Here is a 286,102-nt window from a genome sequence, read left to right on the forward strand (position 1 = left end):
GGAAAAGGCAAGAAAATGGGACTTCCTCTAGAGTCTCCAGAAAGGAATTCAGTCATTGCCTGGTGAGACACCTGTCTGACCATTGACCTCCAGAACTGTAAGATAATTAAGGGTGGTATGTGAAGACCACAGAGCAATAGCAAGCTGATGCAGGTTGGGACTCTGCTCTATGCAGCCTTAGCTGAAAGTTTAAAGAAGAAATTACACAACCAGGTTGACTTTAGAAGAGAAAGGATCCAGTTGTTCTGGGGTTTCCCCAGGAATGGTTCTGAAATCCAGTCCCAGCTCCTGGGCACGACAGTATCTGATGCTGTCTTAAGGTGACCTGCATCCTACTTCGTCTCCCCAGTCCCCGCTCTTCCCTACCCTGTTGTTTGCCATCTTTCATTGGCTCACCTTTCCTTGGTTCTGGCCACCCAAAAGAGAGTGGGCCAGGAACACATTACCAAGGTTGTGCAATTACAACCTTGTGGCCAAATCACTGTCCAACAGTCTGATTCTTCACATTCTACCAATTCTTTGTATCTTTAGGTGTTTTAGTTGCTGTCAACAGACATGAAATTTCTCACTGTTTTAATGGCATTTCCTTGATTACTAGTGAGTTTAAGGATTTTTATCCATTTTGGCTGCTTGGGTTTCCTCTCCTATAACTTATGATTTTATATTGTTTGTACATTGATATTCTGAGTTATTCTTTTAAATATCTCCTTAAAAGTTATTTACATTATTGGATTCTATTTGTGTCTCATTCTTTATTCCGTTAAAGATGCTGTTTTGTTGAAAAGATGTTTAATTTTAATGTCAAATTTATCAGTCTTTTCCTTATGGTTTGTGATATGGAGTCTTATTTAAGAAATCTTGTGTTACTTTAAGGTCATATAATATTGTCCTCTTTTTAAAGAGTCCATTTGCCTTTAGGAGTTCTACTTGGAACTTGTTTTTGTATGGGGTATGAAGTAGAGATCCAATTTTAGAATTTTCCACATGCCAGTCCAGTTGTGTCATTACCATTATCAGTCCTACCCCTTCCTAGTGATCTGCAGTGACTACTTCTGAAGATACCAAATGGCCCAAATGGTGTGGAGCAGTTCCATATTTCTCTGTGTCCATAATGATGAATTAATTTCCTTTTTTGTAGTCCTTAAATCATTTATTTAATTTTTGGTCTTATTTACTTTACCTGGACTACTAGACAAAGAAAATTTAATAGAAATTGCATAAGATTTTCCTTGCAGTATTTTTTTTTTCACTTAAAGTAGTTGTATTAAGACCTTCACTCTGCTTTGGAGTTTTTCCAGATTATTTGACTAGTTTAAGGGTGGTCTCATCTACTATCACTGTGACAGGGCCATTTTAAGAAAAGCCAGCTGGGTGTGATGACGTGCAGGCGTGCACCTGTGACCCCAGCACTCAGAAGGCTGAGGCGGGGGGTTGTGAATTGGGGCCAGCCCTGGCTATGAAAGACCTGTCTCAGAAAAGCAGAATGAAACAAGGCAAACTCCATAAATACATTTTGATTTTTGTCAAATGCGTTTCTATTTAGATAATTTATGTTCTTTTTTTTTCTTTTTTTTGGTTGGTTGTGGGGCTTGAACTCTGGGCTTGGGTGCTGTCCCTGAGCTCTTCAGCCCAAGGTGAGCAATCTACCACTTGAGCCACAGCCACTTCTGGTTTTCTGGTTTATTGGAGATTAGAATCGCACAGGCTTTCCTGCCCCGTCTGGCTTTGAACTGTGATCTTCAGATCACAGCCTCCTGAGCAGCTAGGATGACTGGTGTGACCCACTGGTGCCTGGCTCTGTTTCCTTTTTTTTTTTTTGTCTTTTCAAACTGTGACAAAGATTTAATATTTTATTCCTTTTTTTTTTCAGTTGTTGGCCTTGAACTCAGGGCCTGGACACTGTCCAGACTCAAGGCTAGCACTGTACCACATTGAGCCACAGCTCCATTTTTTGGTAGTTAATTGGAGATAAGAGTCTCATGGACTTTCCTGTTCAGGATGGCTTCAAACCATGATCCTCAGATCTCAGTCTCCTGAGCAGCTAGGATTATAGTGTGAGCCACTGGCACCTGGCTGGATACCCATATTTTTATTGGTTGAGATGGAAGTTTCCTGAACTTTTTTTACTGAGGCTAGCCTCACAGCCTTCTAGTAGCTAGTGAGCCACTACACCCAGCTGCAGAATTCCTTCTTAAATGATCCGTGTTGTTCCCTTTTAGAACATGGAGCATTTGGAGAAGCAGTTACCTACTTTGGAGAGGTTGATGGCCCATCTGCTCACATATCACTGGTTGTTTTCAGATGAGTTCAGAGGTAGAATCTTCCATGTGGGCAAACTGAACATTGGTAAATATTGGCATTACTCATCCACTGGGAAGGAATTGATCTCAGTGATTAGAGTGGGCTCAGACCTACCTGGGCTTAGACATAGGCTTTTCAGGTCTGTTTGTTGGCTGTCAAGGAACCAGTTAGCAAGTCAGTATAGATTCAATAATATGTTTTTGTTGTGAACAAAGTGTCTAGCTGAGTTAGTGTTGCATCACTACGATAAAATATTTTATAGAAGCTAATTATGAAGTAAATGAAGAGGCTCAAGCCGAATTAAACAGTTCCCTGTGTTGGGGCCTCTGGTTACAGGGGGCATGTGGCAAGAGTACATGTCCAAGTGCCCATGTTTTCAGCTAAGTCAGACCCAGCTTCTCCCAGGAGGTCCCGCCTCCCACAGCTCCTCCTAAGACCACTGCCCTGGTCACCAAGCCTTCACATTTGGACCTTTGCAGGACACCCATGCAAACCACAGCATCGTTCTTTCTCTCTCCAGAATCCACCTTGGGAATTCTGCCCTCTGCTCCTATTTCACAAAAAACTTTCCCGTTTTCTTTCCTCACCATTTATCTGCATCTTAACCTTCTTCCTTCAATGCTGATGTAGGTCCCACCCCAGCACTGCAATCTCTGTTAAGTTTGACCTTTAGCAAGATCTCCTTTCATTTCTTCCTACAGTACGGTCCTGCCTGCAAGGCAGAAAGCAGGCTTGTTTTGCTTATGAGTGGTTGATTGATCAGAAGTCTTCAGATGCAAGTACACACTTCCCTCCTCTGCCTAGGCTCTGTGCTATAAGCTAGATATTGTGGACAACTCTACTAAACCAGGCCCACCACGGTCCTCATCTCACAGTATTCGTGACTCTGCAGAATCTCCTGTGGGTAGAGCCTGTGTCAGGGTGGGGACTGTCCTGTCTTCAGGCTGTAAAAGGCCCAGAAAGTCATTTGAAATGGCTTTGCCAAGGATGCTGCAGGCAGCACTCGGAGTTCAACAAGTCTAGGAGTAAACACCAATACTAGCTAGCATCACATGCCAAATGGCCCTTGGCAGAAAAAGGTTCCCCAGTCTTGTTAGCAAAGTGACAGAATCACTTCCATGTTTGTAACAGAAATGGCAAATAGCATTTAAAAATTACTGAACTCGATTAGTAGTTATATAACACAAATTAAAACGAGATACTATTTTGTTTTCTGACTTACCAAAGTAATGCAGTGTTTTGTGTAGAAAATTTGGAGCAGACAGAGAAGTAGAAAGGAGACAAGTACAATTTAAAATCTTACCTCACAAAGATAATTAGCTTTTTCTGTACATGTGTGTATACACATACACAATATACATATCTGAAAGATGGCATTCAATGATACATTTTGTGAACAATTTTTTAACTTTGGGTTTGGGTTATAGCTCAGTGGTAGTTTGTTTAGTATTCATAAGGTTCTAAGTTCAGTTCCTAGCAATAATTAAATTAAAAGTAAAATTTTTATTAAATGATGAGCTTTTCTATCTGTCTTAATGCATTCTTCTCAAGTATGATTTTGAGTGGCTGTATAATATCCCAATTCACCAAACCACTTCCAGATAATTGGACTGCTCTAAAATGTTTACTATTATAACACTTTGGTCAGTATTCTAGAAGCATCACACATGTATATTGCTGATTACTTCTAAAGGTTACATTTCTGAAGGCAGGACTATTAAGTCCAATCCTGAAGAATGTTCTTAAGCCTTTTGATGCTTAGCTGTCCAGCTCCCAACATTTCTAACACTTAAAGTAAAACTTAGATGCCTGTTTCTGTTACTTGCCTGGTTGGGATAGGACAGGACTATTGATTTTTGAGCATTTAGGCTCCTGTTTTCTTAACCATTTGCAAAGTGCTTTTAAATTATTCATTGAAGGGCAATAGGGATTCTATTTATAGAATCTTTGTGTATGAGATCATTCCCTTAATGTTTAGGAAAAAGCTTACAAATTGTAGGCTGTGATCACTTCCTTATCTTCGTAAAATTTCTTCCTATTCTATCTACCCTTTCTTTGTTTTTGGCCAGTGAATTAGACACTAAGACACAGAAGGGTTGTGTACTTACTCAGACAAAATGGCTGTGTTATCAAGAGACCTCTTTTTATTAGCTTACATTAGATATAAAGTCTTTCTTTAAAATATTTCTCCTAGCCCTAAAGTAATGAGTGTTTATTTAGACAATTAGTAAAATATTGATTATCACCCAAATCAGAAATGTCTTGATAATAATACCACTCACCAATGACAACTGCAGAGACTTACGTTGGCCATGCCAACTCATTCTTACAATGCATGGCTGAATTCCCAGGACTGATATTTGAGATTTTTTTGCATTCACATTTATGAGTAAAATTAGCTTATAATTTTCCTTTCTTGTACTTGTTTTTTTCTAATCTGACATTGTTTACTAATTGTAGCTTTTTTCTTTTTTTACTCTGCACACTCAGGATGACCTATTTCATGGTAGATAATACTTTATCCTACATTTTGATTTATTTCCATTATTGTTTAATGTCTTGTCTAATTTCTGTTATCATTTTTCCTTTGATTTTCATATGTAATTTAGAAGAATACTTAAAAAACTCCAGACACATGCATATTTTCTTATGATCTTACTGGTTTCTAGCATAATTACTTGCTAAAAGATCTTACTTTCAGTGATTTTTACTTCTTTGAAACTTGCTGTCCATTTTCTAGATGGTTTCAAAGTACAATACAATCTATTTAGTTAATTTGATAAGCATATGACTCACATCTGTTTTCTTAAATTAGTTTAAGACTGGTTGTTATACCCATTAAAAGACAATTATACCATTTCCTTGTGACTATGAATTGTCTTGTTTCTCCCAGTGTTTCTCTCAATTTTTATTCTGTGGTTCAAGGTCATGTTTCTAGGGGCATGTGAATTTTGAATTGGGTCTTCTTGATGAGCTGAGTCTTCCATTAGTGAGTCTTACCTCCATTGTTGTGTCTCACTTCTGTGGTGGGTATATCTGCTGTTCATATGGCCAGCTCAGAGTGTTTGGGGTCAATATTTGCAAAATGTCTTTTGTCATTTACTTTCAGCTTTACAGTGGTCTTATACTTTAGATAGCTATCTTGCAAGGAAGGAGCATATTAGATTTTAAAAATGTAATGTGACATTTTTTTGTCCTTTTTTGAATCATTCGGCTCATTTACCTTAAATATAATTACTGATGTTTTGGGTCTAAATTCACAGTCCTATATGTATTTCTCTTGTTTCACATTTCTGTGTTTTTATCCTTTTTCTTTTCTTACATATTTTAAACTGATACTTTTTTTAAAAAAGCATTCAAATTTCCAACCTCTCCAGTAGAATGGAAGTTAAGCTCTATATTTCTCTTTTACTGGTTATCATGAAATTATATATATTAACTTATCTAGATAATGCAATCTAACTTTAATTTCATTCTGTAAAGTCAGAAACCAGTTTTTAGAGTGCTTTAACTTGGTTCATGTCCTATAGCTATATATGTACTTATTGTTGTATAATGTATTTCCTTACTTAAAAAACTCAGTGAAATAATATCAATAGTCTTATAACATTAGTAATATTGGTACTAACAGTATTGTATTAGCAATGATATTAATATTCGTAGTCATTTTATTTATATTTATTTCATTTTTATCCTTTCTTTGCTTTTCATTGTTTTCTGACATTTCTGACTTTTATTCTGGGGTCATTTCCCTTGTGCCCAAAGGACCTTTTTATATTTTTAGAAATTCTCTTATTTCAGTTCACTTGGTACAAGACACTATTTCTATTCCTAAAAATATTTTTATTTCACCTTTAAACTTTTCTCCAATTAATTAAATTTTTGGATGTAAACATATCACAAAATTAATCTTTATTGAAATAAGCCCTTTTGTTCAGAAGATGATATTTCAACAACTGATAGCCTTTTTGGAAATAAAATGTTTGATGTACAACCTTGAAAAAGGTAACTTACTGCAAAATTCACCCTCTTAAAGTTTTTAGTGATTTTAGTATACTTATAGGGTTGTTCATCCATCATCACTACCTAAATACAGAACACTTTCATCATCTTAAAAACAAAGCTCATATACATTAGCAGTGACTTCTTGTTCTTCATTCCTCAGTTCTTGGCAGTCATTAATCTACTTTCCGTCTCTAAGAATTTGCCCAATATGGGTATTTGGCCTGAACAGAATCATACCACATGGCTTTCTGTGTCTGGCTTCTTTCATATAACATAAAAATCTAAATTTCAGCCATGTTGTAATGTGTCAGTATTTCTTTTTATGCCTGAGTAAAAGTAGTCCATTGACTAGATAGATGACATTTTATATATTCATTTATCAGTAGGTGAACATTTGGGTTATTTTCACTTCCCTTGGCTATTATGAGAAATGTGCTATGAATATATGTTTCATTTCTTTTGGTTTGTACTTAGGCGTAGCACTGTTAGGACATGCAACTAGTCATTGTTTAACTTTTTAATTAACTGCCAAAGTATTTCTAAAGATTCCATACCATTTAAATTCCTACCAGCAACTTCTCTGTATCCTTTCTACAACTCCTTGTTTTCCACTTTTTTTTTCCAGTTTTTAAAATTATAGCTATCTTAGTGGGTAGAAAGCAATATCTCCTGTGTTGATTAGTATGTTGCTAGTGACTAGCAATATGGAACATCTTTTATGTATTTATTGGACATTTGTATATCCTCTTTGGAGAAATAACTATTCAAATTCATTGCCTGCTACAAAATTGGAGCATTTGACTTCACTGAGTTGTAAGAATTCTTTATATGTTCCACTAGTCATTTACCAGATATATGGTTTACAAATAATTTTCCCTCCAACTGTGAGTAGTCTTTTCTCCTTTCCTATCTCTTGTCCCTTCCCCTTCCCTTTCCCTTTCCTTTTCTCTTCCTTCCTGTTCTTTGTGGTACAGAAGACTGATCCCAGAGCCTAGTGTATGTTAGGTAAGAGCTCTACGCTTGAACCATTCTCTGGGCCCTTTTATTCTGTATATATTTTTAATTTTCAGTTGTTATTATAAAGGTGATGTGCAGAGGGATTACAGTTACATAAGTCAGGTAGTGAATGTATTTCTTTTTGGACAATGTCAGCCTTTCCATTGCTCTCTCTCAGCTTTTCCCTCTTGTTCCCACCCACAACTTGTATAATATATTTTCAACATCCTGTCTAGTAAATAAGACTGCTGGTTTTGTTCACCCTTGTCTCTGCATTTCTGTGCTATTACCTTCCTGCTATGACCGTCCCAAAGATAGATAAATGAACAAACAAGATACAAAGAAAATACAACTAAAACAGCAACAAAGAAAAAAACCTCTTGTTTCTATTTCTTGGAGTTCATTTTGGCAAATATCATTTTATATAATCAGACTGTATTTTGTTTTTGAGATAAGGTCTTGTTAACTTTGCCCAGGTTGGCCTGGAACTCTCAGTTGGCCTAACCCAGTCTTCTGAGTAGCTGGTATTGCAGGTTACTTTCTTGATAGTATCCTTTGACACACTAAAGGTTTTAATTTTGATGAAGCCCAGCTTACTTAAGTTTTCTTTTGCTGCCTGTCTTTAAGTATTTAATATACTATTGAGCTGGGCACCAGTGGCTTATGCCTATAATTCTAGCTACTCAGGAGACTTAGATCTGAGGATTGTGTTTCAAAGTCAGGAAAGTCAGTGAGACTCATATAGTTAACCACAAAAAGCTGAAAGTGGAGCTGTAGCTCAAGTGATAGAGCAGTAGCCTTGAGCACAAAAGCTCAGGGACAGTGTTTAGGCCCAGAATTCAAGCTCTGGGACAGGCAAAAAATGAAAATAAAAATAAGGTACTATTGGTGGGCTGAAGGCATAGTGGGAGGTGATTAAGCCTTGAAGGCATTACCGATTTTCTTCCCGGAATGCTCTCTCACACTTGCTGAAAGCACTTCAAGAACAGGTTGCTATCAGATCTCTGGACCTCTTCCTGAATCGCCCTTGCCTCACTACTCATGCATGTCTTCGGCATGTGTTCATATCCTCTTCTGCTTCTCTACTGTGCTGGGAGCCCTAGCCAGGATACCGCCTTTTGCTTTTTGGGCTCTCTAGCCACTAGAATCTTTTTTTTTTAATTAAATTTAATTTTTTTATTGTGAAAATACTGTACAGAGGGGTTACAATTACACGGGCAAGGTAATGAGTACATTTTTTTTTCTTTTTTTTTTTTAACTGTAATTTTTTTTTTTTTTGTCTTTTCTCTTTTGGTACTGGGGATCTAACCCAGGACATTGCACTTGCTAGGCACTGAGCTTTGCCACTGAGCTACATCCCAGCCCATGAGTACATTTCTTATCAAGCATTGTTGCCTCTCCTTTGTTTCCCCTTCCCATCACTTCCCATCTCCCGCCCTGGCCAAAGTTGTAAAGTTCGTTTCTACATAACAACTTGTACATCTCATTGTTGCAATGGGTCCACCATCCCCTCCACAAATTATACCTACATCAAATACGGTGAAAGCAGGGGTTATACCGTGGGGGAGGTACATACAAAACTAGCCACTAGAATCTTGAACCAAATGACTCTCTTTATATGTTATCTAGGCCTAGGTCTTTTTTTTATTTTTAAATTTTTATTTTTTCCTTTTTTACTAGCAACATAAGTTATGTTTTTCCAGGCCAGTACACGAGATTTATTAGTTATAAGTCATTTTTTTTGTAGATTCCTGATGATTTTCTACTCTTTAGATGTGGCTTACTTTTTTTTTAACATTTAAAGTAGATTATTTAAAATCATTATTTTATATACCAAACATTGTAACTTCCTTAGGAACAATTTGTTTTGATTCCCCTCCCCTCCCCCCCCCCCCCCCCCGTTGTTGAAAACTCTACATGTAAAATAATCTAAGTAGAAAGTATGGATTTCAGATTCTTCTCCTTTTCTTGTATTTCTTTTGTTGTTGTCACTGCTTGTTAGAGTAGTTTTTGTTTGTATAGTAACCTTCCTAAACAATTCTATAAAGTCCATTCTTTGCCATACATGTCTGTTGATATCTCTACTTGCTGGCATAGTGGTCAGCCAATCATTCGATGGGGGTTTCCTTGGATGCCCGGCATCAGTAAGTCCTTTGCTTTTTCACAGAGGGTCTGTGTGTGTTTGGATATGCTTTAACCCTTAACCTACCAGTTTACAACTCTGACTTAGCCCTCTCTTCCTGCTTGTGCAGTCTCCCAGTCAGCCCAGGGTGAGAGGGCTCTCAACTTTTTCTCTGAGCAGTCTCATAACTGAACTCGTATGTATGCAATGCACCTTTTAGATTTCCATGAATCTATCAGATTCCCAAATTTCATTCTTAGGAGATTTCTCTCCTAAGCTTTTGGGTTAGTCTGTCATTTGCTCTCACTGTTGTTCAGTGTCTCTGCTAGTCACAGAATTAAGCAGTTGCCTCTCATCATTTTGACAGAAATGTCTTAGGAAAGTACTTTTCACGTTGGGCGAGCTTTGAGTCAGGCCTAACAAAGTCAGCCATATAAGTGCAAACTTTGAGTTGTCCCACATGACAGTTCTCTGGGAGTAAGGCTGGAAGGAGTGTCAACTTGTTCTGTTCCTGGGATGGCTTTTAGGCTGTTGGTTTTTAAGACTACTGTGGAATAGAGAGGTTGGGTGGGGAGAGTAAGAATAATAAGGAAAATTAAAACACTATAGATAATCCCTGGATATGCAACTATCTTTAACGCATGCTTCTCAGACGGTACAAAGCTTTCAGTCTTGGAGGAGGCATTTTAGTTGAGGAGTCCTGAGGCTGCTAGCTGAGTAGAACAAAGCTGTGGCACCCAGAAGGACTGGCTTGGTGGCTTCCCAGGACTCCTCCAGCTTCCGGGTTTCAGTGCAAAGGGAAGGATGGCTTCTCCTCATCTGGTTCACAGTTGGCATCTGTGTCAGGGAGAGAGAGAAGCCCTGTAGTGTGTGACAGACCGAGCCATTCTTCAGCTGAGTCTTCACGGGCCTTTTCTGTGTGTACACTTTGAGCCTTATGTCTTACCGTTGGGGTGCAGAAGGTGACTTGTCCTACTTGGTGAAGTCCATATGTCTACTTTAGATTCTTTATCGCTCTCAAGTTGTTTTTTCCCCTGTAAGCTTACATATTTATTTGATGCTCTGCTGAGCAGTGTGAATAACAGTCCTCTGACAGCTGGCACTCCTTTGTCTCTTCTCCCTGAGCTAGAGGTTGGATGTGCACTTGGATGCCCTCCTGTGACTGGGGTAACAGTTTCAAGTGCTTTACAGTACAGGAAGTAGGTCTTCCTCATTGCCAGCTGCCTGACAATGATTTCTATCCTGGTATCACCCCTCTTCAAAGAATCGACTCCTGTATTAATTCATCTCTGTTGAAATATGTATTTAATCATAGAAAAGTTTTAAAAAAAGAAATTTTCTGACCTGAAGTCTTTCTTTGGGAATTAATCTGACCCATTTTTTTTTTTCAAGTTTCTCTCTGCTTCTCCACTGTCTGGAAATGAAGCTGTATTTTCATGACAGTTTTCTGGGAAGGTCTTACAAAAGCAAGCATGGAAATCCATCTTTACATTTTTTGTTGTTGTTGTTGGTTGTAGGGCCTGAACTCTAGGCCTGGGCGCTGTCCCTCAGCTCTTCAGCTCAAGGCTAGTTAGTGCTTTATCACTTGAGCCATAGCATCACTTCCAGCTTTTTCTTTATGTGGTACTGAGGAATCGAACCCAGGGCCTCAGGCATGCAAGGCAAGCACTCTACCACTGAGCCACTTTCCCAGCCCTATTTTTTTTAAACTAGGTTCATAGTTGAAAATTAAGCCTATCTTTTATAAGAAGAAGAAATGAAGAGGATGAGGCAGAGGAAGGGCCCCCGAGACTTCACATTTCTTGGAATAAGGTAGAAGTAAATAAGATAAATGAAGTAGATGAAGAATCAGTTTTGTATCCAAGGTGCAGTGCTGAGGACAGCTTGGGGAGCCCCATGTCTGCCTGCATGGCTGGTGCTGGGCCCCTTGCTTTGCATCTGTTTCTTCTCTGAAGAAAGGCAGCTGGGAGCGTCTGGCTTGGGCTTCTCCCGGGCTGCTGTGGGAGTGAAGTAAGATGAGTAATGTGCAAACATGTTTAGAGCAGAAGCTCTCTGGGTAGATAAAGCATTATTATTTCATCCTGCAGTACTTTTAGGTATAAATAATTTATTTAGCTCACTAAGTTCATCCTCTGAGGACAGATGCTCCTACAATCAGGTGCCCAAACTGGCCCTGGGATCTGACGGCATTAAAGAGGAAGGGTTTCTGTGAGCACACCCTTCTGAATTGTGTGGCATTGGTGCTGTGTTAGTCAGCCTCACATTACTGTGTCACATACCCATGGCAATGAAAACTTCCAGAGAGAAAAGGTTTACTTTAGTCGATAACTCTGGAGGTACAGATTGGGTGAGCCCTACAGACTGAGGCTCGGGAGGAGGGCTGCGCATCCTGTCAGAAGCATACAGTGGGGACAGACGTCAGAGAAGAACTGAGAGACGTGGGTCTCACAACCTTCTTCAAGAGGAACCACCAGGTGACCAAGGATAGCCCTCTAGGTCCGTTTCTTTAAGGTGCCACCAAATTCCAGTACTCCTACCTTGAGGATCCATTCTCAACACTTGAACCTTCTGGAGATGCAATCCACATTCAAACCATGGAAACCTTGTTTCTTACTAATGTCTTCCATAACCTCCTTTGATCACTCTGTCATTGAATTGCTTTGATGAAGTATAACTTTAATTAAATAGATAGTAATGAATCAGGCTCTTTGCTTACTGAGGAGTTGTTCGTCTGGAAGTGGCAATAGTCTCCAGGTTGCCTTATGAAGCTGGAGGTTTGGAGTTAATGGCTTTCCAAAGACAAGCCACGTATTGTTCCTACAACTAGTGTGTAGGCAGACATTGCCGTAGTGCACCAGGATGGGTTGTGGACCCTTGATGCCTGCAGTAGTCTGTGGCCCGTGTCTTGTTCCCCTTCATTCTGAAGCTGTGCTGTGGTCCCCACATAGAATTACCTCTTCTCCTTGTTCATTTCATGTTAGTAAGGGCTTTGGACATGGACCCATCATTTCTGTTTTCCATGCCCTGGATCTTACTGCATCTCCTGAGCACAGCTTTTCCTGGGCCAGTTGGGATGTGCTAGAGCCTTGGGATATCCTGGGTGCCCTGTAGCAAGGGCCTAGGTTTGTACGATTGAGAAAGTCAAATTCGTGGCCATTCCTTTCTGGGAATCAGAGGGTGCGTCAATTGAGACAGCATATAGCTTGGTGAGTCATTCTTTACTCCTGTGCCCAGCCAAGGCTGAGGTCTAGGCTGGTCTGTCTGCCTGGTGTCCTTGCTGCAAGGATGGTTTTGTCCAGGTATCTATGCCCCTATAGTCAGGCAGTGCATGCACCGCAGGTAGTCACGGGTAATGCTCCACTTCTGTGCAGTGTCCAGTGGGCAAGGTGAGGATTGGAATCCCAAGCTGGAAAGAGCTTATGAGTGACTACTGAATAAAGATTAAAGTGCAACTCAGAGAGGACGGTGACATCGTGAAGGCTGTGGTTTCTGAGTGTTTGCTAAGGCTGGGCTTGAAATTGAGCGTGTGCTAATATCAGCACGCTGGAGGACTACCTTACTACCCTGTTTATTCCCTCCGTTACACCCATGGCCAGCCAGGAAAAGACTTTGATGGGAGCTGGAAACCTTTTACGTTGGCAGTTCAAAGCTGTTTTCTTAATGGCATCATAGCATTCTGTTCTCTTTTGCTGCAGTAGTTTTTCATTGGTGACCTTTCACTGAAGATGCTAGTGAGGTGGCAGGGGCTTCAGACAAGACTGGAGTACCAGGGGGCTGGGAAGGTGGCTCAGTGGTAGAGCGCTTGCCTTGCATGCCTGAGGCCCTGGGTTCGATTCCTCAGCACCACATAAGCAAAAAGAAGAAAGCTGGAAGTGGCGCTGTGGCTCAAGTGGTAGAGCGTTAGCCTTGAGCTGAAGAGCTGAGGGACAGCGCCCAGGCCCAGAGTTCAGGCCCCACGACTGGACCCCCCCAAAAAAAGACTGGAGTACCAGGCCCTACTTGCAGTCATATGCTCCTCACTGAAGTCAGCACCACTGAAGAATGTTCAATGAAACAGAAAGAATTAATTTTGTTAAAGTTTGATGTTGAGTACTACTAAGCTTAGATGTGTTCCTGAGTCTAGAGGCTTGATGTCTTGTTTGGTTGTGTAGGTGTGACATGGAAGAGGCTCGTGGGTCATTGAGGACACGGTCTAGGAAGGACTTATCGGGCAGTTCTGGTGAGACCCCTGAGGCATTTCTTGTGTTGTTATGAAAGCTTGAGCCTGAGCCTGACCGTTGAACCATTGTGTGGCTTTCTGGTTTTTTTTTTTTTTTTGTGTCTGGTTGTGGGCCTGAACTCTGGGCCTGGGCGCTGTCCCTCAGCTCTTCAGCTTAAGGCTAGCGCTCTATCACTTGAGCCACAGCGCCACTTCTGGCTTTTTCTGCTTATGTGGTGCTGAGGAATCGAACCCAGGACCTCATGCATGTAAGGAAAGTGCTCTACCACTGAGCCACCTTCCCAGTCCCCCATGGTGTGGCTTTCTGTCCGGTGATGTGACTCTACATATGACTCTACATGTACTCCTGCCTTCATGGTGCCATTGCTGTTAGGTTGTCTGTCACTAGAACCTGAACTAATCTTGAACTTTCAACCTTCAAAACTATAAGTCAAACCTATTTTCTTTATGAGGTTACCTAGCTTTAGTTATTTTGTTCTAGTAATGAAAGTTGAATGTCTTGTATTTATTTACTTAGTTTTGGTACTAGGGATTGAACTCAGGGCCTCACACTTGCTAGGCAGGCACCCTACCATTTGAGCCACCTCTAGCCCATTTTTATGGGTAAAGCCCATTTTAAGAGTAAAGTCTTGCTTCTTGCCTAGACTAGTCTGTGCTCCATGTTGCAGGAGATGACAGGCACCCAGCACTGTGCTCAGCCATTGTGTCTCCTCTGTAGTTAGGATAACAAGCACGTGTTACTGTGCCCAGTCATTGGTTAAGATGGAATCTTGCAAGCTTCTTTTTTCCTGGGCTGTCCTCAATCTATGACCACTCCTTTTTCTACTTCCTAAGTAGCTAGAATTATAGGTTTGAGCCATCATACCCAGCTCTCTCTGTGTGTGTGTGTGTGTGTGTGTGTGTGTGTGTGTGTGTGTGTGTCTGTGTGTGTGCATGTGTGCATGTGTGCATGTGCGCACATGCATGAGTGCACATGCATATGTATGCACTGGTATTAGGCCTCTTGTATGGCTTTTTTGTTTACTTGAGCTGCATCCCTACTCCTGGCTTTTTGGTGGTTAACTGGAGTTAAGGGTCTGGGTCTTGGATTCATCATCTGGGCTGGCTGCAAACTTCAATCCTCAGATCTCAGCCTATTGAGTAGCTAGGGTTACAGGTCTGAGCCATCAGCTGTGAATACTTTTTGTTTATCATTTTTTATGATTATTATAATAAAGGTGATGTACAGAGCGGTCACAGTTACATGAGTCAGGTAGAGTACATTTCTTTTTGGACAGTCACCCCTTCCCTCCCAGTTTTTCCTCCCTTCCTCACCCACAGGTTGTATAGTTCGTTTTCAACAGTGTCTGGTGAGTATCACTGCTGCATTTGTTCACCCTTAGTCTCTCCATTTCTGTGCTTCCCCTTTCCTTCCCAAAGACATATAAATGAACAAATAAGACTAAAAGAAAAGAGAATGAAAACAGTAAAAAAGGAAAACAAACACATTTCCATTTCTTGGAGTTCATCTCAATAAATATTATTTTATATGCTCAGAGGCACAGATGCATTGCGTTCCTCTCCTAAGAGTGTTCTCATTTGGTCTGACTGTGTGTGAATGCCTGGAGTACTGTACTGTATAATGTATTATGACCCAGTGAATTTTAGATGTGGCGTCTACATATGAGAGAAAACATGCACCATTTTTCCCTCTGAGCTTGGCTTACCTCACTGAACATGATTTGTTCTAAGTCCATCATTTTCCTGCAAATGGCATAATATTCTTTCTAATGGCTGTGTTAAATTGCATTGTGTATAGGCACCACATTGTTTTGATCCACTCATCTATTGTAGGGCATCGGGTTGTTTCTATAGCTTGGCTGTTGTGAATAGTGCAGCAATGATCATGGATGTGTAAGTGTCTTTATGGTATCCTGACTCATGATGTTGAGGGCAGATGCCTAGGAGATGGTATGGCTGGGTTGTAGGGAAGATCTATATTTAATTTTTTTTAAAATTTTTTATTGTAAAGATACTATACAGAGGGTTACAGTTACATGAGCAAGGTAATGAGTACACTTCCTATTGAGCATTGTTACCCCCTCTGTTGTTTTCCCTCTACCATCCCTTCCCTCCCTACCTTCCCCGAGGTTCTTTTTTTTTTAATTGTGATTAAGTGATTACATAATTTTCCAAATTTCACAGTATTGTGGAATAATGCTGCTCATTTAAAGTCACAAGTTCATTCTAACTTTCCTGGAGCAAATTGTCTATCACAGTCTATAACATATAACGGTGTACACATACATATACACCATACATGTGATCAGCAGCATGGGGATATTTAGTAGTGGTTCGACCAGATGAGTGGAAGTTCTTTGTTTCTTAAGTCCTGTTAATTTTGTCGTATCACCTAACATTTTGGATTTAGCATCCACTTATCAGGGAGACCATGTACCGTTTGTCTCTTTGCTCTTGGCTTACCTCGCTCAATATGATTCCTTCTAACTCCATCCATTTCCCTGCAAATGCCATTATTTTGTCATTTCTAATGGCTGCATAATATTCCATTGTGTATAGACACCACATTTTTGGATCCATTCATCTGTGGTGGGGCATCTGGGTTGTTTCCATATCCTAGCTATTGTGAACAGTGTATATTTAGTTTTTTGAGGCACGTCCAGACCACTGTCCAGAGTGGTTGTAGTAGTTTACGTTCCCACCAACAGTGCAGTAGAATTCCTTTTCTCCTACATCCCCACATCCCCACAAACATTTGTTTAATTTCACAATGTTGGCCAGTCTAATTGGGGTGAGATGGAATCTCAGAGTTGTTTTGATTTGCATTTCCTTTATGGCCAGGGATGATGATAATTTCCTCATATGTTTGTCATTCTTACCTCTTCTTCTGAGGAGTCTCTCTGTTTTTCCTTTGCTAGCTTAGTGATTGGTTTATTAGCTTTGGTTGGCATTGATTTCTTGAGCTTCTTGTATATGGAGACACCAAATGGTTGGGTTTTGTTTTGTGATCCAATCTGCTTCTCTGTGTCTTTTGGTTGGGGATTTGAACCCATTGACATTTAATATTTCTATGGAGAAGTATAACATGTTTCCTGACATTTTATTGTTTTTCTTTTTGGCTTGCTTCTTTACATTTTTTGTATTTACTATTCTAATACTGTTTTTTGTTCAATGTTGTGTTTCCTTGACTTTGGTTATTTTCTTCAGATTGTATGCTTCCCTTAGTATTCTTTGGTTTAGTGTTCATGAATTCCTTTAGTTTTTGTTTGTCATGAAAGGTTTTAATCTCACCATCAGTTGTGAATATTAGCTTTGCTGGCTACACCAGTTGGTTTTGGCAATTGTCAGTCAAAGCTTAAATTATACCATTCCATGCTCTCCTTGCATCCAGAGTTTTTGTGTGGAGAAATCTGCAGTAATTCTAAACTTTCCATTATAATAAAGGTCCCTCTTTGATTTTGCTGCTTTTAAAAATAATTCCTTACTTATTAAGTCCAAGGTTTTCACTACAGTGTGTCTAGAGGTATTCTTGGATCCCGTCTGCTTGGAGTTCCATATGCCTCTGTCAGGTGGGTCAGATTCTCCCTTGAGATTGGGGAAGTTTTCTATTATTATTTTGTTAAATAGGTTTTCAATGCTTTGCTTTTGAATTCTTCTCCCTCATCTATCCCAATTATATGAGGATTTGAGCTTTTGGCTGAATCTGCCAGTTCTTGAATGTTCCTTTGTTAGGTTCTGAATGTTTTTTTTCTCATGTTCTAATTCCTATGCTTTGTCCTCAACTCCTGATACACTGTTTTCAACTTCACCTGTTCTATTGCTTACGCTTTCAACTGTGCTTTGCAATGGGGAGATGGAGTCCTAGCTCTTTATTGATGTCGGTTCTCAGGGTGTTAATTTCATCTCTCATTTCCTTCTCCATTCCTTGCATTTTCTTGATCATGTCCTCCTTGCATTCTATAATTCTGTTTGGTTTTGGATCTATCTTTTTATTTCATTATCCAATTCTCTCACCATTGTCTTAATGGTTCATTTGTTCCCCATCTCTTCTTCTTTGCTTTCATTAGAGTCTTTCTCTGAGTTGTTGGTTTTTGAGAGTGGCATGTTGTCTTGCTTGCTCATGAGTTTTGTGACCTTTTGCTGTGATTTATGCATTTGAGTTCAGGGCTTGTAGAGGTTAAGACTAGTTATAGGTTGAGTGGTAATAGGTTGTACTTTTCTGGTTTTCTTTTGATGTGTGCAGTTGGTATACCCTAGGGAGGTGTGGGCAGGATTTTGGGTCTAGCTGAGTGCTCGCTCTGGTCAAGTTGTGTCTCGGAGTATCATGAGGCAAGGGCACTAATTGTTGTGTTGTGGGATGTTATAAGCAGGCTTCTGGGGCTGGCTGGGTCTAGACCTTCCTTGCAGTGTATGAGGGTGTCCCATGAGGCGAAGCACTGATGGCTTTTGGAGGCTGGCTGGTCTCAGACCTTGGGTGCTATGGATGCCCTGGCTAGCTTTTGAGGCTCTCTGGTCTGGGTGCAACCTTTGACACTGTGGGTGAGCACTTCCCACGCAGGGGTGCACATGCAGGTTTGGGGTCTGGCTGAATGCAGACCCCGCGCCCTGACGCTGTTGGAGGCAGGTGCATTCTGCTCAGGGACGTAAGTTGGGGCTTGGTGGGTGCTGCCCCCGGGTGGTCAGCAGTGTCCCTCTCGTGAATGCCTGTGTGGGTTAGGCTGTCCACAGCCCACCCCCAAGGTTCTGGGCAGCATCACAGACCCACCGTGACATGTGACTATCGTTTGAATGCTGGGGAAATATTATGGAATCCAATCACCTCATGTACTTTGCAGATGGAAGCACAGTGAATGTTTGGATGAAAAGTGTTTGTGCCTTGTTGGGTTGGGAGCTAACCTTCCTTTGCTTTCCATAGAACATTGTTTTTGCTTTTAAGAATTGCTGACAAACTGTGATTACTCAGACCTGTATCTAGAACTGGAGCTAAGACAGTCCTATATTTTAAAAAGAAATAGTTGTCTACAGTTGTCTACCAATAATGAAATTTGAATTTTCAGGCAAAGCTAGAATTTTAGAAAACTTGTACATGTCAAGTGTCCTATTACTTCTAGATGTTTCTAACAAGCTGTGTGCATGTGTGTGCATGTGTGTGTGTGTGTGTGTGTGTGTGTGTGTGTGTGTGTGTGTGTGTGTGTGTGTGCTGAAATGTATTAACATTGGAAAACTTATGCCACTTTGCAAAACTGTGTCTTCCAAGTGACTGATATTGACATAAAAATTGTGTATGGGTAAAATACAGAGCTAGCAATAGTAGCTTCTAATAGACTCTTTAGTTTATTGGTAGGGCTTCAGATTACATAATCTTTAAGAAATGACTGCTTGAGGCTGGGTGCCAGTTGCTCATGCCTGTAATCCTAGTTACTTAGGCTGAGCTCTGAGGATCATGGTTCGAAGACTGCGCAGGTGGACAAATCGGAAAGAATTTTATCTCTAATGACCTGGCATAAAACCAGAAGTGGAGATGTGGCTCAGATAATAAAGTGTCAGCCGTGAGCAAAAAAGTAGAGTGTGAGGCTCTGAGTTTGTTTTTTTTTTTTTTGTCGGTCGTCGGGCTTGAACTCTGGGCCTGGGCGCTGTCCTTCAGCTCTTCAGCTCAAGGAGAGCACTCTACCACTTGAGCTACAGCGCCACTTCCGGTTTTCTGGTGGTTTATTGGAGATAGGAGTCTCACGGTCTCTCCTGCCCGGGCTGCCTTTGAACCGCGATCCTCAGATCTCAGCCTCCTGAGTAGCTAGGATTACAGGCGTGAGCCACCAGCGCCCGGCTCCGTGAGGCTCTGAGTTTAAATAAGCCTCAGAACTTGTACAAAGAAAATAAAGAAGAAATGACTGAGTTTGATAATCTGTCAGATAAGAATGTCCACTATGATCTGATATGCTATTTGAATCTCTGCCTGTGTCCCATCACATGTCTGTGCAAAGGTGAATTTTTTCCACATTCTTAAAACTAAACAACATATCACAACATATAGAATACAGAAGCAGGTGTCAGAATTAGTCTGTCTTTTATTAATCCTGACATTAAAAAGGTCCAGAAATTCTTCTCACTATTTTTGAGAAAATATATTTATAAGTACTTCAAAAAAGTTTTTTATTGCTATGCAATGGATTTACCATTTGTTACAGATGAATTACTAAGAAGTGTAAATATCTATAGAGAGGAGTTTTTTGTTGTGGTCGTGGGTCTTGAGCTCTGGGTTGGGCGCTGCCCCCCAGCTCTTCAGCAAAAGGCGAGTGCTCTACCACTTGAGCCACAGTGCCACTTCTGGCTTTCTGAGTGGTTCATTGGAGATAAGAGTCTCACGGACTTCCCTGCCTAGGCTGGCTTTGAACAGTGATCCTCAGCTCTCAGCCTCCTGAGTAGCTGGGATGACAGGTGTGAGCCCTGGCGCCCGGCGACAGGACTCATTTTAAGGAAGTTAGTTACAAGGAAAAGGATCCTGGTCCCTAAAAATTAACTCACTGGTCTAGGGTGTAGGGCACTGTGGTGTCTGGGGGAAGAGCAAGTGTGTGACACTGGGATCCATGGAGGTGGTGAGCTATCGCCAAAGGTTCGCCCTTCCCCTCCGAATCCAAGGGCGGGCAGTTCTAGCTTTCTGCTGGTGAAGTGGAGATATGAGTCTGTGGACTTACCTGCCTCAGCTGGTTATGAACAATGATCCTCAGATCTCAGCATTTTGAGTAGCTAGGATTACAGGTGGGATCTACCTGTGCCCAGCTGAGTTGTTTTTAGGTGAGGGTTTGTCATTGGAAAAGAAATGTCTGGGGGATTTATTTATTAATATCATAAGTAACTCTAGATATAGTTGTCCAAATATGTCCAAAATTTGGGGCAAAAGCCCTGCCATTAATTCTGCTCTGTGTTGGGAGGTCTAGTCTGCATCCTTCTGTTATCTGAACACATTTATCTGTGCTGTGGGACACAGATGTTCACCAAATGCTGAGGCAGCATCACAGATATGTAGGTGTTTATTCTGTTTCCTACTTCTTAGGATTTTGTTTTAAAATCATTATCTTCTGATAGTTGTATAAGAGGGTTTCAATTTAGCGTGTCCTCGTGTGCACAGAGTTGCCCTCCATCGCTCTCTCTTACCCCGCCTATCCCTACCCACGTCATCAAACCTCCTGGTTTCATTTCTACTGATGTACATTGTGTATTATGATTGTATTTACCTACAATTCCCCTTTCCAGTCATTCCTTAGGCATTTTTGTTGAGTACTCCAGAAGGAAAAGAATGTAGGGCAAATTTCTAACTAAAGAGCTTCCTAAGAATATACAAGATGGAGAGCAGGAGATAGCGAAGTTGATGCTGGCTGCAGCAGCTGCCGTACACCAGAGTTCTGAGCAAGAGCTGTGCCCAGCTGTTCTCCAGTCTTGAACAGTCTGGGAGGTTAGAGGCCCTGCCTGCTGCTGGGAAGCAGAGCTCACTGACTTGCTCACTCACATTACGGGGTGCCTGTGGTCCTGTGAGAGGGAGACACAAAGGTGAAAGAGTCTTGTCTTGACACCCCGGAGGCCATTGCGCTGCGTGAGCCACTCTGGAAGGTGCGCCTCTGTGTGAAGTGCTTGGATGTGGTGCCGGTGCCCTGACCCATCGGGGCTGCCCAGCATCCCTGTGGAAATGCCGTCAAGCTTCTCCTGTGGGAGTCTGGGGCGTAAGGAATTCTATCTTGACCAAGTGCATTTCCCTCCCATCTCCCAGACCATCATTAGAAAAATCACCTAAACTATAAGGTTAAATATGAGTGAATCTTTCTAAAAGACATGGTTTTACAGAGCAATGACCAGGAAAGTTTTTCCTGATATTACAGTGCCTTCTGCTAGAATACAACAAACATAGCTACTCACTGGCATGGGTAGCTCTTGGTTTTTGTTTGTTTGTTTGTTTGTTTTGGGGGGCATTTCAAGGGTAGAAATGAAGTCAGAAAGCCAGAGTCAGGACTAGAGCCCCAGATATGGCAGCTCCATGTGACTTTGGACTATCTTACCTACCATGAGACTTGTGCTTCACTTGTCGGAAGTATCATCTGTGGTTGAGATCTCTGTTGGATACAGAGGAGGACTGAACTTGGCCTGACTTCTAAATTCCATAACCTTTTTTAAGAGTGAGTCTCACATTGTGGCTCAAGTGGTAGAGCATGAGCCTTGAGCTGAATTGCTCAGGGACAGCTCCCAAGCCCCACAACTGACCAAAAAAAAAAAAAAAAGAGAGATCTTTCATGCGATTGTTTCTAACATATTTATAAGATTATGTCTTTGTTGCTTTGTATGTCCCTCCCCCATGGTATAACCCCTGCTTTCACTATATATGATGTTGGTATATGTGGAGGGGAAGGGAAAAAACAAATAGCTAAAACAAGGATACAGGAGGACACATTGCAACAATGAGATGTACAAGTTGTTATGTCGAAAAACAAATTTTACAACTTTGGTGGGGGGGATGGGGGGAGGATGGGAAGGGATGGGAAGGGGAAACAAAGGAGGAGGCTACAATGCTTGATAAGAAATGTACTCATTATCTTGCCCATGTAATTGTAACCCCTCTGTACAGTATTTTCACAATAAAAAAATACATTTATAAAAAAAAAAAAAAGAGTGAGCCTCAGGAGCCTAAGCCTTCTGCTCAGGATCTTCAGATGAAGAGTGACAGAAACGTTGACCCTGAGGCAGAATCTCTTGCCGTTGGGCCATTTGGGAGCCTTTGACCACTCCCAACTGATTCCCTCCCCACCCTCCTCCCCCCAGCCCCTGGCCTGGATTTGGTGGTCTGTGCCTGCCCATTTATTTCCCTTCAATGTCTTTCCCTTCCTTGGTCTGTGAAGATCTCTGTTTGCGGGCCACATTTGAGACTCTACATGAAGCGCAGGGCTGTGGCCAGTGACGTGAATGATCTGGCTGGTCTTTAAATAGCACAGCTCCTATAAACAGAATCACCTGCTTTTTAGCCTGATTCTGAGGAAGAGTGCTCACAGAGGATCCAAATGGCTGCCACAACATTCAGAAGGCAGCGAGATGCCCCCCTGCTCCCCACCGTGAGGCGGCCAGCTGGAAAGCCCACCTCACACCCAAGATCCTGGTCCTTTGGGAGTGGGACCAGAATCATCCATCATGATGCATTAAACTCAGGTTGCCTTGGAATGAAGAATGGCCATGCTAGACTTCTCTCTTTGATTATCAAAAGCTTAGTCATTTGTACTCTGAGTCAGCTTAATGGTGTATAATGCTCACATCACATTATTTCAGGGGTTGGGCCAAGAAGCTAGCACACTTGCCAGTGTTTCAGCAATGAGCTAATCAGTCCTTGGCTCCTACATTCCTGGCCAGAAGCTCTCCGGAATTAATGCTGTCACTGCATTTGACAAGAGACTTCATGGAGATTGCTTTTTCTTTTCCTTCATGTCATATACTGGTCTTCACTTTCATCAGATCAGATGATGCCCCAGAAAATCTTTCTAGGCTGAGTTCAGACGTGATGGTAGGGATTCAGCCCATCAAATTACTGAAAATTCTTGTCCTAGTGACTTACAGGTGAGCAGTGCCCTCCACTTGAAGGAGCATGTCATCTGATGAAGGTACAAGACAAGAACACATAAGTCCTCAGTGTTTGCAGTGTCAGATAAGGGAGCCGCAGAACAAACACAAAACAGATGTTTTGCAGGGATGGAAAGCAGCCTTGAGGTGGACACCTGTGGAATGGGGCTGGCCCATACTTGGTGTCCAGTGAGAGATAGCTTTGTAATTTGTAAAATAGAAAACTCTTGTTTCCTACATCTCCTAGGGGTTGAATGACAGGATAGGATAGCTGGCAAGTCTGTGCGGGGAGGGGGGCTGGCCGGGTGAGTACTCAGCATCTGCACATGGCCACTGGGGTGTTTCATCATGACTGCCAATTGATTAGATTGAAAAACCCCTAGATTAGTAAAAACACGATTGGATAGGTCTGTGGGGATGTTTCTGGAGAGAATTAACTAGGGGAAGAAGGCCCATCCTGGATATGGCCAGCACCATTTTGTAGGCTGGAGCCTGGGTTGAAATTAAAAGGGAAAAGGGAGAAAGTCAGGCACAGGCATCTCTGCTTCGTGGCAGTTGTGATGTAAGCTGCTCTTCCCGCTTTCCTGCTCTCCCTAAAATGATGAGCTGAAGCCTCTAAAACTAAACCAAAGAAATGATTTCTGTCATTTAACTGTTTTTCAGTTATTTGTCTACAGGGACAATAAGTCACTCATACAGTGCTCAGAGTACCCAGGTGTACATGGTAGAAGCCTTTGCCTGTTCTAGGTTCAGAATGGGGAAAACCTTTGAAATTTTGATGATAGTAAGATATATCTGGCTTAAAGGTCAAGTTCTGCTTCTTTCATTTTATTTTCTTTCTTTTTATTGTTATTATAATGAACAGAGGGTTTCCATTTCAAAAGATAGGTAATGAGTATATTCCCTCCATCCCTGCCCACAAGTTACATAGGGCTGGTTTTCTTTTGGGAAGTTTTACTTATGGTGTTTCCAAAAGGTTCTGATACAAGATGACTTAATTCACATTGTCATTGATGCTTTATTTTTATGTTCTTTTTTGTTCAAGGCTAGCACTCTACTATTTGAGCCACAGCAGCACTTTTGGCTTTTTGGTGGTTAATTGGAGATTTTAGTGGTTAATTGGAGTTTTACAGACTTCCTTTCCAGCCTGGTGGCTTCTAACCACAATCCCCAAATCTCAGCCCACTGAGTAGCTAGGATTATAGGTGTGAGCTGCCAGCACCCAGCTTCTCCCAGTTTTCCCCTCCCATCTCTATTGCCAATCTATATTGTATCTGGGTAGCTGGGTTGCTTCCATAATTTGGCTATTGTGAATAGTGCAGCAGTGAACATGGGTGTGCATGTGACTTTCTTTATAGTAACCTGACTCAAGATGTTCTGGGTAGATGCCCGGGAATGCTATGGCTGGGTCCTAGGGAATATCTATGTTTAGATTTTTGAGGAACCTCCAGACTGCTATGCAGAGTGGTTGTGGTAGTTTACATTCCCACCAACAGAGGGTTTCTTTTTCACACATCCCTATCAGCATTTGTTGTTTGAATTTATGATGTTGGCCACTCTAGCTAGCTTGAGATGGCCTCTCAGAGTTGTTTGTATTTGCATTTCTGTGCAGGTTCCCTCATGGTGGGGCACCACAGTCTAGTGTCTCGGCCCTCCCCAGCCCGGGAGGGTTCCCCCAAGGCAGGGAATGGTGGTCTAGCATAATCATATTTTCTTATCAAATTTATTGGTAATTGATTTATTTAAAGTATATAGTTTGGTGAGTCTGACAATTGTGTGTAGCCATGTGACAGCATTGCTGACTCTTGAAGATTGCTGGTACCCTTCATAGCCCATTCCTTGTTTGGCTCTGGGTCCCAGGAAAATATGGATAAGGTTTTAGATTTGTATGAATAGAGTCATACTCTGTGTACTCTTTTTATTCTTATGTCTCTCACTGAATGCAGTAATTTAGAGAGTCATTGTTGTGGTGTCTGTACAATGGAAAGTACAAGTGTTGAGCATGACACCCTGCCTTGTTGATGGTTTTGGGAAGAACATATTCACCATTTCATCTTTGAGTTTGAAGTCAGTTGTCGATGCCCTTTTTCAGGTTAAGAACATTTGTGTGCCTAGTTTGTCACTATATGTGTTGGATATTGTTACATGTTTTTCTGCATTTGACCATCTGGTTTTTCTCCTCTAATCTGCTGATATAATAAATTACATTGGATGATGATGGATATTAATTCAATTTTGTGTGATTGAGATAAGCTCTGTTTTGTTGTGATGTTTTTCTGGATTTGATTTGACAGTATTTTAAGTATTTTAGTGTCTAATTACATGAGGAATATTGAATGTAGGCTTGTTTTCTCATAATACCTTTATGTAGTTTTGGTATCTGGACAAAATAAGTTCAGAGGTGTTCCCATTCTTCTGTTTTCTGGGCCAGTTTGTGTAGAATCAATTTTCTTCCTATGTTAAATGTTTAGATTTCACTAGTATGTAACATACCTGGGTCTACAGGTTACTATTTCTTCCTGAATGAACGTTGGTAGTTTTACCTTTTAAGGAATTTGAGCAGTTCTTCCAAGTTATTGGAAATGCTGGCTAAAGTTCTTAATGATATTCTCTTATTACACTTTTAGTATCTGCAGGAACTGTAGAGATTATTCTTCTGTCCTACTCCTTTTCCTCCTTCTTTCTTCTTCATTTCTCTTGTAGCCCCGGCTGGTCTTGAACTTGTGATAGTCTTGTCTTTGTTTTCCTAGTGCTGAGATTGTAGGCAGGTGTGTACCACCCCTACCAGCTCGTTTGTTTTGAATGGCACTGGGGATTGAACTCAGGACCTCATGCTTCCAGCTATTTTTCCAGTCCCTTTTTGTCTTTATTATTTTTGAGGTAATGTCTTGGTCTATGCTTGGGCCAGCCTATACTGTGATCCTCCGACTTGTGCTTTCCTATGTCACTGAAGATAACAGGCGCCCACTGTTGTACCCCGCCATTGTAATTTCCCTGTATCTTGGGTAATTGGTGTGTGCCTCCGTATCCAGCCATTGGTTGAGATGGAGACTCCTAAACTTTTATGCTCAGGCTGACCTTGAACCACAATCCAGTCCCCTGATCCTTGCCTTCAAGCAGCTGGGATGACAGGCTGAAACCACTGTTGCCAGGCCCCAGTTCTTTTTCATGCTTTGTGCTTTCTTTTTATTTACTTACTTATTTTTAATCTTGGTCATTCTAGCTGTAATTTTATAGATATGTTGCTATTTTCAAAGACCCAGCTTTTTTGGTTCTTGGCTAATATTTCTGTTTTAAATATTGTTGATTTCAGGTTTTTTAAATTTAATTTTTATCCTTTTAATTCACCATGGGTTTGCTTTATTGTTCTTTTCTTAGCTTTCTGAGGTGAAATCCAGGACTATTACATAGGAGCCCCTAGTTTTACATTGATCTTGATAATAGGTTCTTTCCTGAGATCCTTACTGGTGCGTGTCTCCTCTATGCTGAATGTTAGTTAAAGGTTTTGAGCTGACCCTTTAGTATTTTGTGCCATAAACGGATAGGCTCAAGTTCCGGCAAGTGACTTAGGAGCGATGGATGGTGCAGGCCTCTCCTTTACTGTGACTTTCTCCACTGGACACTGGGCGATCTGGGCGAGCTGTCATCTGTCTTACCCCGTCCTAGCAGCTTCTCGTGTACTCCCACAGCTCAGCAGTGCTCATGGGACAGTAGGATGGTGCTGGTACTGTTAGTTTCCAGTCTGCTGCCATAGAGCAGTTCTGGGGTTGCAGGAAAGTCTGCTGGTTTTGCATTCTTCTTGTGGGATTTCTCAGCTTGGACCAAGTCTGGTTCTTAGGCAGTGTTCAGAATTCAGTGGCTTATTTTCAGGGTACCCAGAAGCCCAGAAGGACTCTTTTGAAAAGAATTGTAACTCTGTGTGTGTGTGTGTGTGTGTGTGTGTGTGTGTGTGTGTGTGTGTGTGTGTGTGTGTGTGTGTGTGTGTGTGTGTGTGTGTGTGTGTGTGTGTGTGTGTGTGTGTGTGTGTGTGTGTGTGTGTGTGTGTGTGTGGAGAGAGAGGGGGGGAAGGAAGAAGGGGGAGGAGGAGGGGGAGGGAGAGGGGGAGAGGGACAGAGTATGAATGTGTACTGGTCTTGAACTCCGCTTCATGCTCTCACTTGGCTTCTTCACTCAAGGCTAGCACTCTACCACTTGAGCCACACCTCCACTTCTGGCTGGTCAGTTGGAGACAAGAGTCTCTGCAGTTTATTTGCCTGCACTGGCTTTGAACCACAGTCCTCAGATCTCAACCTCCTGAGTAGCTAGAATTATAGAATTATAATAAGAATTAAAAGAATTGGCAAGTGTTATTCTTATATATTCATTGCTTTGATGATTTTATAAATAACAGTTTTTACAAGTTATCATTTAAAAAAGCATTCTTTTTCTATTGGTAGGTTGGACTTTTCTGACAACTACATTCTGATTGAATTTAGGATTCTTCCTCCCTCTGTCAAATAACGATCAAACACGTTTAATTTTAAGTATACACACTAATGAGTTTTGATTATTAGAAATGATTGTTATTATTAAGGTGATGTACACAGGAGTTACTGTTTCAAAAGTCAGATAGTAAGTACATTTCTTTTTGGGCAATGTTACCCCTTCTTTCATTCTCTCCCAATTTCTCCTGCCTGTCCCCACCCACAAACCATATAGTTCATTTTCAACAGTGTTTAGTGAGTACCACCGTTGCATTTGTTCACCCTTAGTCTCTCCATTTCCATATACCCCTTACCTCTCCAAAGACAGATAAATGAACAAACAAAAAAACCTTCAAGAGATAACCTTCTCCCCCACTCTCCCCCACCGTTTCCATTTCCTGAAACTCATTTTGGCAAATATTATTTTAAATGTTTAGAGGCACAGAGGTATTGTGCCTTTTTATTCCTCCCCTAAGAGTCCTGTATAATGTATCTTGTCCTGGTGTATTTTAGATCTAGCTTCTGTGTATGAGAGAAAATATGCGCATTTGTCTTTTTGAGATAGGCTTACCTCACTTACATGATTTATTCTAGATCTGTTCATATCTCTGCAAATGACATAATATTCTAATGGCTGTGTAATATTCCACTTGTGTATAGATACCACATTTTTTGATCCACTTACCTATTGTAGGACATCTGGACTGTTTCCATAACTTGGCTATTGTGAGTAATGCAACAGTTAATGTAGAGGTGGAAGTGTCTTTATGGTCGTTTTGATGAATTTATGCTACTATGGAACTGCCAACCCAAATTAGTTTAGACCCTCACTCATAGGTTATGGTGCCCCTTCCCATCCCATACCTAACTCTGACCATCTAGTTCTAGGAATTATAGATACTCTGCCTTCTAAGTAGAATCATGCAGTATGTACTGGCATCTTTCTTTTGTGATTTTTTTTTTGTCAGTCATGGGGCTTGAACTCAGGGCCTAGGTGCTGTCCCTGAGCTCTTCTGCTCAAGGCTAAGCACTGTATCACTTTGAGCTCCACTTGTGATTTTCTGGAGCGTCTCATGGACTTTACTGCCTGGGCTTGCTTTGAACTGTCATCCTCAAACCTCAGCCTCCTAAGTAGCAAGGATTACAGGCATGAGCCGTCAGCACCTGGCTCTTTTGTGATTTTTAAGATGCATGGATATAGATGCACTTTCTTTCTTTGTGTTACTGAGGAGCCTCCCACTGCTTGCTTGCTTGCCTGGCAGTAGACTCTGGGCTTCTCTGTGCACTGTTCATATAGCTTCACATGGGAATATGTTTTTATCTTTCTTGATCTATAGCTGGGAGTGCGCTAGGTCTGTGGTACGGTAAGGTCTGCGGTGAGTGGCTTCAGAGGAATAGGTCAGACTGTTCAATGGGTTTATGTCAGAGTTTGCTGCCATTTGTATCAGCACTTACTGTCATTTTTTAGCTATGTTACTGGGAGTGTGTAGTATTTTGCGATTTTAGTTTTTATTTTTCTCATGACCAGTGATGGTGAACATCCTTTTTATGTGCTTCCTAGCTTTTTGTATGTCTTTTGTGATGTGTCTGCTAAAATATTTTGCTATGTTTCTATGTTTCATTATTATTAAGTTACAAAAGGGCTTTGTATATTCTGAGTCTTTTATTCAGATGATTTTCCATTCTATTATTTGCTTTTTCATTTTGTAAATGGTGTCTTTCAGAGAACAGTTTTAAAATTCCATAAAATATAAATGTTTTCTTAAACATATATTGCATTATTTGTTAGTTGATGTTTGTAAGAAATTCTGAACTATCTTAATGTCAGGAAGATTTTTCTCCTTTTTTTTTTTTAAAGCTTCATGGGTTTACATTTCATATTTAGGTTAAAGTTTAAATATGGTAGTAGGTAAGGATTGAGATTTTTTTTCTCTTTCATATTGATACTCAGTTCTGAAAATTTGTTGGGAATATTTTCCTTTCCCATTGAAATAAATGCTTTGACACCTTTGTTGAAAGTCAGTTGATCATACAAGCTTGAGTTTAAGTTTAGACTCTCTGATATACATAAATACATGCTACATGCATACATACATACACACATGCATCCTTATGCTAATACTATACTGTATTGGATACTGGATATTAGAAATAGGTAAACTAAGCCCTCCAGCTTTGTTCTTTTTCTAAATAAATATTCCTGTTTTGTTCCTTTAAAAGAATAAGGATCAGTTTATAAATTCTGTCAAAATACCTGCCATGGTTTTGATTGAGATAGCTTTGAATGTATAGATGAATAAAAGGAGAATTTGCATCTGAGTCTTCCAATCAGTGCATGTCACAGTCTTTCCATTATTGTCTAATTTCTTTGAACATTGTTTTGAAGTTTTTTATATGTAAATCTTGAACATAGCTTGTTAACTGAATGTGGTAGCGTGCACTTGTAATCTCAGCTACTGGAGAGATGAAGATCTGGAAAGATCATGTTTGGAGCACAGCCCAGGCCAAAAGTTAGTGGGACAGCCTCATCTGCCAGCAGCTGGATGTGGTGTGCACCTGCCACCCTAGCTATAATGGGAGCAACAGACAGGAGGACTGGAGTACAGGCTGCCCGCAAAAACACTAAAACAACTAAAGCAGATGGGCTGGAGGGGTGGCTCCCGTGGCAGACAGAGCACAGCGTAGCAAGGGTGAGGCCCTGTGTTCAAACCCCAGTAACACAAACAAATTCCTGGAATCGTTTATAGTTTGGATTCTGTTATAAATTAAAAAGGATTTTAAATTTCTTATTGTTAGCTAGTGACAGAAAGTTCGTTTTGCACATTGAATGTATATAATCAGTTTAAAGTTACTTATTAGTCTTAATACTTTTATTTATTATCTTGCCATCTGTGAGCATAGTTTTACTCATTTTTTTCTATTATTAAGTAGTTGTACAAAGAGGTTACAATTCTACAAGTCAGATTATTAGTACAGTGTGTTCTGTCAACTATTTCCTCCTCCTCCCCCATTTCCTCCTTGTCCCCCATTTCCTCCTCCTCCCCCATTTCCTCCTTGTCCCCCATTTCCTCCTCCTCCCCCATTTCCTCCTTCTCCCCCCTTTCCTCCTCCCCTCCCTGCCCTGCCGTCAAGTTAATAGTTCAATTTTTTTTTATCAAGTAGTCATACAAGGAGGTTATAATTCCATAAGTCAGTTTATAAGTACAGGGCTTCTGATCAGTGTCACCCTTTCTATCCCCCTCTCCCATTTCCCCCTTCCATACCTGCCCTCAGTTTTTACATAATGTATATTGGAGTATAATGACTGCCTTTATTCACCTTACCTTTCTCCATTCATGTGCCCTCTTTTACTCTTCCCTCTCAAAACGTGTTCCCACTCCCTGGTATTCACTTCAATAATCAGTACATTCGTTGTTCAGAGGAGTTACATCTTTGGACTCCTCCCCTCAGTATACCATCCTTTAGTCAGGTTGTCATAGAGCCCTATATAGTTATCATGCATAATGTGTTTTGTTTTGTTTTGTTTTTGTGTGTGGGTTTTGTTTTTGCCGGTCCTGGCATTTGAACCCTGGGGCGTGGGTGCTGTCCTTGAGCCTCTTTGTGCTCAAGGCTGACACTCTACCACTTGAGTCATAGCACCACTGCTAGCTTTTTCTGAGTAGTCTATTGGAGATCAGAGTCTCACAGACTTTTCTGCCCAGGCTGGCCTATCTCAGCCTCTTGAATTAGCTAGGATGACAGGTGTGAGCTACTGGTGCCCAGCTTTAATTTTTCTTATTAAGTAGTTCTATAAGGGGGTTAAGACTCCATAAGTCAAGTTATGAGTACTTTTTGGTCAGCTTCACCCCTTCCTTTATTCTCCCTTTTTCCCTTCCCACCCTGCCATCAGGTGGCTTCCACAAATGAGAAGAAACATGAGGCGTCTGTCTCTCTTAGCCTGACTTACTCAGCTTAAACTAACTTTCTGGGTCCACTTATTTTCCTGCAGACGACACTCTTTATAATGGGTGAGCAACATGATTCATATTTTGTAGGCATCTGGGCTGTTTGAACAATTTGGTTATTGTGAACACTTGTGTCAGTAAACATGGATGTTTTGGTTTTGAGGAATCTCCACACCATCTTCCAGAGTGTTTGTACTCATTTATTTTGATAGGGCTCCTTTTCTCCACATCCCTGCTGCAATTTGTTATTATTTATGGTCTCAATGATGGGCCTTACTGTGGTGAGATCAATACTGCTTTGATTTGCGTCTCCTGAAGGGCCAGGGATGTTGAGCATTTTTAATTGGCCACTCTTACTTCTTCTGAGAAGTCTCTATACCGGTTCCTCCTTTCCTTTAGTTTCTTGAGCACCTTATATATTTTGGATATTAGGCCTTTGTCAAATGTATAGCTGGTAAAAGTCTCCCAATCTGCAGGCTTTCTTTTTAGCTTTTAATAACTATGTCCCTTACTGTGCAGAAACTTTTTAGGTGGAGCAGTTCTGATAGTCATTTCTCTCTCCAATTTGATGAGTCTGTTTTACCCAGAAAGTTCCTGCCATGCCAATAAGTTCTAACATTGCTCCCCCTTCCTGCCATAGTTTCAAAGTTTCAGGTCTGATATCAAAGTCTTGGATCCATTTTGATTGATATTAGTGCACCAAGACAAAGAGCCAACTGAGTCTTCTACTTATGGGTGTCCGGTTTTCCCAACACCATTTGTTGAAGAGGCTATCTTTTTTTTTTTTTTTTTTTTCCCAATAGGCAATTTTGGCTTCCTTGTCAAATATCAGATGACTGTAAGTAGATGAGGTTTGTTTTTTTTTTTTCTGGATCTATTCCTTTGATCTTCAGGCCTATTTTTATGCCAGTACCAAGCTCTCTCTCTCTCTCTCTCTCTCTCTCTCTCTCTCTCTCTCTCTCTCTCTCTCTCTCTCTCTCTCTCTCTCTCTCTCTCTCTCTCTCTCTCTCTCTCTCTCTCTCTCTGTGTGTGTGTGTAGTATGTGCCAATCCCTGGACACTGTCCCTAAGCTTCTTTTACTCAAGGTTAGCACTTTACCACTTGAGTTACAGTTCCACTTCAGGCTTCTTGGTAGTTAATTGGAGATAAGAGTCTCACAGACTTTCCTGCCCAGGCTGCCTTCAAACCACAATCCTCAGATCTCAGCTTCGTGAGTAGCTAGGATTACAGGTGTGAGCCACTGGAGCATGACTTGTTTTCATTATGATAGCTCTGCAGTAAAGATTGAGGTCTGAAATTGTGATACTTTCAGCATTGTTTCTTTGTTTTTATTGGATTCTTTTTTTTTGCCATATTTTCTTTGGCTATTGAGGGTCTTTTGTGGTTCCATAGGTTGTTTTGTTTGTTTGTTTGTTTCCTCTTATCTCCATGAAGAATGACATCAGAATTTTGATAGATATTTCATTGAATTTATAGATTGCCTTTGACAGTATGGCCATTTTCAAGATGTGAATTCTGCTGATCCATGAACATAGAGAGTCTTTCTACTTCCAGGTGTCTTCAGTTTCTTTCTTCAGAGTGTTATCATTTTCACTATAGAGGTTCTTCCTAGAAATTTTTTTGAAGTTTTTGCAAATAAAATTGTTTTCCTGATCTTCCTCTCTGCACATTGTTGGTACACAGAAAAGCTACTAATTTTTGTAGGTTAATTTTGTATTATGCTACTTTGCCAAAGTTATTGATCAACTCTAGGCACTTGGGGGGTGTCTTCTAGAGGTAGGACTGTCATTTGCATTTGATATTTTCACTTTCTCTATTTATGTTAATCTCTTGCCATTGCTTGGGCTAGGAATTCCAGTACTGTACTGAAAAGGAGTGGAGAAAGCAGACATCTTTGTCTTGTTCTTGATTTTAGAGGAAATGAGTTTTTTTTTTTTTTTTTTTTTTTACCATTTAGTATGATGTTTGCTGTAGGTTTTTTTTTTTTTTTTTTTACAGATAGCCTTTAGCTACTCCAGTGCTTTAATCATAAAAGGATATTAGATTTTGTCAAAGGCTTTTTCTGTATGTATTGAGATGATCATGTGATTCTTGTCATTGATTCTGTTAATGTGGTGTTTTTTTTTTTTTTGGTCCGGTTGTGGGGCCTGAACTCTGGGCCTGGGCGCTGTCCCTCAGCTCTTCAGCTCAAGGCTAGCGCTCTACCACTTGAGCCACAGAGCCACTTCCGGCTTTTTTCTTTTTGCTTATGTGGTGCTAAGGAATCGAACCCAGGGCCTCGAGCATGCAAGGCAAGCACTCTACCACTGAGCCACCTTCCCAGCCCTGTTTTTTTGTTTTTTTGCTGGTCATGGGGCTTGAAGTCTGGGCCTGGGTGCTGTGCCTCAGCTCTTCAGCTCAAGACAAGCACTCTATCACTTGAGCCACAGCACCACTTCTGGTTTTCTGAGTGATTTATTGGAGATAAGAGTCTCACAGAGTTTCCTACCTGGGCTGGCTTTGAACCATGATCCTCAGATCTCAGCCTCCTGAGTAACTAGTAGCTTAAGCTGAGTAGCCCAGCTTAATGTGGTGTATTATATTTATTGCTCTCTATATAATGAACCATCCTGATGCATCTTTGGAGTGATTAGCTGTTGAATTCTGTTAGCAAGTGTTTTATTAAAGAGATTGGTTATCGAAGAGATTGGTCTATAGTTCTGTCTCTGTCTCTGTCTCTGTCTCTGTCTCTGTCTCTGTCTCTGTCTCTGTCTCTGTCTCTGTCTCTGTCTCTGTCTCCCTTTCTCTCTCTCTCTCTCTTTGGGTGGGGAGTCCCTGCCTGGTTTGGGGATGAGTTGTAATACTGGCTTCATAGATTGATTTTGGTAGTGATCTTTCTATTTCTCCTTGGAAAATTTGAGAAGTACTGGTGTTAGTTTGTCTTTAAAGGTCTTTAGAATTCAGCTGTGAATGCGTTGGTTTACTTATTCTTATCTAATTTGAATTCCTGAATATATTTTCTTACCTTATTGCCTGGAATCTACAGTATAAGTGTTGAATAGAATTGATGAGAATAGATCTTACCTTATTCATTCACTTACCATAAATGTAATGCTAATTGTAGGTTTTTCATTAATCCCTTTACTAGCTGTAGAAGTTTCCCTTCTTGTTCCTGACTTTGAAGTTTATTCTCTATCAGAAATAGTATTGAAATTCTGTTCCATACTTCTTGAGATGAACTTCTGTTCCATACTTCTTCTGTTCTATACTTCTTGAGATTATCATAGAAGATGTTTTCTTTATTCTATCAGTTTGTTTTTCTTGCTTTCTTTTTCTTTTGGTGTTGGTCCTGGGTCTTGAACTCAGGAACCGGGCATTGTCCCTAGCAATTTTGCTCAAGGCAAGCATTCTACTACTTGAGCCACAGCTCACTACTGGCTTTGGATGATTAGTTGGAGATAAGAGTCTCACAAACTTTCCTACCTGGTTTAGATTCCATTTTCATGTATGTACATTGTATTTACCTACCATTCCTCTCTTTATCCATTCCTTAGGCATTTTTTGTTAAGTACTCTAGAAGGGAAAAAGATGTAGGACAAACTTCCAACTGGCTTCAGATCTCAGCCTCATGAGCAGCTAGGATTACAGGGTTGATCCACTGGCACCCAGCTCATTTTTCTTTTTGAGACTGTGCCTTACCATGTATCCCAGATTGGCTAGTAACTCTGATATTCTAGGTGGCCTGGCACTCAGACTCCTCTTGCCTCTGCCTCCTTAGATGTGTCCACCACACTTGCTTCTGTCAGTATTTTGAATTTCATGTTTGAAGATTAAACCAACCTTGCATTCCTAAAGTGAGTCCCATTTGGTCTTGATATTATCTATTAAATATTAAATATTTAAAAGAATGATTTGCTGTGTCACCCCTTTCAAATGATCAAGATGCATTGTTTTCATAAACTGTTTTGTTAAATGGCAGCTCCTTTGTACAACTATTTGAAGATAATAAAAGCCTTATCTGAAAATAAAAGAATGATTTGCTGGAGTAACTTTTCCTTTGACCAGCCCTGAAGCTTGGACTGAGGGTCTGGACTCTGTCCTTGAGCCTCCCTGCACTCAAGGCTAGCACTCTACTACTTGAATCACAGCACCGCTGCCAGCTTGTTCTGGGTAGTTTATTGGCGGTAAGAGTCTCACAGACTTTCTGCCTGGGCTGACTTTGAACTGTGATCCTCAGATCTCAGCTGCCTGAGTAGCTAGGATTATAGATGTGAGCCACTGATGGCTGGCTGGAGTAACTTTTTTTTTTTTTATGCTGAAGAGGCAACATTTATTGATGAGCTCAAAACCAATAGATAGAAAATGTAAGATCTCACTAAGTCAGTGGTCAGGATAGTTAGAAGAGAAAGGTAATTTTTTTTCCCTTCATGTAGTTATTAAGCTGTTTCCCTTTGGGAAGGGCACCTGTGAGGCGTCCAGTGGTGCTGTAACGGTGAACAGGACAAGTGTAGTCCAGCCTTTGGAAATCTGTCTTGTGTTATGGGTTAATATACCTGATTGGCTGAAGTAATACAGGACCAGGGCTGCCTTACCCACTCAGGGCTGGCTGCGTCTTCATCAAGCAGCTGAAGTGGAGTAACTTTCTAAAGGATTTTATAACTGTGATCATGGAGGTGATTGGTAATTTTATTTTCTTCTAATATCTTTGCTGGATTTTGTGACAGAATAAAGCTGGAATAATTAGATGAAGTGTTCCTTTTTCTGTTTTCTTAAATAATCTGATTTGTACTATACTTTCTTATATTTTTGATTGATTTGTCTAGAGATTTTCCTTCTGGGGAGCTTTTCTTTGTGGGAAGATTTATAAAGAAATAATTTAGCTTTGTAAAACTTTTCAGTTTTATGTCCTGGGGCAATTTAAATCGTTTATACTTATCAGTGAACTATGTAGTTTAATGATACAAAGTGTCCCTTTGGTTTAATTAATTATCCTTTTCATTACTATTAAGTTCTGTAATGATGTCTTTCACTACTAATAATGTAACCTGTAGGGTTTCTCTTTCTTTCATTAGTCTAATTAAGGTTTATTAATTTTATTGACCTTTTCAGATATGTGAATTTTGCCTCTTGATTTGTCTTTGTTTCTGATTGTGCTTGCATAAAGATTTCTGGCCTCGTCATTCTCTTCTACTTGCCCTAATGCACGTTGTTGCTTTTGTTTTCTAGCTTGTTATGGCAGACGTGAGAGATGATTGATTTCAAATCTTTCTTTCAGATTTTGATATCTGGATCCATAGATTTCTACCTCAGCACTGTTGTAGTTCAGTCTATATAACTTGTACAGTTTTTTTTTTTTTTTTTGAGATGGGGGGCTTGACTCAGGCCCTTATGCTCTTGCTTGGCTTCTGGCATCCTGCCACTTGAATCATGCCTCCATCTGGTGTTTTGTTAGTTAATTAGAGATGGAGTTTTGCAGACTTTTCTCCCTGGGATGTTTTCAGACCTTGGCCCCGCCAGGTCTCAGCCTCCTGGGTAGATAGAATTCAAGTGTGAACCACCAACACCTGAGTTTTTACAACTTTTATTTTGAAGCAATTACAGACTCATAGGAAGTTTCAGAATAATAGACTCTCAGCCCTGCTTTCTTCAGTGGTAAGTTCTTGTATAACTTGTATATCATGTCAACATCAGGGTTTTGATGTTGGTGTGCTGTTGTTGACTAGATCACAAATATGATTCAATTTTTACTGTTGTTCTAACCTGCACTGATATATTTGTATGTGTGTGTTTCTGTGCATTTCTTTTCTGTGTGTGGACTTTTTTATCACTACCACCACAGACAACATACACAGTTGCTTACCACCATAACAAACTTCCTTTTGTTCTGCTCTGTATTCATATCTACTTTTCCTTTCACTCCCTGTTTGTGACTCTTAGAAATCATTCACCTGTTCTTCTGTAGTTCTTAATATATAACTGGAATCATATGGTGTACAGCCTTCTGAGATTAGTTTCTTTCCTCTAAACATAATGCTTTTAAGGCTTCTGCAGGTTGTTTTATGCATCGATAGTTTATTACTTTTTTTGTTGCTGAGTAGTATTCTATTACATGAATGGCCCAGATTTTGCTTAGCAATTCACTTCTTAAAGGGTATTTGGATTATTGCCAGTATTGTCACTAAGAATAAAGTTGCTATGAATATACATGCACATTTATACATCCATCTTCTGTGAACATACATTTTCATTATTTGTAATAAATGCCCAGAAGTGAAAGTTCTGGTTAAGTGCTAGTTGCCAGTTTATATATTTTTCTTTTGGAGATTTTTATTAGCATTCATTAGTTTTATAAGGGGAATTTCTTTGTGATATTTCCATACATGTGAACATGTACTGTACTCCATCTACCTTACTCCATCTCTCACTTTCCTTTATTGCTCTTCTCCCTTCTTAAACAATTTCATTATCTTACATTATACATGCAGATAAGCTATTTTGACTATATTCTCCCCCATCCACCCTATCTATTTAACCTCCCTAGTCCCTCTGATAGTTGCCCTCTGTTTTAGTTCGTTTTTTTCTCCTTTCATTTATTTTATGAACTATAATAAGGGATCTCACCGTGGTATTTCACACATGTATTTTAGTCAGAATAAGTTCCTTTATTGATCCTGTCTCTTTCCTTGTCCCACCTATTGTTTAAAAGCTTTCTGAGATTTCTTATTTCATCTTCACACATATATCTATGTATTAGATATACTGAATATAATCAATATTATTTTCCTACCATTCTTTTTTCTTCTTCTTGATCCTCTCACATACCCTATAGTTATAATATATGTTCTATCTACATTAATGTTTCTGCAAAGTAGTGAAAACGTGGTATTTGGCTTCTTGAACTTGGCTTTTCTGTGTCAACGTGATGATCTCCAGTTCCAACCACTTTCTTGAGGATGGCATAATTTCTTTTTTTCTTTATGATTCAGTAGTATACCATGGTATATATGTATCACATTTTCTTTATCCATTTATTTATTGTTGGGTTCCTCTACTGATTCCACCATTTGGCAATTATGAACGGCCCTACAATAAAATTGGTAGGTAGGTATCTTTCTTGTATACTAATTTAGTTTTCTTCGGATACATGGATAAGAGTATAGATGGGATCATATGGTGGATCTAATTTTAGTTTTTTGGGAAACTTCTACCAGTGGTTGCATTAGTTTATTTTCCCAACAGTATATGAGGGTGCTCTCCCCCTGTATTCTCTTATATGTCTTTATAGCATATATAATTGATATATAATATTGCTATTTGTACAGCATATATTTTTGGTTCCATTATCAAAAATTCCATCACTGTAGCTGTTTAATTTCTAGTATTTTGTTTCATTGGTCATCAGTTCTGTTTCTGTGCCATGCTGTGCCTCTGCTGTGGTTCTGTGGAGTACCTTTATGTCTGAGATTCTGACACCTCCTCTCCCGCATATGTTGCTGTTTCTTTCTTGATGGTTGCCATCCTGCCAGCTGTGAGATGGAGTCTTAGTGTAGTTTTTATCTTAAGTTCCTTTATGGCTGAAGATGTTGAATATTTCTTCATGTAGCTATAGCCATATGTGTATTTCTTCTTCTTATAGTTATCTGTTCAATTCATTTGCCCATTTATTTTTATTTATTTATTTTTTTGGGTCCGGTCGTGGGGCCTGAACTCTGGGCCTGGGCGCTGTCCCTCAGCTCTTCAGCTCAAGGCTAGCGCTCTACCACTTGAGCCACAGCGCCACTTCCGGCTTTTTTCTTTTTACTTATGTGGTGCTGAGGAATTGAACCTAGGGCCTCATGCATGCAAGGCAAGCGCTCTACCACTGAGCCACCTTCTCAGCCCCATTTGCCCATTTATTAAATGTGTTATTTGTTTTTCTACTGTTTAATTTTTGAGCTCTTTATATACTCTGGATATGAATCCTCTGTCCATTGAATGGCTGGTGAATATTTTTCTCCCATTTTATGGATTGTCCCTTGGTTCTCCTAATTGCTTCTTTTATTTAGGTATACTTTTATTGTTATTAAGGTATTGTACAGAGCCATTGCAGTTACATAAGTCAAGTAAAGAGTACCTTTCTTTTTGGACAGTGTCACCCCTTCCCTTGCTTCCAGTTTTGTTACTGTGTTTTTGAGTTCAAAATGCAATGTGCTGCAATTCAACATTTTATTCATAACTCAATTTTACTGAGAATTTTTATATCTGTGTTCATAAACGAGATTGGTCTATAATTTTCATTGTGTGTATGTGTCCCTCCATTTGTCCATCCATCTGTCCGTCTGTCCATGTGTCCGTCCATTCGTCCATCCACTCATCCATCCGTCTGTCTATCTGTCTGTCTGGTTTTGGGATGAGTATAATGCTAGATTCATAGAATGAGTTTGGTAGCATTTTTTCCTTTCTATGTAGTGGAAAAAGTTAAGAATTATTGACATTAGTTCTTCTTTAAAGGTCTTATGTATACCTGGGGACTGTAGCTCACACCTGTAATCCTAGCTACTCAGGAGGCTGAGATCTGAGGAATCTGCCAGCCTGGTCAGAAGAGTCTGTGAGACTCCATCTCCAAAATAACTAAAGGCCAGTCTGAGTCATGATTCAAGTGATAGGAAACTAGCCAAGTAAGCAAGCTTAGCAAGTATGAGGCCCTGAGTTCAAATCCCAGAACTGGAAAGAAAAAAAGGCATTTAGCAGAGCCGGTTGAGTCTGATCTCACCCAAACCTCTAGTGACACCTTTGCTAGGCATTTTGAGCCACAGTCGTGCTCTTTTTGTAAGACCGGAGCAGCTGTGACACTGGTACTTCCGCGGTGTGCCTCCTCAGGGAGGAGCCAGACACCTTGAGCATCTGCCTTTGGCATATGAACTACCAGTGCAGTCTCCCACAGTTTAACCTTCTCTGTGGGGTCCTGTCTGACCCTCTTCATCTCTTCCACCATCCTCTTGTGATCAGTTTATGTCCAGTGGTGTGGCAAGGAGTACTGTGGCTCCTTGATCTGGGGTTGCCCCCTCTGTCCAGGCCCCCAAAGTGAGCACTGATAGGGGGAGCCAGAGACTAAGACTACCTTATTCACCAAGGCTGCCTTCCACACCAGCCCTATCACTTGAGTTAGTGTGCGGAACGCTATTGAACAAGGCCTTGAGCTACCACATCCCAGTGTACACATTTTCTCTCTTTCTCCTCATATGTGTGTATATGTACATGTGTATACACACGTGTGTGTATATATGTATACATATACATATCTAAGAAAAGACATTCTAATCTTCAACTCTAGGTTATTTACCCAAGTCTCAGTCCTTCATTTATCACCTCTAATTCCTTCTTTTTCTTTATTGAGTTGATTGCCACCTGTATTTTTTTTTAAGAGATGGATGTTTTGGTTTGGTTTCATTTCATTTCTTTTTTTAATATATATTTTTATTGTAAAGATACTGTACTGAGGGGTTACAATTACATGAGTAAGGTAATGAGTGCATTTCCTATTGAGCATTGTTACCCCCTCCTTTGTTTTCCTTTACTATTCCTTCCCTCCCCACCTTTCCAACTCCTCCCTCCCTCCCAAGTTGTAAAGGTCATTTTCAACATAGTGCCTTGTACATCTCATTGCTACTATGGGTCAACCTGTTTCCTTGTTTCAGCATTGTCACCTGTATTTTGTCCTATTATCTCACCAAAAACTTTTGTCAGGATTGCCAGAAGCACCTTTGGTAGTTAATCTAGTGTTCAAGTCTCAGAACCGATCCTGTATTACCTGTCAGCAGAATTTGAATCCACACCACGCCCGTTGAAACCCATTTTGTATGTGGCTTCTAGGATGCATCCATAGCCAGTTTTTCTTTTTGCCCTCTATTTCTTACTATCTAACATTTACAAAAGATTCTTCTTATCTTAGTCTTTGGAAAGCCTCAGACAGATCCTTGGCACTCTTAATCACTCCCCAATGATCTCATCTGGCTTCATGTCTTCAGATGCTACCTATGTCCTGATAAATTTCAGATATGTCCTTCCAGCCTGGACCCCAGCCTCTCAACTCCAGGTTCGTGTGAATGTGCCTTCCAATGCCTGCATTTGGTTATATGGTAGGCACCTATCACTTTACATTTGAAACCATAATTCAGCTTGACTCTGTCTCAGCCCGTTCTTCTGCAGCTTGCTCCTTCCTCAGTCCTTTCTGGGTCGGTTTATGCATTTAACCCACTTATCAGTCCAACCTGGAGATAATTCTTAGCTCCCTCACGCTTCACATCTAACGAGTGGCAGATTCTGCTTGTGATTTTCTCACAGGATGCTCAGGATGTGTTCTTTCTTCCTCCCTCCCTGCTATTACCCTAGCCCAAAGTCACCATATCCATTACCTAGATAGCTACTTGAGCCTTTTAACAGGTCTGTCACCATTTGTCAGTTATAAGCCGTTGACCCCACAGGAGACAAGATGACCTGTAGGTTGACTTCTGCTTCTGGAAAGATGGAATAGATACATTTTTCCATATATATATATATATATATATATAAAATGAATATGTCCACTATATATAAAATGAACATATAATGGATTATTCTTTATATATCCATTTTATATATAATGTTTATATATATTCATTATATATAATATGCAATGTCATATAACAGTATAATGGTAACTATATATAATAAACACATTCTGAAAGATGGCAATAACAAGGCGGTGGACATCAGGACCCAAGAAATGACACGATAATCAATCCTTTGGATTTTTCTCCCCTTATGTATCTCAGGCTTGGCCATGAGAAACTGGCAACTCATATATCAATGGATGCAGGAAAAAAAAATCCCCACAAAGCATGCTCTTTATGTAGGAGACCAGGAAAAAGTTTAGCCCAATAGGACAGAAAACTTCTAGGTATGGGCTGGGAAGATGGCTCAGTGGTAGAGCATTTGCCTTGCATGCCTGAGGCCCTGGGTTCGATTCCTTAGCACCACATAAGCAAAAAGAAAAAAGTTGGAAGTGGCGCTGTGGCTCAAGTGGTAGAGCGCTAGCCTTGAGCTGAAGAGCTGAGGGACAGCGCCCAGGCCCAGAGTTCAGCCCCACGACTGGACCAAAAAAAAAAAAACAAAAAACAAAAAGAAAACTTCTAGATAATATTTTGGTGTATGTGTATGGTTGTGGGGCTTGAACATAGGGCCTGGGTATTGCCCCTGTTTTTTTTTTTTTTTTCTCAAGGCTAGCACTCTACCATGTTGAGCCATAGCACTACCTCTGGCTTTCTGGTGATTTATTGGAGATGAGAGTTTCATGGACTTTTTGCCCAGGCTGGCTTCTAAGTATGATCCTCAGATCTCAGCCCCCTGAGTAGCTAGGATTACAAGTGTGAGCCATCAGTGCCCAGCTAAATAATAATTTTTAATTCATACAAACAACACAGAAATTTATCTGTAAAGCCTTCTAGTACTTTTTCAACCCCTCCCTATTTTCCCTCTTTCTCTGGAATTGTGATATGATTCTTAATGCCCTTTTCCCCAAAGCCTGCAGAGTTCCTAGCCATTGCTCATTTGTTTTCAGCCTGTTGCTTAGACTAGATCATTTTTATTGTTTTTTCATTTCATCTATTCTTTCCTCTGCATGATTATATAATATAGTACAGCCTCTCTGGACATTAGGTTGACAGGTGCTTATGAAACTAGCAATGACCACACAACTCAGTATCTAAACTCCTGGGCATTTATTCCAGAGAAGCAAAAACTGTGTTCAGATGAAATCTATTCATAAAGTTTACAGTGGATTCATTGGAATGACCAGAAATGGAACACACCCGGATGATGTTCTTCAAGGTAAAGAAGACTGTAGTATATTCATGACATGAAGTAAATCCAGCACAGAAAAAGAGTGAAATTAAAACAGAGCACTTTAGGCTTACTCATAGAAGTAAGCTGAGTGAACATACTTAAGTCCAGAGGTTACATATTGTGCAATCCGATGTTGACAACATTGTGGGAACAGGAAATTATAGACAGGGAGGCTAGATTAGAGACTGCTGGGTGTTATGGAATGGAGTTGGGAAAGATGTGATTATGAATATAAAGAGAAACACAAGGAATCCTGGTGGTGGGAATGTTACCTGTTTTAGGTGTGCCAGTGTTAATATTTTGGCTGTGATACTGCATGATAATTTTGCAAGGTGTCACATTGAGGGGTATTTGTGAAGGGTATTTGGAGTATCTGTGCTATTTCTACAGCTACCTGTGAATCTACAGGTACCATAAAATCAAAACATTTAATTACAAAATGAAAATCACAGGACACCGCTCTTTCCAAGGTGCTCCATGTATCCTTCCTACCCAAAGTCACGAATGTGTAGAGGAGTCAGCCAGTGTTCCAGTGGATGGGGCAGAGGAAGGAGCCTTCTTTATGGCCTTCCGTGAACCCGGAGAAGGTGGTGCGCTTCTTCCTGGCAGCCACGGGAGAGGTGGGGGGTTGGGTCAGGGTGTGGTTTGAGGCAGAGCTTACAAGGCCTGCCGGTGAATAGAGTGGCTTTGGGGCTGATGGCCGGGAAAGGCAGCCTCACTGCTCTCATAAGCAAGGGGGCCTAGGGCCAAAGTCCACGGCCCCAAGGTTGCTGTGGGGAACCTCGCTTTGGAAATACGAATGACTGCTTCATGTGAGTTGGGGGGTGGGAGAGAGGGCGAGGATATGAGGTGGAGATTTGAGACTGATTTACATTTTGATGAATGTGTGGAGATCCACAAATGAAGACCCTGGAGGGAGACTGAGGAAGCTTCCAACAGGAGAGACTGTGTGTAGCCATCAAGCTGGAGAAGTCAGGGCACTGCGTGTAGCCGAGTGGGTAGTAGTGACGGTGTGCTAGACACTAGAGGTGGCTTTAAGGGACACTGAAGCCTGGGGCGGGGGGGTGTGGAATTGGGAGTGGCTAGGTGAAGGACACATATGATTCACAGGGAGCAGATCCTGACTGGAACAAAGAATGTCAGCCCCAAAAGTTGAACAGTTCATTGTTGCTGCAGAAAAGAGTAAAGAGACAGACGGAGTTCATGGAAAAGTGGGACCAAGGAGAAATTTAGAAAGGGCGAGACATACTGGCTTATGTTTACCATGGGTGGAGAGGCCCTCCCACCCGTCCCTGTCTGTTGTGGCCAGTGCCATGAGGGGCCCCGAGGGAGTGCTGTGTGCTGCAGGGAGGTAACAGGATATGGGAAGCAGACAGACTTGGAAACGTGAAAGAACCACTGTGTAAGTGAAGGGCAGTCGTATCTGAAGTAATTTGAAGATTGACAGGAAATCCATAAAGGGAACATGGAGCTCCATTTGCAACAGCAGGAGAGCGCCTTGTCCATGGCTTCCTGACCTCAGGGACGGCCACCGTTGCTGCTGGCAGAGTTCCAAAACATGAAATGTAAAGTGGAATTGAATAATCTCTCCTAAATCAATTTTGTGAGGCAAATGACCTACAGAGTGATGTGATACAGTGCAGGGATATGGCACAGAGCGCCACTGTCTGCTGAATACATGATGACAATTGATTTTGAAGATAATCCGCTCTCCTCTAGTTTCTGGAGCCTGGTCTCTAGTTAACCTCCACTGAGCTGTCTTGGGGAGGATGCCTCTCTTTCTGGTTTGAAGTGACTAACTGGCACAGCAGCAAGGTCCTTCTGTGAGCACACAGCAGTGTGCGGGGCTCAGCATGGGTATGGCATGGCCACAGGTCCTGGGCTGCTTCCTCACAGTATGACTCCTTCCTAGGAGTATTTCCCATGCATGCCGTGAACATGGGATGCCATCCTGGAGCCTATTCTGGGAACACTTTGGCTAAGGGCTCCTTCTTCCTGAGTAGGGGCCTTCGTGAAGAATTGTTTCAGGACTCAGACTGAGCACTAGGGTGCAGTAGGTAAGTGAGCACCAAGGAAGGGCCTGACCAGCTGAGAGGCCTCAGAAAGACTGCTGTTTCCTGAGCTTCACTTGTCTGGCCGTTCTCTGTGCACATGCAAGTAAGTGCTTCTAGTTTTCCTTAGGGACTGAGCAGTTACCGGCGGATGTTTTGGTTCTTAGGATGAAGAGCTTGTGTTTACCTGGCTTCACCTTTTCAAACATGTTCGGCGTCTTTTGTCTGTGAGTTAGCAGGAAGAGTGCTCACTAGGGTGGACCACTGCTGGGGGCCTCAGGGCCCTGTGGCTGCCGGGAGCCAGGGCTCTGAAGTGGTTTTTGTATGTTTCACTTGTGGTTTTACGTTCTTTTTTTTTTATCCTCTTTTTTTTTTTTTTTTTGCTTGATTGTGGGGCTTGGACTCAGCCTGGGTGCTGTCCCAGAGCTCTTCTGCTCAAAGTTAGCGCTCTACCACGTTGAGCCACAGCTCCACTTCTGGTTAACTGGAGTCTTTCAGAGACTTTTTTGCCTGTGCTGGCTTTGAACCCCGATCCTCAGATCTCAACCTCCTGAATAGCTAGGATTACAGGTGTGAGCCACTGGCACCTGGCTTTCCTCCATGTAAAAAATTTATAAGTTGCACTCACAGGTCTGTGAGTCATGTTTTACTGACCCCTGTCTTAAGCCCAGGAGGCAGAACTAAAATGCTGACCTTGCCTTAGTGTTCACTTACCAGTCCTCCTGGAGGTGAGAACAGAGTGTGCGCACAATGGGATGGGTCCCTCTGGTGCACATGCATTGACCCCATTGTGAAATTCAGTTTCAGAAAGCATTCCGCCCAGTATTCAGGCCTCAAGTTGCTAACATAATGTTGGGCTTAGAACCCCCTCTTTCTTGCCTCAAAATTACCAGATCACCATTGAAACAAGACTTCTTATCTGGGCTGCATAGGAGAGCTACCTGGGGGCTTCTGTCCATGGTCCCTGACCTGCACAGGCAGAATCTCTGTTGGATAGTTCCAGTATGTCAGGGAGATCGCTCCTGGTTGGGACTGCAGTGTCTTGTTGCCACTGTCTCCTTGCCCGAGTGCACAGTGGGCTGGTCTGTGGTGGTCTCTAATGTGTTCACGCTGCTGCAGATGCAGGCTTTCCTCTCCCAGCCACTCTGCATACCTCCCTCTTCTTCCGGATCCCTTTCTTTCCCCTCTTTAATGAAACTCCCCTTCCCCTCCCCTCCTCTTCCTCCTTTCTTCCCTTTCATATCACCATCCTATAAATGCTGTGGAGTGAGGGGGGTTTTGTTTAATCAGGGAGTGCTGGTCTAGTGAGCACACACACTCTGAGTGGTATGAGGAGTCCTCTGGAAGCTCAGCTTCACTTCCTCCTCTGTGAGGAAAGGTGTCGCTTTCCCCGGGAATCCCTGTTCTTTCCTTCAGCTTGATGTGCGGTGGTTCCAGAAGGATGCGCATCCCTGCTGATTGCTTATCACAACCAAGTCAGTATTGACCTCTGCAGCTTTCATCAGTTCAAGGACCTGTCTAGAGAGAGGCTGGTAAGAGAGCATAGGAAGTCTTGTAGCCGTGAGGCGGTGGCAGATCTGCAGATCTTTGACCATTCTCTATAGCTCTTGTGCCGGGGCCCAAAGCCCATCTCTAGTCACCGTCCACACCGCAGAGTGTGTATGTTCTATGGTAATGCATGCATGGAAGGATCAAACACCCTGCCTGAGATCCTTCTGGATAGAACCCTTGTAACTGAATGCATTTTTGCTATCAACAGTCTAGGTCTGAGTTTTACGTCTACTCCACAGATAACCTGGTTTTAGATGCAGATCCCAACCCAGTATGTGTGCGGGGTTGGAGGCTGTACTTTGAGCAAGCTCCTCTGTCCACCCAGAGGACACCACCCCTCCCCACACGTGGAGAGGTGTGAGTAGATTGACTCGGTGACCGCCAAGAACAGGCTGTGTTGTTAGGAACACACATCCAAATGGAGAACGTCCTAGAGCTAGTGCTCCCTTACATAGCTCCTGCCCGTTGCCAGGCTCTCGGGAGTGGAGAAGGTATGGCTGTCACTGGCATGTGCAGAAGTGTTGTGTGTGGAGCTATCTGCTAGGCCCAGGGTGAGACCTTGTGTCATCCTGCTCCTGCAGCCCTGAGCATCTGGTCCCCACAGGTCAGATGAACAGTGAGGTTTAGAATGGCTGAAATGCTCACTTGTATCAGATTTCATCCCAGACTTTTCTGTGGCAAAACCCTCATCCTCTTCAGCAGTGAATGAAGCAGTAGATTCCCACTCAGAGAGGCTCTCCATAGCTTGCCCTCCATTCAGGCTTGTCCTGTGGGAAAGGAGCATACTTTGTGTGTGTGTGTGTGTGTGTATGTGTATTGCAGCAGGTCACCTTACCAAGAGCACAGATGGTACCCTGGCTGCTCGGAAGACATCCCAGAGTCGGGTCACCTGATGGGATGAGCCCTGCTGGAAGGGGCAGCAGAGGGAGTCTGCAGCAGATCAGATAGATGACTTGTGAAACTCCTGGGACAAACTCGGATCCTGTGCTGGTCCAAAACCACAGGGGATACCACCACTGCTTTTGCTGCCTGAGGTTTGAGCATCAAAGGATTTTTGGAAGCTGACAATTTGTTTAGGAAATAAAGTGAAAGGCTTACTTGTAAAATAAAGCTCTCTACATTAAACCTAAGTCAGCGTCTCAGTTAAATAGGATAAGAAAATCCTCAGCTTTAGCATGCAGGGGAGAGTTTGATAAAGAAGGGTTAATCTGGCAGAGTCTGAGGAACACTTCAGGGAAGTGCTGTCCAATACTAATGCATATTGATGACATGACTCATGAGCCTCCAGGAGGCTTTTAGGCCCTGGCTCTGATTCAGGGCCCAGACTCAGATACCTCCCAGTCTCCCTTTGTTCCCTACCAGAGCCTTTGCACTGGTCACAGAAATGGTCATTGTCAGACAGCTCTGTGCTCTGCTCTGCACGGGGCTGGATGGGCCATCCGGCTGCCCTGCGCACATATCCTCGGCCACACGTGGGTGGGCAGAGGGATCCAGAGAGGAGCTGGGAAGGTGAACTTCCCTGCGTGCTAGCTGTTGGAGTGTTTGGGCAGGCTGTGTTGCCTTTCTGGGTGTTTCCTAGCCTGTGCAGGGGAAGCTGCAGTGTCCCCATCCTGCTGAGCCGGTGTGAGGAGCAGAGTGTATGTGAGGCTTCCGTGCTGACAGGAGGGTCTGCCCGTAGGCCACGAGCCACGAGTGTGGAAGGGGTTTCTGGTGTTCAGAATGGATAGACTTCCTTCTAGAATATTCAGTGTTCTAGTTGAGAAAGTTGACACTTTTGTTGTGCTTCTTTAATGAACAAGCCCATTCTATTCTTGTATCAAGAGATAACAAAGTCTTAAATACAACTTGGTGCCTCAAATGACACAATATAATTTATTTCCTGCCAACCTGGACCATCCAGATTATTCTAAATATGCCTTTACCCCAGTGTCGGTGACATTTTTTTTCCTGAATTTGACAGTACCATGAGAAAGTTTCTGTTTTCACCAGGAATAGAGTAATGATGATCTAAGTATTTTTCTTTTCTTTAATGCTGTTTTTTTTTTTAGGACAGTTTTAGGTTTACAGAACTGTTATGAAGTTAGTGAGATGCCTTTGTCCTGGTTCATGGCCAATACTGAGACACGGTTACTAGTGGAAGTCTGGGCTTTGGATTTCCTGTTTGCTCCTGCCACCCTTTTCTATTCCACAGCCTCCGCCGGAGACCAGGATAAAGTCATTGACACAAGCTCTTCTTGGCTGTGACAGTGTTTCCCACCTGTCTTGTTTTTGATGACCTTGACAGTTTTGAGGAGGACTGGCTAGGTATGTTGCAGACTGCCCCTTCGGTGGGAACTGCTGGGGTCTGGTGAGTCCTTGTGCTGGACTGGGTTTATGGTGTTTGGGAGGAAGACCACGGAGAGGAGTCTTCCTCTTCATTTCATGTGCAGGAAGCACGCAGCCTGGCTGAGCGCTGGGATGCGGACCAGGACTGTGGGAGGAGGGGCGTCTCCCACCGTTCCCACGGCCTGGTGACTCTCTTTCCAAGGACATATTGAAAGAGCAGAGAGCTGTGCTTACTCATGGAGGAGAGCGGGTCTCTGAAATACCTTGGAATTCGTTTTGGAGGTTTGTCTTTCTCTACCATTTATTTATCTACTCCTATGGACTCCTAGGTAGCGGATTTATACTTTGGTTAACAGTTCTGTATTATGATACTTATTATTGTCATTGTTGTTCAGATTACTCTATTTTTGGCCTGGGGAGCTCTTTTAGTTGGCTCTTGTGTCCCTTTGAAATACCTCCATCATTGTGTGTGTGTGTGCACATGTGCGTGTGTGTGTTTTCAAGAAGCGTTTTTCCTTTCTTTTCATGGAGCACTACCCAGTACTCTAGGCTCACTGCATTTCCTGCCTGTCTGAGGACCTAGTCATGTCTCTAAGGAACCCTGATTTCTTTCTCGTCAGCAAATATATTGTCTGTTAAGAAACCAATATCTGGGTGCTGAGCATACTTCTTGCTGCTGGGGTCTTGTTCCTTTGGGTCCTCTTAGCTAACAGAGCAAAGGAAGTGTATGGATATACTAACCTGTGCATACATATAATTTTTTTTGACCTTCTGTGTCTACAGTAAGCTAAGCCTTAGTTTATACTGACATTTTTAGTGGCTACCTGGGTCATTGTGGCTACCTTTCCTTGTTATGTGTAATCTTTGAATTCAACAATTTACCCACCTGCATGGTGGTAACACTACCCACCATCCTTAAACGCTCAGTTCCAGTGGGCATGCACAGCACTGTCTCAGTTGTTAATTGATATGTCCTGGTAGACAGCTTGTCCAGCCAGAGTGCCGTGCTTGCAGGTGGTTGTACCACCCTATCTTCTACCCCTTCAGTGAGCTATTTCATGTACTCTTAGTGCATATAGATTGTGTTGTGACATTTCCACATCCTCTCAACCTCTTAGCTGTGAGTGTGTGAATGTGTGAACATACAGATGTATAGCTAAGATTTTATATAATTTTGTGACATAAAATTCTGTACTTTTTGCTTCATGTCTTATAGTTACCATTACAGTGTCAGAGTGGTCCTCTCTGAGTCACCTCTTCCACACTTGCTGAGTTCCTGATGAACAGTCATCTGTTTGCTAATGCTGTTGTTCTGTCTTTTCAAGAATGTTGAGTAGCTGGAACCATATGTAGCTTTTTCAGACTGGGTTTGACTTAGTGATATGCATTTGTGATTCATATGTGTCTTCATAGCTTGACAACTCATTTATTTTTGTTGCTATATAATATTTAATCTTATGAATATGCCAGTTTGCTTACCCATTTACCTTTTGAAGGATGTCTTGGTTGCTTCCAACTTTTGACAGTCTAAATAAAGCTGCTGTAAACATTTACGTGTAGGTCTGTGGATGTGTTTTCAACTTCTTTGGATAGATTGGGGTCTGTGATGGTAGCATGTTTAGTTTATGGGGGGCTATCTAGCACCTTCCAATGCTCCAACATTTTGCATCTTGCCCTACATCCTTGACAGCATAAATATTTTCAGGTCTTTGCATTTTAACAGTTCTATTACGTATGCTGTAGTATCTCTTTATCTCTTTATTAATGTGCACCTCCCTGACTTTGCTTGGTTCTGTGCACATGTGTGTGTGCATGTGCGTGCACATGTGTGCTGGTACTTGGCATGAATTTAGGGCCTGAGCACTGCCTTTTATGTCTTAGCTTCATCATTCAAGATAGGCACTTAACTAATTGAGCCACACCTCCATTTCCAGCTTTTTGGTGGTTAAATAGAGATAGGAGTAAGGACTTTCTTTCTTGTGTTGGCTTCAAATCTTGATCCTCAGCTCTCAGCCTCCTGAAAAGCTAGGATTACTGGCTTGGCTTCAGCCTGTAATCCTAGCTGGTGTTTTTAGCTGCTGAACCAGTTTTAAAAATGGACTCTCTTAGACCTTTTCTTCCCTATATGACTTTCTCTCAATCTCCCACTGACAGTGTAAACATTGGGTTGTGGTTAGCAGCTTATTAGTTTGCACCATTTTTGAAGTCTGAATTCTTTTTTTTTTTTTGGTCGGTCGTGGGGCCTGAACTCTGGGCCTGGGCGCTGTCCCTCAGCTCTTCAGCTGAAGGCTAGCACTCTACCACTTGAGCCATAGCACCACTTCTGGCTTTTTCTGCTTATGTGGTGCTGAGGAATCGAACCCAGGGCCTCATGCATGTAAGGCAAGCACTCCACCACTGAGCCACCTTCCCAGCCCCTACATTCTTATGATTATGTATTTCTACTGAGGTGGTTTCTTTTGCATAATTTATAGCAAGCTATTTCTACCCTCACAGTGAACTACACAGGTCATTACCTTCGGCAGCCACATGGGAATTTTGGAATAGATGTATCATCTGGACTTTAAGAAATTACTTGCAGTAGTAGTCTAGTTCTAGATTTCAGCATTTGATCATTGCTAAGAGGATGTCCTTGGCTTACTTTGGTCTTTTGGAGATAAACTCAGTCGAGACCAGATCTGAGATCTCACCTTCCAGGTCTCTGGAGTTATGTCCTAGCACAAGGCTGTGGGTGTGTGAGTATATGTGTGTTATGTCCTCGCACAAGGCCGTGGGTGTGTGAGTATGTATGTGTTATGTCCTCGCACAAGGCCGTGACCACTTCTCCCTGTGGTTTGGTGTGTGCTCCAGCCATGTGGAGCTGTGCCTATGACCTTGCTCCTGTTTTTCTCTTGTCAGGCTGCATTCCTAGTACAGTACCTGTGGCCCATGCCAATGTCTTCTTGGAATCCATGTGGCGTTCTGCTTTACCTGATGGAAGCCATATCTTTTAACCGATAAAACCTTGGGAAGGCAGAGCAAATCTCTCCTTTACCTTGAGCCAAGGTTATTCCTAACTGATTCCCTCTCTCCTCAGCTGGTGTGAGCTCTGTGTAAAAGCCCTCACTCTGCTCACTCGGTGATGTCCAGGTCTGCTGCCTGTCAGGAGGACCAGCCTGTGTGACGGGAGCTGGGAGCACACGCCAGGCGGGACTCTTCTGTGTAGTCCTCTGTTCCTTCATTGCATGCGGCCCTCTAGATTTGGCCTTACCTCCATGGTGCGGGTGTGTGTGTGTGGGGGGGAATACAGTGAGGAGACGCACCCGGGGGCTCTGGCAGTTATCGCTACTTGGGCTGCCCTTGGTCACAGGCAGATTCCTATCTTGGGGGGAATCTTGGTCTTCTCTGCAGCACCAGCTACTTCAAGACCTTCCTTGAAGAAGAGCCAACTGTATTTTCTCCCCTGTCAGCTTTCCGAGGGGCCTGATTCCTAGACAGCAGCGGGTGAGATGGACACACACAGAGCCGGTTGTGCTCCTTCTTCGTCTTAGGCTGGGGGATAGGATGATGACAGTACTGCTAGTCCTTGTTCTTGGTGTTCCTGTAGTATTTTGGTGTTCATACATGATTGCAGTGCACTGCCTTTGCTTCTTGAGTTGCTCTTGATGGTGCCTCTATTTCTCTTATCCTCTTGGGGTTTTCCCTGTTCTTAGTTTAAAAAAACAAAACAAAACACAAAAAACTTTTGCTAAAAACAAAGACATAACCATTTCATTAGCCTGGGCCTACAGGGTGCCTACAGGTCACAGTTACTCATGTCGCTACCATCTTGCCCTCAGGGCCAGTAACACCTGTGGAGTTGTCTCCCTCCCCAGGGGAAGGCCTTCATACATGTGCCTGCCAGGACTGCTTTACAGTGCACTTCATTCTCCAAGTAGAAAAAAGGCAGTCTAAATCATAAAAAGTACAGGGTAATGACTATAGGAACGGATGATATAGTCCTTTGTTGTCATTATGAAGAACTCTGCACTTTATGCTAGTGTATGTGGCTTTTCTTGTATGACTGGTAAGCAGTGGGTTTGTTACACAGCACCAAACACACATCTACTCACACACCCACGGCCTTGTGCTAGGACATAACACACATATACTCACACACCCAAGGCCTTGTGCTAGGACATAACACACATATACTCACACACCCAAGGCCTTGTGCTAGGACATAACACACATATACTCACACACCCACAGCCTTGTGCTAGGATATAACACACATATACTCACACACCCAAGGCCTTGTGCTAGGACATAACACACATATACTCACACACCCAAGGCCTTGTGCTAGGACATAACACACATATACTCACACATCCATTGCCTTGTGCTAGGACATAACACACACATACTCACACACCCAAGGCCTTGTGCTAGGACATAACACACATATACTCACATGCCCACAGCCTTGTGCTAGGACACAACACACATAACACCCATATACTCATACCCATGGCCTTGTGCTAGGACATAGCACACATAACACACATATACTCACATGGCCACGGCCTTGTGCTAAGACATAGCACACATATACTCACACGCCCACAGCCTTGTGCTAGGACATAACACACATAACACACATATACTCACACACCTACAGCCTTGTGCTAGGGGATAATGGCTGCCAACTTACGAACTTTTAGCTCGATTGTAATCTGTTTTTTTTTTTTTTTAAGGTAGTCCTACTATGTTTCCCAGAACTCCTACACTCAAGTAATCCTCTTTCCTCAGTCTCCCAGGTAGATGGGACTCTATGTGCAAGTCTCTGTTCCTTACTTAGATCCATTATAATCTAATGGAATCACTGTTGTAATATATTGTTGATCTTTGATGGAAAGCCTTGTTAGTTGGCTCATTATTGTCTAAAAACTAAACAGACTATGCAGAAAAAATATATACTTTAGACTATAAAGTATATATGTATGCCTACGTATATACTTTAGATTATAGAGTAAAATTGGCTGACTTTCAAGGAGAAATTGATAAATCAATAATCATATGAGCTAATTTTTAATGTGAGCTATCTTAATCTGCCTTTTTTAGTAGTTGATAGAACACATTTACACACATAAGTAACAGTAAGATTTTAGTGATACATATTCAAGCTCTGTCTCTTGGTCATTAAAAAAATGCAGCCATATATATTCTCTTGAAACATGTGAAACATTTTCTGAAACTCTCCTTGTGTAAAGTAAGTCTCAATTTTTTTCAGACCATGTTTTCTATTCAAAGTAATTAACTCAGAAATCAATAAGCCTAGTGTATTGTTGTACACCTGTAGTCCCAGCACTTAGGAGGGAAAAACACTAAAAAATCATGAAAATTAAAGCTGAAGTCACAATAGAAATATCTATAGTTGACAACTCTTAATGATATAAATGACTTGCGGAATATGCACTACTTGGAGGGAAATTTATATCCTTAGAGTTATGAATTTGAGAAAAAATAAAGGCTGTAAATCAATCATATGTTTCCAAGTCAAGAAACTATAGGGGGGCTGGGAAGGTGGCTCAGTGGTAGAGTGCTTGCCTTGCATGCATGAGGCCCTGGGTTCGATTCCTCAGCACCACATAAGCAAAAAGAAAAAAGCCGGAAGTGGCACTGTGGCTCAGGTGGTAGAGTGCTAGCCTTGAGCTGAAGAGCTGAGGGACAGCACCCAGGCCCGGAGTTCAGGCCCCATGACCGGACCCCCCCCCCCAAAAAAAAAAAAGAAACTATAGGAAGCAGTAAAAAGTAAGGTTCAGAATGAAAATTTGCAAAATGGAGGAAAAAAAAGTATGTCTTCTATGAATAGGATATATTGCATTGACTTTTTTGGGGGGATGGTAGGGATTGAACCCAGGACCTTGACCTTGATAGCAAAATGCTCTACCTCTGAGTTATATCCCCAAGTCCTTAGTTATCAGACAAGTTGTCCTTGCCAAGTACCCTCTTGCCTTTGCCCCTCAAGTGCTAGGACTAAACACTCGGAAGCCTGTAAGGCATGTCCAGTGCACTAATAGATACTTTCCCGTAAGGCGTCTCCAGGGCACTGATAGATATTTTTCCATAAGGCATGTCCAGCACACTGATAGATATTTTTTTTTGAATGTTCAACCAACTTTGTGTTTTAAGCCAAATTCCACTTCCAGTTTTCTAGTGGTTAATGGGAGATAAGAGTTTCAAAGACTTTCCTGCATGGGTTAGCTTTGAACCAGGAATTTTAGATCTCATTTTCCTGAGTAGTTAGGATTACAGGCATGAGCCATAGGTGCTTTGCTGGAAATTGTTTTGGTTATGAACTCGATCTCTTATTTTTGGTTAAATGAGATTTTTCTATTTTTTTTCCTTGAGTCATTTTCTATACACTATTCATGTTTATGAGAATTTGTTCATTTTTTTCTAGTTTATCTAATTTGCTGATATAAAATTGTTATGTTTCTGTATAGTCCTTTTCTATGTCTGTAATTTTGGTAATAATATTCTCTTACAAATTATTCTAACACTGAGTATTCTTTTTTTGATAGTTTAGGGAAAGGTTGTCAGCGAGTCCAACTTTTGGACTTGGTTTTCTGTTCTCCCATTTATTTTTGCTGTATGTTGGCGATTTTGTTCCTTCTGCTTGTTTTGGGTTTAGTTTTCTCTTGATTTTCTAGTTCTGGAGGTAGAAGCTTCATTGGCTCAGCTGAGATCCTTCTTCTTTTTCAAGTGCAGGTGTTTTCGCTGTGGAGGACCCAGCTCTGTGCTCCTGCAGCTGGCGGCTGATTCCTGCTCCTGAGGCGTACAGGAAGCGGATGGGGCTGGGGTGAGTCAGAACGCCACCAAACACTGCTCTTCCCGAGTCCAGTGACCCCTGCATTCCGGTAACTCGTGATTATTTCCACTTAATTAATATATTTGTTAATTTTGATGGTGGGAAGAGCTGTCCGCTGCCAGCACTCTGCCATTCCCAGTGTTGTCAGCTACTTGTGTTTTCTACTTAAAAGTTTTCAAAAACGGAATGTGACTGCTACAGAATATCTTATTAAATTTAACACATCTATATATCACAGGGACATAAGTTGTGTTAAGAGTAGCTAGCCATTTTAGTGCAGGGCTATGGTACTGATGCCAGAACATTCTAGAATGCTGAGAAATTAAAACATGTGACACTAGTGCAGAGACCAAAGTGGTGTCAGAGCCACTATTGGATCTGGAGCCCAGCTTCTGAATGAGTGATTGACAAGAGAAGGAAGACCATCCTGTGTTAGAGACAGCAAGGCTGACCAGGGGACCAGAGGTGTTCCTGAAGTGTTCCAGCTGTGTCCAGCTGAGTGTTGGCACACTTTTGCCCTGAGTAAGGTTGGCCCTGGTGTGTGACTGAGGGTGTGGAGAGGAGTGAAAGCCTGCAGGTGATAGCTCCTGGATGTTTGCAGTGGAGGTGGATGGAGGTCAGCAGGCCCATTGCTAGAGGACTGGCAAGCTGTACACTGGTAGTGGAAAATACAAACAAACATTCTCAGGGTGGTTCCTGAGTCATGAGTCCAAATCTAAAGATTGCTAGATTTTTAAGACAGAGTTATCCTCTTCCAAGTTCAAAAGTTGGTAAGACAAAGTGGCACCATGTAACAGCTAAGTGATGACCCCTTCATACTGATATCAAGACCATCCGTAGTGGCACATGCCTATAATAGGAAGAGAGGTAGGAACACTGACATTCAAGGGCAGCCTGGGCAAAGCCAGCTTGAGAACACTATCAAACTAAAAGCAAAACAACTGAGGGGTCAAGAGGCGAGCGTTTGCCTAGAATGCTCGAGGGCCCGAGTTCAGTCTTCAGTACTTCAAAAGATAAAAACATGTGGTAAGAGAAGGGCAGAGGTCTTTAATGCCTACAATACTTAAAACATATTTTTATTGTTATTGTAAAGGTGATATACAGAGGGGTTATGGTTACATAACTCAGGTAATGAGCACATTTCTTTTTGCACAATGTCACCCCTTCCCTGGTTCTCTCCCAGTTTTTCCTTCCTGTCCCCACCTACAAGTTTCATAGTTCATTTTCAGCATAGTTTCTAGTGAATACCATTGTGCGTTTGTTCATTCTTTGTTCTTCCCACAATACTTTTTATGCCAGAAGAATATTCACTGCTAGTTGTATTTTATTTTGGATATACGTTAAAAAAAAACAACAATGTAAATTATTACATTAGATGTAAAAGCAGGCAGATCTAGAGATCACAAAATATATGACTGCATTTAGGGTTTTTTTTTTTTTTTTAAATGGCAGTCTGGGGGAACTCTGGGCCTGGGCAGTGTCCATGAGCATTGGACTTAAGGCTAACACCCTGCCACTTAAGCCACAGCTTCATTTCCAGCATCTTGGTGTTTAATTGGAGGCAAAAGTCTCATGGACTTTCCTGGTGGGGTAGGCTTTGAACTTCTGTAGTCAGATCTCAGCCTTTTGAGTAGCTAGGATTACAGGTGGGAGCAGCTGGCACCCTCCTTCATTTAACTCTTTTAAGACATCAGCACCATAGTTTTAGTTCCCCGTCACTTTTGTGACTTTCCTAGGAGGCTCTTCAGCTGTGTGCAGCCAGTATGTCTTTGACCTTTGGTTTGTAGATAACCTCCATTTGCACCTCAGACCAGGGAGAGCAGACTGTACAAGTTGAGCCAGCTGGTTGGTGAGATGGGCCACTGGATGCACAATCTGAGATGATTTGGGTTTTGAGTTCAGCCTGACTCCTTCTGTTTAGACTTGAACTAGATCCTTATTCTTTTGAGTGACAAGATGGCTGTACCTTCCTCACAACTCTGCCCAAGATCCCTGGGGGTGCTGCCTTGAGCAGTTAAGGACTACCTCCATAGAGTTAAATCCTCTTCCCCTGTGTGGAGAGTAATCAGAGTCTGATCTCTTGGCTCAAGAGAAATATCTGTCCTTGGTGAGTATCTGTGGAGACGGTGAGACAAATGAAGACAAACCTGTATGGTGCTGAGTGCACAGTAATTTCCATCTCCTGCCCTAATTTAATTTTGTCATTATTAGGTTCATTTAAAATTTATTTCAGTATGAGAACACCAGAATTTACAGAAATCTTGGGCTAAATCATGACCTTTTCCTTCTGTACTCCTCATGGGCCTTGACTTCACCCGTCATTCCTCAGTCAGGTACTGAGCGGGCATTTCACAGCAGGAGCATTCATCATTGATGCCAGCGGGATGGGTGAAGGAAGCATTGCTCATTGACCATTGGCATTGGCATGTAGTTCAGAGAGTTTGTAACATGGAGTTTTGGCCAGGAATCCCAGAGCCTGAAAGTGAGAATTCCTGTGTCATCTCAGAGGGTGGCTGTAAGGAAACAGACTTCTGAAGGGCTCTTCATTCATACATGTGAGAAGCTCCAAAAATGCTGGGACATCTCACTTTTATGAATTTGTCTCCAGATGATTATCCGATAAGCACCAAATTTATGTACAGTAGATACTCATTACAGCATTTTTTTTAAAAAAAAGAACAGTTGGAAGCAGCCCAAATGCCCAATAATAGATTTAGTAAATCAGTTACTGTCCATGTAAAAACAGACACTACAACATAAGATGTAGGTTTACTTATGTGTGCATGTGTGCATTCTCATGTATGCACTGCACATGTGTGTACTTGTGCATGATGTGCATATGCATGTGTATTTTAACAGTCTCAGGAAGTATCATCAAAGCCTTCCAGTGTCTGTCTCTGATTCTGGGATCACTGCTGATCCTCAATGAATATATCTCTCATATTTTCAAGGTAAGGAATATGTATTTTCATCACTAGGAAAGACTTATTTGACAGTCTCATCTTTGAGTTTCAGGAAAAATTTTCTAAGTATAAAGGAATACAAATTATCTAAAATTACAGATAATTTGATTTTTAGAGACACATTTATTTGAATCTCAAACATTAAAAGGTAAAAAACAACTGGGTGTCAGTGGCTAATGCCTGTAATCCTATTTACTCAGGAGGTTGAGATCTGAGGTTTGCAGTTCAACGCTAGCCTTGATAGAAAAGTCCCTGTGAGACTCTTACCTCCAATAAACTACTCAAAAAAGCCAGAAGTGGTGCTGTGGCTCAAGTGGTACAGTGCTAGCCTTGAGCACAGAGAGGCTCAGGGACAGTGCCTAGGCCCTGAGTTCAAGCCCTGCAACCAACTAAAAATAAAAATAAGAAAATAAAAGGTAAAAAAGCTAGATGAACATTTTCTACAAATATTACAGGCATAAGCATTCTAAATTATTAGGAAAGAACATGTAATTGATGTTATTTTTTTTTTTTAAAAACCTGATAGGTAGATACTATAGTGAGAAAATAAGAGAAAATGTACACAGTTGCTATTTGCACTTCTGTGTGGGGATGGGAGATGCTGTTAGATATAGCACTTTTGCTTTTTTGTGCTTTATAAGCTTTCTGCACAGAGGGCAGGCATGACTTCTATGACAGTAAGGTCACTTCCTGCCATCTTTGCTGGGTCTGCCCCCTGGAGGCCTGCTGGCTGGGAGGTTAGGGGCAGTACTCTGCAGAGCCATTCCTCAGCCCTTAGTGGATCACCATCGCTGGAGGGGCTCTCTGGAATGTTCAGAAGATGTATTTTAGACACCTTCAATACACGGGTGAGAGCCAACACATACCCTGTATCTGATTCTGATGATGAGAGTAACTCACTCAGAAAAGTAGGAAAAGAAAGGGAATGCAAGCTTGAAAATGGTAACAAATACATGTACTGGTGTTGAAACAAAAAAAATATTTCATAAATTATTTGAAAGTTGATCATACATAAATTCTATTGGTATAATTTAAAAAGATTAAAACATGGCTATGTGTATGGGTGCTTTCATCTACTTGAAACAACTGAATCTTTGTTATTAAGTAGGAAAGTGAAACAAAAAAATGCACTGTCCCTGGAAGCAGACTGGTGTGTGTGTGTGTGTGTGTGTGTGGAAGGCACTGAACAGCTAGGCTTCTGCGTGCCCGACAGGATGGAGGCCCGTGGGGTGATGTGGCTCGGGCCAGGTTGACTGGGTGTGCGTCCTCCGGCCTCCTCAGGTCAGAGGACATCAGTGTTGCAGAATGCTATCTTTTGAGGTAGAGAAGTAAAGACGCTCACTGCTGACTACTTTCTTTGTTTCTCCTCTTTCTGCTGAGGCCGTCACAGAGCACGATAATTATTTAGAGCTGGTAATTGCAGTAGTGGATCTGTGGTAGGAATTGAGTTGAATCACCCTTGCCTGTCCTCCCCAGCACAGAAGCCCTTTTAAACCCAGTTACCCCACCTCCGCCTCTTGTCAGAACTGAACTGTGGGACTGTACTATTTGGAGAGAGTTAATGAGATGCTTGGTCCCAAGATCTGGAGAAAATCAGAGTCAAGGCCACCCTTCCCAGAAGTCAGATTCTTGCTGTGGCCTGCTTGAGTTTGGAATCTCTTCCTTCACAGAGACAGTCAAAGTCTGAGCTCCTGCAGACACTTATGAGCAAGAGTGTCCAGCCACCGAACCTCCAGTGTAACCTCAGATCCCAACATGAGCTTGCAAGTGCTGTCCCCGCTCCGCTGGCTTGCCTCGGGGCATTGCTTGCTCATCCTCTCCCAGCCTGGCAGTTCTGGAAGCTCCCAGTGCATGTCGCAAGGAGCCCCAGGCCTACCTCTTCCCCAGCACAGACTGAAACTGGTCCTGTGGTAGTGGTATCACTACAAGTGTGACTGACAGCGGAGCATTCTCCTTGGATGTGTGTAGGGTGCAGGGCAGGCAAGGTTGAGAAATTTGGTTCTGGGATTGGGCCTCTGGGTCTAGAACTCCCACTCTGCTTCCTCAGGTGCAGCAGCACTAGCTGCCATCTGTTGTAGGTTGGTGGAACAAAAGGATGGGTGGTGGGAAGGTAGAACCGTCCCTGTATACTGTTCTCTTGGTGTAGGCTCTGTATGGAACACTGCAGTATTCCACAAAACTCCCATGTAATTGGAAGTAGGAAATTACAGATAATGCAAGAAAGACAGTAGGCTTGATAGCATACCTGTCTGTACCATGCTGGAATCCCCTACCTAAAGTTACCTGCCACTTGTTTCTTTTGCTCTAGCACCAGTCATCTGTTTTTATTTCTATGTTTATTTTTTTGTCGGTTGTGGGGGTTGAACTCTGGTCCTGGGCAGTGTCCCTGCACTCTTCAGCTCAAGGCGAGTGCTCTACCACTTGAGCCACAGTGCCACTTCCAGTTTTCTGGTGGTGTATTGGAGATAAGAGTCTCATGGACTTTCCTGCCCCGGCTGGCTTTGAACCGTGATCCTCAGATCTCTGCCTCCTGAGTAGCTAGGATGACAGGCATGATCCAGCAGTGCCTAGCTGAGTTATCTATTTCTAAATACCATTCTAATGAAAATATTCTCTCATAGGTATGCGGTTTCACATCAGTGCTGGTGTGGGTTTGCAAACCATTCCAGTGTGCAAGCCTGATTCTGGGACTCACCTGGGTGGGTGCTATTGGCATCTCTCACATCTGGGTGCCTGTGCATGTTCAGTGCCTGGACCTAGACAGCTGGCATGTCTGTTGTGATTATGTATTTTCCTGTCTAATTACATTGTAAGCTCAGTGTCCCGCCCTGTCCCTCATCTAAACACTTTACTTCATTCTGTGATTGTGTATGGATGAGTGGCACTGAGGTTTGAACTCAGGGACTCAAGTTTTCAAGGCAGGCACTGAATTACCCCTCCAAGCTCTTTTCTGCAATGTTTGTTTGTTTTGATGGTCTTGGGGCCTAAACTCTGGGTCTGGGTGCTGTCCCTCAGCTCTTCAGCTCAAGGCTAGCACTCTACCACTTGAGCCACAGCGCTGCTGTGTGGTGCTGAGGAATCGAACCCAGGGCCTCATGCATGCAGGGCAAGCGCTCTACCACTGAGCTACCTTCCCGGCTGCAATTTTTTTTTGACATAGGGTCTTGCTTCAAGCCCAGGTATATTCCTAGGCACATGGTCATGATCTGTCCATTTTAGGTTTTTCCTTTTAGCTAGGATGACAGGCACGGCCATCCCGGTGTTCAGCTATCATTTGAGAGTGGGTTTGGTGAGCGGGGTGAGGATGGCCTGACCAAGATCTTCTCAATCTCAGCCCTCCAAGCAGCTAGGATTACAGGCAAGAGCTACCAGGGCTCCAGCACATTCTATGATTATTTATTTATTTATTTTATGATGAACGTACCTGCAGCTGTGAAGGTATGCAGGTCCTGAGCCTCCCTGCAAGCTTCTTCCTAAAGTTCACTCAATCCGCTAGTGTTCTGCCCCTCAGGGAGAGGACTCCAACCTGTGTGCTGGCCCTTACTTGGGCAGCTGCCGGCCTGTTCCTCATCTATTTGTGTGTACCCCTGTCCAACATGTACTGAGATCTTCCCTCTCACAAGCCCTCTTCCAGAACCTTGGAGCGTGGCCTAGAGCACACAGACAAGTTCCTTGTTCCTTGTCCACTTTAATGGTGGATGAAGAATAATAGCCAAAGAAAATGATGTAGAAGTACTGTAATTACTGTTCAGTGGATTAGAAGAGGACTACCTAAGAGTGAGCGAGGGCTGCTTGGTGGGTGATCGTGGGAGATCTTTGGGGAGCTGATGGTCTAGCTAGGTGACCAGGACCAGGTAGTATCCCCAGGAGGAAGAGTGACCCAAGCTAGGAGAGAATAGAGGGGCAGCTGGGGGCTCATGAGAAGGTCAGAACAAGACAACTAGACAGTGGCTGAGGAGGGCCAAACCTCTGTGCAGGAACATCTGTGTCTCAGCCCCATCCCAAGGGCTTACTGCCCAGCCTGGTGCCCAGGCTGTCGGACTGCAGGGAGCCAATCTGCTGTGGAAGGGAAGATGTGGAGAGGGGGGTGTCCCAGTTGCCCTGTGCGTGGAACTCAGTGGAGGAAGGGCGGGGAGGACAGTGGGGACTGAGCAAATGTACTGTGCATGGAACTCAGTGGAGGAAGGGCGGGGAGGACAGTGGGGACTGAGCAAATGTACTGTGCATGGAACTCAGTGGAGGAAGGGCGGGGAGGACAGTGGGGACTGAGCAAATGTACTGTGCATGGAACTCAGTGGAGGAAGGGCGGGGAGGACAGTGGGGACTGAGCGAATGTACTGTGTGTGGAACTCAGTGGAGGAAGGGCGGGGAGGACAGTGGGGACTGAGCAAATGTACTGTGCGTGGAATTCAGTGGAGGAAGGGCGGGGAGGACAGTGGGGACTGAGCAAATGTACTGTGCGTGGAACTCAGTGAAGGAAGGGCGGGGGAGGAGGACGGGGAGGACAGTGGGGACTGAGTGAATGTACTGTGTGTGGAATTCAGTGGAGGAAGGGCGGGGGAGGAGGACGGGGAGGACAGTGGGGACTGAGCAAATCAAATGGCATGATGAGTGAGGGTCAGGTTGGGGTGAGAGTGAGCTAAGGTTTTGGCCTTGGACTTAGGATAATACTTATCCAATCAGCTTGGTCAGCTAGGTAGTTGATATAGGAGCTTAGGGAAGGTTACAAGGATAGGGTACTAATTTAGGGATTATCAGTAGAGGAAGAATATTTACACCTGTGGACTTGCAGTGAATATAACCAGTAGAGCTGTTCAGAGGACCCAGGTCCATACCCAGGGAGCCTGTGGCTGGAGCTGAGCAGAGGCTCCATAGATGGAAGCCGCCTCCTGCCTAGTGTGGTTAGAAGCCCTGGGGCAAGCCTTACACCCTTCCTTCCTGGACTGTGCTCTGGACCCCAGCCACGTCTGTGTGCTCTGGAATGCTAAGCGTCTGCTCCTCCCGGCAGCCCCTAATAGTAGTTGTGTCTGTCTTGAGGTTTCTCCTGCCATGACATTCAGGATTTGGAGGACGTGTCTCCATGTGTGACCTGTATGCTTTTACTTCTGTAGTTGGCTCTGGTTGATCCACACAGTTGTCTCTCTAGCTCCTTGCCAGACAGTTTTTGGTATACTTTGCTGAAGTATCTGATAAAGTGCTAATTTTCAAAATCATGCTGTTTTGTGTCTATGGTAGTTTCTATTTATTACTGTTGATATTGGTAGCTTTCATTTTCCTTTTTGTTTCTGATCAGTGTAGCTGAATGGTGATTATTTTTTATTATTGATTTGATTAAAGAACTAATGCTTAGTTTCATTAATATTTTGTTTTTTTTCAACCTCACTGATTTCTATTCTATTTCCTTTTGTTTACTTTGCTCTTTTTGTTAAGCTTACACAATTCATTTCTCTTTTTTCCTTAAATAGCTCCCAGCTTCTTTATTTTTTTAAGCAAATTTTATGTAATGTATTTTAAAGATATTTAACATGTGATATATGATTTTATAGGATCATATGGTTAGGAGAAAGGTAGGTTTTGTTTATTTGTTTGTTTTTTGGTATCAGTCCTGGACCTGGGCATTGTCCTTGAGCTTTTTGCACAAGTTAGAGCTTTATCTCTTGAGCCACAGCTCCACTTCTGGCTTTTTGGTGGTTAATTGGACATAAGAGTCTCACATACTTTTTTGCCTAGACTGGCTTCAACATGTGATCTTGAGAGCTCAGCCTCCTGAGTAGTTTAGGATTACAGGCTCGGGCCACTAGTGCCCAGCAGAAAGGTTTTTATAGTGAAGCAAATGAACATATCTATCCTTTCATAGTCATCTTTTTATTTGTTTTTGTGGCAAGAACAGATAATGAATAGACTTCAATTTTTTTTTTTTTTGGTGTTGCTAGGGTTTGAACTCAGCCTTGTACTTGCAAGGCTGTCTTGTCTTTTACTGATTATTTTTGAAATAGGGCCTCAATGCCTTGCCGGCCATGTTCTTGAATATAGATCTGCCGATTTTAGGCTTCTTGTAGTTGCTGGGATGACAGATGCATTCAGTTTCCATCCACTGATATGGTCGTTTGGATTTTTCTGACTTAGAATCGTGGCCTTCCCAATTTCAGCCTCTTATGTAGCATAGGATGACAGGTATGTGCCATTACACCCAGGTATGGGTTGAAAAAGGGTCTTGAAAACTTTCCCATGTGGGCTAGCCTCTAGTGATCCTCCTGTTCTCACCCTCCCAAGTAGACAGAATTATATGCACAAGCCACCATGCCTGTCAGTATGTCTGTCTGTATGTTTATTTGTTTTTCTCTTTGTTTTTCTTTCTTTCTTTTTTGTTTCTGTAGCTAATTTTAATATTTCCTTTTTAAGTAGCCAGTTCTCAAACCTTGGTTTAATTTTCTGCCTATTTTCTTTTGGATCAGGATTATTAATTCTTAGATTTATGTATTAGTTTATAATTTTTACCAGTTTTGTGCCATGATTTCTTAAAGTGTGTTTTTGTCTTTTAGCCTTCCCTTTTGGGCATCCAATTACAATATATCACTTTTGGGGGGAGAGGGAAGTTTTATCTTTGTGCTTCATTTTAGATAAACAAATTATTCCATCTATATGTCACCTCATCTTTTCTGTGGTGTCTAATGTGATGCTAATCCCACGCCATCCTTTTTTTTTTTCCTGGTGCTTGAATTCAGGGCCTGGGCACTTTCCTAGGGCTTCTTTTGCTCAAGGTTAGCCCCTTGTCACTGAGCCACAGTGCCACTTCCAGATTTTTCTGAGTGGTTTATTGGAGAGAAGAGTCTCACGACTTTTCTGCTCAGGCTGGCTTTAAACCACGATCCTCAGATCTCAGTATCCTGAGTAGCTCCCTACCACTTCCTGCAGACTCAAGGGTATTTGAGCATCTACTCCAGCTTCAGTGAGGTGGATTGTGGGTAGGTAAGGTTTGGGGGAGTCTGACCCTCAGCTTTTATCAAGACTTTTATGTTTCATCACTTGTTATGGAAACGTTTTCTTTGGAAACCCACTTTGGACCTTCCAAATAATTGACTTATGAAAGCTTTCTTTCAATAAATTATTTTTTGTGAAAAATTTTATATCTACAGTGATAAATTATTATCACTTCTCTCTTTGGATTTTCTACCTGTGATTTCAAATTTTAATTATTTTTTCTTACACTATTTGCAGGATAGTCTACAGAGAGATTGTCATGTGGTCCTATAAGCAGTGATTTTTCACAGTTCTGTCTTAAAGATTGTATCTACATTAGGCAGTCTTCTTACTTACATCAATTGATTTTTTGGGGGGCAGGGGGTCGGTCATGAGGCTTGAACTCTGGGCCTGGGCGCTGTCCCTCAGCTCTTCAGCTCAAGGCGAGCATTCTACCACTTGAGCCACAGCGCCACTTCCGGTTTTCTAGTGGTTCATTGGAGATAACAGTTTTGCGGACTTTTCTGCCCGGGCTGGCTTTGAACCACAATCCTCAGATCTCAGCCTCCTGACTAGGATTACAGGTGTGAGCCACCAGCGCCCAGCTCAGTTGATTTTTTTTTTTGGGGGGTCCAGTCGTGGGTCCTGAACTCTGGGCCTGGGCGCCGTCCCTCAGCTCTTCAGCTCAAGGCTAGCGCTCTACCACTTGAGCCACAATGCTACTTCCGGCTTTTTTCTTTTTGCTTATGTGGTGCTGAGGAATCGAATCCAGGGCCTCATGCATGCAAGGCAAGCGCTCTGCCACTGAGCCCCCTTCCCAGCCCTCAGTTGATTTTTAAGTCTTGCTTACACATGAAGCTGGCATCTTGCTGGCCTGAGCTCAGCGCTGGTTGCTTAGATGTGAAGCTGCCATCTCAGGACGAGTTTCTCCTCATGGCATGTGAGGGTTCTGTGCTAGCCCAGTGGTGTGTGTTTTCCTTCCCGTTTCTGCAGAGCCAGGATTTAAATAGAGGCAGTTTCCTTCTTCTCTGTTTCCTTTCTTTTCAGAAGTCAACCTGACCACAGGGTCCAGCAGGGGCTCGAGTGCCAGTGTTAGCTGGTCCCAGAAACCTTGTGCCTTCATACTTTGACCCAACAGGTCTGCAGGTCTGATAGTGACGTGTGTGCCCAGTGACCGTGATGTATGCCCCTAGCCAGGCGGGCCAGTGGTAGCTGTGGGGAGCATTGGCACCCAGAAGCACACTTGGCATTGAGCTCCTAACTCCAATTTTTCAAAATTTTCTTGAGATAATTCCTTTCAAAATTACGTTAAGATAGTTTTGTTTTTCTAGGGCTAATAAATGTTATTTTCTAAGTTTTCAGCAGGACACTTCAAAAATACAACCTTGATTCTCTAGTGCATTAAAAAACTTTTATTATTATTAAGGTGTTGCGCAGAGGGGTTATCATTTCGTAAGTCAGATAATGAGTACATTTCTTTCTTCAGACAAGGTCGTTCTTTTCTTCACTTTTTCCTAGTTTCCTCCTCCCAAAGTTTCATGGGTCATTTCCCACATAATGTATACTGAATAACATGGTTTCATTTGTTCACCCTTCCTTCCTCCCTTTCTGTGTCTCCCTTCTATCCCTCCCCCCAAAGGAAAAACCCCAAAGGAAAAACAAACACTATCAACACCAATAACAACAAAAAAAAACCCCATGTTTCCATTTTCTGGAGTTCATTTTGATAAATAGTATTTTAAATGTTCAGAGAAGTTAAATCTTTGGATTCATCTCCTAAGGCTCTCTTCCTTTAGTCTGAGTGTGAATGCCTAAGTCCTGTATAATTTATCATAGTTATATTTTAGATCTAGTTTCTACATAAGAGAGAAAACATGAGCCATTTGTCTCTTACCTCACTTAACATGATTTGTTCTAGGTCCATCCATTTCCCTGCAAATGACAAAATCTTATTCTTTCTAATGGATGAGTAAAATTCCATTGTGTGTGTGTGCGTGTGCGTGTGCGTGCGTGTGTGTGTGTGTGTGTGTGTGTGTGTGTGTGTGTCTCGTGTATTATTGACCACTCATTTGTTGTAGACTTCTGGGTTGTTTCCATAACTTAACTATTGTGAATAGTGCAGCAATGAACATGGATGTGCAAGTGTATTTATCATATGCTGACTTGTAGTGACCTGGGTAGATGCCAGGAGTGGTATGGCTGGGTCAAAGGGAAGTTCTTCTATGTTTTGTTTTTTGAGGAACCTCCGAACTGCCTTCCAGAGTGGTTGTACTAGTTTACATTCCCACCAACAGTGCCATAGGAATTCTTTTTCCCCACATCCCCGCCAACATTTGTTGTTTTAATTCTTGATGGTGGCCAATCTAACTGGAGTGAGACAGAAACTCAGTTGTTTTGATTTGCATTTCCTTTATGGCCCAGGATGTTCAGAATTTCCTCATGTGTTTATTTGCCATTCTTACTTCTGAGAAGTCTCTTTTTAGCTCCTTTGTCCATTTATTTATTGGTTTATTCATTTTGAGAGGTGTTAGTTTTTTGAGCTTGTATATTTTGGAAATTAGGCCTTTGTTGAATATATTGCTAGTAAAGATTTTCTCCTGCTCTGTTGGCTGTCTTTCTAGTTTTGTAACTATATCCTTTGCTGTGCAAAAACTTTTTGTTTTGATGTAATCCCATTTGTCAAGTCTCATTCCTAACTGCTGTGCCACTGGGATTCTTAAAGTTCCTACCTATTCTTATAAGTTCTAATGTTTCTCCTACTACATCTTAAAGATTCAGTCTTTAATCCTTTGATTGATACTTGTGCATGGTGACAAACAGGGATTTTCTACATATTGATGTCCAGTTTTCCTTACACCAATTATTGAAGAGACTATCTTTTCTACTGTATATCTTGGGTTCCCTTGTCAAATATCATATAGCTGTAAGTATATGGCTTCATTTCTAGATTTATTCTGTTCCGTTGATGTCTGGGCCTGTTTTCATGCCAGTTATCAAGCTGTTTTTGTATAATAACCCTGTAGTAGAGCTTGAAGTCTGGGATTATAATGCCACAAGAATTGCTTTTTGGCCTAAAATTGCTTTGGCTATTTGAAGTCTTTTGTGGTTCCATATAAAGTTTTGGATGTTTCCTCTATTTTGGTGAAAAATGTTATTGGAATTTTGATGGAGATTGTGTTAAATTTACAGATCACCTTTGGCAGGATGGCCATTTTCACAATATTAATTCTACCTATCCAGAACATGGGAAGGCTTTCCATTTCCTGATGTTGTCTTTGATTTCTTTTCTTTTCTTTTCTTCTTCTTTTTTTTTTTTTTTGGGTCCGGTCATGGGGCCTGAACTCTGGGCCTCGGCGCTGTCCCTCAGCTCTTCAGCTCAAGGCTAGCACTCTACCACTTGAGCCACAGCACCACTTCCGGCTTTTTTCTTTTTTGCTTATGTGGTGCTGAGGAATCAAACCCAGGGTCTCAGGCATGCAAGGCAAATGCTCTACCACTGAGCCACCTTCCCAGTCCCAGTCTTTGATTTCTTTATTCTGTAATTTTTACTATAGAGGTCTTTTGCTTCCTTGGTTAGGCTTATTCCTATTTTTTTTAAAGCTATTACAAATGGAATTGTTTTTCCAATTTCCCTTTCTCCTGTACATTATTGGTATATAGAAAGGTTAGTGATTTTTGTGGGTTGATTTTGTATCTTATTACTTTGGCAAAGTTATTGATCAGCTTTAGATGCTTGAGGACAGAGTCTCTTGGGTTCTTTAGATATAGGATCATGTTTTCTACAAGTAGGAATAGTTTGACACTTCTTTCCTGATGTGAATCCTTTGTCTTTCTCTGGCTGTAATTGCTCTCAATAGGAGGTCCATATTATATTGAAAAGGGCTTGAAGAAAGTGAACATGGTGCCTTGTTCCTGATTTTAGAATGTTTAATATAATGATTTTAGAGTACATTTAATATAATGTTGGCTGTTGGATTTTGTCAAAGTCTTTCTGCATCTATTGAGGTGAGTATGTGATTCTTGTCTTTGGCCCTGTTAATGTGGTGTGTTATGTTTATTGGTTTATGTGTATTAAACCAGCCTTGCATCTCTGGTATAAAACCCACTTGAATATAGTGTATACTTTTTTTGATTAGTTGTTGAATTTTGATGGTTAATATTTTATTACAGAGCTTTGCATTTATGCTCAGCAGAGAGGTTGGTATATAGTTTTCTTTATTTGTTGGGTCACTACCTGGTTTTGAGATGAGTATAATGCTGGCTTCATAAAATGTGTTTCTATTTCATGAATAAGTTTGAGCTCTACTGGTGTTAGTTTGTCTTTAAAGGTCTTGTAGAATTCAGCTGTGAATCTGTTGGGACCTAGGCTTTTCCTTGCTGGAAGACTGTTGATTCTGTTAACTTTTTCAAAGCACCAGCTTTAAAAATATTTTTTTTTGTTGATTCTATATATAGGTGGCTTTTTAAAGTCTCCAATGCACTGATTTTTCACTAATCTTTACTATTTCTCGCCCTCTAGAAGTTTTGGTTTTGTTTTGTTCCTGTTTTTCTAGAAGCTTTAGTTATACCATGAGGTTATTTACTTGAGCTATTTCTGTTTTCTTTACATATATGCTTAGACCTATGACCTTTTTTTTTCTCAAAACTGCTCTTGCTGTATCCCAGGGGGTTTGGTTGGATATGTTTTCATTTTCACTGGATTGTAGTTACTTTCTGTTCCTTTATTCAGTGACCCACCTGTTACTCAGTCTTCATGTATTTCGGTGTTTTCTGTGGTATCTTTTGCTGTTGAGAGCTACTCTAATTCCATTGTATTTGCTCAGATTTGTTGAATGTCCTAGAATATGATATACTTCGGAAAAGGTTCCATGGGCTGCTGAGAAGAATGTGAATTGTGTGGTTGTGGGGTGAAATACTCTGTTGGATCACGGCGTGTGCCACCAACGCCCAGCTTTGATCTGCCCATTCTTGAATGTCCGTTTGGTATGTTCTGAGTGTTTTTTCCATGCTTTTGACATTTTGTTCTAATTCCTCTGCTTTATCTTCAACTCCTGACACTCTGTTTTCTACTTCACTTGTTCTATTGCCTGTGCTTTCTGCCTCCGAGCTCTTTGTTAACATTAATTCTCATGCCCTTTGTTGAAGTTTTCATGCTGTATATCTGCTTGTCAATTTCATTCATTAGGTGTGTAAAGTTCATGTCGTTTTGTTGATGTTGTCTTGGATATTGTTCATTTTCTTGATCATTTCTTCTCTCTCTTCTTCTAGTTGTTCATGACTCTACCCTTTTATTTCTTTGGCCAAATTCCTCATCATTTCTTTAATGATTCTTCTGCTTCTTCTTTGCTTCTTCTTCATTCTCACTAGAGTCCTCCCCTGGTTTATTGTTGGTTTTTGAGAGTGGCATGTTGTCTTGATCGTGAATTTTGTGATCTTTCACTGTGATGTAGACATATGGGTTCAGGATTTGTACAGGCAGCTAAGATTAGGTTGAGTGGCAATGAGCTGTGGTTTCTGGGTTTCCCTTGTGATGGTGGGCAGGCTTTTGGGTCCAGCTGGGTGCTGTCCCCAGCACTGTGTGAGATGGTGTCACCTGTGGGGGTGTCCCCGCTGGGCACAAGCCTCGGCACTGTAGGTAGCTGGCTGTGGCCCACCTAGAGATGCCTGGGCGGGCCCTTTGGACTCAACAAGGCACAGACCCTGCTGCTGTGGGCGGCTGGTGGTGTCCCTCGCATGGGCAGGCTGAGAGGGGACCCATGGTGGAGGTGGTGCATGCGTGGGGCCAGTGGTTTACTGGGGTCTGTTCGGTGGGGCACCCTTCCCGACAGCCTCGCACAGGTTGGAGGGCGCAGGAAGGCTGCTGAGGCGCGCTGGGACGCCCTCTCTGGCCGCTGTCGGCCGGGGAGGGCAGGTGCTCCCGGCTGGGCATGCACTGCTCCTGGTGTTGGAAGGCCTGCTGAGTCCGGTAGCAACCATGGCAGCCTGTGGGGCTGCAGGAGGGGCAGGGGCACTCACTGCTCCAGAGTCAGTGGTCCCTCCGAGTCCGCTGCTGCTTCTGTAGCAACCTCGCGGGGTCTTTGTCTCTGACGATGGCGTTCCCAGTGTGCACTGCTGTGGCTACTTTTTCTAATTTTAAGACTCAGCTTCTGGATCACAGGTATGTCGTTGCTGTGTGCTGGGGAGGCTGGGTCACCCGTGGGTGGTGAGGGAAAATGGAGGAGGGAAGGAGGAAAAATCAAAAAGTTCTCTGGCAGGAGCCTGTGGCTGCAGCACAACCACACCGTGGCGTCACTTGCTTTGGGTCCTCTGTGTTTTTCCCTTTTTGTAAATGCTTACATTTGAATCTTCTTGGTTAGTGTCAAGCTCTGATCAGTTACAGTTTGTTTGGTGTGCTCTGTGGAAGTGGAGTTCTGTGCTCAAGACTTTATTTTTCTGTTTGATCAAAGGGAGCTCCTGTTCATTTCGGTTACTACTTTGCCATCTTGACTCTTACTGCTGGAAACTTGTTTTTAGCAGTCTTGGATGAAAAGCTAATATAGCCATGATAGCTGCTAATTTTTTTTTTTTTTGGTTGGTCATGGGGCTTGAATGCTGTTACTGTGCTCTTCAGCTCAAGGCGCGCACTCTATCACTTGAGCCACAGCGCCACTTCCGGTTTTCTAGTGGTTTATTGGAGATAAAGAGTTTCACAGACTTTCCTGCCTGGGCTGGCTTTGAACCATGATCCTCAGATCTCAGCCTCCTCAGTAGCTAGGATGACAGGCGTGAGCCACCGGTGCCTGGCCACTGCTGCTAATGTTTACAGAGTGCCTGTTTCTTACAGACAACCCTGATTTGAACAACTCCTATGCAGTTACCAGCTTGGTCTCCATAGTGACCTTTGAGATGCGTATTGGGCGTGCCACTGCCTTCCTGAGTCGGGGGGAGCAGAGGAGCTTGCTCAGGTCACCTTGGTTCACACAGAGACCATGTTTGACTCTAGAGTGCAGGACAAGAGGGAGCTGCTTGTGTGCAACACTGTTAGAGTTGCTGCGGTGAGCCTCCAGCAGGTTTCCTGGCAGCCTTGTGCCGCTGTGGGGTCGTAGGTCAACAAACCATACCAGGAAGTTCCGCAGGCCCAGCCCACTGACTTCCCAGAGTGGTCACCTGCCTCAGGGGGGCCACTGGCAAGGATCCAGTGGGGCTAGAGGAGAAGATGTGGTAGCAGTGACTGTTAGGGACCCTAGGGTTGTGTGAGACCAGCTCCCGGGCTGTGCGGGGTAGGGGCTTTGCGGTCCGTGGTGGACGCAAGTGGAGCAGCGAGCTGGCATCTCTTTTTCTCTGTGCTCGGTCCTTTTATTCCTTACAATTTCAAGCATTAATTGTTACATTGCTTCTTAGAAGACATCTTAATCTCTGCTGATTTGGGACTAACTTTATAATTGTACAAATCTGTATCTAATTTTCACAGAATTCTCAAAGGAAAGGCCTCCGATGTATAAATAACACCTTCTATGTGTTGTACCGCTTTTCCCTGGGACTTGGGTGTTGTCTTCATCCTTGTAGACAGTTGGGGAACTTGAGTTCTGACCTTTATTTCCTCTGGAAATAAAGCAGTGTGCTGGGCGGGTGCTACCCAAGCTCCAGCTGCCTATGCTGCACAGCCTAGTGGGTTCCAAGCTCGTGCAGGCTCAAAGCAGCCAGGCTGGGAGGCAGAGATGAACCCTGGAATCTGAGCCTTGAGACTGCCGCACCCACATGTGTTCTGGAGCGTTGCAGAGGCAGACTCAGAAGCCCCCCCCCCCCGGCCCCCGTCGCGTGAAGGCAGGAGCTCTGTGTAGGGCACCTGTGGCCTCCTCTGCAGGTGTGTGAGGGCCTCTTAGATGCCTGGAACAGGGCCTGGATGATGTTGATTGGGCCTACGCTCATTTCCTGTGGGAGCCCTGGCTGGTGTGCCCGCCAGAACAGCACTCAGCTCATCTGAACTGGGTGTTTCCCAGGGGAGTCAAGGACTTTGGAAGCACTTGGTTTACACCTCCACATTGCTGACTGTTCTCCTCTGCCTTAGAGGGAGAGGAGCCCAGCTCCCCACAGAGATGTGCAGCTGGGCCCTTCTGCTTCCCGTGGCGTCTGATTTTACAGGCGAGGAAGGAGTGCTCCCGGCCCCCTCCCAGGGCTGCTCTTCTACATGAAGGAAGAACTAGTGACAGTGAATTCTTGGTTCAGAGATTTTACTTGAGGCCTTTAAATATTGGTAATAATGAATTGCTGATTTGCTTTTTACATTTTTACGTCCAGATAACATAAAAACGATAGAACTGGACATTTTAGGCAGTATGAAACTCACCTCATTAGTGCAGGTAAGAGTTTTGCTGACTGAATAGGTCCCTTCCTCCCCTGGTCCAGTGTGGCAACACGCGCACCTCATCAGCCTGCAGCCGTTGCACACACACTGTCACACTGCTGTGTCTGTCCCAGTGTCATTCGATAGCCATGCAGTGTTGCTGGCTGACCACATGGTCCTGCTCCCTGCCTTGTAACCTTCTGTTCCAGGCCCTACTTGCCTCTGTCCTTCCCACATTCCCTGGCACATTGGCTATTTTAGGGCCTTCTAGCAGGCCTGATATTTCCCTCTCCCCCCTCCCCATCTCCCCAGGTCATGAGGCTTGAAGTCAGGGCTTGGGCACTGTCCCTGAGCTTTTTTGTTCAAGTCTATAGTGTTTTGCCACTTTGAACTACAGCACCACTTACAGTTTTCTAGAGGTTCATTAGAGATAAGAGTCTCATGGGCTTTCCTGCCCGGACTGGCTTCGAGCTGCAATCCTGAGATCTCAGCCTCCTGAGTAGCTAGAATTACAAGTGTGAGCCCCTGGCACCTGGCTCTCTCTCCTTTTTCAGATCTCCATCCAGTCAGCTGACGGCCACGCCGCTATGGCTCTGCCAGCGCTCCCTGACGCTCTGCCCTACTTAACACAGACCACTTGTGCCAGCACACAGAATGGCTCGAGCTGCTCTTAAACAAAACAAAACTAAATTTCTTTCCTTAATGCTTTGTTTTCAGCCCAAAGGTAAATTGAATTCAGTGACCTCTGCTTTCTCTAAAAGCCACTAAAATGACATATTTTTTTAAAGGTACACACCGCTGAGAAATTGAGAGGAAATAAGAGAACTTTGAAAATTGAAAAGGAAATGGATCAACTGATCGATGTAGCTGGTCTGAAAAACAAAAGGCTGAGAGGTTTATATGCGTCTGCAGAGATATGTATGGTATATATGTGTGTGCCTAGTGCTAGCACGTATTGTATGTGTGACATGTCTGCACATATTGGATGTGTGTCATGAGTGTAGTGTGTGCATGTGTATGAGTGGTATATATTTGGTACATGAATGTGTGAGTTGTGTTTCTGTTTATAATTGTGCTGTGCATGCATAATGTGAGAAGTGTGAGTGTGTGCTTTGTGTATGCTATGCGTATGGTTGTTCATGTGTATATATGTACTTTGGGTATGTATATGGTAAACCTATGTGCACCTGTGTGATACCTTTGTAGGTGTGGATATATGTGGGCACAGTTGTGACTGTGACATGTGTGTACAGAGATGAAAAATTTCACTTGCATGCGTGTGTACAGTGGGGGTACATATGTACCCATGTGGCTTACATGTGTATTCATTATGTGTGTGTTGAAGGGACTGATTACCTCTACCCAAGTCTTGGTAATAGTATTACCAAATTCCTCAGAATATTACCATATTCTGAAATGAGACATTGCAAGAAGTTGCTCACCATTCCACCCCTCATGTCCTGGGGGAACAGTTAGAGCCCTGTCTTGACGTTGACTTGGAGTTTGTAGGAACAGCAGGTGGGTGACTGAAGTGACTGAAAGTGGAGCTGCACTCGCCCAGGTTTCTCACTGGCTGTAGGAGAGGGAACGGCTTCCAGCATGGGTAGGTGGAGCATGAGTGGGCCATGGGAGCTGTCCATGAGTTCTAAGCATATTTCTAGTGTGTGAGCAGATCAGAGGGCTGCTGGCTGACTGACTGGAAGTTTGAGAGGAATTAGTAAGTGTGTAGATGTTCTGTGGTACTGGAAAGGTACAGCACTGGGCAAGGCTGATAGTTACATATTCATTCTTGAGAAGACGGGCGGGGGGGCAGAGGGACTCAGGAGAGTTAACTCATTATAGCATTAAGTGAACAGGTGATACATACCACTGTAAAGTCAAGAATAATGACAGAGATCAGAACTGAGGGAAGGTTACGGTACAGAAGCAACATGCAGTAGGGAGGGCTATTTTCCATGATAAACTTTGTGGAATTATTTGATTTTAAAAACTGTACTTCTACCCTCTTTGAAGAATGAAAAGCTATTTAGCAAATATTGTTAGAAAATATAGCTATGATCTTAGTGCCCCTGAGCGCCCTCCCTTTGCTTTTGCCAGAGTAGAGCTCAGTCCGGTCACCATTGCTTCTCCCCAGAGGGGTCTTGCCTCTCCCTGCACCTGTGCACCTATGCTCTGCCTCCAGTGTACAGACAGAAGAGTATTGTTCTCCTTAGGCCAAAGCTCTTGCAGCTCGGGTTGGGCCTGGCTTCCATGTGCAGACGCTCTCTCTCAGGCACCTTGACTGTGCTCTCCTGGCTTCAGGTTGTCCCTGCTTTGCTCCCCAACCCCATGTGTGAGGCCCTGCCCTTGCCGGTGCGCAGGTCTGTGTGTGTTTTGACATGGGGCAGTGCACATCACTGAGCTAGCGTCCAGCGGTAGTACAGTCTGTTCTGATATGTCAGCATTTTTACATTGTTGCAGACATTTTGCCTTGTGTTATTTCTTTATTGTATTTTTCCTTTTGTAATTACCAAATATAGGAAAACTACCGATTTTTTTATATATTTAGATGTGGCCATGTGTTCACATGGGTTTCAGATTTAACTTTGACCTAAATGAAGTCATGCTGCAGATGTCTGTTAAATATTCTTCACTGAATTGAAGAATTTTCTTGTTTTGCTATCAATTGTTTTCAAAAATTGAAAATGAGCCAGGTGCAGTGGCTCACGCCTGTAATCCTAGCTCCTTAGAAGCCTGAGATCTGAGAATTATTGTTCAAAGCTAGCCCAGGAAGAACAGTCCATGAGACTCTTATCTGCAGTTAACTAGCAAAAGGCCAAGTAAGAGCGTGAGAGCCTGAGTTCAAGCCCCAATCCTGGCACACACTCAAAAATAAGTTGAAAGTCAAAGTTATATCTTACTAAAGGTGTAAATTGTAGCTATTTAAGATGGTCACATGATTTTCTCCTTTTACCTCTCAATGTAGTGAATTCTGATGAGATTACAAGTGTTGATTCTTAGAATGAATACTTTTAGTTTTTGGATATTCTCCCAATTATATGCCGCCTACTGGGGCTAGAATAAGGGGTAGGGATACAGTTAAATGTCAGCACTAGCGCTAGGGTTAAGGAGGTATTAGAGTGAATGAAAAGTTCAGGGTCTGGGTTATTGTCAGGGTTACCCTGAGGGTGGGGCTAGAGTAGGCCTACCACAGTTCTCTGCTTCCTTTAGCCTCTTTCATTCCTTCTGTTCCTCCTTTACCTTGCCTTTCCCCTCTCACAGGGAGTTGGTGGACTGCTGTTTTCCCAGAGATTTAGATCAGATGGCAGCCTGGCTCGGGGGACCGGTCATTTTTCATGGTGACTCGCCTGTTCCTCCACTGCACCCTGCCAGGCTGTCGGGTGGCAGCGATGAGTCTAGAGCATTACCCTGGCCCACGCGCGTCAGGGGCAGCACGTGGTGGGAGAGAGAGCAGCCACCTCGAAGAAGCATGAGACAAGCAGGAGCTGCCTCCCCGGTGCTTTTGTTCTGTGAGGGCCTGTCCACTGGGCGTGCACGTGCTGGGGCAGGTGGGCAGCACTGTTCTGTGAGGGTCTGTCCACTGGGCGTGCACGTGCTGGGGCAGGTGGGCAGCACTGTTCTGTGAGGGTCTGTCCACTGGGCGTGCACGTGCTGGGGCAGGTGGGCAGCACTGTTCCTGGTGGGCTGTATCCCACCTTCAGCCTCAGCCCAGCCCTCAGGAAGGTCACTCAGGTCATGGGCTCAGGATGCTCCAGTTTCCTGGTTAAGCATTGCTCGCATTATTCAAGTGTGCATTTCCTTCTCCCACAGTGCAGCAGAACGTATCCAGTTACTCTGTCCTGCTCAGGTCCTGGCCACCATAAAGTGTGACTGTGGAGTCTTGGAGGCTGTCGTACGCTGTGCAGGGAGGGCAGCTGGTGACGTGTTTCAGAGCAGGGGACTGGAAGGAGACTTTCAGCATGTGTGCCTTTCCACAGTGCTCTGGCTGTTTTATTCTCTGAAGGTGCAAGACTTTCACCTACTGCTCTGTTCATCCTGTTACTGAGCACACGTGATTTTCCTACCTCTGTCACAGCTGCCACCTCGCAGCTGGTGAAGAGCCTGGGTGTCGGTGGATCCAGAGGGCTGGTTGTAGCTGGAGGGCAGCTGTCAGTGGGAGTGCAGGTCTGCACCCTGCTCCCATCCTGTAAGTCTGTCCAGAGTATGAGCAGAAATGATGTAAAGAGAGCTCACTGCCAGGAGTCCAGGTGGGCTAGTGGTGCCAGGTCCTGGCCTGGGGCTCCAGACGTTGCCTCCCACATCCCGCCTTTGTGGACCTGCTTTGTGACCCTGGCTACCTCATTCCCCCTCACTGCTGCTTTTCCATCAGTAAGTGAGGACCTCTCTACCTGTGCCTGTTCAGACCCAAAGTGGGAGGAGATTTAAGCACCTTCAGCTTCTACAAAGGCTTAGGACCTCATTATCTTTCCAGAGATAAATTATGTGATTATATGAGCAGATGGTTTCTGTAAGCATTATGATGGTCCAGGCAGAAGCTCTTCACTGAATCCCCTTAATTCTCCAAAATATTGATTCTCCTATTTGACCACCAGAGAAGCAGAAACGACAGCAAGTCAGCACCGGGCAGCTGTCTGCAGAGCCACATCCGCCCTCCCTCCATCACTATGAAGCATAAAAAGTGCAGAGGCAGGCGCTGACCATTGGGCATTGTCACGGTGGTGTGTGGTTCCGTCCTGTGTCTCAGGGGCAGCATCACGAGCGTTTTCCCTGTTCCCCGGCGCCGAGGGACAGAGGTTGGCGCCATCATGGCCAGGTGGTCTTGAGTCGATGGAGTCCAGGGGGCATGAACTAGCTGAGGGCTGATGAGGAAGGGGATAGCTGTTGAAAATGCCTGACTCTGAAAGAATCTCAGAGAGAATGCTTCCTTGGCTTTAAAATAGAAGCTATTTGAGTGTGTTTAAAACCTGAAAAGGAGTTACTGGAAAGAGAAGTTGGAGCGCAGGCTGCGGGCAGTCAGGAGGGTGGGGGCTGTGTGGTGGACCGCGTAGGCTGCCCCTGCCCCTGCACCCAGGTTATCAGCTTTCTGTGATGCCTCCATTCCCCTTCCTTTGGAGGAAGACCCAGTCGGTGTGGGCTTTGCTGTATGGACGCGGTCCGTGTGGGCTCCGGCGCCGTGTGAACGCAGTCTTTCTTAATCTGCAGCTTTCCTGTTATTTTCATGACATTGCCCTTTTTCAAGAATTCATTTTTGTGGTACTGAGCTTAAAGTCAGGGCCTCATGCTTGTGGAGCCAGCACCGTGCCACTGCTAGACTTCCAGGTGGGTGCTGTGAACAGGGCTGTGCCCTTGTCAGGCCACCCTGGGCCAGCACTGGACCTCCAGACGGGCGCTGTGAACAGGGCTGTGCCCTTGTCAGGCCACCCTGGCCAGCGCTGGACCTCCAGACGGGCGCTGTGAACAGGGCTGTGCCCTTGTCAGGCCACCCTGGCCAGCGCTGGACCTCCAGACGGGCGCTGTGAACAGGGCTGTGCCCTTGTCAGGCCACCCTGGCCAGCGCTGGACCTCCAGACGGGCGCTGTGAACAGGGCTGTGCCCTTGTCAGGCCACCCTGGCCAGCACTGAACCTCCAGACAGGCACTGTGGACGGGGCTGTGCCCTTGTCAGGCCACCCTGGGCCAGTGCTGGACCTCCAGGAGGGTGCTGTGGACGGGGCTGTGCCCTTGTCAGGCCACCCTGGGCCAGCACTGGACCTCCAGACGGGCACTGTGGACGGGGCTGTGCCCTTGTCAGGCCACCCTGGCCAGCACTGGACCTCCAGACGGGCACTGTGGACGGGGCTGTGCCCTTGTCAGGCCACCCTGGGCCAGCGCTGGACCTCCAGACGGGCACTGTGAACAGGGCTGTGCCCTTGTCAGGTCACCCTGGCCAGCACTGGACCTCCAGACGGGCACTGTGGATGGGGGAGGGGGGGCTGTGCCCTTGTCAGGCTCCCACTGAGCCTCAGAATGTGCACTTGCCTCTCTTGGTAGGTCTGAGTTGCTTTCTGCATCAGGACTTGCCTGTTCCTTCCCCTGTGGAATGCCGTGGCCCTTGAGACCCACGAGCTCTGGTGGGCAGCTCTTTGGAAGCCGGTGGCCCTCCTCCTCCTCCTCCTGAGTTTGGTGTCTGCTGTTCTCTGCCTGGACTAGTCCCTGCCAGAGTGCAGGCCCCTACTGTTGTACAGCGCTAGCTCTTGCCACTTAAGCCTGCTGGACCAGGTGAACTTTTATGAGCAGGGGCCTACCCTTCCTCCCTGGTTGCTTACTTACTGTCAGTTTGTTGGATGGATTTCTGCTTTTGAATTCTCCACTATTCTAGTGTCTCACTCATCTTCATGCTTTGGGAGGTCAAGTGTTCAGACCTGGTGGAAAGCCTGTGTCTTCCCAAACTTTCCCCCACTTAAAAAGAGTTTATTTTTCTTTATTTCCCTACGTAATATTTCAGGCTTATCTTGTGCCTACAATCAGCCATTTCTTTGAAGTGCTCTGGTTCTTCGTAGTACTGCAATGTTCAAAGACCAAGACCTGGGTACTTAGTGTGCTTTTTGCTACAGAATGTCCTTTCAGAGTTGGGAAAGGCATGTATATTTACATGTGTGTCAACATGCATGTGTGAGAGTACACATACAAACAACACATATAATATATATATATATATATATAAACACGCATATGTAAAATAAATGATTCTGCAAGTTCTTTTCTCACTATCGCTACCCTTAGGTGTCAATGATATTTCAAGGCTTGTCTCTTTTCTGCTTCTGCAAGCTGTTCTGCACTTATTTTTTAATATTTTTAATTTTTTTGTTCTGTACTTTTTGAAGCATTTATCAATGGAATCATTTTCTTGATTAATTTCTGGTCAAAAATAACACATCTGCCGGGCGCCAGTGGCTCACGCCTGTAATCCTAGCTACTCAGGAGGCTGAGATCTGAGAATCGCGGTTCAAAGCCAGCCCGGGCAGGAAAGACCGTGAGACTCCTATCTCCAATAAACCACTAGAAAACCGGAAGTGGCGCTGTAGCTCAAGTGGTAGAGTGCTCGCCTTGAGCTAAAGAGCTGAGGGACAGCGTCCAAGCCCAGAGTTCAAGCCCCACGACCAACAAAAAAAAAAACATCTGATGCAGTAACTCAAGTGGTAGAACACTTACATAGCACAGGGTCCTTAGTTCAGTCCCTAGTAAAACACATGCAAAATACACATACAGACAGAGAGAGAGAGAAAGAGAGAGTGACAGAGAGACACAGAGAGAGAGAGAGACAGAGAGAGACAGGGAGAGACAGACAAAGAGACACAGAGAGAGAGAGGAGAGAGACAGAGACAGACAGAGAGCACAAGAAAAATAGTACAGGAATAAATCCTAATGGCCTCTTAAAAAGAGACTTAAAAAACTTAAAAAGTAGAAAATAGGACATACAATGGTAAATAAAATCAGGTATTTAGAAGCATCTATAAATATTAAGGAGCCGCTGCCTTAAAAAGCTGCCTATAAAAGTTCCAGGAGAGAATCTGTCCAAACTTCATCTCCTTTAGCAGTCAGCACTGCTGTGCTAACTTCTTGCTGTTAGCCTGGACTGCCATGGGACTTGTGATCCTCTTGCCTCAAGCAAGTGAGCACTAGATTACAGGGATCCCCACCACACCTGGCTCCTAAGCTTTGGTCTCCTCGATTCCATTAGTTCTTTCACCCTCAAGACGTCTTCCATCCACACAGTGAATCCTGCCCTTCCGTGTGGCCCATCACTGTTTTGTACCTGATCTTTGTGCTGTGCCATTGCTTTAGAACACAGGCTCTTCTCAGGGTCACTGCTGCCTGTCTCATGTGCTTGTGTTCTGCAACTCCATGGCTCCATCTTCTCCCCCTCCACTTTGCTCCAGAGATGCATCATTCTCATTGTAAGTTCCTGGTGGCCTTGATTTTGACAGAATTTTACATGTCCAAGTGCTGTGTGTAAGACTCTGGGGTCCAGACCTTGGACATATAATTTATTCTTACTTGCTTTCTATTTCTCCCAGTGGCCATTTGTTGGTTGGCTGGTGTCTCTCTCAGCATGCTGATTTTCCTCAGATAGTTTCTCTGTTAGCTGGTAAAGATTGTTTTCGGTAGGGTCCAGCTCTTGTTGTGACCTCTTGCTGAGTGTGGCACCGAGTACATATGGTAGTCTGTCGCTAGAAATGGTGAATGTCTGCTGTCTTGTGGGTACTGAGTGCTCAGTGTGCCCAGCTCCAGCCATGGTCAGATGCTCCGTACTGTGCTGCCCTGTGGGGTGTCCCCACTGCCCTTCTCTGGCCACCACACACTCAGGGCAGTGCTGGAGGCAGGGGCTGCCCTCTGCTGCCCAGAGCCTTTCCCCTCATCCACTCCCAGGATGCATCTCGTTTCTCTCTATTGACTTTTCCATGGAACGCAGTGTTCTTCCTGATACAGACTCCTTTCTTGCATTCTGCTTTCCTTTATAATTCTGTAGATTTCACTCATCTCTTTTCCTTCTAGAGAATCTTGTGTCACTTAATGACAGGGATAGATTGAGAGAAATGCATTGTTTGGTGATTTTGTCCTACTGCATACCGCAAGATCTACCCAGATATCCTCTTAACTCAACAAGAGAAATGTAAATGTGAGATGAATGAGATTTCTGTTGGGGTCCTCTGGCCGACTGTTTATAGCACACTGTCTTTATAAGTAATAGCATATTCTGGGCTGAGTTTTGGTAGTAAACGTCTTATTGATGGTCAGAGGTTGGCCTTGGGCAAAAGCAATATGATGCTTGACAAAAATAAATTAAAGCAAAAAGGGTTAGGGGGATGACTCAAGAGGTAGAGCATTGCTTAGAAAGTGCAGTGCCTAAAATTCAGACCCCAGTATTGCCAAGTGGGGGGTACACTCTAAAATAACAATAAAAAGACTAGTAGAAGGGAATACATAAACAGCAACCTCGCTGTTTATTATCATGGGCAGATACTAGGTGCTGAACACAACTGCATGCCCGTCTTGCTATATGACTGGGCAGTAGGGCATTGTCAGCTCCACTATAATCTTCTGGGATGCAAATGCAAATACAAATATGTATCATCTCACCATTTTCTTGGATTGGGAGCTGAGTTGGGGTCCCTTGTGAGGGTACACTTGCTAGCCAAGGCTGCATCTCCAGAGGCCTCCAGCGAAGTGGGAGAGGAGGCTCAGACCTGACCAAGGGCTCTGTAGGACTGAGCGAGTGTCCTCCTGTCATGGCCACTCCCTTTGCTGAAGGGAGGAATCAGAAGAGAGCGTGGAGGAATCATGGCCACCTGTTCTTGTCATGCAGTGTCTCTTCGATTATGCAAGTCTACCTGAGGGAGGGGGAATCACTCTGTACCTTTACAAGGTGAAGTATCAAAGAATATGTGCTCCTTCTTAGCCGGGTGCTAGTGGCTCACACCTATAATCCTTCCTACTCAGGAGGCTGAGATCTGAGGATCACGGTTCAGCTTGAGCAGGAAAGTCTGTGAGACTCTTATCTCCAATTAACCACTAGAAAACCTGAAGTGGACACACACACACACACACACACACACACACACACACACACACAGAGAGAGAGAGAGAGAGAGAGAGAGAGAGAAGAGAGAGAGAGAGAGAATATGTGCTCATTCTTTTTTTTTTTTTTTTGGTCAGTCTTGGGGCTTGAACTCTCGGCCTGGGCGCTGTCTCTGCACCCTTCAGCTCAAGGCAAGCCCTCTACTGCTTGAGCCACAGCGCCACTTCTGGTTTTCTAGTGGTTTATTGGAGATAAGAGTCTCACGGACTTTCCTGCCCGGGCTGGCTTTGAACCCATATCCTCAGGTCTCAGCCCTCTTAGCAGCTAGGATTACAGGCGTGAGCCACCGATGCCTGGCTGTGCTCATTCTTAAAGACTCTTCATGCTCAAAAAGGAATTCCTCAGGTCTTCTCATGGTACATCCCCTCATTTGCCATAGATTGGACTAACTGCAAACCTTCAAAGGGCCCATGTGGGCCCTTGCTTTTCCATTTCATAACTTTTGTGACTAATGACTTACCTTTCATGATAGTGTTTCTTAAGTCATATAAAAAGGCAGAGTATAGTTAACTTATTTAGTGTTCTGTGCTCATCATGATCTGACACATACATGCCTCTTACAAGTTCCTGCAGCAGGCTCTCAGATGCCTCTGCCCAGTGCATAGCTGCTCACAACAGGCAGCGGTAGCCTACATGTGTGGGGCAGCACCTCAGAGCTGAAACTTCGCAGCTCCCGCCACTGCGCGGTGGCATGTCCTTGTTTGTGACTTAGATGACCCATGTCATGGCACTTGTTTTGCATCAGTGGCTAGGCCCTGGGGTACACAGGCCCACCGGCATGCTTGCCTGCAGTGTCAGAGGAGCAAGCAGGCGCCTCCGCCATCACGCTGTGCACGCTGTGAGCAACGTGTGCATGTGCTGGGTGAGGGGCACCTTGGGGATGGCTTTGTTACCTTTTCCTTCCAGTTTTGTACTTCTCTGATCATTTCTTCCCCGAAACTCTGTATGGGAGAATATTTGGAAGACAAATGGGTAGAAGGAGACAAAGTCACTCGCGTAGAATTTGTTTTGTTGAATGCATATGTGACAGGAAGGGGAGGGAGGAGTATTTTCCGATAGGTGCTCTGATGGGAAAGGAGCTGCTCCAGGTCGGTGCTCTGCCAGGGGCCACTGGACCTTTGGTCTTCGGTGAAGATGGCTGCGGAGTGTGGGCTGCCGTGGTGGACAGGGCCACACAGATCCAACGACACAGCTGCCTCATCCCTGGCTTCTCCCTTGGTCTCCCTGCCACTGGACATGCCGCCCGACCACTGGTTTATCTTGATCTGACGCCGTCTCACTCTGGATTCCTGCTAGGCTTGATTCTGTCAGCATTGAACAGTTACTACCTCGTAATAATATTGTGGGCATGATACGTGGCCTTAGTTACTGAAATGATTGAAGAGAAAAGTAGCTGCATTATTTATTCTTTAGAGGTTCCTGCTAAGGTCACTGCTTTTGTGATACAGTTTCAGGAAAACCAGTTATGTCAACCCACACATGCAAGTGGCCCACTCTTGGCTTGTTTCTGTTGTTTTAGCTAACCTGATGCCCCGGTGGGCTGTGCTCACAAAACCAGATGAGGTGTCTGTATGTCTGTAGAGGGGAGGGATGGATAGGTGTTCCATGAAGGGACCAGCACAGCCAAGTCCAGGGTGTTTTCATGCTTTTTAACTTAATCAAAAATCATAGAAGGTAAAAAATAGCTTTAAAATGTTAATTTTCCATTTGTCACATTCTGGGAGGGAAAGAGTGGTGTCAGGTTTCTGTGTGCTTGCTAAGTGATAGTTACAGGTGTGGAGGCAGATGTGCACGCTGGGGCTGGCCAGGCCCAGACAGAGATGCTTCCTCTTGGAGGGAGGAGGGAGGGAAGCTGGTTCTCTTGACTGGGCAGGAAGAGTCTGTGTTCTGGGTCCTGGCCCATGAATGGATGGGCCCTAGGTCTGTGCACTGAGAGACAGGTGCGTAATGCTGGGCCCTTGAGCAGCGCGATGGGCTTCTGTGCTGACCTGGCACCAAGTGGGAGTGCAGAGTGCAGCTGTTAGCAGAAGGTGATGCCCTTCTGAGGAGGAGGGCATGGGCTGCACAGAGAGGGGCAGGCAGGTGCCTCCTGTGGTCTGGAGCCACCGGCTGCAGCACTGACGGCCAGGTGAGGAGAAGGGACAGCCGGGCCAGGACCTGAGAGGCCTTCCAGGAGCATCGGCTGCACGCTCTCGTGGGGCAGACTTCCGGTGGGTTGGAAAAGTGAGATGATGAAGATTTTTCTTTTTAAAGAAAAATTATAGCCCTGAAGTAACGTTAGAAATAGTTAGAAATAGTAGCTTAAAAATAGAAGGACAGCTCAAATAAGTAGAGAAAAAGTGCTAAGGCTAAGCCTCATCAGCAACCCCGGATGAGCAGCATGAGGGTCTTCACAGCTCATGGGGCCCGTGTGCCCGGGTGGTCCCTGTCAGCTGGGGGGGGGGTGTGCCCGGGTGGTCCCTGTCAGCTGGGGCCCGTGTGCCCGGGTGGTCCCTGTCAGCTGGGGGGGGGGTGTGCCCGGGTGGGCCCTGTCAGCTGGGGGGGCGTGTGCCCAGGTGGGCCCTGTCAGCTGGGGGGGGGCGTGTGCCCGGGTGGTCCCTGTCAGCTGGGGGGGGTGTGCCCGGGTGGTCCCTGTCAGCTGGGGGGGCGTGTGCCCAGGTGGGCCCTGTCAGCTGGGGGGGCGTGTGCCCAGGTGGGCCCTGTCAGCTGGGGGGCGTGTGCCCGGGTGGGCCCTGTCAGCTGGGGGGGCGTGTGCCCAGGTGGGCCCTGTCAGCTGGGGGGGGTGTGCCCAGGTGGGCCCTGTCAGCTGGGGGGGGGGCGTGTGCCCAGGTGGGCCCTGTCAGCTGGGGGGGGGGCGTGTGCCCAGGTGGGCCCTGTCAGCTGGGGGGGGGGTGCCCAGGTGGGCCTTGTCAGCTGGGGGGGGTGTGCCCAGGTGGGCCCTGTCAGCTGGGGGGGCGTGTGCCCGGGTGGGCCCTGTCAGCTGGGGGGGGCGTGTGCCCAGGTGGGCCCTGTCAGCTGGGGGGGGTGTGCCCAGGTGGGCCCTGTCAGCTGGGGGGGCGTGTGCCCGGGTGGGCCCTGTCAGCTGGGGGGGGGCGTGTGCCCGGGTGGGCCCTGTCAGCTGGGGGGGGTGTGCCCAGGTGGGCCCTGTCAGCTGGGGGGGTGTGCCCGGGTGGGCCCTGTCAGCTGGGGGGGCGTGTGCCCAGGTGGGCCCTGTCAGCTGGGGGGGCGTGTGCCCAGGTGGGCCCTGTCAGCTGGGGGGCGTGTGCCCAGGTGGGCCCTGTCAGCTGGGGGGCGTGTGCCCAGGTGGGCCCTGTCAGCTGGGGGGGGGGGCGTGTGCCCGGGTGGGCCCTGTCAGCTGGGGGGGCGTGTGCCCGGGTGGGCCCTGTCAGCTGGGGGGCGTGTGCCCGGGTGGTCCCTGTCAGCTGGGGGGCGTGTGCCCGGGTGGGCCCTGTCAGCTGGGGGGGGGCGTGTGCCCGGGTGGGCCCTGTCAGCTGGGCCTCTGTATGAAGTGGCCTCTGTAAGGGAATGTGAACCCACAGCATTTCTTGCCCCAGACATGGATGCAGTGTGACCAGGGTAGTGGCCACGAGCTGGGATCTGTGAGTGGCTGCCCAGGGCACACTGCTCAAGTTTTTGTGATGCATTCTATTTTGTCCTGGGATTCTTCTCTAAATGGGTGTTTTCATCTTACTTAGTACCAAATACTACAGCTTGAGTGTGTCCCCAAGTGTATACATTGAACCTCGAGTCACTGTCCTTAAAAGAGCCTCATTAAGGATCCGTAAGATCACACGGGGCACCAGACCTGTAGGCCCGTGGCTCTGTTGGTAAGAGCAGAGCTACCGAGCAGACTCTCCTGTGGTGAGGACCCAGCCAGGAGGCCCCCTGCACACCTGGCCTCAGCCTCACCAGTCGGATCGGTTGGCCCCGTTCTGATTCCCGGCCGCTAGCCTGTCAGAAGCAAATGTCTGCTGTTCAAGCTGCTCAGTCTGTGGTACTTTGTTGTGGCGGTTGGGCAGATTAGAATGGCCCTTGCACACGTCCTGACGACAGGCTCTGGGAGCAGAGCCTGCTGGGTAGGCACCTTAGCTGCAGGGTAGTGATGCTGCCCAGTCACCTGCAGGCCTTGGACAGGACCAACTTCTCTTCAACGTGAAGGCCAGGGCCCTTCCTTCTTTTGGGCCCATTGTTAATTATTTGTGAGTTATTTAAGGCTGGTTCTTTTTAAAAAAATTTAAGCCAAATAGGAAGGTTAACACATAATTAACAACAGCAAAAATATCATTACTGTCAGGCACTGGTTAGAAAAACGTATACTAATCACACACACACCTAAATTCTTTTGACTCTCATAGCAAGTGTTGGTCACATTTACCCCTCTATATTGAGATGTAGCTCACAGAGCATAACATCACCATCTTACTTATATGTCTGTTCATTTATCACTTAGTTGCCTACTTAGGTTCTCCTTCTGTAGCCCAGGCTGGCCTGGAACTTGTGCTCCTCCTGCAGAGGCCCCAAATGCACCATTTAGAGTGTTCAGTGGTGGCGAGTGCATTCACAGTGCTGTTCATCCCCTGCACCTGTCTCATTGTAGGACATAGCACCGACCCGGAGTGACACTGCCTCTGCTGGCCACTGCACCCACCCTCAGTCCTCGCCTGACACCTCAGGCCCCGGGCTGCCTCCCACCACCCTCAGTCCTCACCTGACACCTCAGGCCCCGGGCTGCCTCCGACCACCCTCAGTCCTCACCTGACACCTCAGGCCCCGGGCTGCCTCTGACCACCCTCAGTCCTCACCTGACACCTCAGGCCCCGGGCTGCCTCCCACCACCCTCAGTCCTCACCTGACACCTCAGGCCCCGGGCTGCCTCTGACCCTGGGCTTTGTCTCTTCTGTACATTTCATATCAATAAAATGATATGATCTTTGGCCTTTGCTGAGCCTGTACTTCCATCCCATTGTAGCATGTCTCAGATCTTTATCATTAATTATTTATTTACCTATTAATGGTGCTGGCAATCAGACCTTGTACATGTATGCTAAGCTATATCCAATCCTCCATTGCTCTTTACAGCAGAATCTCTTCTACTGTAGGGCTGTTCCTGGCTTTCCAAGTCTGGTTTTCTGTTGATAGACATTTGTGCTTTTTTTCTTCCTTTTGGCTGTTGGAAATAGTGCCACTATGAAAATTTTTGTAAGAGTTTTTATTTGAATGACTCAATTTCCTTGGTATGAAATTGTGGTAATTCCATGTTTAGCTTACTGGGAACCACTAACTGCTCTTCATAGCACTTACACGCTGCTATCTTCCTCAAGTGGAACCTGTTACTCTGCTTTAATATGTGAAGACACAGGGTTTGGAAAGATAGGTGGATTTAATGCCGGACCAGAACCTTCAGTGTATGTGCTCAGTCGAGTCCTCGCAAGGCACTGCAGGCTCTGAGGCTGGTGCTCATCAGCAAGGGTACAGAGAAGAGGCTTACACAGGGCTTCACCGGGCAAGGCAGGGGGCAAGCAGCCGAGGGAGTAGGCTGTGAGGAACTTGCCTTTGGATGAAACGAGCTCTAGGAGTTTGGATTTGTGCCTGCGTGTTGGGTGAATGTCTGTGGTTTTCTAGGCTACGAGTCAGGGCACCTTTGTTCTTCCTGCCAGGTGTGCCAGCTTGTCTTGTGCTACTCACACCTTCCCTGCAGATCCACACCTGTGGTAAAGTGTCCTTCTCACCCTCTGTCAGGGAGATCCCTGGCTCACAGGCTGCCCTGTGGGGGTGGACGTTGTGGTGACTGGCAGAGGCTGGCCATGCTGTCGCCAGCGGGCCACATGTGGCCAGCCATTGCTGATTATGACCATGATCACCCTTGCCTTCTGAGCACAGACACTGACAAGATGGAGATTTCGTCCTGAGAGATTTTCATCTCCAGAAGCTAGTATCGTACTTGACTTCACCTTTCCTTGCCGGGCTGGTGTGGGCACTTCAATGATAAGTTAAGGTAATTAGTAGAGCCCGTGCTGATTGGCACCAGCTGTAAGACGTGATCCTTGCTTCTTAAGGGTGGCAAACAGAGGGGGAGGGTGTATCATTATCACAGGCTAATGGGTGGGTGCCAGATTTAGTGCAGTGTGGCAGCACTGTGTTTATAAATTGTGGGACGTCACCTTACTTTGCAAAAGGCATACTGAAGCTTGCTCCAGCGGTCCTGAGCTGTTCTCCATGTGCTGACATGATCAGGTGGACTCCTGGGCATGTGCTGCATTGCCCCGGCATGATATCCTACTAGAGGAGAGACTGTGGGTAGAGTTGTTGGGAAAGGGTAGCTGCTCCTCCCTGTGGACAGGGAGTCAGGCATCCGTTATCGGCCTGCTCTTTGGACTTAGGAATACTGGAGCATCTTGGTGCTCTGCATGAGAACTCACCCGATTAGAACTTCACTGGAAGTGAGTGAGTTTACATAGGAATTCCAGAGAGCTCCCCCTGCTCTACCAGGGCAGTAGGTGAGTTTTTGCACAAACATGCCGAGCTCATGTGGTCAGCTTTTACTCTTTTCTGTCTGTTCTCTTATTCACTCCCTGCATTTGCTTATTCACTTATCCCCTGGAGAGACCTAGCTGACTTCCAGGACCCCACAAGGTTCTTCTGGGGCATGAAATACCACTGGCTAGTGTTATCACAGCACATTCCTGCATGGATCCTGTGAACAGAGTTGAGTGAAAGTGTTTTTATACTGCAGAGAGGATGTACTCAGATACATTCCCAGTGTGTAAGCCTTCCATCCCATACCTGTACCTGGAGTTCAGCTCGCTGTGTGCTTGCCATTAAATGCGAGTGTTCCAAGACTGGAGTAGCCGTGGACACAGACAGGAAGTGTCTCGGCATCAGCAGTGTGGAGACGGAATGACGGCGTGACTTGTCACGTGGCACCTCCCAGTAGTGCTTTGTTTAGTTTTGTTCCTAGAACCATCTGTCCAGTAAGGAAGGGGTCACCTGTGGCACAAGACCCCATGTCCTCAGGGCCTGTGTTCTGTGTCACTTCATCTTTGGTGGCCAGTCTCAATACAACAGACTTTATGGAAATTGCCACTCACTGGGCAAGGGTGGTTAGTGTGAGGTATCTCAGAAAAAGCTCACCACAGCGTGATGGCTCTGAAACTCTGCTTCCGTGAAATGCATATCTCTAGTTGGAAAGCACATCTTTTTATTAAGCACCAAAAGGAAAAAGTTCCACGTGTATGGTCTCCTAAGACAAACCTGAGCTCAGGGCACTCACTTAGCAGGGCTCAGCGGCACAGGGAAACTTCAGGGGCTCTGCAGGCTAGACACTGGAGGTAATCAAAGGAAGAGGACAGCACACCGCCTCCTGTACATCCACCCACTGACAAAGTGCCCGAAGCCCAAGCCAGGCTAGGGGCCCTGGGTGTCACAAGATGGAAAGTGATTCTTGTGGCTGTTTTGTCTTGTGACTGTACATTTTTGCTTGGCTTTGTTGGAGCTCTTTTATGTTGTTATGGTGCTTCCTTGAAATTACTGTCTCAGCTACTTAGATTGCCAGTTTTGAGCAGGCTGTTGACTAAAATCAACTCATCTCCTTTTGTAAGTATTTCTGATAGGTTCTTCTCTCTCCTGTTGAATTTTTGTACTTGTCTTTTTGTGACAGCATGTTTTACATGGTGTGTCTGTTTCTTTCTGCTTGTTTTGCCTTGAAGAAGTCAGTCCTGATCTTACCTTTGTCTCAATACATGTGGGTATTTTCAGAATATGTTTGTTTATTTATTTTTGTGCTAATCCCGGGGCTTGAACTCAGGGCCTGGTGCTGTCCCTGAGTTTTTTGTGTTTTTTTTTTTTGCTCAAGGCTAGCATTCTACCACTTGAGCCACAGCTCTACTTCCAACTTTTAAGTAGTTAATGGGAGATAAGAGTCATGGACTTTGCTGACCACGCTGGCTTCAAACCGCAATCCTTAAATCTCTTCTTCCCGAGTAGCTAGTGTTACTGGCGTGAGCCACCGGTGCCCAATGGTGTGTTTGTTTTTTTGCCTGGATCCTCTTTTATGGCTGTTCAGTTAGGCTCTGCCCACTCCATGCCAGAGGGCAGGGCTGCGGCGAGGAGGCTCCTGTGTGCATGCCCTGGTCTGGAAGCAGGGTTAGCTGGCATCCCGCCACCTCACAGCATGTGTCTCTGGAGTGGCCTTACACCCGTACCTCATGATCATGCTGCAGAGGGGTGTTTGCCTTCCGGACTGCTCTGTTCAGTTTGGTGGAAATTTGGAAAGGAGGGAGAATATAATAATGCATGTTTGGTCCAGCAGCTTCCCTGTGCTGGACTGTCACTAGATCTCTTGTCCTGGCTGGAGGAACTTTTTTTCCCTCTTGTGCTCAGCCACGACACAGAATGATCATCACTGCTCTTGTTGCCTTGAACAAGGATCAAATTTGTAACATTTCTTCCCTTGTTTAAGTGTAATAGATTTCCTTGAGGCCAGACCAGTGCTAACTAATATTTCATTCAGGATCGATCTCACACTCACTAACTAAAATGGTAACTGAAGTTAAATATAGTTTTATAGTTGAGGACAAAATAAGACCATTACTTGAGGTGGAAGAGAGACTCTTTAAGAATTAAATAGGTGTTCTTGCTAAAAATAAAAGGTTCTCAAATTAGAAATTACAAATTCTCAAAATAGAATTAATTGCCCGAGGATTTCTTTCCTTTCTGTTCCTTCATTTTTTTTTAAAGACTCTGTTGTAGACTTGAACTATTTAAGCTAAAGAAAAGGTTTTCCTTTTAAGTTTAGCATTGGTTTCCAAATATTAGCTAAGTCTAAACTGTAGTTATTAGAACAAGCAAGTTTCTTCCTGGGCCCAAAATGACCCGGTTTTCATGTTCTCTCTGAAAATATAACCTTTCTGGAAGGTATTATATGCCCAGCCATCTTCTCCTCACACTCTTTGGATACCATTTTTCCAGTATGTCTGTGCTTTGGCTTATGTGGTCCATCCATTCCAGATTTTTCCTCCCGTCTGTCTTCAGGAAATGTTAATATGAAGGATGAAGGAGAAGGAGCTTAGTGGAGTTAGTCCCTTTTGAGATGTCTCCCCATCCTTTGACGGCCTCTTCTCTGTCATAGGTATGCCAGACCTGCTTCCTCTTTGATTTTGTGAATTAGAGTGCTGAGGTACACATTGTTTAGGCTTCTGTTCTAGATACTCATGAAACATTTACTGTGATAGGACCTGTTTTGGACCATAAAATACCTGTAAAGACTTCCCCAGCACACCAAGCACATTCTTGAATAATGGTGGAATTAAATAAAAAATCAGTAGCATAAAGGTATTTGAAAAATCTTCAGATACTTCCAATATAAGTGACATATTTATGAATAAACTATAGGTCAAGAAGAAATAAAAAGGAATGAAAATTATTTTGAAATGAACAAAAATGAAATATTTGTGTTTCAGATGAGGAAGAACCTAAAAGAAAATTATAGCATCAAACACCTATATTAGTAAAGAAGAAATGTCTCAAAGTAAAGAGTTCAGTTTCTACCATAAGAAACCAGAGAAAGAAAATCAAGTTAAACAAGCAGAATTTGGGAAGGAATAACAGTCAAAGCAGAAGTATTTGAGTAGGAAAAGAAATTCATTTTTTTTCTCAAAATACAGAATACTTTTGTGACGTCATATGTGCAGAGATTTTCCCACAAACACCAAAAGAAAAGCAAATTTTCAACAGTAGGCATCAGCTGAGTCGGCTCTGGTTTAAATTCTGACCCTATGTGGAGACAGCCTCAGAGCCTCAAGTTGATACCTCAGTTCTATAAGCCAGCCTCCATCTAATATGCCACTTCCAAGTCTTGGGTTGTGACATGTACTCTTGACTGGCTGGCTGTAAGTCAGGGTTCCTCAAACTCCCTCCTTGCTCAGGTAAGTTTGAGTGACTCAGGGAAACACTTCACACTAATGGGCATTACAGAAGATACAGATAAAGGAGATGTATATGTGTGTGAAATAGAGCAATAAAGTTTGTTGAGATTGGTTTGAGAAGGAGGGATGGAGAATGGGGAGCTTGTCTGAGGAATTGAGTGTGGTCAGGGTGCCTTGGGCACACATATGTACATGCCACAATGAAATCCTCTGGGACAATTAATTGATTCCAAAGAACTCACCAGAAACCTCCTCCACACGTTCCACTATCTGGAAGCTCCTTGCATATAGTTTCTTTCTCCTTCTTCATTTTTAAATGGATACTTTATTTTTTGGTTAAATCATTGACCACTGGTGATTAGTTCAACTTTCAACCCTTCTCCCCTAGAGGTTGGAGGTGGTAGTGAGAGAAGCAGGAACCTAAGAGTTACAGCTCTAACCCTGTCTTGGTCTTCATGATCATCTCCATCAGGAAGACGCTAGGTGCTGCCAGTCATCATCCAATCCCTTAGCATTCAGAGAGATATCAAGGATAAAAAATAGGAAAGATACCACCCTCCCCCCTCCCCACCACTGAAAATCAGTGAAAGTAAAAAGTGGTTCTTGGAGATCAGGAAAATCCATGACATTCTAGTCAAACATAGGATAGCAACAGAGGAACAATTAAAAATTAGGATTTCCTGGGGCTGGGAAGGTGGCTCAGTGGTAGAGTGCTTGCCTTGCATGCATGGGGCCCTGGGTTCGATTCCTCAGCACCACAGAAGCAAATTAAAAGCCAGAAGTGGCCTGTGGCTCAAGTGGTAGAGAGCTAGCTTTGAGTTGAAGAGCTGAGGGACAGCTCCCAGGCCCAGAGTTCAGGCCCCACAACTGGACCCAAAGGGGAAAAAAAAAGAATTAGAATTTCCTAAATCACTGAGAGATATTATAGAGATATTAGAAGAAAAAGTGAAACTAATAATCATGAACTCATGAGACATACTCGTTATGAACATACCTGTACATGAAAACTCATACATGAAACTCACCATGAACATACATGAAAACATTCTAACATGATTTTAACAAATGGAATTCAAATATAGAAAAAAATAATTTGACTTTATCCCAGGGCAAGTGTCTTTAACATTGTGAAAGTACTCAGTATAATTATTAGTATATACTGGTAGTATGAAAACCAAAAACAATGTCATCTTAGCACATACACTAAGAGCATTTGATACAGTGCAGCATCATTCCAACCAGAGAGGTTCAGGGACCATTAACAGGAGACTTTTTATGAAAATTACACAGCTGACATCATATTTAAAAGCAAAAGATCAAAGATTTTCCACGAAGTTCAGAACTTAGGCCAGGAAGCCTACTTTTACATCTTTGATTCAGTATTTTTCTGGAGGCTCTAGTAGATTCAATAAGATGACAAAAAAGATGCATCAGAATCAGAAAACAAAAAGTAAAACTGTATACTTCATCAACATGTTTGTCTCTGTAAGACATTCTATAGAATCAAAAAACCCAGAACTGAGAATATTTATCAAGGTTAGAAGATACAAGATTAAGATCAAACTACAAAAATCAGTTGTATGTGTCTATTCTAGCAACAAATAATGATATTGGAAGGTAGTATTTTTAATAGCCTTGAAAATGACAGGACTTAGTGCTAAGTAGGATAAAAGATGTACAGCACTTGAACACTGAAAACCATAAAATATTGATGAGGGAAATATTTGAAGACATAAAAATTGAGAGATATACAGTGTTCATGGTTCAGAAGACAATATTATTAAGATGTTAATTTTCCTCCAGAACTAAGCAATAGAGCCTTGGAGCCTGATCAGAATTCCAGAAGACTCTTTGCAGAAATCTAGCAACTAGTACCACTTGAGTTTATGACTTACAATAAACTACAGTAGGCAGCACAGTGTATGGTCTTAGGAAGGAAGGTGGTCAGAATAGAGTCCAGAGTGACCTTCACAAATATCATCAGTTACTTTTCAGCCCAGGCAGAACATGGGTACGCACCCAGCAAGTGGGCAGCCCTGGAGCTACCCAGGCCACGGAAAGTTGTAACAGGTGGGTTTAGAACAAGCAGACCTGAGTTCCATAGGGTCATACTGAGACAAAGAGAGGGTCACTGTGACATATCTGGGGCTCCATCCATGTGGAGTCAGAGGGCTGGTGGGTTGTACCCAGGTACCCCACAGGAGATGAAGCAGACTCCAGATCAGCCACCCTGAAGACGTGGTGGGATTTGTGATTGGAGCTTATGTGCACATCTAAATGCTAAATCTCATTATGATTGGGGAAACGCAAATTAAAGGCACAAGGAGTCAGCTGCTTGGTTTAGCTGATCATGGAGGTGTTGGCAAAGGGACTCATCTCTCACATCCTGATGCTGGGAATGCAGCAGGGTACAACCCATTATTACATATATCCCATAAGCAGTCATGAAAGTGGGTATCATCCAAAACTTTGAACAGAGTGTGTAGCAGTTTGCTTTTTAATAGTTAAAATCCCAGGAACATCCTAACCCACCACTCACGCATGAGTGGGAGTATAAATTATGGTGTATGGAAACAAGGAAATGCCGAATGGGGCTATCAATGTGTAATGACATTGAGGAGTTGCAAGGGAGTTATGCTGTGTACGAGTATCAAGATCAAAAACTGTTTGTTATACCTATGAAAAGGCAAATGTTATAGTATCAAAAGAGAACATCTGTGGTGGCCGTGGAGCCGGGGTGTTAGCCCTGAAAGAGTAAAGGGGTTCTGATGGCCTGAGGGAGCCTGAGGGGTGGGCCTGTCCTGAGGCTGTGGGAGTCTCGTGGGGAACGTGCTAAGACATTCCATGTGTACGTTTAAAACATGTACAGCTCACTTTATGTTAGCTAGATTTCAAAGCTATTTTTGTTTTTGTTGTCATTTTATTTTCTTGTTTCAAAAAAGTAAGCAGAACTCTCTTTAGAGAAAGGTCTAATTGTTCAGAGCCGCCGTCATTTTTCAACCAGTGTTGTGTGTTCAGTGAAAAATTCTGATGCATGCTGAAAACAGGAACAACAAACAATAGCAAAACCCTGAGAAAACAAATCATAAATAAACCAAGAGATTGTATAGAATTGTGTTATTGTGTAAGAATTTAAGACAACCAAGATTCATATTAAAAAAGAGAAATTGATTTTTAAAATATGAAAAGAAGCCAGGCACTGGTAGCTTTCACTTGTAATCCTAGCTACTCAGGAAGCTGAAGTCTGAGGGTCATGGTTTGAAGCCAGCCTGGTCAAGAAAGTCTGTGAGAGGGGTTGGGAAGGTGGCTCAGTGGTAGAGCACTTGCCTTGCATGCATGAGGCCCTGGGTTCGATTCCTCAGCACCACATAAGCAAAAAGAAAAAAGCCGGAAGTGGCACTGTGGATCAAGTGGTAGAGCGCTAGCCTTGAGCTGAAAAGCTGAGGGACAGCTCCCAGGCCCAGAGTTCAGGCCCCACAACTGGACCCCACCGCCCCCCCCCCAAAAAAAAGTCTGTGAAATTCTTACCTCCAATTAACCAGAAAAAAAGCCAGAAGGAATGCTGTGGCTCAAGTGGTAAAGTGCTATCTTTGAGCACTTAGGCCCTGAGTTCAAGCCCCAGTACTGACATATGTGCGTGTGCATGCAAGTGCGCGCGCACACACACACACACACACACACACACACACACACACACACACACACAGATAAATAATTTCAATAGCTTCAAGTGTAACCAAAACCTATTAAAAGAATCAAATGGACGTTCTAGAAATGAAGGGTTTGGTTCTGGCATTAGTAACTTACTGGTGTGTTTAGAAGATGGCTAACCACAGCAGAGCACAGGGGAGTGGATTATTAGGCAATGCAGTGCAGCACAGCAAGATTGAAGCACAGGAAAAGAAAAGCAAGGGGAGAAAACGAAATAGAGTCTACAGATCTGTGAGGTGAGACCAGGGGTTTGCTGTAACGTACGAGGTGAGAGCAACTCAGACACATGTTTGAAGGAATACAAACAAGCCATATCATATACTCAGAGTCATCCAATGGTCTAGTCTAAAGTAAATGAAAAGGCAAGCGAACACGTGAAACAAATTTCTCAAATATGAGCACATCATTTGACACAAAATCTCCATGGCCAGCAGGTTTAAAAGGTCTTCCTGTTCTCTCAGAAGCGGGTCCGTCTGCACCGAGGGGGAGGTGGGCGCGCTCCTGCGTGCCTTGCGGTCTCACTGGCTACGCGTACCTTCAGCTTCCGCGGCTGATGCAGTCTGCTTTTTTCATATAGTTTGCCCTCCCACCAACAAAATAAAGACTTCTCTCCAGTGACTATTTCTGCAACCACTTTTTAAAATCTGCAATTGCATTTGAAAAGCTATATACCCCGTCCCTCAAGTACATTGACTTCATATTTTTTTAAAAAAGTGTCTTCTTATAACATTATAGTTTCAAAAACAAGACACTTGCAATGTTTTCTTTTCCTTTTTACAGTGCTGAGACAAATGCAGAGAATCAAGCTTGCTTGGCTTGCTTGCTCGGCTGGTGCTCTGCCACTTAAACCATGCCCCAGCCCTACTTTTTGCCTGATTCTTTGGGGGTGAACTTTCACAGACTTTTCTGGTTGGGCTTGTTTCAAGATCCTCTGGATCTTAGCTTTGCAAGTGTCTAGAATTGCAGGTGTGAGTGACTGATACGTGGCTACTTACATCTTCTGTACATAATCACTTCTGCCAGGAATGATGGAATGACGTTGTTCAGGGGAATGCCAGTCAGAACTGCTTTGTGAGAGGCAGGAAAGGGAGAGCCGCTCCCATAAATGATCAAAGTATTGTCATGCTTAGCTAATCATTCGTTCTAATGCTATCTGGCTGGGCTATAAATCTGTGCACGTAGCATCCAAAATATTCATGACCTTCAAAAAGGCTTATAAATTGATGTTGAAACTGGTGCACACATGGGCCTTGTCTTCCAAAGTGTGACTCCTCATACTTTTCCTCTGGTGGCACCTCTGCCAGCCCCTATCCCCCCACCCCAGTCACCACAGCCTGCTGTGGACCACCTGTGCACATGCCTGCTCCTCTGGTGGCACCTCTGATGACCCCGGCTCAAAGCACAGCCTTTCTTGTATCACATGTGTGCACACTCGTTTGCTTTTGAATTATTGGTTACTTTTATCAGCTTGTTTTCACTGCCCAGTTTTCACTGCTCACTATGAAAATAATTTCTCTCTGGTTGGGAATGAATGTATCTCTGTCTTTCCATTGAAATTAGCGGGCATATTTTTCTTTCATCGTAGAAGGGTTTTGGGGGCCAATCACAGTCTAAGCGATTTGAGGATATAAATAGTTCCTCTGCTCCCCCTCCCCGCGGGCACTTACAAGATACTGCCAGGCTCTCGTGTTTGAGGCAGTCTAGTGGGCATGCATCTATTTCTGGTCTTCAATTTGCATATTTCTGGTTACTAATGGGTTTGAGCACCTTTCCTGTGTGTATTGGCCATTTGGATCTCCTTGTTAGGGAAGCGCTTTTCTCAGCTTCTGTTTTCTATTTATGTCTATAGCATCTATAAGGGAAAGAGCTCAGGCTTTTCTTAGATTTTCCACCACAATTTTCATGCATAGAAAAAAGTAGCAAAGTATGTAGAATCTTCAGAGAAGACTTTTCTCAATAAGAGATGAATCTTGTTAAAAGATGGAACCTGGAGATGGGACCTGGCCCCAAAAATAGAAATGGAGGAGGGAAAGGTCATGGGAAGACAGGAGCGACCCCAGTGCAGGAGGGAAAGGTCATGGGAAGACAGGAGCGACCCCAGTGCAGGAGGGAAAGGTCATGGGAAGACAGGAGCGACCCCAGTGCAGGAGGGAAAGGTCGTGGGAAGACAGGAGCGACCCCAGTGCAGGGGGGAAAGGTCGTGGGAAGACAGGAGCGACCCCAGTGCAGGGGGGAAAGGTCGTGGGAAGACAGGAGCGACCCCAGTGCAGGGGGAAAAGGTCATGGGAAGACAGGAGCGACCCCAGTGCAGGGGGGAAAGGTCATGGGAAGACAGGAGCGACCCCAGTGCAGGGGGGAAAGGTCGTGGGAAGATAGACAGTGTCCCCAGTGCCGGAGGGAAAGGTCATGGGAAGACAGGAGCGACCCCAGTGCAGGGGGGAAAGGTCGTGGGAAGACAGGAGCGACCCCAGTGCAGGGGGCAAAGGTCATGGGAAGACAGGAGCAACCCCAGTGCAGGGGGCAAAGGTCATGGGAAGACAGGAGCAACCCCAGTGCAGGAGAGAAAGGTCATGGGAAGACAGGAGCGACCCCAGTGCAGGGGGGAAAGGTTATGGGAAGACAGGAGCGACCCCAGTGCAGGGGGCAAAGGTCATGGGAAGACAGGAGCAACCCCAGTGCAGGGGGCAAAGGTCATGGGAAGACAGGAGCAACCCCAGTGCAGGAGGGAAAGGTCATGGGAAGACAGGAGCGACCCCAGTGCAGGGGGGAAAGGTTATGGGAAGACAGGAGCGACCCCAGTGCAGGGGGCAAAGGTCATGGGAAGACAGGAGCGACCCCAGTGCAGGAGGGAAAGGTCATGGGAAGACAGGAGCGACCCCAGTGCAGGGGGGAAAGGTTATGGGAAGACAGGAGTGACCCGGCCCGGGGGATGGCAGTGGGCAGGGCTGGGAGTCAGGCGATGGAAAGCTCTGGAGGCCACCAGGCTGGGGAGGACTGAGCGGGCACGGGATGTGAGCAGCGGTGGCTGTGGCCTCATGCTCTCTCACCATGACGACGCCAGCTTGGGGCTTGGGTGTGAGCAGGCAGCTCTCCTGCTGACAGTGCCACGCCAGGCTTCCAGGAACGGTATGAAGGGCCGGCCAGTGTAAACGGACTTGAGATCACTCAAAATTTGTGCAGTTTTAAAAACTCAAGTAGTAGCCATCAGATTGGCTTTCGATTTGTTGAAGATGAGAACATCCGAGGGGGCTAGTGTATGCCCTAGTATCCACAGCTGCAGGCGGGACGCCTTGTCTGTGCCGCAGACTCTGAGTAAAACCAGTTGTGCACAACAGGTCTCTTCTTGTGCCGAGGTAGCTCTGAATATGCGCATTCAAAACATTCTAAGGTGGCTTGTTTCTTAGGGATAATGGGCCAGGTATGCTCAGCTCCACAGGAAACTTCCGGATGCATGATGCCAGGTGCCTACAGCAGGGGTGTCTCTTATCATTGTCTGCGTACACTTGTTCTCTAGACTTCAATAGCTTTCATCCTGAAGAGCTATGAAACTCACCTGAGGCCAAGAAGACTTTCAGTAGTTATTATTCTTAATACAGTAATTTACATACATGGGCACAGTCACTCTGCCTCATGGTGTTAATGTTACTTAATAACTTAGAAACCTGAAACATGAAGTGAAGTAACTCCCCCAACTTAGAAATATCCACAGACAGAGAACGTTCTGGTAAGAATACTGCTCCCACACAGCAGGAACACAGAATGGTAGTCATTAAAATGTTGTAAATAGCAACATGTCCTGAGTTTACCCCCCACTTCCCCCTCTCCTTCACTCAGAGTGTGCTGTCCTGACTGGCTGTTTTCTCTTGAGCCTCACCCTCTCCCATCAAAATTGTGCCAGCTGTGCCTGATTCTTACTTTGATATATATCAGCTATCGCATGATAAGCACAAAAGTCCTTAGAAATAATAAAGTACTTAAAATTGTTCTCCTTTTTAACACTTTTCACGTTTCCACCATCCCGTGTCTGTCTCTAGCACGTAACTGTCAAGTTTGATTTGGAGAACGACGAGATCTTATCTCTTCCTTAGTGTTTGGAAACATGTCCTACTGTCTAAGTTCTGTAGGGAAGTCTTCAGAGCACCAGGTGCTCCCTGTGGCTGGTAGGAATTGGTGCCCGGGTAGGGTCTAGTAGCTGTCTGTGGGGGGAGGCCTCCACCAACTGTGGACTGGCTAGAATACAGGACACCTGGGTACCTGATGTGTTATTGGGCTGGAACAGTGCATCCCTGCTGTACCTGGAGGTCCTGATTTTTCTGAAGATGGTGGTCAGAACAGCAGGCTTAAAATTTTTTTTTTCAACACCAAGGTTTAGAACTCAGTGTTTTATGCTTGCTAGACAGGTACTCCACTGCTTAAACCATGCCTCCAGCCCTTTTTGCTGTGGTTGTTTTTGAGATAACATCTTGCCTTTATGCCCAAGCAGCTTTCTCTTTTATGCTTCCCACGATAGTTGGGACAAAAGGCATGTACAGCCACACCCAGCTTTCTCTGTTGAGGTGGAAGTCCAGCAAACTGCTTTGCTCAGGCTGTGCTGGAACTCTCAGCCTGCCATGTAGCTGGGATGAGAGGCATGTGCCATTGTGCTCAGCTGTTGTGGAGGTGGGGGTCCTGTGAACCTTCTCCCTGGGTTGGCCTCCAGACTACGAGTCTCTAAATGTCTGACTAGATAGCTACAGATTACAGACGCAAGTCACCAGTACTTGGCCAGTTTTGAGCCAAGTAAAGAGCCAGGGCAAAGGCCAGGGAGGCCGGGCACAGAGGGAGGAGGTAGGGGCAGGGTGCAAGGACTCCGACTGGCTGGTCAGGAGGCCGCGTCGGGATACGTGCATCTGTTCCCCAGGGCGTGCTGCGCCCTGATACGAGCGCTGAGGTGCTGGTGGATGCGGTGCCACCCTCGAGCCACGGGTTCCCGTGAACCCAGAGTGAGGATGAGGAACCCAAGGGGTCAGGCCTCGCTGGGCCCGTGGGGTAACTGACAGTCTCCCTTGCTTTCTGTAGGTGGACAGTGTCACCGCGGGGAGCAGGTGGGCTGGCAGGACAGACGTCCCAGGGCGGAGGAGGCACCTTCAGGTACTCTCCACCCCACTCTCCACCTGCCTGGTCCCCACTGGGCCAGACTGTGGCTACCTGCTCTGCCCCTCTGCCAGCCCATGCCTGCCTGCATTTGACCTTGGCCCAGATCGCAATCCTCCTCTTCCCACCCTCAGGCCTGATCCTGACTCCTGGTTCCCCTTACCTGTACCTGAGTTCCGCGTCACCCCTCCCGCTGTGCTGGGTCCCACCAGAGAGACTGTGTTAAGAGCCTCTTAGACCATGTTGCCACTTCCCTCTCTTTACTCCTGTTGACAGGGTCATTGTTTATGAGATTAGAGAAATGCTGTTTTATTGCTTCAGCGATACAGACTGGAGTTTGTGGTGACCATTAATAGGTCTCTACTTGCCTGTGATGATTCTCCTTGGGTTAGCGCCATAGTGGAGGTAAGGAATGTTTCAGAGTCAGAACTGATCTGAGCTGTGATTCTGAGAGGGATGGGAAGTGCTGTGTCCCTACTGGGATTAGCAGATTCACTCCACCCACGGCCACAAAGCCCACCCAGCCCACACATGCGCAAGTGGCAGTGAGCACACTGTCCCCAGAGACAGCCGTGCGGGTTAGCTTCGCATCCGAGAAAGCTCGGCAGAACAAGGGTCAGGAGTGAGGGCTTGCCTCTGAACGCATCAGTGCATGTCCATGTGAACATGTGCAAATCTGTGTGCCTATTTTCACACATGAGAGTGCATACACATGGACACATGTGTGTGTGTGGATACATGTGTGTACATGTGCTTGTCATGCTTATGTGTGCATGCATGTGGAGTGTGTCTGTGAGCATATACATGGATGTGTGCATGCAAGGGAGTGTATCTGTCAGCATATGCATGGATGTGTGCATGCATGTGGGGTGTCTGAGCGAGTGTATACATGGATGTGTGTGTGTGATGTGTCTGTGTGTCCATATACATGGATGTGTGCATGTGTGTGATGTCTGTATGAGTGTATACATGAATGTGTACATGTGTGTGTCTATGTGAGTGTATACATGGATGTGTGCATGTGTGTGGGATGTCTGAGCGTATACATGGATATATGCATGTGTGTGAGATGTCTGAGCGTATACATGGATGTGTGCATGTGTGTGGGATGTCTGAGCGTATACATGGATATGTAAATGTGTGTGATGTCTGTGTGAGTATACACATGGATGTGTGCATGTGGGGGGTGTCTGAGCATATACGTGGATGTGTGCATGCATGTGGGGTGTCTGAGCGAGTGTATACATGAATGTGTGTGTGTGCGGGATGTGTCTGTGAGCATGTACACGAACGTGCATGTGTGTGGGATGTCTGTGGGTGTGTACATGGATGCGTGCATGTATGTGGGATGTGTCTGTGTGACCGTGTACATGAATGTTGCATGTGTGAGACGTCTGTGAGCATGTACATGAATGTGCATGCGTGTGGGATGTCTCTGTGTGTACATGGATGCGTGTATGCATGTGGGATGTGTCTGTGTGAATGTGTACACGAATCTTGCATGTGTGTGGGATGTCTGTGTGAATGTGTACATGGATGCGTGTATGCATGTGGGATGTGTCTGTGACCGTGTACATGAATGTGCATGTGTGTGGGATGTCTCTCTGTGTGTACATGGATGCGTGTATGTAAGTGGGATGTGTCTGTGTGAACGTGTGCACGAATCTTGCATGTGTATGGGATGTCTTGTGAACGTGTACATTGATGTGTGCATGCATGTGGGATGTGTCTGTGACCGTGTACATGAATGTTGCATGTGTGTGGAGTGTGTCTGTGGACCTGGGTGTGTGTCACTGTCTTTGTGTTCATGTCTGCTCTCATCTGTATGTGTATGTGTGTGCATGCATAGAGGTGCACATGTACATTTGGGGTTTTCAAGGTTAGTCCCTTTGAGGAAATAATATTTTAGTAAAGGACAGGGGATGAGCTGTAGATGAAGAACAGTCTGCAGAAGAAATGCCAGCCTGCAGAGCTGAGGCAGAAGCCCTCCAGGGGTCAGTGTGGCCAGAGCAGGGCGAGCAGGGGACAGCTTAGCTCGGAGTGGGGGCTCATTGCTTGGTATGGGCACAGGAGAGGCCTGAGCTGGTGGGGTGGGTTCTTGGGGATGAGACCACTTGGGAAGCTGCACCTGGCCCCAGATGAGAGGTGGTGGTGACTAGAATCGGGTCGTCCAGTCACCCCTTCCCTTGGGCTTGCTAGCATATATGTCACCATCTGCTCTTCTCAGGAGTGAATAGACCAGCATTATCACTGGCCTACAGTCCACACTCAACTACTGGCTGCAGGCTGAGCGAACCTGCTGACCCTGAACAGCAGTCAGTCCTTCTCATCACTTCGGGCAGGGCAGGGCCTCTCACAGTGGAGGAGCGGCCGGGGACGGAAGAGGTGAATGATGGTGGGGCTCTGGCCTGAAGAGGGAGAGAATCGTGTTGTCTCCAGCACTGGAAATAGGAAGCTGTCGTGAGATGCCGACCTTCAGGCTGAGCGGGAGCCTGGCCCCGCTCAGGAGATGTGACTGAGGAGATGTGGAGTTAGGTTGATTGGAAGCCCAGCCCCTGCTGGAGCGCGTACCCCTGCAGGCTGAGGTCAGGAACGACCAGGGCAAGGCCTAGCCATCCAGATGAGGGCCTGGCAGGAGAGCGCTGGATGTTAGCTGGGCGTCAGGCAATCTTGAGTTGTGTTAGATTCTGGGGGCCAAAGTGAGAAGGGCAGCAGGCCTGGGGCAGCTGCTCTCCAGTTTCCCTATAAAGGGAGAGAACGAGAAAGCAGGAAAAGCACCAGCTTGTCTCTGGTGGTGCTGTGTGCAGACAGGAAGGAGCAGGCGGCTTGGGGGTGGGGGGAGTAGACCAGTAGGGTGTGGCTAGAAGCCGCTCCCTCATGGCGTGGGGAGGTCTGAAGACTGGGGAATCAGTATGGAATCTGCACACTTCATCCGCCTTGGACACACACTGAACGACAGCTTTCCTTGGTCTAACTTAAGGTTTTTATGGGATAGTTTGGAGGAGTTTTGAGGGTGGCCAGACCAGACGGGCAGGCAGGGCCCGCTGTGATATGGGACTGTGTGCAGATGTGGTGTGCATAGAATTGACAGTGACATTTTGTCGGGATTGTGGCTTCTGGCCAGCAGGGAGGAGGAGGTAAGTGGGGTTTGCAGAGAGCCCAGCAGGGCTGTGTCGAGGAGCTGACAGTGTGGTCTGGCAGGGGAACAAGAGCCACTGTAGGAGGTAGAGAGACAGCAGAAGGCCGATTGCCACACCTGGCTTCCCTTCCACGTGGTGGTGGTCATAAGTTAATCACCACCAAAGTAAGAGTCAACCAAGAATTAAAAAAACACAACTGCCTTTTCAAGTTAAAGACAGTACTTGGTTTCCATAGTAACTACCAACCATTTAACTATACAGCAAGTGTTATATAGTGGCACAGGGTAATTACAGACAACATAGAAATTGCAGGGTAAGTCTAAAGTAACTACAGAGCAACTATGTGCTTCGGCTCCGCTACTGAAAGTGATGTGCAATCCGTTTCCAAGCCCGAGCCACGTGCAGCAGCTGGGCCCTAGGCCATCACCAGGCTGGGCTGTGCCTTCTGCTGGGCTTCAGGGAAGCTGCCCAAGCCCTTCCAGCCTCTTTCCAGGTCTGGGCTGGGAAGCAGGTGCTGATTCTTCTGCCGGGGACTCCAGTCCATAAATGTCAGTCTTGTCAGCCAGGACTTCAGAAGGGATCCGTCTAGCCTAAAAGACAGAGCATGTGAGTCTTCTGGTGATGGTGTCAGGAAAGTTACTGAGAAAAGCCATCTGCTGTCACCCTGAGCCAGAACCCCAGAGAAGACAGAATTAAAACGGCAGCCACGGCATAAATTCATGGCATGGCTAGATAGGGATAACTGCCATTAGAGGACAGCCGTTTTAATTTTTAAGAGACAGAAACATAGACTGCTGTGGGAATAAACGTGTGCAAAAGATGTGTATGTGAGCAAGAACTGGACACAGCCCTGGGTTGGTGGCCTCGAGGGGAGAGGCAGCCCTACCACCATGCAACTCGGTACAGGCTTCAGGGAAACTGGACTCAGACATGCATGGAGAAGGGAGCATATGAGATTTGGCTGTGGGCAAACGTGGCAGCTACCACTCCAGAGCCACATTCTGAAGACATAGGCCATCCAAAAGCTGCACACAGCCTGACCGCCACTCATCAGGCCAGAGGCTGCAGAGAGCTGAGACAGGCTCCGGATGAGCAGAGCTGGGTACCTCCAAGAGCCACCCAACAGTTAAGTTCAACAAGAAGAGCGAACAAGGAGTAGATTTAAAGGCACAATGAGAAGACGACTCAGGTAGAATAAGGCGTAACTCCCTCAAAATAAACAACCAGAGACATTTGGAAAGTAAAAGTAAAATAACACCAGCACATTGACTTAAATGAGAGAATGGACAGAAATGAGGAAGGAATCAAAGATTAGATGAGTAAGTCAATAACTTTTACAGTGGCAGACCTGTAAAAGTCAGAATTGACAGCTCTTGCAAAATGTACCTGGAGGACCCCTGGGACCAATAACTCCTTTGGAATGCAGATATCAAAGACCCATAACTATTCTGAAATGCAGACCTTGAGGGCTGATAGGTGGAGAGAGTAAAAGAAGAGGCTGAGGCTGAGATGGATTTTGAAAAGCTTTGTATTGTGCTAAGTAAGCATCAGGAAAGGAGAGAGCAGAGAAGACTGGGGGCTGTGGGAAGGGGAGGAGGAGAATGGAGTTGTACTAGAACATTTCCACAGCACTGAAAGCATCAGAAGATTGACTAGTGTTGAGCATGGAAAAGAGAAAACCCAATTGCAGGACTCACTAGGATAGAGTTTAAGGACACTCTTTTTTTTTTTTTTTTTTGGGCCCGGTCGTGGAGCCTGAACTCTGGGCTTGGGCGCTGTCCCTCAGCTCTTCAGCTCAAGGCTAGCACTCTACCACTTGAGCCACAGCACCACTTCCAGCTTTTTCTGCTTATGTGGTGCTGAGGAATCGAACCCAGGGCCTCAGGCATGCAAGGCAAGCGCTCTACCACTGAGCCACCTTCCCAGCCCCTTAAGGACACTCTTGACAAGGGGAAAACTTCATTGTTCAGAACTGAACAAGTTGTTTGGCTTTCCTGAAAAGGCTTGGCTATCAATTGGCACCAAACTCAGGACAGTTAATATTCTAGATTTAATGGGAACAGTATTTTCAGAGTGCCTACAGGAGAGTAATTCTAATTCTGGGTGTGGCCAGACTAGATTAAAATCAAAGGGCAAAAGAAAGGTGTCTTCACATAGCGAGAACACAGAGATTTCCAGCTTGCTTCATTCCCAACTGGCAAAGTGGGAAAAGAGATAATATCCACGCAGAGGACAGTTTTTATTGTGTTAATTGTGGAGAGGAAAGCAGTGTGACATGCACTGGTCTAAATAGTTGTTGGTCCATATGGGCATGCTTGTGTTTATGTAGCAATAAGGAGAGAAGATCACTGGCTCAAGTTTAGATCCTCCCCAGATCTGTGGGGAATGTATGGCTTGGAAATGTGTGTATGTTCTGTCGAGGGTTTGCAGGGGCCACAGAGGGACGGATACAGGCACATTACCACATGTCTCCTAGAGGAAAAAAGGGCTATGAAACAAAGAAAACCTGTCCAGTTTGTCAAAAGGGAAAAAAAGAAGGTAGAAATGTTGGAAGTCATAGAAAATATTTAAGGAATGGCATTATCTCGGCCCTAGTTCAAACCAGTTTTGTTTTAAAGGCAAAAGTCAGAAAGTCATAAAAATGACCCAGAAACAGAGTATGTGTTTGTGGGAAGGCTCCTCAGCATTGCTAATCACCAGAAAGTAGACCTAGCAATGCTATTTTCAACAAAAAGTTGAAAGACAGTGAGGGACAAAAATTTCTATGATAAATTAAAATTCTGTAGAAAAATATCATTACTATGAAATTTATCTAGCTATGAAGTTTATTTAGGAAGAAATGCTCAGAACTGGAGGTGGATAGACCCAGTACCAGGAAAGGAAACTTGACAAATCAAGATGACCAAAAATTTCATATAAATACAAGTCCAGTACACTCCTAACAGACGGTTGCCAACAGAAAATCCATCTCCCTCACTCCCTTCGTTTGCTCTTCAGACACACATGGAATCATTCACAAGCAAAATATTAATTTTTAAAAATAAATCTGATGTGCAGTAAAAACTGAAACTAACACAAAATGGTAGCTGAAAGCGACCCACACTCTCCTACATACTTAAAAATTTTGGAATGTTTTTAAATAAAGCATAAACTGTTTAAAACTAACGAAAACAAGAGAATGTAGCATGTCAAAACATTAGGAATGTTGCCAAAGCAATTCTCAGAAGAAAATGTCAGGAAATTGAAAACACTTAAATTAACCAGCCATATGACTGTAAGTGCTGGAGAAAGACTTACCAAAAAACTCAAGACAAAATCCTGATGAGTACAGAATCCATGGAAATGGAAATGCCTGTTGGTACAGTGGTTTGGAAAAGCGTTGGATTAGTCTACGTGGTGTCACTGTAGCGAAGCACCAGGCACAGGCTGCCTCCGGGGCCAGGGAGAGCTTTCTTTCATTGCATGGTTCTGAAGATGCGTGTCTAAGCTCAGGTGATCCAGGAGCTTCGGGTCTCGGCCCGGGCAGCATATCATGGTGGCAGCCTGCGTCAGAGTACTCACAGAGGCCCTTCGGGGGTGCACCCCAGTGACCTCTTACCTCCTGCCTGGCCTTGCCCAGATGCTGGTCCCCAGCACCTCCCAGTACCGTTATTCTGGGGGCCAGGCCTTCACATAGGGGCCTTTTGGAGGATACCATACAAACCATATCAAGGACCGATACAACACTGAGCCTGAAAACTTGGGATCCCAAAAGTAGACACAACTGTAGACAGAAAAGAAGTAGAAGGATGGACCTAGTGGCCTATGCCTATGAGCTAGGTGAGAGGATTAGGTAGAGGATCTCAGTCTAAGGTTAGCCTCAGGCCAAAAAGGAGGCCCCTATCTGAAAAATAAAAGCAAAAAAGGCTTGAGGTGTGGGTGAAGGGGTAGAGCACTTGCCTAGAGAGTGCCCGGCCCTGATTTCAAACCCCAGGACCACACAACCAGTAACTTTAAGAGACTGCTGTGTACAACTGCCGAATGATTGACGGGTCTCTTTGATTGACGCGTCTCATGACAATTGTTTACTTCAGAGAGCTGCCTCAGTGTCACAGAAAATCCTATCACTTAACACTCCTAACTGTGACCCAAGCGCTCATATGCCTCTTTGTTTCTCTTTCATTTATTATCTTCAAGTAGGGGTTGCCAGTTAACAAAGCAGTTTATGAGCACATGTATCTTGATCAGGGTCACCCAAAGGTCTTTATTCCTTTGTTCATTCATCAGCCTTCTGTGGATACAGGCCGCACAGGAAGCCTAAAAAAAAATTCCATTTCAGATGTGTAAAGAAGGAGTACAGAGAAAAGGAAAACATTCCCCCAGTCATCTCTGGAGCTCAGCAGTAATGTGAAGTAAAAGATATGCAAATGATCTTTAAAAAACGTCTATCGGTAACTGTACCCTCTGAGAACAGAGTTGCTGTTGGGGATGAGTGTGAGCAGAGAGAGCCCCGGGGGTTGAGCTCTGCTGTGGGCTCCGTTCAGAGGAGCTCCGCGGTGTCATGGTCCCACCGTGGCCTCCGTGCTCGCTGCCTGTGTGCTGTTTCTGGTTTGTCTCCCGTGTATATTACTTTGTTTACTTCTTGTTTGTTTTGGTTTTTTAATTTTTTTCTATACTTTGTCTGCTTTCATCTTTATTGTTGAAACAGTCTCTTATTCTCCAGTCTGGTTCTGTGACCTTGTTTACAAGGTTTTTCCCCCCTAATTTTAATTTGTCTTTCCTCACCTATTAGATCATTATCTTACTATCTTTCAACCCATTTAAAAGTACTAGGTGGTAGGTTATGTATTTTGTCACTACATCTCTGTGGTGTGTTTCTTGTTCCTAGGAGTATCGTTTTTCTTCTTACTTTCTTTTGTCTTATTTGGGATTTGATCTCACAGGAACTTCAATGTCCCACAGGTCTGAGTGCAGTGTTTCTTTTCAGCATTTCAGTTCCATGGCTCTGGGGCGCCCTCTTGTGTTACTCTCAGAAAGATTGCGTCATGAGTCCACGTGAGTGAATTCAGAATGGCTCGTGGTGGAGTTTTGGGAAGCGGGTGGGCAGTTGTGTCAAATCAGTGGTAATGGTCTTATTTGATCAGTGTGGTGTAACTATGTGAAGTTGTTTTTAGGAAACACACTGCAGTATTGTAGGAAAGAAGCATGACCCTTGCTAGTTACTCTCTACTGGTGGACCAGAGTGGGCACCGTTGCACCTGTATTTCCCCCAATAAGGGAGATAGCAATGTTCTTTGTGCACTTTTCTCAGGAATTAAGATTGTATCTAATGAGTTGTCAAATGAATGTGTAAATTAGGCTTCTTGGTGAAGGACATGATGACACCCCCTCCGGACAGAGCTCCTGTAAGAACCTGGAGGAGGTGTGCTGGCAGCCAATCCCAGGGGCTTGAGACCCTGAGGGGCCAGATACTTGATCTTGCTGGAACCCAAGGGTACTGGTAACTAGGTTGCTTTGTTTCACTTCCTCAAGAACTGTTCCTTTTTTCCCTCTTTCCTTCCTTCCTTCCCTCCCTCCCTCCCTCCATCCCTTCCTTCCTTCCTTCCTTCCTTCCTCCTTCCCTCCCTCCTTCCCTCCCTCCCTCCCTCCTTCCTTCCCTCCTTCCTTCCTTCTTTCCTTCCTTTCTTCCTTTCGATTCAAGACTGGGACTCATTGGCTAGTGCTGTATGAACTGAGCCATGCCTATAACCCCAAGGACTGTTCTCAAGGTGGAGATGGTTTTTGTTTGCATGTTTGTCTTTTTTTTCTTTTTGAAGTAGGGTATTGCTGTTATATCCCAGGCTTGCTGGACTCAATATCTTCATTTCCTAAGTGCTGGGATTATAGGCCTGAATCAACATCCCTAGCCTTCAAAATGGAGTTTTAATTACAGCATACGATAAAGAATACAATGAGCAGAGCACATGTCGCCCATGGAGGCAACCTAGGCAGGGCGGTCTGCACCTCTGCCAGGCTAGTGCGGCCCGTTCCTGGCACAGGCTAGTGCTGTAGGCTGCGTGCCGTTGGGGATGTGCAGCACCTCAGAGTGTCACCGTTGCTTCCCACCATCACGCGGAACTAGCAGTGGTTCTCACGGTCCTCTTACAAGATCATGGCTCATTCTCGGGGGTAATTTGTAAGATCGTGGCTTGTACTCAGGGGTAATTTTGCACGTGGCTGAAACACAGAGGCTGTGTGCGGTGTGGCTGAGGTAGAGGCAGAGTCCTTTCTGAAACTCAGACTGAGGTACGCAGCTGCTGCTCATTCAGAGCGTTCTGTCTGGAGCCTGGGCCAAGCCAGGTAAGTCAGGTAAGGCCATAGGCACAGTTACCGGTCAAGCTGGTGTAGGAGCAGAGCATGATGGACTGCTTCCTAGAGGTGGCCTCGGACGAGGTCTTCTTCAAGGTGGCATCACGTTTTATAGATGGATTGTAACAAAGAAAGAGGCCTGGCGTCGAGGATGAATGGAGCAGACCTGTGGGAGCCCTGAGCTCAGTGCCCCAGGGCTGGCCCTCATTATACCTGTGTCCGGGTGCATGCTTGGCAGTGACCTTGAGGCCTCTTGCCCAGCATTGCCTCATGCAGCCAGCCCCGGCTGCTTCCCACTCACTTCTGTTGCCTGCCATGATCCCCGCCAGCCCCAGTTCTGTGTCCTTGCACACAGCATCCTGTGCTGCTCCGTTGTACCTAGGCCGGGTGAACCTCCTGCCTGCCCCAGCGCAAGGAAAAGCCTGTCTTCTTCAGACTCTCACTGCCCTCAATATGCTTGGCCCATAGTGCTGATGGCTCCAGCCAGCACTGTCCAGGTGAAGAGACGGCTGTGTGGAGGTCCCCTCTGCCTGATCCAGCGCCCATTCTTCTCATTCTCACACGCTCTCTGCTGCGGCCATTCCCCAGCTCTGGCCATGGTGCAGATGATCATTTCAATACCCTTCCCCTCCACTTGCTTGCTCCCCTGTCCCCACCTGCAACCGTCCAGTCATTTGCCCATCCCTGGGGGTGCCAAGGAGGGGTCAGCAGTGTTCCCACACCGTCACAGCCTGACTGTCCATCCTGACATCCCCACGGCCAGCTCAACAGTTGCACTCAGCTCCGATGGCTTACTTGCCCTTCTTGTTTACTATCCATGAAGAATCAGGATCATTAAGGGCCTCTGCTCTTTCCTGGGATCGAGGCCATCTGGAGAGTAGGGGTGACAAGGCTGGGTGGCCCAGATGATTCTGCAGAGAAGTGAGTTTTTTTGTTGGTTATTATTATTATTATTTGTCAGTCGTGGGGCCTGAGTTCTGGGCCTGGGTGCTGTCCCTCAGCTCTTCAGCTCAAGGTGAGCACTCTACCACTTTGAGCCACAGCGCCACTTCAGTTTTTCTGTTGGTTAAATGGAGAAAAGTCTCACAGACTTTGCTGCCCAGGCTGGCTTTGAACCATGATCCTCAGATCTCAGCCTCCTGAGTAGCTAGGATTACAGGCGTGACACCAGTGCCTGGCTGCAGAGTTTTGTGAGAGGGTCCTGTGGGTGGGAATCAGAAGTGTTGGAAAAGGGGCAGCAGTCCTAGTAGGGAAGGAGAAGGTGAGGTGGCTTGGCTGGGCCGTTCTATTGTGAAGTGCGGTCCTTTGGTGTTGCTTCATAGGAGAGGCCCTAAGGGAGGTGGGAACACAGAACCCAGGCGGGTTTGGAGAGGTGGTAGTGGGAATACAGCAAAGGAAAGTCTACTAGGCAAGGTGGAAGGCCGCACCAGGGATCCCCCCGCAGGCCCCATGAGAACAGCTAGATCTCTTACTATTTTAATTAGTATTCAGACTTTCTCATATATCCTCTACATTCTTTGTAACTATGCTTCTTGTTTCAACAAAGAATATACTTTCCAACTGCATTGGACAGTTATAACTTGAAAACAAGTCTTTATTACTGATCTCTTTCGTGTGGATTCTTTACCCTGATGGACATAGGCATTGCAAGTCCTTGTCAGTGCCATGGTCGCCGGGAGCATCCTGGTTCTGAGCCTTCCTCCCTTGCTGGAGACCGCATGCCATCCCAGGGTAGGTGGGCAGACAGGCAGGCCTGTCTCTGCTCCCCTTGAGGGCTTGCAAATGAGCATATTAGCTTGGCAACGACCACAGTTGTGTTTTTATTCTGAGGGTAACACTGTCTCTTGGAGTCCTGTGGTCTGCTGGCTCTGTTCCCAGAGCCCAGGGAATGGGACTATAGGTACTCTCATCTTTTTTCAAGATGTCTCTGGCAAACATAGCTGTTTAGGGCAGGTGGTATGGGCCTGGGCTACCGTCTTAGGTCACCAGCTCCCAAAGTCGCCCCCGCTCTTGTGCACCTGTCATCTGATGGCATAGGAGCTGTCATCCTTTCAGGTCTGGCCAGGGCAGCAGGAGAGACCCAGAGCAACTTGGAGCAAGTTCAGGGCGGGGAGGGCCTGATTTTCTCCAGGACCAGGAAAGAGGTGTGCACACATCCTTTGCAGCTGTAGCTGTGACAGTGGTGACACCCACGATGGTGCTGTCTCACCCCCTCGGGGGCCTGTTTGCACTGTTGACCAACTTCATGCTGTCTCTAGCTTGGTGGCAGGCTGTGCCACAGAACGGCCTGGGTTGTTGGGTCTGTGCCGATAGATTGCCTTCTGTGACTGTGCCGTGCCTCTGTGATCGAAGCCCAGACACCTGGGATGATGTGTTCTGGCTGGATGGGCCAGCTCTGTGCGGGCTGCTGTCTCCACTGCTGAGCTGAACCGGCATGGATGTGACATTTCCCCTGCCTCTCTGAACACATGGCAGTGGTCAGAGCAAGCAGTCCAGGAGGCCAACCATAGAGATGGCAGGACAGTGACAGGTGGGACGGCCCACAGCCATCAGTCAAGACTCCAGTGACACCACCACTTGAGACCAGAGAAATCTTTGGTTTTCAAGTCACCTTGGGCACAAGTAGGAGGAAGAGTCTGAGGGGAAGGTGCTCCACAGGGATGCTCGGTGGAGAATTTCTTCTTCAACTCCCTCCTCTTCCTGAGGACCAGCCATGAGTGGAAGGCTTGGCAGAGGTGCCATCCCCGACAGAGCTGTGTGAGCCAGTGACCATCACTGATGCATGGGGTGGGCTCTCTCTCGCTCCTGTAGACAAGTACACTTCTACATGCAGGTGGGGGAAAGGCTAGCCCTCAACTCACAGACTGGGAAACGGAGGCAGGGTCCTGAGGCCGGTACCCAGAGGGCACCGTGTACATCCTCCTTGCCACCAGCAGATAGTGCAGTCCTGACGTCATTTGGAACTGATACCTTCAGAAATAAGATGATAAATGCTTTTGTCTACCCTTCTTCTGTCTTCTATTTTTACTTTAGAATTATACAGAGAAAATAAAGTTTAAACCGCTTCTCATTTATATAGCACGTTGCAAATTACAGAGTACTTTCTACAGCCCTGAAAGGTGGGTATTTCATGGTTCCTATGTAGAATGAGGAGTTGGAGCTGAGAGGAATTGAGTCACAGAATTAATTAGCTGGAGGGTGAGTGAGTGCAGAGCAGGCCTCCAGGGGCCTGGGTCTCTGGCTGTGGGCTCTCTATACCCCAGAAAGCAGCTCAAACCGGGTTCCACTCCTATGTCTGTTCACCCAGAGCTGCGGTGCAGGCTCTGCTCTCTGAGAACCTCCTCTGGGTGGCCCTTGTTCTTGCTCCTCTTGCCTATGACCAGCCCTTCTACGCTGGGCTCCATGGAGACTCATTTTTTGGGGTCACAACACATTTTTGCAGTTGGTTCTTTGTGAATGTTATATTCATGTGCACTGCCTGTTTCCCTTTTGGAAAAGTCATCTTCTGAAAAAGTTGGCTTCTAAGAATGCCTTTCGTTTATGACATTTTGCTTTTGTTCTCACTCGCAGATCTTCATCATTGCATGGTTTCTTACAGAAATTTCTTTTTAAAATTTAACTTTGCAGGTCAGGGGTCAGTCAGCGAAACAGTTCCCACTTCAGTACTTCCAACAGAGAGCTCCGCGGGCCGGGCCTTGGCAGGTAGGACAGCAGAGGGGTTAAAGGAGCGAGGACCAGGGAAGGACTCTCCTTGGTCAGAGTGGCTGTTGTCCTGGGCCAGCGCCTGCAAGCGCAGACCAGCCACTATCCCATCAGAAATGCTATCTCCTTGACTCCGGGTCCTGAGTGAGGGACTGTATCATCTGGGCTAGAGAGAAGAGGTCCCTATCCCAGCGTCTTCTACCACTGCCACTACCCAGCCACTCAGTGCAGCCCTGCCACTACCCAGCCACTCAGTGCAGCCCTGCCACTACCCAGCCACTCAGTGCAGCCCTGCCACTACCCAGCCACTCAGTGCAGCCCTGCCACTACCCAGCCACTCAGTGCAGCCCTGCCACTACCCAGCCACTCAGTGCAGCCTGCCACTACCCAGCCACTCAGTGCAGCCCTGCCACTACCCAGTCACTCGCTCAGCGCACCCCTTGCCGGTAGTTGTATTCCTTGCTCACCAGAGGCCCCCTCCAGTCTCCTGCTAGAGAGCCAGACAGAAAGTTCGCTGGTGAGGGGTGGTGGGCAAATTCTAGAGTGGCTTCCAACTTATCCACACTAGTGTGCTGGCCTCAAAGAATACAATGCTGGGAATTGGGAATGTCCGGAGTCTGTGGTTGTGTCCTGGGATGTGGCAAGGGCATTTTATATATTTTATTAAGGTTTCTAATCAGATGATCTTGAGTTCTTCAAAAAGGAGATTATGGACCTGTCATGATCACAGGAGCTTGAGAGAGAGTCTCCACTCTTGGCTTAGAGATGGAAAGCCATGTGACAAGAAGCTGGGGTGGGAGAGGCTATCCTGTAGTATAGGAGTCAAAGGTAGCACAGCAAGCTGGCGCCTGCAGCTGGGCTTCATGTCAGAGTGGTGCGGTGAGACCCTGCCTTACCAGAGTCTGGAGACCCCACGGCCTGCACAGATGTGAGCACTAGGGGTGCTGTGTGCAGCCCTTGGGTTGGTGATCGTTTGCTACCCAGAATCATAAGGGAGCATACAAATGAGCCCTGATAGTTCAGTGTGCAGACTGGTGGCCCCAGAGCACAGGAGAGCAGAGAGGTGAGCCCTCAAAGATGGGACTCTGAACAGTGAGGACTTTTGTCTCTGGGTGCCATCTTATGATTAGTCAACGTTTGTCTACTGATGAGAAGCACATTTATCGTAGAAACTTACATGTACTAACCTTTCTCGGAGTGTCTTCAGTTATTCTGTTTCATTGGCATTTGTTCATTTCTAGAAAGAAGCTATGTTAAGACCCATCTCACCTTTTTGTCTCTAAAATTCTAGTTTCTTTCATGCCATTGCATTTGCAGTTTAATCTGAGAAATGTTAGCTTTCTGTTACTGTAACAAATACTTGAGATAATCAGCTTGTACACATAAAAGGTTTGCTTTGGCCCTGGTCTCAGGTTTTTGTCTAGGGTCATTTGGCCCTATTGCTTTGGGTTTGTGGTGAGGCAGTGTGTCATGGTAGAATCACATAGTGTCGGAAACCACCCACAAACTGCTGCTCGCCTCAGGTACCCAGGAGTCAGAAAGCAAGGAAAGAGCCAGGTTCCCAGCATGTCCCCTATCCTCCTTCCACTGTGTCTCACATCCTAAAAGTTCTACCTCTTCCCAGTAACTCCATAGGCTGACGACCAAGCTTTCAATACATGGGCTTTGGGAGGCTCGCATCCAAAATACAGCATAAGATGTCTACCGCTTCTTGGTTTTCCAAAGCCTCTTCAGTCCTGAATCAACCACTTAGCATTTTCCTTTATGGGTTTCCCATCTTTTGTGGCTCAGTAGCCCGGATCTTTCTGTTGTGTAATATCATTCCATTGTCCATAGGCACCACAGGATTTGCTCCTCCCCTCCGCCTGCCCCCCCAACCCACCCCTCTTGGGGAATGCCCATGGAGACGCTCTAGGGCAATCACCAAGCTTCAGTGCCAACACTTCCACCATCCAGGTTGTAGTCTCTGAGCACTTTTCTATTTTACTAAAAGAGCAGGTTCTTGAAAAAAAATAGCTAGGGAATAAACAAAATGAGCCTTGGATATCTTGTTTTGACTAAAAATAAAGAAGCAAAAACTAAGATAAGTAAGATGTTTTCAAAATCATATGTGATCTACTTTGACAGGGCTCCAGTGGCCAAAGATGTAGTATTTTAAACATCAAAAATAGTGAGCCTGCAATAGATTGGTACATAGCATACCTGTAATGACCCATAAGTCACAATGAGCCTGAATGACCATCCTTTTCTCATAGCTGTTAAGACAAAGGAATAAACAACAGTGAGTGAATCCAGTATGTGCCCCTTCTTTTCTACATAGAATGTATTTCAGCATCATAGAAAGTAGAATATAAGAGCAAATGGACAACATGAGCAGAGATGAAACTTCTACAAAAATAATGAAGAAAGCCCCACTGAGTTTTATTTGTCTTAACAGACTGTGCAAGACTAAAGGAGGAAACCCTGAGCTTAAGAATATACTCAGAGCCAGGCACCAGTGGTTGTATCTGTAACATTAGCTGCTCAGGAAGCTGAGATCTGAGTATCATGGTTTAAAGCCAGCTAAGCAGGGAAGTTCATGAGACTCTTATCTCCAATTAACCAGCAAAATGGCAGAAGTAGAGCTGTGGCTCTAGTGGTAGAAGTTAATCTTGAGCAAATTCAAAACAATGCTTCAAACATTGAATCCCAGTCCCAGGACTGACACAAAAAGAGAAGAAAAGAAAAGATACTCAGTATCAGTGCAAACTTACAAAACTGAAGGGAAAGAAAAAAAGAATGGAAAAAATACCTGCAGAATATGCAAGTACTGTGGGTCAACTAAAAAAAGTCATGTGAGGCATGCGTTAAAAGGAATATTGGAAGAAGAAGAAAGAGAACAGAAATGTTTAAAACTGTAATGACTATTTTCTCAAGTGCATGTTAGACACTAAACCACAAATCCAACAAATGCAGTGACCACAGACAAGATAAATGATGGAACAAAACTAACAATGGAAAAACTACATCTATGTATAAAAATGATGGCCAAAAAACCACAAAAAAAAACCCCACACTACCTATAGAGGAAACATATTGGGTAAATGTTTGTTTGCAACCACTCCTGTGTGAGAAATTACACCTCAACCTTGCCATTATCCAGTCCTGGATATTGAAGATACTTTAACTGAAAGAATACAGGAGCCAGGTACCAGTGGCTCACACCTGTAATCCTAGCTACTCTGGAGGCTGAGATCTAAGGATCACAGTTCAGAGCCAGCGTGGGCAGAGAAGTCTGTGAGACGCTTATCTCCAATAAACCACTAGAAAACCGGAAGTGGCGCTGTGGCTCAAGTGGCAGAGCGTTCACCTTGAGCTGAAGAGCTGAGAGACAGCACCCAGCCCAGAGTTCAAGCCCCACGACCAGAAAAAAAAAAAAAAAAAAAAAAAGATACAGGAGAGTAACTACTTAGTCTCGTATGTAACAAATCTCAATACAGAAACACAACTTAAATGAAAAAGTACAGCAACATGACTACTCCAAAGTCAATAACTCCACAGTAATGGATATTATTGTCAGTAACACTTCAGAGAATTCAGAAGAATCCATACAAGAATGTAGTGATCAAAGAAATCAGAGCACACAAACACCTAAATACATTCAAACAGAATACAAATAACAGTGAAATTAGGAAGCCAGTGCAAGATGTGAAAGAATTCAATAAATAGAGATTCTTTGGGGAAAAAAAAGTAAAATAGAAAACTTAGAAATGAAGGTTCAGTAAGTCATTTGAAATGTAATTGAAAGGTGGGAAAGAGGCTCAGAGCTAACCACTCAGGAGCCTGAGATTGGTTCCAGAACAGCCTGAGGGAAAGAAGTTTGCAAAACTCCATCTCAACAATAAGTGGGTGTGGTGGTATGTTCCTGTCATCCCAACTATGACAGGAAGCTCAAATGGGAAGATTGTGGTCCATGTGTGCACCTGGACAAAAAGCAAGACCTATCTAAAACAACCAGTACAAAACATGCTGGAGATGGAGGTGGCTCATTTGTAGACCACCTGCCTAGCCAATGCAAGGACCTGATACCAATCCCCACTAACACAAACCAAATGAAACAAACCTCAGCTGGAAACCTCACAAGTAGACTGGATCAATACCAGCACCCGAAGAAAAGGTAGTTGAATCAGAACATTTAGGCAATTAAAAAAAAAAAAGAAATAAATAAGAACGCTGTTACCACTTAGAAAAACCAAACCTACAAATCATGGGTATAGAAGGAGATGAGATACAGACTAAAGGAATAAAGGACATATTCAACAATATAATAGCAGAAAATATCCCTACTCTGGAACGATACCTTTCATGCATAGGAGACTTTTAGTACACCTAACAGACAAGACCAAAAAAGAACCTTCCCTGTAACAGAGCAATTAAAACACTAAGCATACACAACAAGGAAAGAATATTGAAAGTTTCAGGAGAGAAGGGCTGAGTCATCACATATAAAGGCAAATCTATTAGAATAATAGTTTTTTCCAACAGAAACTCTAAATATACAGAATAATGTACTTCAAACCTTGAAAGAAAACACTCCCAACCTAGATTCCTCTTTAGATTGGATAACAAAGCTGTCCTTCATAGTTATTTGCATTCTGTTTGAATTTATTTAGGAGAAATGACAATTTTCCATGATGAACAAAAATTTCCATGATAAACAAAAAAAATACGACCACTAAACCAGGACTGCAGAAGATATTTAAAGGAATCATATATACAGAAGAGGAAGATAAAACACAACCAAAAGAATACCTGAAAGAATAAACCCTAGTAGAAAAGTAGATAAGCAACTGAGGGCCAGGAAATAATCAGACAACAAAATGACAAGAATAAATATAAAACAACAATATTACAATAAGTACATTCCTTTCAGGGAATGCTCAATGGTTTCAAAAGACACAGGCTGATGGATTGGATTAAAAAATTAAGGCCAGGGCTGGGTAGGTGGCTCAGTGGTAGAGCACTTGCCTTGCATGCATGAGGTCCTGGGTTCGATTCCTCAGTACCACATAAGCAAAAAGAAAAAAAAGCCGGAAGTGGCGCTGTGGCTCAAGTGGTAGAGCGCTAGCCTTGAGCTGAAGAGCTGAGGAACAGCGCCCAGGCCCAGAGTTCAGGCCCCACAACCGGACCCCCCCCCCCAAAAAAAAGTTAAGGCCAGAAATGTCTACTTTTTGTAACATCCATTTAATAACTGAAATATTATTTTTATTATAATTTTTATAAAAAGCAATGTAGGAAAGCTGGAGGTTCTGCTCAGTGGTAGAGTGGTCCTGGGTTTCATTTCTAGCACTGAAAAACAAAAACCTTAGGTAGAGCCACTAATACAGAGTATTTTTGGGGAAGAAGTCATTCCTCATTTTAAACACTGAACTCAATTTCATTTTTTCATGGTATACTTAGTATTCCAACACTTAAAACATATCCTTGCATAGTAACATTTATCTTTAACTTTGCAATCATGTCTTTACACAGAATTGTCTTCACAGTTCTGTGGAAGTTGTACTCAGGGCCTTGTTCTTGCTGGACAAGTGCTGCTCTGCTTGGAGCTTTTGCGTGGCGTGGCCTCCGTTTGTGTTCTTCCTGCTTAAGCCTCCGTTGTAGCTGGGATTGCGGGCACTTTCATCACCATGCTCAGCTTGCTGTTTGTTCTTAGAAATCTCACTTTTGCCCACGCTTTCCTTCAACTTTAGTTCACTTGATTTCTGCCTCCTGAGTAGCTAGGATCATAGATATGAACATTAAGTCTGGTTTATATTATTCTAGTTGTGAAAGTAATATAACCATATTAAACTATTGAAAAGTAGAGGAGAAAATCATCTATAACTTGTTCCAATAATGGGCATTGATGTTACCTCATAGTGATGTTACCTAACTTGAAGACTTAAACTACAATAATCAAGCCGATGTGGTATTAGCAAAATAACAAACTAATGTAGCTGAGAAGATAGCCAGATGTGTATCCATGTACATATGGGCAACTGATCTTTGGCAGAAGAGCAAAGGCAATACAATGGAGCTGGAACAACTGGACAGCCCTAATCAAAAATAAAGATAAATCTAACCTGGGTGCTAGTGGCTCACACTTGTAATACTAGCAACTCAGTAAATGGAGATCTGAGGATCATGGTTTATCTCCATTAAATTATCCCTCCTCCCCCACAAAAAAAGCCAGAAATGGAACATTTGGTAGAGTTCTAGCTTTGATCATAAAGGCTTAGGGATAGCAACCAAGTCCAGGATTAATGCCTCAGGAGCAGCAAAAACCAAAATCAAAACTCCCTAACACACTAAGGGTGGGTCAGGTGGCAGAGCACTTGTTGCTCTAGCACAAGTGAACTGGAATCCCTTTATTATTAACATGTTATACAGAGGGCTACACTCTTGTAAGTCAGGTAGTAAGTACATTTCTTTTTTGGACATGTCACCCTTTGCTTGGCTTTCCCTCAGTTTCCCTCCCGTCCCTGCACACAAGTTACATAGGTCATTTCCTACATAGTGTATCCTGAATAGCATGATTACATTTGTTTACCCTTCCTTTCTGCACCCCACTTTGTGCTCCCTAAAAGAAAGAAAACAAAGCAAAAGCAAACACCACTACCACCAATAACAACAACAAAAAGTCAAATCCCTTTTTCTGAATAAACAAAAGGTACATCTGATAACAGATTATTTTGTAAAAAATAGGAAGAACTCCTAGAATTCAATAAGAGAAAAATAACCTGATTAAAAAATGGGGCCAAAGACCTTAACAATGTCACTTCACCAGAAAAGATACTTGTATGGTAACTAAGCAGATAAAAAGATTTCCCATGTCATACCTTGTTTAGAAAATGCAAATTAAAATTAAAGCAATGATACCATTTCACTCTACATAACCAGCTATAATGGATGTTTGTAACAGCCTTATATATAGTTGCAAAGCTTGGAAGCAACCAAAATGTTCTTCAATAGATGAATTAATCAATAAATGAGGGTACCTCCAGATAACAGACTACTATTCAGTGCTAAAAAGAATTGAGATCTCAACCTTGGAAAGCAAGGGAGGGAAGAGTGCATAGCAGTGAGTGAAATAAACCAGTTAGAAAAGACTACCACATAATTCCAATGATATCGGTGTACTGGAAGGTTCAGTGGTTACAAGGGCCGGGGGTAGTAGAGGATGACTGGGCAGATTCTAGAACTTCTCAGGATGATTTTGTAATGGGGGATTTATAACTTTTGCTAAAAGATAACTCCTTACCAGGGCCCACAAATTAATAAACAGCAGAAAAAAAAGCTAGACAACCCTCCTTCAGTTTGTATCTGTCTTTGCCTAATCCATTTAACTTAAACTTACATTAAAGTTTAGAGACTCTGACTTATTGATCACATGTTCACAAAACGTCTTATGCCAAGACCTGGCACTAGAAGTGATTGTCTGGAAGCCGGCAAGCGTCTCCATCTCAGTGTGTTTTCAGTCGAGTCAATGGCTTACAAGTGCACTGGTCTCCTCTAAGGAGGGCTCAGGCCAGAGTTCATTTGTTTCATGATGGCTTTTGGGTCCCATGGACTGGGCAGCACTCAGGCCCAGAACCCAGGGCCCCACTGCCCTATCCTCCAGCCTTTGTTCCAAGTCCTTGGGGGACCTTTAGAACACGTGTTCCACACTGTAGGCCGTTGCAGGGCCTTCTTCATAGGACCTAGTGACCCTTCCAGTCAGGGTTCTGATCAGCGGACAGCTCATTCTTAGAGTCTAGCAAGGAGCCCCAGTTGACCTTGCAGGAGTTGATAGCAGCCTCTTCCTCTTGCCATAGTCGGAACCTTTCCACTCCTGGCAGGCGCCAGGCACTGCAGTGAGGATGTACAACACACACAGGCTGTGAGGTGCATTGGAGTAGCACCAGCACGCCAGGCGCTGCAGTGAGGATGTACAGCACACACAGTCTGTGAGATGCATTGGAGTAGCACCAGCACGCCAGGCACTGCAGTGAGGATGTACAGCACACACACACTGTGTGAGATGCATTGGAGTAGCACCAGCACGCCAGGCGCTGCAGTGAGGATGTACAGCACACACACAGTCTGTGAGCTGCATTGGAGTAGCACCAGCACGCCAGGCGCTGCAGTGAGGATGTACAGCACACACACAGTGTGAGATGCATTGGAGTAGCACCAGCACGCCAGGCGCTGCAGTGAGGATGTACAGCACACACACAGGCTGTGAGATGCATTGGAGTAGCACCAGCACGCCAGGCGCTGCAGTGAGGATCTACAGCACACACACTGTGTGAGATGCATTGGAGTAGCACCAGCACGCCAGGTGCTGCAGTGAGGATGTACAGCACAAACACAGTCTGTGAGATGCATTGGAGTAGCACCAGCACGCCAGGCGCTGCAGTGAGGATGTACAGCACACACACAGTGTGAGATGCATTGGAGTAGCACCAGCACGCCAGGCGCTGCAGTGAGGATGTACAGCACATACAGTCTGTGTGAGATGCATTGGAGTAGCACCAGCACGTCAGGTGCTGAAGTGAGGATGTACAGCACACACAGTCTGTGTGAGATGCATTGGAGTAGCACCAGCACGTCAGGTGCTGAAGTGAGGATGTACAGCACACACAGTCTGTGTGAGATGCATTGGAGTAGCACCAGCACGCCAGGTGCTGCAGTGAGGATGTACAGCACACACAGTCTGTGTGAGATGCATTGGAGTAGCACCAGCACGTCAGGTGCTGAAGTGAAGATGTACAGCACACACAGTCTGTGTGAGATGCATTGGAGTAGCACCAGCATGCCAGGCGCTGCAGTGAGGATGTACAGCACACACAGGCTGTGTGAGATGCATTGGAGTAGCACCAGCACGCCAGGCGCTGCAGTGAGGATGTACAGCACACACAGTCTGTGTGAGATGCATTGGAGTAGCACCAGCACGCCAGGCGCTGCAGTGAGGATGTACAGCACACACAGTCTGTGTGAGATGCATTGGAGTAGCACCAGCACGTCAGGTGCTGCAGTGAGGATGTACAGCACACACAGTCTGTGAGATGCATTGGAGTAGCACCAGCACGTCAGGTGCTGAAGTGAGGATGTACAGCACACACACAGTCTGTGTGAGATGCATTGGAGTAGCACCAGCACGCCAGGCGCTGCAGTGAGGATGTATAGCACACACAGTCTGTGTGAGATGCATTGGAGTAGCACCAGCACGCCAGGCGCTGCAGTGAGGATGTATAGCACACACTGTGTGAGATGCATTGGAGTAGCACCAGCACGCCAGGCGCTGCAGTGAGGAAGTACAGCACACACAGTGTGAGATGCATTGGAGTAGCACCAGCACGCCAGGCGCTGCAGTGAGGATGTACAGCACACACAGTCTGTGAGATGCATTGGAGTAGCACCAGCATGCCAGGCACTGCAGTGAGGATGTACAGCACACACACAGTGTGAGATGCATTGGAGTAGCACCAGCACGCCAGGCGCTGCAGTGAGGATGTACAGCACACACAGTCTGTGTGAGATGCATTGGAGTAGCACCAGCACGCCAGGCGCTGCAGTGAGGATCTACAGCACACACAGTGTGAGATGCATTGGAGTAGCACCAGCACGCCAGGTGCTGCAGTGAGGATGTACAGCACACACAGTCTGTGTGAGATGCATTGGAGTAGCACCAGCACGCCAGGCGCTGCAGTGAGGATGTACAGCACACACACAGTCTGTGAGATGCATTGGAGTAGCACCAGCAAGCCAGGCGCTGCAGTGAGGATGTACAGCACACACAGTCTGTGAGATGCATTGGAGTAGCACCAGCACGCCAGGCGCTGCAGTGAGGATGTACAGCACACACAGTCTGTGAGATGCATTGGAGTAGCACCAGCACGCCAGGTGCTGCAGTGAGGATCTACAGCACACACAGTGTGAGATGCATTGGAGTAGCACCAGCACGCCAGGCGCTGCAGTGAGGATGTACAGCACACACACAGTCTGTGAGATGCATTGGAGTAGCACCAGCAAGCCAGGCGCTGCAGTGAGGATGTACAGCACACACAGTCTGTGAGATGCATTGGAGTAGCACCAGCACGCCAGGTGCTGCAGTGAGGATCTACAGCACACACAGTGTGAGATGCATTGGAGTAGCACCAGCACGCCAGGCGCTGCAGTGAGGATGTACAGCACACACACAGTCTGTGAGATGCATTGGAGTAGCACCAGCAAGCCAGGCGCTGCAGTGAGGATGTACAGCACACACAGTCTGTGAGATGCATTGGAGTAGCACCAGCACGCCAGGCGCTGCAGTGAGGATGTACAGCACACACACAGTCTGTGTGATGCATTGGAGTAGCACCAGCACGCCAGGCGCTGCAGTGAGGATGTACAGCACACACAGTCTGTGAGATGCATTGGAGTAGCACCAGCACGCCAGGCGCTGCAGTGAGGATGTACAGCACACACACAGTCTGTGTGAGATGCATTGGAGTAGCACCAGCAAGCCAGGCGCTGCAGTGAGGATGTACAGCACACACACAGGCTGTGAGATGCATTGGAGTAGCACCAGCACGCCAGGCGCTGCAGTGAGGATGTACAGCACACACACAGTCTGTGAGATGCATTGGAGTAGCACCAGCATGCCAGGCGCTGCAGTGAGGAAGTACAGCACACACACAGTCTGTGAGATGCATTGGAGTAGCACCAGCACGTCAGGCGCTGCAGTGAGGATGTACAGCACACACACAGTCTGTGTGAGATGCATTGGAGTAGCACCAGCACGCCAGGCGCTGCAGTGAGGAAGTACAGCACACACAGTGTGAGATGCATTGGAGTAGCACCAGCACGCCAGGCGCTGCAGTGAGGATGTACAGCACACACAGTCTGTGTGAGATGCAGTGGAGTAGCACCAGCACGCCAGGCGCTGCAGTGAGGATGTACAGCACACACACAGTCTGTGTGAGATGCATTGGAGTAGCACCAGCACGCCAGGCGCTGCAGTGAGGATGTACAGCACACACACAGTCTGTGAGATGCATTGGAGTAGCACCAGCAAGCCAGGTGCTGCAGTGAGGATCTACAGCACACACAGTCTGTGTGAGATGCATTGGAGTAGCACCAGTACGCCAGGTGCTTCAGTGAGGATGTACAGCACACACACAGGCTGTGAGATGCATTGGAGTAGCACCAGCACGCCAGGCGCTGCAGTGAGGATGTACAGCACACACACAGTCTGTGTGATGCATTGGAGTAGCACCAGCACGCCAGGCGCTGCAGTGAGGATGTACAGCACACACACAGTCTGTGAGATGCATTGGAGTAGCACCAGCATGCCAGGCGCTGCAGTGAGGAAGTACAGCACACACACAGTCTGTGAGATGCATTGGAGTAGCACCAGCACGTCAGGCGCTGCAGTGAGGATGTACAGCACACACACAGTCTGTGTGAGATGCATTGGAGTAGCACCAGCACGCCAGGCGCTGCAGTGAGGAAGTACAGCACACACAGTGTGAGATGCATTGGAGTAGCACCAGCACGCCAGGCGCTGCAGTGAGGATGTACAGCACACACAGTCTGTGTGAGATGCAGTGGAGTAGCACCAGCACGCCAGGCGCTGCAGTGAGGATGTACAGCACACACAGTCTGTGTGAGATGCATTGGAGTAGCACCAGCATGCACTTTCCTGTGGATTGGCCCAGGAGGAAGCTGTTTGCGTTTGCTGGCTCTCCCGTTTTGCAGCGCCATTCACTTTGCCTTGGGAGCTGGAAAGCCCACGGGACAGTAAGGAAGTAAGTAGGTGGCAGGCCAGCTTTTTCTGCAGACCTCTGGGTTACAGGTAAAGTCCAGTGCACTTTGTCTTTGAGGACATGTAGACTAGGTCTGAGCTTCTGACAGGAGATCTCTCTTGCCACCTGGTGGTGGTAATTTAGCATAGTAAACTCATTCTTTTATCCTCGAGGTTTGGCTTCACAGTGAATCTTTGCTACTCCATTGTTGTTGGCCCTGTTTTCCACCCTACTTGCTCTTCATTGGTACAGCTTCCTCGTATAGTTGCTCTGGGGCGAGCAGGAGATTGCAGCCCCCAGTAAGTCCTGAGCACTGGAGTGTGAGAGGCTACTCTTCCCTGACCTTTTTGGGGAATGGGAATACATGCACTTCAAAGTGCCTCTTCCCTCAGGGCAGCGTCGCCTGCTCCACACCACTCATGGTGGTTGCATTGCTGTGTGTCCCCTGTGCTTTCTTGAGCATGCAGTTGACGGGGCCACCGCTAGCATGTCACTGTGCATAGACGTAATGCTCCCTCCCTCTGGACAGCCCATGTGTTCAGGGGCAGAGCTATGTGAAGACAGGAGCCACAGTGAGGACTGGAGAGGCTGTGCTGCCGTTCTCTCCACCCGTACACCCGCATACCCCTAACCAGCGAGGGGAGGGCTCTTGCAAGAGGCATCAGTATGCTAGGGTACGAGCAGCCTCCTGAGTGAGGGGAAGCCAGCTGGAAGTCAGAGAACACCCCAGGGCAGCCAGGAACTCAGACCATTCACCCTGCCCCACCTGTGACATCAGGGGAGAGAGAGAGAGAGAGAGAGAGAGAGAGAGAGAGAGAGAGAGAGAGAGAGAGAGAGAGAGAGAGTGTGTGTGTGTGTGTGTGTGTGTGTGTGTGTGTGTGTGTGTGTGTGTGTGTGTGTGTGTGTGTGTGTGTGTGTGTGTGTGTGTGTGTGTGTGTGTGTGTGTGTGTGTGTGTGTGTGTGTACCAGACCTGAGGCTTGAACTCAGGACTTGGGTGCTATCCCTGAGCTTTTTTTTACCCAAGGCTAGCACTTTACCATTTGAGCCCATCTCCATTTCTGGCATTTTTGGCAGTTAACTGGAGATAAAGAGCCCCACAGACTTTCCTGCCTTGATCTTCAGCTCTCCTCCTCCTGAAGTTGCTAGGATTACAGGTATGAGCCTCCAGCTCCTTCATCAGTCCTTAATGTAATGAGTAGTCATGAAGATCTGGGAGCTTGGCATAATAATGCTTATAAGCTAACATGATACTGAACAGATTTCACAGCTGGGCTTTCTCCATTGGGAGAGAACAAAAGAACACAGTCACCATCTGCTTTATCCCTGTTGTGTATAAATAAGCAGCTCTTGCCTTTTGCCCACCTGTGCTGGCCTGGGCAGCTCCCCAAGCTAACAGCGGTCCTTCACTGCCCCAAAGGGGGCACCCTCGCCCAGCACCCACAGCAGCCCCGGTCTGCTTCGTCAATGCCTCCAGAGTCCATTTTGCCCTCCTTGCTGTCTCATCTCCCTCCCTGGCCTCATGGAGGCCACTTTAAGGTTCCTCTGCAGCCAGGCTTCCCGAGATTCTAGCCGCTGACTCTCGGGACATCCAGCCATGTCTGCTGGTGGCAGATTCCACACACTGTCTTTACAGAGCCTGGGCCTCCGCATGCTCCGTGCCACTGCGCCACAGGAGTCATGGTACCAGAGGAAGCAGGACTCTCCTACACCCTCAACTTCCCTTAACTGTCCCTTGACCCGTGGGCTGCAAGGCTCCGGGGCTCCAGAGGCCCCAGCTCTTAGCCCTTCCACAGAAAACAGCCTTGCCATAATCTAAACAAGGGAAAAGTCGGAAGCACTGTGGCATCAGCTTCAATTGGAATGGGTGCTCAATTGGGGTTGAAGTTCATGTTCTACTTTATCAAGTTTGTCACAAATGATTAGTAAGTTTACTGTCTAATTACTCAAATTTAAGAAATTAATTTAAGACATGTAAGTGAGAGAAATACCTGTGTATATGTATATGTAGACAGAGAGAGAGAGAGAGGGAGAGAGAGGAAAGAGGAGAATGATCTGTTACTGAAAGCCTTCTCTGAGTCCTGTGGACATAATCACAGGTTTTGCTCTGAGTATGTGTTCTGTGGGTGTAACACACTGTGCTGATCAGGGCAGCTTTGGAGGATTCTCACTTTCTACCTTATTGCCAGGTCATGTTCTTAAGCGAGATATGGCTCTGGATTCTCTTTTCTGCTTTATGCCATTGAGTAGGTCTAGGAGTATGAGAAAGGCTAATTTGTCTTAACTGAGCTTAACAAAAATAGCCATGCAGGGCTTGTGGGAGACCTACAGAGCACCTAACATGCTGGCCTCCTCAGGATGCATAGTTTATAGACCACATTGCCCTCAGGGTGACCTTCCATATCCAGAAAGTAGACAAAGGACCAGACAAGCAGCGTGGAGTGAGGACACTAAATACCTTCACATCATGCCACAGTGGCACATACCTGTAAAAGGCAGAGATTAGGAGGATTGCAGTCTGAAGCCAGCTTGGGCAAAAAAGTTAGTGAAATCCAATCTCAAAGAACAAGTTGACGGCAAGCCTACAATGCCAGCTATGAGGGAGGAGGTATACATAGGAGGATCAAGGTCCAGGCTGTCCCCAGGCAAAAATAAAAGATATGAAGCCTACCTAAAAAAATCGTTAAAGTGAAAAAGACTTGGGGATATGGTTCAAGTGGTAGAATGCCTCCTCAGCAAGCACAGGCTATGAGTTCAAAATACTGGTAATGCCAAAAGTGGATTGGATGTTTTATTTATCAATACATGGTATATTTTTAAGAATCAAACAGTTTTGGACCCTTCTCATGAAAGACTGTCATTTAATTTAAAGCTGAATGAAATCCTCTGGTCTAAACCAGGGTGTTTTCATACAGAATCAAAGAGGTGACGAGCTAAGGTTTATTTTCTAGGCCTTAAAACACTTCAACCTTAAAAACTTAGGCAGCAAAGGCCTTTAGCACACCCAACAGACAAGACCAGAAAGAAACCTGCCATACTGTGATCCAGACTGGTTCTGAAGTGGTAAGGAGAAGGTACTCAAACCAGTCAGAGAGAATAGATTGATTACTTATAAAGGAAAAAGTATCAGAGCAGATTCTCAACCAAGACCCTAAAAGGCAAGAAGGGCTTGGTATGATGTATGCCAAACACTGCACGTAAACAGCTACCAGCCAAAAAGACTGTATCCAACCAAGCTTCCATTCATAACTGAAGGATAAATAAAAACAAAAAACTGAAACAATCTATTGCCTGTAAACCAACACTACAAAAGATACTCAGATGTTCCACAAACAAAAAAAATGGACACAAACATGAAATAGGCATAGAAAGCAGACCCTGGCAGAGGTGCAGGTAAAAGTACTCAGAGCAGAAGAGGTACAGTGAGTCCCAAAAGGGAGCCCTGGCAGGCTCCTCCTGCTAACACTCAGTATCTATGGGCTCAGTTCTCCAGTCAGTAGACACGGAGTGGCTAGTTGGGTCAAACGGCAAGACTCATCCATCTGCTGCCCACAAGAGACATATCTGACTGACAAAACCAAATTCCTTCTCAGGGTGTGACGGGGCTCTTCTGAGGAACAATAGGCTCTGTGATCACTGGACCTCATATGGTAGGTTGGGCACAACACAAAGGTGTCCATGTGAAACAGGCTTTTCCATGCTCATTGTCAGTCAAGACCCAAAGAAGAGCCATTCATTGCCTGTGGGAGAAGCCATTCTGAAGAAGTTCTTGGGCCTTGGATTTGGGGGCTGCTTCCTCAGGTGTCTGCCATTCAGAACAGCCCTCTGTCCTTGTACTTCCTGTAGCCCGCAGGTCTGTGGCTGTCCCGCAGTCAGGCGGAGGTTTTCATCGTAGGCAGGAGCACAGTGTCCTTTCAGTGTTTAGCCTTCTCTCGCCCGCACTGGCTGCTCACTGTCCCATTGTTCCCCTCCCAGAGGCCAGGCCGGAGGGTCTGCGTGCGTGTGTGGCCGTGGTGATCACGGTTGGCATGATTGATTAGGGGTTGCAGAACAGTGACTCCTAGACATGTATTTCCTGCATGCAATTCTTCTGTACAGAATGATTTTTGTCTCATTCTCTAGGGCAACTTAGTTTCCTGAAGTGATTCATAGCAGAACAGCAGGGTAAATGCTTAATTCTCTGCAGGTAATTATTTCCCAGGGGAGTGAGTTGGTGCTGGCGGCATCTGATGTTGTCAGATATGTTTTGTTTCTTTTTCTGATTTCCTTTATAAAGCACCATTGTTAATTTACCAATTATATATATGTAACCATTATCCTCTTGACTCAGATTGTTCTTTCTGGCTCCTGAATCTTTTTGACTTCATGTAGTTTCAGACATCAAAAAGACTGTCTGTTGCACATACATTCCTGCCGCGTCTCTGTGCTCCCTTCCTCGGCCCCGGGAGCGGGCAGCTCCTCTGGGTGCCCTGCCTGCCCCAGTTGGGGCACCGTTTAGAACCTACAGCCTGGGCAGCGGAGTGCTTGTTTCAATTGTGTTGTTACTGCTTTCTCTTAAATTTAGGTTAAGAGAACTAATACTAATGTTTTTAAAAGAAGGGAAAGTTAATGAGTCAAATATAGTTTCTACTTAATACTTAAGGTTGTATGATTTTTACTTAATCTTAAAAGTTCATGCTAGTTTCTCATTACGCCCTACACACTCCCTTCTCCTTGTGGGAGCGGGGGAGTGGTCAGTACTGGGTCTTGAACTCAGGGTCTCAAGCTCTTGCTTGGCTTTTTCTGCTCACAATAAGAGCCTTGAGCATTTGCCTAGGATGGGTTTGAACCTTGATCCTCAGATCTCAGCCTCCTGATTAGCTGGATTACAGCCATGAGCCACTGGTGCCCAGGTTTTCTTATTAGCATAGGTACTCATTTGCTTTTTCATATGCATTTATAAACAAGTTTTGGCAATACTGGTATCAACAAATGATTGAATTAAGATTAACATCTTTCCTTGCAGTTTTTCTATCCTTATAAAATATCCCAAAGATATGCAGTCAGATTCCTGCATTTAACAGTCAGTTCCTACAAGCCTTATTTCTAGAAGGTATACTATCAACCTGGTTTTTACTTAGTTTTTTCCTAGCTTATAGAGACTTTAAAAAAATACTTGTTTTTGATTAAATACATTTTACTACATAATTCTATAATCAAAATTTATTGTGAATTCTATTCAGAAAAATTCCTCTATCCCTTCTTTTGATAGATGCATTTAGCTTTTTAAAATATTTGTATTGCTTCTTGAAAAGATAAAAATATACATGTAAGTGAGTTCCTTAACTTATTTTCATATTTCCTTTGTGATTTTTCTTGGCTTTATGTTGTTACCTATACAAATAATTCACATGAACCTCTCTTCTGATAGATTCCTCTTCCCTGGTATCTATTTTCTTGTCATACCAATTTGCTCTTTGTAGCTGTGGAACTTTCAGGAAACTTTATTCAATTTCAATTTCCTCTCTTCTTCTTACATTTTCCTGGATGTATATTTTAGATCATTTAATATGTCCATATTATTCTGTTGCTGTAAGTCCATCGTTCAGCACAGTTTCTTAGTTGAATTTCTCACCGTTATCCCCAGACCTATGACAAAACATCTCTGATGCTTCCTGTTAGCCCAACCTATTATCTGCTAGATTTTTCAGGATGGGCTTGTGGGCAAAGCTTCCCGGTGTTCTTGCAGGCTCTTCCCTTTTTACCAGTGATGTTCATAGCAGAGGGTAGTTTGGCTTCTTAAATCCCTGGTTCATATCGTGCCCTCTGGGAGGGCATGAGGTCATGTGTATGCAGCTCTGGGGAAGAGGATTGGTGTCTTTGAACAGAGACCCTAAAATGATCTCTTTTCCTCTTCTGCCATGTGAAGATACAAGAACGTGGCCGCCGGCCGCCCCCAGGGGCAGGGGCCTCAGGAGAGCAACCCACGGACCTGGCGCTCCCAGCTCCAGCATTGGCTTTCGTAGTGGCCACTCTGTTCTTGTACCTTGTTATAGCAGTTGAACTGAAAAAGATGGTTGGTCTTTATTAAGTGGAGGTAATCTTTCTGTCCTTAAATTGCTGTGTTTTTTTTTAATCTTGAATCAGTATTGAATTTTGTCAGATCTTTGTTGTACACCAGTTAGAATGATCACGTTTGATAATGTGTGGATTGTATTGATTGGCTCTTGGATACGGCACAGGCCATGAAGGCCTGATTAAATCCTCCTTGATCGCAACTTACGCATTTTTGTGCATTTCCGGACTTCTTTTGCTGGTTGTTTCATTGTTTTACCTTGTTTGCACCTGTGTCCCTCAGGGATTAGCTGCAGCCCCTCTCTCTACACAGTCTTATCTCCGGTTTGGATGCAAGAGTAATAGAAGCTTAGAAAGGTAAGTTGGCAGATGTTTTGTGTTACATTTTTCTGTAAACGTTATATGGACTTCTCTAGTGAAAGCTTGTAGTACTGTGGATTTCTGTTTCTGGATCTGTTTATTATAAGTTTCGTTTCTTTAGTTGCTACAGGGATATCATGGTCATTTTGTCCTGTTTATTTATTTTTGGTAGCCTACTACTTGTGCATCATATCTCCTACTTATTGGAGGTTTTTTGAGAAATTTTGTATGTATTTATGGATGCTCATTGAACCATGTCTATGATAGCTGTTTTAACATCCTTGTGAAAGAATTCTGACATCTCTGCCCTCTTGGTGTCAGCCTTTGTCGGCTGACTTTTTCTTTCGTGCTGAGATATTCCTAGTTGTTTGTGACAAGTAACTTTGGTTTGTGTCCTGGAAGTTTTGGTTCTACACAAATGTTTCAGTGGTCTCTGCTGACAGTGAGGAAGGAGCCCCTGTAGGAAGCAAGCTGGAATGGATGTGTAGCCCTCCTTGCTCTGTAGCCAGCACGCCTGTTAGCAGACTGGTCCTTGTCTGTCCTGTAGCCTCTACAAGAACAGGCTGTGTGAGAAGGAGTCTGGAGAGCTTTAACGTGTCTGCTGTGTCCTTTGGCATTTGCAGGTTGTGGACTACCTTTGGGGGTTTCTTCCAATTGCTCAACACATAATTATATGACGCCAACAGAAAGGAAGGGGGACATGCATCAGACCCTTCGCTTGCTGGGTCATCTCTGTCCTTGTGCCAGCTCCACAGTCCCTCTCTGGGCCTATGTTCCTGAGGTTTAAAAAATGTATGTGTGTAACTTTAAAAATGTGCAAAAGGAAATCAAAGCAGAACTTAGAAAGTGGCAAAAACTCCCATGCTCCTGGATTGGAAAGATCAACATCGTGAAAATGGCAATACTTCCCAAGGCTATCTACAAATTCAGTGCGATACCTATCAATATTCCAACCTCATTCTTCAAGGAAATAGAAGAGGCAATCCAGAAATTCACATGGAACAATAAAAGACCCCGAATAGCAAAAACGATCCTCAACAGAAAGAACACTGCTGGAGGAATATCTATACCAAATTTCAAACTCTCCTATAAAGCCATAGTAATCAAAACAGCTTGCTTGGTACTGGCACAAGAACAGACCTCAGGACCAATGGAATAGAATTGAAAACCCAGAAATGAACCTACAGACCTATGCCATCTAATCTTCGATAAGGGAGCTAAAAAAATAGAATGGAAGAAAGACAGCCTCTTCAGTAAATGGTGCTGGCAAAGTTGGTTAACTACTTGTAGAAAACTAAAACTAGGTCCTTATATATCACCCTGCACCAGAATCAACTCCAAATGGATCAAAGACCTCAGAGTTAAAACAGACACTGAAAACATTACAGGATGGCATAGGAGAAACTCTAGGTCTCCTTGGCACAGGCCAAAATTTTTTAATGGAGACCCAGAAACACAACAAATCAAAGAAAGGTTGGACAAATGGGATTGCCTGAAATTACAGAGCTTCTGCATAGCAAAGGACATAGCTAACAAGATCTTCACTAGCCATACAACAGACAAGGGTCTCATATCTAAAATATACCTGGAACTCAAAAAATTAAATCCCCCAACAACAAATCCTCAAAGAAACAACTGCCCAATAAATAAGTGGGCTAAAGACTTAAAGAGAAACTTCTCTGAAGAGGAAAGAAGGATGGCCAAAAGACACATGCGGAAATGCTCAACCTCCCTAGCCATAAAAAAAAATGCAAATCAAAACAAAATTGAGATACCACCTCACCCCAGTTAGAATGGCTATAATCAAGAACTCTAATAACAGATGCTGGAGCGGATGCAGACAGAAGGGAACCTTACTGCATTGTTGGTGGGAGTGTAAACTTGTTCAACCACTTTGGAAAGCAGTATGGAGGTTCCTCAAAAGACTCCACATAGAGCTCCCCTATGATCCAGCAATCCCACTTTTGGGCATTTACCCAAATGTTTACAAACAAGACCACACTAAAGCTATCAGCACGACTATGTTTATTGCAGCACTATTTACCATAGCTAAGATATGGAACCAACCCAGATGCCCCTCAATAGATGAATGGATCAAGAAAATGTGGTATATATACACAATGGAATTCTATGCCTCCATCAGAAAGAATGACATTGCCCCATTTGTTAGGAAATGGAAAGACTTGGAAAAAATTATATTAAGTGAAGTAAGCCAGGCCCAAAGAAACATAGGTCCCATGGTTTCCCTTATTTGCAATAACTAGTATTTGTCTGAGACAAGCAGAAAAGGTCAGATAAGTTGATGTTAGGAAAATGAACCCCAAGATAAGGATTCAAATGTTTTTTTCTTTCATGCGATTGTTTCTTTTTTTGGGGGGAGGGGTCCGGTCATGGGGCCTGAACTCTGGGCCTAGGCGCTGTCCCTCAGCTCTTCAGCTCAAGGCTAGCGCTCTACCACTTGAGCCACAGGATGACGGATGACTTGCGGCTTTTTTTCTTATGTGGTGCTGAGGAATCAAACCCAGCGCCTCATGCATGCAAGGCAAGCGCTCTACCACTGAGCCACCTTCCCAGCCCCTCAAGCGATTGTTTCTAACGTATTTATAAGATGATTTCTTTGTACCTCCCCCACAGTATAACCCCTGCTTTCACTGTATTTGATGTTGGTGTAATTTGTGGAGAAAAAGGGAAAAAACAAATTGTTTAACTAGGGATACAGGAGGACCCATTGCAACAATGAGATGTACAAGATGTACAAGATGTTATGTCAAAAAACAAACTTTACAACTTTGGCGGAGTTGGGGGGGGATGATATGGGAGGTTGGGAGGGGAGATGGGAAGGGACAGGAAGGGGAAACAAAGGAGGAGGCAACAATGCTTGATAAGAAATTACTCATTACCTTGCTCATGTAATTGTAACCCCTCTGTAGGTATTTTCACAATAATAAAAAAAAAGAACTGACTTTTGTACTTAATAGTTCATTACACTGGCTCTCTCTTTTTTTCTTTGCTTAACTTCTGAGCATTTCCTTATTAGTACTTCTACTTTCTGTGATTTTTCTAGTTTCTTAAATTGGTTCTTTGACGCACTAATCCTCTACCTTTATTTATTCCTAATATAGGCTTTTTAAGCTATCAACTTTTCTGTAAGCTTGTAGCTGCTTGCTACCAATTTTATCATGCAGTAATTTTATTTTGGAAGTCTATTTTCTAACTTTGTTATGTTCTTCCTGTCTATTTTTTATTTGAGAGCATAAAAATATTCTGTACAGGGAGTCATGAGGTTGTCCTTTGCCGGTGGTGTTTTTATTATCTTAAGTAGTTGGATTCAGCCTGTCCGTTGATGTGTACAGCGTCCTGATCAGCGACCTCCCTTTCACCGTCCTCCTCGCCGCTCTCAGTTCTACCCATGCCCTCAACTTTCCTAGTTCTGTTTTTACATAGATACAGTCCTCCCACCCATCCTCTCTACCTCCCTCCCCTGACCTCCCCACTCCCCACTCCCTCACGCTCCAGCTTCCTGTAAATTAGTTGTTCAGAGGACTTACACCAGTACAGGATATTTAATTCAACTCTCTAGTGAGTAGAAGTTTAGTCTGTGGATCCATATCTTCAGAATTTATGGAAACCTGCATTATGAGCTAAAAATGGTCAACTTTTGCTTTATTCTCTGAGGGTTTTAGGTGAATGCATACCTTCTCATTGTCAGGTGCAGAGTTTGATAAAACCTATCATATTCTGTGTTATTCATGTTTTCTGCATCTTTGTTTCTGTGGACAGTAATTGGGAGGAGTTGAGCTCTCTAGCGTTTTCCTGGGACCTCTCCCCACACCGGCTCTCCCCACAGTCCACATGCGTGTGGTCCTTTGTCCGTGGGTGACCTCTCCCCACACCTGCTCTCCCTGTAGTCCACACATATGTGTGGTCCTGTGTCCGTGGGTGACCTCTTCCCACACTGGCTCTCCCCGCAGTCCACACATACGTGTGGTTCTATATCCTTGGGTGACCTCTCCCTACACCTGCTCTCCCTGCAGTCCACATATATGTGTGGTCCCGTGTTCCTGGGTGACCTCTCTCCACACCGGCTCTCCCTGCAGTCCACACATATGTGTGGTCCCGTGTTCCTGGGTGACCTCTCTCCACACCGGCTCTCCCTGCAGTCCACACATATGTGTGGTCCCGTGTTCCTGGGTGACCTCTCTCCACACCTGCTCTCCCTGTAGTCCACACGTGTGTGGTCCCGTGTTCCTGGGTGACCTCTCCCCACACCTGCTCTCCCTGCAGTCCACACATACGTGTGGTTCTATATCCTTGGGTGACCTCTCCCCACACCGGCTCTCCCCGCAGTCCACACGTGTGTGGTCCCGTGTTCCTGGGTGACCTCTCCCCACACCGGCTCTCCCCGCAGTCCACACGAGCGTGGTTTGCTGTCCTTTCCTGTGTGCTCCAGGGACAGCACAGTTTCTTTCTCTTACATGGGGGAAGAGGCACCTCAGATGTCAGGTCACAGAAATGACTGTTCCTCTCTCTTTAGCCAGATTTAAGGAAAAGACTGGTCGTGTTGGCTTTTGGCGTAAAGGTCAAAGAAAAGTTTGTGTGACGCAGAGGCTTCTTATTGTGAATTTTTACCTTTGGACTCTTGAGGAGAGCCACCTTTTAGTTTGCAGGGAGCGGGACTAAGTGGAGCCGCCAAGTTCAGATGCCTTCTGTTTTTTCTACCAAGTAGTACTTAACATAGGTTAACTGCCAGATTATCCCTAGTGAAGAGGGAACCTGCCCTGGTACCCGAAAGGCAGAGAGGTCAGCTGGCCGAGCTCTACATTCTGATGTCTTTCTCATGTCTTGTGGTGTAGCCCACATGCTTACTCAAAACCCAGGTGACAGAGAGCTGCTTTGCACACATGCATGTGTGTGAGAGAGCGGGTGTTTGCTTGTGTGTGTGTGTGTGTGTGTGTGTGTGTGAGATTCACAGCTGCGTATGCCTGGAGGAATGTGATATCCTATGGAGCTGATCCACAGTGGACCTGCTCAGCCAGAGCATAGCACCTCTGCTCCTGGTGACGCAGAGTGACAAGCCGAGAGCGGTGTGCCTTGTGTGTATTCTGCCTGTCTTGACTGAGCTTTCCCACTGAGAAAGGAATGCCAGCCCACAGGCCTCCTGTGCACTGGTGATGGTGGAGGGACGTCTAGGTCTTGGTCCCTGGGTATTCCTTGTCAGTATAGTGACCATTCCCCTGTAGATGTTCCTGGCGTGATATAAATTGCAAAGGCATATCTTTTGGCTGCTTCTCTCTCTCCTGCCTGAAGTACTTCTGTCTAGTCCTCAGTCTTTGGCCTTCATTGGACCATGTCCGTCTTTGTGTCTCTTACGCAGAGCAGAGTTCATATTGAGCCAGTCTGAATCTTTTATAGGTGGTAAGGCTCACTCATGTGTTGATGTAGCTGATTTTTTTTTACATAAACAATTTATTTTTCAACATTCTGCCAAGACATCAAAGCTTTGTCTCAACTGTCAAAATTTATTCCTGTACTTGCAGTGTGTGGTACCTTTTGTTTATGATCTTCTTTTTTACTGTAGTTTGTCACCTTTTTTTTTTTTCTCTTCCTAATCCTTTTAACATTTAGGAAGGTTTATGTTTTTGTTCATAGGTACCTTCATACATATGCCTCTTGACATTTGTAGGAAATTGTTATCAGAACCCACTGTGGATTCTGTGCAGATACTCGTGTCCCTTATTGAAACGAACTGTCATTTGCATAGAACCTGCAGACATCACTCCATATACTGGACAGCGTCTTTAGATGACCTAAGGCAATGTCAATGCCAAATAAATGTCTTAAGGAATATGGACAGTATAAAATGCCTGTATATGTTAAGTTTAGATGCAGTCCACCTTTTTTGTGTTTTAGTATTTTTAATCCATGGCTAGTTGAATCCACAGATTCAAAACAGGCAGACTCAGATGCTGACGTAATATCTTTCATAAAGCCATAGTCTCTATTATTCTTCCTTTGACCTCTTTTTGGTCTGTCAGCTTTGAATGGTGTTCTTGTCTTCCAGCTTGCCTGCTCCAGCTGGTGAACTTAACTCCACTTTTCCTGTTTCCCGGTTCACCTCTGTCTTACTCATTTATTGTATTTACTTCTTCACGACAAAAAATAATTTCCATACTTCACCTTCGACGTCACTCTTATTTTTGTTTTAGTCTTTGATCAGCAAACACTCCCTTATTTTTGTCTACACTAAATTTTCCAATTGATTTGAAATTGTCTTTTAGGAGACTTGTATGAAGCACTTGAAAACACCACTTTGATTGAATTCTTGGATATTTAAGATTCTAATCTTGAGTGATTGGCAGAAGACCATGCGTCGCAGTTCATTTCTGCTAGGGTTTGTAAGGTGCTGTGTGCACTGGGCCGTGCCGAGGTCCGATGCTGTCTGACTTCCCCATGCAGAGGGAGTTGGTACTCTCACCTGAAATCCAGGGCATCTTCTGTGCCTTACAGGCCACCATCCTGGCACAGATACATGAGAACTGCCTCAGTTCAGAGTCATTTTTTCCTAAAAACATTTCTAAGGGTTTAACTTTAAGTACAAGTTCTGCCTTACACTTTTGCTGTTCTTTTCAAGGAGTGCCAATGTCTTGGATCTATTTTAGCTTCTGTTCTGTATCTGTCAGATTTCCTCTGATCATTTTTATCTTTCTGTCTCTTTTTCTCCTGTGTTTTGTAGGCTTCCCTTATACATTCAATTTTTTTTATTCTCCTTTGGCCACTTATAATAGTATTTCCAGGTTGATTTTACCTTTCTCTTTGATTTCTTTTCTACTTCTTGGCCTATCTTAATGGTCTATTTGCATTCATCAGACTTAGTTCTGCATTTCTGGAGTCTTATATTTGCACTGTTAATAGTTTTAGCATGCTATGGAATGCTATAGAACCTCATGTTGTAGATGGGAAGTAATTTCATCAGCTGAAAAGATTTGTGTTTCCTCTTGCCTCTCACAAGTCCTGAAGGACTCTACTGGTGTTTGTGTGTGTGGTGCGCACAACCACCCACACCCACACCCACCCACCCACACCCACACCCACACCCACCCACACAGACACCCACACCCACACCCACACACACAGACACCCATACACAGACACCCACACACAGACACACACCCACACCCACACAGACACCCACACCCACACAGACACCCACACACACCCACACTCACACACACACACACCCATACAGACACCCACCCCCACACACTCCCACACACACACCCCACCCCCACCCCCACCCCCACCCCCACCCCCACCCCCTGTGGCTTGAATTAAGGGCCTTGCACTCAGCTTTTCCCTCTCAAGACTGGAGCTTCATCACTTGAGCCACATCTCCACTTCCGGCTTTTTGCTGATTAATTGGAAATAAGCATCTCTTGGATTTTTCTGCCATGGGCTGGCTTTGAACCATGGTCCCTAGCCTCCTGAGTAGCTAGGATTACAAGCATGAGCCAGCAGTACTTGGCTGGGCTTCAAGAGGCTAGCAATGTACTTAAGTTAATGTGCAGTTCAGAAAATGGCATTTTGAAATGAATATATAGACAGATACATAGACTAGCTACTACCAACAGAATGTTGATACGGGTTTGGCAGCCCATGGTGGCCTGCTCCACGTCTCATTGCCTTCACAAACGTCCCAAGGTCAGCTCTGCCAGTGCACACCTCTCCACATGGGCTTCGGACTTAAATGCTTCAGAAATGTTTACTTCCCTGTTGAATGCAGGAAACAATGCTGTGTGACCCCGTTCTGATGGCTAGGTCATGCGCTGGGAGCTCATGTGCCCTGTGTTCCTTTGTTTCAGGTAGGTGGGCTCCAGACAAGCCCAGACTGCTGCAGATCCTCGGTTCTGGTGATGACGCTCTGAGCCACTGTGCATCTTAGCACTCACATTTATGGACCTGGCCTGAACTGCAGAACCTGCCTATGGGGGAAGGTGAGTTCCGTGTGTGTGCGCCCTCGCTCAGATACAGCCACAGAGCCACGCTCATCCTTGGGGAGTGTGTGTGTTGGAGATGCCCTGATCCTGAGGCACACCCTCCTGAGGTTCTGCTGTAGATGACTTTGGGGAAGCGGGCACGCCTGGCCCCAACACCCATGGCCGGTTGTGGTTGCATGCCCTAGGCCCAGTCCACTGGCCGCCCTCACAGGCTTGTCCCTCTCCTGGAGCCAGCCCAGGGGCCAGGAGCAAAGCTGAGTTCTTGGAATGAGGAGGAGAGGCTGAGCTCGGGTGCTGGCGGCCATTGTGAGGTCTCTGCAAAGAGCAGGTCCTGCAGAGCAGCAGCAGAGACAGGGTGCGCTGGTGACGTTTGAAGCCAGCGGTACTTGCAGGGACAGAACTAGGGGGAGCTGTCTGAGGAGCTCTGTGCCCGGAGGCCGCAGTGCCAAACCGACAGCACTCCGTGTCTGCAGTATGTCTCACATGAGGGCGAGCCCTCTGCATGCTGAGCACGTGAAGGCTGCAGTGTGTTTGTGAGCGTGTCTGCACCCTGAGGCGTGTGGAGGTTGCAGTGTGTTTGTGAGCGTGTCTGCACCCTGAGGCGTGTGGAGGCTGCAGCGTGTTTGTGAGCGTGTCTGCACCCCGAGGCGTGTGACAGCTGCAGTGTGTTTGTGAGCGTGTCTGCACCCTGAGGCGTGTGGAGGCTGCAGTGTGTTTGTGAGTGTGTCTGCACCCTGAGGCGTGTGACAGCTGCAGTGTGTTTGTGAGCGTGTCTGCACCCTGAGGCGTGTGGAGGCTGCAGTGTGTTTGTGAGCGTGTCTGCACCCTGAGGCGTGTGGAGGCTGCAGTGTGTTTGTGAGCGTGTCTGCACCCTGAGGCGTGTGAAGGCCGCAGTGTGTTTGTGAGCGTGTCTGCACCCTGAGGCGTGTGGAGGCCGCAGTGTGTTTGTGAGCGTGTCTGCACCCTGAGGCGTGTGGAGGCTGCAGTGTGTTTGTGAGCGTGTCTGCACCCTGAGGCGTGTGGAGGCCGCAGTGTGTTTGTGAGCGTGTCTGCACCCTGAGGCGTGTGACAGCTGCAGTGTGTTTGTGAGCGTGTCTGCACCCTGAGGCGTGTGGAGGCTGCAGTGTGTTTGTGAGCGTGTCTGCACCCTGAGGCGTGTGGAGGTTGCAGTGTGTTTGTGAGCGTGTCTGCACCCTGAGGCGTGTGAAGGCTGCAGCGTGTTTGTGAGCGTGTCTGCACCCTGAGGCGTGTGGAGGCTGCAGTGTGTTTGTGAGCGTGTCTGCACCCTGAGGCGTGTGACAGCTGCAGTGTGTTTGTGAGCGTGTCTGCACCCTGAGGCGTGTGGAGGCTGTAGTGTGTTTGTGAGCGTGTCTGCACCCTGAGGCGTGTGAAGGCTGTAGCGTGTTTGTGAGCGTGTCTGCACCCTGAGGCGTGTGATGGCTGCAGTGTGTTTGTGAGCGTGTCTGCATCCTGAGGCGTGTGGAGGCTGCAGTGTGTTTGTGAGCGTGTCTGCACCCTGAGGCGTGTGAAGGCTGCAGCGTGTTTGTGAGCGTGTCTGCACCCTGAGGCGTGTGACAGCTGCAGTGTGTTTGTGAGCGTGTCTGCACCCTGAGGCGTGTGACAGCTGCAGTGTGTTTGTGAGCGTGTCTGCACCCTGAGGCGTGTGGAGGCTGTAGTGTGTTTGTGAGCGTGTCTGCACCCTGAGGCGTGTGGAGGCTGCAGTGTGTTTGTGAGCGTGTCTGCACCCTGAGGCGTGTGACAGCTGCAGTGTGTTTGTGAGCGTGTCTGCATCCTGAGGCGTGTGACAGCTGCAGTGTGTTTGTGAGCGTGTCTGTACCCTGAGGCGTGTGGAGGCCGCAGTGTGTTTGTGAGCGTGTCTGCACCCTGAGGCGTGTGAAGGCTGCAGTGTTTGTGAGCGTGTCTGCACCCTGAGGCGTGTGGAGGCCGCAGTGTGTTTGTGAGCGTGTCTGCACCCTGAGTCGTGTGACAGCTGCAGTGTTTGTGAGCGTGTCTGCACCCTGAGGCGTGTGGAGGCTGCAGTGTGTTTGTGAGCGTGTCTGCACCCCGAGGCGTGTGACGGCTTGATGCACTAATGAGCTGGTGAGAAAATAAAAAGTTCTAACAAGGAAAAAAGGAAAATGGTAAGAAAGGAGTACTTGTTACTGGAAGGTCTTCCAGAAAGGATGGAGGCGGAGGAGGTGTAAACCGAACATGAGTGGCACAGCATATGCACTCTGTGCATGAAGGCAAGAAGAAAAATTTTAAAACACTCAGTGAACAGACAAATCCTTTTGAAGTTGGAACGAGCTGTTTGTTTTACAGCCCAGTCAATGCAGGTCCAGAGAGGCTGTGTAGTTTATTAATACAAGTACTTGGAAAGCTCAAACAGGCTTCTTCTTTCCTGTCCTCTGCAGACTACCACAAACCTTTGTTAACTTTTACTTTCAACCCTTGACTGTGGTAAAATAGATGTAACTTAGATTTTCACATCTTAAGCATTTTGAATGCAGCTCAGTGGCATAAAAGACATTCACTCCATTGTGCAGCCTGTACCTCCGTCCATCTCCAAACCTGTTTCACCTTATAAAACTGAAACTGAGCCCCATTAGACAGCTCCGAGTGGGTCCACTCCAGGAACCTCAATGCACCTCATGAAGGCGATTATACATTAGCTTTCTTGACTGGCTTATTTCACTTACAAAAATGTTCTCAAGGCTCATCCATATTGCAGCATAAATAAGAATTTCCTTACTCTTTTACAGTTGAGGATATATTCCTGTTTCACCATAGACTACATTTTGTTTATCCATTCACCTGGTATTGCTTCTATCTCTTGACTATTGTGAACTATGTTATTATGAACACGAGTACAAATACGTCTTCAAGACCACCAAAGTAGAATTGCTGGATCATATGCACGTCTGTTTTTATTTTTTTGAAGAATTCCTACTCCATTTTATATTCCTACCAGTGGTGCACAAGGCTTCCAGTTTCTTTTCTCATCGTTAACAGTGTGTGTTGCTTTTGTTTTTAGGCTGTAGACATGATATCTTAACAGGCTTAAGGCAGTACCTCACTGGGACTTCGTTTTTTATTTACCTGATGATTAATGACTCTTGTTTTCTGTTAGTATAATATCTGTACCTAGATTCTTGATTTTAAAAAAGATACTTACTTAGCTCTGATTCTGGAAATTTAAAGGTGAGTCCTCAGGGTGCCTGGCCCGGCATTGGAGCCAGGGGGACCAGAGACAAGTGAGGTCTGTGCTAATCCCTAGTATTCTCTCCACCATCCCCGCCGCCGCCCCAGGCCCACCACCTCCCAACATTGCTACTCTAAGGACCAGCCTTCCACACTTGAACCTTTTGAGGGACAGACCACCAGACCACATCCAAACCAGCATGATGCTGCTCATCTTGGTTTGCTGGCGAAATGTCTTTATCTGGAGAAATGTGTATTCAGGTGCTACCCTCACCCCTTTTTTGCTTTGTTCCTGCCAGGCTGACACTCTACCACTTGAGTCATACCTTTTCGCTGATTGTTTTTAGAGATTAAGTCTAGGGAAGTATTCTTCCTTGCTGGCCTTGAACTGCAATCCTCTCATTCTCAGCCTCTGAGTAGCTAGGAAGACAGGTGTGAGCCACTGACACCAGATTTTTTGCCCCTTTTCCCTTTTTGCCATACTAGGGTTTGAACTCAGGGCCTGGTGCTTGCTCTGTACCACTTGAGTCATGCCTCTGACTCTACATTTTGCTTGTTATTTTGGGGGTCAAGTCTCACAGACTTTTCTGCCCTGGCAGGTTTCAAACTGTAGTCCTTTAAATCTCATCATCCTGAATCTGTTAAGATTACTGGCATGAGCTATCAGCATCTAGCCATTTTTTAATTGAGCTTGTTTGTTTTTCCCTTGTTTTATATCATATAATCTGTATCAGCCTCTTACTAGATTATTTACAAATAATTTGCCCTTTCACTTTGTGTCTCCTGAGCCACAGAAATTTTAAACTTTCATGTAGTGTAAATTAGCTGTTTTTACTTTATCATTTGTCCTTTTGGTGTCATAGTCAAGAAATTATTAACAAATCTATTGTCATGAAACTTTTTCTACATTTTTTGAGAGTTTCATAGCCTTAGTTCTTCTGTTTAGGTCTTTGGTTTTAGTTTAGTTTTGTCTTTGTACTGACTAAGAATCTAACTTTGTTTGTGTGCATGTGGTCCAGTGTTTGGGTGCAGAGATAGCCCCTGCTGGTGGGGCAGCCCCTAGCACAGCACCCAGGAGATCGTGCCAGGGGGTTGTGGGTTTAAAGCTGGGCTGGGCTGCATAGCAAGACCCCGAGTACAAAAAAATCAGGAGGCTAGGGAGAGGAGAAGAAACTTGCCCCATAGAATGTTTTCCAGTTTGAGGGCGGCATCAGAGAGAATCTGAGGGGCCTGTGACCAATGGGTGATCCTAGAGCCTTCCCTGCCTCGCTGCTCCCCACAGTGCTGGCTCCACCGGCGATCCCCACATGACCACCACTGCTCCTCAGCCCTTCTCTGCGCCTCCATGGGGCCTGGCCAGCCGGCCACCCGGGAAACCTCCGGGCATCCTCCACTCGCGTCAGTCTTGCTCCCACCAACCTCAGTGACCCAGAAAGTGAGACTCCTGAGACTGGATCTGCTTGGGACTGACGGAGCACTGCACTGGCAGCCATCTGTGGGAACGAATGCTCATGCTGAAGTGAGCAGCCGATCCATTAGCCAGAGATCCGTGGGAGCTGCTTGTATGCTGTTTGTTGGGTTTTGGAGGCAAGAGTTGGGATGTGTTCATTGGCGGTGGTGCTGCCACGTTCCGTCTGAGTTGTTCAGTCGTAGAGAGCGTTCGTGATAAGCTTTGTTATAGATGCATATGCGCATATTGGAAGTGGGTGCAGCATTGTAGAAGGGCCAAGCAGCAGCAGAGTTAGCCAGCAAAACATGGGTCAAGGAAGAGAGAATTCAGAGAGAATAGAATACCATGTGGGCCCCAGCATGGCTGTGCATCGAGTGGTGAAAACGCCCTACCCTCTGTGCAGGGTTGGCGTCGGTGCCCCGGTTGTTTGGCCTTCTGCCCTCCCTGCTCTCCGCACCGTCCCTGGGCAGGGTGGAGAGCTGGCTCTGCCTGGAGGAAGCCACGGCAGCAGTCATCCAATGCATGTACTCTCCCTGCTCCCCGGTTCCCTGTTCAAGGCCCCAAAGCCTTCCGTGGGTGTGGAGTGACACTCGGGGACACATCCTAGTGACAGCAGACAGGACCACAGGAATAGCTGTCCCTCCATCCGCTCCTGGGCCCGTGGTGTGTGGCGGGAGGCCAAGCGCCTGCTTCAGGAGGCCTTTCGATATCTACCTATGGTTCCACAGTGCCCTGCTCGCCTGTGGCAGTGGAAAAGCCAGCCCTTCCCTCCACACAGGGTGTTTGGGAAGAGACTCGCATTCCCAGGTGAAGACTGGAGCCAGCACCAGTGCTTCCGACTGCCCCTGTGGTGGCCAGGCCCAGGCTGACTGTCACCGTGTCTGACCCCCTGCGGGGCCCGGCACCTTGCTTGCCTTCTGCTGGCTTTAGAGAAAAGAACCAATGGAATGCTTCCTGTATTCACATATATATGTATGTATGTATATTAGAATCCATTTCGGATCTCTGGTTTTTCACAGCACCGCTGGGTTCTTATTTATATACACCAAAAGCCTAACGATTGACAAGGAGCAAACAGTCTAACACCAGTTAACATTGTACACATCAACTCAATGAACATCCTTATTCCAAACTATTGTTATTCACACGTGTCAGCAAGACTTCTGTGCTTGTGGCCTTTTACCTCTCTCCACTGACATGGCTCCAAAGTAGAAGGAGCAGGCTGCAGGGAAGGCCTGGTCTCAGGGCTGCTCAGGGGGTTCAGGGCTGTGGACCAGGGGAAGAGAGGGAAAACCACACACCTCCAAGCCAAAACCCAACTAAAGAAGCAGGAGCCAACTTGAAGAGCTTCGCGCGTCCATAGAGAACAGGAGAGGGCGCTGGCCTGTGCCTGCGGTGCCCAGCGCACGCTGGCTCACCGGTTGGGATGGCGGGTGGGAGAGAGGCAGCCTGCTTGAGAATACCACACTGAGGCAGCTCCTTCCCCAAGGCCGGTTCCCACGCATGGCCCGGGTGCCCTGGAGGAGGCGTAGCCTGAGAAGGGGCAGTGGAGCTGCAGCACAGCTCCTGGGAGGAGGTCGGCCACCAGCCTCTGAGCTGGGCTCTTCCTCTCTCTCTGTCTCTGTCCTTCCCGGCAGCTCTCAGTGGTAGCAAAGCTGTGTGTCCCCACACCCAGCGCCGCTGGAGGGCTTGCCGCCTGGCCTCTGCCTTCGGACCCCGCCCGGACCCGGCAGAGCTGGGCCAGCACCTTCTGCACCTGCCTCTCATGCTGAGTGTCTCTCAGCAGCCTGAGCTCCACATTGTGTGTGGCTCCTGGTGCTACAACCCTCTGAAGAGTAACTTCCCGTCCTTCCCACTGCAGGACCTGGCTCCTGCCATTGTCCCCTTCTGTTCCCACGTTGTCATCTTTTATTCCACATCACTCACTGTAGTGGGGAGGGGCAGAGAGACCACTCAGCCCACAGTGAAAATGTAAAAGATTGTATTGAGCAAAAAGTACTGACGCGCCAGGACTGCACCTGGAGTTGGGATCCCAGGAAACGCCCCGAGGGCCAGCTCACATGGGCTTTTAAAAAAGCATTTGGGCTAGGGTGGGAAAGGGGGGGCTGGGTGTTGGTTTTAGCCAATGATTGTTACAAGAAATGCGCACCTTAAATTTAAATTTCCCGAAAGGTTTTGCTGGTGGGAAGAAGGGGAATGGAACAAAGGGTGGTGATGGTTCTGCTCGGTTAGGGCTCCCATTGCTCAGAAAACAGCAGAAGCAGAGTTACAGAGTGACAGGGTTATGGAGTTACAGAGTTACAATTACAGTAATGAGTTACCAGGGAAGTCTTATCCACAGCACACTTACATTTATATCTTAAAATCATTCATTATCCATGTTACACAATCCCAGTCATATTCCACCTTTACGTCCTCCACCGTATCATCACGGTGGGTCGGGATGCCACTGAGCAGTCCTCCTGCCTGCTGCTGCCAGCACCTCTGCCTGCTCTCCACCAAGCTGCTCCATCAGTCGCCACAGACCCACCCGGGCCAGCCAGGGCCGTGCCCAGCACTCCTCGGACGCTCAGTAGCAACAGCCAGGTCCTGGATGGCCTGGGTCTGCCTGCTCCTCTGGCTTTGTGGCGCTGGGTCTGAGCAGCGCTGTGCTGCTGTCCTCTCCATCGGTGGCAGGAGCATCCGAGCCTCTGTCAGAGCCGCGGTAGACACAGCCAGCAGGCAGAGGTGGTGAGGGGCTGTGCACTGGAAGGCAGGGTCTGCCGCGGTAGACACAGCCAGCAGGGCAGAGGTGGTGAGGGGCTGTGGACTGGAAGGCAGGGTCGTCTTTGTGAATCCTGGGAGGGATTTCACCACTACATTTCCACACGTGTGTACCCCTATCTCCGCAGTCTCAGCCCTCTGACACTCTCCCTCTCCCCTTCAGAACAATTTCTATAGATTTCATTGTTCTATTTTCAATTGTAAACAATCTATTTTCACATGATTTCTCTTTCATCGTCCCAGAATATATAACATCAGGCACAGAATGAAGTGCCACTGGGGAACTTGATCACTATTATGGAAATTACTTATATTAATAAAGAAGAATGTTTAGTATGTAATACTGAGTGTGAAACACAGGACACATGTGGGCATTGTGGCCCTGTTTTAGAAAACGCTGTAATGGTACCAACAGCCTGCCTGAACAGGCAGAGACTTCCACTCATGCAGACAGGGGCCTGAACAGGCAGAGACTTCCACCCATGCAGACAGGGACCTGAACAGGCAGAGACTTCCACCCATGCAGACAGGGGCCTGAAAAGGCAGAGACTTCCACCCATGCAGACAGGGACCTGAACAGGCAGACTTCCACCCATGCAGACAGGGACCTGAACAGGCAGACTTCCACCCATGCAGACAGGGACCTGAAAAGGCAGACTGCCACTCATGCAGACAGGGATCTGAACAGACAGACTGCCACCCATGCAGACAGGGACCTGAACAGACAGAGACTTCCACCCATGCAGACAGGGGCCTGAACAGGCAGACTGCCACCCATGCAGACAGGGGCCTGAACAGACAGACTGCCACCCATGCAGACAGGGGCCTGAACAGGCAGACTGCCACCCATGCAGACAGGGGCCTGAACAGACAGACTGCCACCCATGCAGACAGGGACCTGAACAGGCAGACTTCCACTCATGCAGACAGGGGCCTGAACAGGCAGAGACTTCTACCCATGCAGACAGGGACCTGAACAGGCAGACTGCCACTCATGCAGACAGGGGCCTGAACAGACAGAGACTGCCACCCATGCAGACAGGGGCCTGAACAGGCAGACTGCCACCCATGCAGACAGGGGCCTGAACAGGCAGAGACTTCCACTCATGCAGACAGGGGCCTGAACAGGCAGAGACTTCCACTCATGCAGACAGGGACCTGAACAGGCAGACTGCCACCCATGCAGACAGGGACCTGAACAGGCAGAGACTTCCACCCATGCACACAGGGGCCTGAACAGGCAGAGACTTCCACTCATGCAGACAGGGGCCTGAACAGGCAGAGACTTCCACCCATGCAGACAGGGACCTGAACAGACAGACTGCCACCCATGCAGACAGGGACCTGAACAGGCAGAGACTGCCACCCATGCAGACAGGGACCTGAACAGGCAGACTTCCACCCATGCAGACAGGGACCTGAACAGACAGACTGCCACCCATGCAGACAGGGGCCTGAACAGACAGACTGCCACCCATACAGACAGGGACCTGAACAGGCAGAGACTTCCACCCATGCAGACAGGGGCCTGAACAGACAGACTTCCACCCATGCAGACAGGGACCTGAACAGGCAGAGACTTCCACTCATGCAGACAGGAGCCTGAACAGGCAGAGACTTCCACCCATGCAGACAGGGGCCTGAACAGGCAGACTGCCACCCATGCAACAGGAAGCCTGAACAGGCAGAGACTTCCACCCATGCAGACAGGGGCCTGAACAGGCAGAGACTGCCACCCATGCAACAGGAAGCCTGAACAGGCAGAGACTTCCACTCATGCAGACAGGGGCCTGAACAGGCAGAGACTGCCACCCATGCAGACAGGGGCCTGAACAGACAGACTGCCACCCATGCAGACAGGGACCTGAACAGACAGACTGCCACCCATGCAGACAGGGACCTGAACAGACAGACTGCCACCCATGCAGACAGGGGACTGAACAGACAGACTGCCACCCATGCAGACAGGGGCCTGAACAGGCAGAGACTTCCACCCATGCATACAGGGACCTGAACAGGCAGAGACTGCCACCCATGCAGACAGGGGCCTGAACAGACAGACTGCCACCCATGCAGACAGGGGGTCTGTGTGGCGGATGACTTCCTGTGAGTCATGAGTCGTTTTCTCTATAATAGGTGCTCTGTTACTTACTTGGTGAGGCAGCAGGACTCCTCCTCTTCCTCTCTGTGCACCTTGGTTAGCTTCAGAAAGCTGCAAGCATCTCTAATACCTTGGTGACCATTTCCTTCCACGCTAGCTATGTGCCGTCCCACAAGACCCACACCACTGAGCAGCGTGCCATCCCACACAGCCGCGGAACTCTCATGTGCATTTGCATGTGTTTTGATCTTGATCTCCTCTGACTTCTGTGTGAGGAGCTGGGATGCCCTATAACCCTGCTGTAGTCGGAGGGCAACGTCTCCTGCCCGGAGGTGGAAGTCCCCTGTTGGTGTGTGGCCAGAACACACACTGCCCCTCCTCTCAGGTCCCAAATGCCTGGACTCGGGGCTCTAGATTGTTTCCTGCATGCACCTAGGCAGACCATCACCCACAGGACTGCTGTCCAGAACATGGCACATTTTCCACTGCTGAGCTTATCTAAGGACTTATTCATAGGAGTCTCCACAGTAGTTAAACACAGGACAGGACTTTCTGCCTGAGCCATCCGGTACCTCATCCTGATGAGGGATAGCTCCACGTGCAGTTCCAGGGGGACCTGCAGTGCACCCGCAGCCACACTCAGGACAACCCCGCCACGGAGGGGCAGGGACCGCTCCAGCCGAAGCAGCGACCACAGCCTGAGACTGGAGAGTCGGGTGTGGATTAAGGCCGGCCCAGCCCCACCGCAGGCCGAGCGGCTGCACATATGTCCTGCAGGCATGCCGGTGCGCTCGGCTCTGTTGGGGGCAGGGGCCGTTGAAATGACAGCCATGAGTGTTGGGTGCTGCTCCAAGGGCACAGGGGGAGCTGGGCGAAAAGTAGGTCACATGTGCCTGGCACGTCACGCGGTTCCCACCCCAAGCCAATGGGATGGGTGGCTTCCTCTGGTGGAGAACAAAAACATCACTCTAATTTTTCTTCTTTAGCTTTTCATCTTCTCTAAACAGGGAGCGTGGCCATCTGGTACCTACATCTAACCCGGTCATCCCGACCCCACGGGGTGCTTTGTTCCGAGGTAAGGGGATTCTGTGGGCTGGGTGAGCGCTCGGTGCGGCCAAACAGGAGACCCAGGCCGAGGACAGCAAAAGCAGACCCAGGTGTATGAGTGGGGCCCCCGCGACGGGGCCAGGCGGGCAGAGGTCGGGGTGGGGGTCGGGAAAGTGCCGAGGACAGCTGTTGTAGCGGTCACAGAGCCCTGTCATCAGTAGCGGGCGGAATGGGCTTCTTGTGCGCAGTGTAGGACGTCATTCTTGGTCTTCTGCTTTCACAGTGTGGCCCCTTTGGAAGGACCCATGTCCTTGCGTTGTGCTTTACTTTTAAAGCGACATCATTTGTAGAAAAATACTATAACCTTATGTGTTTGCTGGTCAGCACCATCAGGTATGGACAGGAGTTTGTTCCGCAGGAGCCAGGACCCGGTGCCCGGCTTCACCTTTGGTGCCCCTTTCTGCAGATCTTGAACTCAGATTTGAGCGGGTGATCTGTTCACTTCTGTGGGCAAACACCAGAGCAAAGCTGACACACTTAGGTTTTTAATGAGTGGAAGCATGTATTTGGGAACTTAGTACCTAGATTGAGAAACCGCTAATTCTCTTTATGTCCAGAAGGCCAGTGAATATAATTCCCACATGCTAAAGCATATGTGGGATATATAGGCAATTTAAGTTGTGAAACTAAAGTGACTTTTACCACTTAGGCGTAAAGAAAATTCTCACATTTTTGTCTCTCCCATAAATGAGCTAACAGCTCATTAGCTGAGACCTTTGGTGGGTGTTTTGCCATGTATGTGAGGTGTGTGAGTCCGCAGTCTCTAACCTGGGGTCCAAACCAGGTGGCCTGCTACTCTATGGCTGTGAGGAAGCGCTCCCAAAAATAGTTTCCCAGAACCAGAGGCATTTGATCGGAGTGTATCTCATTAGGGAACTGTCTGTCGCCTCTCAGGGGTAAGACATTTTCATCTGCTTCTCCAGGGAATGGGAATGTGTGGCCAGAATTACAGAAATAAAGCACTGGCACTTCAGATTAGAAACGGTCCACATCTCAGGTGCATGGTCAGCAGCTGTGGAAAGCTTGAGGACAGAAGTGGCCGCCCTCTTGCTATGGCAAGACCTGGGGGGACCGTGCCTGGCCAGCAGCTGCCTCCCCCCTGGTCAGTCCCTGGCGTGCTCCGAAGGGCATCTCCTCCTCTGTCGTAGGGAAAGACGCAGGGCTTTCCAGACTTGGCCGTAAACGCCTCTGGGAAAAACCCCACTACTAATGCAGTTTTAGTGTCATCTGCATCTTCAGCCCCTCTCAACTGGTGTCCAAATAATAGGGCTCAGTGTGGACACTCAGCCAGGCGTGTGGTAGCAAGAGCAAGGCGTACAGTCATGGTGACCACACATAACCATGTTAAATTATGAAATTATCCTTCCCTCCCCAGATATGCCTCCTGGGAAACAAAGGATATTGTCTCCAGAAAACAAAACATGTCTGTGGGGCCTGCTTTGCCGTTCTGTTCTGTTAGTTGACAGTGAAAGATAGGACACCAGTGGAGCAGAGCTGCAGCCAGAGACTACAGGGGAATGGCAGCACAGGCCCCCACCCCGCCTTTCCCTGAGCTCCTCACAGTAGGAGGGCGCTTCCCACCCTGGGACCCCTCCTCTTACATGCCACCCTGGCCCTGGGACCATGACTCGCTTGGGAACAGAAGCATCTCTACGGAGGGGGTCTGGTGATGCAGGCAGTCCCACACTCTGTGTGGGGGTCTGTGCTGGGCCCTCTCAGAAAGCCCAGGAGCCTCTACAAAGCGTTCTGCTGTATGTGAGAAGCTGGGGGAGGAGAGGCCTTCCGCTAGCTTTACTCCAATAGAAGAGTCTTCGGAGGCCAGGAACACTGAGGCCAGGCGCTGAGACTGTTTGACTAAGTCCCAGCAGCGGACAGTGCCATCCATGATGGAGCTGGAGGACCAACCTATTTCTGTTACCTATCCTAGCTGCTCTGGGCCCCGTCTGCCCTGCCCTTGGGTGGACTGAGTCAGAAATGGGACAGACTGCCCAGGCTTGTGCGCGGAGTCAGCTCTGAGGTGGAGAACCGCAGTGAGGCTGTGCAGGGATCATTTAAATGCAGGCCACCCAGACCCCACTGCAGCGAGAGTCACACCTCAAGGGTCTGCACCTGAGTCCTGGTGTTGGGGGAGGGGTGCACACTGTCCAGTAGTCTTACAGGTCTGATGTGAGCAGAATGGCCAGGGAGGGTCACTCAGGTCACAGTCGTGTTGCTTTCGTTGTGTGCAGCTGGGACTTCACTAGCAAGGAAGAGGGACTCTTTCTTTCTGCTTGCTGGAGCTGGAGGCTACAGGAACTCAGGACCAGCGGCTAGGGAGGGAAGCTCAGCAGATGCCAAAGCCCCTTGTGATGCGGAGTACCCACAGGGCGGGCAGTAGAGAGGAAGGAACTACGGTAGCCATATTGCGTCTCTGACAAGGAACTGGGGTCAGATAATCTCAGGATGAAGAGAGCCTGTTGGGATGAGGTCCAGGCGATAGAAGACAAGCCTGGAGAGACCGAGGGGTGTACCCCAGGTGCGGCGTCTGCCTTCCTGTCTGCTGCGCGCAGGTGTGGAGAGGCATATTCAGAGCCTGTGCCCATTCACCCTCTCTGCGGCTCTGCGCCTGACCTTCCCCCCCTCCCTGTGCTTCCTGCCCTGCTGCTCCCTGGGTGTGCCCCCCACACCAAGCACGGTCAAGGAGAAGAGTACATTCAGGCGGGAACAGAGGGTTTGTTTTATTGTTTTGCTTTTGCTGTAACCAAAGAAACCTTTAAATCTTTAGGAATGGATAAACTAGCCAGCAAGAGGTATTGAGTCAGACATCTTTATAAAACAGACATCTCGTTATAGAACATAGACACACACCAAATACGAATGTGCGTACAATGGCATAATATGCTAATGGCACAGAAATCCAGGGGGAAATGGGGGTATGGCTCAAGTGTTAGAGCACCACTCCAGTACCTGCACACACACACACACACATGCACACAGTGCACACATACAGCACACATGTACATGTGTGTGCACATGCACACAGCACACACTTGTGTATACATGCATGTGCAACACATATGTGCACATATACACACATGCAACTGCATGCACACACATATACACTCAGACATGTCCACATATACATGCAAGCATGTGCACATATGCACACACATAGACAACATACATGTGCACATGTACACATACACTTCACGCATGCAATACACCTGCACATGTGTGTTGTGCACTGTGCACTTGTATGCATGTGATACATGCATGTGTATGCGCATATGCACTGCGTGCATACACATACACATGTGCATAATGGATTGCACCATCACATGTGTGCGCATATGCATATACAGCATGCATGTGTGTGGGCACATGTACGTGTGCATATAAACATGTACACATGCACATATGCCTATGCCTGCGACTCACACTTACACACACATGCAGTCTTTTTCCTAGGAGGGCAGCACAGGGTTCACTCACAAGAAGGCTGGAGTGGGTGAACAAGGCAGCCCATTGCCCAGAGGGAGGAGCAGCAGCACTTCCACGGGTTATGAATCAATGGTAGGAAATGCAGAACACGGATGAACGGACTGAAGTCCCCCACGGGAGTCAGGAGCCCAGGCCGCGCTCTCCCTGCGGGTACCACGCTCTGTGTGGAGGATGGAGGAGCCACGTGCAGATGCCAACCCCTCCAAACACACCTACACATGCAGGCCTCTGTGTCCGAGGGGTGTGACACTGTGGCTGATGGCCCTTGATGCCAGTGGTCAGGATGTGAGACTTCTTTGAAGGTAGGAAGTCACCCCAAAGTGACACGGCCCAGCCACATGGCTTGCGGGGCACCGCTTTGTTCCCCTGCCTACACAAGAAGCCGTGTGGAGGGGCCGACCGTGGTCACGTGGTGTTGGTGCCGTGGAGTCCTGTTCACAGTGGGTTCGTGATGGCTGGGCGCCAACCCTCACAGATGAGAGGTGGAGGAGCATGGGTCACAAGCAGCAAGAAGGGCTGGGTGAGCGCAGGCAGCGGCCACAGGTGGTACACTGGGTACCGAGTGATGTGGGCTGTGAGTTAGTGTCACGCCAGCTAAGGTCACCTGGTTCACACTGGTGCCACTTACAGCCTCTAGATTATGCTTCTGCTCTAAACCCAAGCCTCAGACACATGCACTTGGAGGGTCAGTAGCTGCTCCTCTGGTGTGGTGTTTGCCACTCCGTGCTCTCCAGTGGTTCCCCCGGTTGGACTCTGGCATGCTCAGACTCACCCAGAATAGTGCTGCTGGCATCATGATGCCTCTCTCCCCCTCCTTCTTCCCCTTACTTCCCCCCTCCCTCTCCCCCTCTCTCTCTCCCCCTATCTCTCCCCCCTCCTTCTCCCTCTCCCTCTTCCTATTTCTATCTCTCTTCCTCTCCCTCTCCCCCAGCCCTCAGTTAGGTGACCTTAGAGAAGATTCTGTTGCTATAATCATCAAATCTTGAAAATCCAGTAGTCTTGGTGACCTAGAAAGAGACGTTTGACTTCTAAGACTGCTGTGGCTGGGCCCAGGAACAGCACCGCATCATGAGGACGGATGCAAGCTGGGTTTAGCTATGGAACCTGCAATTGACTGAGCATTCTTCCTTCTTTTCTTTTGTTTTTTGTTGCCTCAGTGATATTTATTAAGAAAACCACCCCATAAATGGTACTCAAATATAATTTTCGTTGTGGTAAATATGTCGTTGTAAAAATTTTATTGTGGTTAAAAATATAGACATCAACGCCTTATGGCTCACCATATTCCAGAGCCCCTGCGCCCAAGGGCTGTTTTACGTTTGATACCGTTACCCTACTTGGGTTCTCCCAAGTTGTTTGGCCAAGAACAATGTTCCCTTTTTAAGCTTCAAAGCAGCAGAACAAACTGACTTAGGCCATTTGTGCTGCTGCGAGAAAATACCAGAAGCTGGGAATTTTATGAAGAATAGAAGTTCATTTCTCACAGTTCTGAAGGCTGGTTGTTCAAGAATAAGGTGCCAGCGGGTTTTAAGGGGCAAGCCTCTGCCTCCAAGACTGGGTGTTGTTGCTGCCTCCCTTGGTCGGGAGGAACTCTGTGTCCTCACACGGCAAAAAAGCAAGAGCAAGAGAGGCAGGCTCTGAAGTGTCGTTCACACAGGCATTAGTTCTTCCTAAGGAACAGCCCCCATAACCTCATCGCTTCCCCTGGGCTTGGCATTTCTTCTGGGCTGGTATCTGGGATTGCTTTGAATGAGTTTCCAGAAGCATTGTGCCCCTTTCGTGTGAACAGCTCCAGTCACCAGAGCTCCCAGCCTCTGGGTGTGAGAAGAAATGGGGGGGCCTGGGGCTGAACTAAGGAGAGGCCATGACTTCCTGCCTTAGTTGTACTAACCATGGAGCCCCCTCTGTGGGATCTGCTTCAGATCATGTCTAGGAGCAAGGTCTTCGGGGTTTGGGGTTTTGTTTTGTTGTCCTTGTTGTTTTATGAGCAAGTTTCTTTGAAAGTGAAAAGAAGGCAGCCAGATTCTCCCTTTGGAGAGGGGCTCCAGATTGGAGGACCCTTCCAGGGGACAAAGCTCATGCCACTCAGTTCTTCCTGGTATAACTTAGTAGCAACCACTTTGAGAATGTAGATATCAAACCTGAGGGCTTCCAAACCGGGTTTTACCTGGTGTTATTTATGAGTGTGTTCGTACGTATGTGTTTTGCGTGGTGATATTTGAGTGTGTTCTTACGTCTGTGTTTTGCGTGGTGATACTTGCGTGTGTTCGTACATCTGTATTGGTGCTTTTGCAAACACAAAAGGAAGGCTTGTTTTTTGTACACATCCCTGCCTCATCTTCCAACAGTCCACAGATCTAAAAACAAACCAAATGCATATAAATACAAGAGCAGGCAGAGATTATCAGGCCATCAGCAGATTACTGAAATCCCAGCACCTTGCCGGGGCGGCTGCTGTTTTAGGGATTAAGTCTAATCCCGTGGAGGAGGGAGGAAGTTCCGTGCAGTCACATGGCCTCCAAGGCAAAACACACACACACACACACACACACACACACACACACACACACACACACACACACACACACACACACACACACACACACACACACACACACACACACACACACACACACACACAGAGCACAGTCTCCGGCTGAGCCTGCCCAGCCTGGACACTGCCAAGGCCCTCAGGTACCCAGGTTCCTGGTGAGTGTGAGGCCTCGGCACAGTGTGCGGTGTGTGGACACGGCTGCTTCTGCCATGGTGGCCCGCTGTCGACACTCCCAGGGCAGAACTGCGGGACACCCCATGGTACGCACATGGGTGCGGCAGCATGGGGGACGCCCCGGCTGTCTTCCACACTGTCCCCTCACAACCTCCTGCTTGTGTCTCCACACCCCAGGCCGTTGGGCGCCTGGGGTTCTCGGTGGCAGCGGCCCTCCGTGGGGCCACAGAAATGGGGCCAGGTCAGCTCTCAGCGCACCCCAATCTTTGCTTTTCAATCTGATTCTTGGTAGCTTTTTCATGTTTCTAAGGCTGCTGGGTTTTTTTCTTTAACATATTGATGATGATGTAGGCAGTACTCCTGATCCTATACTCCATGAAGACACCGGGCAGTATAATCTCCGTGGAGACACGGGGCAGTATAGAATAAACTGTGGAGATGCCTGGCAGTATAGAATAAACTCGGTGGAGACACAGAGCAGTATAGAATAAACTCGGTGGAGACACGGGGCAGTATAGAATAAACTCCGTGGAGACACGGGGCAGTATAGAATAAACTCCGTGGAGACACACTGGGCAGTATAGAATAAACTCCGTGGAGACACGGGGTAGTATAGAATAAACTCCGTGGAGACACACTGGGCAGTATAGCATAAACTCCGTGGAGACACAGAGCAGTATAGAATAAACTCCATGGAGACACAAGGCAGTATAGAATAAACTCGGTGGAGACACGGGGCAGTATAGAATAAACTCCGTGGAGACACAAGGCAGTATAGAATAAACTCGGTGGAGACACGGGGCAGTATAGAATAAACTCCGTGGAGACACGGGGCAGTATAGAATAAACTCCGTGGAGACACACTGGGCAGTATAGAATAAACTCCGTGGAGACACGGGGTAGTATAGAATAAACTCGGTAAAGACACTGGGTTGTATATTGTTGCCCTGCTTGTTAACATTTGGTATAGAATTTTAGTGACAGTGTCTATACTCAGGCTGGGATGCTGGGTCTGAGCAGATACATATGGACTCCCTCATTGTTGCACAAAACGCCTTTCCCCAGCTGATACGCCAGCTGGCATGCAGGCAGTCCGCATGAGTGGCCCAGTTATGCTGCTGCTTTCCAGGGCTTTCTGTTCCATTTTTGTGGGATACTGTAGCCATTCTGGTTGGCACTGGGGTTACACACTGTGACTTTTGCACTCCTGCTTGACTAATGCCGACACCTTTTGATCTATAATCACCCCTCTGCACCCACTGGAGCATGCATTCCAGAACTCTACCTGTGTGCCAGCATTCCTTAGAGAGAATGATGCAGTATGGGCATGCAGTTTCTGCAGTCCTCCACTCTTTAAATCATCATTAGATGACTTAATCTACAACAGAAATGCTTCGTTAGTCGTTTATACTATATTGTTCTAGAATGATGACGAGAAAAAGTTCTGCACATGTTTAATACAGCTGCGATCTTTTAAAAAATTTTCACATAATTGCACAAAGCATACAGTTCTTTTTTTTTCCAAATATGTTCAATCCATTGTGGATTGAACCTGAAGCCCCCAGATACAGAGGGTGGACAGTAGCCTTGTGGAGAGCAGCTTGGGATCTGCTGCCAAGTCCTGACCTCTCTTTCATGAGCAGCATAGAAGTGGTCCCTGAATAGGAGGACTTGGCAATCTAGTGAACTACAGGTGATTTCCTCTCTGTGGGTTGCTGACAGTATCTGTTGGTACAGAAAATCTTAATTGTAAAGTGCTCCATCCTTGAAACCTTTCCTTAGCTCTTAGTGCCTTTTTGTGTTTAAGGAATCTCCCTTTCTTCTAGCTTGCATGGAGGATGCCTGTGCTGTCTGCACACGGTTCCCTTACTACATGGACTACCTGGAAGTGGGCTGGGGATCGAGTCCCTAAGGGACTGTTCGGGCCTCATTTTCTGCCTTGCTTGTTCAGTTGACTGAGCAACATTCCCTGAGAGACGCATCCTCTGCCTTGCCAGGCCTGCGCACACTGGCTTCCAATTGCTTTTCTCAGTCTTCTTGTTTTTCCCCATGCCTCTATCACACGGACTAATTCACCTAATTCATCATAGCTTTGTATGTACACATCTCTGGCAAAATGAGTCTTTTTGCTTTGTTCTCTTTCTTAGGCTGTTCTTGGTCTGATTAATTTTTCCACATACATTTAAGAATAAGCTTAAACTGCTTTGTTCAATGGCAACTCTGTTGCACAACTATTTAAAGATAATTGGAAATAAGTAGATAAAATTAAATTTTAAACAAAAGCGTGTCTAAGTGTGAATCTTGAAGTCAGTTTGGAAGAATTAGTGTCTGAAGTGTTCAGAGTTTGAGGTGGGGGGGATCCCCTCCTCCAGCCCTCAGGGCCCGTTCATTCTTCACAACAGTGTTTGCTCGGTTACCACATCCAGGCTTTAGACACCTTGTGTTAGGTTTATCCCAACTCTGATTTTTTTTTTAATGTTCTTATATGTGGGTTTTATTTCCTAACACTTGATGTGTAGACACGTGTCAGTCCAGCCACTGCTGGATCCCCTCTGTGACTGACTGTCGTCTGTGGCTCATGTGTACACATGTGTCAGTCCAGCCACTGCTGGATCCCTGCTGTGATTGACTGTGGTCTGTGGCTCATGTGTACACACGTGTCAGTCCAGCCACTGCTGGATCCCTGCTGTGACTGACTGACTGTCGTCTGTGGCTCATGTGTACACACGTGTCAGTCCAGCCACTGCTGGATCCCTGCTGTGACTGACTGACTGTCGTCTGTGGCTCATTGTATACACGTGTCAGTCCAGCCACTGCTGGATCCCTGCTGTGACTGTCGTCTGTGGCTCATGTGTACACACATGTCAGTCCAGCCACTGCTGGATCCCTGCTGTGACTGTCTGTCGTCTGTGGCTCATTTGGGCTTTGTGTGCCTGCCATGCTTTCTGGCTGTTGTTCCTTCCTTGCGGCTTCTAGCCATGTGCAGAATAGTGGCAGATTATGTGTACTCCAGAGGGGTCCCTTGGGCCCAGAAATAGGGAAAATGCAGACTCGGGATGGAGCGTCTCACTACCAGAAGTTGTGGGAACCCTACAGGTGTGCTTAGGGTGTAGCTAACCACCTGGTGCCTTCTGTTGGGGAAGGAAACCAATCACTTCCCTACCTGCCATCTGCTAGTCCCTAGACTAGGTCAGGGACAGCTCAGGAGACTGGACTGGTCCCATCCGGCCCTCGATGGCCCACGGTCCAGGAAGGTTTGCGCATCGGCTTGACTTGCCTCTCTTTACCTCATACCCTGGCTGGCTGCAGGGCCCTCTGCCACCATCCGCCATGCTCTCAGGTCCAGGGATCGAGGTGTCCGTGAACCATGGGATCAGGACACACAGGCTTTGGCTGTTGGTATCGGTAGGCTCTGTGTTTGTCACTGCTCTGTCATTGGTCCTGCTTGCCTACTCTCTCCCCGTCCACGGGTCCCTCCCCATCCAGAGTGAGGCCAGAGTGATGAGTATACCAAATGCTGCTTCTAGGCCAGGTTGGCACCTGAAGGGCTGGCTCTTCCCAGCCTCCTCTTTACGCTCAGACACCCCGAGCCACAAGAATTCCACCTGTCACTCCTGGATCTCCTGCCTGTGTAGAGCATATGTTTGAGGGGCTGGATAGGCGACCTCACCTTGATTTTCAACTGTGCATTGTCAGCTGTCCCGGAGCAGTCTGATTTCCCCACCAAATTGCTAGCACCTAGGAATGATCTCCATTCCTACCCACCCTGCAAGCCTGGTGTCTACTACGAGCTGCGGGAGGATGAGTGGTATGAAGACTGTCCCGATGACCTTCCTTGGGAGCCTGTGGAAGGCCCGGTGCTGACCGGAGGCCTGTGCAGAAGATGTGCATGCAGACACACATCCCAGGCACTGGCAGGGCTGCGTCAAGACTTGGGTGGCACACAGCTCCAGCTGGGTGGTGTCAGAGGCAGGACTCAACTCTCAGGGAAGCCTGCCCTGTCGCCACATGAAAAGTGGTTACTCTTTAACTTGTGACGTTTGTAATAGGCATGTGCTGACATAGGTTGCACTAGGCGCTTTCTTCCAAAGGTAGAACCAAGAAGCATCGGGGCCACGGCGGGGGTGGGGTGTGAAGCCTGGCCCGTCACCAGAGTGTGGCTCTGCAGGTTCCACATGAAGCCGGTGTGCTGACTCCAGAGAGGAGAGGAGCGATGAGGTCGCGGGCCTAGCCTGTCACTTTTTGTCTCGGCACTTGAGTGACAAGTGAGCGGGCTATTTAGAATGCTCACTGGAGTCTGGGCTGTGTGAGCCCTGGGTGTCTTTCTAAGGCTAACTCTAGCTGGCAAGAGCATTGAGTTGCAGAAATCTCCCCTAGCCCGGATGGCCTCAAGGATATAGATGCATTGTGTGTCTCTCAAGGAAGACGAAGCAGCTAATCAGCTCTGTCGGGTTTGCTGCCGTGGCCCCATGTAGCCTGATGTGGGCACTGAGCTGTTAAACACGATAAATCAAGTCTGTGCTTGCCCCGCTCCATCCCCTGTACCTTCCAGACAGCTGAGGCCCCCGGCGCAGCCCTGGGTGGAGCGCAGCTAACCGGGGCAGGCCAGCACCGCTGGGCCCTCCCCACAGCCACTGGAGGCAGATGGTGTCACGGCAGCGCTTTCCGGCCCTCTCCAGGCGAGAGTCCCTGCTGGGGACGCAGGAGGCGCTGCAGCAGCAGGCGGGATGGCGGCCACAAGGTTCTGCACACAGCCGGCAAGTCGTATGAGCCGACCTCAGTTGCTTTTGTTTTGGTTCTGACCAGCCTGGGAATAGTGAATAATTTGCCTGTCTGAGGCCAGGCCTGGAGGAGGGCTTCTCCACTCCATGTGTAATGGCAGTGAGCATGCCTGTCGATTAGGACAGCGAATGTGCACGCACAGGCGCGTGTGCCGTGTGTGCTGGACTTGAGCTGCCACATGGCACATTGCAGTTCTCAGGATTACAGCAATTGCTTTTCTAGCAGCTGTCAATTTGAATACTCTTTTTAAAAGACTGATTAGTTGCTTTATCAGAATGTTGTCATCGTGGCATTGGTTGTAAACAGACATTGTCAACTCAGTGATGAAAAAGTTGAGCAAGTGTTATTTCTGGTCAAAAGGAAGAGCACCTCTTGTTGTGGCGTACCACGTGTACACAGATTTGCGTAGGAACCGCCACGGGGCCTTCTAGACCAAAGGGCTGTAAAGTCAGTGGCAGCAGGCTGAAAAGAAGGGAACCAGCCCTCCACTATCCATCCAAGCTTGGAGGTATGTGCCGAGCGCAGGCCAGAAGCAGCTCCAAGAGCAGCACCCCATTTCCATCTGAGCCACGGCCAGGGCTCCCTGCAGGACGGGGCGGCGTTCTCTTCCTGTTTTTGTTTTTGTTTTTGTTGTTTTGCATTCTCCCCAGCCCAACCTGTAGGACTGGGTGAGGCTCTACAGGCTGTGGTATGTAACTGGTCTACCCGTGTGGAGAGGAGAGCAGGGCTTCGGACGCAGGGCCACCCTGTCCCTTCTTCCTGTCTTTGCCATCTCACCACTGGCCTGAAGGAGACAGGAGGGGAAGGTCCCAGCTTCCCGCCAGAAGGGCGAGAAGAAGATGCCGATGTCATGGGTGAGGGACGCGTGAGGGCCCTCACAAGGGCGGGAGCTGAGAGAGTGACCCTGTCATGTCATTGTGACTGCTGGGCACGGAGCGCCGGAGGTGTGGGTCTGACTGTGAGCAGCAGCACAGCAGAGCTTCTGACAAGAGGACTCTGGGCTGCACAAGGAGGAGGTGCACGGAGCTCTCAGAGCTGCACCAACATTGGGTCCACAGTCTGTGGGAGGCAGTGGGACCGACCAGCTAGAAGTCCTGCTTAAGAGTGAGTCAATCTTGAGGGCCTATGACAATGTCCAGGGTGCCCAGGGGTCACTCGTGTCATACTCGACATGAAGAACTGAGACGCTCAGCCTCCTGAAGGGAAAGATGACTGACTGGTGGAAGACAGAGTAACTGGGACCTCAGCAACTTAGAAGGCTCAATGCCAGGGTGACCCAGACCTCAGCAACTTAGAAGGCTCAATGCCAGGGTGACCCAGACCTCAGCAACTTAGAAGGCTCAATGCCAGGGTGACCCAGAACTCAGCAGCCCAGAAGGTTCTATGCCAGGGTGACCCAGAACTCAGCAACTTAGAAGGCTCAATGCCAGGGTGACCCAGAACCCAGTAGGCTGGAAGGCTCTATGCCAGGGTGACCCAGACCTCGGCAGCCCAGAAGGCTCTATGCCAGGGTGACCCAGACCTCGGCAGCCCAGAAGGCTCTATGCCAGGGTGACTGAGCAGCCACCCATGACCGTAGCTAGGAACCAGCACTCACAGTTTTGAAAAGAATGGAAAGACAGAAGGTCCACCAGGAAGGGCCAGATGTAAAAAGCAAAGTGGAGAGCTTAAAGTGGAACTCTAATAACCAAAGTTAAACAATGTATTGTGTAGACTTGGTGGCAGAATGAGTGTGATGGGCATGTCCTAAATATAGAGTGATGCCAGTGACCCAGACTGAGGAGAGAACAAATGGGGGAAATGCAGTACAACCCGGGACCCATGAAGTAACACACAGCACAGTGCACACCATGCTGCACCAGCTAGACCGCATTCTGTGGGATTGAGTAACCTTTTTAAGTGTAACATTTAAATAGCTGAAATCATACAAACTATTTTCTGGGCAGAGTAAATCAGTAAGCAAATATTATTAGATAATATCTGAATACTTAAAAATCAAAACATACTGCTAAATGATACACTGGTCAAAGAATATCAAAGGAAGTTAGAAGATACTTTGGACAAAGAAAAATGAGGAAATTTATTAAAATTTATGAGATAAAAGTAAATTAAAGCCCCTAGAAAAACTTGAAAGTTTCCATTTAAAAAGGAGGGAAAAGAGGAAAGCCAGGTCCCATGGGCTTCTGCCTGTAATCCTATTGACTTGAGAAGTTGAGATCAGAGTGTCTCAGCTTGAAGCCGGCCAGTCCCTAAGTTCACAAGACCCCATCTCAAAAGAACGAAGCTGCGGGGGGGTGGGGGTGACACCTGTCACCCAGCTACCTCAAAAAGCCTAAATAGGAGTATCAAAGTCGGGGCAAAAACAACCACAACAACCACTCTGGCCTTTGACCAAAGTCAAATGTAGTATCTGTTCTTACCAAGTTAGTATCTGATATGATGCCAGAAAATTAAAATAAAGGCTGTATATTACGCATTACTATTTTTGGGGGGGAGGGGTCTGGTTGTGGGGCCTGAACTCTGGGCCTGGGCGCTGTCCCTCAGCTCTTCAGCTCAAGGCTAGCGCTCTACCACTTGAGCCATAGCACCACTTCTGGCTTTTTCTGTTTATGTGGTGCTGAGGAATCGAACCCAGGGCCTCATGCATGCAAGGCAAGTGCTCTACCACTGAGCCACCTTCCCAGCCTCACACATTACTATTTTTATCCTTTCTTATTCTCTTATTCTTTTAACTTCCTATCTAAGACTCAAGAACAGCATGTCCTTTTTTTTTTTTTTTTCAAACTGCTGCATGTTATTGAGATTCCAGGCCAAAATAAAGTAACCAGGGCAAAAGGGTTGGACATGTGGCTTAGTGGTAGAACACCTGCCTTGCAAGGGTATTGCCTAGAGGGAGGGAGGGAAGAGTCAAAACCGTTGTCTTACCTTCCTTCTGAGGAAGTAAAGAAAAAGCAAAGCCAAGCAAGCAGAAGAAAGGAAACCATTGGAGCAGCTCAAACAAAAGAAAGAAGCAGTCATGAGTCCTGTATTTATAGAACGAGAAAGATCATGCCCAGCCTTTGTTGCTTGTTTTTATTTTAGGTTTGGGTCCAGTTCTGTTCTCGTAACTTTTCCTTATCCTTTTTACTGCTGTTATGACCATCCATTGCCTGAGAAAAGCGGGGAAGGGAAGGGTGAGGGAGAGAGGGTTGAGAAGGCCGGGAACATTGTAAATGTGTGAATGTAACAAACGTGTGCATCTGTGTAACCGATTATGCTCATAACTGCATTTTAAACCCACTGTCTTTCTGAGTGTGTCCCTCTGCCCTCCGGGGGGAGTCGGTGGTGGCGTGCGGCAGGTTGACCCTTGGGTGGAGAGGGTGGCCCTCTGGGGAGGTGGCACAGAGCGCAAGCGTGCTGTGGAGACATGCCCAGGCTTCAGAGGCTGGACCAGCCGGCCCTCCACAGCGTCCCACGGCCCAGATCTGTCCTGTCTCCTCCGTGGGATCCTCCAGCGGGCTAGGGGATGAGGTGTGGGACACAGGTCCACAGCTTCTAGGAAGATCAGGAACTTTTTCATTTGTGTAAAGGGTTCCTACCTGTTGTTGAAAGTGCTTTCACGGTGGCTGTTTTACGTAGCTGCCAGCTCATGCTCACAGCTCTTTCATCTTAGGGTTGTATGTGTTGCCTTGTTCACGTTCTGTTCACTTCCTATTGAAAGCTGGATATTAAGCGCATTATATAATGACTCTGGATCTTCCTGAGGCCTGAGTTTGGCAGGCTTCTGACAACTCCAGCTAGGAACAGAGGCTCCCGGGGTGGAAGTGCAGGTGCAGCCCTCTGTGCCTCTCCTCAGGAGAGGGGAAGCTCCAGACGCTGACCTGGACAAGAGTTCTGTCTTCCATGGCTACACTGACACCACAAGCACAGATTTGGGGGAGGGGAGGGTCCTGTGCGCCTGATGAGGACAGGAGTTGCACCCCTGCCCCTTCCTGCTCTTTGGTGGAGCTGCTGCTTCTCCAGGGGAGCTAGCCTGTCCTCGTCTGTCAGAATCTCCAGGTTGCCACCTTCTGTGCCTCCAGGTCTGAGAGTCACAGGCAACAAGGAAGCCAAGGGCACTCACCCACCCCTCATTTCTGGAGCCCCTGCTCCCTGCTGGTCTTCCTCCTCCAAACAGTCTGTGCTGCTGTTAGGAGAAATCTGGAAACCCGTCTCAGCTTCTTCCGCAGAGCACACGGCCTCCTACTCAAGTGTGAATTCAAACCCGGGGGGCCGGGAACCTGCCCCAGCTCTGTGCATTCAGCTGTCCTCCCTGAGTCACCTAGCCTCTCCGCATCTTAAAGTGAGGTCCAGGAGTCGGGCGGGGGGGGGGGGGGGGGGGGCGGGGGTTGACACCCTGCCCGGAGTTCAGGGGAGAGGAGCTGTGCACTGTGCACAAACTTGTCTGCGTCTCTGTGATTTTGTATTTTCCTTTTCGGGGAGAGATTAATATAAATGAAATTTCTCAATTGGAGGGTATCGCTGTTTCTAGGGTGATTGGCATGCCATTCCTGATCACTTTCATTGATGATGCACTGTCCCCTGGAAGGGTCCTGAGGCAGGAGGGTCCTGGGCCCGGCAGGGACTTGGATGAGTCCTTTGAGCCGGGGCTGTTCCTGCGGGGTTGGCACCCCAGACTGGCAGCCAACAAGGAAGGATTCCTGCGACTCCAGGCCTGTCCTGGCAGGTGTGACATCAGATGCCCCAGCACCTGGGGGCCGCCCCAGGCCGTGGGAGACCAGCTAGCCTGCTCTGAGGAGCACTCTTAGACCCTTCCCCATGCCCGCCCCACCCTGCCCAGCCACCCTTCACCACACCCCCTCCCTGCCTTCTCCCCTCAGCCTATAGTTCCTGGTATAACTGTTGCTCTGCTTGTTGGTGAATATCTCTAGCCTGGGGCTGTGCTCCAGGACTGCTGTGTATGCCAATGGTGGCAGATCTGGGTGATGAGAGACAGAGCCCCCAGCCTGTGCTGTGGGAAGAGGGATAGCAGCATAGAGACCTGCGGCAAGGCCCGGGAAGAAGGCCTGCGGCTTGGGGACGCGCCTCCTCGGGGCACCCAGGAGCTGAGCCTGCGGCGTGGCCTTAGGGCAGACTCTGCGAGAGCAGGGGGTCCTGATGGAAGGCAGGGTGGTATGCTGGCTGGGGAGCCTGCTGCCTCCCGCTGCCCGTGCGAGCAGGCTATGAAGAGGCCCAGATTTGCTTCCACATCACAAGCTAGTGTAAGGCTTGTTGGTAGACGGTGTGGCGTGAAGGACCTGAGCAGCTGGGTGGCAGACACTACCCAGACCGCGATGGACAGCCTCGGAAGGCAGGAGTGTCCTGCTGCCCACAGAGCCCCTTTTGACAAGCACTTTGGTCTGTCTGCTCCAGTAGCCGCACAGCTGCGGGAGACGTGTCCCTGTGGTCTGAGACAAGGCCTGGGGTTCTGGGGGTCACCATGCCTGCCAAGGACAGCAGAGGACAAACTGGGAGCTTGCTCACCCCACAGCTAAGGGGACTGTGGCTCTCGAGCTGCAGCTAGAGAAAGGTGGGTTCTTCAAGACCACATCCTTAGTCCCCAGCAACCAGGCCAGTGCCACAGGAGAGCCACACACACCCAGACGCCCAGAGCTGTGTGCTTCCCCCTTCTCCCTCTGATGCAGAAAGGCACTGGCCTGTGCGACTGATTGCTACTGACAGCACAGAGCCGGAAGCACCGGGGGCAGGCGCTGACCCACTTTCTCCTCCCTGGGCTGGAAACATTTATGTAACAAACAGCCACAGGGCCCTGCTGTCCTCCTGGCAGGGCGAGGCCTTTAATTAAAAAGGAGGCGCCGAGCGCCAGACTGGCCACGGCGTGGCCGTTCATGGGGCTGACAAACCAGTCTTAGCAGAGCAGTGAGAAGAGCTTTTCCAGAATTATCGGTGCAGACCCGTATTTGATGCCATATCAATCTCATGGGCCAGACCCCATTCTCCTTCCAAGACCCTTCTCCCTGACACCCTCTGGAGGCTCAGCCTAGTGCTGCCAGCAGAACTTTCTAGTCTCTGCCTATGCTTTTCCACAGGGCAGGCCACAGCCACCTGGAGCTGGTTAGCACGTAAAATAGAACCAGTGAAGAGTCGTGAACTGTTTCCTTCCAGGGCAGCAGGAAATGGCTCTTTTTTTTCTGTTGCTCCACTTGGACCTTACTATACTAAAGTTAACCTTGTTCAACTAAATACTAGAAGTTAAAAACAAAAAACCCGCAGCCAGTGAGTTTCTTATTTTAAATGTCAGTAGACAGATGTTGCTGGTATTGTACCAGAAAGACACAGAGCATTAATGGCAAGATTGGGTGTTAAAACTCTGTGCTGTGTAAAATCCTTATTAGGTGCTGTGTGAAAGTTTTGTTCACTGTGAGTGATGCTCGACACTAACGGTGTAGTCTGCCGAGGAAGCATCTGTGAGGCCGTTGAGTTTTGTCAATGTGGGGTGGTCCCGAGGCCTCCAGAGGCCTCCCACACACCCCTCACAGCAACCGGGATATGCTGCTCTGTGCTTGATTTTGCATTTTCCCTTTTTGTGTATTTTTAGCAGAGATATTTTGTTGAAGAAAAAGAAGTTGCCCCAACTTTTAACCCATTGTCCTTCCTGGTGTGTTGTAGCTTGAGTGATCCTCTGTCCAGGCTAGATCGAGGGTGTGTGTGGATGGGTGATGTGGCATCACAGGACCGTTCCTGAGGGACCCCTGCGGCAGCTGTGTGTGGGTAATGCTTGCCCACAGGCAAGTCTAACTGTGGGGCTGTGTAGGAGGGACTCGCAGGGGAATCCTCGGCTCGTCCCAGGACACTACACTTCTTCCCTCCATCTTCCCAGTGACCCTACTCATCTCGCAGGTATGCTCCTGGATGAGCATGCAAGGCATGTCAGCTTCTTCGCCCCATGGGTCTCTAGGCCCCATCCGGGGCCTAACATCTGCCCTACCCTACACCAGTGGCTCTCTCCCCACGCAGCCCGCTACCCCTGGAACCTGACCGGCTGGGCTCCAGGGCCCAGCGTCGCTTCCACGCTCATGCCCCATCCTCTGCCCCGTCCAGTTTCCCCTCTTTCCTGCTGTGGAAGCTTGCAGCCCCAAACCAGCACCACACACTGGCCGCTCAGGCCTCTCACCTTCCAGAGAGCTACCAAGCCCACACTGCTCCCAGACCCCTGGACCAGGGTCTGGGGTCTCGTGAGCCCCCCGCCTTCTCCCAAGTCTGGCAGCCCTAGGACATCTCCCAGGCACGAGCACCTCTTGCCCTCTGCGTCTAGATTCCTTGTAAGTGCCACTTCCTCCTCTGCCCACTCTCCCTGGTCTTCTCTGCCCATCCGCTCCACCCTTCCTGCAGCCTGAACTGGGGTATGGCCAGACAGTGGGTTGGCACCGTTCTGGTTGGGGTGAGCTATACTCACTCCTACAAGCTGTTCCCTGAGAGGGCACAGTTGGTGTACATGGGAATCTCAGCGCTGGGGTCCAGCAGTACAGTCACTCAGCGCTGGGGTCCAGCAGTACCGGTCACTCACTCGGCGCTGGGGTCCAGCAGTACAGTCACTCAGCGCTGGGGTCCAGCAGTACAGTCACTCAGCGCTGGGGTCCAGCAGTACAGTCACTCAGCGCTGGGGTCCAGCAGTACCGGTCACTCACTCAGCGCTGGGGTCCAGCAGTACCGGTCACTCACTCAGAGCTGGGGTCCAGCAGTACTGGTCACTCACTCAGCGCTGGGGTCCAGCAGTACCGGTCACTCAGCGCTGGGGTCCAGCAGTACCAGTCACTCAGCGCTGGGGTCCAGCAGTACAGTCACTCAGCGCTGGGGTCCAGCAGTACAGTCACTCACTCAGCGCTGGGGTCCAGCAGTACCAGTCACTCAGCGCTGGGGTCCAGCAGTACCGGTCACTCACTCGGCGCTGGGGTCCAGCAGTACCGGTCACTCACACAGCACTGGGGTCCAGCAGTACCGGTCACTCAGCGCTGGGGTCCAGCAGTACCAGTCACTCACACAGCACTGGGGTCCAGCAGTACCAGTCACACAGCACTGGGGTCCAGCAGTACTGGTCACTCAGCGCTGGGGTCCAGCAGTACAGTCACTCAGCGCTGGGGTCCAGCAGTACCGGTCACTCACTCAGCGCTGGGGTCCAGCAGTACCGGTCACTCAGCGCTGGGGTCCAGCAGTACCGGTCACTCACTCGGGGCTGGGGTCCAGCAGTACAGTCACTCAGCGCTGGGGTCCAGCAGTACCGGTCACTCACTCAGCACTGGGGTCCAGCAGTACCGGTCACTCACTCAGCGCTGGGGTCCAGCAGTACCGGTCACTCACTCAGCACTGGGGTCCAGCAGTACCGGTCACTCACTCAGCGCTGGGGTCCAGCAGTACTGGTCACTAACTCAGCACTGGGGTCCAGCAGTACCGGTCACTCACTCGGCGCTGGGGTCCAGCAGTACCGGTCACTCACCAGAGAGGGGAGCCATCATCCTGTCACTCTTCCGTGAGCACTTCCCTGTCACTGCCTGTAACCTGTCTTTGTCTTTAATGACAACACGCAAAGGACACAGATGGCACTGGGACTTTGATTGAGGTAGAGTTTTAACAGTCCAGTAGCGAGTCTAGACTAGGGAAAGAAAGCTTCCAAGGACTGTTGATGTTGGCACAAGAGACACAAGTGGGATCTTCCTGGCTGGTGAGGACAAAGCCAGTTCCACAGGAAACTGAAGCCCTATGACAGAAAAAGGGGAGCACTGGCACCACGAGAAAAGCCAGGCTTCCAGGCCGAGGGAGCGGGCGCTGGTGCCTCCTTGGCCCTCCGTATAGAGGAGGACACGTAGGTCAGAGGGCTTGCCTGCCCTGCCCCAAGTCATGTGGCTGATCAGCCTCAGAACCGTTGGAGGCTGGGACCCAGCCCTGGTGGGCTTATCCCTACTCTCTCCTCCCCCGCCCCTGCACACTAGGCATTCCCCAGGTGACACCTTCCATCTGTGGCAGTGACAGCAGTGTGTCCTCTCCACCGCAGGCCAGGAGGGACTTTCAGGCCCACAGACATTCTCCAGTGGCCATGGATGTTCCTCAGTGGCCACAGGCGTCCCCCCCCATTGCCACGAACATCTCCCAGTGGTCCTGGACATCCCCAGTGGTCACGGACATCCCTCAATGGTCCTGGACATCCCCAGTGGCCACAGACATCCCCAGTGGTCACGGACATCCCCAGTGGCCATGGACATCCCCAGTGGTCACGGACGTCCCCCGAAGCCACGGACGCCCCCAGTGGTCACGGACATCCCCAGTGGTCCTGGACATCCCCAGTGGTCACAGACATCCCCAGTGGCCATGGACATCCCCAGTGGCCATGGACATCCCCAGTAGTCACAGACATCCCCAGTGGCCATGGACATCCCCAGTAGTCACAGACATCCCCAGTGGTCACGGACATCCCCAGTGGCCATGGACGTCCCCCGAAGCCATGGACGTCCCCAGTGGTCACGGATGTCCCCCGAAGCCACGGATGTCCCCCGTGTCACGGACGTCCCCCCGAAGCCATGGATGTCCCCAGTGGTCACAGCTGTGCTTTCTGGTTCCAGGGGACGCCATCTGGGTTCCATCCGTCCTTCCTCACAGCACCCTCGGCACCTTAAACCACCACCCTCAGCTGCATTTTGGGAGAAAGATGGAGTCGAAGGTCTCAGAAGGTGGCCTGAATGTCACCCTTACCATCCGTCTGTTGATGCATGGAAAGGTAGATGCAACCCACGGCGGGGCCTGTACTGTCTGAGGGGCTGAGCTGTGGGGGGACTGGAAAGGTAGATGGCACACCTACGGCAGGGACTGGGTTATCTAGTGGGGACTGGACTGTCTGAGGGACTGGACTGTCTGAGGGACTGGACTGTCTGGGGGACTGGGCTATCTGAGGGGACTGGACTGTCTGAGGGGACTGGACTGTCTGAGGGACTGGACTGTCTGGGGGACTGGACTGTCTGAGGGACTGGACTGTCTGGGGGACTGGACTGTCTGAGGGACTGGACTGTCTGAGGGACTGGACTGTCTGGGGGGACTGGACTGTCTGAGGGACTGGACTGTCTGAGGGGACTGGACTGTCTGAGGGACTGGACTGTCTGGGGGGACTGGACTGTCTGAGGGACTGGACTGTCTGGGGGACTGGACTGTCTGGGGGGACTGGACTGTCTGAGGGACTGGACTGTCTGGGGGGACTGGACTGTCTGAGGGACTGGACTGTCTGAGGGGACTGGACTGTCTGAGGGACTGGACTGTCTGGGGGGACTGGACTGTCTGAGGGACTGGACTGTCTGAGGGACTGGACTGTCTGGGGGACTGGACTGTCTGAGGGACTGGACTGTCTGAGGGACTGGACTGTCTGGGGGACTGGACTGTCTGAGGGACTGGACTGTCTGAGGGACTGGACTGTCTGAGGGGACTGGACTGTCTGAGGGACTGGACTGTCTGGGGGGACTGGACTGTCTGAGGGACTGGGCTGTCTGGGGGGACTGGACTGTCTGAGGGACTGGACTGTCTGGGGGGACTGGACTGTCTGAGGGACTGGACTGTCTGAGGGACTGGACTGTCTGGGGGACTGGACTGTCTGGGGGGACTGGACTGTCTGAGGGACTGGACTGTCTGAGGGACTGGACTGTCTGAGGGGACTGGGCTGTCTGAGGGACTGGACTGTCTGAGGGACTGGACTGTCTGGGGGACTGGACTGTCTGAGGGACTGGACTGTCTGAGGGGACTGGACTGTCTGAGGGACTGGACTGTCTGAGGGACTGGACTGTCTGGGGGGACTGGACTGTCTGAGGGACTGGGCTGTCTGAGGGACTGGGCTGTCTGAGGGACTGGACTGTCTGAGGGACTGGACTGTCTGAGGGACTGGACTGAGGGACTGGACTGTCTGGGGGACTGGACTGAGGGACTGGACTGTCTGGGGGACTGGACTGTCTGGGGGACTGGACTGTCTGGGGGACTGGACTGTCTGGGGGACTGGACTGTCTGGGGGACTGGACTGTCTGGGGGGACTGGACTGTCTGAGGGGACTGGACTGTCTGAGGGACTGGACTGTCTGGGGGGACTGGACTGTCTGAGGGACTGGACTGTCTGAGGGATTGGACTGTCTGGGGGGACTGGACTGTCTGGGGGGACTGGGCTGTCTGAGGGGACTGGACTGCGGGAAATAGAGTTCTTGCCTAGCAACCATAAGGACTTGAATGCAAACTTCAGTACTGACAGAAACCTTTACTTCAAACTTACACAGCCATTGAAAGTACACACAAATGACACTTCCCTAGAACCACATGATTGAGCAGCCAATCCCCTGCCTGTCCCTGAGCACTAGTGTACATCTCCTACATAGATGGCACACTCCTGTCCCTGAGCACTAGTGTACATCTCCTACATAGATGGCACACTCCTGTCCCTGAGCACTAGTGTTCATCTCCTACGTAGATGGCACACTGCCTGTCCCTGAGCACTAGTGTTCGTGTCTTACAGACTGCCTAGTGGGGCCTCATCCTGATGCCTGCTCCCTCTGCGCCTGAGAAACACGGCCCCCACAGTTCCCACAAAGCCCCTGCTGGGGAATCCAGCCTAGAACAGCAGTGCTGACACCCACCCCAGAGCACAGGCCCTCCTGCCGAGGTGCACATCCAGACCCCTTGGAGGAGCGCCAGCCCCTGGTGTGCTGTGCTTCGTCCTGTGCACAGCCCTGCAGCAGTGCAGGCTTGCTTAGAGCATGGCTGTGTTGAGGGAAAACGGCAGATTTAAAAGACACGGAGCTGGACGGCTGGGGGCGAGGCTAGTCCTGTCTCAAGTGATACGTGGAGCTGGCCCTGATGTGGACTGTCCAGCAGGCAGGGCGGTGCTGTCTCCACTGACCCTGCCAGAGTGCCTACCCTGCAGACACCTGGGCACAGCTGTGGACACTAGGAATGTCCACGCGAAACAAGCCACAGCAAAGGCAGTGTGGCGTCCTGGTGGGTCTCAGCAGGGAGGGGGTGTTTATCTCAGGATTTCCTTGTGGTGTCTGTCTGAAAAGCAGCTGGCTTCCTGCGTCCTATCCTCCAGCACTTTGTCAGGCAGCCTTAGCCCGATGGCACGGAGGAAACGTACAAGCTAGCCTGAAATGAACCCCCTCTCCTCCCCTTCCCCTTCCCCGCCCTCTTCTTCCCCTCTCCCTCCCCTTCATCTTCTCCCTCTCCTTCTCTTGCAGTAATGGGGTTTGAACTCAGGGTCTAATGCTTGCTAGTTAGATCTTCTGCCATTTGTGCCACACTCCTATTCTATTTGTGCTTTATTTTTCAGATAGGGTCTCAGGTTTTGTGTCTAAGGCCAGCCTAAGACAATGAATTCCTGCCTGTTCTTCCTGCATAGCTGAGATTAGAAACATACCCTCATGCCTGGATTATTGGCTGAGATGGGGTTTTATAACTCAAACCACAATTCTCCCAATCTCTCCCTCCTGAGTCACTGAGATTAAAAGTATGCATCACCTGTTAGTGGTGCCCAGTTCCCCTTGGGCCTGGGTGGAGTGTGGTTTGGTGATTGAGGGACTGTCTAGCATGCCTGTAGTTCTGGTTCCATCCGGCACCACAAAAGATAAATATTCCTCTCATGTTAAGAAGGTAGATGGCAGCATCTGACCCCAAACTGTGTTTTCTTCTGCTGTATGACATTCTCTTTCTGTGGCTTTGTTTCCCCACAGGAAGTTGGAAGCATCATTGGGAAGGTAATTATTGCCTGTGCTCTGCTCCTCTTGGGATCTCTGAGGGGATGGCCCCTGCTTCTGGGTGTCCCTGGCCGGAGTGCTGCCCGGAAGCCCATTACCAACCCCTCCTGCTTCCAGATGCACTACCTTGAAGCAGACTCCTGGCTGTGTGTGAGCCTTGGGGGCAGACACTTCCCTTGAGCCACCTCAGCAGCCACCACTGCCCGCCACATTGGTGGTCTGTAGGGCTCGGAGGCTTGTGACCCTAGAAAGTTACTTTGCTTGTACTATGCAGCAGCCCTCATCAGAACAATCTCCCTAACAATAGTACAGCCATCTTATATCTCCATTCTAAGCGGGGCTGAAGGCCACGAGGAAGCCTCCCTCAGGCAATGGAGTTGGTGCAGAGGGCCAGGCACACAGACCCTGCGTGCTGCCTTCTCTGCATGGTACGCAGAGTACCGAGGAGCCTCACGGCTCATCCCTTTCTTGCCCTTTGTCTTTGGAGACCGTGCGCAGCCCTGCTGGGCCTTCCCGGGGCCCCCGGTGATGCTGTGGCGGGAGCCTGCCTGGCTGGCCAGCAGGCTCCCACCTTCCCAGAACTCGTGTTTCTCATCGTAAAGTCTTGGGGATGTGGGAGATGAGGCCTCACTCGTGGCGCAGGCAGGCTGACACTCACGGGGGCAGGCTGGGTGGACAGTGCCCATCACCCTGGCTGCACCGTCCACCAAGCCCGCAGAACAGCAGCAATCCCCAGCCCCGCGCCATGCCCGGCCGTGCGCCCTCTGTCGGGCCGTCAGTGACTCTTCTCATCTGCGTCTCCATTCCAGAAAGGGGAGACAGTGAAGAAGATGCGTGAGGAGGTGCGTGTGACTTGCTGTGGGCACCATCCCACCTACGCCAGGATGCCAAGGCCAGGAGGGTCTCGGGGCCCGGCGCGTGTCCATCTGGGCAGGGACGGCAGGGCCTTGCCCACATGGGCGGGAGTGGTGTTCCCCCTGACTGCAGCATGTGCGCGGGGTGCAGACTCCCCTGGGGAGCACTCAGACTGCTGGAAAAGAATTCTACTTGCCTATGTCTGCAGTGGGTCCTGTCTGGAGAGCCGGGCCTGTACTGTCTGGAGTCTGTTATTTGTTGCCAGACACATTTACTTCCTCTCACCCTAGAGTGGAGCCAGGATCAACATCTCAGAGGGAAACTGCCCAGAGAGAATTGTGACCATCACAGGGCCAACGGACGCCATCTTCAAGGCCTTCGCCATGATAGCGTACAAGTTTGAGGAGGTGAGTTCCCTCTGCCGGGACGGGGTGGCAGGTCTGGCCCTCACAGGACACTGCTGGCCAGGGAGGCACCTCCTGTGCTCCTGCCCACCTTCCTCCTCCTAAGGCCAGCCGCGCCTGATGTGTGCGTGTGGGAGAAGTCCACTTCCCACGTGCTTCCTCAGATGATGCGCCGGACCTAGCCTCAGGACATACCCCCACCAGGCCCTGGCTGCCCAGACTCGAGCCCTGCCCGTGCCACCAGCACCCAGCTAGCCCTCCCACATTACCACAGCTTGCATTCGTCCCCTCCACTGCTGCCTGCAGGTTATTGAGCTGCATGGGAATCCCTGGTCTATAGACTGTAAGAGGAAAGGCAGGTCGTCAGGTTGAGGTTGACGGCGGTCTGCTGCCCCCGTCAGATGTGAGTGGAAGCACTCTAATTCCCTACTGTCCCAGCTGACAAAATCAGACACACCAGGTACAGCCGCTCACACCTGTAACCCCAGCTACTGGGGAAGAAGGACAGAGCCCAGGAAGGATTGTGGTTTGAAGCAGGCCTAGACAAAAGCTCAAAAGAACCCATTTCACTAAACAAAGTAGCTGAGATCTCAACTGTGGGAGGCATAGGTAGGAGGATCCCAGTCACGTACTGGCCCTGGGCAGGTACCACAGGACCACCTAGAAATAATCATCTAAAGAAGAAAGGCTAGGAGGTGCTCCAATGGCAGAGCCCTTGCCAGCAAACACCATACCCCCAAAAAGGGCAGGGGGTGGGAATGATGTGTTGGCCAGCATCCTGTCACTGTAACAAATAGAGTAACAAATAGAAATAACTTATTTGTCAATCAATTGGCAAATAATTTATATAGGGAAAGGTTTGGTTTGGCTCAGTTTCCGCAGTTCAGTCTACAGCTGGGCAGAATCGTTGTTTTCACACCTCTGCTGGGGCTGGGCTGCACACATGGGGTGAGCTTGTTGGCGTGCAGAACCATTCTCCTCGTGCCTGTGATCCGCTTTGGCCTGGAATCTCCCCTGTGCTCCACATCCGGTTTTTACCCCTCCCAAGAGTTCCAAGCCAGGGGCCGAACCTGTAACACACGAGGCTCAGAGGTTACTCCAGAGGAAACTAAGCACTCCGCCAGAAGACTTACCTGTGCCAGTATGTGTCCAAAGTTCAAGTCCAGAGCTTCCCTGGAGACTCAAGACAAATTGCTAAAAAGCTGCAAAAATAAAAGTGCAAGCTCTATGCAGTGACCCATTCTGAAAAAAAGGGACAGGATTGGCATGGAGGGACTGGACCCACGCCAGAGCAGACACAGGGGACCAGCGGGACTTCCTGTGGCTCCGTGTCCTGCGTCAGGCTGCCTCGGGATGGCTTCACAGCTGCAGCCACATGGTCGCTCTCCCGGGCTGGCTTCCATGCTGCCTGAAGCTTCCGTGAACTCCCGAAGTCACCGTCGTGGCATTAGTGTGTCCTTGGCTTGAGCGGCGGGCGCCCCATCAGGCTGCTCACGCGGCACCTGGGCCTGTCTCACGCTGCCCAGCTTCCCAGGCTTTCCTTCAAAGTCTTGGCACACACTCCACAGTTCTTGCATCCTGCCTGCCTTCAGAACGCCAGATGGCAACAAGACTGGCTAGCAAGGCCCCCTCGGGCCCGCTGTCGTGGCCTCTGCGTGGCTCTGAGGCTTACGTAGTCCCAGTGGGCCCGCTGTCGTGGCCTCTGCGTGGCTCTGAGGCTTACGTAGTCCCAGTGGGCCCGCTGTCGTGGCCTCTGCGTGGCTCTGAGGCTTACGTAGTCCCAGTGGGTGGGGCATGCTGGTGCCCTCACCCTGAAAGACAACCCTGCGCAGTCTTCAAGACAGACTTTCATTTGTCGGTCTCTCAGTCGGCCACGGGTGAGACCTTCCTGGTTCTGAGAATCATGCATGTATTTTCCTATTCCAGTAAGACCCACCGGGCTTCTCACTGCTCCTAATCCCTTCAGCAACTGTACCATCCATGCCGTCCCTTCAGACTCTCTCCTTTGTGGAAGAATTCCAGGTGTTCAAATTTTTTTAACTAGATTAAACCCAGGGCCTCCCACCTGCTAGATAAGCACTGTACCTCGGAGTTGAATCCCTAGCCCATCTTTCTGTGCCTGATTTGCACTGTAAATCAACTACAGACAGCCAGTCATACCCAAGGCAACAGGCCCCCGGACCAGGGCAGTGCTGGCGCTGAAGCCTGTCGGGCTTCCCACATTAGCCAAAGACACTTGCAGTGAAGCAGCTTTTAAACAAGAATCTCATTTGGAGACTTCAGATCAATCAAAAATTGGCACCCAATGGACCTGAAGTCTTATTCCCTTTCTTTTTTATAAGGTACCTCTTGGAAAGGCCAGGGTGGCCGTTGGAGATCCTAGTCATGCTCGATGGGGAGGACACATTAGAAAGCGGCATGAGGATCAGGACTGAGGTAGGATAGTTCAGGCTGAGATTTCCAGGAAGGGGAGAGTTAGGTGGCCCCTAGGAGCTGGCCAGAGAAATGGGAACGCCATGCTGGCGTACCTCCAACACAGCCACCCCAGCAGGTGGGCCTGTTTGGGTCAAGTACCTGAGAGGAGAACATCTTCCTCAGCCTTCCCTGGAACCCCCAGCCACGCCTGTGCAGGAGGACAGCCAGTGCTCTGGGCTCTCAGCACAGACTGTCATCTATGGTTGACCCCATGACCCTTCTCATGACAGGCAACACTTCAAGTCGCGCAGCACAGCACACAGCAGCCACAAAAGCCACCAGCTGGGCAAAGGGCAGAGCATGTGTCCACCATGGATACAAGCAAGCAGGCAGCGCTGCCCCATGACTCCTGACCACGCAGCCTTGCGTGTCTGGTGTGTGGCCCGCACGGGATCCCCCTTCTGTCTGGTCTGCTGGCATGTCCTCGTGCCTCCGAGCCCAACCTAGCTGTGAGGCGCGGTGACGACCGGGCCCGTCCTCTGCAGGCTCTGCCATGGCCTCTGAGTGCCCAGCAGTGCAGGTGCAAGCAGGGGCGCCTGAAACAGGTGCCCACCGCCACAGGGCCAGCATGCTTGTCTTTCCTTCCCTAGGACATCATTAACTCCATGAGCAACAGCCCTGCCACTAGCAAGCCCCCGGTGACGCTGAGGCTGGTGGTCCCCGCCAGCCAGTGCGGGTCCCTGATCGGCAAAGGCGGCTCCAAGATCAAGGAGATCAGGGAGGTACCAAGACCTTCCCCACCCAGGGTGGGAGGAAGGCCGTCCTGGCAGCACGGCAGCCTAGTCACCGTGCTGCCTGCTCCCTGGGGAGTCCACAAGTCCTGGCACGGGGCACCACAGATTCCTGCCCTGAAGCCGGGGACAAACAGTCCAGTGGGCAAACAATAGGGAAGCCAACACGGTGGCCAGTGTGGGGTGCGGTCCTGCTGGGGCAGGAGCGGCCATGAAGAGGTGTTCTTGAGATGAGCAGGTTAGAGCTCCCTAGTTCTGCAGCTCAAGGCTGCACCCAGACTCATCCCTGCTCCACGGGGGCGCCCCTCGGCAGGCAGGCCCCCCGGGAGGGCACCTACTCCCGCCCTGCCGCAGGAGGAAGCTTGACCTCCACAAAGCCTGACTTCAGGGGCACCAAGCCCTCCCTTACCCAGAGGACAGCCTCCGCCTCATAATTTCCTCCCATCTTCCCCTGTGGCCCAGAACTCCGCAGAGGAAGCAGAATTCCTGTCTTGGAGGGTGGGGCTCCCTGGCCAGCGTACCCGTGGGTGGGCCCTGAGCAGTGCGCAGAAGCAGGCGTGGAGGAGAGGCGTCATTGGGCGGGGCGCGGGGTCTGACCAGCAACGCCCCGTTTCAGTGAAGGCTACTGTGTGCAGACTGCCCTGGACTCATCCTGGGTCTCCTGTCCTGTGTACACTGCTACCCGCTCTCTCCTGCCCTCTTCCAACGTCGTTTTCTTCAGTCCACAGGTGCCCAGGTCCAGGTAGCTGGGGACATGCTGCCCAACTCCACAGAGCGGGCAGTGACCATCTCAGGGACGCCGGACGCCATCATCCAGTGCGTCAAGCAGATCTGTGTGGTCATGCTGGAGGTACAGCCGCCCAGCAGGCGCCAGCTTGCCTCTCGCTTGGCACTGGGTTCGCTGCAAGCGTTGGCCAGGGCTCCAGTGCCTCACCGGTCCCCAGGGTTCACGGGGGTGGTCGTGGCCAGGTGGGGGCTGGGCGTCAGGGCCGCCGTCGGGTGAGCAGGCACTTGGGCAGAGCTGCTGCTGTCAGGGTCAGGCCGGCCTGGGACCACTGTCGGGAGGGAGAGTGAAGGAGGACGGGCTTCTCCTCCGCTAGAGCTCAGCGAGAAGCTCTGGTGCTGCCCTGGCACTGGGCCCCCAGCACCTGCCCTAGGCAGGAGCAGTGCAGGCCAAGGGTGCCACCCTTGTGCAGCAGAGCCTCCTGCTCTGCGGGTAGCATGCAAACTAGAACCAAGAACTGCCGCTGACGTACCAGATGGGACTCCGGACAGACCCGGGAAAATGCCCAGTGTGAAACCAGAGATGAACAGAGAGAGGAAACAGGCCAGGGAAGCATCATCACACAGGCACAGAGAGTCCAGACCTGCACACTTAATCTAGTCAACACCCAAAGGAAGCAAAATTCAAGCAACATCAGGAGCTGTGTGTGCCCTTCTCCAAAGCCCCTGATGCACCTGCCTCACACGAGCACCAGTACTGTGCCCTTCTCCAAAGCTCCTGATGCACCTGCCTCACACAAGCACCAGTACTGTGCCCTTCTCCAAAGCTCCTGATGCAATCTGCCTCACATGAGCACCGGTACTGTGCCCTTCTCCAAAGCTCCTGATGCACCTGCCTCACACGAGCACCAGTACTGTGCCCTTCTCCAAAGCTCCTGATGCGATCTGCCTCACACGAGCACCAGTACTGTGCCCTTCTCCAAAGCTCCTGATGCGATCTGCCTCACACGAGCACCAGTACTGTGCCCTTCTCCAGAGCTCCTGATGCACCTGCCTCACACGAGCACCAGTACTGTGCCCTTCTCCAAAGCTCCTGATGTACCTGCCTCACACGAGCACCAGTACTGTGCCCTTCTCCAAAGCTCCTGATGCACCTGCCTCACACGAGCACCAGTACTGTGCCCTTCTCCAGAGCTCCTGATGCACCTGCCTCACACGAGCACCAGTACTGTGCCCTTCTCCAAAGCTCCTGATGCAATCTGCCTCACACGAGCACCAGTACTGTGCCCTTCTCCAAAGCTCCTGATGTACCTGCCTCACACAAGCACCCATAGTGCCCTTCTCCAAAGCTTCTGATGTGATCTGCCTCACACGAGCACCAGTACTGTGCCCTTCTCCAAAGCTCCTGATGCACCTGCCTCACACGAGCACCAGTACTGTGCCCTTCTCCAAAGCTCCTGATGCACCTGCCTCACACGAGCACCAGTACTGTGTCCTTCTCCAAAGCTCCTGATGCACCTGCCTCACAGGAGCACCAGTACTGTGTCCTTCTCCAAAGCCCCTGATGCACCTGCCTCACACGAGCACCAGTACTGTGCCCTTCTCCAAAGCTCCTGATGTTATCTGCCTCACACGAGCACCGATAGTGCCCTTCTCCAAAGCTCCTGATGCAATCTGCCTCACACGAGCACCGATGGTGCCCTTCTCCAAAGCTCCTGATGCACCTGCCTCACACGAGTACCAGTACTGTGCCTTTCTCCAAGCCCCTGATGCACCTGCCTCAGATGAGCACCGATGGTGCCCTTCTCCAAAGCTCCTGATGCCACCCTGCAGGCAGGGCCCCTGGGCTATGGATCCATGCTAGGACTGCCCCTCTGAATGTACCACACACAGGCGCACACTCAGACACACACACACACTCACACACACACACACGACTGTCCCTCTGAATGTACCACACACAGGCGCACGCGCGCGCGCGCACACACACACACACACACACACACGGATGTCGACAGTGGTGCTGGCTGGCAGAGACCCCCTTGCCTGCTCCTGTGATTCAGATCAGATCACTGGCCAGAAGGAAGGGGTGAGCCTCAACAGAAGAAATGGCCAGAGGTACTGTCCATGAAGAGGAGCTGGAGATCAGTCTAGAGATGGTTTGAAGTCTCTCCCAGAGGGGAGGCCTCGTAGGACCAGAGGACCAGATGGCTGGCAATAGGTGAACTTGGTGGTGTGGCCCTGCAGGGCTGCGTACCGCACCCAGCACTTTCCGCACCTGGTGAGACACGTCCAATGTGTCTGCCCCCTCCCAGGGAACACTGCCTGTGTCCAGAGGATGTGCCCTCCCTGGGAAGAACGGGGTCGGGGCTACTCACAGCCAGCTGGGCCTCAGGGCAAGTACAGAGGAGCTTCTCCTGGGATGAAGGGCTGGCCTCCGAGAGCACCGTGGAACAGGGTGATGGCCAGGGGTCTGGAAGGGCCTGCAGGGCGCGGTCTTGGGAAGCCCCATTTTCACAAGGTAATTAGAAGCATTCCATAAGGACCTCAGAAATGTACGGGGTGGGCCTTCCCTGGGGACCTCTCCGAACCACCCCACCCCTTGGCCGTTCACGCAGCAGAGAGGGCTGTGCTGCCGCCTGCTCTGTGGGTTTCCAGTGCGAGGAGCTTGGACATCCTGCCCAGTGAGTCCAGAGGCCGCAGGCTCTGCAGGAGCCCTGGCGGGGACGGACTGTGCCCTGCCGCCCAGCTGAGGCCCCAAGACCCCAGCCGGCCCGGAAGGACGGCCCGCTCTAACGAGGCAGAGAGGGCCCGCAGGAAGTGCCGAGGACAGCCCCCGCCTGAGGTAACAGAACCATCGAGGAGAGTTGCAACAGACCTCTTCGTGACTGGGGAACCTCTCACTTCTCTGCAGTTTTCTTAATGACTCTGTTTCATGGTGAGGTTGGATTTCTCTTCACTTCGATGGCAGTCTCTGCTCATCATCACCACAGGCCAACCAGAGTCTTTGGAGTGCTGGACATCAGTTCCTGAGGCTGGTTATGCACACGGCTCAGATTCAGGAGCACTCCTGTGAGGATGCGGTCTGCACGCCTCTCTAGAAGCCACTGCTGTGCTCATTGTAGTGGTCATGGGCCATCTGGGGGCTGCTCTGGGAGGGAGGGAGGGAGGGGCAGCAACACGAGAGCCCACCTGCCCCTGGCCCAGCCCAGCTGGCGGAGAGCACGCGCCACACTGCCCAAGGACTGCTGCCGCTCGCAGCCCGGCTGCAGGGGGGCTTGTTGAAGCAGGAGGCACACAGTGCAGACGCGAGAGAAGCCTGTACAGAAGAAATGGGGGGCGCGATGCAGGATGCCGCCTGCTGGGCCCCGCTGCCCTTGCCGCGCTGCTGCAGCCTTGGAGCCCTCGCTGGCCACGTCTGGGGCTGGGAGGGTCTGCGCAGAAGGGCGGACGTGGGAAGGCGGCCCGAGGCCTAGCAGCAGGCTTCTCTAATGTCTCTCTCCCTCTCCTGTCCCTTCTCCTAGTCCCCACCGAAAGGTGCCACCATTCCCTACCGCCCAAAGCCCGCCTCCACCCCTGTCATTTTTGCAGGTGGTCAGGTAAGAGCCGACCCGCTCGCGGCCTCCACTGCCAACCTCAGCCTCTTACTGCAGCATCCGCCGCTGCCCGTTAGTGCACTCAGGTTTTCTCGCCTTCCCACTGCACGCTCCCTCCCTGAGCCAGACACAGGGCTCTCCTGGCCCACACCAGGCTGGAGCGGGGGCAGGGGCACAGCTTCACCTCAGAGCCATGCCCCTCAGACACCTCGACCCCTGACCCAGACAGGAAGGACCCGAACATCCACAGGCCCTGGGAGGCACCTGCCAGGCCTCAGAGGGTCGTCCCAGAGCCCTGAGGCAGCTGGGCAGGGAGCAGTCCAAGTGGCATGATGGCCCCTGTGGGCTGTCAGGGAAGAGGAAGGGGGCCCAGCCCACCGTCAGCCCACCCATACAATGGCTCGAACATGGTTAGCCAGGGGACGGCCCAGAAGGGCCCTGTGTCTGGCCAGCCGCGGTGTGTCTTTGTTCAAGGGAGCGTTAAGTCAGAGGCTACCCACAGGTGACCCAGCCACGGCAGGGCAGGCATGAGGTTTTAACCCTAAAAGGGAACAAAAGGCATGGGGACTTGACTCACAATGGAAAGAATCTTGTCAGGTCTGTGGGGCACCTGGCAGCCTGTGCGCAGCCCCCACACAGACCAGCACACGGCATATTCTATCTCACAGTCAGAAAACGAGGCCCAGCGCACGAGCGTCTTGCCAGGCTCGTGTGCTGGGGTACAGCTGCCCCTGCCTGCACCCCGCAGGGAGCCACCACCACTGTCTGCAAGCCCTCACTGCTGCCCAGCCGTGGCTCTGGCAGGCAGCGACCCTCACGGGGAAGGAACCCTGGTCCGGAACAGTGCAGCTCCAGTTCAGGGCAGAGCCAGTGTGGGTGCCGAGGCTGAGGCCGCTCAGCCCGTCGCCTGCACACAGTCACTGTGCTACGGTGTTTGTCCCTAAACACCGCCCACAATATGAGCCTCCTGGGCTTACTGCCATGCCCCAGGGCAGCCTGATCTGCTGTCCTTGGCCAGGCCTTGGATACTGGTCCCTTCCCCACCCAGCCAACCAGGAGAGGCACCAAGCAAATCTGTGGGGTAGGGGTGTGGATCAGTCCTGAGAGGGCAGGTCTCCAGGTCCCCTGAGGACCCCCGCATGGACAGACCCCTGAGGACCCCTGTGTGTCCAGTGCAGGGTGTGGACAGACCCCTGAGGACCCCTGTGTGTCCAGTGCAGGGTGTGGACAGACCCCTGAGGACCCCCACGTGTGTCCAGTGCAGGGTGTGGACAGACCCCTGAGGACCCCCGTGTGTCCAGTGCAGGGTGTGGACAGAACCCTGAGGACCCCCGCATGGACAGACCCCTGAGGACCCCTGTGTGTCCAGTGCAGGGTGTGGACAGACCCCTGAGTACTCCCACGTGTGTCCAGTGCAGGGTGTGGACAGACCCCTGAGGACTCCCACGTCTGTCCAGTGCAGGGTGTGGACAGACCCCTGAGGACCCCCACGTGTGTCCAGTGCAGGGTGTGGGCAAATCAGGCGTGGGTGCTGCAGGTGCTCAGCTCCCTCCTGGATCTGGTGGCCCCAGGGCCATGGAGATGTACAGTCTGAGGCAGAAATGAAGTGTCCAAACAGTGGCCCCAGAGCAGCATCCCCGACCCGAGCTCGTGAAATTCCACATAGAACACAGGGCAGGAGGGCAGCAGACGGCTAGCGTTCCTGCTGCAGGCCTGACGGGGAGCAGCGTCACAGCATGTGGCCTCCAGACCTGCTCCTGGCAGGTCTGCCAGACTGCCCGACTGGTGATCTGATGAGATTCTTTCAGCTCCTCCGTCGTATCACGGGGCCCTCCCTTGCCACAACTGCATCGGTTCAGGGCTGGGCTGCGGCTGGGTCCCCTGTTGGGCAGTCGGTAGGCCTTGAACTCTCGGTTGGGTTATTGCTGATGGACACGTGAGGCATCCGTCACAGAGCCCCACAGGCATTACGTGTCACGCCTGCGCTTCGCCCATCCTGAGAGGCCTTGCTCTCCCTTGACTCCATGTGGTTGGTTGGTTGTCTGAGTCACTGGAGGTGTGTTATAGAAGAGACCTGTGGGGGTCACCGCCACCTATGGGGGCTTCACAGAGAAGCCAGGGTCACCAGGGTCACTGCCACCCACAGGGCTTGGCAGAGAAGCCGGGTCGTGGGTCACCAGGGTCACTGCCACCCACGGGGCTTGGCAGAGAAGCCAGGGTCATGGGTCACCAGGGTCACTGCCACCCACGGGGCTTGGCAGAGAAGCCAGGGTCATGGGTCACCAGGGTCACTGCCACCCACGGGGCTTGGCAGAGAAGCCGGGGTCATGGGTCACCAGGGTCACTGCCACCCACGGGGCTTGGCAGAGAAGCCGGGGTCATGGGTCACCAGGGTCACTGCCACCCACGGGGCTTGGCAGAGAAGCCGGGGTCATGGGTCACCAGGGTCACAGCCACCCACGGGGCTTGGTAGAGAAGCCGGGGTCACCAGGGTCACCGCCCAACCTGCGGGGGCTTCGCAGAGAAGCCAGGCACAAGGAGTGTGCTGGCCACTGAGTCATTTGCAGATCTGACACAGGGAAATCATGAAACCAAAAGCGCCTCAGAGACCCCATTGGGACTGAAGATTCGATCAGGAAGATGACAGATTGGGTCTTCCTGTGATTCATTAGATCCATTTCTTAACCCATTTTTGGCAAAGCTGCTTTCGGTATCTTTTTGGATGTCTCCAGTATAGTATTTAATGACCAGGAGACCTCTTATGGATGGTTGAACAGGTCCTCCTTAAGTTGTTTCCTTCTAGAGAAGTTTTGGGGTGTCTGGAGATTTGCCTGGAGCTTTCTGTGGCTCCCTTGGCTGCCACCAGGGGGAGGGTTTTCCACAGAGAGGGTGGAGATGTGCCTGTAGGGAGAGCTGCCAGTCACCCAGGGAAGGGCCTCGGCGGCGGCGGCAAGCCCCACGCCCCCTGTGTTGTGAGCTGAAGGTCTCTCTCTCTCTTTCTCTCCAGGCCTACACGATCCAGGGACAGTACGCCATCCCTCACCCGGATGTGAGTTTTCACTCTGTCTCCCGTCCTTCTCTTACTATTGTGTATCTACTTGCATGCTGCTGTTAATTGCTACCAATATTAATATTACACAATAATATTAATCGGTTTTCTCAGTGTCCCTCACCTGTGTTGTACCCATATAACCTTGAATAACCTTTCAGCCTCTTAGCACTAACTCTGCTTGTGTTGAGGACTTGGCCTGATGTCAAAATTGTTTTTGTTGCTGCAGTCCAGGGCTTCCCTCCCGTGCTGCAGAGGGCTCTGCAGTCCCTCCCTCTGCAGTGCCACAGTGAGTGGGCAGTGGCACTGACCGGCTGCAGCCAGGGCGCAGGGCTCTGTGCACCCAAGGAATCAGGCAGCATTATCAAAACAGACCTTCCGAGCTGTCCTGGAAAGGTGACGTGTGTGGAGAAGCCAAACCCCACACTGACATGCCCAGTCCTCCAGTGTACAAAGCCTGCAGGTCCCACTCTTCCTTCCAGAGTTAGTAAGATGCCACATGGGGTGCATGAGACCTGGGACGGGTGCCTCGGCCTCTGAGCCGGACCTGTGGTGCTACTGTGTGTGCCGAGTCCTCTCAGACATTCCTGGCAGCATGACAGTAAGGATATGTGTACCACAGAAGAGGGAGGCTCCCCCCGGGCCTGCAGAAGGCAACAGAGGCGCTCAGGGATAGAAAGGGCATTTGTGCATATGTGTGTGTGCGTGCGTGTGCACATGCGCATGCCAGTCCTGGGGCTTGAACTCGGGGCCCTGAGCTCTTGCACTCCAGGCTGGCACTCTCCCATTTGAGCACACCTTCACTTCTGGCTTTTCAGTGGTTAATTGGAGATAAGAGTCTCACAGACTGCCTGAGCTGGCTTTGAACCGTGATCCTCCTATCTCCACCTTCTGAAGAGCTAGGGTTACAGGCGTGAGCCAGCTGCACCCAGCTAAGGGGCACTCTGGAGGGGACTTTAAGAGGATGGTCAGCAAGACTCTGTTGTAAGGTGTTACAAAAACTAAGGAGAGGGATAGGAGAGAGACGGCCGACCTGTGGGAGCTGCAGCACCTTGCAGATAACTGAATTATCTTTTCTCGACCCATTTTGAAAGCTGCCAGGCTTGTCAGCCCCTGGAGCGTGTCTGTGCATTCTGTGTGAGCCCTGCTGCTGGCCCTGACCGAGAGCAGAGCCGGCCAGGCCCTTCAGCCTCCTGCAGACGCTGCTTTGGACTCAGACACCTGTTTGGTTTAGACTTCCAGGCAGAGCAGGCAGGGGTTTCAGAATTCATTCACACTAAGTGTTTGAAGTATGGATTCAATTCCTTCTCATTGCAAGGCAGTTCCTTGAGCAGGAAATAAATTCTGTTGCTTTCTAACTTTAATAAAGCAACACACAAATCAACCGGTAGAGAAGCGCTGACGGGAAAGGCCTCTCTCTCTCTCTGCCGTGCTGACACACCTGGTCTTAGATCCCAGGACACCATGACTCTGAACCCCCAGCACCATGCTCCCAGGTCATCGGTGCAGACTTCGCCTGTGAGCACAGGAGGCCTGGAGCTCTACGTGATGTGTCTGCTGTCCAGCGCCTACTGCTAAGGCCTTACGTGGCCTGGCAGCACTGAGCAGTCAGAGCAGAGGGCAGGCCACTGGGGCAGGCTAATAGATAGACACCTGGGGAGCAGGGTCTGACCTTCAGGTGGCCCTGGCTTCCTGTGGTGCTGGGGTGGGCAGCCGCGCACATGCAGTGTATATAGAAGCAGCCTCAAAAGCTTAGCTTGTGTGAACTGGGTGAGTCTATGGAACTCCAAGGTGCAGCATCGTTGATGGACGTGGGTCATGCTTATGTCTTCATGCCGAATAATAAAGTCAGATGTTGGGGCCTGCAGGGTCTGATTGGCAAGTGCCTTGCAGTTTCTATGGCAGCAGGTCTGAACCCTCCCCGAGGAGGGTGGGTGGGCCCGCGCTGCCCCTCCTGGGTGTGCCACGGATGTCTAGGGAAGCCTGTGTCCAGTCTGAGATGCGGCAGCTGCCCTGGGGGCACAGATGTGACAGAGATGGTGGCTGGTGTGTTTTTCCTCTGTGGCTCCTCTCAGTTTCTCTTAACCGGAAGTTTGGAGTGTTTCAGGTTAGCTTAATGTCCACGGATGTTGTGTATGGCGAGGTGCTGAGCTTTGGATGTATGTCCCGCTCCCTTCTTGTGCGAGGTGATGCTGTTAGGAGGCAGGCCTCTGTTAGGTAACTCGGTATGGAAGGCTCCTCCTCATGAGTGAGATTAGTGCTCCTCCTCCCATCTTCTACCAAGTAAGAACAAAGCAGGGACAAGCAATCACCAAACAGAACCTTCTGGCATCTTGATCTTGGACCTCTGGCCTCCGTAACTGTGAGCAGTAAATTCATGCTGTCTATAAACTACCCGGGCTAAGGCATTTTGTTAGAGCAGCAGATGAAGACCTTGATTATTTTATCATGGAAAGCTTCCTGTGGATGTCATCCTGCTGTCTGTACCAAAATCACGTGATTTGTGAGCAGAGTGGGGACTTAAAGCTGTCTTTCTTACAGGCACATAAAATTCAAGGCTTAGGCAATCACTCAAAAAATTTACATCAAAGCACGAGTTTCATGACACGGAGGATAATGGTTATTTGCAGTCAGTACTCGGCAGGAGTGTTTGTTTGCTTGCTTGCTTGTTTTGTTTAGTGTCAGCACCAGGGTTTGCACTCAGGGCTTCTTCACTTAGCCATCAGAGCTGCATCTTTACTTCCTCTTAGTAGGAATGCTTAAAACTTCAGTTTTTAGAATGAAAATATAGTTTTAGGAAATGTTAACTGTTTTATTTTACAGTGTAATTGAATACAAGTTTATCTCAATTGAAATGGCTGGCTTGTGTGTGTATACATATATATACAGATATGGGTACATGTGTGTATGTGTGTGCGTATATACTGCAGCAACTTAATTCCTTATCTGAATACGTGGTCTCATAAGTCAGACACATAGACCATAGAGAGATTCATTCCTAAAATCTGAATATTCCTTACCTATAATGGGAACATGCACATTTCAATACCTCATTTTAAGCCATGCTTTTAATCTGGCCCTTACTTAAGTCATCCATGCTGAGGACTTTCAGTTTCCTCTGTTTATCCGCATGCTCCTTTACCCAGACCCTCGGGCACCTCTCCAGCTTTCCAGGCCTGGGTGTTGTGAAGAGGTATAAAGTGCTGCACTATGCAGCCACATCCTCTGTGGGCCCATCCTGTTCTCTGGGACAGTGACTCAGCAGCTGTGGGAAATATCCAGGAATTTTGGCATCCATTCCTCTGCTGAGTGTCAGCAAGTGTAGAGAGTGACCACGCACCTTTGATCCACTTCTCTGGATGACCACTTGGCAACCATGGAGAGAGACCATACATGTTTGTGTCCAGTTCTCGGGGTGACTGTTCAGCAGGTGTAGAGAGTGACCACACATCTTTGTGTCCAATTCTCTCTGGATGACCGCTCAGCGGGCATGGAGAGTGACCACACACCTTTGTGTCCAGTTCTCTGGATGACCACTCAGCGGGCGTGGACAGTGACCATGCACCTTTGTGTCCAGTTCTCTGGATGACCACTCAGCAGGTGTAGAGTGACCACACACCTTTGTGTCCAGTTCTCTGGATGACCACTCAGCAGGTGTAGAGTGACCACTCACCTTTGTGTCCAGTTCTCTGGATGACCACTCAGCGGGCATGGAGAGTGACCACACACCTTTGTGTCCAGTTCTCTGGATGACCACTCAGCGGGCGTGGAGAGTGACCACGCACCTTTGTGTCCAGTTCTCTGGATGACCACTCAGCAGGTGGAGAGTGACCATGCACCTTTGTGTGCAGTTCTCTGGATGACCACTCAGCAGGTATAGAGAGTGACCACGCACCTTTGTGTCCAGTTCTCTGGATGACCACTCAGCGGGCATGGAGAGTGACCACGCACCTTTGTGTCCAGTTCTCTGGATGACCACTCAGCGGGCGTGGAGAGTGACCACGTACCTTTGTGTGCAGTTCTCTGGATGACCACTCAGCAGGTATAGAGAGTGACCACGCACCTTTGTGTCCAGTTCTCTGGATGACCACTCAGTGGGCGTGGAGAGTGACCACGCACCTTTGTGTCCAGTTCTCTGGATGACCACTCAGCGGGCGTGGACAGTGACCACGCACCTTTGTGTCCAGTTCTCTGGATGACCACTCAGCAGGCATGGACAGTGACCAAACACCTTTGTGTCCAGTTCTTTTAGATTACCACTCAGCGGGCAAGGACAGTGACCACGCACCTTTCTGTGCAGTTCTCTGGATGACCACTCAGCAGGTGTAGAGAGTGACCACGCACCTTTGTGTGCAGTTCTCTGGATGACCACTCAGCATGCATGGAGAGTGACCACACACCTTTGTGTCCAGTTCTCTGGATGACCAATCAGCGGGCGTGGAGAGTGACCATGCACCTTTGTGTCCAGTTCTCTGGATGACCAATCAGCGGGCATGGAGAGTGACCATGCACCTTTGTGTCCAGTTCTCTGGATGACCAATCAGTGGGCATGGACAGTGACCAAACACCTTTGTGTCCAGTTCTCTGGATGACCACTCAGCATGCATGGAGAGTGACCACGTACCTTTGTGTCCAGTTCTCTGGATGACCACTCAGCGGGCATGGAGAGTGACCACACACCTTTGTGTCCAGTTCTTTAGATGACCACTCAGCAGGCATGGAGAGTGACCACGTACCTTTGTGTCCAGTTCTCTGGATGACCACTCAGCGGGCATGGACAGTGACCAAACACCTTTGTGTCCAGTTCTCTGGATGACCGCTAAGTGGGCATGGACAGTGACCACGCACCTTTGTGTCCAGTTCACTGGATGACCGCTAAGTGCGCATGGACAGTGACCACGCACCTTTGTGTCCAGTTCACTGGATGACCGCTAAGTGCGCATGGACAGTGACCACGCACCTTTGTGTCCAGTTCTCTGGATGACCGCTAAGTGGGCATGGACAGTGACCACACACCTTTGTGTCCAGTTCACTGGATGACCGCTAAGTGGGCATGGACAGTGACCACGCACCTTTGTGTCCAGTTCACTGGATGACCGCTCAACACCCTGGAAAGCATCTGTATATCTCCACATCCCACCAGCATCACTGAGGCACAGGTTTGGAGATGCAGAAAGGAAACTGCACCAAGTCCTGGGGCACTGGAATGACACAGAGCCCCGAGGCTCCAAGTCCCTGAGGGTTCAGCGGACTTGGCGGGGCAGCTGGTAGGCCTCTCACCTGCATTTCTCTCTGTTTCTTCACGTCAGTGCCATCACATCAGGAGTTGCTTTTCTCTGGAGAATAGCCACACACAGTGGTAACTAGTGTGGGGCCATGACCTGATAAACTCGGTGTACCCAATCTACTGAGCACCGCATCTGGCAGAACTGCACCTGAAGAATGTTGACTGCCCAGCCTTGCACCACGGGGCTGCCTGCCAGGCGCAAGAGCTCATTAATGCCATCTAGCAATGTAAGAGTAGCACCAGCTGGGTGCTGGCGGCTCACACTTGTAACCCTAGCTGAGATCTGAGGATTGTGGTATGAAGTCAGCCCAGGCAGCAAAGTCTGTGAGACTGTCTCCAGTGAACCACCATAAAACTGCAAGTGGAGCTGCGGCTCTAGCACTAGAGCACTAGCCATAAGCAAAAAAAGCTCAGGGACGGCAACTGGGCCCTGAGTTCAAGCCCCAGGACTGACACAAAAAGAGAGAGGGCAGCAGTGAAAACAGCATTAGCCCAGAAAAATATCCAAATCCAGAGTGCATGCCGCATCAGAGCCTCGTAACGTTGGCACATTCCGAATCAGGGGCCATGTGAAGTAAACTTCAAAACAGCCTCACAATGTCTGAGTCTTTATACTGGTCTTTGATTTCCAAATCATCCCTTATTTAGCATCCCTGTCATTTAGAGGGATGCTGAAGCCAGCAAAAATAAAAGCAGCGCAGTAGTGTTGATAGAGAATCCAGCATCGCCACTCTTATTTGACCCTTGTTCTCCCCTGAGCTTCGCTTGGGGGTCTTGGGAGCATCCGTTGCACACTTGAAGAAGCAGATGTTCTAAGAAGCTGCCTTGGCAGGGGTGAGCTAGCCCGCTCATACAGCACAAGGGGTGTTAAGAAGGTGCCATGACCTACTGAGATACTTGTGCTTTGGTTCTGCATCTTGGGAAGTCACAGAGGCCTGTGTGGTAATAGAAGTCCCACAGGAGTGAGCATCACCGGGGCCTCTGACAGGCCCCTCCAGGGCTCAGGGAGTGAGCGGAGCGGAGCTTGCTCACGCACGAAGACTGTCAGTGCTGTGTGCTGCACCGCGTTGGGCCTTGCACTGGCTCAGTGTCTCCTTCTAGAACCCTGTACCGAGATAAGTTGAGGGCATCTTCCCACTGAGAGTAAAGGAAGGAAATCATTGATAGCTCCTGTGGCCACCAGCTGGTGCCAGCACTCCCAGCTCTGAGCCCAACTCCTTCCCGGGTCCTGGAATGGGTGGGCTGAGAGGCAGGGCAGCTGCATTGTACCTCACAGAATAAGAGGCCCAGAGTAACCGCCTGCTGGCTGGAGAAGCCTTTCCCTCACTGTCCTGCTCCACGGCCGTCTCCCTCTGAGCTGTGGCCTGGCTCTGGACCCCTCCTTCACTGGCCCTTCTCAGCCGGCTGTGTGGGATCGCAGCCTGCTCTGTGACTTGTGCATGGGCCAGGATCTGAGAAGCCCTGGATATGAGGACCAACAGGAACCCCGTGCATTCCCATAGAGCCCTGAGAAGCTAGGATGGAGAGAATTTTCTACAATTATTAACAGAAGCAAATACACTCAAGTATCCCAACAAATTGCAAACCGGATAACAAAAAATCCATCTTAGACATAAATAAAACTACGTAATACCAAACCCAAAGGCAAGTACTAGAGGCAATCAGAGAGAATAAGAATATTACAAAAGAAGCTGGGCTCTGGTGGCTCACATCTTTAATCCTAGCTACTCAGGAGGCTGAGATCTGAGGATCACAGTTCAAAGCCAACCCAGGCAAGAAAGTCCATGAGACTCTTATCTCCAATTAACCACCAGAAAACTGGGAGTGGCGCTGTGGCTCAAGTGGTAGAGAGCTTGAATTGAGCTGAAGAGCTGAGGGACAGCGCCCAGGCCCAGAGTTCAGGCCCCACCACCGCCAAAAAAAAAAAAAAAGAATATTACAAAGGAGCCAGGTAGTGGTTCATGCCTATAATCTTAGCTCTCCAGAGGAGGCTGAAGCAGAAGAATCTTGAATTCAAGACCAGGGCTGGCCACATAGTAATATCCTATCTCAAAAAAAGAAGAGAAGGAGGAGGAAGAGGAAAAGGAAACAAAGAAGGAAGCAGCAGCAGTCGCTGGGTGGAGTGAAGAGGAGGAGGGGGAGGAGGAAGAGGGGGAGGAGGCATCTGCATGCTGGAGGGACATGCCTGTCTGACGGCCTGGGCTACAGGAGAGACTGGAACTGGGATGGCCGTGTGCAAGCCAGGCCAGCCCCAGCAGAAAAGTCCTCGAGACTATTTCCCTGGACGGAAGCTGGAGAGAGGTGTGAGCCTGTGATCCAGCAGTGATGTGAAGCTGAAGGAGTAGGCAGTCACAGCCCGGGCGCCTGTTTGGTGGAAAGCGAGACCCTGCCCTAAAAAGAGCCGGTCAAGGGCAGGGCTGAAGGTGTGCTCGGCAGGTATGGAGCCCTGGACAGCACCACCCACAATAAGAGAGAGGAACAACAAAGGAGAAATGCCATTGAGCCTTCACCAGCACAATGGCCATCCGGAGACAGTGACATAGTAGAGGAAGTGCTCTTCCGAGGACTTCAGTGTAGCTTCTGCAGACAAATAGCAAAGACCAACAGGCCCACAGAAATCACTTTCTAACGGACGGTCTTTTGAAAGGGAAAATTCTGTCAAAAGGAAGGCTAGACTTGAAAGAAGGAATGGTGGACAAAGAAAATTGTAGGCATTTCGGCAAATAAACAAAAACATAATGTGTTAAATCACTATTTCTGCTCTCTAATGGATGGACTTAATAGAAATAGATTTTAAAAAATAGTACCCGTAACCAGATGCTGGTGGCTCATGCCTGTAATCCTAGCTACTCAGGAGGCTGAGATCTGAGGATCAAAGTTCAAAGCCAGCTAGGGAAGAAAAGCCCAAGAAACTCTTATCTGAAATGAACACCAGAAAACAGGAAGTGGTGCTGTGGTTCAAGTGGGATCTTTGAGCAAAGGAGCTCAGAGACAGTGCCCAAGCCCTGAGTTCTATCCCTATGACCAACAACAACCAAAAAAATTACATGTGAACTATTTTTATGCCCCAGTGTACTCTATGTGTACTATGTGTATGTGTATGTATGCCTATGTGTACTCTGTGAGAGGTATAGACAGAAAGATTGCATCCTAAGGCCACAGAAAGAGAATTAACTAAAAGAAAAACAGCTGAGGATATAGCTCCATTAGTAGACCTATTGCCTAACACATTCAAGGCTCTGAGTTCAAACCTAGTACTACCCTCAAAAAAACAAAATATGCAATGAAGAGATATACCATATCCATTAATAGAAACACTAATATTACAAAGATATTAGTTATTTCCCAATTGATACATTAATGCAATATAATTCCAAGCCAAATTTTGTAAGACTTTTTGAGGAAATTAAAGTATTAAATTGATATGGGAAAGCACCATTCAAGAATCATCCATCTGTCCATAAAGAGTAATGGGAAGATTTTCCCTGGCAGATGCACAGATATTCTGTGAGGTAATAACCGAGTGGGTGCAGTTTGGGTGCCGGGGAGACCACTACCGCAGAGGACTAGCCGGGAGCCCTGGGGCACAGCTGGGTGAGCATGCTGCCCGGGCCTCCCACGCAAACCCCAGGAGAAGGGCCACCACAAATATTGCTGGGCAGCGAGTGGTCTCCGGGAAAGCGTGTCTCGAGACAGCCAAACACCATCTGCACATACCGAGAGAAGTGGGTGTCCTGTGTGAAAGGCATCAGCGAGGGAAGTTTGTGAAACCCTGCCTCTCTAAACACAGTGAAGAGAGTGGGGGAAAGGTGTGTGCCTCTCCATCCCTGGAGCAGGGTCATGTCCGAACCACACGGGCCCCGTGAGCTTAGGCGAGAGACATTGTCCAGAAATGCAGGCCTGGGCTGCTCCCGGGAGTGCTTTGTGTGGCTTCACTGACTGCACACAGACCTCAGCCCATGTGTGTCACCTTCTGACACAATGTCAGATGGAAAGAGCAAGGGGATTCCTGGGGTGGGACACCTTCCCTCCCCCCATCCCACCCCCGCTCCCTTCCACCTGCTGCTCTCCTTCTCCCTTACCCACCTCCATCCCTGGAGGAACTGGAGCTAACACTGGGAGTTGAGGACTTGTTTGCTTTCTCAGATGACAGAACTTTCACAAGAAGCAGAAAGCCGCTTGGTACTCAGCCCTACTCCCTCTTTTAAAAAATGTAGAGTTCCAAAGGTACAGCAACTTGATCAAGCAGGGCCCAGCAAACAAAATGTTCACCCACTCAGTGAGCAAATGCCTACGCAGCTCGGCCATGGCCGGCCAGCTTGTGTCTGTGCCGGCACGAGGCATTGGTGAGTGGGAACATCTCTTTGTTAAGAGCAGAATATATATTGTGCTAGGAGGAGCCAGAGTCTGGGCCTTGCCGAGCTACTGAGTGCCAGTCTGGACATGAGTAGAGCCAACGACAGCTTGCTTTCTGTCCCCCACGGGCCGGGGTCTGGATGAGCCTCCCCAGGTGGTCTGAAGGAGGGGCAGCAGCAGAGGTGTGGGCAGCCGGGAAGGTCGGCCGCTGCGGCCCACACTGGCATGCAGACAGCCCCCCATCCCTCAGACCCCGTGTTACAGACAAGGGAGCAGAGGCCTGGCAGGGCCGGGGCGCCTCTCTCCACACAGCTGTGATAGCCCCAAGCCCACTTTCATTCTCATCCCTGGCCATCCTGACCCAGGGCCGCCAAGGAGAAGGCCTGCCCTGGAGCATGGCGGAGTGGCTGATGGCCCCTGGGGTGTGGGGACAGCAGACATGGGCAGAGAGCCGCTGTCGGGACCTCTCAGAGGTCACCACACGGTGCTTCCCACGGGCCTGCTGTGCGCAGGCCCTGCAGGCTGACACGCCCGCGTGGAGGGCCCCGAAATCCCATTCCCTCCTCAGATGCACGGCACGGCAGCCACCCCGGCCTGCTGGCCTGGCATGGAGTAGGGGCACCGTGCAGTCCCTGCAGCTCTGGCTGGTGCCAGGGACGGCTCCCGTCAGGTGGCTTAAGTTCTCATTGACGCCAGATTCAGGGCAGATCAGATGTGAGCCAGGTGGACCCCTGCCGTGTCTGCCTGGGACCCGCCTGGGACCCGCCAGGCCACAGGCAACGGATAGCCTTCTGCCTGCCATGGCCCTGCAGCTGTCACCCCTTTGGGGGATTCCAGAGTTGAAGCTGACCCAGGTCACTGAGTCTCCTAGCCTGAGCCGCTCTGGTCTCCCCTGAACAGCCCCAGCCCGGTGCATAGGGGCCCAAGCAACTGGGACTAGAGGGGTAGGGCTGCTTTTAGGACAGGCTAGTGTTGTGCTCACCTTTCTGGGGGAGGAGGTGCCAGGTGTGGGAAGGGCAGGTGTCCCAGGGGCCTTAGGAGCTGGACACAGTGCTAAGAAGCATCAGACAGACACAGGATCCTGGTGCTGCTTCCTGAAGGGAGAGGACCTCGTTCTCTCTGAAGCAGATATCCGTTCAGCAGCTCATCCCGCTCACCTGGGGCAGTGCCCCCCTTCCCCCCCCCACCAGCACCACTGCTGGCATTGCTGACTGTCCCAGAACAGCACAAAGCCAGGCCCAACTCGACCTGCGTCAGTGGCACGCCCCACACAGACCTGTTTGTGAGAGGTTTAGAGAAAGCCCAGAACCTTCTATTCCAGATCCCAGGCTCTGCAGAGGGTGAGAGGGTTCTGAGCATCCCACCTGCCCTCTCTCTCTAAGCGAAGCCAGTTCTGGCCACGTTTCCCTTGCTCTCCTGCTGCCCTTAGTGAAGCTCAGATAAAATGCCTGGAGTAGCCATAAACCAAAGTTCCCCTTGAAAAGCCTTGTAGCTGACCAGCAGAGAAGCAGCCTCCGCGTGAGCACAGTGCCCTCCAGTCCCTCCCCGTACCAGCCTCTGCTGCGAGGTAAGGGCCTGAGCACAAGGCCAGGACCAGGAGGACCTGAGGGCTTGCCTTGCTGTGCCCCACAGGTGCTAGCGTGAGTCTGCCAGTCTGTCCCTGCTCTGTGTCCCTCAGATCCTCTCCTCAGAGGCCCCGTGGCCACACTGGCCTTCGCCAACCTCCCCTCCCCACCCCGCTGGTGAGCAGGGACGCGTGGCTGGCCCGGGGCCCTTGGCTACCAACATCCAGGCCCCTTGCTTCACCCAGGCCAAGTCCTTGAATCCTGCTGCGGTGTCTGCCATGTCCGCATGGCCCCTGAGCCTGTCTGTTCTGTTACTGCCGTTTTTAACTTGGTGTGACTGACTGTACTCGATAACAATAACCTTCTTAGCTCTCATGTCCCTCCTACCCCCAGCAGTTGACCAAGCTCCACCAGCTGGCCATGCAGCAAACCCCCTTTCCTCCCCTCGGACAGACCAACCCCGCTTTCCCCGGTACGTACCCAGCTGCCCTTTTCTGACCTTCTCTTCTCACCTGGGGCGTTTCTCTCTCTCTGTGAACTGTCTCTATCCAGCGCGGCACGCACGCATGCGCGGTCACAGCGCTTTGAAGCTGACTCCTGCAGCGGTAACAAAGCAGCTGCGGCGGCAGGGTCAGCCCGGCTCCACGCTGGGCTGTGTGACCTTTGGCTTCCTGTCCCTGCCCTCCCGCGGTCCGTGTGCGCACGGCCCCACGGGGCTACCTCGGGCAACTCCCCCCACGCCGGAGCAAGTGCTTCCCGCTGCAGTGTGGCTGCCCTGCCCCGGGGCAGCGGGGTGCCCGCGTCCCCCTTGCCTACCCTGAAATAGCAGTGGAAGGAGCCGGCCGCTGCCCAGACCTGCTGCGAGGCAGTCAGAGCAGTCGGCCATGGCCCAGCCAGGCGACTGAGCGAGCCTCCCCCACAGGGGCCAGCCAGAGCCACCCGCCGTGGGTGCCAGCTGTGCGCGCGCCGGTCATATTTTGAGCTTCCCTAATTGAAGGGAACTTGCTTATCTCCTTGAGGGCAAAACATTAAATCTGTCTCTCCTTTGCTCTCCAGGAGAAAAGCTGCCTTTACACTCCTCCGAAGAAGCTCAAAATCTGATGGGCCAGTCGCCAGGTAAAACAGGCCACAGTGCCATGGGACAGGCCAGGCCACACGCAGAGGGGGAGGGACTCCGAGCCTGAGATCACTGTGCCACACCCAAGTCAGCCAGCACTTGGCAGCCGCCTGTGCTTCAGGCTGTGGTTGAGGCTCAGGCTCTGTAGAAAGCCAGGAGGTGGCTCTGTGGTCCTGCTAGGGTCCGATGGCAGGTCTGGGTGTGTTAGGCTCCACTGCATCAAGTCACCCACGCAGCCCAGGTGGGGTGCGCTCACAAGAGGGGGCCCATCGCGCTGTCAGTCACGCTGATGGTAGGGTGTGCTCCTGAGAGGGGGCCGATCGCACTGTCAGTCACGCTGATGGTAGGGTGTGCTCCTGAGAGGGGGCCCATCACACTGTCAGTCACGCTGATGGTAGGGTGTGCTAACGAGAGGGGGCCCATCGCGCTGTCAGTCACGCTGATGGTAGGGTGTGCTCCTGAGAGGGGGCCCATCACACTGTCAGTCACGCTGATGGTAGGGTGTGCTCCTGAGAGGGGGCCCATCGCACTGTCAGTCACGCTGATGGTAGGGTGTGCTCCTGAGAGGGGGCCCATCACACTGTCAGTCACGCTGATGGTAGGGTGTGCTCCTGAGAGGGGGCCGATCGCACTGTCAGTCACGCTGATGGTAGGGTGTGCTCCTGAGAGGGGGCCGATCGCACTGTCAGTCACGCTGATGGTAGGGTGTGCTCCTGAGAGGGGGCCGATCGCACTGTCAGTCACGCTGATGGTAGGGTGTGCTCCTGAGAGGGGGCCCATTGCACTGTCAGTCACTCTGATGGTAGGGTATGCTTGTGAGAGGGGGCCCATCCCGCTGTCAGTCACGCTGATGGTAGGGTGTGCTCCTGAGAGGGGGCCCATCGCGCTGTCAGTCACTCTGATGGTAGGGTGTGCTCCTGAGAGGGGGCCCATCCCACTGTCAGTCACGCTGATGGTAGGGTGTGCTTGTGAGAGGGGGCCCATCCCGCTGTCAGTCACGCTGATGGTAGGGTGTGCTCCTGAGAGGGGCCCATTGCACTGTCAGTCATGCTGATGGTAGGGTGTGCTCCTGAGAGGGGGCCCATTGCACTGTCAGTCACTCTGATGGTAGGGTGTGCTCCTGAGAGGGGGCCCATCCCGCTGTCAGTCACGCTGATGGTAGGGTGTGCTGGGGAGAGGGGGCCCATCGCGCTGTCAGTCACTCTGATGGGAGGGTGTGCTTGTGAGAGGGGGCCCATTGCGCTGTCAGTCACTCTGATGGTAGGGTGTGCTTGTGAGAGGGGGCCCATCCCGCTGTCAGTCACGCTGATGGTAGAGTGTGCTCCTGAGAGGGGGCCCATTGCACTGTCAGTCACGCTGATGGTAGGGTGTGCTCCTGAGAGAGGGCCCATCAACACTGTCAGTCACGCTGATGGTAAGGTGTGCTCCTGAGAGGGGGCCGATCGCACTGTCAGTCACTCTGATGGTAGGGTGTGCTCCTGAGAGGGGGCCCATTGTGCTGTCAGTCACGCTGATGGTAGGGTGTGCTTGTGAGAGGGGGCCCATTGTGCTGTCAGTCACTCTGATGGTAGGGTGTGCTTGTGAGAGGGGGCCCATCAACACTGTCAGTCACGCTGATGGTAGGGTGTGCTCCTGAGAGGGGGCCCATCCCGCTGTCAGTCACGCTGATGGTAAGGTGTGCTCCTGAGAGGGGGCCGATCGCACTGTCAGTCACGCTGATGGTAGGGTGTGCTCCTGAGAGGGGGCCCATCGCGCTGTCAGTCACTCTGATGGTAGGGTGTGCTCCTGAGAAGGGGCCCATCCCGCTGTCAGTCACGCTGATGGTAGGGTGTGCTTGTGAGAGGGGGCCCATCCCGCTGTCAGTCACGCTGATGGTAGGGTGTGCTCCTGAGAGGGGCCCATTGCACTGTCAGTCATGCTGATGGTAGGGTGTGCTCCTGAGGGGGCCCATTGCACTGTCAGTCACGCTGATGGTAGGGTGTGCTTGTGAGAGGGGGCCCATCCCGCTGTCAGTCACTCTGATGGTAGGGTGTGCTCCTGAGAGGGGGCCCATCCCGCTGTCAGTCACGCTGATGGTAGGGTGTGCTTGTGAGAGGGGGCCCATTGCACTGTCAGTCACTCTGATGGTAGGGTGTGCTTGTGAGAGGGGGCCCATCCCGCTGTCAGTCACACTGATGGTAGGGTGTGCTTGTGAGAGGGGGCCCATCCTGCTGTCAGTCACGCTGATGGTAGGGTGTGCTCCTGAGAGGGGGCCGATCGCACTGTCAGTCACTCTGATGGTAGGGTGTGCTCCTGAGAGGGGGCCCATTGTGCTGTCAGTCACGCTGATGGTAGGGTGTGCTTGTGAGAGGGGGCCCATTGTGCTGTCAGTCACTCTGATGGTAGGGTGTGCTTGTGAGAGGGGGCCCATCACGCTGTCAGTCACGCTGATGGTAGGGTGTGCTTGTGAGAGGGGGCCCATCACACTGTCAGTCACGCTGATGGTAGGGTGTGCTCCTGAGAGGGGGCCCATCCCGCCGTCAGTCACTCTGATGGTAGGGTGTGCTCCTGAGAGGGGGCCCATTGCACTGTCAGTCACGCTGATGGTAGGGTGTGCTTGTGAGAGGGGGCCCATCCCGCTGTCAGTCACGCTGATGGTAGGGTGTGCTCCTGAGAGGGGCCCATTGCACTGTCAGTCATGCTGATGGTAGGGTGTGCTCCTGAGAGGGGGCCCATTGCACTGTCAGTCACGCTGATGGTAGGGTGTGCTTGTGAGAGGGGGCCCATCCCGCTGTCAGTCACTCTGATGGTAGGGTGTGCTCCTGAGAGGGGGCCCATCCCGCTGTCAGTCACGCTGATGGTAGGGTGTGCTTGTGAGAGGGGGCCCATTGCACTGTCAGTCACTCTGATGGTAGGGTGTGCTTGTGAGAGGGGGCCCATTGCACTGTCAGTCACTCTGATGGTAGGGTGTGCTTGTGAGAGGGGGCCCATCCCGCTGTCAGTCACACTGATGGTAGGGTGTGCTTGTGAGAGGGGGCCCATTGCACTGTCAGTCACACTGATGGTAGGGTGTGCTTGTGAGAGGGGGCCCATCCTGCTGTCAGTCATGCTGATGGTAGGGTGTGCTCCTGAGAGGGGGCCGATCGCACTGTCAGTCACTCTGATGGTAGGGTGTGCTCCTGAGAGGGGGCCCATTGTGCTGTCAGTCACGCTGATGGTAGGGTGTGCTTGTGAGAGGGGGCCCATTGTGCTGTCAGTCACTCTGATGGTAGGGTGTGCTTGTGAGAGGGGGCCCATCACGCTGTCAGTCACGCTGATGGTAGGGTGTGCTTGTGAGAGGGGGCCCATCATACTGTCAGTCACGCTGATGGTAGGGTGTGCTCCTGAGAGGGGGCCCATCCCGCTGTCAGTCACGCTGATGGTAGGGTGTGCTCCTGAGAGGGGGCCCATTGCACTGTCAGTCACGCTGATGGTAGGGTGTGCTCACAAGAGGGGGCCCATCGCACTGTCAGTCACGCTGATGGTAGGGTGTGCTCGGGAGAGGGGGCCCATCACACTGTCAGTCACGCTGATGGTAGGGTGTGCTCCTGAGAGGGGGCCCATTGCGCTGTCAGTCACGCTGATGGTAGGGTGTGCTCCTGAGAGGGGGCCCATCGTGCTGTCAGTCACGCTGATGGTAGGGTGTGCTCGGGAGAGGGGCCCATCACACTGTCAGTCACGCTGATGGTAGGGTGTGCTCCTGAGAGGGGGCCCATCGCGCTGTCAGTCACGCTGATGGTAGGGTGTGCTCGGGAGAGGGGCCCATCGCGCTGTCAGTCACGCTGATGGTAGGGTGTGCTCGGGAGAGGGGCCCATCGCACTGTCAGTCACTCTGATGGTAGGGTGTGCTTGTGAGAGGGGGCCCATCACGCTGTCAGTCACGCTGATGGTAGGGTGTGCTGGGGAGAGGGGGCCCATCACGCTGTCAGTCACGCTGATGGTAGGGTGTGCTGGGGAGAGGGGGCCCATCGCGCTGTCAGTCACGCTGATGGTAGGGTCTGCCTGCGTGAGGAGGGCTGTGGCGCTGTCGCTCATCCTCCTGGCAGCACAGCATGTAGAGCCTGTAGTGGAGATGGAGCTGGGTAGCTAGGACACAGCTTTTTGGGGTGTGTTTCCTAGAAGATGGGTCTGGGCTCTGCGTGTTCTTTGGGGCTGGTTTCCAGCTGCAGGATGGAGGGCACTGAGGACAGGCTGGTGTGCGCAGAGCCCGGGGGTTGCCGTGAGTGGGATGAGCGGACTCCTGGGCTGCCCCTGTGTCCGGGTGCAGCTGACCCTCTGTGCGGGGCCGACACCCCGCGCCCCCAGCCAGCAGCAGAGGAAGGTGGCAGGCCTGAGCACAGGTGTGGCCGGTGGCTGCTGGGGCTCCTGTCACCGCTGGCTTTGCCCCTATGCCAAGGTGTCGGCTGATGAAAGCACTTTCCAGGGCACATGCTTTACACAGACCTGTTCCCGCTCCAGCCATTTCCCTATAGCACCTCTCAGAAATAATGCTCACAGGTTCCTCCCTCAGCCAAAATATGCTGAAGTCCACCACTTTGTCGGCCATTCCTGACTTCCGCTTGGCGGCTCAGGGTCACCAGTCCAGGAGAGTGGGGCTTAGAAAGTGCTGGAATGATACTCCCAGTACAGAAGTAATCAAGTAACTTACTTAAAAGAAAATAAAGGATAGAAACTCCAAGAAAGATAGCAGTGTTTGGGGCAGGATGGTTCATTAAGCACCTAGCACGTGGCCCGACTGCCGGACGCCTGTGCTGGTGTCCCTTAGACCTGCAGGGAGCTTGCTGATGGACTGCTGAGAGGCCGGTGTGGGCTGTGCACCTGGGCCCCCGGGGAGAGTCATGGCTGGAACAGGAGCCGGGCGAGCGTGTCTCCCGGAGGAAGTGGGCGCTCACTGACAGTGAGGGGGGAGGCCTAGCTTCAGGGCCATTCCGAAGGCACAGCGGGGCCGGGCTGAGCAGAGCCAGCCTCAACTTGATGCTTGTGGGAATGAAGTACACAGAGCCGCAGAGATCTCCGAGGCCTGTAGCTTTATTGTCACTATTTTTGAGGTAGGAGAAAGCTTACCCTTGGGCTTTGGGAAGCTATCTGTTATCTGGTGGTGCAAGCTGAGGTTTGCACACATGAAAACCTGGTCTTAGCTGCACGTGACCAGGCTGTGATCCCAGCCCTCAGGGGGCTGAGGCTGAAAGATCTGGAAGGTGTCAGATTGACTTGAGCTAGACTCAGATTTGTCAAGGAAAAAAGGAAGGAAGGGAGGAAGGAACCTGAACCCTGGGCTCTTCAGTCTTCAATGTAAGGAGGAGGATGGCGCGCTCCCTCTAGTGTAGCAGTGAAGCTCCAGTCTCCTTGCTCCAGATGAAAATCTGGATGGTGAGCCTGAACTCCCCCGGCCACTGTGTGATGGCCTTTGGTTAGTTATGTTAGTAGCTGGCTGCCGCAGCAGGGAGACAAGGGGGTTCTAAGCCAGCAGAGAGGGAGCAGGCCCTCGTGTCAGCCCTGCCAGCGTGACCGGTGCGAGGCGCTCTGCCGAGACCTGAGGCCAGGTCGCGCTGGGCCGTCCGAGGGATTCCACGCGCACAGTGGGGGTGAAATCACAAAGGATTGTCTTGTGTTCCTTTGAGAGAACTGAGGGCTTGGGGGAGCTCCCCGCGGGGACCCGTGGGGGCCGTCACCAGGGGCAGCTGGGAGGGGTGAGGGTCAGGCCTGGGTGGCTTGGGGCAGCCTTCCTGCTAGCCTAACCCCACCCCTTTGGTGTGCCCAGGTCTGGATGCCAGCTCCCCGGCCAGCACTCATGAGCTCACCATTCCCAATGATGTGAGTATTCCCCGCTTCCCGGCTGTGAGGGGCAGGCGGTGCGGCCCCGCGCCCCACCCACACTCCCCACCCCTCCAGCTGAAGCTTGCCTAATGCCCATCCGTCCCTAGGATAGCCAGCGGGAAGGGAGCAAGGGTCCGCCGAGCTCCCCGAGGCCTGGGCGGAGTGGGGCTGGGCGCCACGTCTCCCCGGGGGCCCCAGCCTGGCTGGGTTGTGCGAGGAAGTCCCATGTCATCAGAGGTTTGGGGTTCTCAGTAAAGCGGCTCCAACAGACCCCGAATGTGTGAGGTGTCTGCATTTTAGCACCCCTGGATCTGCTCTGCCTCGGGGAGGCCATGTGCTGTGGAAGTTTTCCAAATCAGTGGATCATCCCGGGACCCCAAGAGCAGGGAGAGTAAGACACAGACCCCAAAGGTAGCTGCCGGCAGCAGCCCGGGCCCAGGGCCGCCTTCCACCAACCTGTGTCCAGAGGCCGCCTCTGCGGTGGAGCCGGGCGCTCCAAAGCCTCTACTCCTCTGCTGCTTGTGCCAGGCAGGCAGAAGGCTGGAGCCCTGCCTCTCCCTTTGTGTAAGTAAACACAGCAAGCACAGATTCAGGAGTTGAGCTCAGGTGTGAAGGAGGACAGGAGGCAGGAGAGGGCGAGCAGGCCATCTGGAGGTCTCTGACCTCCATAGAGACCATCCTTCCACGGCCCACGCGCTCAGGGAGCAGCGCCAGCCCATGACTGCTTCCCTGCCACAAGGATCTCTATCCACCTTGAGCCCCAACACAGAACCAGCCTCCAGTACTGTGGCTGTGCTGCCTGCCCCCGCCTTGCGTGCCAGCCCTCTGGGTCACACCGCCACCGCAGCCCTTCCGCCAGTGCCATAACCAGGCAGGCTCTCTCCTCGGAGGGCCGCTCCAAGCCACCACTTGCCAGCGTCAGGAGATACATTCTTGCCATGCACATTCATTTTGAAACTGAGATGGTCGGTAGGAGCAACGGTAGGGATGTGTCGGAGAGCCATGCACCCCTAGCTGTGGCTCCCCTGGCCACCACATCCTCCTGGGAGTCTTTCTGGGGAGGGGAGCCTGCTCCTCAGAAGGGAGGCAGAGCCCTCTCCATGCACTTGGAACTCCCTGTCCATCCTGCATGGAAGAGACCCTGGGCAGTCCTCAGGGTGATCCGGACAGGAGGAGAGGGCCCTGCCCCGCCACCTCTCCGCTCCTCAGACACAGAAAGAAAGCACGATGTATCCACCTAACACCCCTCACCACATCCTGGTTTACTCCTGGTCACAAACAGATTAGGCCAGGGTCCAACAGGCACACGCCATGCCAGTGACCACCACTCCAGCGCTCCCTTCTGAGCGTGATCTTGATCAGAGAGACATCCAGTGCTCACATCTGAGCGTGCTCTTAATCACAGAGACGTCCAGTGCTCACGTCTGAGCGTGATCTTGATCATATAGACGTCCAGTGCTCACGTCTGAGCGTGATCTTGAGCACAGAGACGTCCAGTGCTCACGTCTGAGCGTGATCTTGAGCATAGAGACGTCCAGTGCTCACGTCTGAGTGTGATCTCGATCACAGAGACGTCAGTGCTCACGTCTGAGCGTGATCTTAATCACAGAGACGTCCAGTGCTCACGTCTGAGCGTGATCTTGATCACAGAGACATCCAGTGCTCACGTCTGAGCGTGATCTCAAGCACAGAGACTTCCAGTGCTCACGTCTGAGCGTGATCTTGAGCACAGAGACGTCCAGTGCTCACGTCTGAGCATGATCTTGATTACAGAGACGTCCAGTGCTCACGTCTGAGTGTGATCTTGATTACAGAGACGTCCAGTGCTCACGTCTGAGCGTGCTCTTAATCACAGAGACGTCCAGTGCTCACATCTGAGCGCGCTCTCGATCACAGAGATGTCCAGTGCTCACGTCTGAGCGTGATCTTAATCACAGAGACGTCCAGTGCTCACGTCTGAGCGTGATCTTGATCACAAAGACGTCCAGTGCTCACGTCTGAGCGTGATCTCGAGCACAGAGACGTCCAGTGCTCACGTCTGAGCGTGATCTTGAGCACAGAGACGTCCAGTGCTCACGTCTGAGCGTGATCTTAATCACAGACACGTCCAGTGCTCACGTCTGAGTGTGATCTTGATTACAGACACGTCCAGTGCTCACGTCTGAGCGTGCTCTTAATCACAGACACGTCCAGTGCTCACGTCTGAGCGTGATCTCGAGCACAGAGACGTCCAGTGCTCACGTCTAAGCGTGATCTCGAGCACAGAGACGTCCAGTGCTCACGTCTGAGCGTGATCTTAATCACAGAGACGTCCAGTGCTCACGTCTGAGCGTGATCTTGATCACAAAGACGTCCAGTGCTCACGTCTGAGCGTGATCTCGAGCACAGAGACGTCCAGTGCTCACGTCTGAGCGTGATCTTGAGCACAGAGACGTCCAGTGCTCACGTCTGAGCGTGATCTTAATCACAGACACGTCCAGTGCTCACGTCTGAGTGTGATCTTGATTACAGACACGTCCAGTGCTCACGTCTGAGCGTGCTCTTAATCACAGACACGTCCAGTGCTCACGTCTGAGCGTGATCTCGAGCACAGAGACGTCCAGTGCTCACGTCTGAGCGTGATCTCGAGCACAGAGACGTCCAGTGCTCACGTCTGAGCGTGATCTCGAGCACAGAGACGTCCAGTGCTCACGTCTGAGCGTGATCTTAATCACAGAGACGTCCAGTGCTCACGTCTGAGCGTGATCTTGATCACAAAGACGTCCAGTGCTCACGTCTGAGCGTGATCTCGAGCACAGAGACGTCCAGTGCTCACGTCTGAGCGTGCTCTTGAGCACAGAGACGTCCAGTGCTCACGTCTGAGCGTGATCTTAATCACAGACACGTCCAGTGCTCACGTCTGAGTGTGATCTTGATTACAGACACGTCCAGTGCTCACGTCTGAGCGTGCTCTTAATCACAGACACGTCCAGTGCTCACGTCTGAGCGTGATCTCGAGCACAGAGACATCCAGTGCTCACGTCTGAGCGTGATCTCGAGCACAGAGACGTCCAGTGCTCACGTCTGAGCGTGATCTTGAGCGCAGAGACGTCCAGTGCTCACGTCTGAGCGTGATCTTGATCACAGACACATCCAGTGCTCATGTCTGAGCGTGATCTTAATCACAGAGACGTCCAGTGCTCACGTCTGAGCGTGATCTTGATCACAGACACGTCCAGTGCTCACGTCTGAGCGTGCTCTTGATTACAGAGACATCCAGTGCTCACATCTGAGCGTGATCTTAATCACAGAGACGTCCAGTGCTCACGTCTGAGCGTGCTCTTAATCACAGAGACATCCAGTGCTCACGTCTGAGCGTGATCTTAATCACAGACACGTCCAGTGCTCACGTCTGAGCGTGATCTTGATTACAGAGACATCCAGTGCTCACGTCTGAGCGTGATCTTGATCACAGACACGTCCAGTGCTCACGTCTGAGCGTGATCTTGATCACAGAGACGTCCAGTGCTCACGTCTGAGCGTGATCTTAATCACAGAGACGTCCAGTGCTCAGGTCTGAGCGTGATCTTGATCATATAGACGTCCAGTGCTCACGTCTGAGCGTGCTCTCGATCACAGAGACGTCCAGTGCTCACGTCTGAGCGTGATCTTGATTACAGAGACGTCCAGTGCTCATGTCTAAGCGTGCTCTTAATCACAGAGATGTCCAGTGCTCACGTCTGAGCGTGATCTTAATCACAGAGACGTCCAGTGCTCACATCTGAGCGTGATCTTGATTACAGACACGTCCAGTGCTCACGTCTCAGCATGCTCTTAATCACAGAGACGTCCAGTGCTCACGTCTGAGCGTGATCTTGAGCACAGAGACGTCCAGTGCTCTCGTCTGAGCGTGATCTTGATTACAGAGACATCCAGTGCTCACATCTGAGCGTGCTCTCGATCACAGACACGTCCAGTGCTCACGTCTGAGCGTGCTCTCGATCACAGACACGTCCAGTGTTCACGTCTGAGCGTGATCTTGATCACAGACACGTCCAGTGCTCACCTCTGAGCGTGCTCTTAATCACAGAGACGTCCAGTGCTCACGTCTGAGCGTGATCTTAATCACAGAGACGTCCAGTGCTCACATCTGAGCGTGCTCTCGATCACAGACACGTCCAGTGCTCACGTCTGAGCGTGATTTCGAACACAGAGACGTCCAGTGCTCACGTCTGAGCGTGATCTTAATCACAGACACGTCCAGTGCTCACGTCTGAGCGTGATCTTGATCATATAGACGTCCAGTGCTCACATCTGAGCGTGATCTTGATTACAGAGACGTCCAGTGCTCACGTCTGAGTGTGCTCTTAATCACAGAGACGTCCAGTGCTCATGTCTGAGCGTGATCTTAATCACAGAGACGTCCAGTGCTCACATCTGAGCGCGCTCTCGATCACAGAGAGGTCCAGTGCTCATGTCTGAGCGTGATCTCGATCACAGAGACGTCCAGTGCTCACGTCTGAGCGTGATCTTGATCATATAGACGTCCAGTGCTCAGGTCTGAGCGTGATCTTGATTACAGAGACGTCCAGTGCTCATGTCTGAGCGTGCTCTTAATCACAGAGACGTCCAGTGCTCATGTCTGAGCGTGATCTTAATCACAGAGACGTCCAGTGCTCACGTCTGAGCGTGATCTTGATTACAGAGACGTCCAGTGCTCACGTCTGAGCGTGCTCTTAATCACAGAGACGTCCAGTGCTCACGTCTGAGCGTGATCTTGATTACAGACACGTCCAGTGCTCACGTCTGAGCGTGATCTTGATTACAGACACGTCCAGTGCTCACGTCTGAGCGTGATCTCGATCACAGAGACGTCCAGTGCTCACGTCTGAGCGTGCTGTCGATCACAGACGTCCAGTGCTCACGTCTGAGCATGCTCTTGATTACAGAGACGTCCAGTGCTCACGTCTGAGCGTGATCTCGAGCACAGAGACGTCCAGTGCTCACGTCTGAGCGTGATCTTGATCAGAGAGACGTCCAGTGCTCACATCTGAGCGTGATCTTGATCAGAGAGACGTCCAGTGCTCACGTCTGAGCGTGCTCTTGAGCACAGACACGTCCAGTGCTCACGTCTGAGCGTGCTCTCAGTCACAGAGGCGTCCAGTGCTCACGTCTGAGCGTGATCTTAATCACAGAGACGTCCAGTGCTCACGTCTGAGCGTGCTCTCGATCACAGAGACGTCCAATGCTCACGTCTGAGCATGCTCTTGATTACAGAGACGTCCAGTGCTCACATCTGAGCGTGATCTCGATCACAGAGACGTCCAGTGCTCACGTCTGAGCGTGCTCTCGATCACAGAGACGTCCAGTGCTCACGTGTGAGCGTGATCTTGATTACAGAGACGTCCAGTGCTCACATCTGAGCGTGATCTTGATTACAGAGACGTCCAGTGCTCACATCTGAGCGTGATCTTGATCACAGAGACGTCCAGTGCTCATGTCTGAGCGTGATCTCGATCACAGAGACGTCCAGTGCTCACGTCTGAGCGTGATCTTGATCAGAGAGACGTCCAGTGCTCACGTCTGAGCACGATCTTGAGCACAGAGACGTCCAGTGCTCACGTCTGAGCGTGATCTTGAGCGCAGAGACGTCCAGTGCTCACATCTGAGCGTGCTCTTGATTACAGAGACGTCCAGTGCTCACGTCTGAGCGTGATCTTAATCACAGACACGTCCAGTGCTCACGTCTGAGCGTGCTCTCAGTCACAGAGGCGTCCAGTCCCGGGGCCACCTCTTCTCCATTCGCCCATGAGGCTCAGGACCTTTCTCTGGTCCTGAGTAATGCCGCTCCCAGGGCTTCATCTAGAAAAGGAGTGAGGACCCCTGCACAGCTCCCGGAGGGGGCAGGCGGGAGGATTGTCACATGGCCCAGAGATTCCCTAATGTCTAAGCAGAAGGGCCACATGATTTCCACAGGCCTCCATAGCGGTGGAGCATGAGGCAGAGCTCCGTGTCATTGAGACCAGCATCCTGAGTGGAGCAGGCATGGTGGGCACGGAAGGAGCCAGCCAGGGTGGGGCTGCATGGCGGGCCCCTCCTCACCCTCTCCCCAGGTTTGAGCATGGTGCCTCTCCAGTGCCTGTGGCGGGACCCAGGAGGCTCTGGCCAGCAGCAGTGGGCGCATAGGTGGGAGGGGAGGGGACGGGAGCAGAGTGTCCCACTGCCGGCCACAGGCCACTGACCCCTCTTTGAACAGAGGCCACCCAGTAGCGAGGAAAGGAAGCTCAGGTGCATCCCAGGTCATGATGAGTCAGGCCGTAGCAGCTCCACACGTCCCCAGACTTGGCCTTTGTGACCTTCCTCACCCTGCGGGTCAGCAGAGGTGCTGACGGGGGCCTGGCCTGTAATCAGCATGGAGGAGGCCTTACGCCCAGTGATCCTCAGGGGAGGGCGAGGAGGCAGACAGAGCCGGGAACTGGGCCTGCCCAGGACCTGGCCCGGACAGAGGACCGGGCTTGTGGGCACAGTCCCCTGCCTCGGCTGGAGAGCCGGGTTCGAGGGCATGGGCTGAGAGCAAGGTTGGTGCTGGTCACTGTGAGTGCCACAAGAGTTCTTACAGGCGTCCTGGGCTTGTCTATTGACACAATCCCCCCTGCTTTCCTCTAGCTAATAGGCTGCATAATCGGGCGTCAAGGAACCAAAATCAACGAAATTCGACAGATGTCTGGCGCTCAGATCAAGATTGCCAACGCCACTGAGGGGTCGTCGGAGCGCCAGATCACCATCACCGGCACCCCGGCTAACATCAGCCTCGCCCAGTATCTCATCAACGCCAGGTGAGCGTCTCCGCGCGGCCCCAGGGGCCCCGGGCCACACCGCGGGAAGGAGAGCCGGTCGGTGGCCCTCATCACTCATTCCTCCGTCTGGAGCCCAGCCAGACCCGCACTCACCCAGGGGAAGCGCTCCCCTCTTCCACGGTGGGAGTGTGGGCAGCACACCCGTGGCCGCCCCTGGGGCCAAGCCCAGCCCAGTCAGCCTCCTGTCTCTGCCGCCCAACAGCCCTCAGGGCTGAGCCCCTGAAGCTAGCCCCCTTCCTCCCTGTGCCTGCCCTGCCTTGGCTGGGCCAGGCAGGGTGCGTGTGGAGATGGAGGCCGCCCTGCCCCCCGGGCGCCATGCCCGCTCTGGCCCTGTCCCCGCTGCTCTGGTGACAGACCTCTGGGCTGACTTTGCGGCTGCTCGGCTGCGGGCCGGGGCTCCGCCCCGGGACCCGCGTGATAGAGTGATAGAGCCCGGTAGGCTGGGATTGGGAGGGACAGCAGGCTCTGGCGTCTGGCCTGATGCTCTCCTCCCTGGGCGCTCACTGTGAGGTGCGGCGTGGCGCCCTCATCCCTGCCTCTGTCTGTTGCAGGCTGACGTCCGAGGTCACGGGGATGGGCGGGCTCTAACCCTGCCGGGACCCCCGGAGCCCGCGGCCCGTCGGTTCATGCTGCTTGACCGCCGGCCCTCTGCGCAGAGCTGAGTGGAGCGTTCTCTACCGACAGAGGCGGCCCCTGCACAGCCACGCCGCGGCGTGGCTCCGCGCTCGGTGTTAGTTTAGCTGTCTCCGTGTGTGGGCATGCTCTTTACTTTAGTGCTCCTGTGTTCCCACCGTGACGTTTTAGAAGTCGTCCCTCAGCGTCCGCGTGACAGTTTTGAGTTGGTTTGATGCTTACCTGCCCCTTGTGCTCTGAGACCCTTCTCTCTCACCATCCTGACTCAGTTTCCCCTAGAACCTGTGGTCTTGGCTCCTGGTCACACGCTGAAATCAGGGTTGTTGGTTTTTTGTTGTTGTTTTCCCCCGAAGCCCGTGGAGAGGGCCCTGAGCGTCGGGGCAGCAGGGTCGGGTGGGTGTGCACGCGGGGCTAGCTGCAGATCCGGGGTTGCCAGGACGCCCATCAGTGCTCGTCAGATTCAATAAATGTCGTGCGCTCCCTCCGGCTCTGGCTCCTCACTGCGCCCCCTGCTGGTAGAGTCCGGCGGCTTCTCACACAGGCGCGGGCTTTGAATGACACAATGAGCAGCCCATGCTCGCGCAGCCACCAAAACCTGGGGCCCCGGCCGGCCGTGCCTGGCTTTCCTGCTACTGCCACTGCACCGGTGGCTGCGCCGTGCGGTGCGGCCCGGCCGGGCCCATCGCTGACTGTCCTCTTCCCGCCAGTGCGAGCCCAAGCTGTGCAGCCCCTGGCAGTGAGCCAGCCAGCCGGGGCCTGCGCCTTTGTCTGCGTGCCCTTTTCCATGCCAGTCCCTCCTGCCCTTCCTCCACTTCAGCTGCCCCATGCCCCGGGGCGTCCACTTCAGCTGCCCCGTCCCCCGGGGCGCCCACTTCAGCTGCCCCGTCCCCCGGGGTGTCCACTTCAGCTGCCCCGTCCCCCGGGGCGTCCACTTCAGCTGCCCCGTCCCCCGGGGTGTCCACTTCAGCTCCCCCGTCCCCCGGGGTGTCCACTTCAGCTGCCCTGTCCCCCGGGGTGTCCACTTCAGCTGCCCTGTCCCCCGGGGTGTCCACTTCAGCTGCCCTGTCCCCCGGGGCGTCCACTTCAGCTGCCCCATCCCCCGGGGTGTCCACTTCAGCTTCCCCGTCCCCCGGGGTGTCCACTTCAGCTGTCCCATCCCCCAGGGTGTCCACTTCAGCTGCCCCATCCCCCGGGGTGTCCACTTCAGCTGCCCCATCCCCCGGGGTGTCCACTTCAGCTGCCCTGTCCCCCGGGGTGTCCACTTCAGCTGCCCCGTCCCCCGGCTTGTCCACTTCAGCTGCCCTGTCCCCCGGGGTGTCCACTTCAGCTGCCCCGTCCCCCGGGGTACCCACTTCAGCTGCCCTGTCCCCCAGGGTGCCCACCCCCCGGGGTGCCCACTTCAGCTGCCCCGTCCCCCGGGGTGTCCACTTCAGAAGTTCGGGGTTTTCTTTTAACTGACCTTGAACTTGGAAATTTTTAAATGCAGCTAATAATCATAGCCTTGTGAGTTTCTAGGTCTTTCTGTGGTGGTTCATTTTGATTTAGCCTCTCTATTTGAATCTTCCTCTTTGTTTTTGCTCCGTATTTTCACGGTTTATGTGTCGTATTGATGTTTTCTGAGTACTGCCTTTGGCTTTTGCTATTAATATGTATTGTCCTCTATCTTATTGACTTTTGCGGTACTTTTTTCACCTTTTTTTTCATTAATCGCACTTGTGCAGGACAGTGTTCTTTCTTCAGTTACTAGACTTGTGTGACCACTTCTGCTCTCACCTGACTTACCACCTGAGAAGCGAGTTCATGTGCTACCTTAGCTGTTCCCATGAATCCTGACATGTGACATCATTCATTTTCTCTACTGTCTGCACAGGCAGAGGTTTCTAGTGGAGGTTCTGCGTGTGTGGCATGTCAGCGGCATCCCGGCACACACCAGTGCCTCGGGATGGCTGGTGTCTCAGCGGCCGGCCGGCGCCACGTCCCCAGCTTCAGCATTGTCACTGACCTGAGCTCTGAGGCAGGCTGGCGATGTCCAGAGATGTGCCATCCTGATCTCTGGCCGATCTCAGGATATGACACCGCCAGAGGTGTTGAGGCTGCAGGTTGTTGAAGGGTTTTACCCAACGGACTTTAAGGTGGTGATGCAGCTGGGCCCATTTCAACCACATGGGGCTGATAAGGAGTGGGGCCAGCGGAGGGGCTTGCGCTCAGTGGATGGGCTGAGTGCACAGCTCCCAGGCTGCCCTGTGACCTGAAACTGGCAGGACCATCCACGTTGGCGAAAGGCATGGACAGCGCCCACAGCCCCAGAGCACAGGCCCTCTGGCCGGCCTGCCCAGACAGGTGTGAGGACCTCAGAAACAGAGGAAGAGCTCTTGGTCACTGCGGGCAGCTGTTGGCTGTCGCTGTCCGTGGCCTGTCCAGCCTGGGATGCTCTGAGGCCCGCGGTGGTGAGCGGAGGACAGGGCCAGCGAGCACGGCACCGGACGCTCACCCATCCCTGCAGCCAGCTCTGCACCCACAGCATCTGCTGCCCCAAGTTCTGTCCCAGCAGACACTAGCGTTTGCCTCCCTGACATTTCCAGGACTTTTGTCTGGTACGTTATTTCTCCGTGTTTTTATTTTAAACATTTTTTGGTGTTGTTTTTATCCATAGCTTATTGGGTTTTGTTGCCCAGTGATGATCAGATCAGGTCACAATTCTCTGTTTTAAAAGGGAAACTCTTAATATTTGTTCAAATTATAATCTTAGAATTTATTCTATTTTATTGCATACTTCTCATTATACTCCCCGTTTCCATTTTCACTGAAAATTTAAACTTCTTTTAAACAGGACACATGAATGCATCCGTTTACACTGCTGTGCTTGTTTGTTCTCACTGATTGCTTCTGTTTGTATCTGTCTGGGAAAAGGCCATGCATCCAGCTCCCGAGGCCTCCAACGCCCACCACGCTGGGTCTCTGCTCCGTTCTCTCGTTTCCAAGGCCCCGGCAGTGCCTGTCCCCTGCAGTCCCCGGTCACTCGCCAGGCCCATTTCCCGGTCCTGCCCCAGGGCTCTCTGTGGGAGGGCACACCCAGAACCTCCCAAGGCCCGGCCTGGAGAGGGCTTTTGCTAATGGGCCAGATGTGTAGGAGTCAGCTTTCTGTCACTATTGCAAATGCCTGAGGTGACAGTCCATGGTTGCTCTCTGTGGCTTTGATGTGGCAGCGCCTTGTATCAGGAGCCTGGGTAGAACAGACCCAAGACCCCAGGGACACCTCGTGACCTGAAGACGTCTTGGGCCCCCCCCCCCCCCCCCCCCGCAGTGCCAGGCCGGGACCACGCCCCCCCAGCCTTATCAGACACATTTATCCCAACTGTAGGATAAATGATAAATGCCTAGAACATCCATTTTACCCCCGTATTTGTCTTGGAAGGAGTCAGGTACTCTGGCAATCCTTTCATTTCCTCTCTGCCCATGTTTATTTCCTCTTTTTCTTGAATTTGGTGTTTTCTTTTTCTCTAGATGGGATTATCTAGTATTTAAATCTTTATGATTTATTTTTAAAGATCCAGTGTTAGATTTACTCATTAGTTCTATCATTTTTCTATTTTAATAACAATGCTCATTTTTATTAATTTTTTTCAGCTTTTCTTCTTCTTCTTTTTTTTTTTTTTTTTTTTTTTTTGTCGGTTGTGGGGCTTGAACTCTGGGCCTGGGCGCTGTCCCTGGGCTCTTCAGCTCAAGGCTGGCGCTCTACCACTTGAGCCACAGCGCCACTTCCGGTTTTCTGGTGGTTTATTGGAGAAAAGAGTTTCATGGACTTTTCTTGCCTGGGCTGGCTTTGAACCGTGATCGTCATATATAAGCCTTGTGAGTAGCTAGGACTACAGGCGTGAGCCACCGGCGCCTGGCTTTCTTGTTTTTTAAATGTTTTCTTATTTGATTTGTTCATGTTCACCAGTTTTATCTTTTTCTTGAATCAGTTCTGGGTTTGAACTCAGGGTCTAGGCACCGTCCTGGGTTTGAACTCAAGAGTCTGGGTGCCATCCCTGGGTTTGAACTCAGGACCTGGGCACCATCCCTAGGTTTGAACTTAGGGCCTGGGCGCCATCCCTGGGTTTGAACTCAGGGCCTGGGCGCCATCCCTGGGTTTGAACTTAGGGCCTGGGCGCCATCCCTGGGTTTGAACTCAGGGCCTGGGTGCCATCCCTGAGCTTCTTTTGTTCATTGCTAGCTCTCTACCACTTGAGGCAGAGCACCACTTCTGGATTTTTCTGAGTAGTTCAGTGGGTATGAAAGTCTCACAGACTTTTCTACCCAACCTGGCTTTGAACCATGATCCTCGGATCTCAGTCTCCTGAGTAGCTAGGATTACAGGCATGAGGCCCTGTTTTATCTTTAGTGATGTATTTATGCCTTTTTTCCGCCATTGTGGCGTACCACAGGCCCTTGTGTATGTGACTGTGTGTAAGCATTTTCCAAAGGGTTTGTCTTTTACTGTCTCAGTTTCTTTTTAGCAGCAGAGACTTGTAGAGAGCACTCTTGGCAACTTTTTCTACTTTAATTGGTGCTTTTAAAACATATTTGCTCTTAAACTAGAGAAAGTGGTCTCTTTTTAAATTTTATTTGTCTCATTTACCACTTAGGAAAAAACTTTCTTAGGAAAAAATTTCAAGTTTTTCTTAATGAATATTTCTAAAGTTTAATCTTTTCTTTAGGAAGCCAATTTGAAAGGGGTGGGGATAGACAACGAAGCATATCATAACCTGCAGGACCCTGGGGAGCCCTACGTGAGGGGGGAGGAGGGGATACTCAGCCCCTCGCTCAGCGCTCCGGGAGGTGCTGTGGGTTCTGGCCCTCCTGGACCCTGCTCAGACCTCCGACCTGTGGGGTTTGGAACTCGGGTCTTAGCTGTGGTCTTGAGATTTCTTTGCTGCTGCCCATTGAACAAAGATCTCCTAGTGTCTGTCCTTTCCCTGGTGAACGAGCAGATTGTGTGCGGGTCCCTCCCCATCCCTGCCCCACGCAGTTCTGGCTCTCCTGAGAATGAAACTCCCAGACCGGCTCCAGCGACCCCTACCACACCCAGCCCCTGCCCAGCCCCTCCCAGCCGAGCACCCAGACTGGCTCCAGCGACCCCCCACCCCCCCACCCCGCCCCTCCCATCCGAGCACCCAGACTGGCTCCAGCGACCCCCCACCCCCCCGCCCCGCCCCTCCCAGCCGAGCACCCAGACTGGCTCCAGCGACCCCCCACCCCCCCTGCCCCGCCCCTCCCAGCCCCTACAGCCCAGCCCCTCCCAGCCGAGCACCCAGACTGGCTCCAGCGACCCCCCCCTGCCCCACCCCCCTACCCCTCCCAGCCCCTCCCAGCCGAGCATCCAGACTGGCTCCAGCAAACCCCCCCCGCCCCACCCAGCCCCTGCCCAGCCCCTCCCAGCCCCTACCCCCCCGCCCCTCCCAGCCGAGCACCCAGACTGGCTCCAGCGACCCCCCACCCCCCCGCCCCTCCCTGCCCCTCCCAGCCCCTACCCCCCCGCCCCTCCCAGCCGAGCACCCAGACTGGCTCCAGCGACCCCCCACCCCCCCCCGCCACTCCCCGCCCCTCCCAGCCCCTACCCCCCCGCCCCTCCCAGCCGAGCACCCAGACTGGCTCCAGCGACCCCCCACCCCCCCGCCCCGCCCCTCCCAGCCCCTACACCCCCACCCCTCCCAGCCGAGCACCCAGACTGGCTCCAGCGACCCCCCCCCCGCCCCTCCCAGCTGAGCACCCAGAGGAGTCTGATGAAGCCGTGAGGGGCCCCTGCCACCTTCCCGGTGCCCAGCATGGCCGCTGGGCACGCTCCTCTCGGCAGGCTGGAAGCAGAGCCAGGGCCCGAGCTGGCCAGGTGAGCAAAGGCTGTGGCCCTGCATCTCTTTCCTCATCTGCCCTTTCAACTCATAGGTCACAGCCGGGCTGCCATCCCAAGGACCTCCTTCAGCAGCAGCCAGAGGGCAGGCAAGAGAGTGCGTCGGGGACTTAAAAGGGTAGCGTTAGCCTGCCAGAGCCGCCATTAATCTAGCCTTGTCCACATTGCGATGCCCCTGACACCTTCTGCAGGCCGTCGATCCTCTGTGACTGGTTACAAGGCCTCCTGGCTCGGGCGTGGTGTCTCTCCTGGCCTCTGGCTATGTTGGTTCCACATCTGAGTGTCAGCAGCAGCTTTGCTCTGCTTGGTCTAGGGCTGTTGGGAACATGGTTGGCTGTACAGAGAGAAAGGGAGTAGGTGTCCAGCCACCCTGGGCCAGCCTGCTGCCAGGATCTGTGCTTGGCTCTGTCTGGCCTGCACGCTGGCCCACAGCTCCCTGCGCAACTGCCACCCCTGGAATCCAGTCGTTGCCGCCAGCCTGGACCAGTGCCGTCTGCAGATCTGCACTCTGGCTCTCCAGAACAGGCAAGAGCAGCTGAGTCAGGGTGGCCCCAGCCTCCTCCGAGCCTTACGCCTTTATCCCCAAGGAGAAGGGCATGAGTTGCTCCCTGAGGGGGCATCTCGCAGGAAGCCAGATGGGCGGCCACCTGCTGCCCCAGCAGGACCTGAGGGGCCTGTGAGCCACATGCCGGGTGCTGGGCCTGACGTGAGGGTTCCGGGGGTCTGCAGGCCACATGCTGGGCCTGGGCCTGACATGGGGGTTCCGGGGGTCTGCAGGCCACATGCCGGGCGCTGGGCCTGACGTGAGGGTTTCCGGGGACCTGCAGGCCACATGCCGGGCGCTGGGCCTGACGTGAGGGTTCCGGGGGTCTGCAGGCCACATGCCGGGCGCTGGGCCTGACCTGAGGGTTCCGGGGGTCTGCAGGCCACATGCCAGGCCTGGGCCTGACATGGGGGTTCCGGGGACCTGTAGGCCACGTGCTGGGCACTGGGCCTGACGTGGGGGTTCCGGGGGCCTGCAGGCCACATGCTGGGCGCTGGGCCTGACGTGGGGGTTCCGGGGGTCTGCAGGCCACATGCTGGGCGCTGGGCCTGACGTGGGGGTTCCGGGGGTCTGCAGGCCACATGCTGGGCGCTGGGCCTGACGTGGGGGTTCTGGGGGCCTGCAGGCCACATGCTGGGCGCTGGGCCTGACATGGGGGTTCCGGGGGTCTGCAGGCTACATGCTGGGCGCTGGGCCTGACATGGGGGTTCCGGGGCCTGCAGGCCACATGCTGGGTGCTGGGCCTGACGTGGGGGTTCCGGGGGCCTGCAGGCCACATGCTGGGCGCTGGGCCTGACGTGGGGGTTCTGGGGGCCTGTGAGCCACATGCCGGGCGCTGGGCCTGACGTGAGGGTTCCGGGGGTCTGCAGGCCACATGCCAGGCCTGGGCCTGACATGGGGGTTCCAGGGGTCTGCAGGCCACATGCTGGGCGCTGGGCCTGACCTGAGGGTTCCGGGGGTCTGCAGGCCACATGCCAGGCCTGGGCCTGACATGGGGGTTCCGGGGGCCTGTAGGCCACATACTGGGCGCTGGGCCTGACGTGGGGGTCCGGGGGCCTGCAGGCCACATGCCAGGCCTGGGCCTGACGTGGGGTTTCTGGGGACCTGCAGGCCACATGCCAGGCCTGGGCCTGACATGGGGGTTCCAGGGGCCTGCAGGCCACATGCCAGGCCTGGGCCTGACATGGGGGTTCCAGGGGCCTGCAGGCCACATGCCAGGCCTGGGCCTGACATGGGGGTTCCAGGGGCCTGCAGGCCACATGCCAGGCCTGGGCCTGACATGGGGGTTCCGGGGACCTGTAGGCCACGTGCTGGGCGCTGGGCCCGACGTGAGGGTTCTGGGGCCTGCAGGCCACATGCTGGGCGCTGGGCCTGACGTGGGGGTTCCGGGGACCTGTAGGCCACATGCTGGGTGCTGGCCCTGACGGGGCCTGTGGGGTCTGCAGGCCACATGCTGGGCGCTGGGCCTGACATGGGGGTCTGTGGGGTCTGCAGGCCACATGCCGGGCGCTGGGCCTGACATGGGGGTTCCGGGGCCTGCAGGCCACATGCCGGGCGCTGGGCCTGACATGGGGGTTCCGGGGGTCTGCAGGCCACATGCCGGGCCTGAGCCTGACATGGGGGCCTGTGGGGGTCTGTGTCCATGCGCCGGGCACTGGGCCTAACATGAGCACCTTGGTGAGAATCTCCAGAACCAGCTGGGGTCTGATTCCGGTCCTGGGTCCCACAGGTGGTAGTCTAATGTCCCGCACCCCGCCGGCGCCGAGGACAGCCCTAGGGCCACATGGCTGGGCGTGTTGTCTGGGAGATGGTGAGCCTGGATATGAGGGCTCAGGAAGGCTCAAGGGCTCGTTTCCTCTCTGTACACAGTGACCGCCTCGGACAACAGGTTGGAAGCTTCTGGAGAGCTGAGAAGAGGGTGGGTGGAGCAGCTGGGTCAAATCACCAGAGGGGAAGCTGCCTGTTCTCCATGTGTGTGTACCACTACTGGGGCTCCTTTGAACTCAGGGCCTCTTTTTTTTCCTCAAGGCTGGCACCTTACCACTTGAACCACACCTCCACTTCTGGATTTTGCCAGTTAAATGGAAGATAAGAGTCTTTCGGGTTTGTCTGCCTGGGCTGGCTTTGAGCCTTGATCCTCAGCTCTCGACTCCACCCTCTGCCCATCCATTCTGTATGCAGGGCTGGGCCTGCTGACCACTGATGACAGAGGCCAGCTTCCCGCAGGAGGTCCCCAACCGAGGGTGCCTCGGTGCCAGCCGCCTGGGCTGTGGCAGGGCCGGGGCAGAGGTGCCTCTCCAGTCTCCCATGGAGGCTGCACAGGCCTCTCTGTCCGTCTGGGAGGCAGGCATGAGCATTGGGTGCCTGCCCACACCCTGACCAGCAGCAGACGCCCTGGATGGGCAGCAGAGGGCGCCCGTGTCCACCACACTGGCCCCCAGAACGCAGCTCAGCCTCCTGTCTCTAGAGCTGGGCAGCCTGGTGGGGTAGGGGGACGCAGAGTCCCCCAACCCCGCCCCGAGGCAGACATCCAGCCTCCCTGCCGCTCCCCCTCCACTCCCTGACCACCCGTCTCAGGGGCCAGGGGCTGGTTTGGGGGTCTGGGGCCTCAGGCAGTTGATCCTGGGGACAGGCTCAAAGCCTGCCTTCGCGTGCCTCACTGATGGTCAAGGTTGCTGCTGCCTGGCTCTGCTCCTCAAGTTTGCCGGTCACTGCGGGCCGGCCCTGACAGCCTGGTGCTGCTTGAACTCCAGGCTGGGACCCCGACAGCCAGGGCTTCCGGGTCACCCAGGGAGACTGAGCCTCGAGCCTCCTTGAAGAGGCTGGGTTGCACACCTGAGCCCAGCAGCCCTCCTGGGTGCTGTAGGGGCTCCGGTGCCTGCCTGGTCCCCGTCTCCAGTGCACCACCAGAAGGTGTGGTCCTGAAGCTGTGGCTACCGGGGAGGAAGCTGGCATGGCCAGGACGAGCCCCGGGCCGGGGCTGCTGCTGAGGCAGACAAGGGGAGGGGACTCCCCCAGGGCGGGTGGGCCATGCGGACCCCAGAACAGGGTGCAGCTGTGAACAAGAGTTCTGCTGCGTCTTACGCGGGCCTCCTGCTCCCGGGGGCTGGGGCTGGGGCTGGGGAGCGAGGCCCCTTCCCACACAGTCGGCGTTGGAGGCAGTTAGGGGTTGGATGGGAAGGGTGGGGCCCTGCCCCCTGGGAAGCCGGTGAGGAACAGAACCAGCGGCAGGCGTGGGTCTGGGGAGCCTCAGGACTTCCTGGGCCACTTTCTAGTGCCTGCCTGTACTGCCCTGTGTCCGCCTGTCCTCCCCCGTGTCTGCCTGTACTGCCCCGTGTCCGCCTGTCCTCCCCCGTGTCTGCCTGTCCTCCCCCATGTCTGCCTGTACTACCCTGTGTCCGCCTGTCCTCCCCCGTGTCTGCCTGTCCTCCCCCATGTCTGCCTGTCCTCCCCCGTGTCTGCCTGTACTGCCCCGTGTCCGCCTGTCCTCCCCTGTATCCGCCTGTCCTCCCCCATGTCTGCCTGTACTACCCTGTGTCTGCCTGTCCTCCCCCATGTCTGCCTGTCCTCTCCCGTGTCTGCCTGTCCTCCCCTGTGTCTGCCTGCCCTCCCCGTGTCTGCCTGTACTGCCCCGTGTCTGCCTGTACTACCCTGTGTCTGCCTGCCCTCCCCGTGTCTGCCTGTACTGCCTTGTGTCTCTCACACATCTGTTTCCTGTACAGCTTCTGTGTCTGCCTGACCTCCCCCATGTCTGCCTGTCCTCCCCTGTGTCTCTCCACACTTCCCTGTTTGCCTGTACCACATCTGTGTCTGCCTATACTTCCTGTGTCTGCCTGTCCTCCCCTGTGTCTCGCCACACTTCCCTGTCTGCCTGTACAGCATCTGTGTCTGAACTTTGACCCTGGGAGCCCCTGGCGGCTGTCCTACCCAGATACTTCTGTTATAGCCTCCTCCTCCCGCCACCAGCGGCAGCAGCAGAGGGCTGTGCATCCCACGAGGGCCCGTGGGGGTTGACACAGCAGAGTGTGGAGCGTGAGCCCGGTGAGGATGAGGGCTGACTGCCCCGTCCTCCGTGCTGGCACCCTGGCTGATGATTGATAGGGCAGTCTGATGCACTGCAAAGGGGGTGCCTGCCCCAGGGCTGCCAAAGAGGGGGCGAGGTGGAGCCACAGTGGACCACGTGCCCTTGTGCAGAGGTCCCACTCGTGGCCCTGGGCCTCGTTTAGCTCAGGTCCCATCTCCAGCCCGGTGCGCCTCTCCCCCCCACCCCCACCACGAAGTTCAGCCTCCTCCTGCAGCCCCAGCTGCTCTCTGGCTGGGACAGGAAATGACTCTTGTGCACAGGCATGCTCACTGCCCTGCTGGGCCCTCGGGGCCCTTGGGGTGGGCTTTGGGCTCCAGGTGGCGAGATGCCGGCCCTGTCTGCCTCTCGCTGGCCCGGCCATTCCTGGCTGTGCCTGGGAAAGGAGCCAGCCCCCCTACCCGGCCTCCGCTGAAGAACTATCACTGCCAGATGTTCCCTTTCTCCAGAGCCAGAGCCGTGTGAGGTAATGGGAAAGACAGTCCGGCAGGCCCCTCAGCATCCGGCTGCGGCCAGCGCGGGGGGCTGGGGAGGCCAGAGGGGCAGAATCTCCCCAGGAGACGTGGGGAGCACCAATGTTCCAGCGTCCCCGCCTCTGAGAATGGCACTGAGTTCCCGAGTCCTGGGCCACTGCCCAGGCGGGTGGCCCTGTGGGTCCTGGTCCCCAGCTAGCACCCAAGTCTCCTTGGAGGACCTCTGGGCCAAGAGTTCCCAGTCCCTGAGCCCTTGTGCCCCCGAGGCAGGGCCCCTGCCTGCCCTAAGACCCTATCTCCACCCTGGACGTGACACAGGCCTGTCTTCCAAGGGGCCATCCCCCCACCCCCAAGGCGAAGGAGAACCTTCCTCGAGAACCCTGGGGTCTTTGATAAACCAAAGGGCCTCTGGGTGGGAGGTGGGGTGTGCCCGTTCTCTCTCCTCGCTTCTGACCCAGATGTGTGCTGCACACATGGAATAGGCTCTGACAGCAGGCCCATGCCTGGAGCCAGCGCTCCACAGACACCGAGGGGGACGTCCGGCCGCCATGTGTGCACAGGCAAGCACACTCTGGGGATGGGCCCCCCTCAGAGAAGAGTCTGCGTGGGTTTGCTCTGGTTTCAGAGCCGGCCACCGCTCCCGGAATGTCTACCCTCGGGTGCCTGGGCCCCGTGTGTCCGCAGGCCCCAGTGGCCTGGGCACGGCGGGAGCCTGGGCACTTCCTCCTGCCCTCTGCCGCCCGGCGGCACCCTGGCCACGCCGCTGGGCACCTCCTGCACGCTGACTTTGGCTTTGCAATGTCTGTGTGGAATGAGGGTGCACAAACCAGAGCCTCTGTGTCTGTTCTCACCAGGAAATAAAATTCTCAGCCTTCAGGAAATAGAGCAAAAATAAGTTAGGCCGATGTACGGCCCAGGAAGAGGCCAGATCCCCGCCTGTCCGGTGGGCGGGGTTGCTGTCCCTGCTCCCTGGAGAGGTACACGCTGGTGGGGACACGGGAGGGGCATGAGGTGGGGGTGAGCCTCCTGCCAGCCTCGTTAGCCGGTCCCTCGCCCGCTTTGGAAGGCCCCGGGCCGCCTCACCTCTGTGGATGGGCTGGTCCTGTGGCAGCCTGCTTCCTGGAACAGGCCGTCCCCAGCTCCGACCACCACGGCCTGTGGCCCCCGGCCGGGTGCGTGGCCTATAATGTATTGAACAGCTCCGTACTGCTGAGCCTTAAGGATGCTACTTGGTTATTTCTGGTTAAAAAAATGCTGCAAAAACGCACATTCTGGTGTAGATGCTGTGCTGAGGGATGCTTCTGGAATGAACTCTCTGGTTAGCCAGGCAGATGCTGTGAGCTCCCGACAGTCTGAGTCACTCGTCTGAAAGGGAGTGCCACCGTCAGCACCAGCTCCAGCCCGTGTGGCCGGGCTTCGCGTAGGTCTAGCACCCAGCACTGGCGGGCATGTGTCCTGGGAGCGCTACTCCTCGTGGTCAACTAGGACCAAATGGACACTGGGGGGCTGTCCCTGGGATGGGCAGCTCTGCGCAACAGTGCTGACCACTTCACAGCCCGGCTGTGGCTCCCGGTGCAAGGCCCAGGCCTCAACGCACCTCTCAGCCCAGGCCCTGCTGGCCCAGGCGGCCATTCCCGGCTCTGCCCCAGGTGGAGTCTGACCGCAGGCTGTCCCAGCCATGACTGCTGGGTCCCTGGTGGCCAGCAAGTACCTGGCTGGGCAAGCCTGGGTGAGGTGGGCCAGAGGGGCAGCCTGCACCACGGACAGGGGCGGGGCCTGGGAGCCGCCGCTGCGCGGGGTCCAGCCGAGTCTGTGTGCCACCCCGTCCACTGTAGAGGATCCATGGAAACCAAGTGAGCCGCGTGGAAAACATTCGCTGCCCGATGAATCATGTTCCAAGTCGGGAGGAAAGTTTACTGTGTTGTTGGGGCAATAGACAAATAAAACTGTCTTTGTCCAGTAGATGCCCAGTGGGTCTGAGTCTTTGGAGTTTGTAATGAAGGCAGCTTTTCAGAGACCACACCCCAGGAAGGGTGTGTACATTCTGGAAACAGCACAGCCTGCGGTGGACCCCTCAGACCAAACGCCCCCACCCCGGGCTTGGTGCCATGCCCCACAGGCTGGCAGCCCCACACCCTCCTCCTGGCCTTCAACAGGGTGGAAAATCCTCGGTCATCAATCCTCCTGGACTCCGGTGGGTGAAGCATGGCCTCCCCGCCCTCGGTAAGGTGGGCACTTGGGTGTCAGAGCAAGGAGAGCCCTCGGCCTGGGGTCATCAGGGCGTCTTCCGGGCCTGGCTCTGGTGCCGTGCACAGGCCCAGCGGCTCATGCAGTACACAGCTGTCCCTGTGGGTGTGAGCCAGACGCCCGGGGCTGGGCACCTGTCCCCCTGCGTCCGCCCTCTGAGTGCTGCCATGGCCAGGGCCTCCTGTCTGCCAGGCAGAGCCGTGAAGGGCAGCTCCTGCATGGAGGGGCAGGCCAGTGCCCAGACAGCCGCCCACAGGAGCGAGGCTCCAGCGGGCCAGGCCACGCATCTGCTGTGCCCCTTCAGGCCCGTTAGCCCACCGCAGCTGGAGTTGAGCGAGCTCCTGCTCAGACCCACCAGACTCACGGCCAGACAGCAGGTTCACGTGCAGGTTGACAGTCTCCACTTGGGACCCGCGCCCAACCCTCCGCCAGCGTGGAGTCTCCTGAGGAAGCAGGGTCTCTGTCCACACAGCATGGGGTCTGCACCGGGAGCTCACCTCCAAGACCCTGCAGGCGGGACGGAGCTAGCCCCGGGGTCCAGGCCCGCGCCGCCGCCTCCCGCCGGCCCTGCCTGCCCCGAATGAAGCTCCTGGGCCACAGCCAGAGAAGCCCCGGATCTGGGATGGCCTTTCCCTGCCTCAGCCTCTCCCTGAGCCCAGGGGCCAGCTCCAGGCAGGCAGGCCCAACCATCCACCACGCTTCTCATCCTCAGGCCGAAGTGAGCAGGGAAGACTCTCCCACACCAACCCCAGCCCCACACCAACCCAGCCCCACACTGCCCCCATCCAGAAGGAAAAGGACAGAAATGGAGAGGGGGAAGGAGGGGAGGAAGAGGAGGAGAAGAAAGAGCAATGTGAGTAGAGGGAGAGGAGGAGGAGGAGGAGAAGCTGGTCCTGGGCCGCAGGGGGCGCTGTCGCTCCACAGAAGGAGCTGATCAAAACCATCTCGGTCTCCCCGGGACACCGCCAGGCCCACCCCTCCTGGGGAGCTGGGGAGCGTGGGGGCTCTGGAGGTCTTCGTCGAAGGTCTCCTGACTACTCACATACTCGTGGTCAGTCACACTCTGCACATTTTCATCCTGAGAGACATTTGGCCTGGTAGGAAGCAAGCATCAGTTCCAATGTTCTTCTAGAACCTCGGGGTGGGGTTAGGCCTGCGTTCCATGGGGCCCCGACCCGGGGCACGGCCTGCACCCACACGCTCAGAAGCTCACATGGACACGTACTCACAATGTACACGTGTTCTCCTACACACAACACAGCCACTCACACGTGATTCCCACACACACAGCAGACACACGTACACTGCCTGACCCACTGACAGCCCACACAGGCGCTTTCATTTGCTCACACGGCCACACACCACACATTCACGCACATGCACACTCACACGCCCACTCCCCAACACACACACTGCTCCCAAGGCAGACATGAGCCCTGTCACACCTGGTCACACATGGTCCCAGATGCACACGTACACCCACACAGCTGTACAGACACACTCAGCATGACACACACACAGGCGATCTGCGCACAAGCCCTTACACACATCAGCACACACAAACGCTGTCACAACATGCATGCACTTGTGTCACATACATTGACACATCCGCTCAGACACGCTCTTACACACATCCTCGCTCACACATCTGTGCAGTTGCTGACATTGTTTCCTCATGGTAAAAACACAAATATCTTTTGCAAGGCGTTCTTAGCTACGCTAAGTGAGAGGTCCCCGAAAATGAGTGAGCGCCAGGGCCCGGCCGGCACTGTCTGCAGCTGTGCGCCCGGCCCTCGCTCCACAGGGCTGGCCCTGGGAGGCCCGACGTGGTTCGTGGAACCGGGGTCTGTGTGTCCTCCACACGCTGCTCCGCGGTCTGTGGAGCGAGCCTGTGGCTCAGGCCTGCAGGGCGCACAGCGCGGTGGGAAAGGGCCTTTGCTTTCAGAAGGTTCTGGAGGCCGGAGGTAGTGACTCACCCGGCCTGCTGGCCCCTCCCCTCCGGGCCCCGCCTCCCCCTCTCCCTCCCACCCACCCTCCCTGGTCCCGCACCCGCCCTGGGCTGTAACCACCACCGCGGAGAGGGCTTCTCACTCTGTGTCCCCGGCCGTCCCGACCCCGCTCTCGGTGTGCTGACCCCAGGCCCGAGGCACCATGAGGCCCGGCCTTGCGCTGCTGTCCCTGCTGCTGCAGGCCGGCTGGACAGCCGCCCAGGACGATGTGGGGACCGCAAAGCCCATCGCCTTCCAAGGTGAGTGGGGAGAGGCCGGGGCCCTGGAACCCCTGCGGGGGGCTGAGGAGCCCCAGCCTGGCCTCCACTCCCCCTCAGCTCCCCTGGGCTGGCCCTGGGCACCGCCAGCCTCCCCTTCCTCGGCGGGGTGGGGGTGAGGGGAGCCCCTCTCTGCTCTCTGCAGAGGGCTGCGCAGAGCGGCGGGGCTGGGAGGCCTGGCGCACCAGGTCCAAGGCAGGGCTCCGGGGGCTCCAAACCCAACGGGGCCACGTCCACAGCAGCCTTGTGCAGCTGCTCCCAGAGCCCCTGCCCTTCAGAGGCCAGCCAGGCCTCCGAGCTCCAGGCAGGGGACCCTCAGGGGGACACCTTACCTTCTGCGGGAGAGGGGGACTTCACAGTGGGGAGGGGGACACGGGAGCACTCCACGGTGGGGAGGAAGGACATGGGAGCACCCCACGGTGGGGAGCAGAACATGGGAGCACCCCATGGTGGGGAGCAGAACATGGGAGCACTCCACGGTGGGGAGGGGGACACGGGAGCACCCCGCGGTGGGGAGGGGGGACACGGGAGCACTCCACGGTGGGGAGGAAGGACATGGGAGCACCCCACGGTGGGGAGCAGAACATGGGAGCACCCCATGGTGGGGAGCAGAACATGGGAGCACCCCATGGTGGGGAGGGAGGACACGAGAGCACCCCACGGTGGGGAGGGGGGACACGGGAGCACCCCACGGTGGGGAGGGGGGACACGGGAGCACTCCACGGTGGGGAGGGAGGACACGGGAGCACTCCGCGGTGGGGAGGGAGGACATGGGAGCACTCCGCGGTGGGGAGGACATGGGAGCACTCCGCAGTGGGGAGGGAGGACATGGGAGCACTCCACGGTGGGGAGGGAGGACATGGGAGCACTCCGCGGTGGGGAGGACATGGGAGCACTCCATGGTGGGGAGGGGGACACAGGAGCACTCCATGGTGGGGAGGGGGGACACGGGAGCACCCCGCGGTGGGGAGGGGGGACACGGGAGCACTCCGTGGTGGGGAGGGAGGACACGGGAGCACTCCGCGGTGGGGAGGGAGGACACGGGAGCACCCCGCGGTGGGGAGGGGGGACACGGGAGCACTCCGCGGTGGGGAGGGGGGACACGGGAGCACTCCACAGGTGGGTGGCTGCAGTCGACCTGTGCCCAGGAGGGCAGTGTGTGGCTCATGGACGTCCCCCTCGGCTCAGACTGCCCTGTGGACCTGTTCTTTGTGCTGGACACCTCTGAGAGCGTGGCCCTGAGGCTGAAGCCCTACGGCGCCCTGGTGGACAAGGTCAAGGCCTTCACCAAGCGCTTCATCGACAACCTGAGAGACAGGTAGGGGTGCACAGGGCCTGTCCCACATCTCCTGAGCCCAGCTGGTCCGCAGGCAGGGTGGGGCAGCCGCCCCGTGACCCGCCACCCGTACACCCAGCATCTACCAGCTCGAGGGGCGAGGCTGGGCGTGAGGTCAGTGCCACAGTGCGCCTCACGACTCGGAGGACCAAGGGCACCATGCTGAGTGTGACGCCACCACAGACAGACAGTCACAGCCCCACAGAGAGACAGATGGGCAGTCACAGCCCCCAGACAGACAGTCAAAGCCCCACAGACAGACGGAGAGTCACAGCCCCCCAGACATACAAACGGAGAGTCACAGCCCCACAGACAGACAGTCAAAGCCCCCCCAGACAGGCAGATGGTCACAGCCCCCCAGACAGACAGAGAGTCACAGCCCCCCCCCAGACAGACAGACAGACAGTCACAGCCCCACAGACAGACAGACAGTCACAGCCCCCCCCCGACAGACAGACAGTCACAGCCCCCCCCCAGACAGACAGAGGGTCACAGCCTTCCCCAGACAGACGGACAGTCACAGCCCCACAGACAGACAGGCAGTCACAGCCCCCCCAGACAGACAGACAGACAGTCACAGCCCCACAGACAGACAGAGGGTCACAGCCTTCCCCAGACAGACAGACGGGCAGTCACAGCCCCACAGACAGACAGACAGTCACAGCCCCCCCAGACAGACAGACAGACAGTCACAGCCCCACAGACAGACAGTCAAAGCCCCCCCAGACAGGCAGATGGTCACAGCCCCCCAGACAGACAGAGAGTCACAGCCCCCCCAGACAGACAGACAGACAGTCACAGCCCCACAGACAGACAGACAGTCACAGCCCCACAGACAGACAGACAGTCACAGCCCCACAGACAGACAGGCAGTCACAGCCCCCCCAGACAGACAGACAGACAGTCACAGCCCCCCAGACAGACAGACAGTCACAGCCCCACAGACAGACGGACAGTCACAGCCCCACAGACAGATGGACAGTCAAAGCCCCCCAGACAGACAGTCACAGCCCCACAGACAGACAGACAGACAGACAGGCAGGCAGTCACAGCCCCACAGACAGATGGACAGTCACAGCCCCCAGACAGACAGACAGACAGGCAGTCACAGCCCCCAGACAGACAGGCAGTCACAGCCCCCCCCCCAGACAGACAGACAGACACACAGGCAATCACAGCCCCACAGACAGAAAGACAGACAGGCAGTCACAGCCCCACAGACAGATGGACAGTCACAGCCCCCCAGACAGACAGACAGTCACAGCCCCCCAGCCAGACAGATGGGCAGTCACAGCCCCCCAGACAGACGGGCAGTCACAGCCCCCAGACAGATGGACAGTCACAGCCCCCCAGACAGACGGGCAGTCACAGCCCCCCAGACAGACGGGCAGTCACAGCCCCCCAGACAGATGGGCAGTCACAGCCCCCCAGACAGACGGGCAGTCACAGCCCCCAGACAGATGGACAGTCACAGACCCCCAGACAGACAGGCAGTCACAGCCCCCAGACAGACAGATGGACAGTCACAGCCCCCCAGACAGACGGGCAGTCACAGCCCCCCAGACAGACAGACGGGCAGTCACAGCCCCCCAAGCAGGCAGGGTTTGGAGCGCTAGCGGGGCTTGCAGCTCTGCCGGGACCCAGGGCCTTCGGTGTCCGGCTGAGCCCCATGGGTGCACTCAGCCTGGAACCAGCCCTCCTTCCAGCAGCCCAGCCCCTCCTGTGGCCCACCCTGCTCCTGTTGACCACCCTACCAGGGCCCAGGGCCCACGGACATGCCAGACCGTGGGCTGTTCACTCCCACTACCAACCCAGGGGCTTTACAGACTGCAGACTTGAACACAGTAGAATGCCGGGTCCATGGGAGCGAGGAGGGAGCACGCTGGGAGGAGGAGGGGAGCACGCTGGGAGGGAGGAGGGGAGCACGCTGGGAGGAGGAGGGGAGCACGCTGGGAGGAGGAGGGGAGCACGCTGGGAGGAGGAGGGGAGCACGCTGGGAGGAGGAGGGGAGCACGCTGGGAGGAGGAGGGGAGCACGCTGGGAGGAGGAGGGGAGCACGCTGGGAGGGAGGAGGGGAGCATGCTGGGAGGAGGAGGGGAGCACGCTGGGAGGGAGGAGGGGAGCACGCTGGGAGGAGGAGGGGAGCACGCTGGGAGGAGGAGGGGAGCACGCTGGGAGGAGGAGGGGAGCACGCTGGGAGGAGGAGGGGAGCACGCTGGGAGGAGGAGGGGAGCACGCTGGGAGGAGGAGGGGAGCACGCTGGGAGGGAGGAGGGGAGCACGCTGGGAGGAGGAGGGGAGCACGCTGGGAGGAGGAGGGGAGCACGCTGGGAGGAGGAGGGGAGCATGCTGGGAGGAGGAGGGGAGCACGCTGGGAGGAGGAGGGGAGCATGCTGGGAGGAGGAGGGGAGCACGCTGGGAGGAGGAGGGGAGCATGCTGGGAGGGAGGAGGGGAGCATGCTGGGAGGAGGGGAGCATGCTGGGAGGAGGAGGGGAGCATGCTGGGAGGGAGGAGGGGAGCATGCTGGGAGGAGGAGGGGAGCACGCTGGGAGGGAGGAGGGGAGCATGCTGGGAGGGAGGAGGGGAGCACGCTGGGAGGAGGAGGGGAGCACGCTGGGAGGAGGAGGGGAGCACGCTGGGAGGAGGAGGGGAGCATGCTGGGAGGAGGAGGGGAGCACGCTGGGAGGAGGAGGGGAGCATGCTGGGAGGAGGAGGGGAGCACGCTGGGAGGAGGAGGGGAGCATGCTGGGAGGGAGGAGGGGAGCATGCTGGGAGGAGGGGAGCATGCTGGGAGGAGGAGGGGAGCATGCTGGGAGGGAGGAGGGGAGCATGCTGGGAGGAGGAGGGGAGCACGCTGGGAGGGAGGAGGGGAGCACGCTGGGAGGGAGGAGGGGAGCACGCTGGGAGGAGGAGGGGAGCACGCTGGGAGGAGGAGGGGAGCACGCTGGGAGGAGGAGGGGAGCACGCTGGGAGGAGGAGGGGAGCACGCTGGGAGGAGGAGGGGTCCCACTGCGGCCCTCACGCGAGGTCCTGCGTCTCCCTAAGAGGTCCCCAGGCCCTGCCGGGAGCCAGTGGCTCATACCTATAATCCTTGCTACTCAGGGGCTGAGATGTGAGGATTGTGGTTCAGAGCCATCCTGAGCAGGAAAGTTGGTGAGACTCTGATCTCCAATAAACCTAGGCAGGAAAAAAGAAGGCTGAAAATGGAGCTGTGGCTCAAGTGGTAGAGCGCTAGCCTTGAGCAAAAGAAGCTCAGGGACAGCTCCCAGGCCCAGAGTTCAAGCCCCAGTACTGGTTAAAAAGGGTAGGCCACCCAGAGTCCAGAGCACCCCAAAGTCCAGAGCACCCCAGTGTCCAGAATACCCCAGAGTCCAGAACACCCAGAATCCAGAGCACCCCAGAGTCCAGGACACCCCAGAATCCAGGACACCCCAGAGTCCAGAGCACCCAGAGTGCAGAGCACCCCAGAGTCCAGGACACCCCAGAGTCCAGAGCACCCCAGAGTCCAGAGCACCCCAGAGTCCAGAACACCCTAGAGTCCACAGCACCCAGAGTCCAGAGCACCCCAGAGTCCAGGACACCCCAGAGTCCAGAACACCCCAGAGTCCAGGCCATCCCAGAGTATAGGACACTCCAGAGTCCAGAGCACCCCAGAGTCCAGAGCATCCCAGAGTCCAGGACACCCCAGAGTCCAGGACACCCCAGAGTCCAGGACACCCCAGAGTCCAGGACACCCCAGAGACCAGAGCACCTCAGAGACCAGAGCACCCCAGAGTCCAGGACACCCCAGAGTCCAGAACACCCCAGAGTCCAGAGCACCCCAGAGTCCAGAGCACCCCAGAGTCCAGGACACCCCAGAGTCCAGAGCACCCCAGAGTCCAGAGCACCCCAGAGTCCAGAACACCCTAGAGTCCACAGCACCCAGAGTCCAGAGCACCCCAGAGTCCAGGACACCCCAGAGTCCAGAACACCCCAGAGTCCAGGCCATCCCAGAGTGTAGGACACTCCAGAGTCCAGAGCACCCCAGAGTCCAGAGCATCCCAGAGTCCAGGACACCCCAGAGTCCAGGACACCCCAGAGTCCAGGACACCCCAGAGTCCAGGACACCCCAGAGACCAGAGCACCTCAGAGACCAGAGCACCCCAGAGTCCAGGACACCCCAGAGTCCAGAACACCCCAGAGTCCAGAGCACCCCAGAGTCCAGAACACCCCAGAGTCCAGGACACCCAGAGTCCAGGACACCCCAGAGTCCAGGACACCCCAGAGTCCAGAGCACCCCAGAGTCCAGGACACCCCAGAGTCCAGAGCACCCCAGAGTCCAGGACACCCCAGAGTCCAGAGCACCCCAGAATCCAGAGCACCCCAGAGTCCAGGATACCCCAGAATCCAGAGCACCCCAGAGTCCAGAGCACCCCAGAGTCCAGGATACCCCAGAGTCCAGAGCACCCCAGGGTCCAGGATACCCCAGAGTCCAGAGCACCCCAGGGTCCAGGATACCCCAGAGTCCAGAGCACCCCAGGGTCCAGAGCACCCCAGAGTCCAGAGCACCCCAGGGTCCAGGATACCCCAGAGTCCAGAGCACCCCAGGGTCCAGAGCACCCCAGAGTCCAGAGCACTCCAGGGTCCAGGCCATCCCAGAGTGCAGGACACCCCAGAGACCAGAGCACCTCAGAGACCAGAGCACCCCAGAGTCCAGAGCACCCCAGGGTCCAGGCCATCCCAGAGTGCAGGACACCCCAGAGACCAGAGCACCTCAGAGACCAGAGCACCCCAGAGTGCAAAGTAACCTTGGAGAACCCTGGGGCTGGGGCAGAGCTACGCAGATCACACCAGAGACCCTGGGTGCCATCAACTGCTTCCACCTGCCTCTGCCCTCCGTGGCAGGGTCGGGGGCTCCAGCCGGGGTCATGACACACACGTGGCCGTGGCTCTACCCTCCATGGCAGGGTTGGGGGCTCCAGCCGGGGTCATGGCAGGCATGTGGCCGTGGCTCTACCCTCCATGGCAGGGTTGGGGGCTCCAGCCGGGGTCATGGCAGGCACGTGGCCGTGGCTCTACCCTCCATGGCAGGGTTGGGGGCTCCAGCCGGGGTCATGGCAGGCACGTGGCCGTGGCTCTGCCCTCCGTACCAGGGTCAGGGGCTCCAGCCGGGGTCATGGCAGGCACGTGGCCATGGCTCTGCCCTCCGTGGCAGGGTCAGGGGCTCCAGCCGGGGTCATGGCAGGCACGTGGCCATGGCTCTGACCTCCGTGGCAGGGTTGGGGGCTCCAGCCGGGGTCATGGCAGGCACGTGGCCATGGCTCTGCCCTCCGTAGCAGGGTCGGGGGCTCTAGCCAGGGTCATGACACACACGTGGCCGTGGCTCTGCCCTCCGTGGCAGGGTCAGGGGCTCCAGCCGGGGTCATGGCACGCACGTGGCTTTGGCGCTACACCTGTGCTCTCAAGAGATCCCAGGCACCCATGCCGATGTGCCAGGCTGCTCCTGACACCCACCTGCAGCTTCCGGGCAGAGACCACCTTTCTCAGCCTTGTCCAGGGCTGGGCCATCTGCCACCCGGGAGATGGGGACACACAGGACCTTAAGGAGGACAGTGCGCATCCCCTACACCCCACTCCTGCTGCCCACAGGGCCCCTGTGGCCTCACTCTCCGGCCCGCTGCCTTCGGGCCTCGGGTCTACTGCCCAGCTCCCCAGCACGCTGCTTTGGCTGCAGGTACTACCGGTGCGACCGCAGCCTGGTGTGGAACGCAGGGGCCCTGCACTACAGCGACGAGGTGGAGATCATCCGTGGGCTCACACGCATGCCCGGCGGCCAGGACGAGCTCAAGGCCAGCGTGGACGCCATCACGTACTTCGGCAAGGGCACCTACACGGACTGCGCCATCAAGAAGGGGCTGGAGGAGCTGCTCATCGGGTGAGTGGCCATGGCGGGCCAGCTGGGGGCCACTGGGGTCCCTCTGGGCCCTGGGCTTCCGGGCAGCAGGTGATGGCTGGAGAGTCAGAGTCCTGTCCCGGTGAGGGTGTCATGCTAGATCATGGGCCATGGCCGGAGCCCCGGGGCCTCCCCCTGCCCCTTCCACCCGTGCATCAGACACTGTCCCCAAGACCAGTGACCCCAGCATCGCTACACCACTGTGGCCAACCTCTGCAGAGACACAGATGAAAAGATAGAGAGGCAGAGACAGAGACAGAACCCCAAGAGAGAACACAGAGATGGAGAGAGATTATCAGGGTGCTCAGGGAAACGCTCTGGTTCCAAGCAGCTGACAGAAGGGCGTCCTCAGAGCCAGTCAGCGGCCCTCCCGGGCCTCCCTGCCTCCCGCTGGGCGGGGCTCCCAGACGTGGGGAGGGGTCTCACACCAGCCGCCCCCCAGGGGCTCCCACCTGAAGGAGAACAAGTACCTGATCGTGGTGACCGACGGACACCCCCTGGAGGGCTACAAGGAGCCCTGCGGGGGCCTGGAGGATGCAGTGAATGAAGCCAAGCACCTGGGCGTCAAGGTCTTCTCCGTGGCCATCACACCGACCACCTTGTAAGACTTCACACCCTCCTAGGCACCTAGAACGGGAGGAGGGGGACAGGGGGAGAGGGGAGGGGGGCCACCCCGTCCCCAGTCCTCATCCCCCATCCCCCACCCCCCACTATCCCCTACCCCCAGCCCCCTCCCATTCCCCACTCCCAGGCCCCCTCCCATCCCCCTGTCCCCTCCCCAGCCCCCCTCCCATCCCCTATCCCCCACTTTCCCCATTCCCAGCCCCCTCCCATCCCCCGCCCCCAGCCCCCTCCCATCCCCTGCCCCCGTCCCCCCAGCCCCCTCCCATCCCCAGCCCCAGCCCCCCTCCCATCTCCTACCCCCCCCACTGTCCCCGCCCCCAGCCCCCCTCCCATCCCACGCCCCCAGCCCCCCTCCCATCCCCTACCCCCCACTGTCCCCACCCCCAGCCCCCCTCCCATCACCCCCAGCCCCCTCCCATCCCCCGCCCCCAGCCCCCTCCCATCCCCCACCCCCGAGCCCCTCAGGGCTCCAGGGGTCCCTGTCCCCAGCCTGGGGGCTCACAATGTCCGTTTCCAGGCTTGCTGCCCACTAGGGCCCTGGTACTGGACGGTCCCAGGCCCCTCCCAGTAAGGCACCGGGTGTCTGCTGGCCCTGGGACCCCCGGCCCAGCCCTGCCTTGGCGTGGGCCCTGTTGGGGGCCACAGGGACCCAGCTCGCCCCCTCTTCCTGCCCACACCCCAGGAGCCACGCCTGAGCATCATCGCCACCGACCACACCTACCGGCGTAACTTCACGGCAGCAGACTGGGGGCAGAGTCGTGGGGCCGAGGAGGTCATCACCCAGACCATCGACACGATCGTGGACATGATCGTGAGTGCCCCAGGCCACGCCCGGGCAGGGAGGGAGGGGACGGGAGGGCAGGGGAGGCCGCCGGGTGGGCTACCAGCGGTAACCCATTTGTTCTGTTCTATTTCAGAAAAACAATGTGGAGCAAGTGGTAAGACCCCCCCCCCCCCGCTGCCCGGCCAGGGTGCCGGTCCACAGGGCCAGAACTCCTGGGTGGGGCGTGTGCCCGGACGCACGCGTGTGCTGAACGCTCGCGTGTGGCTGGACACCGGTCTCCACTGCTGACTTTCTGACCTGTCTCCTGCCCTCCTTCCTCTCCACAGTGCTGCTCCTTCGAGTGCCAGGTCAGTGTGGCCTCCCCAGCTCAGCGCGCCCCGTGTGGAGGCTGGGGGGGTCTGGGCTGACGCCCCGTGTGGAGGCTGGGGGGTCTGGGCTGACGCCCCGTGTGGAGGCTGGGGGGGTCTGGGCTGACGCCCCGTGTGGAGGCCGGGGGGGTCTGGGCTGACGCCCCGTGTGGTGGCTGGGGGGGTCTGGGCTGACGCCCCGTGTGGAGGCTGGGGGGGGGTCTGGGCTGACGCCCCGTGTGGAGGCTGGGGGGGGTCTGGGCTGACGCCCCGTGTGGAGGCCGGGGGGGTCTGGGCTGACGCCCCGTGTGGAGGCTGGGGGGTCTGGGCTGACGCCCCGTGTGGAGGCTGGGGGGGGGTCTGGGCTGACACCCCGTGTGGAGGCTGGGGGGGTCTGGGCTGACGCCCCGTGTGGAGGCTGGGGGGGTCTGGGCTGACGCCCCGTGTGGAGGCCGGGGGGTCTGGGCTGACGCCCCGTGTGGAGGCCGGGGGGGGGGGTCCAGGGCTCATGGCCCCGCGTGTCTGTCTTGCAGCCTGCCAGAGGACCTCCAGGGCCCCGAGGTGACCCTGGGTATGAGGTGAGTGGCCGGTCCCACCATGCTCCTGTGCCGTGGAAGCGCCTGGAACACAGCTTCCACCAAGCAGCTTGTGCTACCAGCAGAGGCTGGACAGGTCCCTGAGTCCAGGGAGAGAGTCCAGATAGTGCCACACTGGTGTGGGCACCCGCCTGGCCCCTGGAAAGGCCCTCTGGAAGGATCCGGAAGTGGATGAGGCCTGGCCTTCCGGAAGGATCCGGAAGTGGATGAAGTGGGGCTTGCGGGTCCTGAGCAGTAAAAGCAGTCTGTATCTCCACTCTGAAGGCTACTCAGGAGCGTGGGCTTGCTGGTTCCTCAGAGTGGTCAGATCCCAGAGGGACTTTCCGTGAGTGAGGCCGAGCCTGAGTACTGATAGAGCCTGGGACGTGGCAGAGCCGGCACCCCTCAACCCCCAAAACGGGGGAGGAGATTGGGCCTGGGTCCTGCCTGGGGGGCCAGCCCCGGAGGCCGAGGCCTGGGTCCAGCCCGGGAGGCCGAGGCTGAGGTCTACTGAAGGTCTCTGGGCTCCCAGAGCTGAGATCAGGCCGTGATGGGGCCCAGGGGGACTTGGGGACAGGATGAACTTTTCCCAAAGACCCTGTGTGCACAAGCTAGCCCCCTCCACCACTCCCCCCCCCCGCTTTCTGGAAAGAGTCTGCACCACCCCGACCAGCTATACTGTCCCCCAGGGTGAGCGAGGAAAGCCAGGTCTCCCTGGAGAGAAAGGAGAAGCTGGAGAACCGGTGAGTAGCGGAAGTGGAGAAGCCGCAGTGGGAGACTCGGGAGAGCTTAGAGGACAGGCAGCGGTCTGGGGCCGCCCGTGGACAGCACGGAGGGCAGGCCCCAGGGGCAGGCCAGCGGACTCCCAGGACCTCCGCTTGACCCCTGGCCCCCCTCCCCCCCGACCTCCCCCCTCCCAGGGTACCTAGCTCATCCCCCCCGCCTCCCCCAGGCTCTCCGGGCCTTCCCCAGCTCACTGTGACCCTGGGGACCCTCAGAGCCCTGGGGCCCCGCTGGGCAGGCCCTGGCCGCAGAGTGGGCCGGGCCAGCTGTCCGGTGTCTGGGTGTCTGACTGTCTCCTCCTCTCTTCCAGGGACGGCCTGGGGACCTAGGACCCGTCGGGTACCAGGGGATGAAGGTGCGTGTGGGGCCCCCGCCGCGCCTCCCTGGGGCCCAGCAGACCCGGCCCGGTTTGTGCCCGTGGGACCCTGCACAGCCACGACCCTTCTTCCCCTTCTGTCTGCTTTTCAGGGAGAAAAGGGAAGCCGCGGGGAGAAGGTGAGCAGGACCTGGCTTCCGGACATTTCCCTCTGGGCACTGAGCCGAGAGCGAGCACAAGAGCCGTGCAGGGAGATGCTCCATGCCAGCTCCCCATGGGTCCTGGCAGCAGGCCCCGCCCCCTCCCCCACCCCACCCCACCCCCCGCCCCCTCCCCCACCCCACCCCACCCCCCCGCCCCCTCCCCCCACCCCACCCCACCCCCCCCCGCCCCCTCCCCCCACCCCACCCCACCCCCCCGCCCCCTCCCCCCACCCCACCCCACCCCCCCACCCCCTCCCCCCACCCCCTGCCCCCTCCCCCTCACCCACCCCACCCCCTGCCCCCTCCCCCTCACCCCACCCCACCCCCTGCCCCCTCCCCCCACCCCACCCTACCCCCCCGCCCCCTCCCCCCACCCCACCCCACCCCCCGCCCCCTCCCCCACCCCACCCCACCCCCCCCGCCCCCTCCCCCCACCCCACCCCACCCCCCCACCCCACCCCACCCCCCCCATCCCCTCCCCCTCACCCCACCCCACCCCACCCCCCCGCCCCCTCCCCCCACCCCACCCCACCCCCTGCCCCCTCCCCCCACCCCCTGCCCCCTCCCCCTCACCCCACCCCACCCCCTGCCCCCTCCCCCCACCCCACCCTACCCCCCCGCCCCCTCCCCCCACCCCACCCCACCCCCCCACCCCACCCCACCCCCCCATCCCCTCCCCCTCACCCCACCCCCACCCCACCCCCCCGCCCCCTCCCCCCACCCCACCCCACCCCCTGCCCCCTCCCCCCACCCCCCCACCCCCTCCCCCTCACCCCACCCCACCCCCCGACCCCTCCCCCCACCCCACCCCACCCCCCCGCCCCCTCCCCCTCACCCCACCCCACCCCACCCCACCCCCTGCCCCCTCCCCCCACCCCCTGCCCCCTCCCCCTCACCCCACCCCACCCCCTGCCCCCTCCCCCCACCCCACCCTACCCCCCCGCCCCCCTCCCCCCACCCCACCCCACCCCCCCACCCCACCCCACCCCCCCATCCCCTCCCCCTCACCCCACCCCACCCCACCCCCCCGCCCCCTCCCCCCACCCCACCCCACCCCCCCCGCCCCCTCCCCCCACCCCCCCACCCCCCTGCCCCCCTCCCCCCCACCCCCCACCCTACCCCCCCCGCCCCCTCCCCCCCACCCCACCCCCACCCCCCCCGCCCCCCTCCCCCCCCCACCCCCACCCCCACCCCCCCCCCGCCCCCTCCCCCCCCACCCCACCCCCCCCCGCCCCCTCCCCCTCACCCCACCCCACCCCCTGCCACCATCTCAGGGGGGCCTGGGTCAGCAGGGCCTGGGGGCAGCGCCTGTCACTCACCGGCCCCCCCCTCCGCTCCTGAGCCCCACACTGGCAGGCTCCCTGGACGTGGGGCAGGTCCCTGCCCCCACCTGCTGGGCAGGGCCCTCCTCACACCCCTTTGTCTCCACAGGGCTCCAGGGGTCCCAAGGGCTACAAGGTGAGTGGGCCTCAGCGGCCGCGCCCGTGGCCAGCAGCACCGTCTGTCCTTCCTCTGACGCTTTGTTTCTGGCCCCCAGGGCGAGAAGGGCAAGCGTGGCATCGACGGGGTGGGACGGCATGAAGGTGAGCCCGGGATGGAGAAGGGGTGGCGGGCGCGTGCTCGCCAGGGGCGCGCAGGTGGGGGGCGACTGGGGGTGACTCGGAGCTCCCGCCATGCCGTGAGTCCCAGGCTGACCGTCACCCTAGACAGAGGGCTTCCCGGGAGGGGGCGTGGATGGGCAGGGCCCAGAGTCCTGGCTGCTGACCCCCGTTCCCCCCGCCCCCGGGGCGCCCCTGCCCGCGTCAGCCTTGGCTTTCCTCCTCAGGGGGAGACGGGGTACCCAGGCCTGCCCGGCTGCAAGGGCTCACCCGGATTTGACGTAAGTCACTCAGCCCCCGTCCCCGACGCCTGGCAGCCACGGCGTGCTGGCCAGGCACACGACTCCTGACGGGCACATCGGCGTGACCCACTGTGACCACGGTGGCCGTGGGTCTTCCCACCAGGGCATTCAAGGACCCCCTGGCCCTAAGGGTGACGCCGGTTCCTTCGGACTGAAAGGAGAAAAGGTGAGGGGCCCGGGGCCGCTGGGCCGGGCATTGTCATCCTCAGGGACAGGCATCCTGCCGCCGCGGCTCTGCCAGCCGAGCCCCAGGGGTAAGTGACGCTGGTGGACATGTGGACAGTCAGAGCCGCAGCAGGACGGACAGGCCTGGAGCACTGGTGTGCCCCCAGCGGTACAGCCCTGCCCCGCCCCCCCCCGAATCTGTGCGAAATTTGAGGGTAAGCAAGACGCTGGTGGGAGGAAGGCAAAGCAGAGGGCGGTGGGGTTTGTTTCCGTTTATTTTGTGTGTGCCAGTCCTGGGGCTCGAACCCCGGGCCTGGGCGCTGTCCCTGAGCTTCTTTCCCACAAGGCTTTACCACTTGAGCCACAATTCCCCTTCTACCTTTTTTTGTGGTTCATTGGAGATAAGAGTCTCACAGGTTTTCCTGCCCAGGTTAGCTTTGAACCGTGATCCTCAGATCTCAGCCTCCTGAGTAGCAGGATGCCAGGCGTGAGCCAGCAGCGCCCGGCCACAGGACAGCTTTTAAGTCCCACCTAGGGTTGAGTTTCAGTTGCATTTCTCTGAGGATTCTGGTGAAGACAGGAGGTGCAAGGGAGGTGAGGGAGAGTCGGGGGCCCCCGCCCCGTGTTCCAAGGAAGACGCCAGCCACAGGTCACCCCGGCCCAGGCTGGAGTGCGGCAGGCGGGGCGGGTGGTTTGGGGACTGGAGCATGCAAATGGTGGTGTGCAGCCACAGGTGGGTCCCCGGGGCCCTTGGAGACCAGGGGCTTCGTGGGCCTAGCTGTGGGGAGCGGGGCAGGCCTGAGGTTACCCCCAGGGAGCACGCGTGCCCGCTCATCCTGCCAGGGGGAAGCCGGAGCAGACGGGGAAGCTGGAAGACCCGGAAACTCGGGGCCACCGGGAGACGAGGTGAGACGGGGCAAGGTGTCCCGGGGTGCCGGGGCCCGGAACCAAAGACCCGACCGGTCACCCTGCCCTTCCTCCCCCAGGGCGAACCCGGAGAGCCCGGGCCCCCCGGAGAGAAAGGAGAGGCCGGCGACGAGGTGAGCCCCCGCCAGCCTCCACCTCACTCCCAAGGCGGGGCGCGTGCTGCCGTGCACACTAACGCGGCGTCTGCTCCTCCCTTTCCAGGGCAACGCTGGTCCCGACGGCGCCCCGGGAGAGCGGGTGAGTGGTGGGCGGCAGCCTGCCCCGGACCGCTCGCCAGGGCCACCCTGACCCCACAGGTCTATTCCTGATGGGCCCCTGGCCCGCAGGCCCACTCCTGACTGGACCCCACAGGCCCACTCCTGACTGGACACCACAGGCCCACTCCTGACTGGACACCACAGGCCCACTCCTGACTGGACCCCACAGGCCCACTCCTGACTGGACACCACAGGCCCACTCCTGACTGGACACCACAGGCCCACTCCTGACTGGACCCCGCAGGTCCACTCCTGACTGGACCCCGCAGGCCCACTCCTGACTGGACCCCGCAGGCCCACTCCTGACTGGACCCCGCAGGCCCACTCCTGACTGGACCCCGCAGGCCCACTCCTGACAGTGCCTGGGCCTCGCACAGCCAGGTGGTCCGACACCAGCAGGGAAGGCAGACACCAGCCTTTGGAATGATTGTCACCCTGTGGTTCTGCCCTGGCCTCAAATCCTCAGTCAGTGGAGGCTGTGGATCGAGGGAGGCTGGCCTCTGAAATGATGCGGCTTGGAAGGCCAGCCCAGGCTGCCACTGGGTGGAGGCTGTGAGCGGCCCAGGCTGGGGTAAACCCCAAAGTGGCGTCTGCTTCTTACCTACCCATCTCCACACAGGGCGGCCCTGGAGAGAGAGGACCTCGGGGGACACCGGGCATGCGGGGGCCACGGGGAGAGCCGGTGAGTCCCAGCCTGAGGCTAGACCCTGACCAGCCCTGCGGGGGTCAGGACAGGTCAGGGGTCAGATCCCAGGGTCATATAGCCCTGAGGGGGACAGGACAGGTCAGGGGTCAGATCCCAGGTCACACAGCCCTGCGGGGGACAGGACAGGTCAGGGGTCAGATCTCAGGGTCACACAGCCCTGCAGGGACAGGACAGGTCAGGGGTCAGATCCCAGGTCACACAGCCCTGCGGGGGACAGGACAGGTGAGGGATTAGATCCCAGGTCACACAGCCCTGCGGGGGTGGACCAGGGGTCAGATCCCAGGTCACACAGCCCTGCGGGGACAGGACAGGTGAGGGATTAGATCCCAGGTCACACAGCCCTGCGGGGGTGGACCAGGGGTCAGATCCCAGGTCACAGCCCTGCGGGGACAGGACAGGTCAGGGGTCAGAACCCAGGGTCACACAGCCCTGCAGGGACAGGACAGGTCAGGGGTCAGATCCCACGGTCACACAGCCCTGCGGGGACAGGACAGGTCAGGGGTCAGATCCCAGGTCACACAGCCCTGTGGGGACAGGACAGGTGAGGGATTAGATCCCAGGTCACACAGCCCTGCGGGGGTGGACCAGGGGTCAGATCCCAGGTCACAGCCCTGCGGGGACAGGACAGGTCAGGGGTCAGAACCCAGGGTCACACAGCCCTGCAGGGACAGGACAGGTCAGGGGTCAGATCCCACGGTCACACAGAGTTCAGCTCTCTGCTTCCCTCTGCTTGTGGACCATGCAGCCCTGTCTGCACAACCCTGCCCACCCCCACCTGGCAGCCTGCTTCCCGAACCCAGGGATCTGAATAGAAGCAGCCAGGGGTCCTGGGAGGCTCACACCTCCATTTCCCCTTTCCTGGGAGAAACAACCCCCAAAATGTCACCCACAGGGGTGAATTGTCTGAGGCCAAAATGTCCCCCACAGGGGTGACGTGTCTGAGGCCAAAATGTCCCCCACAGGGGTGACGTGTCTGAGGCCACAGCATCTATGCCAACTTTTATCAAGCAGCTCTGTTCTCAAGCTTCGCCCACAGGCCACCACGAGCACAGGATCTAGATTACAGGCATGCCCGCAGGCCACCATGAGCACAGGATCTAGATCCCAGGGACGCCCACAGGCCACCACGAGCACAGGATCTAGATCCCAGGGACACCCGCAGGCCACCACGAGCACAGGATCTAGATCCCAGGCCACGCCCACAGGCCACCATGAGCACAGGATCTAGATCCCAGGCCACGCCCACAGGCCACCATGAGCACAGGATCTAGATCCCAGGGACGCCCACAGGCCACCACGAGCACAGGATCTAGATCCCAGGGACGCCCACAGGCCACCACGAGCACAGGATCTAGATTACAGGCCTCACCCACAGGCCACCATGAGCACAGGATCTAGATCACAGGGACACCCACAGGCCACCACGAGCACAGGATCTAGATTACAGGCATGCCCGCAGGCCACCATGAGCACAGGATCTAGATCACAGGGTCTAGATCCCAGGGACACCCACGAGTCACCATGAGTACAGGATCTAGATCCCACGGATGCCCGCAGGCCACCACGAGCACAGGATCTAGATCCCAGGAACACCTGCAGGCCACCTCGAGCACAGGATCTAGATCACAGGATCTAGATTCCAGGGACGCCCGCAGGCCACCACGAGCACAGGATCTAGATCCCAGGCCACGCCCACAGGCCACCATGAGGGCACAGGATCTAGATCCCAGGCCACGCCCACAGGCCACCACGAGCACAGGATCTAGATCCCAGGGACACCCGCAGGCCACCACGAGCACAGGATCTAGATCCCAGGGACGCCCACAGGCCACCACGAGCACAGGGTCTAGATCCCAGGGACGCCCACAGGCCACCATGAGGGCACAGGATCTAGATCCCAGGCCACGCCCACAGGCCACCACGAGCACAGGATCTAGATTACAGGCATGCCCGCAGGCCACCATGAGCACAGGATCTAGATCACAGGGTCTAGATCCCAGGGACACCCACGAGTCACCATGAGTACAGGATCTAGATCCCACGGATGCCCGCAGGCCACCACGAGCACAGGATCTAGATCCCAGGAACACCTGCAGGCCACCTCGAGCACAGGATCTAGATCACAGGATCTAGATTCCAGGGACGCCCGCAGGCCACCACGAGCACAGGATCTAGATCCCAGGCCACGCCCACAGGCCACCATGAGGGCACAGGATCTAGATCCCAGGCCACGCCCACAGGCCACCACGAGCACAGGATCTAGATCCCAGGGACACCCGCAGGCCACCACGAGCACAGGATCTAGATCCCAGGGACGCCCACAGGCCACCACGAGCACAGGGTCTAGATCCCAGGGACGCCCACAGGCCACCATGAGGGCACAGGATCTAGATCCCAGGCCACGCCCACAGGCCACCACGAGCACAGGATCTAGATCACAGGGATGCCTGCAGGCCACCACGAGCACAGGATCTAGATCCCAGGCCACACACACATGCCACCACGAGCACAGGATCTAGATCCCAGGGATGCCTGCAGGCCACCACGAGCACAGGATCTAAGCTGGCCTGACAGGGCCCCTCACTTCACACTTCAGGCCTCTCTAAATCACAGCCATTCCCGACCACTACATGAAATCTGCGGACAGCCTCACGTTCTTATTTGGAAGAATTTCTTTGTTTCAGTTTCAAGAGTGAAAATGTCAGATTAAAACTCCAAATGGGGGACAGGCCAGAGATGGTTTGACCAAGGCGTCTCACCCTGGAGCCCTGGAGAACAGAGGTGGTCACACAATGGCCACACCAGAGACCTCTTTCCTGGCAAACACATGGCAAGGCTAGGAGGGGGAAAGGCGGTCAGAAGGAAGGGGTGAGGAGCGGTCAGTGCTGACGTGGACTGTGTCCCTGCCCTGTCTTGAGCCACCACACCACTGCAGTCCATGCCTGGCAAGCAGCTCCTGTCCAGCGACTGTTTGCCAGGCCCTCAGGGCTGCCGTCTGCCCCACCCAGGAGCAGACGGAGACTCTGAGCCTTCTCCCCAGGGTGAAGCTGGACCCCAAGGTGACCAAGGAAGAGAAGGTCCTGTTGGTGTCCCGGGAGACCCGGTAGGCAGCCCGCTGTCTGGGGTGGGCAGCCCGCTGTCTGGGGTGGGCAGCCCACTGTCTGGGGTAGGCAGCCCGCTGTCTGGGGTAGGGAGCCCGCTGTCTGGGGTAGGGAGCCCGCTGTCTGGGGTAGGGAGCCCGCTGTCTGGGGTGGGCAGCCCGCTGTCTGGGGTAGGGAGCCCGCTGTCTGGGGTAGGCAGCCCGCTGTCTGGGGTAGGGAGCCCGCTGTCTGGGGTAGGGAGCCCGCTGTCTGGGGTAGGGAGCCCGCTGTCTGGGGTGGGCAGCCCACTGTCTGGGGTGGGCAGCCCGCTGTCTGGGGTGGGCAGCCCGCTGTCTGGGGTGGGCAGCCCGCTGTCTTATAGCAGCACCCAAAGCCTGTCAGCCCACACAGGACTCAGGACACAGTCAAGTTGGCCAAGGCTAAAATGCGGGTCAGCTGTTGAGGTGGGGTCTGCATTCCCAGCTCGTGGCCTCCTGGGACACAGGATGGACCCGCAGAGCCAGTGGCAGGGGGCCACGTGGTACCTGAGCCACCTGATGGGCCAGACCCCATGGCCCCAGCTGTCAACAGGAGGCCAGGGGCGTGCTGCCGGGTGTGAGGTCAAACGTGTGTGGACACACCCTGGGCGCGGCCCTGGGGAAGTGAGGTTCTGGGCCCCACATAAGAGCCCCGTCCGTGGGCGTGGACGAGGCAGAGGCCCACCCCTGGGGCTGGGACCCGGGGTCCAGGCCCGCTGCAGCCTGGCTGAGTCCGAGGCAGCACAGGCAGGCAGGGAGTCCTGGTGAGAGCTGGCCAGGGTCCTGCCTCTGCAGAGCCCCTCCCTGGTATCTGTAGGGAAGGATGGAACGCTGGGCAAGAAGCACCCACTGCACTGGTTCCCGGCGCATCCCAGTGGGCTTCAGTGGGAGACCGAGGCCAGTGCGGGCGCAGCGGCCCATCTGGCGATGGAGGGAGCCCAAGAGCAGGCCCAGACGGGGACAGGACAGGCGTCAGGCCTGGTCCAACCACGCCAGTGCCGGCAGTCCTGGCTCCTGGTTGCCCTGGTAACCCGGGGCCCATGCATCTGTCCCTCAGGGTGAGGCTGGCCCCGTTGGACCTAAGGGGTACCGTGGTGACGAGGGTCCCCCTGGGCCTGAGGTGAGTGCTGCCCCCGGACGTCCCATCCCCCGGGCGCTGCCCTGGGCCGCTGGGCGCCGCTCCCAGTCCCCGGAGGGCGCTGAGCCCTCTCCTTCGCTGGGAGCTGGCTGCCACTCCTCTCTCCTTAGGGTCCCAGAGGCGCCCCAGGACCTGTCGGGCCCCCAGGAGACCCGGGGCTGATGGGTGAACGGGTAAGTGTGTGGCAGCAGGGCCTGCTGGGCCATGCTGGCGAGCAGAGGTCCCTCCCCGCAAGGCTGGCCCTGGCCTGAGCCAACTTTGGGGGAAGGGGCTGCCTTGGGGGTCTAGTGACCACACAGGCAGCGTGTAGTCAGCAGCCAACTACGGTGCACCTTGGCCAGTCTTTCCCACTTGAGATTCAGTCCGGAGAGATGAGCCCCCAGGGCAGCTGACAGGAAGGACCTCTGGGTGCTACCATTTGGGGGTGTCCTATGCTGTCCTGTGCTGTCCTGTGCTGTCCTGGGTGTCCTGTGCTGTCCTGTGCTGTCCTGGGTGTCCTGTGCTGTCCTGGGTGTCCTGTGCTGTCCTGTGCTGTCCTGTGCTGTCCTGGGTGTCCTGTGCTGTCCTGGGTGTCCTGTGCTGTCCTGTGCTGTCCTGGGTGTCCTGTGCTGTCCTGTGCTGTCCTGGGCTGTCCTGGGCTGTCCTGGGCTGTCCTGTGCTATCCTGTGCTGTCCTGTGCTGTCCTGGGTGTCCTGTGCTGTCCTGTGCTATCCTGTGCTGTCCTGGGTGTCCTGTGCTGTCCTGGGTGTCCTGTGCTGTCCTGGGTGTCCTGTGCTGTCCTGTGCTGTCCTGTGCTGTCCTGGGTGTCCTGTGCTGTCCTGGGTGTCCTGTGCTGTCCTGTGCTGTCCTGGGTGTCCTGTGCTGTCCTGGGTGTCCTGTGCTGTCCTGTGCTGTCCTGTGCTGTCCTGGGTGTCCTATGCTGTCCTGGGTGTCCTGTGCTGTCCTGTGCTGTCCTGTGCTGTGCTGTCCTGGGTGTCCTGTGCTGTCCTGGGTGTCCTATGCTGTCCTGGGTGTCCTGTGCTGTCCTGTGCTGTGCTGTGCTGTCCTGTGCTGTCCTGTGCTGTGCTGTCCTGTGCTGTCCTGGGTGTCCTGTGCTGTCCTGTGCTGTCCTGTGCTGTCCTGGGTGTCCTGGGTGTCCTGGGTGTCCTGTGCTGTCCTGGGTGTCCTATGCTGTCCTGGGTGTCCTGTGCTGTCCTGGGTGTCCTGTGCTGTCCTGTGCTATCCTGTGCTCTCCTGGGTGTCCTGGGTGTCCTGGGTGTCCTGTGCTGTCCTGGGTGTCCTGTGCTGTCCTGGGTGTCCTGTGCTGTCCTGTGCTGTCCTGTGCTGTCCTGGGTGTCCTGTGCTGTCCTGGGTGTCCTGTGCTGTCCTGGGTGTCCTATGCTGTCCTGGGTGTCCTGTGCTGTCCTGGGTGTCCTGTGCTGTCCTGGCTGTCCTGTGCTGTCCTGTGCTGTCCTGTGTTGTCCCAGGTGTCCTGTGCTGTCCCGGGGCGTCCTGGACAAGCATCTTGCATGGTGCCAGCAGCTCTGCTCTACTCTCCCAGGGTGAAGATGGCCCCCCTGGAAATGGCACCGAGGGCTTCCCCGGCTTTCCTGTAAGTGTCCCCCCACTAACCCACTCTCAGCATCATTCTGGTTACCTGGGCACTTGGTCCAGCAGGGCCAGCCTGGCCACCAACTGGCCAGGAGACTTGGTAACTAGGCCTCTGCCCTTAAAAAGGCTCTCTCTGCCTTGTCCTGTACGGCTGACCACCTTACCTTCGCCCACAGGGTTATCCAGGCAACAGAGGTCCCCCGGGGCTGAACGTGAGTATGCCCTCACTCTGCCTCTGCTCACAGGCACAGTGCCCACACGTGTGTATATTGACACACACCTGCAGGCGCGGCGTCCCTATGTACTCATGTCCAGATGCATGCATGTGATCTCATGCATTACACACACACTCACACAGCCACACGGTCACATGCTGTCACAATCACACCATCACACATATAGTTATACACAGTCACACAGTCACACACAGCCATACACACACACAGTCACCCACCCACCCACAGTCACACATACTGTCACAGTCACACCCTCACACACATAGTCATACACAGTCACACACAGCCATACTCACACACAGCCACACTGTCACACATACTGCCACAGCCATACCATCACACAGTTATACACAGTCACACATAGTCACACACAGTCACATACAGCCATACACACAGTCACACAGTTACACACAGCCATACTCACACACAGCCACACTGTCACACATACTGCCACAGTCACACCGTCACACAGTTACATAGTCACACACAGTCACACACAGCCATACACACAGTCACACAGTTACACACAGCCATACACACACAGTCACACAGTCACACACAGCCATATACACACAGTCACACACACAGCCACACTGTCACACATACTGCCACAGTCATACCATCACACAGTTATATAGTCACACATAGTCACACACAGCCATACACACAGTCACACAGTTACACACAGCCATACACACACAGTCACACAGTCACACACAGCCATACACACACAGTCACACACACAGCCACACTGTCACACATACTGCCACAGCCATACCATCACACAGTTATACACAGTCACACATAGTCACACACAGTCACACACAGCCATACACACAGTCACACACACAGCCACACTGTCACACATACTGTCACAGTCATACTGTCACACAGTTATATACAGTCACACATAGTCACACATAGTCACACACACACAGCCACACTGTCACACATATTATCACAGTCACACCGTCACACATATAGTTATACACAGTCACACACAGTCATACATAGTCACACACAGTCACACACAACCATACACACACATATACACACAGTCACACAATCATACACCTGCAAGAGCAGGGTCCACATGTACTCACGTCCAGACTATGCACATGATCTCATACACTGCATACGCACTCATATAGTCATATACAGTCACACACACAGTTATACACACAGTCACAGTCACACACATGGTCACATAGTCATACACATGATCACACACAGAATCACACATGTGGTCATATATACAGCCATACAGTCACACTGTCACACGTACTGTCACACACAGTCACACACATAGTTATACACAGTCATACACAGCCATACATACATCCACACAGTCACACACAGTCATACATGTGGTCACACACATGATCAAACAGTCACAGTCACACATATATAGTCACACACATGGTCACAGTCACACACATACAGCCAAACACAGTCACAGAAGTCTCACACATGGTCACAGTCACACACATACAGCCAAACACAGTCACACAAGTCACATACACGGTTACAGTCATATGGTCACATACATAGTCACACAAGTCACAAACATGGTCATAGACACACACATATAGTCACACACATAGTCACACAGTCACATGGTCACAGTCAAACATAGTCACACAAGTCACATACACGGTCACAGTCACACACATGGTCACACACAGTCACACACAATCACACACACAGGTACACAGTCATACACACAGCCCATCCAATATTACCCAAATCCTCCACCTACCTTGGAGACAGTCCAGCCACACTCACACCACCTTCCCTCCCCACTAAGATTACACTGACTTGTATTTTCTGTCACACACAGGGAACAAAAGGCTACCCTGGCCTCAAGGGAGATGAAGGAGAAGCTGGAGAGCCTGGAGAGGACGTAAGTGGGGTCAGGTGGAGTCCTGGTGTGAACCCAGGCAGCCTAGATTCAGGGCAGCAGAGTGGAGCCAGCTGGGGAGACAGATAAGCAGGCTAATTGTCCAGGTGATTGTGTCAGAGGACAACATTCATGGCTGCTGACCTGTGTCACTTCCTTTCAGAACAATGACATTTCACCACGTGGGGTCAAAGGAGCAAAAGGGTACCGAGGCCCGGAAGGACCACAGGTGAGCCATGAGGCTGTGGGAGGGGAAGGGAGGGAGGAAAGGAAGGGGGAGGGGCTTGCACACTCAGAGCCTCCCCTGGGAGCTCGCACACTCAGAGCCTCCCCTGGGAGGATGCACACTCAGAGCCTCCCCTGGGAGCTCGCACACTCAGAGCCTCCCCTGGGAGCTCGCACACTCAGAGCCTCCCCTGGGAGCTCGCACACTCAGAGCCTCCCCTGGGAGCTCGCACACTCAGAGCCTCCCCTGGGAGCTCGCACACTCAGAGCCTCCCCTGGGAGGATGCACACTCAGAGCCTCCCCTCAGAGCTCGCACACTCAGAGCCTCCCCTCAGAGCTCGCACACTCAGCCTCCCCTGGGAGCTCATACACTCAGAGCCTCCCCTGGGAGCTCACACACTCAGAGCCTCCCCTGGGAGCTCGCACACTCAGAGCCTCCCCTGGGAGCTCGCACACTCAGAGCCTCCCCTGGGAGGATGCACACTCAGAGCCTCCCCGGGAGCTCGCACACTCAGAGCCTGGTCTGTTGCTGCCCTGACAGGGACCCCCAGGACACGTGGGACCACCTGGACCGGACGTAAGTAGGGTGTCCGCAACTGTCCTCTGGAGGCCACAGACCGTGTAGAGGCCATTGGTGGGAACAGATGGGGGGATGGGGAGGAGGCCTGGGTCTGATGACACAGAGGTAGGCCATGAGCACAGGACACGGACCTGAGGAGGACACATGAACAAAGTGGGGATAGTGGATGACCACAGGGGACATGTGGATGGGCTGGACACATGGATGACCCCGGGGACACACAGATGACCCTGCATGACACATGCATGACACCTGAGAGACGTGACAACCTTCATTTGGTGACCACTTGGCATATGGCATGCACACTGGAGGTAAAGATCCAGTGGTCACCACAGGACACACTGAGACAACGTCCGGCCCTGGGGTGCCAGGAGACCTCTAGCTCAGAGCCATGGTAACGTTCCTTCCTACCTCTCCCTCCCCAGGAGTGTGAGATTCTCGACATCATCATGAAAATGTGCTGTGAGTACAGCGATCTTAGAGAGCTATCTCAGTGGATGAGCTCACTCCCGCCAGCCCCAGGGCCCTCCTGTCCAGAAGACTCTCAGTGCGGTTGGGGGAGGGGTCCTGGCAGAGCCAGCGGGTGGGGCTGGTGTGGCCCTGCAGAGGAGTGGGCTGGGGCTTGGCTAATTGTCCTGAGGTTGCTATGGTTCTGTCTGAGAGCCTGGGCTAAGCTGGGCAGAGCTGGGCCGGGCTGGGCCGGGCTGGGCTGGGCTGGGCTGGGCTGAACAGGGCCGAGCTGGGCCAGGCTGGACTGAGCTGGGCAGAGGGGCTCCAGGAAGGGGGTCAAGTGCAGGGACAGCTTGAAGTCATGTGCTGTTCTGTTGTCTAATCTCCTCTTCCTTCTTTCTCCAGCCTGCTGTGGTGAGTGCCACCTCTTCACACATAGCAATTGCCATTGGCTTTAAGGATTCCTTCAGTGGGCAGAGTGGCCCTCTGTGCAGTGGACAGAGCAGGACCCTCATCTGCAGTGGACAGAGCAGGACCCCCTGTGTAGTGGACAGAGCAGGGCCCTCTGTGCAGTGGACAGAGCAGGCCCTTGTCTCTGAGTGCTGCTCTGCTGCTCCCTGGCCAGCAGCCTCCCTGCCCCCAGAGTGCCACCAGAGCATGCAGGCTCTTCTCCAGCACATCAACACCTCCAGACCCCAGGCCTGCCCTGCCCCTTCTCCCCATGGGGTCGGGTCAGGGTCCAGAGGCGGCTGGTGCAGCCTTGGCTGGGCTTGGCTGGGGGCAGGTGGCCTGACGGGCCTCTGCCCGGGAGCCCGGGGAGGGGTGGCCAGGGGCCCTGGGGCACCCCGGGAGGGGCCCTGAGGGTCGACCCTGCCCGCCCCCAGAGTGCAAGTGTGGGCCCATCGACATCCTCTTCGTGCTGGACAGCTCCGAGAGCATCGGCCTGCAGAACTTCGAGATTGCCAAGGACTTCATCATCAAAGTCATTGACCGTCTGAGCAGAGTCGAGCTGGTCAAGGTGAGGGGAGAGCTGCCTGTGGGGCAGCCACCACATGAGCAGAAGGCTGAGCCTCCTGGTGCATGCACGGCCCAGTCCCGGCCACGCCCTGCCCCGTGCAGCCCTGGCTCTGTCAGGTGGCACAGGATGGAGTGGGCTCCAGCCTGGCCCCGGGGCTCCCGACGGTCTCAAGGCTCACTCTTTGAGGACAGAAACGGGGAGCCCCCCCCCGGGGCTCTGAATGCCCGGCAGATGGGAGGCCGGAGGCTGTGACGCAGGGCCTCCTGGGGGACACGAATGCTGGGACTCGGTGACAGGCTCAGACGTCCTGTGCTGTCCCTCAGTTTGAGCCAGGACAGTCGCACGCTGGCGTGGTGCAGTACAGCCACAACCAGATGCAGGAACACGTGGACATGAGGAGCCCCAACATCCGCAATGCCCAGGAGTTCAAGGAGTGAGTGGCCCCCGCGGGGGCGTGGCCTCGGGCCTCCTGTGGGGGTGTGGCGTCAGCCCCCGCGGGGGCGTGGCCTCGGGCCTCCTGTGGGGGTGTGGCCTCGGCCCCCGTGGGGGCGTGGCCTTGGGCCTCCTGTGGGGGCGTGGCCTCGGGCCTCCTGTGGGGGTGTGGCCTCGGCCCCATGGGGGCGTGGCCTCGGGCCTCCTGTGGGGGCGTGGCCTCGGCCCCGCGGAGGCGTGGCCTCGGGCCCCCTGTGGGGGTGTGGCCTCGGGCCTCCTGTGGGGGCGTGGCCTCGGGCCTCCTGTGGGGGTGTGGCGTCGGCCCCCGCGGGGGTGTGGCCTCGGCCCCCGCGGGGGCGTGGCCTCGGGCCTCCTGTGGGGGTGTGGCGTCGGCCCCCGCGGGGGCGTGGCCTCGAGCCTCCTGTGGGGGTGTGGCCTCAGCCCCGCGGGGGCGTGGCCTCGGGCCTCCTGTGGGGGCGTGGCCTCGGCCCCTGCGGGGGCGTGGCCTCGGGCCTCCTGTGGGGGTGTGGCCTCGGCCCCCGTGGGGGCGTGGCCTTGGGCCTCCTGTGGGGGCGTGGCCTCGGGCCTCCTGTGGGGGTGTGGCCTCGGCCCCATGGGGGCGTGGCCTCGGGCCTCCTGTGGGGGCGTGGCCTCGGCCCCGCGGAGGCGTGGCCTCGGGCCCCCTGTGGGGGTGTGGCCTCGGGCCTCCTGTGGGGGCGTGGCCTCGGGCCTCCTGTGGGGGTGTGGCGTCGGCCCCCGCGGGGGTGTGGCCTCGGCCCCCGTGGGGGCGTGGCCTCGGGCCTCCTGTGGGGGTGTGGCCTCGGGCCTCCTGTGGGGGCGTGGCCTCGAGCCTCCTGTGGGGGTGTGGCCTCAGCCCCGCGGGGGCGTGGCCTCGGGCCTCCTGTGGGGGCGTGGCCTCGGCCCCCGCGGGGGCGTGGCCTCGGGCCCTGGCCTTGGCCCTGACTGACCTGGCCTGGCTGTCCTGTGCCGAGCAGAGCCGTGAAGAAGCTGCAGTGGATGGCAGGCGGCACGTACACCGGGGAGGCTCTGCAGTACACGCGGGACCGGCTGCTGCCGCCCACCCAGAACGACCGCATCGTCCTGGTCATCACCGACGGACGCTCAGACACCCAGAGAGACACCACGCCCCTCAACGTGCTGTGCGGCCCCGACATCCAGGTGGGCGCAGGCCCGGCGCGCGGCCTCACCGTGCTCGGCCGAGGTGGGTCCGCTGACCGCACGCATCCTCCGCAGGTGGTCTCTGTGGGCATCAAAGACGTGTTTGGCTTCGCGGCCGGCTCCGACCAGCTCCACGTCATCTCCTGCCAAGGCGTGCTGTCCCAAGGCCGGCCCGGCCTCTCGCTGGTGAAGGAAAACTATGCAGAGCTGCTGGACGACGGCTTCCTGAAGAACATCACCACCCAGATCTGCATAGGTGGGCGGGTGGGGCGGGAGGGGTGGGGAGTGGGGCGGGGCAGGGAGTGGGGCGGGGCGGGGCAGGGGGCGGGACGGGGGGCAGGGAGTGGGGCGGGGCGGGGAGTGGGGCGGGGCGGGGCTGGGAGTGGGGCGGGGCGGGGAGTGGGGCGGGGTGGGGCGGGGCAGGGAGTGGGGGGGGCAGGGAGTGGGGCGGGGCGGGGCAGGGAGTGGGGCGGGGCGGGGCAGGGAGTGGGGCGGGGCGGGGAGTGGGGCGGGGCGGGGCTGGGAGTGGGGCGGGGCGGGGAGTGGGGCGGGGCGGGGCGGGGCAGGGAGTGGGGGGGGCAGGGAGTGGGGCGGGGCGGGGCAGGGAGTGGGGCGGGGCAGGGCAGGGAGTGGGGCGGGGCGGGGCAGGGAGTGGGGCGGGGCGGGGAGTGGGGCGGGGCAGGGAGTGGGGCGGGGCGGGGAGTGGGGCGGGGCGGGGAGTGGGGCGGGCGGGGAGTGGGGCGGGGCGGGGAGTGGGGCGGGGCGGGGAGTGGGGCGGGGCGGGGCAGGGGGCGGGGCGGGGGGGGTGTGGACGCCCACACCACCGAGGGGCTGCGTGCCGGGTCCCCGCCCCAGGACACGCCCGCCACCCTGGCCGGCACCCACCCAGAGGAGCACTGGCCGGACTGTGCAGCGCTGCCCACTAGACTGGCCACTCTGTCCAAGCCTGTGTTTGGCAGGGTGCGTGACACACGCGTGTCCCAGACCTCCACCCACGCCCGCACGCGCAGCACGTGCAGTGAACAGGGCCGGGCAGCGGAGGGAGAGCTGGGAGCAGGCTGGTGCGGGGCAGGGGTGGGGTGCACGGCGCGGAGCGCCCCAGCTCTGCTCTGCCTCAGTCTCCACACTCTCCGAAGGCACCCGGCTCTGCCCCACCCCTCGGTGGCCTGTGCCCTCGGCAGGACTGGATGGGCTGCAGGCTGTGGGGCCTGGGGCAGACGGCGGTCAGGCTCCTGGGGGTGCTGTCCTGGATCACGGCACCGAGCGTCGGTCCATCCTCTGTGTTGTCTCTTCTTTTACAGACAAGAAGTGTCCCGATTACACCTGCCCGAGTGAGTAGCTAGGGCTGTGGGGCAGGCGCCGGCCAGGCGCCATGGGGCCCGTGGGCTCGGGGGCGCTCCTCCCCTGCCCGGCCAGCCTGGCGGTGCCGGGAAGCAGGGTGACCAGCCCCCCGCGGCGGCACGGGCGGGCCCGGTGCTCACAGCCTCTCCCCCCAACCCACAGTCACCTTCTCCTCCCCGGCCGACATCACCATCCTGCTGGACGGGTCAGCCAGCGTGGGCAGCCACAACTTTGACACCACCAAGCGCTTTGCCAAGCGCGTGGCCGAGCGCTTCCTCTCGGCCGGCCGCGAGTCGGCTGCCCACGCGGTGCGCGTGGCCGTGGTGCAGTACAGCGGCCAGGGCCAGCAGCAGCCGGGGCGGGCGGCCCTGCAGTTCCTGCAGAACTACACGGTGCTGGCCGGTACCGTGGACAGCATGGACTACTTCAACGACGCCACGGACGTCAACGACGCTCTCAGCTATGTGACTCGCTTCTACCGCGAGGCGTCGTCCGGCGCCGCCAAGAAGAGGCTGCTGCTGTTCTCCGACGGCCACGCGCAGGGGGCCACGCCGGCGGCCCTGGAGAAGGCCGTGCAGGAGGCCCAGCGCGCGGGCATCGAGATCTTCGTGGTGGTGGTGGGTCACCAGGTGAACGAGCCCCACATCCGCGTGCTGGTCACCGGCAAGACGGCCGAGTACGACGTGTCCTTTGGCGAGCGCCACCTGTTCCGCGTGCCCAGCTACCAGGCCCTGCTCCGCGGCGTCTACTACCAGACCGTCTCCAGAAAGGTGGCGCTGGGCTAGCGGGCCGGGCCCGCCGCCACGGCCCTCCTGTGCCTCCCCCCACCACCCCACGGGAAGAGGAAATGTGACCCGGGTCTCCCAAGCAAGTTCTGAGAGGCCGCGGCTGGGCCTCCGGCTCACGTGCTGTCCACCCCTCTGGAGCGCTGTCTGTCCCCTCCCTCCCTCCATCCAGCAGATAGCGCCTGGCCTCCGTGTCCTCTCCCTCCTCCCTGCCCCTCCCTCCTCTGTGCCCCCTCCCTCCTCCGTGCCCCCTTCCTCCTCCGTGCCTCCCCATGCCCTCTCTCCTCCCTGCCCCCCCGTGCCCTCCCTCCTCCCTGCCCCCATGCCCTCCCTCCCTGCCCCCCTGTGCCCTCCCTCCTCCCTGCCCCCCGTGCCCTCCCTGCCCCCCCGTGCCCTCCCTCCTCCCTCCTCTGTGCCCCCTCCCCCTCCGTGCCTCCCCGTGCCCTCCCTCCTCCCTGCCCCCCCGTGCCCTCCCTCCTCCCTGCCCCCCGTGCCCTCCCTCCCTGCCCCCCCCATGCCCTCCCTCCTCCATGCACCGGCTGCCTCCAGCCCTGCCTTCCCTTCCACGAGCCCCTCTCCACTCCCGGAGTCTTGTCACCTGCTGCAGAGGCTCATGCTCTGCCCCTGCTCGGGTGCGATGCGGGGCTGTTTCATTTTCAGAAGACCGAGGCGACAATGTTCACACGCTAAGCGTGAAGCGCCAGCGCTCCTCACCAGGTGCTCTAAGGCCTGGCCTAAGGCCTCCGGCCCAGCGGGCAGCAGGCCTGGCCCCGGCCTCCCCGTGCTCTCAGAGCAAGGTGCTACACGCAGAGCCCACATCCCACGGCCTGGCCGGGGCAGGCAGCACCGAGTGTCCGGTCAGGGTCCACCAGACTCCCGGCAGGAACTGCCTGTCCCGTGTGGTACTGAAGACCCTCACGCAGCTCTGTGCTGGGTCCGTGTTCCTCAGCCCTGGTCCAGGGGCCATCTCTGCCAATAAAAGTTTCCACTCCTCCCCATAGCTCATCCTGTGCACATCCGTCCCCCGTCGGGGGAGCCACGGCAGCCCCGGGACCCCTCCCTGCCCCCCTCTTCCCCTGGCTGCACCCCACTCCCGGTCACCGCCCGTGGGTCTGACAGGAAGGCTGGCTCCTGGGCGTTGCCGCCCCCTGCCCCCTCCCCTCTGCAGGCCAGACGCCTCACACCTGCAGAACGGGGGGCAGATGACGGCTTAATGTGCTGGACCCAATAAACCCCAAAGGGTGCTGGGCACCAGCACTGAAAAGACCCCTAAGTGTCTGCAAGGGCAGCCGGGTCCACAGGGAGGAAGACTCCAGTGGCTTGACCAGCACGCAGAGCGGAGCAGAGCCAGCCAGTGGCAGGGCCCGGCCGGACCCGGGTCCGGGAGGGGCTGCCCAGGGTGGCAGAGTTGACAGGAGCCGCTTTGATCCAGTGTCACAAGAACTCTGCCACCATTCTAGCTCCCAGAGGGAGAGGCCGGACACTGGCCGTCCATGCCAGCCCCTGGTGCCCCTCTGCTTGGCAGCACCGAGGGCCTGCCGGCCCTGCTACGACTGCGCACACCGCGGGTGACACCAGCCCATGCCACCCTTCCCGGTGTCACACGCCAGCCCTGAGGCCCAGACCTCCCCATAGTCCTGGCTGCTCTCTGGAGGACTCCTCTCGGTCTGCATGGTTGGGGCCACAAGAGCACAGCATGGGGAGCTCCTCCCTCCCAGGCCACACCACTCTCCCTGCTGCTCGCCGGTGCCCGGGACTCTGTCCACTGCACCCCAACCTCCTGCCATCAGGTCAATCCACACAGTAACCTGAACATCAATGTGTCTCTGACCACAGCACAGCCTGAGGCTGGGCACAGGCTCCCATGCAGAATTCAGAGCCAGATGCCACCTCCTTGCTGCACCCATGCTGCTGTGGCCTAATCATCTGTATCCACAGACTGAAGCTCTCACCGGGCTGTGGCTGTTTCTGAAGGCCGGACCTCTCTGGAAGTAGTTAAGGAAATAATAGTGAGGCCTAGTCCAGGAGCGGTGGCACAGGCCTGTAATCCTAGCTACTTGGGAAGCAGAGACCTAGAGGATCACGGTTCAAAGCTAGTCTAGGCAAAAAGTGAGATCCTCCAACTTGACCAGTAAACCAGGTGTGGTGGCATTTGTGTGACCCCACCTCTGCAGAAGGCATAAATAGGAGAGCTGTGGTCCAGGCCAGCCTGGAGATGAAATGCAAATCCCAACTTAACCAATAACTAAAAGAGCCAGGGAGGGGGAGGGGTGCTGGGGGAGGAGCAAAGCCTGCCAAGTGTGACGCCCTGAGTTCAAACCCAACCACAACCAAAAAGTGGCGTCTGCGGGATTAGCGTTAGTGCCATTTGGTAGAGAAACACCGACAACTCCTGACTTCTCTCTTTCCCTCCTTCCCTGCCTCCTTCCCTCCCTCCCTTCTTCCCTCACTCTCTCTGCCACATGTCTGTTTTCTCTCTCAAATACAAACATACTCACACATATGCACACATACGCATGCACACACATACACACACATGCACACTATGTCTTTCTCTGGCTGTCTTTCTCTCCACCATGAGAGGACACACGCAGAAGGCACTGTTCAGAAGGATGGCGCCCACCAGCCACTAGCCCTGCTGAACCTTCCCTGAACTTCAGCCTCCGGGAAACTCCTTCTGTGAAGTGCCTGTCCATGTCTTTTGCCATTTGCCTCTGGGAAATTCACAAACATAGCTTACATGGAATAACTTACGGCAGCCAAGGGGCAGGCAGGCCACACGAGGAGGGAGGGGACCGCACTGCCACGGCCAGAGGACCAGACCATGATCTCTGATGGGGCCACACCTCTGACCCAGATACTTGGTGCTAGGGCTCCTGGAGGCTCAGCAGCGCCCAGGGGCCACTGCTCACAGAGGCTCCTAAGGCCCAGGAACCGTGTGGGTGTGCTGAGCACAGTGCGCACGCCAGGCTCCCAGAACATGGAGTCTGCTCAGCTTCCCTCTGTGGACTTCAGTGAAGACACTCCTGCATCTGCTCAGGACAAAGAGCGAGCAGAGCCAGGAGTATGTACAGACGTGGGACAGTGAGAAGAGGAGTGTGGGTGTGAGCAGACGTGGGACAGTGAGGAGAGTGCGGGTGTCAGCAGACGTGGGACAGTGAGGAGAGTGCGGGTGTGAGCAGACGTGGGACAGTGAGGAGAGTGCGGGTGTGAGCAGACGTGGACAGTGAGGAGAGTGTGGGTGTGAGCAGACGTGGGACAGTGAGGAGAGTGCGGGTGTGTACAGACGTGGGACAGTGAGGAGAGTGCGGGTGTGAGCAGACGTGGACAGTGAGTGCGGGTGTGTACAGACGTGGGACAGTGAGGAGAGTGCGGGTGTGTACAGACGTGGGACAGTGAGGAGAGTGCGGGTGTGAGCAGACGTGGGACAGTGAGGACAGTGCGGGTGTGTACAGACGTGGGACAGTGAGGAGAGTGCGGGTGTGAGCAGACGTGGGACAGTGAGGAGAGTGTGGGTGTGAGCAGACGTGGGACAGTGAGGAGAGTGCGGGTGTGAGCAGACGTGGGACAGTGAGGAGAGTGCGGGTGTGTGCAGACGTGGGACAGTGAGGAGAGTGTGGGTGTGAGCAGACGTGGGACAGTGAGGAGAGTGCGGGTGTGTACAGACGTGGGACAGTGAGGAGAGTGCGGGTGTGAGCAGACGTGGGACAGTGAGGAGAGTGCGGGTGTGAAACGTGGACAGTGAGGAGAGTGCGGGTGTGAGCAGACGTGGAACAGTGAGGAGAGTGCGGGTGTGAGCAAACGTGGGACAGTGAGGAGAGTGCGGGTGTGAGCAGACGTGGACAGTGAGGAGAGTGCGGGTGTGAGCAGACGTGGGACAGTGAGGAGAGTGCGGGTGTGAGCAGACGTGGGAGCTGGCCTTGGTTCTCCCTCAGTGATGCTCCCCTCCCCTCAGACAGCCTCCTGGTCTGGCACTGAGTGGGAAATGAAGAGCCGTGGGCTCCAGAGTCAGCTTCACGGATGTCCGCCGTGTCCTGCAGCCGCAGGTCAGAGCTGGCCGCGCTGCTTCCGAGGCCGCCTTGTACCAGCCCACTCCCCAAACCGTCAGCTCCGCGGACCCCAACACCCCGTGCGGTGTGCCTGGCCCCGTCTCCTGCACCCTCTTGTGCCCCTCATGCCCCGGGTGTCCAGAACGCAAACGACAGCCCTGAACGTTCCGGCGGGACCCTCCACATCACAGTACTGAAAGGGGGCCGCAGCCGGCAGGAGGGAAAGGCTCACGGGTCTGACATCTCTCACTCAGACGCCTGTAAGAAACAGCCCCGCAGGCGCTTGTCCCCAACAGGCCATTCACAGGAGTGCCCACCATGAAAGCCAGCTCGTGAGCAGCAGAGATCCGGCCCCACCACTAACGGGAGAGGGAAACCTTCCCCGGGTGCCAACCTATGACCAGACAGCCTGGCGGTGCCAGGTGCCAACGGGTGCGGCCAGCTGCAACGGCTCCCCATGCCTGATGGAAGTATTAAACGGTGTGCACGTTTCGGAAAAATGGCTTCTTAAAATGCGAAACAGATGCTAGCCACATGATCCAGCAATTGCTCTCCGAGTTACAGTTCCAAGAACAGTGAAAGTAGAGGTTTAAGCAAGACCGGCTCAGGAAAGTCTGCAACAGCTTCACTTCTAAGATGCTGGACTGGCAGGGATGGCCCGGAGGTGACAGGAACGGAGCACAGAGTGGCATCACGTGGCCCCCCACGGCACAGCCCCAGAACAGACAACCAACCCCAGTATCAAGAGGAACTGCGACTGCCTGGGCACAGGGCCTGGGAAGGGCCCTGCCCGCATCTCCAGGCTCACCGCTCCCAAAGGGGAGCCCCAGGACCATCTCACCAGGCACAGCAGACCCCGGGTCTCAGCAGACTCCGACATGGGACAACCCCCCGCAGAGCAGGAGCCGCTGTGTGTCACCCTGTGGGACCCCCGCTGAAGACAGTCACACGAAACAGGGAGTCGGCCATCTCTCATGCAGACCCAAGCTCAGTCCCAGTGAGGCGAGAGACAGAAGACCACCAGTTAGAATCTGCAGAGGGCAGGATATAAATTAGGTGAGCAAACAAGCAGTCCTCATAAAATGGCCGAGCCACAGTACAGAGCAGGCATCCAGAGACAAACCGGAGTCAGGACCCATAAGGAGAGCCCCGCCCAGGACACCCAGGGCACCCAGGACACACAGACAGCTCCTGGACCGGGCCCAAGCGCAGAAGGCCTGGACTCTCCTTAGCTTAACCTCAGAACCCAAACTGCCAGGGGCTCCCCTCCTCCCAGGCTCCACATGTTTACCCTAACGTGCATAGGAAGCATAAACAGGAAGAGTATGGAAAACCCTGGAAACCATTAGCCACCCTCAGCAGCTCTAAAATTACTCTGGAGTGTTCACAGCTACGAGCAGGCCCGGTGCCTGCGCAGACCTCTGAACTGCCTGGACGGTCCAGCAGCAGCCACCCCGGGCCTCAGCCGGGGACAGAGCTGCACCTCAACCTGGGAAAACAGGGTTTCTCCATGGTGTTCAGTGACATGGCTCATGGTCAGGAGGACAAAGCTGGGTCCTGTGCCACTCAGTGTGTTACAGGGCGAACTCCAAAAGGAGAGAGACCAAAAGTAAGACATGAGTCACGAGTATGAAGAGGAGGTATGAGAATGGCTTCGCTCTCTGGATATGGGGAATCCTTCCTGTTGCTAGAGAGTCCACATAAGTAGAAGAAATGGCAAGTAATTAAGCCACCTTGAAATGCAAGCCATTCCTGGAACACACCTCCTCCAACCTCTCCTTAAAAATGCAAATCACTCAGGGCTGGGAAGGTGCCTCAGTGGTAGAGCGCTGGCCTTGTAGGCCTGAGGCTCTGGGTTCGATTCCTCAGCACCACATAAACAGAAAAAGCCAGAAGTGGCGCTGTGGCTCCAGTGGTAGAGCACTAGCCTTGAGCTGAAGAGCTGAGGGACAGCACCCAGCTCCAGAGTTCAGGTCCCATGACCCGCAAAAGAACAAAAACAAAAAATGCAAATCAAGAGAATCCAAGAAAGTCTAATTATGAATTGGGAAGACATATTTTCACCTTGTCACCAAGAGCTAAGCTATTTCATAAAAAGATTCTGGTAACAGAGAAGACAATCCCAGACTGAGAGAACCAGGGAAAGAGGGGAACAGGCCTCTCCGGAAATCAGCCCTGTGTGCAAACGTGCCCGTGCCTCACCTCTAACCCCTGGAATCCGGCTCAGCTCAGCAGCTCACTTAGATATCCAAGGAGGGCCCGCCATGTGCCAGCAAGGCAACCCAGCCCAGGAGAGGGCCATGGCCCCAACAAAGTCCCCAACTGCCTCCTGATGCAGCCGCTGTGCACAGAGAGCAGAGCGGGACTGCCGTGAGACCACCTGAGCCCAACGGCTGGGACTGCCGTGAGACCACCTGGGCCCAACGGCTGGGACTGCCATGAGACCGTCTGAGACCAACGGCTGGGACCGCCATGAGCCCAACAGTTGGGACCACCTGAGACCACCTGAGCCCAACGGCTGGGACCACCGTGAGACCATCTGAGCCCAACGGCTGGGACCACCGTGAGACCACCTGAGACCAATGGCTGGGACTGCCTGAGACCAACGGCTGGGACCACCGTGAGACCGCCTGAGACCAACGGCTGGGTCCGCCGTGAGACCGCCTGAGACCAACGGCTGGGTCCGCCATGAGACCGCCTGAGACCAAGGCCAAAGCACACGTGGACACAGCTCTTCCAGGAGCCCGGAACCGTACCAGGAGTCGACGAGCAACACGTGACACACGTCTGCCAATGCTGGACTTTTGTTTGTGTGTGAAGGTGTTGTGCAGGAGATCTAACCAGACATGAAACAAAAAAGTTAAAAAGCCGTGGTGTCATGACAGGAAACAAGTCAAAAAGCCTCAGTGCATACTTAAGGCTAACCTAAGCTGCTCTGCACTTTGTCCTCTGCCCCCAGCTGAGGTCGGAGCTGTGGACGTCTTTTAACATTCTGAACTACAGAGCAGCCCTGAGAGAGCCTTGGAGACCCGGGAGAGTGTGGAAGCCTGGGGTGCGGCCACAGCATGAGTCCTTCTCGTGATTCTGAGCCCGAGCACCCGCCTGCCGAGGGTCGGAGTGGAGTGCGTCTGTAATCCATTCCTGTAGGTGGGCCATCGAGTCCTGAGAAAAATGTGGCAAAGGGAATTGTTGTCGACCTGGGAGAGAGTACTGCAATGCTCCCTGGACTGTGTTCTCCCTTCTCCGTAGGTTCAAAACTTCATGAGCGTAAATGGAGGGATTTGACTTAAACAAGAGAGCCAGCCAAGTGGTAAGCCTAGCGATGATCTGTGGGCTTGGAGCTTGGGGGCAGCTGTTACCCCACCCCTTATGTCTTGTCCTGAAAAATCACTCCCTAGAAAACTAATAAACTCTTACGAGAAGCCATCCTCACAGGAAATCCACTCTGTGGCCAAGTTTGGGCTGCACCTCTTACATAAACCAGATGTTCTTGTGTCCAGCCAGCAGCTTCTCTGGAAATCAAGACAGGGCCTCAAGACACCAGCTGTTCCTCTCCCGTGATGGGGGGGGTGGCCCCTCCCTGTACAGGAAGAGCACTGCCCACCCCACCTGCCAAGGGCACCACTGCTTGGGCAGGGAGAGAAGAGAAGAGGGCTGTGGGATTCCAGTCACGAGGCTGCTGGAGGGGGCTGGGTAGGCCAGCAGCCAGGTCCTCAGCCCTGGGCCTTGCTGGGGACTGTGTCCCCAAGTTCAGATCTCATTCACTAAAGCTATGACCTCCCTGGAGACCCTAGACACACTGTAGGTCGCGGGCACGGGCGCCTGTGCGTGCGTCTCCCCAGCCAACCCTCCTCCCGCTGAACACACACGCAACACCAGTGCGGCCGCACTCCTGCATGCAGGAGCTAGCGCGGGTCGCGGAGCGGCAGGAGAACCCCGGCCCACTTGCCCACGGAGCCTTGCCGAGCCCTCAAATTCTCCTGGTGAGTGTTTGCTGAAGAAGAAGAGCCAGGGTGCATAACCCACACTCAGGATTTGGGGAGCAAAGAACAACTTAAACTTTATTTTAAGATGCATATCAATAAAACAAAATCGTATCACAAAATCATAATCCCAGCTACTCAGGAGGCTGGAATCTGAGGATTGTGGTCTGAAGCCCCACAAAAGATGGCACAGGCCGGGCACTGGTGGCTCACACCTGTCATCCTAGCTACTCAGGAGGCTGAGATCTGAGGATCCCAGTTCAAAGCCAGCCCAGGCAGGAAAGTCCATGAGACTCTTTATCTCCAATAAACCACCAGAAAACTGGAAGTGGCACTGTGGCTCGAGTGGTAGAGTGCTAGCCATGAGCTGAGGAGCTGAGGGACAGCGCCCAGGCCCAGAGTTCAAGCCCCAAGACCAACAAAAAAAAAAAAAAAAAGACTGGCACAAAACAAACAAAGCCCCTCCCTTCCAATGCAAAAAGAATACACTCGGTCTGGTTTTCACAGGCTTCACTGGAAAGAAAAATTCCAGGAGTTCAAGGCAGCACTGGCTCTGCTCTCTGTGTAGGAGCAGAGCCGCCGCTGGCTGTCCCGAGCGGGCTGAAGAGGTAACTTGGGGCAGGGAGCGGTGGGGCTGCGTGGGCCGGGGGCAGGGAAGGGTGAGGATTGCCGTGGTTTAGGGCCCCCACTCCTAGTCCTGTACTTGTACTTCCCGCAGGGCAGCGGTCACACTGGGGCGGGGCTTCACTGTGAAACCACAAGATGGGGTCTTGTCCACACAGGTGGCTGGAGAAAAGCGTGTACAGTTTTGGTAGAATTCCCCGACAAGCAAGGAGGTGTCTCACTGCCCAGCGAGACACAGGGCCTTGGAGGCAGGAGGTGACCCAGAGAGTACACCCAGCAAGAAAGAGTTCAAAGCTGCGGTTAATGCAGGAGGAGGAGATGGTGCTGAGCCCAGGGACGCAGCGCCGGCTTCACTCAGGCCCAGCTGCCCCCAGTCCTGCTAGATCACCCCAGGCGTGTCCTGTGAGCGTCCAGAGCCGGAGGGACTGTGTCAAACCCCCCATGTGTGGCTCACAGCGGGAAGAGCGGCACTAGAACGCAGACCTACGGCCTCCCTGACCCTTCTCCCGTCACCTGCAAGGCAGCATGGTGCCTGGTTGTCAGCAGTGCAGGTCTGGAGCCAGCCTGGTTTGGCTCAGGCCTGAGAGCCCGAGCATAGTATGGGTAACAAGAGTGCCCACACAGCTGTCCCCACGGATCCTTGCTAAGCCCGTGGCCAGTGCCTGGACGTGGGCAGTATGCCCGATCCAAGAGCCTGTCCATGGTCATGAGATGACCCGCCTTGTGCTCCAAGTGCCGAGCGCATCCCTGCACCGCCCTGAAGAACACGTCCCCTGGCCAGACCCCCGAGCGGCTCTGCCTGTGCTCTGCAGAGCTGTGTGTCCTTTGCCAGCAGGATAATGATCTCCCTGCAGGCTTTATTTGATCTCCCTTCCCAGATGGCCCCCAAATGTGTCCGGAGAGGCTCTGGAGCATCTGTGAGGATCACACAGACCTCCATGAATTGTGGGAAACCCGAGGGGGGCGGCAGCTGGGACAGGCTGTCCCTGGAGAGAATAAGCAGCTCCCTCCAGGCAGGACACTCTCCCACCACGCGGGGGAGGGGCAGCTTCCCCCACACACACACACACAGGCAGCTCACACACACACACACACACACACAGACACACACACACACACACACACACACACACACACACACAGGCAGCTCACACACACACACACAGGCAGCTCACACATACACACACACACACACACACAGGCAGCTCACACACACACACACAGGCAGCTCACACATACACACACACACACACACACACACAGGCAGCTCACACATACTGCAGGCAGCTCCCCCATGGCGCAGGCAGCTCCCCCCGCACACACACACACACACACACACACAGACACACACACAGACACACACACACACACACACACACAGGCAGCTCACACACATAGACACACACAGGCAGCTCACACACACACACACACACAGGCAGCTCACACACACACACACAGACACACACACACAGGCAGCTCACACACACACACAGACACACACAGACACACACAGGCAGCTCACACATACTGCAGGCAGCTCCCCCCGCACACACACACACACACACACACACACACACACACACACACACACACACAGAGGCAACTCCTCACCACAGGTCACTCTCCACACAGCAGGTCACTCTCCACACGGCAGGCCACTCTCCACACGGCAGGTCACTCTCCACACAGCAGGTCACTCTCCACACGGCAGGCCACTCTCCACACGGCAGGTCACTCTCCACACGGCAGGTCACTCTCCACACGGCAGGCCACTCTCCACACGGCAGGCCACTCTCCACACGGCAGGCCACTCTCCACACGGCAGGCCACTCTCCACACGGCAGGCCACTCTCCACACGGCAGGCCACTCTCCACACGGTAGGTCACTCTCCATGGCAGGTCACTCTCCACACAGCAGGCCACTCTCCACACAGCAGGTCACTCTCCACACAGCAGGCCACTCTCCACACAGCAGGTCACTCTCCACACAGCAGGCCACTCTCCACACAGCAGGCCACTCTCCACACAGCAGGTCACTCTCCACACAGCAGGTCACTCTCCACACAGTAGGTCACTCTCCATGGCAGGCCGCTCTCCATGGCAGGCCACTCTCCACACGGCAGGCCACTCTCCACACGGCAGGCCACTCTCCACACGGCAGGCCACTCTCCACACGGCAGGCCACTCTCCACACGGCAGGTCACTCTCCACACGGCAGGCCACTCTCCACACGGCAGGCCACTCTCCACACGGCAGGTCACTCTCCATGGCAGGCCACTCTCCACACGGCAGGCCACTCTCCACACAGCAGGTCACTCTCCACACAGCAGGTCACTCTCCACACGGTAGGTCACTCTCCATGGCAGGCCACTCTCCACACGGCAGGCCACTCTCCACACAGCAGGTCACTCTCCACACAGCAGGCCACTCTCCACACAGCAGGTCACTCTCCACACAGCAGGTCACTCTCCACACAGCAGGCCACTCTCCACACGGTAGGTCACTCTCCATGGCAGGCCGCTCTCCATGGCAGGCTACTCTCCACACGGCAGGCCACTCTCCACACGGCAGGCCACTCTCCACACGGCAGGTCACTCTCCACACGGCAGGTCACTCTCCACACGGCAGGCCACTCTCCACACAGCAGGTCACTCTCCACACAGCAGGTCACTCTCCACACGGTAGGTCACTCTCCATGGCAGGCCACTCTCCACACGGCAGGCCACTCTCCACACGGCAGGCACTCTCCACACGGCAGGCCACTCTCCACACAGCAGGCCACTCTCCACACGGTAGGTCACTCTCCATGGCAGGCCACTCTTCCCATGGCAGGCCACTCTCCACACGGCAGGTCAATCTTCCCATGCAGGATGCATTCACTGGGGCACTGGAGCTGTTCTGCCAGATGGGGCTGGGGGGGCGGAGCAGGCCAGACTGTGCCCTGATGAATGACCTGTGTCTCCTACCTTCCTCAGCAACTGAGGGACAAGCTCTACTCCTGAGGGGATGAGGCCCCTGTGCAACCTGGGGACCACTGGTCACGGCTGTGATGCCCTTCCCTTCCACCCCTCCCCTCTCCCTTTCCTCTCCTTCCCTCCCCCCTTCCTCTCCTCTATGCCTCTTCTCCCCTCCCCTTCTCCCCTCCCCATCTCTCCTCCCCTCTTCTCTCCCCTGTCTTCCTGCTTCCCCTCCCTGTCCACACTCTCTTCCCTCCCCTCCCTCCCTTCCCACAGGCAGGTGACTGTCAGAATGGTGCCCAGCCTGTGGTCATCACCCTGGTGTGGAGATGGATGCACTCACCTTCTCCCTACCAGCTGTGCACCGGTCTGCCAAGGAGAGAGAAAAGGAAACCGTAGAAGCTTCTGGTTTCCATCCAGCAGCGGACCCAGGGCACCGTGGACAGAGGAGGGAGGAGGACCTCAAGGTTGTGGGGTGTAGTGTGGACGTGCAGTGAGACTGCTCAGCCCACAGTGAAAAGGCAAAATATTTTATTGCATGAAAAGTGCTGACGTACCAAGACCACACCATGAGTAGGGATCCCAGGAAACCCCGAATGCCAGGACCACACCTGGGGTGGGGATCCCAGGAAACCCCAAGAATCAGGATGCACCTGGAGTCGAGATCCCAGGAAACCCCCAAACCCAGGACGCACCTGGAGTCAGGATCCCAGGAAGCCCCAAGCCAGGATGCACCTGGAGTGGGGATCCCAGGAAACCCTGAGAGCCAGGACGCACCTGGAGTTGAGATCCCAGGAAACGCTGGGGGCCAGGACTCACCTGAAGTTGAGATCCAGGAATCAGCCTGAGTGCCAGCCCACCTTGGCCTTTAAGCATTTTTGGCTAGGGTGGGGAAGGAGGAGGTTGGGTGTTGTTTTTAGCTGATGATTGTTACAAGGAATTTGCACCTTAAGTCTAAATTTCCCAGCAAGGTTTTGCTGTGGGGAAGCTGGGCACACGTTGCTCAGAAAATAGCAGAAGCGAAGTTACAGCATTACAACTACAGTTACTAGCTAAAATAGCTAGTTCGTTACCAGGGAAATCTTACCCACAGGAAGCACAGTTGCATTTACATCTTAAGATCATTCCTTATCCAGTTTATACACTCCAAGCCGAATACCACATTCCACCCTTACTTCGCCCACCACATCACCGTCACAAGGTGGTGATGCTGCCAGGACACACGTGGCATGCCCATGTCAGTGCCTTTCTTTCTCTGTGAGTGTGCCGGACTGCACTCAGGGCCTCAAGCCCTACCCCAGCCTTTCCTGCTCAAAGCCAGTGCTCTGCTACTCAAGCCATGCCCCCAGTTCCAGCTAGCTAAAGGAGAAAAGTCAAGAATGGAGCCCTCAACACGGACAGATCTCCTATCCACCCCAAGTTTGGCCAGCAGGGCTGTCCAAGCAGAGGACACTGTAAATGCCCTGGTTAATGCTTTGCATGGGCTGAGCTGAAAAGGAAAGCCGCGCTTCCCCACCTGCCCAAGACCATCAGGTTGAGCCAGTCATCACGGTTAACTCAGCCTGCCCCTCGCTGTGACCTCTCTGCTCCACCAGAGGCTGAAGGAAGCTGGGAGCTGAGGGACTGAGCCCTTGCCCTACAGCATCTGGGGGGAAAAGATTCAGTCTCTAAGGCACAAAATAAAATTGATAAAAACTGGACTTGGTCAATTACCAGTCTTTGTAAATGAATAAATGCATTGGTATACAATGATGGAAGGCGTTGTTCTGATCAGGAACATGGAGGGGATGAGGAGGAGGATGGAAGGCGTTGTTCTGATCAGGTAGGTAGAGGTAGGAGGAGGAGGATGGAAGGCGTTGTTCTGATCAGGAACATGGAGGGGATGAGGAGGAGGATGGTCTGATGATTTGAAGATGTGTAAATGAAACCCCTTGTATGTATAATTGACACTAATTTTGAAAAGGTATGTAATTTCAGATTACCTGGGCACTGGTTGCTCCCACATTTAACTCTGTCTACCCAAGAGCCTGCCAGGGCAGGCAGTAAAGTCCATCATTCTATCTCCAGTTAACAACACAAAAGGAGAGTCTGGGACGTGGTTCAAGCCGTAGCACACCAGATGTGAGCAAGTAATCTCGTGAGAGCACCGAGTTTAATCCCAGAAAAAAAATTGCAGAGATATCTGTTGGGCAATCACACAAATAAGTGGTTCACGCCATTAATTATCACAGACTTGGTGTTTAAACCTCACTCTAAGGACATTTCCTGAGAACTTTAAAAGCTGACGATGCCAACTGCGGGGAGGCGTTGGCCCGTGTGGACCTGCGGTGGTGCTGTGGCTGGTGGTCAGAACGGCCTTCGTTCAACACACGACTCTGCATTTTCCCTCCTGCTGGGCGCTTACACGCTCAGCTCTAAGTATGCAGTGTTTGGCCTGCGGCCGCCAAGACAACTGTGACCCCAGAGAGGTTATGCAGGCCCAGGGCATTCTCAAAGCACGACCCAGCATCTGGCCCCGCTCTGGAGCAGCTTTCATTTCAGGGAATCTTGGAGGAAAGGAGGGCCAGCCAGTTCTCATAAGAAGAGATTAGGTCTCTTCCTCAGCCTCAGGCCACAGCCCTGCTCAGCTCTGTGGGTGCCACCTCAGCTGGTCACAGCCCCGTCACGCCTTCTGAGGACCAGCCACGCCATGACACACCAAACACAGCGTGTTTGGCGCACTGTCTCTCAGAGCCTCTGTGCAGGCCTTGTCCTGAAAGGGCTCTGTCATGCTCGGTGAGGCAGGCCTGGGGACGCCGTCCCGGGAACGCCCATGTCCCGCGCCTGGCAGAGGGCAGAGTGAGGACACCTGATGCCCGGCTGGGGTCACCCCTGCTGGGGTCACCACGGCCGCGCTGACCTCCCATGGCAGCCCTGCAGGGTGCTGTCCTCCGTTGAGGTGTCCCCTGCTCCCTCACGTGTCAGGGCCAGCAGGCGGGTGACACCCCAGTCCAGGTCCCGGCCTCCAGGGACTAGAGGGTCCTTTTGCTAGCGCCCCCAGACAGTGTGGGGATGACAGGGTGACCCTGGCTGGACAGACGACCCTCCCCCACAGGAAGTTCCCCTCACCCCGTGGGACAGAGGCTGCGGGGAGCCACGTCAGCTCCAGACGCCGTGGAGGGGGACACGCTCATCTGCAGAGGACTTCAGCACAACTGCGGGGGAGGCGGCTGGGTGCTGAGCCAAGGCTGGGGCGGGCGGGGGCCTGGGGCTGGAGCACAGCTGCGCCTCGGTGGGGCCGGCCCTGTTCCTGGGCTGACCGTCAGCCAGTGTTGCTTGACGCAGTCCTCCTCGGGGCTCCCTCTTGAAGAGACCAGGAGCAGTTCACAGGGGGTCAGTCTCACTGCCCCTCCTCTTCTCGGGGTTCCCAGCGCCTCACTCCTGAGGTACCCTTGGGCCAATGCAGTCAACTCAAGAGCCCAGAACAGAGCGCACTGTTGGGAATGCCACGTGCTCCCAGCCGGACAGGATGGGGGTCATGGTGAGATCCAAGTTCCCCACAGACAGTCCCTCACTTGGCCTATGGCTAGGGGCAGACAGAGAAACTGAGGCACAGAGGCAAACAACCACAATGGGTGCCTCCCCTCTGTAACAGTTCTTGGAGACAGGCCCTGGGTGGGGCATGGGATGAGGCTTCTGAGCCTGTGGCTGAGGCCAGCTCCTCCTTCCCCACCACCCTGGAGGGTTTCGGAGCACTGACAGGGAATGGTGTGGCCAGGCAGGCACCTACTCCCTGCAGACCAGACAAACTGCACAAGACCCACTGTACTGAGCACTTGGAGCCACTGGGCGCCAAGCAAAGAAGTGGACCCTGCCTGGAGGTAGAGCATTACACAGATTCACATGAGCAAAACCACACACAACGAGTACAGTCAGGCTCACATGCACACAGCCACATACCATGAGTACAGTCAGGCTCACATGAGCACAGCCGCACACAGTGAGTACAGTCAGGCTCACAAGAGCACAGCCACACACAGTGAGTACAGTCAGGCTCACATGAGCACAGCCACACACAGTGAGTACAGTCAGGCTCACATGCACACAGCGGCACACAGTGAGTACAGTCAGACTCACATGAGCACAGCCGCAAACAGTGAGTACAGTCAGGCTCACATGAGCACAGCTGCACACAGTGAGTACAGTCAGGCTCACATGAGCACAGCCGCACACAGTGAGTACAGTCAGGCTCACATGAGCACAGCCGCACACAGTGAGTACAGTCAGGCTCACATGAGCACAGCCACACACAGTGAGTACAGTCAGGCTCACATGAGCACAGCCGCACACAATGAGTACAGTCAGGCTCACATGAGCACAGCCGCACACAATGAGTACAGTCAGGCTCACATGCACACAGCCGCACACAGTGAGTACAGTCAGGCTCACATGAGCACAGCCGCACACTGTGAGTACAGTCAGGCTCACATGCACACAGCCGCACACAGTGAGTACAGTCAGGCTCACATGAGCACAGCCGCACACAGTGAGTACAGTCAGGCTCACATGCACACAGCCGCACACAGTGAGTACAGTCAGGCTCACATGCACACAGCCGCACACAGTGAGTACAGTCAGGCTCACATGCACACAGCCGCACACAGTGAGTACAGTCAGACTCACATGAGCACAGCCGCACACAGTGAGTACAGTCAGGCTCACATGCACACAGCCACACAGTGAGTACAGTCAGGCTCACATGAGCACAGCCGCACACAGCGAGTAAAGTCAGGCTCACATGCACACAGCCACACACAGTGAGTACAGTCAGGCTCACATGAGCACAGCCACACACAGTGAGTACAGTCAGGCTCACATGCACACAGCCACACACAGTGAGTACAGTCAGGCTCACATGCACACAGCCGCACACAGTGAGTACAGTCAGGCTCACATGAGCACAGCCGCACACAGTGAGTACAGTCAGGCTCACATGAGCACAGCCGCACACAGTGAGTACAGTCAGGCTCACATGAGCACAGCCTCACACAGTGAGTAGAGTCAGGCTCACATGCACACAGCTGCACACAGTGAGTACAGTCAGGCTCACATGAGCACAGCCACACACAGTGAGTACAGTCAGACTCACATGAGCACAGCCTCACACAGTGAGTACAGTCAGGCTCACATGAGCACAGCCTCACACAGTGAGTACAGTCAGGCTCACATGAGCACAGCCGCACACAGTGAGTACAGTCAGGCTCACATGCACACAGCCACACACAGCGAGTACAGTCAGGCTCACATGAGCACAGCCACACACAGCGAGTACAGTCAGGCTCACATGCACACAGCTGCACACAGTACAGTCAGGCTCACATGCACACAGCTGCACACAGTGAGTACAGTCAGGCTCACATGAGCACAGCCACACACAGTGAGTACAGTCAGGCTCACATGAGCACAGTTGCACACAGTGAGTACAGTCAGGCTCACATGCACACAGCCGCACACAGTGAGTACAGTCAGGCTCACATGAGCACAGCCACACACAGCGAGTACAGTCAGGCTCACATGAGCACAGTTGCACACAGTGAGTACAGTCAGGCTCACATGAGCACAGCCACACACAGTGAGTACAGTCAGGCTCACATGCACACAGCCACACACAATGTGTACAGTCAGGATCACATGCACACAGCCGCACCCAGTGAGTACAGTCAGGATCACATGCACACAGCCGCACCCAGTGAGTACAGTCAGGCTCACATGCACACAGCCACACACAGCGAGTACAGTCAGGCTCACATGCACACAGCTGCACACAGTGAGTACAGTCAGGCTCACATGAGCACAGCCGCACACAGTGAGTACAGTCAGGCTCACATGCACACAGCCTCACACAGTGAGTACAGTCAGGCTCACATGAGCACAGCCTCACACAGTGAGTACAGTCAGGCTCACATGAGAACAGCCTCACACAGTGAGTACAGTCAGGCTCACATGAGCACAGCCACACACAGTGAGTACAGTCAGGCTCACATGAGCACAGCCACACACAGTGAGTACAGTCAGACTCACATGAGCACAGCCTCACACAGTGAGTACAGTCAGGCTCACATGAGCACAGCCTCACACAGTGAGTACAGTCAGGCTCACATGAGCACAGCCTCACACAGTGAGTACAGTCAGGCTCACATGCACACAGCCACACACAGCGAGTACAGTCAGACTCACATGAGCACAGCCGCACACAGCGAGTACAGTCAGGCTCACATGCACACAGCTGCACACAGTACAGTCAGGCTCACATGAGCACAGCCTCACACAGTGAGTACAGTCAGGCTCACATGCACACAGCCGCACACAGTGAGTACAGTCAGGCTCACATGCACACAGCCACACACAGTGAGTACAGTCAGGCTCACATGAGCACAGCCGCACACAGCGAGTACAGTCAGGCTCACATGCACACAGCTGCACACAGTACAGTCAGGCTCACATGCACACAGCCGCACACAGTGAGTACAGTCAGGCTCACATGAGCACAGCCACACACAGTGAGTACAGTCAGGCTCACATGAGCACAGCTGCACACAGTGAGTACAGTCAGGCTCACATGAGCACAGCCGCACACAGTGAGTACAGTCAGGCTCACATGAGCACAGCCACACACAGTGAGTACAGTCAGGCTCACATGAGCACAGCCACACACAGCGAGTACAGTCAGGCTCACATGAGCACAGCCTCACACAGTGAGTACAGTCAGGCTCACATGAGCACAGCCGCACACAGTGAGTACAGTCAGGCTCACATGCACACAGCCACACACAGCGAGTACAGTCAGGCTCACATGAGCACAGCCGCACACAGCGAGTACAGTCAGGCTCACATGCACACAGCTGCACACAGTACAGTCAGGCTCACATGCACACAGCCACACACAGTGAGTACAGTCAGGCTCACATGAGCACAGCCGCACACAGTGAGTACAGTCAGGCTCACATGAGCACAGCCGCACACAGTGAGTACAGTCAGGCTCACATGAGCACAGCCGCACACAGCGAGTACAGTCAGGCTCACATGCACACAGCTGCACACAGTACAGTCAGGCTCACATGCACACAGCCGCACACAGTGAGTACAGTCAGGCTCACATGAGCACAGCCACACACAGTGAGTACAGTCAGGCTCACATGAGCACAGCTGCACACAGTGAGTACAGTCAGGCTCACATGAGCACAGCCGCACACAGTGAGTACAGTCAGGCTCACATGAGCACAGCCACACACAGTGAGTACAGTCAGGCTCACATGAGCACAGCCACACACAGTGAGTACAGTCAGGCTCACATGAGCACAGCCTCACACAGTGAGTAAAGTCAGGCTCACATGAGCACAGCCTCACACAGTGAGTACAGTCAGGCTCACATGAGCACAGCCGCACACAGTGAGTACAGTCAGGCTCACATGCACACAGCCACACACAGCGAGTACAGTCAGGCTCACATGAGCACAGCCGCACACAGCGAGTACAGTCAGGCTCACATGCACACAGCTGCACACAGTACAGTCAGGCTCACATGCACACAGCCACACACAGTGAGTACAGTCAGGCTCACATGAGCACAGCCACACACAGCGAGTACAGTCAGGCTCACATGCACACAGCTGCACCCAGTGAGTACAGTCAGGCTCACATGAGCACAGCCGCACACAGTGAGTACAGTCAGGCTCACATGAGCACAGCCGCACACAGTGAGTACAGTCAGGCTCACATGAGCACAGCCGCACACAGTGAGTACAGTCAGGCTCACATGAGCACAGCCACACACAATGTGTACAGTCAGGATCACATGCACACAGCCGCACCCAGTGAGTACAGTCAGGCTCACATGCACACAGCCACACACAGCGAGTACAGTCAGGCTCACATGCCTGGCATGTGATAGCAGTTGGCGTGCAAAAAACAGAAAAATGGTCATCTTGACTCCAAATACAAAAATAATTACACTAAATATAAGCATCCTAAATGAAAAGACAGAGATTTTCAGTTGATTAAAAATAAAGAAAGCTGTAAGCTATCTGTAAGAGACTAACTGTGCAGATAATATTGACTGTGGGCAGTGTAAAAGGATCTCATGGAACTTATATAAAATTTCTGGAAGTCCTTGAACCATGCATTTGAATGGGTAATTCTTGTACATAAACTCCAGGGGGCTGAATTTCAAAGCCTGTATCATACTCCTGATGCCCCAGTGCCCTTGCCCAGGCTCTGAAATCTTTGCTGCCTGTCACCCACCACCGCCAACTGGCACTTGCCCTCACAGACATGATACTCTGCCCACCACCAAGGACACCCAAGTGGGAGGCAGCTGGGGACACTGAAGGCCTCCTGCTCCAAGGGGAGATTCCAGGGCGAGGCTTTGGTCAAAGATTATGTCTTCCTCCCACTGCACCCGCTAGAGTGGAGTCATGGCACCCCGCAGCATCCCCACTGAGCTCGGCCCTGGCCTCCTCCTGGCCTCCTCTTAGGGACTCCTGGAGCACCCCACCCCCATGAGGCCTGGGAAAGGGCTTTGTGCACCCAGACAAGGAAATCCAAGTCCAGAGAAAACTCGGTGGGTGCCCTGGGCAGAGCGGAGCGCCCTGAGTGGAGGTGACATGGAGCCCCTCCCCTCCGACCCCCACCTCCCCTCCTACCCCCCTCCCCACCGACACCCCCTCCCCTTCCAACCCCCTCCCCTCTGACGCCCCCTCCCCTCCGACACCCCCTCCCCTTCCAACCCTCTCCCCACCAACACCCCCTCCCCTCTGACCTCCCCTCCTTGCCTACCCCCCTCCCTGCCGACCGCCCCCTCCCCTCTGACCCCCTCCTCTCCAACCCCCCCTCCCCTTCTACCCCCCTCTCCACCAAAACTCCCTCCCCTCTGACCACCTTCCTTCTGACGTCCCCTCCCCTCCTACCCCCCTCCCTGCTGACACCCCCCTCTGACCCCCTCCTCTCCAACCCCACCTCCCCTCCTACCCCCTTCCCACTGACCCCCCCTACCCTCTGACCCCCTCCCCTCCAACCCTACCTCCCCTCCTATACCCCTGCTGACACCCTCTCCCCTCCGAACCCTCCCCTCCAGCGCCCCCTCCCCTCTGACCCTCCCTCCCCTCTGACCCCCTCCCCTTCAACCCCCCTCCCCTCCTACCCCCCTCCCCTCCGACCCCCCTCCCCTCCGACCCCCCTCCCCTCCAACCCCCCTCCCCACCGACCCCTTTGCAGCTCTTTCCCAGGCTTCTAGAAAGCTGATCAGGGAGTGTGAAGAGCCAGGTTCACAGTTCACTACAGATTTTGAGAATTTCTTCCAAGAACATTTCATCAGATGTGCTTTGCACAATCGTCTGTTGGGATTTGTTCTTTTTTCTTCTTATTCTTCCTATGGATGTGTTAGCCAGAGGCCTTCTGTACTTGCTTTTAAAGTTGCAGAGACTTGACAGAGAGAAAGATATTCGCTTCAGGTTGCATCCTCCGAGAGGACCTGAGCCTGGGGAAGTGCCCACATGGCTCACAGCCGGGCGGATTCCGTGGTCACCTTAAAGAGCAGGCCGTGGGGGGACCTGGCTCCTAACTACGGGGTGGGGGGCAACTAGAACTCTGGAGCAACGTCATTTCACAAGGAGGAATTTGCCTCTGGCTCTCACACAACTCACCACCTGTGACCCAGTCTCTTGGTCCCATTTGCTCTCCCTTCAAGGTCACTGTGCCAGTATCCCCTGGGTCAGAGGTTACAAGGCTGGCTTGCAGCTCACACAAGGAGACCTGGCTGGCAGGGGCGTGCGGCCCTGGGGCTGTCACCCCAGGCGGTCAGGGAACAGGACAGCAGGGTCTCCAGTGAGCCCAGTGGAGCCCCAGCTCTTCAAGGCCGAGAGCTGACTCGCGGGAAGGACTGGAGCATGCCAGTGGGCAGAGCCTGGCAGTGTAGATGCCGCTGGCAGGACAGCATCCACAGTGCTGTGGAGAGGTGACTAAGGGGTCAGGAACGGACACCTTTCCCCATGGGGGACTCCACCACGGGGCTGGGTAGGTAGTCACCCGGATGCCAAGCAGAGGGGCCAGCCCTGGGTCCACCAGCCCGGGACCCTCGGGGCCAGCCCTGGGCCCACCAGCCCGGGACCCTCGGGGCCAGCCCTGGACTCACCAGCCCGCGACCCTCGGCTGGCAAGGGCAGCCGAGGCCAACCCGGCTGAGGGAATCGGTGTTCCTCCAGCTGGACCCTTGCGGCTTTAGGAGTAAAATGACCCAGGCAGGGGACATTCTGCTGTGAGAAGAGACAGGAGAGGTGCAGCCCCCTCCTCACGCTGCAGACAAGGCACATGTGCAGGAGGGAGTCAGTGAGGACCTCCGAGAAACAGAAGGACAGGGACAGAGAGGGCTGGCGGCAGCTGCATGCTGGGCAGAGCCTGCGGTGCCCAGCCTGGCTGTCTTCTCGGAGGATGGACGGCCACCATGTGGGGGGGGCATTTCAGGCATTTCAGGGGAGGGAGGGAGGGGGTGCTCGCAGCCTCTTCTCGGGTGACTTGTTAGGGGTCACTAGGGTCCTGCTCCCCGACTTGCCTGTGTGGGGTGGGGCTCTGACTGCCCTGCAGGTGACCACAAGATGGCAGAGCTGGGGGCTGGGGCCACAGAGGTGGGAGGGGCCCTGCTGGCAGATCCAGTCCACCTTGGCTCTGCCCCAGGCCCTCAGCAGGCATGAGCATGGGGCTCCAGTGATGCACCCCAGGCCTGCGGCCGGCCTGGAAGGCCTGCAGCCTCCCCCTCCACCCCGCCCCGGGCCTCAGCTCCCTCACCGCCCCCACTTCCCCACCAGGGCGACTCTGAGGACAGGAGGACCCAAGGAAGCCAGCCAGAGCCCTGGGATCCCCGCGCGAGGCTGTGGGCAGGCTGACATCTTCCCACATGCACAAAAGACCCCTAGAGACAGCCCAGCGCGGCCCAGCCGCCGCTGAGTCACAGGGCCACATCTGCAGCCACTTAGCGCCTGCCGGGCGGCTGGCACGCAGACTTCCGGCAGAGAAGCTGCTGCTGTGGCCTCCACCACCCAAGACAAGGTCCAGTTCTACTGGGCCTGGCCGGGTCCCCTGCCCAGCTGCAGACAGACCTGGGCACCCGGCTGGGCACCAGGACGGGGCACCAGGACGGGGCGCGCACACAGCACCCGGCTGGGCACCCGGCTGGGCACCAGGACGGGGCGTACGCACAGCACCCGGCGGGGCACCAGGACGGGGCGCACACGGCACCCGGCTGGGCACCAGGATGGGGCGCCAGGACGGGGCACACACACGCACCCGGCTAGGCACCAGGACGGGGCACCAGGACGGGGTGCACACACATGGCACCCGGCTGGGCACCCGGCGGGGCACCAGGACAGGGCGCACACACAGCACCCGGCTGGGCACCCGGCGGGGCACCAGGACGGGGCGCACACACGGCACCCAGCTGGGCACCAGGACGGGGCACGCACATGGCACCCGGCTGGGCACCCGGCGGGGCACCAGGACAGGGCGCACACACGGCACCCGGCTGGGCACCCGGCGGGGCACCAGGACAGGGCGCACACACAGCACCCGGCTGGGCACCCGGTGGGGCACCAGGATGGGGCGCACACACAGCACCCGGCGGGGCACCAGGACGGGGCACCAGGACGGGGCGCACACACAGCACCCGGCTGGGCACCCGGCGGGGCACCAGGACGGGGCGCACACACGGCACCCGGCTGGGCACCAGGACGGGGCACGCACACATGGCACCCGGCTGGGCACCCGGCGGGGCACCAGGATGGGGCGCACACACGGCACCCGGCCGGGCACCAGGACGGCACATGGCGCCCACTGGGCAGGAGCACAGCCCGACACAGTCTGGGGACTTCACAAAGGGGCCAGGGTGAGCGAGTGAGGCTCAGAGCACAGGGACCAGGAGCGGAAACAACCCGACCCTGTCCAGGCAGCAGGGACCCTGGTCCTCTGAGCAGGACGGGGAAAGGCGGGTGCCCTGCAATCTCCTCGGGCGGGCAGCGCGGGCACGCACGTGTGCGCTCACACACGCGCCCTGCCCACCTTCCTACTCTCCAGTCTGCATCCTGGGACTCAACCACGACGGAGCTCAGCCACGGGGACCGCCCCTGCCCCACCAGACGCCCACCATCTTGACGTTGCAGGGCTGGGGCCCAACCCCATTTTCTACCATACTGACACCTGATTTGTCCTTTCAGCCCTCTCAAATGTATGGAGTACGGAAGCCCATTGCTCTGAGTGCAGATCCTGCCTTGCAGCAAACCATCTGGAAATGAGCTCTCAGAGACAGGGGCATAGCGAGTGAGGCCTTGAGTTCAAACCCCAGTACCACTGAGAGAGGGGGGAGGGGGAGGGGGAGAGGGGAAGGGAGAGAGAAAAGGAGGGAGGGAGAGGACAGGGAGAGAGAAGGAGAGAGAGGGGAGAGGGAGAGAGAGGGGAGAAAGAGAGGGAGAGGGGGAGGAGAGGGAAGGAAGGAAGGAAGGAAGGAAGGAAGGAAGGAAGGAAGGAAGGAAGGAAGGAAGGAAGGAAGGAAGGAAGGAGAAGAGGAGGGAGGGAGAGGGGTGGGTCAGGGAAGAAGTGGCCTCATCGTGATTTGTTGTTAAGTCAGAATGTAAACCACACCTGGTGCTGGTGGCTCACACCTGTGATCCCCGCCACTCAGGAGGCTGAGATCTGAGAATCTGAGATCTCTGGGATCTCTGGGATCTGAACCAGCCTGGGAAGGAAGTCTGAGATGCTCTTATCTCCAGTTACCCATGAAAAAGCTGGAAGTGTAGCTTTAACCCAAGTGGTAGAGCACCGGCCTTGAACAGAATGCTAAGGGACATCATCCAGGCTTTGGGTTCAAGCCCCAGTACCAGAACACACACATGTGTGCGCACACACAACACACACAGAATACCACAGTGTCTGAGACCCCACACCCAAGAGCTTTTCTGTGCAACAACACTCTGTATGAGGCCAGAGTTCACCCACAACATGGGCGCCGGCGGCCCTGAGCCCAGAAGCTCCCGACAGCATGCAGAGCAGTGCCATTCTTCTCACGAGTCTTTGGGTTTGGGAAAACACAACTTAAAGTTTTTATTAAAAACATATTCTGCTCATGGGTAATAGGCCTATCATGCTAACTTGGAATCATTAGGTATTTTTAGATTTGCTTTAATTTTGGATTCAATAAGTATTGGCAACTGGAAGTGGCGTGAGCAGAGCTCGGAGCCAGCCGTCCCGCACGCCCTGAGAGCCAGAAGGGGTCCAGCCAGGACAGCAAGGCCCGACCCCAGCTGCCCAGTCCACCCGGGGTCGCCCTGGGGCGCGGCGGCCCAGGGCCCGGCAATAGGATCCTCAGAATGTGGATGCTGGAGAAGCTTCCAGACCCTTGTCATTATTTTCCAAGGAAAATGCCTCTCGCTCCCGCCAGAGAGCCGGGACCACCCAGGCACTCTCCTGGCCTGCTGCCCTGACTCCCCAACCCGCAGCCCCCCTGCCTTGCTCCCCTCCTGCCCCCCGCCCCCTGCAGCCACATGGCCCTTATGGAAAACAGGAATCTACCCCAGACTGCAGGGCTGTGACACCCACCCTCACCCAGCGACCGGGGGCGGGGGGGGACCCGACCATGTCCCCAGACTCAGACTGTGGGGCTGTGACACCCACCCCCACCCAGCGATGGGGGCCGGGGGACCCGACCGTGTCCCCAGACTGCAGGGCTGTGACACCCACCCTCGCCCAGTGACCGGGGGCGGGGGGGGGACCCGACCATGTCCCCAGACTCAGACTGTGGGGCTGTGACACCCACCCCCACCCAGCGACGGGGGCCGGGGGACCCGACCGTGTCCCCAGACTGCAGGGCTGTGACACCCACCCTCGCCCAGTGACCGGGGGCGGGGGGGGGGACCCGACCATGTCCCCAGACTGCAGGGCTGTGACACCCACCCCCGCCCAGCGACGGGGGGGGGGGGGGCAGGGGACCCGACAGTGTCCCCAGGACTGCAGCTGTGGCCAGCCCCGCCTGACTGTTTCCACAAGGCACTTTTAGAGTGGTCTCACCTGTCAACACTAGAGCTTTAAGACAGAGAGGGGACTGGAGGGAGGACTCCAGTGGTATAGGGCCTGCCTCACTCACCCAAGGCTAAGTTCAAACACCAGCACCACGAGGAGGAGGAGGAGGAGGAGGAGGAGGAGGAGGAGGAGGAGGAGGAGGAGGAGGAGGAGGAGGAGGAGGAGGGAGAGGGGAAGGGGGTGGGGGAGGAGGAGGAGGAGGAGGAGGAGGGAGAGGGGAAGGGGGTGGGGGAGGAGATGGAGAAGACAAGGAAGAGGAAGAAGACAGGAAAAGGAAGGAGAGGGAGGAGGAGGAAGAGCATGAGGAGGAGAAGTAGGAAAAAAGGAGGAGGAAGTAGAGGAAGGAGGAGAAGGAAGAGAGAGAGGAGGAGGAGGAGGAAGAGGAAGAAGTAGAAAGAAGGAGGAGGAGAAAGGAAAAGAGGGAGAAAGTAAATATTCTCAGAATGAGGTTTGATGAGTGTACAAATGTACATTGTGTGAACACAGCCCCCAGCCCCTGAGATACAGACCTGTCCCTGCACCTAGAGCTCCAACGCTCAGACCTGCCCCTGCCCCGAGTTCCCCTGCTCAGACCTGCCCCTGCCCCGAGTTCCCCTGCTCAGACCTGCCCCTGCCCCTGAGCTCCAATGTGCATCAGAGTCTGCCGGCCCCAGCCCAGTGCCCTGTGGCAGAGGCCCCCAGACCTGGAGTCTTGCTGAATGCACTCCTCCCTCATTGGAGCTCCCATGGAGCAGGACGCCCGCCCCACCCTCTCACTGTCCACCCATGGAGCAGGACGCCCACCCCACCCTCTCACTGTCCACCCATGGAGCAGGACGCCCGCCCCACCCTCTCACTGTTCACCCATGGAGCAGGACCCCCACCCCACCCTCTCACTGTCCACCCATGGAGCAGGACCCCCACCCCGCCCTCTCACTGTCCACCCAGCTGGTGCGTGGATTGGGCCTTCTCCGTTTCCTAGTTCTAACAAGGCTATACCGTCTTGGTGTGGACATCTCAGTTGCTCTGGATGGGCTGTGGGGACACTGGGAGGGGCGGTCAGGGCGGAGCAGCTTTACCTTCTCAAGTCCCCAGCTCTGCCCGGCTGCACCGGTGAACGCTCCCTGCCGGCAAGTTGGGGCTCTCAGCTCTCTGCGAGACCACCTGTGGTGATGGAGCCCATCTCATGTCCACACTCCCGCCCTTCTCTGCAAGGCTCGACTCCCCAAGACATCTTAGTGGCCCAGGCACATCACCCAGCCCAGCTTCAGGGCGGCCGTGGTCCCTGCCCAGTGCCCGGAGGCCTGCAGACCCATCCATGCCCCAGGGCACCAGCGGACACACCACCACTGCTTCTAAACACCAAAAACTCTCCCAGGTTTAGGAGCCAGGGATTGCATAAACTGTACAGAAATGGAAACCACAACAAAGAAAGGAAGGAAGGAAGGAAAGAAGGAAGGGAGGGAGGGAGGGAGGGAGGGAGGGAGGGAGGGAAGGGAAAGAAAAGAGAAAGTGCTGTTTTAAGCTAAGAGCTCTCTTCACGTGAGCAGACACCAGCTTTGTCCCTCATCCCCTGGGCCCCGGGCATGGGCGGGCGGTGTGCTCACACCTGAGTCGGGAGGGAAGGGCTCTCTGCTCATTGCCAGCCCCAAAAGAAAGCCATTGTCGTTAACTGTCCACAGCTCAAAGAGCTCAAAAGAGTTTTCCTTTTACCAATCGGTATCACTAGCTGGCCTTTGCGGGAGACGGCACTCACCCCACAGGGCGAGAGGGGACGCCATGGACAGTGGAGGGGGGGAGGGTGCCGTGGACAGTGGAGGGGAGGGGGGACGCCATGGACAGTGGAGGGGAGGGGGGACGCCGTGGACAGTGGAGGGGAGGGGGGACGCTGTGGACAGTGGAGGGGAGGTGGGCACTGTGGACAGTGGAGGGGAGGGGGGACGCCGTGGACAGTGGAGGGAGGGGGACGCCGTGGACAGTGGAGGGGAGGGGGACGCCGTGGACAGT

At 52.1% G+C, this 286,102-nt stretch overlaps 3 protein-coding genes across 17 annotated transcripts; all 3 read left to right on the forward strand.

Moving 5' to 3' along the window:
* Positions 1-44,178: 44,178 nt before the first annotated feature.
* Pcbp3 (poly(rC) binding protein 3) lies at positions 44,179-214,542 on the forward strand. 15 transcript variants are annotated; one of them, XM_070030860.1, is made up of 16 exons: positions 44,179-44,294; positions 56,145-56,235; positions 142,105-142,236; positions 173,445-173,599; positions 176,573-176,596; positions 177,406-177,438; positions 177,742-177,858; positions 180,921-181,052; positions 181,783-181,911; positions 185,309-185,452; positions 188,388-188,429; positions 200,031-200,109; positions 200,694-200,753; positions 206,534-206,586; positions 213,235-213,404; positions 213,977-214,542. In XM_070030860.1, the coding sequence occupies exons 3-16, from the start codon at positions 142,227-142,229 to the stop codon at positions 214,011-214,013; spliced, it is 1,185 nt and encodes a 394-aa protein (XP_069886961.1). In that variant the 5' UTR covers positions 44,179-44,294; positions 56,145-56,235; positions 142,105-142,226; the 3' UTR covers positions 214,014-214,542. The 15 variants fall into 15 exon arrangements, with proteins under 15 accessions (XP_069886961.1, XP_069886968.1, XP_069886959.1 ...); XM_070030858.1 differs by lacking the exon at positions 44,179-44,294 and adding an exon at positions 115,970-116,044 and having other exon boundaries at positions 56,218-56,293; XM_070030862.1 differs by lacking the exon at positions 44,179-44,294 and adding an exon at positions 115,970-116,044 and having other exon boundaries at positions 56,218-56,293; positions 200,034-200,109.
* A 14,810-nt stretch (positions 214,543-229,352) lies between these two features.
* Positions 229,353-259,403, forward strand: Col6a1 (collagen type VI alpha 1 chain). Its single transcript, XM_070030874.1, is given in 36 exon segments — positions 229,353-229,541; positions 230,748-230,877; positions 236,609-236,809; positions 237,270-237,428; positions 238,133-238,262; positions 238,369-238,389; positions 238,562-238,582; positions 239,116-239,160; positions 239,847-239,900; positions 240,251-240,295; positions 240,409-240,435; positions 241,891-241,917; positions 241,997-242,029; positions 242,031-242,042; positions 242,285-242,338; positions 242,463-242,525; positions 243,368-243,430; positions 243,511-243,564; positions 243,653-243,688; positions 244,328-244,390; positions 247,455-247,517; positions 248,590-248,652; positions 248,781-248,843; positions 250,211-250,261; positions 250,437-250,472; positions 252,337-252,399; positions 252,560-252,625; positions 253,164-253,199; positions 253,628-253,664; positions 254,058-254,066; positions 254,537-254,670; positions 254,994-255,103; positions 256,098-256,281; positions 256,357-256,537; positions 257,583-257,612; positions 257,785-259,403. Coding segments are annotated over 36 exon segments (3,084 nt in total). The 5' UTR covers positions 229,353-229,444; the 3' UTR covers positions 258,408-259,403.
* LOC138832634 (protein rtoA-like) lies at positions 245,669-246,933 on the forward strand. Its single transcript, XM_070030911.1, has 5 exons — positions 245,669-245,746; positions 245,972-246,092; positions 246,150-246,295; positions 246,415-246,541; positions 246,647-246,933. The coding sequence occupies exons 1-5, from the start codon at positions 245,669-245,671 to the stop codon at positions 246,931-246,933; spliced, it is 759 nt and encodes a 252-aa protein (XP_069887012.1).
* Positions 259,404-286,102: the final 26,699 nt, after the last annotated feature.

The sequence above is a fragment of the Dipodomys merriami genome, unplaced genomic scaffold, assembly GCF_024711535.1.
Source record: "Dipodomys merriami isolate MVZ:Mamm:240054 unplaced genomic scaffold, mDipMer1.0.p SCAF_2, whole genome shotgun sequence".
NCBI classification, from domain to species: Eukaryota; Metazoa; Chordata; class Mammalia; order Rodentia; family Heteromyidae; genus Dipodomys; species Dipodomys merriami.

Bases quoted from the DNA above. Each gene is read 5' to 3' on its own strand.
- Pcbp3 (XM_070030860.1), top strand. The intron at 173,600-176,572 runs GTAGATGCAACC...GTTTCCCCACAG, and splicing joins GTCTGTTGATGCATGGAAAG to GAAGTTGGAAGCATCATTGG. The intron at 177,439-177,741 runs GTGCGTGTGACT...CTCTCACCCTAG, and splicing joins TGAAGAAGATGCGTGAGGAG to AGTGGAGCCAGGATCAACAT.
- LOC138832634 (XM_070030911.1), top strand. From the start codon at position 245,669: ATGAGCACAGGATCTAGATCCCAGGGACGCCCACAGGCCACCACGAGC. The intron at 245,747-245,971 runs GCCACCACGAGC...GGATGCCCGCAG, and splicing joins GATCCCAGGGACGCCCACAG to GCCACCACGAGCACAGGATC. The intron at 246,542-246,646 runs ATCTAGATTCCA...ATCCCAGGCCAC, and splicing joins CACAGGATCTAGATCACAGG to GCCCACAGGCCACCACGAGC.